This window comes from Malus sylvestris, chromosome 17, assembly GCF_916048215.2.
Source record: "Malus sylvestris chromosome 17, drMalSylv7.2, whole genome shotgun sequence".
In the NCBI taxonomy this organism is placed as follows: domain Eukaryota; kingdom Viridiplantae; phylum Streptophyta; class Magnoliopsida; order Rosales; family Rosaceae; genus Malus; species Malus sylvestris.
Genome location: NC_062276.1, coordinates 23,343,527 through 23,579,726, shown reverse-complemented (window position 1 = coordinate 23,579,726; position 236,200 = coordinate 23,343,527). Strand labels below are relative to the sequence as shown.

At 38.4% G+C, this 236,200-nt stretch overlaps 8 protein-coding genes, 2 long non-coding RNA genes, 1 other non-coding gene and 3 pseudogenes across 19 annotated transcripts; 5 read left to right on the top strand and 9 right to left on the bottom strand.

Moving 5' to 3' along the window:
• Positions 1-28,432: 28,432 nt before the first annotated feature.
• LOC126610185 (F-box/kelch-repeat protein At1g15670-like) lies at positions 28,433-29,815 on the top strand. The gene has a single exon (XM_050278176.1). It carries the CDS (start codon positions 28,634-28,636, stop codon positions 29,693-29,695), a length of 1,062 nt encoding a protein of 353 aa, XP_050134133.1. The 5' UTR covers positions 28,433-28,633; the 3' UTR covers positions 29,696-29,815.
• Positions 29,816-35,991: 6,176 nt separating this feature from the next.
• LOC126610182 (uncharacterized) lies at positions 35,992-41,185 on the bottom strand. Of its 2 annotated transcripts, none has more exons than XM_050278170.1 (5): positions 40,942-41,185; positions 39,155-40,203; positions 37,445-38,352; positions 36,772-36,828; positions 35,992-36,435 (listed from the first exon to the last, which is right to left on the bottom strand). In XM_050278170.1, the coding sequence occupies exons 2-5, from the start codon at positions 40,119-40,121 to the stop codon at positions 36,190-36,192; spliced, it is 2,178 nt and encodes a 725-aa protein (XP_050134127.1). In that variant the 5' UTR covers positions 40,122-40,203; positions 40,942-41,185; the 3' UTR covers positions 35,992-36,189. The 2 variants fall into 2 exon arrangements, with proteins under 2 accessions (XP_050134127.1, XP_050134128.1); XM_050278171.1 differs by having other exon boundaries at positions 39,155-40,134.
• Positions 41,186-41,845: 660 nt separating this feature from the next.
• LOC126610183 (protein MLN51 homolog) lies at positions 41,846-48,070 on the bottom strand. Of its 4 annotated transcripts, none has more exons than XM_050278173.1 (12): positions 47,141-48,070; positions 46,795-46,915; positions 46,496-46,716; positions 45,556-46,406; positions 44,768-44,888; positions 43,596-43,718; positions 43,249-43,304; positions 43,077-43,122; positions 42,859-42,930; positions 42,703-42,779; positions 42,260-42,334; positions 41,846-42,157 (listed from the first exon to the last, which is right to left on the bottom strand). In XM_050278173.1, the coding sequence occupies exons 1-9, from the start codon at positions 47,674-47,676 to the stop codon at positions 42,873-42,875; spliced, it is 2,133 nt and encodes a 710-aa protein (XP_050134130.1). In that variant the 5' UTR covers positions 47,677-48,070; the 3' UTR covers positions 41,846-42,157; positions 42,260-42,334; positions 42,703-42,779; positions 42,859-42,872. The 4 variants fall into 4 exon arrangements, with proteins under 4 accessions (XP_050134130.1, XP_050134129.1, XP_050134131.1 ...); XM_050278172.1 differs by having other exon boundaries at positions 46,795-46,918; positions 47,141-48,069; XM_050278174.1 differs by having other exon boundaries at positions 46,813-46,918; positions 47,141-48,068.
• LOC126610184 (uncharacterized) lies at positions 44,335-44,761 on the bottom strand. The gene is made up of 2 exons (XR_007618417.1): positions 44,668-44,761; positions 44,335-44,498 (listed from the first exon to the last, which is right to left on the bottom strand). It is a non-coding gene; the product is annotated as an uncharacterized LOC126610184 (long non-coding RNA).
• A 13,690-nt stretch (positions 48,071-61,760) lies between the features above and the next one.
• LOC126610179 (uncharacterized) lies at positions 61,761-114,513 on the top strand. The gene is made up of 5 exons (XM_050278169.1): positions 61,761-61,766; positions 113,295-113,513; positions 113,626-113,724; positions 113,811-113,891; positions 113,993-114,513. Exons 2-5 carry the CDS (start codon positions 113,307-113,309, stop codon positions 114,419-114,421), a joined length of 816 nt encoding a protein of 271 aa, XP_050134126.1. The 5' UTR covers positions 61,761-61,766; positions 113,295-113,306; the 3' UTR covers positions 114,422-114,513.
• On the bottom strand, positions 62,845-64,482 carry LOC126610180 (uncharacterized acetyltransferase At3g50280-like; annotated as a pseudogene).
• On the bottom strand, positions 89,807-90,993 carry LOC126610181 (uncharacterized). The gene is made up of 3 exons (XR_007618416.1): positions 90,912-90,993; positions 90,010-90,736; positions 89,807-89,869 (listed from the first exon to the last, which is right to left on the bottom strand). It is a non-coding gene; the product is annotated as an uncharacterized LOC126610181 (long non-coding RNA).
• On the top strand, positions 99,045-99,686 carry LOC126611896 (shikimate O-hydroxycinnamoyltransferase-like; annotated as a pseudogene).
• Positions 114,514-120,644: 6,131 nt separating the features above from the next.
• LOC126610178 (nuclear pore complex protein NUP50A-like) lies at positions 120,645-123,447 on the bottom strand. 2 transcript variants are annotated; one of them, XM_050278167.1, is made up of 2 exons: positions 123,280-123,447; positions 120,645-122,336 (listed from the first exon to the last, which is right to left on the bottom strand). In XM_050278167.1, exon 2 carries the CDS (start codon positions 122,270-122,272, stop codon positions 120,986-120,988), a length of 1,287 nt encoding a protein of 428 aa, XP_050134124.1. In that variant the 5' UTR covers positions 122,273-122,336; positions 123,280-123,447; the 3' UTR covers positions 120,645-120,985. The 2 variants fall into 2 exon arrangements, with proteins under 2 accessions (XP_050134124.1, XP_050134125.1); XM_050278168.1 differs by having other exon boundaries at positions 123,276-123,436.
• A 20,152-nt stretch (positions 123,448-143,599) lies between these two features.
• Positions 143,600-153,834, bottom strand: LOC126610175 (coatomer subunit beta'-2). 3 transcript variants are annotated; one of them, XR_007618415.1, is made up of 25 exons: positions 153,677-153,834; positions 153,251-153,271; positions 153,064-153,125; positions 152,438-152,492; positions 151,477-151,513; positions 151,042-151,367; positions 150,820-150,951; positions 150,578-150,726; positions 150,324-150,392; positions 149,956-150,106; positions 149,791-149,856; positions 149,142-149,330; positions 148,738-148,878; positions 148,581-148,655; positions 148,196-148,464; positions 147,969-148,085; positions 147,290-147,404; positions 147,109-147,180; positions 146,763-146,959; positions 146,584-146,677; positions 145,725-145,831; positions 145,374-145,506; positions 145,058-145,250; positions 144,434-144,499; positions 143,600-143,977 (listed from the first exon to the last, which is right to left on the bottom strand). XR_007618415.1 is itself a non-coding variant. In XM_050278163.1 (25 exons), exons 1-24 carry the CDS (start codon positions 153,677-153,679, stop codon positions 144,480-144,482), a joined length of 2,751 nt encoding a protein of 916 aa, XP_050134120.1. In that variant the 5' UTR covers positions 153,680-153,834; the 3' UTR covers positions 143,600-143,977; positions 144,434-144,479. The 3 variants fall into 3 exon arrangements, 2 of the variants coding, with proteins under 2 accessions (XP_050134120.1, XP_050134119.1); XM_050278163.1 differs by having other exon boundaries at positions 145,100-145,250; XM_050278162.1 differs by lacking the exon at positions 143,600-143,977 and having other exon boundaries at positions 144,428-144,499; positions 145,024-145,250.
• Positions 153,835-206,317: 52,483 nt separating this feature from the next.
• On the top strand, positions 206,318-211,608 carry LOC126610176 (probable sulfate transporter 3.4). The gene is made up of 13 exons (XM_050278164.1): positions 206,318-206,730; positions 207,297-207,345; positions 207,465-207,672; positions 208,058-208,229; positions 209,310-209,375; positions 209,476-209,589; positions 209,737-209,853; positions 210,010-210,136; positions 210,229-210,515; positions 210,609-210,799; positions 210,887-210,972; positions 211,082-211,158; positions 211,260-211,608. Exons 1-13 carry the CDS (start codon positions 206,398-206,400, stop codon positions 211,401-211,403), a joined length of 1,971 nt encoding a protein of 656 aa, XP_050134121.1. The 5' UTR covers positions 206,318-206,397; the 3' UTR covers positions 211,404-211,608.
• A 2,181-nt stretch (positions 211,609-213,789) lies between these two features.
• LOC126610177 (uncharacterized) lies at positions 213,790-216,371 on the bottom strand. 2 transcript variants are annotated; one of them, XM_050278166.1, is made up of 3 exons: positions 215,430-216,371; positions 215,024-215,254; positions 213,790-214,140 (listed from the first exon to the last, which is right to left on the bottom strand). In XM_050278166.1, the coding sequence occupies exons 1-3, from the start codon at positions 215,651-215,653 to the stop codon at positions 214,050-214,052; spliced, it is 546 nt and encodes a 181-aa protein (XP_050134123.1). In that variant the 5' UTR covers positions 215,654-216,371; the 3' UTR covers positions 213,790-214,049. The 2 variants fall into 2 exon arrangements, with proteins under 2 accessions (XP_050134123.1, XP_050134122.1); XM_050278165.1 differs by having other exon boundaries at positions 213,790-214,167; positions 215,028-215,254; positions 215,430-216,366.
• Positions 216,372-218,780: 2,409 nt separating this feature from the next.
• Positions 218,781-218,854, top strand: TRNAR-UCG (transfer RNA arginine (anticodon UCG)). The gene has a single exon. It is a non-coding gene; the product is annotated as a tRNA-Arg (tRNA).
• A 635-nt stretch (positions 218,855-219,489) lies between these two features.
• LOC126612059 (MAR-binding filament-like protein 1-1) lies at positions 219,490-223,989 on the bottom strand (annotated as a pseudogene).
• Between the last annotated feature and the right edge of the window lie 12,211 nt (positions 223,990-236,200).

Here is a 236,200-nt window from a genome sequence, read left to right as displayed (position 1 = left end):
TGTAAGTATTGTAGCTCAATCCATAAATTTTAAAAAACGCTTTTAACTACTTCTATCAAGCACTACCAAATGCGTTTTTGTGATGTAATAGCACTTTTAGCCATTCTAACTCGAAGACATTTTGTATTGTTCATCTAAAGGCCCAAAAATACGGTTCTCTAGAAGCACTATTTACCTAAATTTGTTCTAATGTTGCGAATTTTGTTCTAGAAAGGTCTGAATTCCGGAAAAAGAATGTCATATGGAAGATCAAGCTTCCATTTCAGAAGTCAAGAGTCAGTTTTCCGCTTTGTTGGGGTTGAATTTGGCTCTAGAGCTCTCAATTTCGGAAACAAAAGGTCATATTGGAAGATTAAGCTTCCATTTCAGAAGTCAAAAGTCAGCTTTTTGCAACTTTTCTCTGTTGGGGTTTAATGCTGCATTAGCTATGTGCTTACGCCACTCTTCATATTATATTAATCAAACTCCAACAAGCGATTACTGTTGTTGACATTAGTAATATGTTTTGAAGGGTAATGTTAGGGAGATTAAATTTTTAACTAGATGGCAAACCAAGTGTTCTATCACCAATAAGAAACAAGCAGATTACTGACATTTAATTAATAATCAAATCATTTACAATCACATCATTTGGTTTGCAAATTTAATTTACAAAATCTGATCTCCCTAGCATTACCTTGTTTTGAAATACACATTTTATACTTTTTATTGGACGGAAAGTTCATTAATTGACAAATTTCAAGGTTAAGTAAATATGATCGCAAATCTATATTATCTCTATTGTAGTAGAATTCACATTTCGTCTCTCGAAAATGTAAAACGAAATATAAATATGGTTTTTACATATCAAATTTGTATATCTCCAATAAAGATGCTCTTATTGATATGTTCTATGAACTAATATTTGTTCTTTTGATTGAAGGGCAAACTTACATACATGTTTGAAGTGGCTGTAATTCTTATCAATTTTTCATCTCAAAGTTGAGTAAAATTTGAAGATGTGGATGCAGCAACATTGTTTGGAGCAGATTTATTCCCTAGTTTATCTTAGTTCGTATCACCTTTTTTGTATTTTGAATTTATTTGAAGCATAACATCGCTTGTATTATGAAGAGGTCCTAATCAGTTGAAATTCCTCCCCCACCTTTGATCAAAAATATAAAAAGAAAAAGAAAAAAAAAAGGCCTTCCCTCGTGCATTTTGACCAAATGATCTTATCTCCTTTGACATTTGAAATTAAATTTGGGGTCTTGAATTGCTAAAATAAGATATAAATAAGAGGTGACTTGTCTTGCTTACACAAAAACCAATCTTATGTAGCAGATTCACACAATCTGGAAAACTTTGCTATTTTTTGGGCTTTTTAGTCAAAATGTTTTGTGATTATGTTATAATTCTTTATTTTGATTTCTGAGATTTAAAATTAATAGAAGTGATCATTGAGTTTGTTCAATGTCAATTATTTTTATCATTCCGTGAAAAATTTATGTTAAATTGAATGTATTTTTGTCAAATTAACCCCACAACTTACTTTTTCACCCTTCTCTCTCATTTCCCTCCAACAAAAACTGCTATGCTGTTGATTTTGGTGCTAGAATCAAATCTTCAGCCATTAAAACAATTTGGCACCAAATTCAAGTAAATCATCACTCTAAAAGAAATAAAATAAAAAAATGACGAAAAACAAGTGCATGGGTTAATTTCACAAAATACTCTAAATTTAATAGAGATATTTTCACGAAATAACCAAAATGATTGACCATAAACTCAATGACCACTTTTATCGTTTTTTAAAGCTTAGGAACTAATGGCTTTTTAAGACCTTTTGAAACCCTAGCCATCTCTAGCTCTCTCTCTCTCCTTCAGCCAAACCCTAGCCGTGTACCCCCATCGCTGCCGGCCTCTGGCTATGGCTGGGGGCCGGTGGCAGCCTATTTTTTCCTTTTCCTAGCTCTTCCTCCTTTTCCCTTCCCCCTTTTCCCCATCCCAGCCATCCTCCACCCCTTGCCATTTCGATCCTGTGCCTCAATATCCCTTCCCACCACCTCACGCTGCCCTTCCCTATATTGCCCCCTTCCCCTCGTGTTTTCACTCCTTCCCCCCTCTCCGTGCTGCCCTAGTTAGATGTTAAAAACCGTGGAGAATGAAAAGAAGAAGTCTACATGAGGGTTTTCTTTCCGCTTCACCTCCCCCTTCCCTATGCCAACCCCCCAGCCGCTATTAGCTTCCTCCATCCCATTTTTTTCTCCCCCACCTTTTTGTGCACGGCTGTCCCGTGATTTCGATTCTCCCTCCTAGATCCAGGTGATGCCCTTCTCAAGGATTTATCTTGATTTGGGTCAATTTCGGATCTTTGGAGTAGTTTGGTGGGTCGTTGCCACTTCCACTTCGTTTGGTGGGTCGTTTGCTGAGTTGTGCTATCCCCGGAATTGCACTGCAGCTCGGCTACCTATTTTTGTCTCATTGATGGGTCTATCCAATTTTGTGCAGTGACCCTATTAGGATTGGCTCATACCTTCATCGGAAAGTGCTTCCTTGTGGCTTCTTTCTCAGAGTAGTTTGTTTAGTAATGAGTTTGAACAACAAACCCTTTTCCAGGATGGTCTTGTTGCTCACTATCCTTTGTGCACCATGGTGGCGCTGTTTGTTTTGGTTAAATTGGTCTTCGTTATTGTGTGATGTGTTTTGTGAGTCTCGCCTGCCAACGATGACTTAACGTGGTCTCACTCTTCCGCGTAGACTTTTGTGTGGCCTTGTATGTCAACATTGTCCATTGTGGCTGTTTGTATTTTTCTGTTGTGGCTATTGTTTATTGTGACATATCTGTACTGGTAGCATTTGTGCTCTTGGTGATTGTATGTTTGCTCTTGTGGTTGTCTACTTGGGGTTTATTCTTATTTGTCTATTTGCTTAAATCACTCCAGATCTACTTATTGGTCACTGGAGTTATGTACCCAATGACACCCTTGGAATGGTTTGTGTTGATTAATGAAATACTACGCTATCGTTTCCTGAAAAAAAAAGGAAAAGCTTCGGAACCAAAGTGATGAGTTATGCCAATCTCAAGAACTATTTTAGCTAAAAAGCCATATATTTATTTTATTATGTGAGTCTAGACATACCGTTGGTATATTTATTATTATTATAATTAATGTCATCATCATTATTATAATTGTTCGAAAGTCGAAGAAGGAAACTTTTGCCTATGTCAAGGATAGGCTTTGGAAGAAACTTCAAAGTTGGCATGGGGGGCCTGTTGAGTTGTGCGGGTAGGGAGATGCTTGTAAAGATAGTGGCCCAGGCGCTCCTTATGTATTCCATGCAATGTTTTCTCCTTCCCAAATCGTTATGTGAAGAATTGAATGTTATGATTGCACGGTTTTGGTGGAGTGGTGATCCAAGAAAGAGGAAAATCCACTGGCTCAATTGGAGGCACTTGTGTAAGCCTAAGTTCGAAGGGGGGGTTGGCATTTAGGGATTTTTATGCATTCAACCAAGCATTGTTGGAAAAACAAGCTTGGAGATTTACTCATAAGCCTGAGTCCCTCGCATACCATGTGTTTAAGGCACGATATTTCCTTACTTCTGAGTTTCTTACTACTCCGATTAATGTCAATGGGTCATATGTATGGAGAAGTATTGTGGCTGCAAGGCAGGTGATACTCAATGGGCATCGTTGGCAAGTGGGGGATGGGGTGAATATCAAGATTTGGCATAACAACTGGTTGCCGAGAGAGTCTTATTTTAAAGTATTAAGTCCTCCGCCGGTGAATTGGGATACAGAGGCTACGGTGGACAAGCTTATAGTGTCACAATCATGGGTTTGGAATGTTGAGTTGCTACAACAGTTATTCTCTCAGGAGGAGGTGAACCGAATTTTAAATATTCCGTTAAGCTTCCGGACAGTTGAAGATCGACGAGTTTGGCACTATGAGCGTCATGGAAAGTTCTCGGTGCGGAGTGCTTATCTTGTTGTTAGGGAAATTGTCTTTGCGGGCGGGGATGGTGTGAGTGCTTCTGCCTTTTCATCGGATGACAAACGTGATAGGCTATGGAGGAAGATATGGAATGCTTGTGTACCAGGGAAAGTTAAAATTTGTGCCCGGAGGGCATGCTTAGATGCTCTCCCTACAAAGTCCAATTTGTTAAAAGAAAAGTGAATGTGGAGAATCACTGTGTGTTTTGTGGATCATCTGATGAGTCGACAGAACACGTGTTGAGGGATTGTAGCTTGGCAAAGGCTACGTCGTTTGGTGGTCTGGGGTTGTGAGCTGTCAATGGAGAGAGGCAAGAGTTTCTGTAGTGGTTGTTGACCACTGTTAGCCGTTCTTCCTCCTCAGTCTTCGAGCTATGTTTAATGATCATTTGGATGCTGTGGAAAAACAGGAATGATGTGGTGTGGATCAGAACTGGGTTGTTGCCGCAGGTAGTGGTAGTTTGGTCAGAATGTTGGTTGTAGGAGTTTCAAAAATGGCACAAGCTGGTTTCGAAGAAATCCACTTGCCTTGTTATACAGTGGAGTAAGCCTCGGTGTTGGCTGGGTCAAATGCAATTTTGACGGCGCTTGGGCTCAAAACGAAATGCAAGGTGGCTTTGGGGTTGTTCTGCGAGATCATGAGGGAGGTCTCACAACAGTTGCAGCCGGATTTAGTGGGCGAATAAATTCTGCGTTCGAGGCTGAGCTGTTTGTTGCTCGTCAAGCGGTGTTGTTGGTCCAAGAGTGTTGTCCAAGTGGGTCCAATATCATTTTCGAGGGTGATTCTAGTTTGGCTCTGGCTGCCATGATGATGATTGCTCGTTGATGGGACCTTTAATAAATGAACTTTGATTTCTTCTTCAGTTGTTTCCTTAGTGAATGGTCACCCATGTGCCGAGGGAGGGCAATTTTGCTGCACACCACCTTGCTCGTATGGGGGTGGGTAATAGCCAATCTTTCTTATGGTTTGAGGAACCTCCTGATTTGATTAGGGATATTTTGTTTGAAGAAAGTTTATGATTTAATGCATTGTCTTATGAGGATAGGTTTCTTCTGTAATGTTGGACACTCTTTTCCTTAGACCAGGTTGAAAGCCCCGACAAAGTTTTTATTGAGACCCATTATGCACACTATCCTCAGTTTGTACGTGTTCAATTTGATTTGCAATGAATATCGTACTTATTTCAAAAAAAAAAATTGTTATTATTATATTGAGTAAAAACAATGTGTTCTTTGAATTGCAGCAGCTTTGCCCACCAAAAGTTAATAAACAAGGGACAGTTAAACCTGGACATGAAATTGATCTCCTCTCCTCTCATTTACACTTTAAATATTTGTCAATCGGCACAAAAAATACAACAATTAATTAACAATTAACAATTATTCACGCTAAAAGTTTAGTTAAACAACATAAATTAACAACTAAATAGTGTGAATACATAAGTCCGGAGAGATTATAATGGTCTCACAAACGTACTCATCCATTTTTTGTGTGATCCTAATTCCATATATTTTTTTTCTCCTAATAAGTACATGTTTATGGAAGATTACTTTGTGTATTATCACTATTGACAAAATGTCTAGACAGTATTCATCTCAAGTGCCAGTCCAGTTTAATTTCTCCATGCCAATATTACTTGTATAATTTAGTGGATCAATCAAAACTAATGAACTCTTGCTATTGATTTTGTTGTCGTTATGTAATTATTGTTCGAAATATAGTGTTGAAATTGCATCAGTGATTAACATATTGTATAAATATATGTAATTGTCGGCATCAAGCCTTCAATTGTTTGATGTGATCGTAAAACCAACATGCATGATTGAATCGTGAGAGGTAACCATTAGACAACTAAGTGAATTAAATTTGAGTGTAGGTGGGGGTGTAGACTAAGCCTTATAATGGGCTAGCAATAATGTAGTTCGAATTAACCTTTGATGAGAATCGAACCTAAGACTTCTCATTTACAAATGCAAAGAATACCATTAGACTGTAGTACTAAGTGGCACATGAATTGTTGTAGTGCTCATTGCTGATCAAATAATAAGGTAATATGGCGCTAATAAGTTAATAAGTTAATACGACATTAAACTGGCCGATTTCACAATATTTAATGATCTAAATCAATGACATTTTAGGTCATCATTAAAATATTAATCTTATAAAAATTCCCGTCAAATAATCAGCCTGTAACCAAACAAATGGACAAATACAACGTTGTCCATAAACAAGGACATGTTGATGGCCATCATATTAAATGACTAAACAATTTCAGTTTGGGTGAGCTAGTAAGGATTTTATTTGGATGAAAATATAAAACATAAAATTATGAATTAAGTCCAAACCGATAGCTAGTGTAATATTAACTTAATTATTAATCAGTTAATACTTGGATACTAATATATACTATATGGATCATGATGAATGGACCATGCAATCAATGAGGTGAACGATGTAGAGACAAACATTACGTGTTACCTACTGAGATGAACACTACACATAAAGCAGATTATCTAATATTTATACAGACACACAAAGATGTGGAGACACACATTGTGTAATCTGAGGACTTTATCGAAACGAGTTTGTCGCACTACGGCGTTTAGGCCACAAATACATAGCCATGTGAAGGGAATTTATAGCCCTTATATTAATGATCCTGGATAGACGATAGTAAACTTGTAAACTTTTTTTTAAGGCAATAATATTTCATTAATCAAATAAAACGAAGAACATCATTCACGAGGAATATAATTTCATGATTACAATGTTAGCTAGTGTGAAAAATTGGTAATTTTTAACAAAATGCACGTGTTTGTATTTTTCTTAGACTAGTATTGATTTTTATATGTAATTGTTGAGTCTAAATATCTCCGGATTTTGATCTCAAAAGCGTCAAGCAAAACCAGAGACATTGCTTCAGGTAAGTTTGTCATGTGCATGCATATAGACTAGGTCGATTATTAGTTGAAGGTTAAATGTTGATTAACTAATGTTGCTAAATACAATGGGCTGTAGCTTTTAAATTGGTGAATTGTAATGTGTTTATTTGATAAAGCTTTATTGATTAGGTTAGTTCAACCCATTGGTATTGTAGCCGCATGCTAGGTTAAAATAAGAGGCAACATAAATATACGAGTGTTCGCGCGCGCATTAAGGCCGCCGCAAATTTGCGTGGAGACTGAGAGCATAACATTGCAAAGAGGTTTTTTTAGAGAAAAATTGAGAAATCATTCATGGTCTACGTTGTGCTTTAATTTTAATATCAATATGAGAATGCTTCTAGTGATTCTCGTAATTGATTTATTGGGTTAAATCATTTATATCATTCATGTTGCGTGATCGCGGATCTCTTATGCGTTGGAGAAGTATTGTGCAAAGTTTGTGTTGGAGTGATCAACAAGTGTGACCACTATCGTGCGACTTTCATACGCGGAAAGCAAGTTTTGTACTCAAGTAGCAAGGCTGCGGAGGATGAAACTGCCTTCTAGTACGTGTCTAGTAAGATCTAGTTTATGTCATGTCCATTTTGTATTTGTTTGACTTATAGTGGATTGTTTTCTGCCTAGCAAAGTGCTGGAAGATTTTCATAGTGGTGGGTTTTGCCTCGTATCCTACAAGGGTGTGTACTATGTGTTGCCAGTTGATTTTATATTCTGTTGCTGCTAATAGGATTGCAAGTCTGTTTCAATCCTATGCTCTGATATAAACGAACATGTAAACTGTTCTAGTACTTTCAAATGCAACAAAAAGACATCCTTTTTTTTTAAATGAATATTACTACAATTTTCTTAAACAAACAAAAAAATGCAACAGAAAGACAATACAAAATCTACCCACATAACCACATCCAACCAATCGGAAAGATAACGCTCACTAGGACAAAACCTTGCAGCATTTTCTGATAACTGCAAAAGACGTCACTCCTTCACTAAACTTGTAACATGATAGTCTCTCTTGTATGTATAAGCAAGACCGAAATGATAGTATTTTATTTTCAAGACAGTCTCACATCTAGTTATATTGACATATTGTTAGCCTTCACACTTTTTTTCTTTCGAACAAACGATATTATCTACACTAAGAGAAAACCTACCCGTATTTAATTTCAAAACAAAATGCTATATGAAAACCACATATCCAATTGCAAAACAAAATGCTTTATAAATCCATGGCACTACCATTTCTCCTATAAAAAAAACTTTATAAACCAAAAATGCACATTGTTTTGCGACCAAATAACGGCATCTGTATGGAACGGAAGCTCATTGTTTCCAAAACTTCCATATATATGATTCCTTGTACACACGGTCTTGTAATCAAATAATGGCATCCTACCTAAATGATGTAGGACAAGATGGGGGTCGATTAAAGTGGATAAAGTTAAAGAAAATGAAATGGTCGAGCATTTGCAAGAGATGACGCAAGAAAGGAAATTCACGTTCAAGCATAAAGTATTTTGTGATAAAATATGGAAAGGCTTATTGTTGGAAAATTCAAGTTGCTTGAATAGTTTTGCGAAGTTTGAGTTTTGGGTAATTTTATTTTTCCTTCTCCCATACAGATTAGGCTTCCATTTCTCCATTTTTTTTAAAATTTTTTAATTCCTTTATTCACTTGATTTCCAATTACTGCTAGATTAGGTTTTGATACCTATATAAGGCTTATCTTGGAGTTGTTATTCAGAATCTTCACATTATTATCAATTCAACTTTAAAGGTTTTCTCTATTTTTTTTAATTCCAAGATACTTGTCTATTCACTCAATCCTTCCATCTTATTTTGTTGACGCATCACTAAAATTTGATGTTATAAACACACAAAATCTCTTAACATTCTAGCGTAAAACAACACTTCGATGCTAACAGCACTAATTTGTAAACGCCGCCCTGACGTATGGGAATGGCTTGAAAAATTGTCCAGGTTTGAACCTGATCCAAAGGTGTCCTGAATATTCTGATGCTATTTTTACGCAGAAGCGAGACTGAATGATGAACTAACAAGTTGACTCTTAACAAACTTTCCTTTTTTTTTTTTTTTAAATTTTATTTTAAGCCGCAACATGTTGCAATGCTTTCGTTTGACTTCAATTTGGTGAAATTACAAGTATTAATATGTTGCATGCACAAGCATACCTTGCTGGCCGATCATGAACGATCTACCGTCTACTCTGCCACTAATGACCGTCTTTTATTTTAGTTTTTTATAGTACAACGATATATTTTACATTAAGGGGAGAGGGAGTTCGGCTAAGCTACACAATGGGCAACCTAATTTGGTATTGAATTCGCCATCCATAAGATTCGAACCTAAGACCTCTCACTTTCAAGTAAAGAAGAATACCACCAGACCATAGTACTGAGTGACATAATGACCGTCTTTTGAGTAAGTTACAGTGGTTCTAATTAAAATATAACCGATATTACTTTCCTAGTCATATCCTCACCATGTGTTTATATTCTTAAGTTAGTACACATATGGGAATCATGAGAACGACTATGAAATTCACATGTTCTTTAATCATCTAATTACATTTTCGTGGCTGATTATTATTATTATTATTTTAAAACATTTTTGCATCAATCTATACCTAGGGGAGGTAGGAGAGTTTGTATTCAGGATGTGAGTTGAGTAGAAAAGCTTTAACCACCAAGATAATCCACCACTTGCATAACTTATTGTTATAATGGTTGGAATGTACCTTGTGAAATACTAATGGTAAAAATGTGTTAAGCGGTTGTTAGTAATCATTTCGTTTTTTGTTTTTAATTTTACCCTTTGGTGCTTGAAATAGTGGAAATATAAACAAAAAAGGAGGGCTAAAGAAGGGTGGTAGAATAAGCGGAAATACACGAAAGAAGAATGAATGAAATAAAATAAGGCTTATTATATTAGCACCCCACAAATTGTTGAATAAACCTCACATACTTAATACACCTCATATTTACTTTTTCAATTAAAAATTATCTTAATACACCTCACTTCCTTCCCCATAATACCCTCACACCCCACATTCTTAATATACACCTTACATTTTCTATACACACCCCACATTTTTTATACACCCCGCATTTCTCAAATCTTAGAACAGTCATTTTTTATTTTGCCGAATGATTTCAAACCATCTAAACTTTAGTTTGCCGAATGATTTCAAATTGAATGATTTGAAAAAATGTTTAGGTTCATTTGAATGTTTTTCAATAACAATAATAATGATTTCAAAGCTTTCGAAACACCAATTTCATGTTCCATTCGTCAAAAATAATTTTTCTTAATCAACATGTTTGTAGTTTCATTGCTTAGAGTTTTATTCAACAATGGAGGATGTGAGGGGTTTTGATAGTTGAAGGAGATAAATAATACGTTAAAAGTTAATTTTATTATTATTTTTTAAACCTAATAATGTCAAAATTGTCATTGCATAATAGAGTAAATAAGTCATTAATATTAAATTTTAATGTGAGGTGCATTCAACATTTTGTGGGGTGCTAATATAAAAAGCCTACAACAACAACAACAAAGCCTTTTCCCACTAAGTGGGGTCGGCTATATGAATCCTAGAACGCCATTGCGCTCATTTGTGTCATGTCCTCCGTTAGATCCAAGTACTCAAGTCTTTTCTTAGGGTCTCTTCCAAAGTTTTCCTAGGTTTTCCTCTACTCCTTCGGCCCCGAACCTCTGTCCCGTAGTCACATTTTCGAACCGGAGCGTCAGTAGGCCTTCTTTGCACATGTCCAAACCACCGGAACCGATTTTCTCTCATATTTCCTTCAATTTTGGCTACTCCTACTTTACCTCGGATATCCTAATTCCCAATCTTATCATTTCTCGTGTGCCCATACATCACACGAAGCATCCTCATCTCCGCTACACCCATTTTGTGTACGTTGATGCTTCACCGCCCAACATTCTGTGCCATACAACATCGCTGGCCTTATTGCCGTCCTATAGAATTTTCCCTTGAGCTTCAGTGGCCTACGACGGTCACACAACACGCCGGATGCACTCTTACACTTCATCCATCCAGCTTGTATTCTATGGTTGAGATCTCCATCTAATTCTCCGTTCTCTTGCAAGATAGATCCTAGGTAGCGAAAACAGTCACTTTTTGTGATCTTCGCTAGATTGCTCCGGTCATTAGTGTGGATAAGTATGTAAATGGATAGAGATAGGAAAGCAAACACAAGATGTACGTGGTTCACCCAGATTGGCTACGTCCACGGAATAGAGGAGTTCTCATTAATTGTGAAGGGTTTACACAAGTACATAGGTTCAAGCTCTCCTTTAGTGAGTACAAGTGAATGATTTAGTACAAATGACATTAGGAAATATTATGGGAGAATGATCTCGTAGCCACGAAACTTCTAAGTACCGGAGTGTGGTATCGTCTTGACTTGCCTTATCTGTCTCATAGGTAGATGTGGCATCTTCTCTGGAAGCACTCTTCCTCCATCCAGGGGTGGTATCTGTAACTGGTGGAGATGCACAAGGTAATGTATCAATTTCACTTGAAGCTTACTTGTAGTTTCATGCTTGGTCAAGCGAGATACAAACCATGTAGTAGGAGTCCCCCAAGTCGCCGAGCTGGGGGATCTGCTGAAAGAGGTGACAGACAAGGTAAGCAATCAGAGCTCCGGCTGATTGTTCACATTCTCCCTATCTTGCAGGCAGCATGAAGGATAAAGAGAAGAAAAATGAGGAGAGATGATATGGGATACTTTTGCTTTTGAAGAAGTAACTTTCCACAGGCTTATTCTTGAACTGAGCTGGAGGGTTTTCTGGTTTCCTCCAGAGTATAAGGCCGACTGAAGAATTTGAGGGTCAAAACAAGTCCATCAAATCTAGAGTACGTTCGACCTTGCTGATATGGGATACTTTTGCTTTTGATAGAGTAGTGGATGTATCGGCACGTGTGCTGTTACGCTTGTCTCCACATGCTTCCTTGTATCCTTCTCACTTGCCCTATCTGTTCCTTAGGCAGATGCGGTATCTTTCTTGGAAGCATAAGATGTTGAAGATGAGTACTCGAGAGCAATGCCAGGTAAGTAATCAGGTAAGGGGTTCCAGGCAGTCAGTTCCTGGCTGGAAGCTTGATTCCAAGTGCTGACTGATTGCTCTCTTTCTCCTTGTCTTGCAGGTAAGAACAAGGCCAAAGGAAAAGACAGGGAAAAAGCATGATATGGGATACTCTTACTTTTAACCCTGATGATATGAGATATTCTTGCTCTAGTATAGCTTGTTTACAGAGGTATTATCGGGGGGAAAGAAAGCTGAATATTTCGAAAGGCTTTGTTGGGAGTGCCCTCTCAGATAAGAGAAAGGGTTGAGCATTTTTGCAGGTCTGCCTGTCCGTTAGGGATGGAAGTCGACATATATAGGAGTCTCCCCAACATCAAGTAATAATGTTATTCATTTACCCTGCTTGGTTATAGCACGGTAGTGGGAGCTGCCAGCTTCACATGTTTTAACTCTGTCAGAGCACTTTGAAAAAGTGGTTTGTGGTATCTGGAAAGCTGATGTTGCGTGTGAAGATTACAGACCTGTCGGGGGTCTGGCTCTCGAGATTCGGAGAGCGGTGTCTCTTCGATTTTTGAGAAAGTAATCATGTTGGGAGTCTGGCTCTCGAGATTCGGAGGGCCGTGCCTCTTCGATTTTGGAGCAAGCAATCTTGTTGGGAGTGTTTTCTCGAATGTGAGTAAGGTTGGGCATGTTTGCTAGTCTACCTTGCCACGAAGCACAGAGGTTGACACACAAGGACTTTCCAATTATCCAGCAGTGGTACTGTTCCTTTACCCTCTCTTCGATTTTGAGAAAGTAATCATGTTGGAAGTCTGGCTCTCGAGATTCGGAGGACGGTGCCTATTCGATTGTGGAGCAAGCAATCTTGTTGGGAGTGTTTTCTCGAATGTGAGTAAAGGTTGGGCATGTTTGCTAGTCTACCTTGCCACGAAGCACAAAGGTTGACACACAGGGACTTTCCAATTATCCAGCAGTGGTACTGTTCCTTTACCCTCTCTTCGATTTTTGAGAAAGTAATCATGTTGGGAGTCTGGCTCTCGAGATTCGGAGGGCGGTGCCTCTTCGATTTTGGAGCAAGCAATCTTGTTAGGAGTGTTTTCTCGAATGTGAGTAAAGGTTGGGCATGTTTGCTAGTCTACCTTGCCACGAAGCACAGAGGTTGACACACCGGGACTTTCCAATTATCCAGCAGTGGTACTGTTCCTTTACCCTTGTGGGTAATAATATGGTAGCTAGACCTTCAAAATTTATGTGTCTAAACTTTGTTAGTGTTGTTTCTTTGCAATTCTTTTACCCTTCTTGGTCAGAGCGATGTAGTGGGAGCTGCAAGCTTCACGTGTCTCAACTTTGTCAGAGAACTTTGGCAAAGTTATCTGTGGTACCCATGAGCTACTGTTGCGTGTGGGAAGTGGGTGATTGAACAGTACGATTCATGTGCTTTCTACTTCGCCAGAAATCTTCGACAGAATGCCCATAATTTCCGCAAAGCTGAGTGTGCGTGTGACAGGTGCTGACAAGGCTGGAAAAGTAGGTGCCTCTTCGATTTCTGAAATCGGCCCTCGTGGTCTCTGAGCAGCCCAGCTTTTGAGAAAGCAGCCTCTTCGATTTCTGAGATCGGCCTTTGTGGTCTTTGAGCAGCCCAGCTTTTGAGAAAGCAAACACCTCTTCGATTTCTGAGATCGACCCTCGTGGTCTCTGAGCAGCCCAGCTTTTGAGAAAGCAAACGCCTCTTCGATTTCTGAGCAGGCGCCTCTTCGATTTCTGAAGCTTCGTCGAGTGCAGATTTTTATAGGGGCTGACATTAAGTTCCAAAGCACACTTGATTATCCACCAGTAGAAGCTCCATTCTTGCACTTCTAAGATCTTGATTTGTCCGACCTCTTCTCTCTTCAACACCTTTGAAAATGTCTGGCCCCTCCGACCGTCGTTTTGACTTGAACCTTGTTGAAGAGGCAGCCCCGCCTTCTCCAGACAACATATGGCGCCCATCCTTCGTCTCCCCTACTGGTCCTCTTACCGTTGGGGATTCCGTGATGAAGAATGATATGACCGCTGCGGTAGTGGCCAGGAACCTTCTCACTCCCAAAGATAACAGACTACTTTCCAAACGGTCTGATGAGTTGTCTGTTAAGGATTCTCTGGCTCTCAGTGTTCAGTGTGCAGGTTCTGTGTCTAATATGGCCCAACGCCTATTTGCTCGAACCCGCCAAGTTGAATCATTGGCGGCTGAAGTGATGAGTCTCAAACAGGAGATTAGAGGGCTCAAGCATGAGAATAAACAGTTGCACCGGCTCGCACATGACTATGCTACAAACATGAAGAGGAAGCTTGACCAGATGAAGGAATCTGATGGTCAGGTTTTACTTGATCATCAGAGATTTGTGGGTTTGTTCCAAAGGCATTTATTGCCTTCGTCTTCTGGGGCTGTACCGCGTAATGAAGCTCCAAATGATCAATCTCTGATGCCTCCTCCTTCTAGGGTTTTGTCCAGTACTGAGGCTCCGAATGATCCCCCTCCGGTGCCTTCTCTTTCTGGGGCTCTACCGACTGCTGAGACTTCTCCTAAGCAACCTTTGTGAAGGCTCCCTCTTGTTTGTTTATTTTGACTCAAGTATATGTACATATTTGTAACTTATCGGGGATATCAATAAATAAGCTTTCCTTCATTTCAACGTATTGTGTTAAATACACCAAAGCCTTCTTCGCTAAGTTCTTTGAATTTTCTTTTGTTGAAGCTTGTATGTTGAAGCTTTGTGAGTGGAGCATATAGGTTGAGGTAGTGTTCCCTTAATTTCCCGAGTGAGGAAAACTTCTCGATTGGAGACTTGGAAAATCCAAGTCACTGAGTGAGATCGGCTATATGAATCTTAGAACGCCATTGTGTTCTGTCCTGTGTCATGTCCTCCGTTAGATCCAAGTACTCTAAGTCTTTTCTTAGGGTCTCTTCCAAAGTTTTCCTAGGTCTTCCTCTGCCCCTTCGGCCCTGAACCTCTGTCCCATAGTCGCATCTTCTAATCGGAGCGTCAGTAGGCCTTCTTTGCACATGTCCAAACCACCGTAACCGTTTTTCTCTCATCTTTCCTTCAATTTCGACTACTCCTACTTTACCCCGGATATCCTCATTCCTAATCTTATCCTTTCTCGTGTGCCCACACATCCAACGAAGCATCCTCATCTCCGCTACACCCATTTTGTGTACGTGTTGATGCTTCACCGCCCAACATTCTGTGCCATACAGCATCGCTGGCCTTATTGCCGTCCTATAAAATTTTCCCTTGAGCTTCAGTGGCATACGGCGGTCACACAACACGCCGGATGCACTCTTCCACTTCATCCATCCAGCTTGTATTCTATGGTTGAGATCTCCATCTAATTCTCCGTTCTTTTGCAAGATAGATCCTAGGTAACGAAAACGGTCGCTCTTTGGTATTTCTTGATCTCCGATCCTCACCCCTAACTCGTTTTGGCCTCCATTTGCACTGAACTTGCACTCCATATATTCTGTCTTTGATCGGCTTAGGCGAAGACCTTTAGATTCCAACACTTCTCTCCAAAGGTTAAGCTTTGCATTTACCCCTTCCTGAGTTTCATCTATCAACACTATATCGTCTGCGAAAAGCATACACCAAGGAATATCACCTTGAATATGTCCTGTTAACTCATCCATTACCAACGCAAAAAGGTAAGGACTTAAGGATGAGCCTTGATGTAATCCTACAGTTATGGGAAAGCTTTCGCTTTGTCCTTCATGAGTTCTTACGGCAGTCTTTGCTCCTTCATACATATCCTGTATAGCTTGGATATATGCTACTCGTACTCCTTTCTTCTCTAAAATCCTCCAAAGAATGTCTCTTGGGACCCTATCATACGCTTTTTCCAAATCTATAAAGACCATGTGTAAATCCTTTTTCCCATCTCTATATCTTTCCATCAATCTTCGTAAGAGATAGATTGCCTCCATGGTTGAGCGCCCTGGCATGAACCCGAATTGGTTGTCCGAAACCCGTGTCTCTTGCCTCAATCTATGCTCAATGACTCTCTCCCAGAGCTTCATTGTATGACTCATGAGCTTAATTCCCCTATAGTTCATGCAATTTTGTACATCGCCCTTATTCTTGTAGATAGGCACCAAAGTGCTCATTCGCCACTCATTCGGCATCTTCTTCGTTTTCAAAATCCTATTGAAAAGGTCAGTGAGCCATGTTATACCTGTCTCTCCCAAAACTTTCCACACTTCGATTGGTATATCGTCTGGGCCTACTGCTTTTCTATGCTTCATCTTCTTCAAAGCTACACCCACTTCTTCCTTCCGGATTCTACGATAAAAAGAGTAGTTTCTACACTCTTCTGAGTTACTCAACTCCCCTAAAGAAGCACTCCTTTCATGTCCTTCATTGAAAAGATTATGAAAATAACCTTTCCATCTGTCTTTAACCGCGTTCTCTGTAGCAAGAACCTTTCCATCCTCATCCTTGATGCACCTCACTTGGTTTAGGTCCTTTGTCTTCTTTTCCCTTGCTCTAGCTAGTTTATAGATATCCAACTCTCCTTCTTTGGTATCTAGTCGCTTATACATATCGTCATAAGCCGCTAACTTAGCTTCTCTCATAACTTTCTTCGCCTCTTGCTTCGCTTTTCTATACCTTTCACCATTTTCATTGGTCCTATCCTTGTATAAGGCTTTACAACATTCCTTCTTAGCCTTCACCTTTGCTTGTACCTCCTCATTCCACCACCAAGATTCCTTTTGGTGTGGGGCAAAGCCCTTGGACTCTCCTAATACCTCTTTTGCTACTTTTCGGATACAACTAGCCATGGAATCCCACATTTGGTTAGCTTCCCCCTCTCTATCCCACACACACTGGGTGATTACTTTCTCTTTGAAAATGGCTTGTTTTTCTTCTTTTAGATTCCACCATCTAGTCCTTGGGCACTTCCAAGTCTTGTTCTTTTTCTCACTCTTTTGATATGTACATCCATCACCAACAAGCGATGTTGATTAGTCACGCTCTCTCCTGGTATAACTTTGCAATCCTTACAAGTTATACGATCCCCTTTCCTCATTAGAAGAAAATCTATTTGTGTTTTTGACGACCCACTCTTGTAGGTGATCACATGTTCTTCTCTCTTCTTAAAGAAGGTGTTGGCTAAGAAGAGATCATATGCCATTGCAAAATCCAAGATAGCTTCCCCATCCTCGTTTCTCTCCCCAAAACCATGGCCACCATGAAAACCTCCATAGTTGCCTGTCTCCCTGCCCACGTGTCCATTTAAATCTCCTCCTATAAATAACTTCTCCGTCTGAGCAATTCCTTGCACCAAGTCTCCAAGGTCTTCCCAAAATTTCTCCTTCGAACTCGTATCCAACCCTACTTGAGGTGCGTACGCACTAATCACATTGATAAGTTCTTGTCCTATTACAATCTTGATTGCCATGATTCTATCTCCTACCCTCTTGACATCTACAACATCTTGTGTCAAGGTCTTGTCCACGATGATGCCAACACCGTTTCTCGTTCTATTTGTGCCCGAATACCATAGTTTAAACCCTGAGTTTTCTAGATCCTTTGCCTTACGACCAACCCACTTAGTTTCTTGTAGGCACATAATATTTATCCTTCTCCTCACCATAACTTCTACTACTTCCATAGATTTTCCCGTCACTAAGCTCATACCGATCAGACTTGCCTTGATTCTTCTTCTCACCAAACTCCTCTTTCATGACTTTGCTCTTGACAAACTCCCAGCAATGCCCCTAATCTAGTAGCTCATTGATTTGATCCTGAGCGTGCAACAACTTTAGGTGGTGTGACCAGTGCACTGGTGGAAGGAGTAGTATTCATATGGTTTTTTCTTGGCCAAATGGTTAGAAAGAGGGTTGGGCCTTTTGACGAGAGGAAGGTCATGTACTGCTTTTGCTTGGGTGGAGCTTGCTTATCCTTGCATCCTCTCCTGTCTTTCTGACGAGGAAAGGGCGGGGTATCTTGATCATTTCTTCTTCGATCGAACTTGCTATCGTGATCCGGGTCAAGCTCTTTTTCTGGGTTTATCTCCCAATCAATGAGGTCATCAACGATATCAAAGCACTTTGTCAGGGTGGTGTAGTCATATTTCTTATTTTTATTTTTTATTTTATATTTTATATTAGAGATGATAAAATCACTTGTAGATGAGTCTTAAACAAAAAACAATAAAATTTAGTTTTATGAAATTACATTACTATCCTTAACATTTTTGTTGTTACAGAAGACAGTAATGTCTTTTCTCCCTCTTTTGGTTGACAAAGAGAGTTTCATTCATATGTGATTTATTAGATGATTGAAGCACAAGAAAATATGTTAATTATGAATGAATAGACAATTTCAGATAGTAAGTTAATAATAAATGTGCTATAAATACTTAAACATGATAAGTTTTAATAATAGGGACTTAAATTAAATTTACAAAACCATATATCCAGAATAGGATTTTCTTTTATGTTTTCTTTATTCATTTGATTTCCAACTACTACTAGAATTAGGGTTTGATATCTATACAAGGCTTTATCTTGGAGTTGTTGTTGTTTTTTATTTTTATTTTTATTTATTTTTTTTAACAAACGACAAACGATATTTATCTACATTAAGGGGAAGGGGCTGGGCTTAGCCTGACAATAGGCTGACAATAATGTGGTTCAAATTCGCTTTTGGCGAGAATCAAAACTAAGACTTCTCACTTATAAGTGAAGAGGAATACCACTAGACCATACTACTAAGTGACGTCAGAGTTGCTTTGGAGTTGTTAATTATTCACATTATTATCAATTCAACTTTAAAGATTTTCTCTATTTGTTTAATTCCGGAATACTAATGCATTTCAGTGTATTCTATCCGATTTGGCGCTTGTCCATCGTCTCAATCCTTCCATCTCATTTTATTGACGCGTCACTAAAATTTGAGGTCATAAACACAGAGTCTCTTAACTTTCCAGCGTAAAACAACACTCCGATGCTATAACAACACTAATTTGTAAACGCCGGCCCCGACGTACGGAAATGGCTTGTAAAATTCCCCTGGTTTGAACCTAAACCAAAGGTGTCCTGAATATTCTGATGACATTTATGCACAGAAGCGAGACTGAATGATGAACTAACAAGTTGACTCTTAACAAACATTTCCTTTTTTTTTTTTTTTAAGCCGTAACATGTTGCAATGCTTTCGTTTGACTTCATTTTGGTGAAATTACAAGTATTAATATGATTGCATGCACAAGCATACTTTGCTGGCCGATCATAAACAATCTAGCATCTACTCTGCCAGTAATGACCGTCTTTTGAGTAAGTTATACTGGTTCTAATTAAAATATAACCGACATTGCTTTCCTGGTCATATCCTCACCATGTATTTATGTTCTTAAGTTAGTATGGGAATCATGAGAACGACTATGAAATTCACATGTTCTTTAATCATCTAATAACATTTTCGTGGCTGATTATTATTATTATTATTATTATTATTATTATTATTATTATTATAAATACGTTTTTGCATCAATCTACACCAAGAGGAGGGAGGAGAGTTTGAATCCGGGATGCAGTGGGTTGAGTAGAAAAGCTTTAATCACCAAGGCAATCCGCTACTTGCATACCTTATTGTTATTATGGTTGGAATGGACATTGTGAAATACTAATGGTAAAGATGTGTTAAGTGGTTGTTCAGTAATCATTTCGTTTTTTGTTTTTAATTTTACCTTTTGTGCCTGAAATATATATATAAGGAGGGCTAAAGAAGGGTGGTAGAATAAGCGGAAATAAATGAAAGAAGAATAAATGAAAATAATTAAAATAAATTTTGGTTTTTAGTTTTTATAATTTTCTTACATTTCATTCTACTTATCTTCGAACCGAAAAAAAACTTAAAATAAAAGCGAACAATCACCAACCGGCAGTAAGGTCATACCAATCGGACTTGTCTTGATTCTTCTTCTTAGCAAACTCCTTTTTCATGGCTTGACTTTTGACAAACTTCTAGCAATGACCCTAATCGAGTAGCTCATCGATTTGATCTTGAGCTTGCGACAACTTAGGTGGTGTGACCAGTGCACTGGTGGAAGGAGTAGTATTCATTTGGCTTTTTCTTGGCCAAATGGTCAAGAAGAGGTTTGGGCCTTTTGACGAGAGGAAGGTCATGTACTGCTTTTGCTTGGGTAGAGCTTGCTTATCCTTACATCCTCTCCTGTCATTCCGACGAGGAGAGGGAGGGGTAGCTTGATCATTTCTTCTTCAATTGGACCTCTTATCGTGATCCGGGTCGAACTCTCTTTCCGGGTTCATCTCTCAATCGATAAGGTCATCAGCGATATCAAAGCACTTCGCCATGATGGTGTAGTCATATTTATTCTTTTTCAGCCTTTGGGATAGAGGCGAGTGGATATAGTCCCTATTTGAAGACCATTGTAGCGAGCTTGTCGTCCGGCTTCTTGATCTTTACCAATTCTACATGGAAGTAGGCTTTGATACTCATTCTTAGCTTGGGCGGTCATGCTAAAATGGCCTCATGGCGCTTGCGTACATTACGATACACATAGTAGGTGTTAGTGAAGATGTTGGCTAGGCTTTCAAAACTTTGAATGGAGCGAGCATGCAATTCTGAAAACCATAGCATGGCAAGTCCCTCTAAGGTAGACGAGAACATCTTGCTGTTGTAACTTACTCTTCGATCAAACCAAAACAATCACCCAAACATGAACAATGGAAGCTCACTTTATTGATTTAATAAAGTATTACAAGAAAACTCACACTCACACAATAGTTTCCTTGCCACATAAATCTCTCACACTATACTCTCATCTACACACACCCTAACGTTAAGGTTCTTTTATACTAGTTACAAACCTAATCCTAAACTGAGTTGGAATCCTAAACCTATCTGAAACTTGCGTCCAAGTTTCCCATACCTATTACAATTAGAACTCCTATCTCAGCTAGGAACCCCTCTCGGATTCTATACCAACTTCAACAAACTCCACCTTGGTAAGAAATCCATCTAGAGACTTCATCTGCTTCCACTGCTCCACCACTTCCAAGTATTAAACTTTTCTCACATGCACCAAATCCAGACAATGGTTGAATTTTGATGCACCAACTACCTTTGTTAACATATCTGCAGGATTATCAGCCGAAGCAATCTTCTTTACAAGAATTTCACCTTTAGCTATAATCTCCTAAACGAAATGATATCTCACATCTATATGCTTGGTCCTTGCATGATGCACTTGATATTTCGCCAAGTAAATGGAACTTTGACTATCACAATGCACGTCCATCTTGCGTTGCTCTACTCCCAAATCTGCTATTAAACCAAGTGTCCAAATAGCCTCCTTAATAGCTTCAGCCATTGCCATATATTCAGCTTCTGTGGTTGATAGAGCAATGGTTGGTTGTAGTATTGCCCTCCAACATATAGGACCATTCACCATGGTAAACACATACCCTGTGGTAGATCTTCGTTTGTCTAAGTCACTAGCAAAATCAGAATCCACATATCCAGTAGAGAACTTCCCGATTCCTCTATCATTTCGCTCAAAACAGATTATGGTGTTCCTTGTTCCATGCAAATATCTTAGTATCCATTTAGCAGCTTCCCAATGCATTTTACCAGGATTATGCATAAACCTACTCACTAATCCAACTGCATGAGCAATATCAGGCCGAGTACACACCATGGCATACATCAACCCTCCAACCAAACTGGAATAAGGAACATCCTTCATCTTAGTTCTTTCTTTATCACACTTAGGGCATAGCTGCGTGCTCAACTTAAAATGAGGGGCTAGAGGTGTACTTACAGGTTTGGTTTCATCAAGAATGCCAAACTTGTGTAGCAACTTTTCCAAATATTGTTTCTGCACTAAACATACCAGCCATTTCTTTCTGTCCTGTGTGATTTCCATCCCCAAAATCTTCTTTGCTTCGCCGAGATCTTTCATCTCAAACTCATTTTGCATCTGAGTTTTGAGCTTTGAGATCTCTGTCCTATCACTGGAGGCAATAAGCATATCATCCACATAAATCAGTAAATAGACATATGTACCTCCCCTTGCTTTCTTGTGATACACGCAGTGATCGTATTGGCTCCTCGTGTAGCCAAAATCCTTCATAACCTTATCGAATCTCAAGTACCATTGCCTCGGTGATTGCTTTAAACCATATAGGGATTTGTTGAGCTTGTAGACTAGATTCTCCTTTCCTTTCTCTTCGTATCCTTCAGGTTGACTTATGTAAATTTCTTCAGACAGATTTCCATGCAGAAAAGCAGTTTTTACGTCCATTTGTACTAACTCGAGATCAAACTGCAAGTAGAATTTGAATGGATGAATGTTTTACCACAGGAGAGAAGATTTCATTATAATCTATTCCTTCCTTCTAAGCGTAGCCTTTAGCTACTAATCTGGCTTTAAATCTTACTGGACTTGCATTATTTATTCCTTCTTTCTTTGCATATACCCATTCGCATCCAATGGCCTTCCTTCCCTTAGGTAGCTCCACCAGATCCCAAGTTTTGTTCTTCTTCAGTGACAACATTTCATCGTCCATAGCTTCATGCCAATTCTTTGCTTCTTCACTACTTGCTGCTTCTGTAAAATTTGTAGGAATATCTGTTTCGATTACTGGTAATGCGTATGCCATACATGAAACACAATCTTTGAATTTAGCAGGAAGCACAACCTCTCTTTTTCCTTTTCTCTTGGCAATACATTCTTCTTGATCTTGGACATCATCAACCATACTGTCTTCTTCTTGCTCTTCTTCTTGATCGACACAGTTTTGTTCTTCATTATCGATTTTATCTTCGATACTTGATTGTTCAGTCTGTTCCTTTGATAGCTCCACCTCATGAACAACCTTTCTATCTTCTCTCAGTTTCATATGGGTTTCATTAAACGTCACATTTCTGCTTATTACAACCTTCTTGAGTTCTGTACTCCACAATCTGAATCCCTTGACGCCACTATTAAACCCTAGAAAGATAGCTTTCCTTGCTCTCGGGTCCAGTTTATTCTCTTTCACATGGTAATAAGCATCACATCCGAATACCCTTAGTCTTTCATAGTCTTGAGCTATTTTTCCTGACCATACTTCCATTGGAGTCTTTCCGTTTAAGGCTGAAGAAGGAAGACGATTTAAAATGTGACATGCATAACTCAATGCTTTTGCCCAAAAACGTTTTTGCAGTTTTGCTTGTGACAGCATACATCTGACCTTTTCTAATAATGTTCGATTTAACCGTTCTGCAACTCCGTTCTGTTGGGGAGTTTCCCTAACACTGAAATGTCGTGTTATACCTTCCTACTTGCAGATTTCAAAGAAGGGATCAGACGTATATTCTCCCCCATTATCACTTCTTATGACTTTCAACTTTTTGCCGGTCTTCCTTTCGACTGTGTTTTTCCATTCTAAGAAAATATCCAGCACCTCATGTTTGTGCTTCATCATATAAATCCATGCTCTACGTGAATAATCATCAATGAATGACACAAACCATCTCTTTCCTCCTAGAGATTCATTATTCGCAGGTCCCCAGACATCCGAGTGTACATAATCCAGGATACCCTCAGTTTGATGTATTGCAGTGCCAAATCTTACCTTTGTTTGTTTGCCAAGAATGTAGTGTTCACAAAAATCGATCTTTCCACTTTTGGCTCCATCTATGACCCCTTGTTTAATCAATCCTTGCAATGCCTTGTTTCCCACATGCCCTAGCCTCATATGCCATAGAGAAGATGTATCTGATTGATCACTCGCTGCCACCATAGCTATCTGAGATTCAATAGTGATGCCTTCTAACAAATAGAGCAAACCCTTTCTAGGTGCTTTCATTATCACTAATGCTCATCTGGCTACTTTCAATGTCTGTTTTTCCGAATAGAATTTGCAACCTTGAGATTCAAGAGTGCCTAACGAGATTAAATTCTTCCTAAGATCTGGGACATATCTTACCCCTTGTAGCTCTCGGACTACACCATCATGGTGTTTGATCTTAACACTTCCAATTCCTTTCGTTGCACATGGGTTATCATCCCCCATATACACCGTTCCAGTGAGGGTTTTGAAAGAAGAAAGCCAATGACGTTGAGAGGTCATATGATGCGTGCATCCAGTATCAAGCACCCATTGATTCATATAGTCGATACCTTATGATGCTGTTAGGGCACATACGAAATCTTCATCGTTAGCTTCAACAACATTTGCTTCTAAATCTTCATATTTTTTCTCCTTGTTTTTGGCTTTGATTTTTGGACAATCATTTTTCCAGTGCCCTTTCTCATGGCAGAAGGCGCACTCATCTTTATCCAAAAACCTCCTGTTGCTTGAGGTACCTCTCGAGTGTGACTTGCCTTTCTTCTTCGTTGCAGATTTTCTATCATTTGATCTTCCCCTTACCATTAGTGCTTCGGAATTGTTCATCTCTTGTCTATCTAGATTTCGAAGTTCATGATTTATCACTGCGCTTGAGATCTCATCAAACTTAATAGTTTCTCTACCATAAATCCATGTCGTAACAAACGACTCGTAGGATTCAGGTAAGGAATTCATCAGAATCAACGCTTTATCTTCATCCTTGATCTTCTCCTCCAGGTTCAGTAGTTCAGCAACCATCTTGTTAAACTCTTCAAGATGATCAATCATCTTGGTTCCTTCCTTGTACTGGAAGCGATACAGTTTACTCTTAAGATAAAGTCTATTTTCTGCACTCTTCTTCAAGTACTTCGACTCCAATGTATCCCATAGTTTTTTGGCTGATGAGATGTTCATCACACCATATTTTTGTGCTTTACCAAGACATAGCCTAATCGTGGAACATGCATGTGCATTCAGCCGCTGCCATTCCTCCTTCATCATCATCATAGGCATATCTCCAAGCACAGCCAGTAAACCTTGTTGAATTAGTACGTCCTTAACTTCGCACTGCCACATAGCGAAGTTATTGGTCCCAATAAATTTCTCGATCTCAAATCTAACACTTTGCATCGAAGTTTTGGTTACCTCAGTACCCCTATCATCTCCACTTTCAGTTTTTGACATTGTTTTGATCTGACCACGCAACCTATGACTCTTGATACCACTTGTTGTAACTTACTCTTCGATCAAACCAAAACAATCACCCAAACATGAACAATGGAAGCTCACTTTATTGATTTAATAAAGTATTACAAGAAAACTCACACTCACACAATAGTTTCCTTGCCACATAAATCTCTCACACAATACTCTCATCTACACACACCCTAACGTTAAGGTTCTTTTATACTAGTTACAAACCTAATCCTAAACCTATCTGAAACTTGCGTCCAAGTTTCCCATACCTATTACAATTAGAACTCCTATCTCATCTAGGAACCCCTCTCGGATTCTATACCAACTTCAACACTTGCACATCCACGTATTGCCATATAGAGCCATAACATTCATGTAGTGCATGGTGTGGTAGTCCTGGTCAGAATATGCACGAAAGTATTTGAACCTAGAGAGAACTTCTCTAGAGAAGATGTAGATTCAATTATTGAAGAAAGAGGGTGTTTGATCTTAGCGACAACCTTGTTGGGGAGTCAATTTCGAATGTTTCTCGAAGCGTCCACGGTTGTCGCTGCTTAGCAGTCTGCGCCGCTCTTGCTCTTTAAATGACTTTGGGAAATCAAAGGTGAGATGTCGAGCCTCCATGCAAGGGGCTCGTGCAGTACCTAAGGGATCAAAGTTATTTCGAACTCTGATCTCCCATGTAGAGGTCCATCGCATTGTTATGCACTCGTGTTCAGATCAACAATCTTTGCTAGGGTTACAACGGTGGTCAATACGATTAGTTGTCTTTTTGGGGTTATGTAGTTAAGTTCCCATAACTGAAGATGAAAACTTCGGTTTGAGGGGTAGTCTCGCTAGACATCCCCAAGGATTTCATACACCTTTCGATGACCACAAAGTTTGCGCTCTTGAACTTTAAAATTTTGTAGAATCTTTGTTGTAACTCCGAATTCCGTTTGGGTTGTATTCACATGTTCATATTATTACAAATTCAACTTTAGAGTTTTTTTTTCTTCTCTATTTTCCGTTGAAATCAGGAATACTGATGAATTTCAATTTATACTATTGGATTTGCCGCTTGTCAATCCTTTTATCTTATTTTCTCGCCACGTCACTAAATGTTGAGGTTATAAACGCACACAAAGTCTCTCAACTTTCTAATGTGAAACAACACTTCGATGCTAACAACACTAATTTATAAACATGGGCCTCAACGTACGAAAATTGCTTGAAAAATTACCTTGGTTAATCCTAATCTAATGGTGGCTTGAATATTCTGATGATTTTGTTGCACATAAGCGAGATTGATAGATGAACAAACAAGTTGACCTTAAATAAATTTTGAAGGCGCAACTTGTTGCAATGCTTTTGTTTGATTTCATTGACACTTTTGTGAACTTATTACAAGAATTAATATGATTGCATGCACAAGCATACTTTTGTTGGCCGATCAAAACAATCTAGCATCTATTTTGCCAATAATGGCCGTCGTTTTGAGTAAGTTATATTGGTTCTAAATAAACTATAACCGATAATATTTTCCTAGTCACATCCTCACCATGTGTATTTATTCTTAAGTTGGAATGTTGTCACATCCCAGTCTGCATAGTAAGATATTGTCTGCTTTGGGCCATGCCCTCACGGATTTGTTTTTGGGCTTCCACCCAAAACACGTCTCACTATAGGGAGGTGGGCATGTACATACCCCCTCTTCCCCGGGCGATGTGGGATCTTACCCCCCTTAGGGGCCCGACGTCCTTGTCGGCACACTTTTGGCTGGGGAATGACTCTGATACCAAACTATCACATCCCAGTCCACATAGTAAGATATTGTCCGCTTTGGGCCACGCCCTCATGGTTTTGTTCTTGGGCATCCACCCAAAATGCGTCTTACTATAAAGAGGTGGACATGTACATATAAGGTACATCACCCCATCTCCCCCGGGCGATGTGGGATCTTACAATCAATTGTCATATTCCAATCTGCATAGTAAGATATTGTTCGCTTTGGGCCAAGCCCTCACAGATTTGTTCTTGGGTTTCCACCCAAACGCGTCTCACTATAGGGAGGTGAGCATGTACATATAAGGCACATCACCCCATCTCACCCGAGCGATGTGGGATCTTACAATCCACCCCCTTTAGGGGCCCGATGTCCTCGTCGGCACACTTTCGGCCGGGGAATGACTCTGATACCAAATTGTCACATCTCAGTTCGCATAGTAAAATATTGTCCGCTTTGGGCCATGCCCTCACGTATTTGCTCTTGGGCTTCCACCCAAAATGCGTCTCACTATAGGGAGGTGGGCATGTACATATAAGACACATCACCCCATCTGCCCCGAGCGATGTGGGATCTTACAAATGTACCTTGTGAAATGTCAATGCTCAAAAATGTGTTAAGCTGTTGTTTAGTAATTTCGTTTTCATTTTTTATTTTTATTTTACTTTTAATGTTTGGAATACTAAAAACATATAAAAGAAATGAGGGTTAGAGAAGGGTGGTAGAAGGAGCGGAAATAAAGGAATGAAAATAAAATAACTAAAAATGGTATTTAATTTTTTAGAAAATAAAACTTAAAATACAAGGAAGTGTTATTGACACTCTAAAAATCTCATTCTACACTCCTCACAAGTGTATTTATCTTTCTAAATATAGAAAGTTTGGAGTGTAGAATGAGAATTTTGGAGTGCCAATAACAGTTCCCAAAATAAAAACGAAATAACTATCAAATGAAACCAAGTTGTTTGTCACCTTCACACACATTCATGTATTCCATATAATCATCATAGGGTGGCCCAATAGTCGGGGATGAACTTCAGACTCGTATTCCACATGACACGTCCTGGTGTTGGTAAATTGCACAATGATGGTCAAGGGGAGGCTGAAATACTTCTATAAGTCTTCCTGGTCCCTGAAAGAATGGACTGCCGTAACAAAGTCACTAGCCGATCCCCTTTGTAAAGAAAAAAAAATGTATTAATATATTTTTCAATAACATGCAAAATGGACTTGAATTTTCTCAATTTTGATATTGGTTGGAAATTTTCCCTTCCACAAGGTATCACATGCATGTACTTCCAAAATTTGTCAATGAATACAAGAAAACCCTGCAAGTTACGTTGAAGAAGATACCGACTGCGGCACCCCAATTTCCTAATCCAATGTTTTTCCATTTTTATAATCTAATTAAATGTTGCGTGGTGACAATAGTTAGATGATGATACATTAATTGAATTAAAATAAAGGAGAAAATTAATGCTGGCACATAGAGTCCGTTAATGGGAATGTGAAAATTGACAATATCAAAGGCCTTATTAAATTGTCCAAATCGACCAAACCCTTCTCTCTAGAACTTTATGTTTATATATATAAATACAATAAAACCAGTAGGAGGAAACATTGAACACTAAACCAGGACCATCCCTTCTTCACAACAATCACACACTATAAAAATTCCCTTCCAAGCAGTCCCAATATTTCAGGTTCAAAAAACCCGTCTCTCAGAATTTGTACGTCAAATTCTCTGTTGTTTTTGCATACCAAGTTTCTGCTTTTTGTTGGTACCAAATCTTGTACCATGGCGCTGATTTCTGGCCTGCCGGATGATATAGCATATGACTGTCTAAGTCGTGTTGAATACGACCAGTTTCCGACAGTGGCATCAGTGTGTAAAGGGTGGAAGGCGGAGGTTGAGCTGCCGGAGTTTCTTCAGCTTAGGAAGGTTGCTGGCCGCAGCCAAAGAATCATTGTGATGGTTCAAGCACATGTGTTCTCAAACCATGGTGTCTTCAAGTATCCGGATAGTCTGGTTTACCGGCTCACTATTTGTGAACCGGATTTGGGTAATTGGTCCGAGTTGCCTCTCCTTGCCTGTTTTGCCAATGGGCTACCCATGTTTTGCCAATTGGCAGCAGTTGGGTCCGATTTGGTGGTGATGGGTGGCTGGGACCCGCTTACGTGGACGATCTCCAAATCTGTGTTTATCTACAACTTTGTGTCCGGAGCGTGGCGGCGCGGGACTGATATGCCGGGTGGTGGCAGGATATTCTTTGGGTGCGCGGCGGATTCGGAGCGGATGGTGTATGTTGCCGGCGGACATGATGACGACAAGAATGCGTTGAGATCATCAATGGCGTATGACGTGGCAAAAGACGAGTGGATTATGTTGCCTGATATGGCAAGAGAGCGTGACGAATGTAAGGCGATTTTCCAGGGTGGCAAGCTCCACGTCATCGGCGGGTATTGCACCGAAATGCAAGGACGTTTCGAGAGGAGCACCGAGACATTCAACATTTCCACGTGGCTGTGGAATCCAGTACAAGAGGGCTTCTTACATGTCGCCACTTGTCCACGGACATGTGTGGACGGTGACGACGAGACAATGTACATGTGTCGTGGCGATGATGTGGTACAGCAAAAACACGACACGTGGAAAATCGTGGCCAAGTTGCCTGCTCAGGTACGTAATCCCGATTGCGTGACAGCCTGGCAGGGCAAAGCATTAGTGATAGGGAGTGCTGGGTTCGGTGAGCCCCACATGGCTCACGTACTGCATTTGGAAGATTACACGTGGACAAAACTTGAGACACCTCACAAGTACTCGGGCCATGTTCAATCAAGTTGTTATTTGGAGATATGAATCCGAGCTGGAAGTCTAGTTACTTGTCGACTTGTTCTCTGAATTTGTAAAAATGAGTATCCGTCAAGTTCTTTTTGTATTTGTATAACTTATAGAGGATGTTTTTTGCTTGATAAGCGATATCAAATTCGTTATTTATTAAAATCGTATATAATATTATCATGTACAAATGAAAAAGAATACTTTTAAATTGTAACGTTGAGTTGAAAAGTTTTAAGTATTTTAATGGCACCAAATACAAATGATGGCGATTATTAATCCAACAGGAACAAATTCCAGTGGGGTCCACTTTATTTTAATTTTGTTTTGTTTTAAAATTATTTTTATTTGTCACATCATAAAAAATATGTGCCTTATATTTGCCACGTCACTATTTTAATGGTTAATTTAACGGTTGTATGAAATTGAAATGAAATAGTAGTAAATGTATGAAATTGAAATGTTTTAAAGATATTATAATAGAGTCCAAAGCTAAAGGGGTAAAATGTAATTTACCCTAATTTTAAAGAAATTTTTTATAGGAAAACTAATGAAAATGTCTTGAAAACTTTGAATTTTAACGATAAAGACAAAATAAAGGGTAAAATGAATGGTATCATATTTGACTTTTTAATGTCAAAATGTGATTTTTCGTTAAAGTGAATAGTACCGCGAGCTTTTCGTTAAAACTCCATTTTTTTATTGGTTCATTTGCTATAGAAACTCATATGGCTGCTCTCCTAAGGTCTCATTTTGAGGATTTGTGAGAACCCCCTTTTTATGAGCCGTTGAATTGATCTAATTGTAGCAAAACTGATGAGATCATATAATCCCATTATACCTAAACAAAATGAGCCAACTGCAAATCCAAGCTATGAAGAAAAGGCATGGAAAGGATGAGATCCGAAGCTCAGTACGTAATTTGTGGTCAAAGGTGGAGGCGAAGATCAGAACTATTCCATATCTGATGGAAATCGAAAAAGGTACATAAATCAGGGGGAAGACAAATCAACAACTAAAATACAACTAGCGGCATAAAGTATCACAATTGGTCGTGAAATTAGGATCCCTCATCATTTTGGTTTTGGAAATTGAAGATCGATCAAATATCGTCTACGAAATTGACAATTGCAACTACCCAGTCATCGAATTCCTTCCGATTAATCCCTTGTCATTTGAAAATTAAAAAATGACGCCTAAACCTGTTTAGGCATCCGCCTAGACCGCTTAGACTGTCCAAACTCTCCCAAGCACTCACTTAGGTCGCGACTTTTACTTGGACATAAAATAGATAACTTTCATTTTGTCTTTTTTTTCCTTCAACAAATTGTAAAAGACTTATTGAATACTTAAATGAAAACATATCATATGCCCCATGTTTTCATTATGTTCTAATACTTTATAATCTATATGTCATTTTATTCTACAGTTTATGTATCCCAATGAAATTATGTATTTTTTAAGAATAAGCACACTTATTTATACGATATATATATATATTTACTTAAATCCGCCTAGTCCATCAAGGCCCCGACCCGCCGTCCGACTAGTACATAGCGTCTTCTAAAAACTTGGATGAATGTAAACCCTAATTTTTAAAGTTAGTTCACGTGTTTTCATTTTGTTTAAATATAACAAGATTATATAACATCATTAATTTTGCTATCATTAGATTAATCCATGAGTTATTTAATTTGCATTTTCCATTGCTTATTGCACCATAATACCACTATGATAATACAGTGGTCACAAGACAATCTTTCTCCTCGTTGGCAGAATCACAATTGAGAAGATTATGGGAGCTGTATTGAAAGGAAAATGCTATATTTGTTTAAAGAAATCATATCTTAGCTATTGTCTCTTTGATTTCACTAATCAATTTGTATTAAAAATAGTTAAGTCAAGTAAACCAAAATTGAATTTTGAAGTCAAATCATTTGCAGAAAGTTATTTTATTGTCATTTGGTGGCTGCTGAACAACGTTATTTTAGTTTATTAGAATGGAATGTCAATAGAAGTAAACCCTTGTGTTGTCTTATAATTTCTTCATCTCTCAACCGATTTCCGCCGCGATCTCCTCCATCTCCCTCGCACAACCATGACCAATCTGTGAGCACCACTCGCCGGAGAAGAAGCACCACTCTCCAATATCATCAAAGAAGCCGATACTGACCCACAAAAACTAAGAAACCTAGAGTAGCAAATATACCTCTACCGAGAAAGAGCCAGGCAAAAAAAAAAAAAAAAAAGAAGCAAAAAGTCGTGAAACCATAACTGATCAAGGTTCAGGGCCAGAAACCGGCCGTCCCCCCAAACCTTCTGTAGAGGTGGTGTATTTGGGGGAATTCATAGTGAGCTTCTTGATCCGAGATGCAAAGTTTGTCGATACAAGGTCACTCGAATTCGGGTTGCCCATACCAGTACAATGTCCCAAAGGATGCAAAAGTTGGAGAAATTTTTCTTTGTGACCGGAACACGGATGGTGTACACCACGTGTTTTTATATAAGCGATGAGAAATTTTATATTTTAAATTATTAACTTTTGCACACACAGATCTCACCATTTGTATAATAACACGTGGTGTACTATCCCGTATTCCGGTCACAGTGAAAAATCTTTCCAAAAGTTGGCCCTAGCGGTACTCTGATTTGTAAATGTTGTAAGAGAGAAGGTGACTATCCTAGTACGGACGAGAAATTTTTCATTATGCGTGAAGCATGGTGATACACCACATTTCATTATATAAGTGGAGAAAATTTTATATTTTTTAAGTCGTTAAATTTTTAACACAAGTATCTCATCACTAAACACGTAGTGTATCATCTTGTGTTCCATACACACTAAAAAATCTTTAGGTAAAGAGAATTGGATTAGAGGTGTTGTTAAGAATTTTTGTACGACTTGTCGTGTTGGTTATAGCCACAGGACTGAAGACTGCCTCAAGAAAATAGAACGGAGACGGAGAGTGACGATGATCAAGATGACACCCTCGTTTACAATATTTAGGCTACTAATACATGGTCATATGAAGAGAGTTTTAATTGACATAACCTTATATTAATGGCCCTGAATAAACGATAGTAAACTTGTAACTTTTTTTTTAAGATAAAAAGTATTTCATTAATAAAATAAAATGACATTCACCAGTGATACAATTCTACAATTACAGATGCTGTTAGTGCGAAAAATTGACAATCCTAACAAAACGCATGTGTCTGTATTTTGCTTAGACTCGTATCAATTTTCATTGTAATTGTTGAGTCTAAATGTCTCAGGATTTTGATCTCAAGAACGTCAAGAAAAATCAAAGACATCGCTTCAGGTAAGTTTGTCATATGCATTCATATAGACTGGGTCTATTATTGGTTCAAGGTTAAATGTTGATTAAATAATAGGCTTTTTAGCCAAAATGATCCTTAAGATTAGCATAACTCCTCATTTTGGTCCCTAAAATTTAAAATTGATAGAAGTGGTCCCTCTAGTTTGTCTACCATTAATCATTTTGGTCATTTTATGAAAAAAAAAGAAGAAAAAAAACTTCATTAAGTAAGAATAAAGTGACAAAAATACCCTCATTTTGTCAAATCTTTTTGGTCAATTGTTTATTAAATTGAGAGTATTTTTGGCATCTTGGTACTTATTTAATAGAGATCTTTACGGAAGGACCAAAATAATTGATAATGCACAAATTCAGGGACCACTTCTATCGATTTCAAAATCTCAGGGACCAAACAAAAGTGAGGAGTTATGTCAATCTCATGGACAATTTTGGCTAAAAAGCCTAAATAATATTGTTAAATACTAGGGAGACCAAATTTGTAAATCAAATTATATAATTATTGATAATTGAATTATTACTTAAATGTTGATTAACGTGTATATTTTTTTATTAATTATCTATCATTTAATTTGAGAATTTAATTTAAAATTTTGGTCTCTCTAATTTATCGTAAACTAAATAATCCAACCTCATGCCCAAAACAGTAAAAGAAAACAAAAAGACAAGAGTTATTTAATTTGCGTTTTCCATTATTTATTGCACCAATAATACCCACTATGATAATATAGTGGTTACAAAAACAATCTTTCTCATTGCAAAATCACTATTAAGAAGATTACAGGGATTTATTAAAAGAAAAATGTTATTTTTTTATTTAAAGAAATCATATCTTTGTTAAAAAAAATAATCACATCTTAGCTATTGTTTGAAGAAGATTACACTAATCAATTTGAATTAAAAATAGTTATGTCAAATAACAGAAAATTGTATTTTAAAGACATAAATCTATTTTATTGTCACATGTTGGTTGCGGAACAACGTAATTTTAGTTTATTGAAATAAGAAATTTGTTTAGACTTATTCTTTAAAGCACATGCTGAAACTATAGATATGTAGAGATCATGCCTAAAACTTCGTTTAGATAAAAGAGCAGCCTTTAAAGTGCTAATTTATACAACAAAATCCAAATGAAAAAAAAAAAAAATTCCACATGAAATAAGGTAAACTCAAAAAATAGAGAGTAAGGTTTCCAAATGAAAAGGGGAAAAGGGAAAAAAAATCCAAATGAAAAAGGGAAACTCAAAATAAAAAAAGGGAAAAGGGAAAAGAAATTCAAATGAAAAAGGGAAGCTAAAAAATAAAGAGTAGGTATGAATAAAAAAAGTTAAAAATAAAGAGTAGGTTTCCAAATGAAAAAGGGAAAAAGGAAAAGAAATCCAAATGGAAGAGAGAAACACAGTAACAAGCACCAAGCAAGACCTTTAATCCATGAATTGGAAACCTTGGAAAATTAGTTATTTATTTTATTGTTTGGATTAGAGTCTAGACCATCTGAATTGGGATAGCTTAAGTTTCTTTATTTATAAATATAGTTTGCAATTTAATATGAGATTTAAGTTAATCACAATGTAATCTTACGGGTTATGTAGTTGCCTAACGAATTTGTAATGTTATCCTCGTTTCAATCAATAACGTTTTTCGGAATCTGCTTGCCTGCCCTTCAGAATTTGCTATTTGATTTTGGTTGTCGTCATTTGCCACTTCACTACCCTTATCCATTTATTAACTGCTTGGAAATTGCTTTGCTTGGTTGTTAGAAATTGGGAGAGGGAACCTCTCCGGATTCTTTCATCTTAATTCACCAAATCAGGGAAGTCATACCATTTAAATTTGATCCAACAACTGAATTTATTATAACTTGTAAAGTGAGTCCCCGTTTGTAGCCGTTAGATCAAATTTTAACGGCACAGATTCCTTGATTTGGTGGATTAGGAGGAAGGGATCCGATCCCTTTCCTTGAAATTGGTTTATTGTTTGGTTGCTCGCTCACTTGAATTGCTTGCTTGTCTTGTCTACTTAACAGGACTCGCCTTGCCCACCTAACGAAGTTTGTGTTGCCTTGTCTGCCTAACAGAGCTTATCTTGTTGTGTTCGCCTAACGAAACTTGTCTTATCGTGTCTACCTAACAAAGCTTGTATCCATATCTGCTTGTTAGCAAACTCACATTGTGTACCGCCATGAGTTTGACGACATGTTTGTCGAGGGTGTTGGAAAACTAGTTATTTATTTTATTGTTTGGGCTTGGGCCGAACCCTTATGAATTAGGATTTGTTAGGTTTTGTTCTCTATAAAGACATGTAGCATGTGGTTTAACATAAAAACTAATTTAGTCACATTATAGTCTTACAGGTCATGTAGTCTCCTTGACAAATTTGTATTGTTCTCTTGCGTTTCAATTAATAAAGTTTTATTCATAGTTTTATATTCGGTTTGTTGGTCACGTATTCAACCGTTGCGTTGTCTATAATTTCTTTATCTCTCAACCGATTTCCACCGCGATCTTCTCGAACTCCCTCGCACAACAATGACCAAGCTGCTGCTAGCACCATTCGCCAGACCAGAGAAGCAGCAAAATGGCTGGCTTCTCAAGTGGGGCTCCTGTCTTAACATAATTGGCAAATCAAAGATGTACTCTCCAAGGGCCTTTCTTTCAGAACCGGCCATCCCAGCCAGCCAACCCTTCTAAAGAGGAGATGGTACCCAGGGTCTCTTATTTCTTGGACTACCTTTACGAAGCTAAAATGGCTGCCCCAAGAACAGACGGATTGATATGGCAAGAGAGCGCGACGAGTGTAAGGCGGTTTTCCGCCGCGGTAACCTCCTCGTCATAGGCGGTTGTGGAGGTGGCCTGGCTGGAGGATACAGAGGCCATGTCGATTGTCCAGGCATGCTTTTATCTCTTTGATTTCTTCTTTTCTCGCAAATATGCCAGAAACAATCACGAGTGACTCTAACGTATAACCAGTTGTATAAAATTTGTGGAAACAAATTCACGTTCTTTTGCTTTGCCCAACTTTACGTTTTAAAATCTCTCTCATCACATAACACGCCTTCATCAAAATATCAATCCTCGATATGTATCGATTAGCCAGAGTAACATACTTTCCATTAATTCCACTCACAGCATTCTCTAAAAATAAAAGAATGAAAATGTCATCATACCGTTACCTGTGTTATTTGGGTCTCATGCACTTAAGGAGAACGTCTACAAATTTCTTGTACATGTGCCGCTTTAGGTACATCCGCTCTACCTTCTCTCGTCCTTTGAGTGCCATTTGCTTCCTTGAAGCTGGGTTCTTAAGCAAAAACCGGAGATTCTCAGTGAGGCCACGAGTTCCATCATGCCCCACAGGATGAAGCAGACCTGTTACATTGTGTTCAACAATCTCTTTTGTGCCTCCGGCTTCGGTTCCAAGCACCTGATCAAAGCAAACACATAAGAATAATATTTGATCAAATGACCGATGTCAGTATTAGAATGCCATTTTGCTTCGAAAGAGATCTTTTATAACCGTTTCTGTTGTTTTCAAGGAGAAGCCGGAAAAAGGCATACAACGCTAAAAAAACACCCTTTTGTTTTCAAGATGCAAAAAAGAACGGCTATACTATCCCTAGCCGAAAAGAAAGATTACGCCATAAAGCAGTCATATAGTAGCATGCCTTTGCATATTTGAGGTTCGATTAGCGAGACTAAATGTTAGCAGCAGCATAAAAAAACCTATCATCCAAGTGGGATGAGGAATAAAATGTCATACCGGAAGACCGAATGCCATGGCTTCAATTGTCACTCTCCCAAAAGTTTCTCCCAGTCCCTGTGCACCATTTGACAAACTGTGTTAATTCTAAATGGAATTCATGATGAAATGCATACAAGCATAAATCAAGACTATAAATTCAACTGAAATGAGAAATGGGTTACAAACGCAATAAATTGGAACCGCTACATACATATTGAACCGAACAGTAACATTTGGTGGTATGCCTAGTTCATACATAACCAATGGAATTCATGAATACAACTTGTGCATACAGTGGACAGAGCTACTCCCATATTCAATAACTTTTTGTTGCAAAGACCTCATATGTAATAAAACAAAATGATATCCAGATAGATATCAAAATCAACCATTTCATAACATTTATCGACAGTAGTTTCACTTTCACATGATTTATAAAGACCTGAAATCTATCCGGTGTTCTCACTTAATACTGTCAAAGATACCATATCGTTACGTGTCTGTCTCAGTTGTGTTACAGATTAAAAACTAAAGACTCACAAAATATTTTTATTCAAACAACCAATACAAACACAAATGGTTGATTCTGTTATGACATGGGACTCCTACATCAAAATCCATAATAACAAGTATAATTTAGGAGCAGTTATCTGTTCACATAAACTACTAAAAGACTACGAAGATGGATCACCTGAGAGTTCATGACATAAACATCAGCTGCGGAGTATAATGCAGCTACATGTGTGGTTGCTGGAGTCCACAACACTGACTTTGACAAGTTTGAATGCTGAGATAGGAATCCCAAAAGTTCTTTGACATAAATGACCTTATTGCTCTTAGATCCAACAGAACCAATAAGAAATTTAACAGATTGTTTGAGTGTTCCTCCTTTATCTGACAACACTTTCCTCATATGAGTGACTTCGAAAGTCAAAGCACCTGTACTATCAATAGAGGTATAGAGATTATGTAATGGCAAAATTTTCTTCTGGGGTTCATTCAACTGGACATCAGATTCCTTGGACAGTGACAATTCATTTGATGATACTCCATCATCATTCAATTCTTGTAACAAAGCTCTCAAGTGATGTTTTCTACCCAAGGTAGAGCGGGCTTGGCGCTTATGTACTGGATTTTTTATTTTTGGATCATCTTTCGCAGGTTTTTCTTCGATCACCAAGCGTGCTGAGTCAAGAAGCAAGAGCTGCCCCTTCCCAGGGTTTATACTGCTCAGAGACATCACAAGCATATCATTATCTGTTAACCCCATTTCCTTTCTGACTGAATCTCGCAATAACTGTCTCTTCTCGAGCATCTTCTCAGTACTAGCGGATGGAGTATTAAGTGAACAAGCTATGCCAGCTACAAAGGCCAGTTCATCATTAATAGAGAGTGGTACAACAACAGGCGGAGACCTCAGCTTAATCTTTTCTTCTTCACACCAGTCTTGCCATTGTTTAGACTGTGATTCTGATAGAAAAACCAGCATTTTCACTTGGTTAAGCACAACCTTCGCGCGATCAAAGTATTCCCTCCGATTTTCCATGATCCACCAAGCAATTTGACTTGCACCAGCTGGAAAATGATCCAGGTATTGATCTGAAACAACCAAACGAAGCCAAATCAAATCAGCTACAAATTTAAGAATTCCAAAATATCACATACAAATGTCACTTAGTCTAAGAAAACCTTAATACAAAAACACATCAATGCAAAATAAACTAATAAGGTGTTAAAAAGATGGAATTTATGTATTTACAAATTACTGAGGGAATACTGATTTCCAAATGTATATATAACTGGTGCATGAACACATCCTTATAAGGTCAAGAAAAACCAGAGGATAATATGGCTATTTCATCAGGTTAATAACTTAGTCAGTGTCATTGTTCTCCTAGAACGGAAAAATAAAACCGTCTTAATTAAAGAAAACATGCATATTTCCTGCATCAATTAGCATGAAAGTGGATGAAGTATCGGAGGTCAGCAGTTGGTGAATAGAAAACCACATAATTCCAACACAGAATAAATTATTTAGGCAATATATGTTGTTCCATCCATACAGTGCTGTAACTATTTACATGGAAATCACTCTGGGAGATTGGAGGCATCGGACCAATTTATAATCCTATCAAAAAATTCTACAAGAAACTGACTAATCTCTATGGGAAAGCATACTGTTTTTACATGTATAACCTGTACTTCAAGGGGCTAAAAAGGCACTGAAATCCGTAACTAAACAAGCACAACATTTAACGTTAGAGATACAAAATCTATAGAGGTAAATACAACATCAGGTCACTGAAAACAATACGGAGGTATTGATAGTTAATGTTATACACTTCAAAATTTGTGAGATCAGCAAATATATTAACTTGGAATTTCTTAAAATGGTTCTCACCAATCCATGATGCACATACTGCTGACCCGGCGATGACGAGATCTGCCTTCATAGCAGTTTTGAAGCTTTGTTTTCCTTTATCATCAAGCACCTTGATTCTTCTCCTAGCTAGCTCTGGCATCAAGCCACCCTTCTTGCTAAGAACTACAGCAGAAACTGTGGCTCCACAGCTCAAAAGTTCTGTTGCTAATTCCATCATAGAAAGTGGAGCCCCAGTCATTGAAAGTTCATGGAATATTAATATAAATCTCCTAGACCAAACAAGACGTGCAAAGTCCCCCTTCCTGTCACAGGTTCCAGACCGCATTTTAGGACTCCATTCTAAAATTTGATCCTCTAGAACACCAAATGGACCAACAAGCATCCCATAAGTAGTATTTGTCTTGGGAAGGTCCATTTCCTGCTCCTCTGTCTCATGGTCATCAACCTGCACTGCCTTCTTCTGATTACCTTTCCCTTTACCACGAAGACTATGAACTCCTTTTTTGCTCTTCTTTTTTGGACTTGCGCTTTGATGAGATGAAACTTCATTATCCTTTTTTGTTAAAACCACATCTATCCTTTTACCATCTTCCACCTGATTTTCTGTGGTTCCATTCTTAACTTCCACAGAACTGTTGCTGCCAAGCAAATCTCTCCGCAGATTCTGTTCATTGTCTGACTTCCCATTCCTTGCTTTATTTCCAAACCCCAAGAAGTTATCCTTGTTATTGCTATGAGCCCAACTGGACTGAAAATAAACTCCAAGATAAGCCCAAAGAGTAATCAATAACAACCAAAACAGTACCCGATTGCTCCGAAACCACTGCACACCTCCACTACTTCTACCTTCTTTTTGCGAAGTACGGCTAGAATTCAATCTCCGAAATGAAGGAGAATTTCGAGGGCTGGATCTTCCTGACAATGTAGACTTAAAACTTCCACTTTCTCTCGACGACTTATAATCCACTCTAGTGCTTTCCTCCATCGTTCTCTTTTAACTATTTTACAACAGAAAAAAGCTCAAAACACATTCTTCGAAGAACATCAGTTCCTTTTTAATTCGGTCTCTGCAGCAATCAAGAGTAAAGAAAAATGATTTTCTCTATACACAAGAATGAGCAAATGAGCAGATTAAAACAAATTGGCCCAGAGCACAAAATTCTCTCGGCTCTTGTAATTTTCTTTAAAGTCTTATATAGCTCACAGATTGAAATTTTAATCCGTTTAGCGTTACTTGGCACTCTCAGCAATCAAACGGAGTAACTGCATTCAGCATTTCACCAGAAACCCAAAAATATAAACACGCAGATTCTATGTTAATTAAACATCCATATCCATGTCTAAAAATAGTATCCCTGTAATTTGTAATCACAGTCAACCAACAAGAACATACAGGAAAATAATTATAACTAATTCAAGTAATGCTTATTTTTCTGTACTAAAAATTAACAAAACAAAAAATCAAGATCCAAAAATTTTCATTAATTTCTCGGTCTTCGAAGTTATCGATGAAGATCAACTATAAGGTCAGAGCTGAATCTAAAATTTTCTCCGATCCTAATTCTCACTAACTCGAGAGACTTGATTCATTTTCTTTCGCTCCATTTTCTCGGCAGCCAAACAGACCATAAAAGATTCACTGATTACTACTTACCAAGAAATCATGCAATTAATTCGGAGCTCATTCCCTATCAAACCGCCCAACGAAAATATGAAAATTCATACATATATACACGCATACATATAAAGAAAGATTTCAAAGATTGGGTAAGCAAAAAGGAGCTTTCAGAGGAGAGAGAAATTACATGGATTTGCTGCATGCTCTGCGCCTCCAAGATCTCGACGGTTCTTCTTGAGAGAGAGAAGCACAAGTTGCAGAGTGAGTGAGTGTGAAGATGGCCGAGAGAGGTTTTAGAGCCGGAGAGAGATTGTTGTTATGTGTCTGATCGCGCGTGCGGTGTAAACGGATTCGGAAGCAGCACGGACTACTTTAAAACTTTTGCCCCTTTCTGGCTGTTGCTGCGTCTGGCCTGGGGGTCTTTTTGCAGCTGACCTACGCTGAATAAAATTGTAAGCTCGGGGTCCCACTGCAGCGTCGGTGGGGTCTCACAGCCAATCATGGTCCTCCATCTGTATTATGCTTCTGATTATCCTGGCCCCACAAATCCCCTTGCAAGAACTAGCGAGTATTCCGCAAGTGTCTTTTATTTTGGATAATTGCATATTCAAGCTTGATTCCGTTATTTGTAAGATGTTAGGAGCAGTCGTTCACGTTTATTTGTAAACGACTGCTTATTTGTATTTGAACAGTCAAATGGGCGACAGTTTTACCAGCTGCAGACGGCCTGTGTAGACGACTGTTCTTAACAAAATCTTCGTTTGCTTAGTAAAGGTGGCATTTTGTCGGATAACATTTTTTGTTTAACTCCTATTTACACCATGAATACTCATTTAGGGATACAACCGTGTCCGATTTAATCGTCAAAACTTCAGTACCCATAAGCATTTCAATTATGCCGCAAAGAATATCCTTTAAAATGTTCGACGGCCTTCGATCCGGAGGACGACGGAAAGCTGGCCTTGGTAGCTAACCTCAGACCCGGAGGCGGATTAAAGGCCGCCACCACGGTTGCCAAACTTAGACCGGGCCGGTTCAAAAAAAATACATATAAACAAACACAGATTACTCTTCCAATTAAACATAATTAATTCACATATCACATATGCATAGCAAACAAGTCATTACAGTATCATCGATGGTTCAAGCAGAGCTTCATACCTCCTCAACTAAACAAGGAAAATACTACCACAAAGGTTTTTAACAACATAGGTAACAAAAAAATCCAATGCATCTATATGTAAAGTGAAAGAACTTATAGAAACCATCGCCGAGCGAACTGCTGCTGCCGCACAACAATTCTTTGTACTTTTTTTCCATTTTCTTTTATATATCAGTTCACGTGGAAGCCCGTCTACATTTTCAAACAAGCTTTTCGATAAAAATCCAAACCACAAGAAAACCTGAAGACAGAAAAAGCAAATGTATTACACAGCAGTCGACCACGATTCACAAGAACAAAGATATTTAAGTTTTTTTTTTTTTTCACTTGAAACGTTTCCTACCGAAATTGTAAACAATCACGCCGCAATATTGATCTTAGATTGAGTGCAGCATGAGCAGGTGTTTGTCATAGGTAACTGCAGGAACAGACAGGAAGAAGAGGGAAACAGACAAGAAAGAGATATAAGCATACAACTAAATATTATTACAATGCCGTAAAATAAATTTGGCCATACGAGGATAAAACAAACAGTGTGTCAATCTTCCGATGGCCTAAGTACAGATGGTGGTTGTAGTGCCCAATTCTTCGACAATACAAATAAATGAAACACAGGCCTTTCCAAAATATTTAATTGAACATTTTGTTGGTTCATAAAAAAATAGAATGTCATTACTCATGGAAGAAACTTGGCGTGCTATCCTATCCAAATAGAATTATCACTTTGGGGTGTCAAGCATTAAATACATGTAAAACCAAATTGACGAAAGGCCAAGGATGACATACCTAAGATATCTTCGAAAACATTGGCCCAAAGTGCCCCAGAACATAGGCTGAAGATCACAAAGGGCTTAGACGAACGCCTGCAGCACCAAATGAACAAAACTTAGAACTTCACACTCCCAATATAGCAGAAAAGTTAAATTCGGGGAAAGACAGAACCTTCATCTGCTTATTCAAACAAGCTCCGTATTATTTTGAAGTACTTCACTGGCCACATTCATCTGTGAATATCTGCACTTGAAAAGAAAAAAGCATTCAGATTGCATGAAAAGTCTATGTATAAAATGCACCCTCTCCAATCTAACCCAACCCTGGGATCAGCGGAGCAAGTTTGGCAAACAAATAATTAGTTCTTGAAAACATGAGGTATGACTTGCCTACGAGGCTTGTTTTGTCGCTGCCCATACTCATCTCCAACAATCTCTGTAATGGAAAAACTATGTCAATGCCAAACCATAACAATTCATAAATTATTAAATGCCCAACTCAATGGCCAAGAGTTAAAAAAAAAAGGTGGGAAGCAGAGCTAAGTGTAATATAATGTCATACCAGGCTTTTGTGAAGGCTTCCATTCGTTATTGGTTTTATTTGCATTATTCTCTTTGCTGCAAATAAACGAAGATTATTCAGAATGGTAGGCATAGATGTTTATTAAAAACATAATTGAAAAATAGGATCTCCTAACCATGTGGCAGTAGAAAGACCCGTTAAACAGTTATTTCGACTTGAACAAGGGAAGTTTAATCAAGAAAGATAGATAAATAAATAAATAAAGCGAAAAAGGAACAACATAGTATAATAGCAAGAGACAAATCTAAAAAGCTAAGCAGGTTATGGTAAATGAGAGAACATTATCTCAGAATCATAAATAATCAAAGAGACGCCATACAACCAACCTCAGGGAACCCACAGAAGATGTTTGTCCAGATGGGCGACCATGGTAAGAACCATCAACAGTAATATATGGAGGACAATATGTTGCCCCCAATGCTCCTGCAGCACCCGCCAATACAGGTAACCTAAAACAATTCAAACAATTATCACCAGAGATCTTTCTCAAACTAAAGGAATCACACCATTAGATTGAACTCCATTCTCATAGCAATATTTGAAGATATTTTTCCAAGACAGATATGACACCAAAGCAGTTCCTACCTCCTCACAGAAATGATATATAGAGAAAATATATTTAGTATTAGTAATCAATTAGGAGTTTAAAAGAGTGTGAGGTTACAAATTCAGGGATATTCCATGGAGGTCCATGGGTATTCAACCAAGATTTTAAAGGAGTTCATAAAACTCCATAGAAATCTAGATGTATTGAATCAGGGTTTTTAGGTAGTATAAAAATCCATGTGTATTCAATTAGGATTTGATTTTAAAGTACTTTGAAAAGTTAAAAGGATTTTGATGGATTTAAACAGATTTTATAGTGTAAAAGGCTTTAAGAAATCTTGCCTCTCCCCCAAAGATTTTGAATGAATTCACATGGATATATGAAACTCCATTAGAACTCCATCAAACTTAACAAATTTACAACTCTCTTAAAATCTTTCAAAATCTCAATTAAATACACACCCCTTTGCATAATTCTCTGTATAGTAGACAATAATTCATAATGCAGAGTAGTCAACCACTAAAGGTCGTACCCAGTGCACAAGGCTCCCGCTTTACGCAGGGTCTGGGAGAGGTGAATGTCGGCTAGCCTTACCCCCATTTATGGAGAGGCTGCTCCCAAGTCTCGAACCCGAGACCTACCGCTCATGGGCGAAGGCACTTGCCATCGCACCAAGTGCGACCTCTAAAAAAAGGTCGTACCCAGTGCACAAGGCTCCCGCTTTACGCAGGGTCTGGGAGAGGTGAATGTCGGCTAGCCTTACCCCCATTTATGGAGAGGCTACTCCCAAGTCTCGAACCCGAGACCTACCGCTCATGGGCGAAGGCACTTGCCATCGCACCAAGTGCGACCTCTAAATGAACTAAATAAGATATCAACTTCCCGTAAAGAAGAAGAACAAGAAGAAGACAAGACCAACAGAAAGAACTATCATTAATGCAATTCACGTACCATGTCATTTCGCCAGAATTTCCTAAACCACCAAGTTGTGGCTGAGCAACATATCCAGGGAACGCCATGCCAACAGCAGGAACTCCCATACCCCCAGTATGCTGGCCCCCAAATTGCATGACTGCACAATCATCCAACCAGATAAGACCACAAATCATAATCTATTGAATGCTTAAATGTTAGAAAAAGACACAACTTAATATGCACTAATAATTTAATCTGCTCATTTTAGCTACTGTCAATCATTATCGATAAGCAGTTCAAAGAACACCATTGAGGTGAAATCCTAGACAGTTCAGAGAAGCAGTGAATATGTTTTGTTACGTTTACAGTTCGGGGCAAAAACAGATGATTAACCTAGATTATGTTTTACTTTGCATCCACATAAAGGGAAATTGGGGCTTACTAGCCCTTTGCAAATACACCAACAAAATTAGCCATGCTCTCAAAATGCAATATCTACTAGCCCTCTTTGACGAAAATACCCTCAAGTGAAAAGCCTCTTACTAAAAATTATGGTGTCAATAATGTATTAATATTGTGCCAATAATGTATTCATATTGTGTTGATAATCTATCAGTACTGTGTCGATAATGTATTAATAGTTCCGATAACATATTAACTTGAAGGTATTTTCGTCAAAGAGGGCTAGTAGAAATTGCACTTTGAGAGCAGGGTTATTTTTAGTTGGTGGGTTTGTAAAAGGGCTACTAAGCCCAATTTCCCTTCTATAATTAAGGGGAACTCTATAATTCTGGAGTACTAAAAAGGTAATCCAATATACTTACCAGGCAAAAAGGCTGGAGCACCAGGGAAGTTCTGATCATGATTAACACCCATACTCCCAGTGGGTCCCGTAACTGGAGCTCCGCCATAAGAAATAGTGCCCCTTGCACTACCCTGAACACTGCCTTTTCCCTTTGCAACCAGGGCACCTTTAGATTTGCTTGAATCTGAAGGTGATTCAACTTCTCCTGATTCGAAGGAATTTGATGACATGGTTGTGTTGGGTGGAGAGGAAGCCTGAGATCCACTCCCAGGATGTTGTCCCATCTGCTGAGCAGGACCTTGCAGAGCCAGTTGAGATCGATTTTGAGCAGGATTGCGCTGACCAGCATGAAGATGTGTGGATGGAGAAGCTCTTGTCATTTGGTTCTGAGACACCGGTTGATAACTCATTTGTCCTGAGATAACACCCCTTCCTTGAACCCTTGACTGAGGAGCTTGAGTAGTATTGAAAAATGATGACCCAGAAGGTGACATTTTTATGTTGGTCAAAGTCTTCCCAGCAGCTGGATTGGTAGAGTCATTTATATAAAGCTTGTTCATACCGACAGATTCAGCTATGTTCTTTCCTCTCTCCAATGCATTGGTTTGGGGCACATTGAAACTCTCCTGCACTACAGAAGACCGAAGGTTCCTCTTACCACTCCCAACCTGTGCATCCCGCTTAGGAGTAAGAGTGATATCTTTATTGGAACTGGAAGAGCCTGATGGGTAAAAAGGAGGAGAAGCTGAATTCAAGCTTGAGGCGAAGGAATTTTTCCTAGCAGAAACCTGGCCAGACTCTGCATTTGAGTTGGGAGTATATGTTCTCTCTAAATTACTTTGTACGTTTTTCTCGGCAGGCTTTCCAGACCTGAAAATAAAATCAATGTGACAGCTAATTATAAAAAAATCATGAATTAACGAAGAAATATTAGTACCATAAGAATACGTTGTACTCACTGTTTGTTTTGTGTTGGCGGTGCCTGTCTGTTATTCCTAAAAGCCGGTTCATACCTCCTGGGCCCTCTCCCTCTAACACCCTTGGGTACCTGTCTCTGATTATTATTGTCATATTCTTTAGACCTGTCATATTCTTTAGACCTGTTTCCTCTGGCACTCCCACGATCAATACCTCGGTTTCTTCCGCGACCTACATAAGGACCCTTTGAAGGTTTCTTTCCCTGAATTAGTAAGTAGTGCACATCAGAAAGATGAGAGATGAAAAAAGATCTATAGAACAAAATATTCTGCAGTATGACCATGTATACAACTATTACTTCTTCGTAGCGCCTTTCCTGCAAAGTAATCTCCTCAAACTTATCGTGCCCCCATTTTCTTTCATCTTTGGATTCCCACAGCTTCCTTCCACCACGTGTTCGCCTACTGAAAGCAGAATGCTTCAAATTATTACAGCGCTATACACCATAACCATGAAAAGAGAGGAGAAGGGAGGGGGGGGGGGTGATGCCGAAGGAAAACAATGATCCATAAAGGAGCTACTATCACAGCTGCACAAGTTTACTTCTATATTACAACAGCACAACTCGCCAAACCACACCCACATTCATATGACCGCAAATGCAATAAAAAATCATAAACAATTACCTGTGCCGACCACCAGAGTTTTCCCTGAAGCGGTCATCATGCATATAAAAAGCACCCGCTGTGGGGACTGCAAATGGTTCATTCTCCTTCTTCTCCTCCCCTTCTTCAGCCTCATTCCCCCCATTCTCATCCACGGACCCTTCCACAGACCTCCGACCATCACCACTCGATTCCTTAACAGCCAAAACCTCAACCCTGCCACCCAGCTCGCCTTCCCGGCCTCTCTCCTGATATCTTTCCAACTCCTCTTCTTCCACAACTTCCTCCTCAAACTCTTCTTCTTCACCAATCTCTTCCTCTTCTTCTCCTTCTTCTTCTTCTAGTTCTTCGTCATCATCATACTCAGCCGCCCCACCCTGATCATCCGATTCATCGGAGTTAACCGCGGCTCTCGGATCCTTCCTCGGCTTCTCCGTCGCCTCCTCTTCACCTTCCTCATCGTCGCTGGCCGCTGCCCTTCTCCGCATCGCCAGAGATCGCTTCGTTACCTCCGGATCACTCTCATACTCCACATCCTCCTTACCCATAGAAGCCATTAGTTCAACGCTAAACCAACAAAAACCCTAAATCCCCACCAATAAATATCCAACAAAAAAACCCTAAACCCAAAACTTCCCTACAATAATCAAACACCAACCGCACAGATCTTCACTCAGATAAACCCCAACCTTCCTGGAAATTCAAACGTGAATTCTAAAAAACCAAAGCCCTCAATTAAAAACCCGTAAAAAACCAAAATTGCACGTGAATGAAACCCCGAATATGTACATTTTCGCAAAATCGAAACACTAGGAGCTCGAATTGGGGAAAAACAAGGGGATTTTATTAGGGATTTGGGATCTTACCCGTGAAACCCTAGAGAGAGATTTTGGGGCTTTTGGACGACGATGCCGTCATAAATTGATGGTGGAAAGACTTGGGGTGGAGTCAAGATTTCGAGGAAATGGATAATTACGGAAATATCTTAGGCAATAGGTAGTTGTTCAGGGGTATTTTGGGGATTTAAGGAGTAGCAGTCACAAGTCAGGAGAGAAAGTGAGGCGTCAGAGACATGGACTGGAGGGCATTCGAATCCACCAAAACTAAAGCAGTGTTGTGTTGGATTTAGATTCTGACACGTGAGATGCTTTATTCTCACATGTGAATTAGCTTAAGTTTGTTACGTTTGTTGGGTACTCTCGACCAACCAGCTTCCGCCATTTGTGTATCTGGGAAGTGGGATGTAAGCCAAACTCAATACTTATTTCAGTAAACTGTCGATTTTCCTTTTGCACTTTCACTTAGTTTTCGATCTCTTTTTTATTGGAAAATTAAGAACATAAACTATTTTTTTTAGCCGATTTGCCTCATACCGTTAGTTTTTCATATATTTCATCCATATTTATGTTAAGTGAGATCATGTACACAACATGTGAGGGTAATAAAGTCATTTCATTCTTAAAAATGATTAAAAACTGAAAATAAATAAATTTAAAAAAAAAATTCCCTCTATTTTTTCCTGCTAATTCCTATCCTCAATTTTATTTTTCCCTCTCATTCCTATGCATGAGAAATAACATATGATGTTATTGTCTTCATAAGTAGCCAAGTTAGTCTTTTTCTTGAAGTATGTACTACCATTTTTATTTTCTCTAACAAATTAATAATTTGACAAATGCTTATGGTGTTATTGTCTCCAAAGCAGTGCATTAATATAAGAAACATGTTCATAATACTCATAAAAAAAATGCTCAAGATAATTACATATTTTTCATAATGTCATAATAATCCCAATACATTTTCACAAAATGATCCTTAAAAAGTTGGAAAACATAAGAGAATTTACCATACATAATGTATAAAACCCATAGAATCTCGATTACAAAATATGGGCATTCCACTTAACCAAACACAAGCAAAATAAGGTTTTAGTTATCAAAACAAAAGTACAAACATTCTGCTCAAAGCGCACATGACACATGGAGATCAACTACACTTTCCATGGCCTTCCTCATTTGGTTGGAATCTTGTACCTAAACCTATTTTCATTTTTGATGGCTGGTTGAGGGTGTGATGTAGAAGTAGCAACTTGAGGTTATGCTTGAGATACATACCTTTCTCTTGTAACCTAAAAAAAAAAAAAAATCAGTTAAAGCATTAACATAAATCCAGTTGAAATATAAAAACTTTACTTGAGATGCATGCCTTCCTCTTGTATTTTCATTTAAACCTATAGAATAGAAAATGATGTACTTACAGAAATTAGCATTAACATCATATGTCATTTCTCATGCATAAGAATGAGAGGGAAAAATAAAATTAAGGATAGGAATTAGCGGGAAAAAATAGAGGGAAAATTTTGTTTTTTATTTATTTTCAATTTTTTAATCATTTTAATAGTGAAATGACTTAACTACCCTCACATGTTGTGCACATGGTCTCACTTAACAGAAATATGGATGGATTTGTAAACACGAATTTTCCTGTGATGAATGAAACAAGAAAACGTGTACAAAATAATATTTTGTATTAATTTTGGGGTTACAATCTCTTTTACAATTTGATCATTTGATTCTATCTTCGTAAGGTGTAGATTTATGGATGAGTTGTTGATCCAAAAGGTTGTCGGGGCTTGGTTTAGGGATGAACAGTGGTGCAGATTTGTTGATGTTGTTGATTCAAAGGATCATCGGGGCTTGATCTTAGATGAATAGATTTTCAAGGGCCTTTGGAGCTTGATCTTGATGAATGAGGATGAACGGATCTTCAAGGGCCTTCGGAGCTTGATCTTGATGAACAATTGTGTGGATTTCTTCCAGGGCCGTTGGGCTTGATCTTAATGAATGAGGATGAACGGATCTTCAAGGGCTTTCGGGACTTGATCTTGATGAACAGTTGTGTGGATTTCTTCAAGGGTCGTTAGGCTTGATCTTGATGAATGAGGATGAACGGATCTTCAAGGGCCTTCAGGGCTTGATCTTGATGAACAGTTTAGGATTTCTTCAAGGATTTGACGAAGAACAAAGAGAGATTTCTTGATCCTTTGGGATTCTTGGGAATTTGGGAGGTTGGATGCTTGAAAGCTTTAAAGTTTCATAACTTTAATGATTTGGGGAATTCTCTTCAAATTTGGGAGTAGAGAAATGTATATGTGAATTGGCCATTTGATTGGATGAAATGACCTTGTATTTATAGAATTTTTCAAGGCCTAATTTTGAATATCATATTCAGATGAATAAATCATTTCTGGCAGGTGTTGACATGTGTCCTATTTGATGACTTTTCTGATTTTTTTTTTTTTTTTTTTGTTAAGTCACACGACACGTGTAAAATTTATGTGACACGTGAACGTTGAAATTTTAATGCATTGGTTAACATTTATTTCACCAAAATTTTGATGTCTACAAATACCCCCACTTCAAGGCGCGTCGTATACATGTGCTTGTCATGTGTAGAATATGCATTTTGAAGTCCTTTAATGTAGATGTTGATCCAAGGATCATCGATGCTTGATCTTGAATTGGGCTGAAAATTTCTTCAAGGGCTGTGGGGGCTTGATCTTGAATTTGGCTAGAAGATTTTATGATTTCCTCCAATTGTTGATTTTCCACAGGCTTAATATTGAACTGGGCTGGAGAGTTTTCTGGTTTCCTCCAAAGGTCTGAACTTACTCTTTTTATCTGGGGCTGAATTTGATTTAAGGATGGTGGATACTTGATCTTGAGTTGGACTTGTAATTTCTTCAAGGGCACGTGCAGTTGTTGCATTTGTTGATTATCCACAAGCTTGATGTTTCATTGTTACTCATCTTATCTATTCTCTAGGCAGATATGAATGAATACTCGAGAGCGATGCTAGGTAACCTATCAAGGAAGGGGTTCCAGGCAGTCGGTTCCTGATTGGAATCTTGATTCCAAGTGCTGACAAATTGCTCTCATTCTCATTGTCCTGTAGGTAAGAATACGGACAAAGAAAAACATAGGAGAAAACATGATCTGAGATACTTTTGTTTTTGAAGAAGCAAGGGTGATTTGACGGCGTTGCACGACGAGACTTTGCTCTTTGGCGACGGTACCAGCGAAAGGTTGTTGAAGCTTCTCGAGCTCTTTGATTAGAGCAACGACGTCGGGCTTGGATTTGACTTAGACTCCTCTGTCTGGATTATGCAGTTCTGCAGGGAATGGCGTTGTGCTACAGTGATTTGTTTCAGCTTATCATGTTGCATTCTTCTCTGCTTGTTCCAATCTTCTCAGGAAAACCTCGCATCTCGGCCTTCTTCAAAAGCCTTTGCAAGTTTATTTCAGTAGGTCTCCGAAGGTACTCTGTGGTGTAGAGAGATTCAATTGCAGAGCAAAACCTTATCAGAGACTCAATAATAGTTGATTTACCCATCCTCACTATCTCATCCACTTGGTCTGCAGATGCTCCATATGCAAGCATCCATAAGGCAGCAATAATTTTTTGCTCAAGAAGGAGCCCGTAACACCAAAAGCATCATTCTTTTGCACAAAGTAAGAATTATGGTTGCAAACAGCAATCATGATTTTATTGAACAAATGTCGTTCTATTCTAAAGCGACGTCCAAAGTACGTATCAGGGAATCCACCGTTACGGACAAAATAATCGTCCAAAAGATCCTTACCTTGTCATTGCCTGCTTTTATCAATTTTTGTGGAATGACTAGGCCTGCAGATCTAAGCCACAACGTGGATGACTCGATGAGAATGTGAGGCTCTTTGGCTTTTTGCTTCGCCATCTTTCCTTCTACGCTCCTCATCCTCATCCTCATCCATCTCATTTTGGGCCACTTGGAGATTGAACATTTCTTTCCCTTGCTTAAACAATTCTTTCTATTGCTCCTCGATTTCCCACAACATTCTTGAAGAAGAAGACATTGTAAGAAGGAAGCAGAAACTATGAATAATGATAGATATTTTGATTTTAGTGTGTGATTTCTTAGGATGGATGGTGGGTTATATGGAGGACAAAGAAATGATTAGGTTGTAGATAATGTCACGTGGCATGCCGTCATTTGTTAAAAATCTGATCGAAATCTATCATCGAAGATTGTAAACAGATTATAACACGTGGCGTGACATGATTGGTTAAAAATCTAATCAGAAATATATCCTGAACAATTCTAAAAAGGTAACGACACATGGCACGACGGCATTGGATAAATAATGACTTGCCCTAGGGGGCCTTTGCATCGTTGGAGTTGCTCTTATAACTGTTGGAAAATTTAATAATAATATTATTATATTAAATTTATTAATTGAATTGAAATTAGAAGTGAAGCCTTTTGGTAGAAAGATATGTTTGCTTAAATAAAGTGTTGCAACTTCTGACTCTTCATTAATAGTCACATGTTTTCCAAAAAGATATTTCACATTTTATGAAGTGTTGCAACTTTTGACTCTTCAGTGTATCAAATCCTGATTTACGGTTGGATACTATGTATATACTTGAAAGGCTTACTTACACTTGTTGACTTTTTTAAGTTTGCAGTTTTTTAAGTCTATAGATTTAAACAGACATCCATAGATTCTTGGTTGGTTTCGACTGACCAATTAGAAGTCTCGAAGTGCCTTTTGAAACTAATGCAACCCTTTTAAAGGTTACATCGCTGATCAAAGGACATGATTGGTGTCTTGGGTATTATACAGAACTGGTACATGAAAGACATGAGAGAGATTACCAAATTTGGTATGTAATATTCTCAGTGTGGTGTTCGGTTGCATCCTTTACCGTTGCATATTCGTGTTCAACAGACATGAATAAAACTTACAGAGATATATATCATGACTATGATCCTATTCCTGATAAGAATTTAACGAAAAGGCATGATCATTCAGTATGGGTCATTTGGTACTTTCCAAATGAATTACCGGGTTTCAGAAGTCGTGACTCTCTTTCATTAATATTGATATATGTGTAATCGTATGTCATTTGAATTAATTATAAACTGCTTGGAGATGTCACCCACCAAACTGGTACTTTTCTTTATTACTTGCGTGTTTTTCTTATTGCAAAACTGCTACATGGCAGTACCTTTTCTAGGCGGTGGTATCTAGCAGTGAAGTTAAATCAGTTAACAATGGATGCATATAGGAATTTTTCTGTGAAATGTACTTGCATAAGTTTGTTTACTGAGAAATACGTCTGTCAACATGAAGGGTATAAACCAAAACCACAATATTGACTGGTGAATTTTATTGGGGTTTTTAAATTGAACAGATGCATCACTTGTCATTGTTCCATTAAAAGGGATTAATATGGCTTAAATGGTCCGTGTGCAAGGAATTCATCATTTCAGAAATGAAAGTGGCCTAATGTCACATCCCCGCCTGGGGCGGACCACTTCCCAGGCCCGTTCCACCACCGTAGCATGATATTGTCCGCTTTGGGCCCCGACTACGCTCTTACGGTTTTGTTTTTGGGAACTCACGAGCAACTTCCCAGTGGGTCACTCATCCTAGGAGTGCTCTGGCCTCCTTCTCGCTTAACTTCGGAGTTCCTACGGAGCCCGAAGCTAGTGAGCTTCCAAAATGCCTCGTGCTAGGTAGGGATGAGAATATACATTTAAGGATCATTCCCTTGGACGATGTGGGATATTACAATCCACCCCCCTTAGGGGCCCGACATCCTCGTCGGCACACTTCCGGCCAGGGATTGGCTCTGATACCATTTGTCACATCCCGACCCGAGGCGGACCATTTCCCCGGCCCGTTCCATCACCGTAGCACGATATTGTCCGCTTAGGGCCCCGACTATGCCCTCACGGTTTTGTTTTTGGGAACTCACGAGTAACTTCCCAGTGGGTCACCCATCATGGGAGTGCTCTGGCCTCCTTCTCGCTTAACTTCGGAGTTCCTACGGAACTCGAAGCCAGTGAGCTCCCAAAAGGCCTCGTGCTAGGTAGGGATGAAAATATACATTTAAGGATCACTCCTTTGGGCGATGTGAGATGTTACACCTAATTAATGATATATATATGTATCATATACCGTGTAGATGCAAAATTAATTTCAAGAAACAGAAACAAAACTCAATAGTTGTGGAGCAAAAAATAATCACAAAGCGACATGTAGATTTTTGGGTGAAGATGACAAATTTACCCTCAAGGCATACCGGGTCTCCTACACGTGAGCAGTGAAGAATCATCCATCAACTAAATCAGGAGTACCCAAAATAGATAACAAGTTCAAATTTGCTCATCCATCCTCATTCCATAACCTCCAAAACCTCCCAAAACATTTCTTTTATTATGATAATTAGCCAATTAATATATTTATACCTAATTAATATATTAATTGCTAAATGAATCACCAAATAACACCAAAAAACACACTTAAAGGCCGGCCACACCCCATTCCCTATATATATATGATCCTGTTTATTCTAAAAAGCTAAGTTCCATACTTTTGCAAAACTCCCAAAAACTTTCCAATAATTTTTCTCTCTAAATTTTAACTTTGGCATCGGAGGTTCTTCGGCCAAAGCCCCCCATTCATCGTGGGCGCTTGAGACTCTTGGCCTTGACCTAAGGTGTTAATTGTTTTGTAGGTGCAATTTTGTTCAAGAAGAAGGAGGAAATTTGCATCCACAATAGTCTGTTCTTAATTAGTTTGCTTGATGAGTATATGAACGTTGCAAATATATGTGATGACAAAAGAAGTATTCCCTCAAAGGGCAGAAACTTTAGATCATGTTTGGTCTGATAATTAGAAGCCTAATTAAGGAGACAAGTTCATATGGCTAAGGGCAAATAAGTAGCCAACAAGTGCATCTCCTTAGAAGGGCTAGTGAGACGTAATGGCTTATGAAGATGGATGAGAGAAATTTATCTACATAAGTTTTCTATTTCTTTTAAGTATGATGAATGAATTATTGATGGCAAAGAAAAGCAACCACAATGTAACAGAATTATGGGGGGTGGCTTAGCTATTTTTGAGAAATGAAATAAACTTAAAAAGAATGTAAAAGTAATTTGCTTCTAGAAAGAGATAACGATTATCTCTTATAATTGAAGTTTTAAGGTATTGAAAGGTTAGAGATCTTCTAGCAAGTACCTTAAATATAGGGGAATTTACCCAAGTGATAGTAAATTACTTATCAAGTCCGAACACATGTTTGGAGGAATTACATTGGAACAACTAAACTCAAATGAAATATAATTTCATAAATGGAAGTGTACACCATAAGAGATAGTCATCAATCTAGTGGATCCAATTAATTAAAGGTTTGGCTAGAGAGTAAGTTGCATCATCAAGGGGAATGGGCTAAAAGCTTACGTCTTAAGAATCGCTATAATGGCAACCCAACTTAGCTGACTGGAGATCCCAAGATCTAGGTTCAAAGGGACAACCGAATTGTGGATGATTCAATGGGAGCACTGCTGAGATAATCTTCTACTCATGTCATATGATGAAACAATGCTATCTGCAGCGTATTTAGGATAAGTTTTGCTTTTAATTATTCATATACTTGAAAATAACAAGTCGGGTATTGCAGGATACTCTTAATGGGAAATCATCTATCTTGAGTGAGGAATGGGGCCATTCCTTTGAGAATTTTTTGAAGGGCTTAGTTCTCTAAAAGCACTCACGAGAAACCAAGAATTGTTCAAGGTAAAAATGAACACAACCGAGCAACCGCGAGATGTTTGGAAGGGCATTGTGTGCTTACTATTGTCTTGGTTTACACAAACGGCTGAGCAGTTCAAGACATCGTGTTCACTGATTAGCCAAGTAAATCAGATAATAATTCACTACGGAAGGTTCAAAGCCAAAAGCCACTTATCCTGATGCGGTACTTTTCCTACTGAATTCTCTCTCTAGCAGTTCGTCACGCAATGTTACACTTTCTCTGGATCTGTAATATAAATAAATCATTTTATTGTGCAAATATATACTGAATTATGAAAAACTAAACAATAAACTAGCCATGAAATGAATGTTTTTGGTACATGCAGTCATGATCAAATGTATTTGCAAATATAACTGTAAACTTAAGAGTACATAGAGAGGTGACAGTTTGTTTTATTCATACCAGAGCCCACATTTGTACACATAAACTTTGAGCAGCTATAAGTACAGTTGCAAAGATTATCCGGTATCGACATTTCGTGCTTGCATTTCCCTACACAAAGGGAGGCACACCAAAGAGGCCTAGTCATATTGCACTTTGAATAACATTTCCCGTAGCAATCTTTGAAAACCGATGGAGCTTCTTTCCCTTCGACTGCTGCAAGTATCAACAGCATCAGTCCAACGATAAGCACAAGTCTCTCAGTAACCATTTTCTTCTTAGGCTCTAATAAACTACTGCTCTTTCTCTCCAAACCTCTTTGTGAATCAAAGGCTGAGAAAAATTCTAGAATTTATGGCATCGATATCATTGACCTACCAATAAATGTACCCTAACTTTAAAGTTAACCAGTGATGCTTAGTTTCTTGCTCAGAAAATCTACTCATACTAGTTTTGCGTTTACTGTTGGATATCTTACTTTTTCAATTGCCTTATTTGTTTGACTTTCATTAATATTGTTCTTCTTGTCATTAATTGATGTGTAAAAAGATTGTTGATAAAAGCTAAGAGGATTCTCTCAAAAGTAGAACTCTTCATGGATAGTTGTCACTTCATAATTTAACGTTAGTTCAAATACCAACATTATAAAATGTTGTGTAAAAACATAAGGTGACCGAGAATCCATGAACAATATCACTTTTGAGAAATTCCCCTTTAACATTTCTCAATATTGTTTTGTAGGATATTAGTCAATGACAATCAACTCTCAATTAATGCATTTCTTCATCTTTTTAAAATACAATGATATCTTCATAGTAATAACTAATGAGGAGGAAATATATTGATTTCAAACCCGCCATCTACGAGATTCGGAATTAAAATCTCTCACTTATAAGTGAAGATAAATATTATTAGACCATAATATAAAGTGACAATGCCCTTCTTATCATTCTAGAAAAGTGTATGCATGTAAAGAACCATATACTAAAGTCCTTAAAAACAAATTAACCACTAATATCTTTTAGATATGTTGAGAATTTGCTAAGTGTACTGCTAAAGTCTAAAGGCCAAATATGTTTTCTGAAAATTGATGAGGACATATGAGAAATATCATGTGTTTTTTTTTAAATTTAAAAGCACTTTTAGTTTTTTTTTTTTAAATTTAAAAGCACTTTCAGCTATTTTAAAAGTACTTTTAAACAAGTCTTAAAACATACATGTGATAATTGTATACCATTATATGCTACTTACTATTGTGACTGGTGGTAATAATTGTGAATGAAAATGCAGTATAAAAAGAATCGGTACATTTATTTTTTGTGGTTAATTTTTTTATAAATCGATTGCCATGTGTTAGGTATGATAAATATAATTATAGAGGATTTATATATAAGTTTAATGACCATTTAAAATAGGATTTTATAAGATATATAAGTGTTACTAGAGTGCAATACTGTAGTAACAGTTGTCTATCGTCCAACAAATGTTTGTAGCGTTTTTTTATGACAAGCGATTACTACTCTGATAAAGACTATATAGGGAGAGGAAAAAGTTTGAACACTGGATGCATAGGTTGAAGAGGAAAGTCCTATATTTCGAAAGCTCTTTTCATTGAAATACAAGTTTTCATACCCTTATAATTATTAGAAAGTTTTATTTTGGTAATTAAGCTAGCATAAATTGTGCTAATAGTCTTTTCCAATTTCAGCAATAGATAAATAAGGGGTAATGCTAGGGAGATCAATTTAGTATATTAGTGATGTTGCAAATGATGCATACAACCAATGTACAATGTGATAAACTCATTAATTGATATGACATGCACATAACACGCCACATCAGATAGTACACCAATGTAGTGTAAAAATTTAGTCTCCCTAATATTTTTCTAAAAGGAAAACTTTTACAGATTATTTTCCATATATATAAAAGACCATAAATATGTACATCGAATGAGGCCAGATATACCTGACTAATATGTGTATATATACTCTCATGTGGTCGTTCTTTAAACAAATAAAGAAAACCAAATACAAGAAAAGGCAAAAAAAAATATAAAGGCAGAAAAATATGAAGGCAGTTGTGGTTATTATGTTTTTCCTATTGTTTGCTGGGGAATCATATGCAAGTTTTGATAAATGTTATGCTAATTGTTACTTTCTATGCATCTTAGACATGAAAAAGAGAATTCCTTACGTGCCTAAGAAATTTCTGCCTTGCGCCTGGAAATGCATGAAGACCTGTTTGGTTCGTGGACCCTCTGCCAACCTTTACTACTACAATCTTGGTTGTTCAATGGATGCTTGTGCTGATTCTTGTGACGGTATTAACTAAGGCGTACAAATTTAATTAATTTTTGTTCTCTATATGAACAATTTTGTTAGTTTTTTTATTGATCGATTAATCTAATTAAATGGCACCTACCTACAAATGAATTGTAATATGACAGATTCAACGAAGATGGAAGGGTGCGTGAACCAGTGCTCAAACACTAGTTGCATTGTCAAAAGCTTTTAGCCTCCATAGTTATCTATATTTTTTCTCCAAATAATAAATAAATGAGAAGAGAATAACAATTATGAAGTTCATGTTAATTGTAAAGTTTAACTTTCATTAGTTTTCTTGGGGCACTTCTATCTCCCTAGTTATTCTTATCCATCAAGTAACTACATCTAATAACAAAAAAATATGTTGTAGTTAATATCGTTTATTAAAAAAGAAAGAAAAAAAGTATAATAAGGGATCTATTAATGACACTCCAAGATTTTTTTATTTTATTTTTTGTGTGTGTACATACGATAAGAGATCACTCAGAAATTAGCTCAAAGAGTTATTACAAACAAGGCAAGTCCTAAAGGCCCCATTAATGTTCTTTGGGCACCTCTCTTGTTACAGCTCGTTTTTAGTTTTATCGTATATTACTCACTGCGTGTGTAAAATTACCAAATGCCCTTGAAAGGCATAAGGTTTTCCTATAGTTGACTTTTTGACTCAAGTTTGTTTTATTTTTTTTAGTATTTTATTTTTATAGTACTCGTCAATACGAACATGTAGACATAGACATAAAAAATACCAAATTGGAGAATCGAATAGAAGCGTATTAAAAAAATTGAAAAAAAAGCAGTGTTGACTAAAAAAAGTCAAAATCGAGTAAAAAATCAAACCAGACTAGCTCAGACCAATTCCAATCCCAGTTTTTGTAGTACCAACAATGGGTGTAAATCAAACCGAACCGAGGATATAATTAATTCCTTAATTAAGTTTATTATTTATATACTTGAGTCACCCAATGATTGGTTAAAACCAACTAGATTTATGTGGTTTCACCTGGTGCATATACACTGAATCCTTTCTTATTAGGTTTCCATTACTCTGTTATGAACAATGTTTGGTTACTCAAAGATGAGTAGAAACTCCTACTCAAAATTCATCTTGTTTGAATCACAGAACTTTGTGCTTATGATCAGAATCGTTCATATTATGACTCACAATGTAAAAATCATCTTTGCAAAAAATGAATTAGAACTAAGGTTGTAGACCGTACATAATGTTTTTACCAATTTCGTTCATTTTTTTGGTACACTTTGATAACCAGACAACCTCAGTTTTAATTAATTTTTGTAGAGGCAATCTTTCTAAAGTGATTTATAATGTGAACGGTTCTGATTATAAACACAGTTCTATAAATCAGTAATGAACAATTTGAGTAGGAACTCCTACTCCTCCTTTGAGTAGCCAAGTATTATTCCTCTCATAGACTCAGACTCTCTCTCGAAGTTAAGGAAATTGTAGTAATAGTCCTTTAACTTTAACCTAATTGGAGAAATGATCCATTAACTTTAACCTAATTGGAGCAATGTTCCTTTAACTTTAACCCAATTGTAGCCATGGTCATTCCAATATAACTCATTGTGACATAATTTTGATGGAGTTGATGAAAATGACCATAGTTGCACATTTTGATGAGTTAAGAGACCAATGGTCATGGATTTTTAGTTGATGGACCATTGCTACAATATTTTCCTTGAAGTCAAATCATTCATCCCTCACTCTCTTTCAATTTCACTCACTACAGTCTCCTCTTTTACTATTTTTCTCTTGAAGTCGAATCAAATCCTCTATCTCTCAAAGTTCAATCATTCCTCACTTTCTTTTTCAGTTTCACTCACTTCAGTCTCCTCCTTTCTCTCTCTAGAAATCAGATCGAATCCTTACCCTCAGACAATCAAACTCATTTAATAGTGATTTTGTCTCATTGAGACTCAAGAACACCTCTTCCTCTGCCACCCCCAAAAGGTATGATGTTATTTTAGGGCAGTTTTATATGATGGTTTACTCAAAGGCCTTTCAAATAAAATGTTCCCTAAGATTTTCATAAGTCCTCACTTTCGTCCTTAAGATTGAAAATCAATAGAAGTGATCCCTAAGTTTGTTCAGCGTACATCATTTTGGTCATTTTGAAAAAAGATCTTCGTTACATTGAGGGTGTTTTTGTCCAATCAACTTCCTCACTTACTTTTCCATTTAACATAGATTTTTCATGAAATGATCAAAATGATTGATCATGGACAAAGTTAAAGACCACTTTTATAGATTTTCAATGTTGGGGACCAAAGAAAGGACTTATGCAAATCCCAATGACGATTTTGGGTTAAAAAGCCTTATTCAGACTGATATGGGTATTCAAATTGAATTGTTGATTGTCTTATTGATTTGGGTTTATTCTAGTGTGTGCTGGGTTATCAAATTGATTAGGGTTTATTCGAATTGTTCTGGTATCATATTGATTAGGGTTTATTCTAGTAAGTGCTGGATTTTCAAATTCGGGTTATTCAAATTGATCTGGAATTGGTCTGGGTTTATGTAACGGCTCTCTGAGTTTTTTTATATCTGCATATGTGTGTTGCGGTGGGTGAGTTAACGACACGTGTGTTCTGGGTTTTCTTATTGATTTGCATATGTGTTTATGGGTTTATTTAACAGCTCTCTGAGTTTGCTTGTTGAATTTCTTATGGATAATGACATGGGCTTGCGGTGAGCGAGTTCTCTGGGGTGAAGGTTGATTGAATAGAGCAATATAACTGGTGTGTTGGCTTTACATTTCTATGTTCAAAATGTTTGATTGTGTACTTAAATTGAGATGTTAATAATTGGTGTCTTTCTTGTTTCTGAAATTTGATTGTTGTATGTTCATTTTTTGCTTCAGTAGTTAAATCACAAACGTATCAGTGCTCAGTGATTCTCATATGAAAACCTAACCTATGTATGATGTTGGTATGTTGGTATGTACTTTCTTGGAGGCACATCTAGCACTCGAGCTCCAAAAACTATTCAGTACTAGCAGCTGCCAAGGAAGGAAGGAACTGCCAATGCTTGCTTGCTACCAAGGAATTGCAGTGCTTGCTACCAAGGACTTGCTAGTATTGCTTTGCGTTTATTATGATCTTTCGGTTTTTAAGTTTTGAATTGGTTTGTAGAATTATGACTTTATCTTATGCATTTTGATTTGGTTTTTGAAAAGGATTTGCTTTCATTTGGTTTGTATATTGATTTAAAATTTGATTTTTTTGCTTCTTGGACTAATTGAATGCAAGCCTTCAGTTTGGACATTTGGGTTGTTGATTACATGCAACTCTATTTTCTTAAAACCCAATACAGTAGAAAGAAAAAAGAGTTATATGCTCTCAGGCCCAAAACCGTCTATGAAAGCGAACCGAACTAGATCAATCTAGTCTGGTCCGATTTGGTTCTCATAGTCAATATTAGGAAAAACTAAATCAAATTGAAATTGTAAAAAAAAATCGGTTCAGTTTCGATTTGGAGGGTGAGCTGGATTGAACCGGACCATGCCCACACTTACGAACAAGTGAGCACAAAGAAACTGAAAACGGCTCTTCGACTTAGACCTAGTTTGGGAGTGAGGTGCTTAAAAAAAAAGCACCCATGAAAAAAAGCTGTGAGGGTTTTAGGTGTTTGGTAAACTGAAAAAAAAGGGCTTATTTTGGAAGCTGCTGTGAGAATAAGCTGAAATCAAAGGAAAAAGCTGAAGCTGCTATTTGTAGCTTTGGAAAATTGGTTTTTTTTCAAAGCACTCGAAGCTACAGTGCTTCTTTAATGAAAAGACCCACTATTAGACTGCTTTTTTTCTTCCAAAAACACTTTTACAAAAAAGTTTACCAAACACTCTGCTGATTTATTTCACAGCCGCTTATTCTCACAGCACAGCCGCTTATTCTCACAGCAGTTTTTTTTCAAAGCACAGCAATACCAAACCAGCCCTTAGTTATAACATTTATTAGTTTAAGTTCACTTTAGTCCTAACGGTATAAATTAATTTAGGGTTTTTATTTTGAAAACCCTCACTCTCTCTCTTCCCTCTATTCGCTCTCTTCCTCTCGACAACTCTCTCCCTTTCTTAGAAACACAGTTGGCAGTCGGCGCAGTGAGTCCGCCGTCACAACCACTACCACTAGAATTCTTGTTGTTTATTTGATGAAGTTTTCTTTCAAATTGACTTATGAGCTTTTATTGATGATTTATGAGATTTGACAACCATCTTTATTGAGCATGAGTATGACTATGAAATTGATTGTTTATGACTACATGGTATGCATTTCTACATTAGTTACGTGTTTAATTTTAATACATACAACTAATAGTACACTAGTATGATCTTTAAGCTAATAGACGCTAGCTATGCAATCCTTAAATCAATTAATTGTAAATTATCGTTCCTATGGAAAAACACCCAGAAAATAAAAATATGTGCACAATAAATAAAAAAACCCCAAGAACTCCCCAATTTTCTCTAAAAAGAAAACGAAAAAAACAATAGAAAACTGAAGGTGCTCAAAAAAAAAAAAAAAAAAAAGTTCATTTGGACAAGCTGGCCAAGAACTCTGCGTCCTCGGCCAAATCTTGCTGTGTCTGAGGTGGCAAACAAGCTTCAAACTCTATACTTCCATCTTCTGCCCCAGGAGCCACTGTCAACTTTCCCTCAGCCTTGTTGGATGAGCCACTTTTAACTGCCAGAGGCCTTCCCCAACCAAATTCATTACCGTACATATTGAACCGCGGTGAGCTTCCCGTCCCGAATGAGTAATCGCTTGCCAAATTATTCAGTTGGAACAGTTTTGGACTCTCTATCCATTCCTCCAAATACTTTCTCACCTCGTCTTTCGTCTTGGAAGCAATCATCTTGTTTATTTCCCAAGCCGCCCAGCCTAGTCCGTGCTTGAGGAAATCGATCACGGTGGATGTCGCCGTGCCAAACTGAACCAGATTTCCGAGGTACTCTTCAGGTAAAGGCGATTGGAATCTTTGTCTTAAGCCTATTTGTAAGGTATACTTGGTCTCTTGGTCGGGGTTGAAATGTTTGTTGCGGATTATGGACAACCAAAGATGAGCCAAGAGTGCTTGAAGGGATGAGATCTTAGTGGTGCCCATCTCAGCATTGGCTTTGGCTTTGAGTTGAGCAATTTTTTCTTTCGAAATTTAAATATTCTTTGATGGAGGGCGGCGGGTGGTGTGGAAGACCTATTTTTCGGGATTTGATTGTGAAAGTTTGGAATTCGAACCGGAAAATCAATGATGCCGTCAAAAAATTCACGGCTGAAAATAGGAGGAGGTTGCGAAATTTTACCACAATTTGCAGTACTAGTTTCTGCATGCCGAGAGATTTCTGACCAAGTATTGAAGAAAAGCCAAAATGTTGATCCATCAACGACAGAGTGGTTCATAGTGAAACCTATGAAAATGCCATCAACCAGCTCAGTTACTTGTACTGCAAGCAAGGGTTTGGACACGCCTTCATAGTTCAAAACTCCATTCATAAAAAAGAATGAGTGAACAATGTCACTGGGAACCAAAACAGGGTCAAGAATATCAGCAACCGTGACACCATCAGCAACAGCATAGACAAATTGGGCTCCGGTGCCATTGCAATCGACGGAGAAGGAGGTGGTGTTGTCGTCTTCATTTTCGGTGATGGCAAGACGGCCGGCAAGGGGATAGAAGATGTCCAGTGTGAGGGAGAGGGAGGCTTGTAGGTGTTGGATCAAGCTTTTGTTTGGGTACTTGTCATAAGTAGTGGAGTTTGGTTTGTGGAAGAGAAGGCCCTTTTGGGCGTAGCCGAATAGGATGAACTGCAGATCCCATGGGGTTAACTCAATTCTCTGAGTGGACTCGTTCTGGCTTGTGGGTTGAACAGTGGTTGTGGAGATGCAGCGCACGTGTCCCATCGATCAATATTTCTGTTTGAAAAGAGCACACTTGACTTGGCGACTACTTGTAAACTTTTATAGGTAAGGAGGCAGCATGAGTCACACGCTGCCTCTTATTCAAAACTTATTTGAGCCCTTGCCAATTACAGAACCAAAAATGCCCGATGATTTAAAACGTGGATGGTAACTGGTGGTGACTCATCACATAATGAGAGGACCACTTTCAATTGTCTGGCAACTGGAGTCATCAATCAACCAAATCTTCAAATATTTGAGTGGAAAATTAGTTATCATTCGTTTGAAAATGTTTTTAAAATAATTGAAAGTGTTTTTTGTGAAATTGATTTTGACTTTCAAAAGCAGTTAAGTACTTTAAAAGGGCATTTCACTTATGTTGGGTAGCAAATCCTATTTGCCTAGTCCTTTCCTGATACTCTTAGGGTGCGTTTATTATACCTGACTATCTTGGACTGGACTAACTTCATGAACTAAGTTGGATTGGCTTGCCATGGACTAAGTAGTATAAGGATAATGAAACGTTTGGTGCAATGTCGGATCAAATGACGGATTAAATTATTTTAGAGTTAAAATACTTTTTTTGTCATTTTTAATTCATTTTATTAATCTTTTATTATTATTAATACACACTTTTTTTTTTATTTGACTCTCTCCCCCAAACCCACTATTTTTATTCTTTGGTTTGCATTATGTTCTTCGCAAGCCCATATTTTCTCCCACTAATAATCAAACCCATAAACTCTCTTCTTTTCATTTGCTTTCTCTTCAATTAAAACCCATATTTCTCTTCTATTAATTTACTTTCTTTCCAAATCAAACCTAGAAAAATCCCAATTTTTTTTTCAATTTGCAGAGGCTTGGATCGTCGGATTTGCAAATTGATTTCTACTGATCATCGGGTTTGCAAATTGATTTCTATTGATCTCTGGAAATCAATGACAAACTTGCGGACGCATCTTCCTGGTGGAGTGCTTAACGACCTCAAGAAGGACGCGACGATCGGAGAAGAAAAGCTTAATGGCAGTGGGTTGGAGATCTGTGGAAGACAACTGAGGACGTCGAAGCCTTAGTATGATGATGATGCGAAGCACTGGTCTTAGCAATCCCATCCTTTTTGCCTGGCCTCGCTAAGCTTAGCTAGTGAAGAGTTTAGTCGGAACGAGTCCGAGCTAGTCCCATTAAACTCAGTCCTGGCTTGCACCAAACACAGATTAATATTCTTAGCTAAGTCTATCTAGTCCAGTGAGGATTAGTGTGTGCAAACAAACACGCCCTTAAATGACATAACTTCATAATATTTCAACTATAAAAATTATACTCTAACTTTATATGTAAAACTTCAAAATATAATATTTTATATTTTTATTGTATTTTACTTTTGTGATAAATATATATTTTCCCTTCACACACCTCCATGAGAAGGGAGGATGCATCCATACCTATGATCAAAACGTAGATATTTTCACTATTTTACACCAATCGCTTCCGTTTTCTCGTCTCTAAGCTTTCTGTTCTTGCTCATCACATCAACTTACGGGGCTGTGATCGATAATATTATCTAATTCCTGATTTGTAGAGATCTTTCATGATCTCTGATTGATTCCCAAATCATTTAGATTAGCCTTCCTATTATGTAATCCTTGTACTGTATACCTAGCCCTTGTAACAATATATATTGAATTAGAATTTTTTTTTTTGTCAAATGATAGATTTGTTAGATTAGGAAGCCACTTTTCTCTACCACTGTGGTAGAAGGCAACCCTCAAAACCTATGAGGAATTTAGCCACATACCTCTACTTTCTCTACTTTCTTTGCTGTGCTTTCTGCAATTCCATTGCAGTACCATAATCTTATACTCACAACTCGATCTCGATAGGACACTCATTTAGTTTTATGGAGATATAAATGCTTAAAGGCACTAGCCAAGGAGGGTATAACTGTATGAAACAAAATAAAGTGTATGCTCAAATCAACTCGATCATTGGTCCATATTTCTTGACTATGAAGAAAGTTGAGGTTCTACCATAAAATCAATTGGTAATATGGAGAGTAACCAAACTTCTTATAAGCCCATGCAAGGTGATAACAGTTCATAGAGAACCGAAGAAAGCAGAAAGCTTAGAGAGAAAGAAAGAGAATTGCAGAGAGAGAAAGAGATGAATTTCTGTATATTGCTTGAATGAATGTTACAAGGTTCTTACACACTTATATAGCTCAATGGCTGCCTTATCTTTTAAGCTACTAGTACTAACAGTTCTAACTAATTTTCCCACCAATTCTAACTAACTTCCAAATATATCAACTGCCTTACTTAACAGTTTGCCATATCAGCACTATTTTACCTTTTTGACCATACTACCCTTCTTATCAATCGACACTGGTCAATATCCCCCCTTAATCGTAACTTAGGTTACCAAGTTTAAGATTGTAACAGTGCTTTACAAAGGAGGGACCATGTAACCCCTTCGTCAATATATCTATAGATTGGTCTTCAATGGGAATGTAGGAAACTTCCAAATCACCTTGATGCACTTTCTCCCAAACAAAGTGGTAATCCATATCCAAGTGTTTAATTCTAAAGTGAAACACTAGATTTGCACTCAATGCAATTGTAGACATGTTATCACAATTATAACTAGTGGTGTTGGTAGAAATACCTCTAAGTCTTTAACGACTGCCCTTATCCAAGTTAAATCAACTGCAGTGTGAGCCAAAGCTTTGTATTCAGCTTTGTTTGTACCATACTTGACTAATCCCGAAACTATTGAGCATCGGTCAACGTTATACCGTCAAAGACCTAGAAGAGTTTTCCTACAACTAGGAGGCCAATCATAGGGCGACACGTGTCGACATCAGAAGCCAATCATAGCGCAACACGTGTCAACATCAGAAGCCGATCACAATACGACACGTGTCAATATCAGAATGAAACTAGAAACTCTCTTCTATAAATAGAGATCATTCTCTCACAATATTTCCTAATGTCATTTGTACTAAATCATTCACTAGTACTCACTAAAGGAGAGCTTGAACCTATGTACTTGTGTAAACCCTTCACAATTAATGAGAACTCCTCTACTCCGTGGACGTAGCCAATCTGGGTGAACCACGTACATCTTGTGTTTGCTTCCCCGTCCCTATCCATTTACATACTTATCCACACTAGTGACTGGAGCAATCTAGCGAAGGTCACAAACTTAACACTTTCTGTTGTACCAAAGTCCTCACTGATTTTGTGCATCAACATTTGGCGCCGTCTGTGGGAACGACACTTATTCCCACTCTCTTCAGCTTTGTCAAACTGGTTTCCACCATTCATACACTCTCTTTTGACCAAGCATCCCTTTCCAACATGGGGAGCGAAGGAAGCCACAACACAAAGAATGACACGCCTCTTGCACCTAGTGCGAAGCAACGAAAGAAGGAAGGAAATAGGGTTACTCTTCAAGCTAAAGTCGATGAGCTAGAAGCTCAAAACAACAAGATAGCAATGAAGAATGAGGTCCTCCAAGAGCAGTATGAGAATCTCTTTGAGATGCTCCATGAAACTATGCATACTCAAACACACGAGCTTGTTGCCTCTGTGGACATCAACCATTATTTGGGTGCCCCCCAACACGGAAGGTCACCTTCTTTGACATGGGTATCCCTGATGAGGAGCAAGCTAATTATCAAAACATTGATCAACATGAGACTTCTCTCAACTCAGCTGCTTCGACCCGAAGCAGGAGAAGTAGAGGATGACACCTAATTGTAGAAGGGTTGGAAGGATCGAAAGTTGTTTATCGTGACTACCGAGACTTCCTAAAGCAACGTCGAGAAAATCCCCTCCATATATGCTTGAAGATCAATGACCCAAGGGTTTCTAAAAGACTCGGTCCCCTCCCACGACCCAGGCCAGTTGCCAATCTAGGGAAGGAACGACATGTCCTAGAGGAACATGAAGGTACATGGGACTCTGAGGTATTCCGACAAACTCGCCCTAGAAGTCAGTACGGCGAGTCCAAGGAAAAATCACACGCCCTTGCTCAAACTTTCCTACTTCCAAGAGGCGATGGAGACTTACGAAAGAAAATCCCAATGGTACATGACTTCACACAAGACCTTCTTGTCCTACAGCTCTTTGAGGAAGTAAACAAGTTGAAGGCCGAACATCAGGCCAAGATACCTGACTGGAACCAACTCAGGCCTGGCCCTCTCACAAGGAGGATTCTCGACACCACATTCAAGCGAAGACAAAACAAAAGCTTGGTTTACAACTCTATACTGGAAGGGATGACCCAATTGAACATCTTAACCTTTTTGAGTCCACCATGGTATATCAGATGCACACCGATGAAGAGCGATGTATTCTCTTCCCCTTCACCATTTCTGGCGGAGCTCTAAACTAGTATTGTCGTCTTCCACCTGAGACAGTAGACTCATTTGAGGAACTGAGGAAACTGTTTGTCTCTCAACACATCTTCCAGATCGATCGCTTGCATTCTGCAGATGACTTGTACACTATTCACCAAAAGCTAGACGAATCATTACGTATGTATGCTGGCCGCTTCAACCATGAGTATTCCCGTTGTGCCAAGGCAGACGACAAGACTACCCTCAAAGCCTTCACGGCAGGCCTACGTGACTGTTTCTTCAAGTACATGATTAATGCCAACATTTGGAAGACTTACTCTGAGGTGATGACACAGGCTTACAACCATGCCTCCGCCGAGGCAAGGACATATCAAGGGAAACCCCCCATAGCCACCCCTTATCAGCAAGTAGGGAGTGGAAGCCAGATCCAACCAAATGAGAAGACCTTGACCTTGCAAACGGCAGCGGTGCCTTCCCCTGCCTTACTTAATACTTTGCTAAGTTAACAGACATATCAATCTCAGGGAAAAAGGAAAGATTTCCATCCTCACCAGTCTCATTTTAGTAAAAGGAGTAGGGGACACTACCACGATAATCAAGGGTATCGCCATGATAATCCCCGACCCCAGACAGTTAACACAGTGGGTCAAGCACGTGTCAGGATAACCCCTACCCCGAGGTATGAGGCATACACACCCTTGAATGCCATATGCGTGACCATTTACCCCAGCATAGCACACTTGATACCGAAGCCAAAGCCGAGACACCCGGATTACAAGCCCACGAAGAACAAGGGCACGTTTTGCTGCTACCACGAGCATAACGGCCATGATGGTGAGAAGTGTATCACCCTTCGTGATCATATTGAAGCTTTGGCACGTGAAGGAAAAATCCTTCACCCTCCAAGGGGTAACCATAACCAATGCTAGGTGAATGTGATATATTCCATAAGTGGTGGCACACCCATATCTAAATCTTTCAACAGGGCCATGAAAAATAGTGAACAAGCTTTAAGGTCTGGCCACCAAGTGTTTCACGTGGAAGACACGGGGGCTTCGGTCAATATCATGTTTGCTGAAGCTTTCAGGGCACTTAATGTAGCTGAACACTTGCTTGATCGCTCGATTTCCCCTTTGATAAGCTTCTCCGGTGATATTGTGCAACCTTTGGGGAGCATATACTTACCTTTCACCATTGGTACATGCCCTTACACAGCAACCATTACTACTAATTTCCTGGTGGTTGATTGCCCAACGGTATACAATGTCATCTTCGGAAGTACATGCATCAATGATCTCAAGGCCATGGTATCTACACATATGTTGTTGATGAAATTTCCAACCCCTATGGCAATGGTTACATCAGAGGAGATCAACTTAGTGCACGATCATGTTACAACACTTCGGTCAAGCAACAGCACCTGCCTGTGCCCAAGGAAACCCTTTCTATACATGACCAAGTCATAAAGACCAACCCAGACGAAGCCAACTTGGATCTTCACGGTGGCAACAGCCAACCCGACGATCATCGAGATGACTATTTCACCCATCAAGCACAATCCGCTGAAGAGTTGGAGAAGGTCTTTATCTCAAAAGATTATCCGGATCGCATGGTGAAGATTGGTACCACCTTGTCACCACCCATTCGGTTGGCATTGATTTTTTTTTTTTTTGCAAGAGAACACTGAGGTCTTCGCCTGGTCATATGAGGACATGCCAGACATCTCTCCCGATATAATCTGTCATCGCTTAAGTATTAACCTCAAGACCAAGCCAGTGAGACAGAAGTGAAGATCTTATGACGTTGAACGATACGAGACAATGAAAGCAGAAGTTGAAAAACTTAAAGGCATAGGCTTCGTCCGCGAAGTCAATTATCAACGTGGGTAGTAAATGTTGTCTTTGTTAAGAAGAATCCGACCAAGGAAAGTCTCATACTCCAAAAGGTCTTGTGGAGAATGTGTGTCGATTACACCGACCTAAATAAAGGATGCCCGAAGGATAGCTTTCCTCTTCTTCTCATAGACAAACTTATAGACTATATGGCAGGGTGTGAACTTTTGAGCTTCATGGATGCTTACTCAGGATACAACCAAATCCTCATGAACCCTCCAGACCCAGAACACACAGCCTTCACTACTGACAGGGGACTATATTGCCATAAAGTCATGCCCTTCGGCCTAAAGAATGCAGGAACGACTTATCAGAGACTGGTTAATTCAATGTTTGCCGAACAGATTGGGAAGAGCATGGAAGTTTACGTTGATGATATGCTAGTCAAGAGCAAACATGCTGACTAACACATCACCAACCTATTTGAAACTTTCACTATTCTGAAGAGGTATCGAATGAGGTTGAACCCCAACAAATGTGCCTTCAGCGTAGGCTCTGGCAAATTCTTAGGCTTCATGATAAGCCAACGAGGCATTGACGCTAATCCTGAGAAGATCAAAGCAATCATTGACATGAAGGAACCGGTAACTTCAAAAGACATCCAGAGCCTTACTGGCAAAGTGGCAGCCTTAACTAGGTTCATCTCTAAGGCCATAGACAGATGTGTTCCTTTCTTCAAAGCACTTAAGGGAAGTAAGAAGTACATTACATGGACTGTTGAATGTGCTGAGGCATTCAAGAACCTCAAAAACTACATGAGTAAAGCCCATTTGCTCTCCAAACCTGAGATCGGTGACACTCTCATTATCTATTTGTCGGTATCGGCTTCAGCAGTAAGTTCCGTTCTCATTTGAAAGGATGGTAATGTCGAACGGTCTGTTTACTACGCTAGCAAAGCCTTACAAGATGGGGAGACACGATACTTCAACATTGAGAAATTGGCTCTAGCATTGGTCATGTCTGCTCGAAAACTTCACCCTTACTTCCAAGCACACTCCATTATCGTGATTAGCAATCATCCTCTTCTACAGATACTTCAAAGTCCTAACACTTCTGGGCGAATGATCAAATGGGTGATAGCATTGGGTGAGTTTGACATCTCCTACCAACCAAAGCCAGCTGAGAAGGTCCAAGCAGTGGCAGACTTCATCGTTGACTTTACATATCCTGTTGACATTGTTTCTACACCTAAAGAAGTGGTTTCAATACCCTCAGAAGCTTAGACAATAGAACCAATAGCCTCAGCATGGAATCTATATGTTGATGGCTCGTCCAACCAACAAGGTTGTGGAGCAGGACTAGTCCTTACGACCCCTGACAAAGTGGCAATGGAGTATACTCTTCGTTTCAAATTCAAGGCGTCGAACAATGAGACCGAATATGAAGCCCTTCTAGCAGGTTTACATTTGGCCAAACACCTTGGGGTTAAACGAATTGATATCTTCAGTGACTCCCAATTGATGGTTAACCAGGTCACCAACAACTTTGACGCTAAGGATAGCTCCATGGCTGCATATTTGGCATAAACACAATTGTTGCTTAAGCACTTCCACTACTAGATCACCCAAATTCCTCGAGCGGCAAACAGTCATGCATATGCTTTGGCTCGCCACGCCTCTGCGGTGGAAGACAAGATTGGGAGAAAAATTTAGGTCGAATTGTTGGCAGCACCAAGCACTATGGCTATGGAAGTGTGCAACTTACAACATGGGGATAGTTGGATTGCCCTGATTTATAGATTCCTTGCTCATGGCACCCTTCCAAATGACAAAGTTCAAGCTAAGTAGATTCGATACAAGGCTACCCGTTACTTGATCATTAATGACCAACTCTACAAGCGGGGTTGTAACCTACCATACCTAAGATGCCTTACGCCCGCAGAGGCGGAAACTGTTATTCGAGAAATACATGAAAGAGTCTACGGAGATCATGCTGGATCTCGATCCCTAGCACACAAGGCTTTTCGCCAAAGATATTACTGGCCAACACTCCACCAAGATGCCATCAGAATATCCCGCTCATGTGATAAGTGTCAACGCTACGCAACTATTCCTCACTCCCCTCCCGAGCCGCTCACTCCTATGATCAACCCTTGGCCCTTCACCCAATGGGGACTTGATTTGATCGGCCCAATGCCTGCAGGGAAGGGCAAGGTTCGCTATGCAATCGTTGCAGTTGACTACTTCACAAAGTGGGCTTAAGTAGAACCATTGGCAACCATTACTGAGGCAAAAATAGAAGACTTCGTATGGAAGAACATCATTTACAGATTCGGCATTCCCAATGATATAGTCACTGACAACGGGCGAAGTTCGACAACAATAAGTTCATGATGTTTTGCTCAACTTATGTTTTGCCTCCCCAGCTCATCCCCAGTCTAATGGACAAGTTGAAGCCATCAACAAAATAATCAAGCGAACTTTGAAAACCAGCTTGGACAAGGCTAAAGGTTGTTGGCCAGAATTTGTACCCCAAGTTCTTTGGTCATACCGCACTTCGTATCGAACATTAACAAGAGAAACCCCATTCTCACTTGCCTTTGGTACAGAGGCAGTTGTCCCAGTTGAACTTGAGCAAGCAATGTTCCGAGTCTAGAACTACGTGCAAAGTGAAAATGACGAACAACTTACCCTCAATTTAGATCTAGTCGAGGAACACAAAAACCAGGCTCATTTGAGGAATGTCGCCTACAAGCAGTGCATCTCCAACTACTATGACTCCAGGGTCAAACCTCGTTCTTTCAAAGTGGGGGACTGGATATTGAAGAAAAGATTACTCTACGACAGAGTCCCGAGTGAAATAACACTTAGTCCAAACTGGGATGGACCGTTTGAAGTTGTTGGCATCAGTCGTCCTGGCTCTTACAAGCTTAGAAGCTCCGATGGAAAGACCCTTGGCCATCCATGGAACGCTGATCACTTGAAGTACTATTACAAGTAAACTCACATTGTACAAGTGTTAAGCTTCAACCGTTCGGCATCCTATGCAACGAAGACTATTTGGCATGAATTCAATAAAGAGGTGATTTAGACAACTCGGTTCTAATCCTCTTACATTGCTAGCAATGAAACACTTGGGTTCAAAGCTTCAACATGAATGCTTCCAACATGAAACAAATTCTAAGTATATGTCAACAAGACTATACAAATAAACGAACAGCTTCACAGTATATTCGTTCAATCATACATTCCAACATATTCGTACATAAGCCAACTGTGCTTTGAAATGGTTCAACATACTTTGTGTCATTCGACACTTGCTACAATGTGCCTAGACACCTTGCCCTTATTCTCACCAACCAGGTGATGAAATGTGAGAAGGAACTCATCTTCATGCCACCAACTAGGTGATGAAATGTACAACCCGTACTTTCCTTCATGCCACCAACTAGGTGATGAAATGTACAACCCGTACTATAATATCATTTTGCAACTTGCCACTCATGCCACCAACCAGGTGAAGAAGGAACTTATCTTTATGCCACCAACCAGGTGATGAAATGTACAGCCTATACTCTAATATCATTTGGCAACTTGCCATTCATGCCACCAACCAGGTGATGAAATGTACAACCCGTACTCTCCCTCATGCCACCAACCAGGTGATGAAATGTATAACCCGTACTCTAATATTATTTGGCAACTTGCCATTCATGCCGCCAACCAGGGGAAGAAGGAACTCATCCTCGTGCCACCAACCAGGTGATGAAATATGATGAAAGGTGATGAAGGAACTCACCTTCATACCACTAACCAAGTGATGAAAGCAACTCACAATTCATTCCACCTACCAGAAGACGAGTGGTACAACTTGTACATGTGAACTCCTAGCATTCATAAATAATCAAAAACCCTCAAGCTTGACAACTCAACTATGGGGGCACTTATGCCCAACAAGAGTTATAGTCACTAACAAAGCTTTATTGCAAGCCAACAACAACTTCAGTGCATGGCATACGAAGATCAAGCTATTCAGCTCTCTTGTATCTACTTCAAACATTTCCCCACTGTAACAATGCAAACACTACAACTCGTAGAAAGCTTTACACACTTTTGATCAAGGCAGTGTGAAGCAAAATCAATTTGTGGTGCCAACAAGAGCTTCATCAATGAAAGGCAACCACAATTCTCAAAAGCTTCACACACTCTTGATCAACACAGTGTGAAGCAAAACCAATTTATGGTGCCAATAAGAGCTTCATCAAAGGAGGGCAACCACAATTCTCAAAAGCTTCACACACTATTGATCAAGACAGTGTGAAACAAAATCAATTTATGGTGCCAACAAGAGCTTCATCAATGGAGGGCAACCACAATTCTCAAAAGATTCACACATTCTTGATCAAGATAGTGTGAAGCAAAACCAATTTATAGTGCCAACATGAGCTTCATCAAAGAAGGGCAACCACAATTCTCAAAAGCTTCACACACTCTTGATCAAGACAGTGTGAAGCAAAACCAATTTATGGTGCCAACAAGAGCTTCATCAAAGGAGGGTAACCACAATTCTCAAAAGCTTCACACACTCTTGATCAAGACAATATGAAGCAAAACCAATTTATGGTGCCAACACAAGCTTCATCAATGGAGGACAACTACAAATTCTCCAAAGCTTCACACTATCTTGATCAAGATAGTGTGAAGCAAAATCAATTCATGGTACCCAACAAAAGCTTCAACTCCAAAGCTTCACCTACGAAGCTTCAACTCCAAAGCTTCACCTACAAAAGCTTCAACACAAAAGCTTCACCCACAAAAGCTTCACCTACAAAAGCTTGACGCACAAAAGCTTGACCCACAAAAGCTTGACTTACAAAGGCTTTACCCACAAAAGCTTGACCCACAAAAGGTTGACCTACAAAAGCTTCACCCACAAAAGCTTTACCCATAAAAGCTTGGCCCATAAAAGCTTAACCCACAAAAGCTTAACCCACAAAAGCTTCACCTACAAAAGCTTGACCCACAAAAGCTTGACCTACAAAAGCTTGACCCACGAAAGCTTGACCTACAAAGCTTCAACATAAAAGCTTCACCTATAAAAGCTTCACACTATCTTGTTTAAGATATTGTGAAGCAAAATCAATTCATGGTGCCCAACAAAGCTTCAACCTCAAAGCTTCACCTACAAAGCTTCAACACCAAAGCTTCAAAAAACAAAAAAAAAAAAATTATATATATACATTCATTTTTGCGGAAATTCGAAAATTCAAAAATTCGAAAATTCAAAAAATTTAAAAATTCGAAAATTTGAAAATTCGAAAAAAAAAATCGAAAAAAAATAAAATTGCCTAGGCCTCGTCTTCTTTGGGCCTAACAACTTTCATAATAAATATACATGAAGAAGGAGTTTTGGGCTACCACTTAGAAAGGAAATGCCTCATTCGTCAACTCCCTCGACCGGAGACTTGGAGGACTCCTACCATATGCTATTGCACTTTGATACTCGGAAGTCTCACGACCACTCATTGACTTGGATTTTTCAAGTCTCCAAACGAGGAGTTTTCCTCACTCGGGAAATTAAGGGAGCACTACCTCAACCTACACGCTTCACTCACAATGCTTCAACATACAAGCTTTAACAAAAGGAAAAATTCAAAGAACTTAGTGAAGAAAGCCTTGGTGTATTTAACACAATACGTTGAAATGAAACAAAGCTTGTTTATTGATATCTCCGATAAGTTACAAATATGTACATATACATGAATCAAAATAAACAAACAAGAGGGAGCCTTCACAAAGGTTGCTCATGAGAAGTCTCAGCAGTCGGCAGAGCCCCAGAAAGAGTAGGCACCAGAAGGTGATTATTCGGAGCCTCAGTACTAGGCAGAACCCCAGAAGGAGGAGGCACCGAAGGTTGATCATTTGGAGCTTCATTATGCGGTACAGCCCCAGAAGATGAAGGCAATAAATGCCTTTGGAACAAACCCACAAGCCTCTGATGATCAAGTAAAATCTGACCATCAGATTCCTACAGCTGGTCGAGCTTCCTTTTCATGTTTGTAGCATAGTCATGTGCGAGCCTGTGCAACTGTTTATTCTCATGCTTGAGCCATCTGATCTCCTGTTTGAGACTTATCACTTCAGCCGCCAATGATTCAACTTGGCGGGTTCGAGCAAATAGGCGTTAGGCCATATTAGACACAGAACCTGCACATTGAACATTGAGAGCCAGAGAATCCTTAACAGCCAACTCATCAGACCGTTTGGAAAGTAGTCTGTTATCTTTGGGAGTGAGAAGGTTCCTGGCCACCATCGCAGCGATCATATCATTCTTCATCACAGAGTCCCCATCGGTAAGAAGACCAGTAAGGGACAAGAAGGATGGGGGCCATATGTTGTCTTGAGAAGGCATGGCTGCCTCTTCACCAAAGTTCAAGTCAAAACGACGGTCAGATAGGCCAGACATTCTCAGAAATGATGAAGGAGAAATGAAGTGCAATAAATCTCTGAAGTAAGGGGAAAATTCTTACAAGCAATAACTCTCTGAATGTACTCCTTGCACATAATTGGTGCCCTTATAAAAAAAGGGCAACAGGGCTGTTGGTTCAAAAATCGAAGAGGCACCACTCTTCGGATTCTGAAGAGGCACCATTCTCCGGATTTTGAAGAGGCACCATTTTCCACACGCAACATCAGCTCCTCGGGTACCACAGATAACTTTGCTAAAGATCTCTGACAAAGTTTAGACACATAAATTTTGAAGGTCCAGCTACCCTACTATTACCCACAAGGGTAAAGGAACAGCACCAATGCTTGATAACTAGAAAGTTTCAATGCGTGTCAACCTCCGTGCTTCGTGGCAAGGTAGACTGGCAAAAATGCCCAACCTTTACTCACATTCGAGAAAACACTCCCAACAAGATTGCTTGCTTAAAAATCGAAGAGGAACCACTCTTCGAATCTCGAGAGCCAGACTCCCAACATGATTACTTTCTCAAAAATTGAAGAGACACTGCTATTCGAATCTCAAGAGTCAGACTCCCAACAAGATTGCTTTCTCAAAAAATCGAAGAGGCACTGTTCTCTGAATCTCGAGAGCCAGATCCCCAACAGGATTGTTTGTTCGAAAACTGAAGAGGCACCGCTCTCTGAACTTCGAGAGCCAGATTTCCTTGGATAAAGCTTGTCTGCAATCTTCACACGCAACATCAGCTTTCCAGATACCACAGACCACTTTTTCAAAGCGCTTTGACAAAGTTAAAACATGTGAAGCTTGCAGCTCCCACTACATTGCTATTACCAAGAAGGGTAAATGAATAGCAATATTACTTGATCAAAAATCGAAGAGGCACCGCCTTCTGAATCTCGAGAGCCAGACTCCCAATAGGATTACTTTCTTAAAAATCGAAGAGGCACCGCTCTCCGAATCTTAAGAGCCAGACTTCCAACAGGATTGTTTTTTTTTTAAATCAAAGAGGCACCGCTCTCCGAATCTTGAGAGCCAGATCCCCGACAGGATTGCTTGTTCGAAAACCAAAGAGGCATCGCTCTCTAAACTTTGAGAGCCAGATTTCCTTGGATAAAGCTTGTCTGCAATCTTCACACTCAACATCAGCTTTCAAGATACCACATACCACTTTTTCAAAGTGCTCTGACAAAGTTAAAACACGTAAAGCTTACAGCTTCCACTACATTGCTACAACCAAGAAGGGTAAAAGATAGCATTACTACTTGTTTTAGGGAGACTCCTATATATGTCGACCTCCATCCTCCACGAACAGGCAGACCTGCAAAAATGCTCAACCCTTCCTCATATCTGAGAGGGCACTCCCAACGAAGCCTCTCGAAATACTCAGCTTTCTTCCCTCCAATAATACTTATGCAAACCAACCACACCAGAGCAAGAGTATCTCATATCATCAGGGTCAAAAGCAAGAGTATCCCATATCATGTTTTTTCCCGGTCTTTTCCTTTGCCCTTGTTCTTACCTGCAAGACAATGAGAAAGAGAGCAATCAGTCAGCACTTGGAATCAAGCTTCTAGTCAGGAACTGACTGCCTGGAACCCCTTGCCTGATTACTTACCTGGCATTGCTCTCGAGTACTCATCTTCAACATCTTATGCTTTTAGAAAAGATACCACATCTGCCTGAGGAACATATAGGGCAAGTGAGAAGGATACAAGGAAACATGTGGAGACACGCACAATAGAACACATGCCGATTCATCTATTACTTCGTCAACAGTAAAAGTATCCCATATCATCAAGGTCGAACGCACTCTTGATTTGATGGACTTGTTTTGACCCTCAAATTCTTGAGTCGGTCTTATACTCTGGAGGAAACCAGAAAACCCTCCAGCCCAATTCAAGAATAAGCCTGTGGAAAGTTACTTCTTTAAAAGAAAAAGTATCTCATATCATTTCTTTTCCATTTGCTTCTCCTTATCCTTGTTGCTGTTTACGACACAAGAAGAAGGAGAACAATCAACCGGAAGCTGAAGTCGAACCTCCGATCCAGGTTGCTTGATTGGAAGTCTGATTGCTTACCTTGTCTGTTACCTCTTTCGGCAAATCTCCTAGCTCGGCGACTTGAGGGACTCCTACTATAGGGTTTTGTATCGCACTTGACCAAGCTTGAAACTACAAGTAAGCTTTAAGTGAAATTGATACATTACCTTGTGCATCTTTATCGGTTAAAGATACCATCCTTGGATGGAGGAAAAGTACTTCCAGAGAAGATGCCACATCTACGTATGAGACATATAAGGCAAGTGAAAATGATACCACACTTCGGTACTTAAAAGTTTTGTGATTACTCAATGGCTTGGATCTTGCAAGTCCCCAACCTAGGAGCTTCCCTCACTCGGGAACTTAAGGGAGCACTGTTTGTACCATACTTGACCAATCCCAAAACTACTGAGCACCGGTCAACGTTATACCGTCAAAGACCCAGAAGAGTTTCCCTACAACCAGGAGGCCAATCACAGCGCAACACGTGTCGACATCAGAAGCCAATCATAGCGCGACACGTGTTAACATCAGAAGGCAATCACAACACGACATGTGTCAATGTCATAATGAAACTAGAAACTCTCTTCTATAAATAGAGATCATTCTTTCACAATATTTCCTAATGTCATTTGTACTAAATCATTCACTACTACTCACTAAAGGAGAGCTTGAACCTATGTACTTGTGTAAACCCTTCACAATTAATAAGCACTCATCTACTCCATAGACGTAGCCAATTTGGGTGAACCACGTACATCTTGTGTTTGCTTCCCTGTCCCTATCCATTTACATACTTATCCACACTAGTGATTGGAGCAATCTAGCGAAGGTTACAAACTTAACACTTTCTGTTGTACCAAAATCCTCACTGATTTTTTGCATCAACAAGCTTCAGTAGAGCTCCTAGAAATAGAACTTTGCTTTTTCGATTGCCATGATATTGGATTATTACCAAGGAAGACTAGATAACCAGTCACTGATATTCTAGTATTCAAGTCTGCAACCCAATCCGAGTCTGAGAAAGCATTGAGATTTGGTTCTACATCTGCTGAATGAACAATACCAGATTGCATAGTGCCTTTAAGATATCTCAAAATTCGTTTCACGGCTCCAAGGTGAATATCAGTTGGTGACTTCATAAATTGACACACAGAATTGACTGAAAATGCAATATCTAGCCTAGTGAAGGTCAAATACTGTAAAGAACCTATTATACTTCTGTAAAGTGTAGGATCAGTGAATGGCCATCCTTCTGTTATGAGCAAGGAATTGTGTGGCTTACATGAATCCATACCAGCTTTATGGATTAAATCTATGATGTACTTTGATTGGTTTACAAAAATATCACCATTTGGTTTATATGAAATTTGCAGACCCAAGAAATAGCTAAGTCTTCCCAAATCTTTTAAATCGAATACTTCTGATAATTCATAAATAACCTACTGAACTTTCACAGAACTAGAACCTGTCAAAATTATATCATCCATATATAAGATGAGTATAATGATATCAGCACCATTCTTCTTTACAAACAGGTTTGTATCAGACAGGAAACATGAAATCCCATAGCGCACAGATGGCTGGTAAATTTAGAGTTCCATGCTCTTGGTGCTTGTTTAAGACCATACGATAATTTGACAAGCTTACAAACATGATGAGGATAAAAAGGATCTATAAAACCCTGAGGTTGTTTCATATACACCTCATCTTGCAACTTTCCATGCAAAAATGCATTTTTAATGTCCAATTGACCCATTGATTCATTGCTGCCACAACAAGAATGATCCTCACTGTTGTATGTCGAACCACAAAACTAAAAGTATCTGAATAATCGATCATATGTTCTTGTGAAAACCCTTGAGCAACTAATTAAGCCTTGTATCTCGATACACTTCCATCAAAGTTCTTTTTCACTTTGTACACCCATTTACTACCAACCATGGATTTGTTACTTGGAAGAGGAACTAATTGCCAGGTACCTTTCGCCCGAAGAGAGTTATATTCTTCTTGTATAGCTTGCTGTCAATGTGGTATGCTTGCAACTTTTTGAAAAGTAGACGATTCTGTAATATCAGTTAGCTCAGTCACAAATGAAAAACCACCAGAAAAACCCTAATCTTCTATAATCTGTAATGATTTCAACTCTGGAAATGTTGCTAGGTATGCAGCATAATTCTGTCTTTGTATAGTTCCACTTTTCAATCTTGTAACCATGGGATGATTAGATAATACATTTGTTGATACTATATGAGTTTTAAAAGTTTCACTTAGTTTTGGAGAAACTGGTAATATTACCTCAAGTTAAGAACTGTGGTGGACATACATCAAGGGTGATTCATTGATTGCTGAGTGGGAGTGATGATGATGGGAAGTTGATGTTGGAGAAGACTGTGACATATTTGAAGTATTAACAGATTGACCAGATGCTGAGATGCAACCTATATCAGAACTGGAGTGCACAGTTGAGGCTTGCTGCTGAGAAGTATTATATAATGATGAACTTGCTTGTACTTCTTGAATATCAACACCATTCGATACTGGTACTGGACCATGTATTGCAAGAATAGGCATTTGAACCATAACTATATCATCTCTTGTCTTCTTGGATTTCTTAGAGTTATTATACTCTCGAGACATTTCAGTTTTATATGGAAACACTTCTTCATTATGTATTACATGCATGGACAAAATCAATCTCCTACTCTTCAAGTCATAACATATTGCTCCTTTGTACCCCCAAGACATAACCAAGAAATACACAATGAGAAGATTTAGCTTAGAGCTTGTTGATAGTATATGGTCTCATCAAAGGATAAATTGTAGTCCTAGACACCTTTAGGTTATGAATCTCTGGTACTTTTCCATACAGAAGATGATAAGGTGATTTAAGCTCTAAATTCCTAGATGGCATTCTGTTAATTAGTAGAACTGCATGAGCACAGACATGATACCAAAACATATGTGGTAAATTTACTTCTGTCAGTAAAGTAATAGCAGTTTCCACTACAAGATGATGTCTCATTTCAACAATATCATTATGCTGAGGAGTGTAAGGACCTGAAATCATGTGTGAAATGTCTTTGTTTGCTAAACACTCTTTAAACTCTTTACTCATATACTCACCCCGCCCCCAATCAGATTGAAAACATTTAATTGAGGCATTAAACTGATTGGACACAAATGTGGTGAACTTCACAAAAATGGAATAAGCATATGATTTATTGATCATAGGAAATATCCACATGAATCTGAAAAATTCATCTACAAAGGTGTTGTAATACTTATACCCTTCTACAAATTATACTGAAGATGGGCCCCATACATCGGAATGAACTTTTCAAACCTACTTCTATCGCTATCTTGTCTAATAGGAAACACTTGTCTCCACATTTTTCCTTTTATACAAGAAGAACACATATTTGGACACAAATCTTTACTAACTGAAATATCAGCAGCCTTCAACATTGTTGTCAAAACCTCCTCAGATGGATGTCCTAGCCATTGATGCCAAATCGTAGTTCATACTTTTTGTCCTAAGAATGCAGCATATCTACTTAACTTTGCAACAAAGGAATTATCAAACACAGTAACTAGAATCTTGAATAGTTCCCTATCATCACTCCTTCCTTGGTACAAAATCACCCTTGTGGCCTTGTCCTGTATAAAGAAATCCACATCATCATAAATAAACTGTTTGTACCATACTTGACCAATCCCGAAACTACCGAGCACCGGCCAACGCTATACTGTCAAGGACCCAGAAGAGTTCCCCTCCGACCAGGAGGCCAATCACTACTCGACACGTGTCAAGATTAGAAGCCAATCAGAGCGCAGCACGTGTCAACATCAAGAACCAATCATAACATGACACATGTCAATGTGACAAAGCTACAAGTTTTTCTATAAATAGGGGTCATTCCCCCACAATATGGCCTAATGCCATTTTGTGTTAAATCATTCACAAGAACTCACTAAATTGAGAGCTTGATCCTTTGTACTTGTGTAAGCCCTTCACTACTAATAAGAACTCCTCTACTCCGTGGACGTAGCCAATCTGGGTGAACCACGTACATCCTGTGTTTGCTTCTCTGTCTCTATTCATTTACGTACTTATCCTCACTAGTGACTGAAGCAACCAAGCAACCAAGCGAAGGTCACAAAACCTGACACTTTCTGTTGTACCAAAGTCTTCGCTGATTTTGTGCATCAACATTTGGCGCCGTCTGTGGGAAACGACACTTATTCCTACTCTCTTCAGCTGTGTCAAGCTGGTTTCTATCATTCGTACACTTTCTTTTGATCAGGCATCCCTCTCCAACATGGGAAGCGAAGGAAGCCACAGCACACAGAATGACACCCCCCTTGCACATAGTGCGAAACAACGAAAGAAGGAAGGAAAACGAGTTCTTCTTCAAGCTAAAGTCGATGAGTTGGAAGCTCAGAACAACAAGATAGCAATGAGGAATGAGGTCCTCCAGGAGCAATATGAGAAGCTCTTCGAGACACTCCACAAAGCTAGGCAAGCTCAGACACGCGAGCTTGTTGCCCCCGTGGAAGTCAACCATCAACTGGGTGCCCTCCAACATGGAGGGTCACATGCATTCGACATAGATATCCCTGATAGGGAACAGATTACCCCTCGACTTGATAATCAACATGAGGCTTCTCTTAACCCAGTTGCTTCGACCCGAACCATGAGAAGTGGAGGGAGACACCTCTTTGCTGAAGGGGCAGAAGGATCGAAAGCCGTCTTTCGCGATTGTCGGGATTTCCTGAAGCAACGTCGAGAGAATTCCATCCATATAAGCTCAAAGATCAATGACCCAAGGATTTCTGAGAGACTCGGTCCCCTGCCACGGCCCAAGCCGGCCACCAATTTGGGGAAGGGGCAACAAGTCCTAGAGAGACATGAGGGTACAGGGGACTCAGAGGTGTTCCGACAGACATACCCTGGAAGCCAGTACAGCGAGTCCAGGGAAAAATCACATGCCCTTGATCAAACCTTCCTAATTCCAATAGGAGATGGAGATTTACGAAAGAAAGCTCCAGTGACACATAACTCCGCTCAGGACCCCCTTGTCCTACAACTTCTTGAGGAAGTAAACAAGTTGAAGGCTGAACGTCAGGCTGAAATACCTGACTGGAACCAACCCAGGCCTGGCCCTCTTACAAGGAGGATCCTCAACACCCCCCTTCAAGCAAAGACAAAGCAAAAGCTTGGCTTGCAACTTTATACTGGAAAAGAGGACCCGATTGAGCACCTTAACCTCTTTGAGTCCACCATGGCATACCGGATGCACACCGACGAAGAGCGATGTCTTCTCTTCCCCTCCACCCTCTCTAGTGGAGCTCTAAATTGGTATTGTCGTCTTACACCTGAGACGGTAGACTCATTTGAGGAATTGAGGAAACTATTTGTTTCCCAACACATTTTCCAAACCGATCGCTTGCACTCTGCAGATGACTTGTACACTATCCGCCAGAAGCCAGACGAGTCATTACGTATGTATGCTGGCCGCTTCAGCCATGAATACTCCCGGTATGCCGAGGCAGACGACAAGACTGCCCTCAAAGCCTTCACGGCAGGCCTACGTGATTGTTTATTTAAATACATGATCAATGCCAATACTTGGAAGACTTACTCTGAGGTGATGGCGCAGGCTTATAACCATGCCTCCGCCGAGGCAAAGACATATCAGGAGAAACCCCCTACAACCATCCTTTATCAACAAGTGGGAGGTGGAAGCCAGACTCACCTAAATGAGAAGACCTCGACTTTCCAAACAGCAGTGGCACCTCCCCATGCCTTGCATAATGCTTCACCGAATCAACAGACATATCAATTTCAAGGCAAGAGGAAGGATTTCCATCCTCACCACTCTCCTTTCAGTAAAAAGAGTAAGGGACACTATCCCGATAACCAAGGGTATCGCCACAATAACGCTCGCCCCCAGGCAGTCAATGCAGTGGGTCAAACCCGCGTCAAGATACCCCCTACCCCAAGGTATGAGACATACACGCCCTTGAATGCCACATGCGCGGCCATTTACCCCAGCATAGCTCACCTGATACCAAAGCCAAAGCCGAGGCACCCAGATTACACGCCCCCGAATAACGCGGGCATGTTTTGTTGCTACCATGAGCATAACGGCCATGATAGCGAGAAATGTATCATCATCCGTGATCGTATTGAAGCTTTGGCACGAGAAGGAAAAATTGATCAATTCCTCCTTCACCCTCAAAGGGATAACCGTAACCAACGCCAGGTGAATGTCATATATTCCATAAGCGGCGGCACACCCATATCTGAATCTTCCAATAGGGCCATGAAAAACAGTGAACGAATTCTGAGGCCTGGTCACCAAGTGTTTCACGTGGAAGACATCAGGGGAGGGAAGTATCAAAAGCCTAACTGGGATCCGATATGTTTCTACCCTGAGGAAGAAAGAGGCATCATCTACCCTCATAACGACCCATTGATCGTTGAGGCTCACATAGCCAACTTTGATGTTCGACGAATCCTCGTAGACACAGGGGCTTCGGTCAATATCATGTTTGCCGAAGCTTTCAGGGCACTCAGTGTAGCTGAACACTTGCTCGATCGCTCGATTTCTCCTCTGATAAGCTTCTCCGGTGATATCGTGCAACCCTTAGGGAGCATACATTTACCCTTTACTATTGGTACAGGCCCTTACACGGCTACCATTACCACTAACTTCCTAGTGGTTGACTGCCCAACGGCATACAATGTCATATTTGGGCGCACAGGCATCAATGATCTCAAGGCTATGGTATCCACGCATATGCTGTTGATGAAATTTCCAACCCCCCATGGCAACGGCTACATCAGAGGAGATCAGCTTAGTGCACGATCATGTTACAACACTTCAGTTAAGCAACAACACTTGCCCGGACCCAAGGAAACCCTGTCTGTACATGACCAAGTCACAAAGACCAGCCTAGATGAAGCGAACTTGGATCTTCCTGATAGCAACAATCAACCCGATGATCCTCGAGATGACTCTTTCACCCAGCAAGCCCAACCTGCTGAAGAGTTGGAGAAGGTACCTATCTCAAGAGATTATCCAGATCGCATGGTGAAGATTGGCACCACATTGTCACCACCCCTTCGGTTAGCATTGATATCTTTTTTGAAAGAGAACACTGAAGTCTTCGCCTGGTCATACGAGGACATGCCAGGCATCTCTCCCGATGTCATCTGTCATCGTTTGAGTATTGACCCCAAGATCAAGCCGGTGAGACAGAAGCGAAGATCTTATGACGCTGAACGATACGAGGCAATGAAAGCAGAAGTTGAAAAACTCAAAGGCATAGGCTTTGTCCGCGAAGTCAATTACCCGACATGGGTAGCAAATGTGGTCCTTGTTAAGAAAAATCCGACCAAAGAAAGTCTTTTGCTTCAAAAGGTCTTGTGGAGAATGTGTGTTGACTACACCGACCTAAACAAAGGGTGTCCGAAAGATAGCTTCCCTCTTCCTCTTATTGACAGACTTATAGACTCTACGGCCGGGTGTGAACTCCTGAGCTTCATGGATGCTTACTCAGGATACAACCAAATCCTCATGAACCCTTCGGATCAAGAACACACAGCCTTCACTACCGACAGAGGACTATACTGCTATAAAGTCATGCCTTTCGGCCTAAAGAATGCAGGAGCGACTTATCAGAGACTAGTCAACTCAATGTTCGCCGAGCAGATTGGGAAGAGCATGGAAGTTTACGTTGATGATATGTTAGTCAAGAGCAAACATGCTGACCAACACATCACCAACCTATCTGAAACTTTCACTATTTTGAAGAGGTATCGAATGAGGTTAAACCCCAACAAATGTGCCTTCGGCGTAGGCTCTGGCAAATTCTTAGGTTTCATGATTAGCCAACGAGGCATTGAAGCTAATCCCGAGAAGATCAAAGCAATCCTCGACATGAAGGAACCGGTAACTTCAAAGGACATCCAGAGCCTTACTGGCAAGGTGGCAGCCTTAACCAGGTTCATTTCTAAGGCCACAGACAAATGTGCTCCCTTTTTTAAAGCACTTAAGGGAAGTAGGAAGTACATTACATGGACTGATGAATGTGCCGAGGCATTCAAAAACCTCAAGGAGTACATGAGTAAAGCCCCTCTACTCTCCAAGCCCGAGGTAGGAGACATTCTCATTATCTACCTATCGGTATCAGCTTCAGCCGTAAGTTCCGTTCTCATTCGAAAGGATGGGAATATTGAGCGACCTGTCTACTACGCTAGCAAAGCCTTACAAGATGCGGAGACACGGTACTCTAACATTGAGAAATTGGCTCTGGCATTGGTCATGTCTGCTCGAAAACTCCGCCCTTACTTCCAAGCGCACTCCATCATCGTGCTTACCAATTATCCTCTTCGACAGATACTCCAAAGTCCTGACACTTCAGGGCGAATGATCAAATGGGCAATAGCGTTGGGTGAGTTTGACATCTCCTACCAACCAAAGCCAGCTGAGAAGGGCCAAGCAGTGGCAGACCTCATTGCCGACTTCACATATCCGGTTGACATTGCTTCTACACCTGAAGCAGTGGCTTCATTACCCCCGGAAGCTCAGAAGATAGAACCAACAACCCTAGCATGGAGTCTGTATGTTGATGGCTCATCCAACCAACAGGGCTGTGGAGCGGGACTAGTCTTGACTACACCCGACAAAGTAGCAATTGAGTATGCTCTTCGTTTCAAATTCAAGGCATCAAATAATGAGGCCGAGTATGAAGCCCTTCTAGCAGGATTACGTTTGGCCAAACACCTCGGGGTTAAACAAATTGATATTTTCAGTGACTCCCAATTGGTGGTCAACCAGGTTACCAACAACTTTGATGCTAAGGACAGCTCCATGGCAGCATATCTTGCGCAAACACAACTTTTGCTCAAGCACTTCCACTACCAGATCACCCAAGTTCCTCGAGCGGCAAACAGTCATGCAGACGCCCTGGCTCGCCTCGCCTCGGCTGTGGAAGACAAGATTGGAAGAAAAATTCATGTCGAACTGTTGGCAACACCAAGCATCATGGCCGCAGAAGTATGCAACTTACAACAGGGGGATAGTTGGATCACCCCGATCTATAATTTCCTTGCTCATGGCACCCTCCCAAATGATAAAGTCCAGGCTAAGCAAATTCGATACAAGTCTACCCGCTACCTGATCATCAATGATCAACTCTATAAGCGAGGTTTTAGCCTGCCATACTTAAGGTGTCTTACGCCTGCCGAGGCGGAAATCGTCCTTCGGGAAATACATGAGGGAGTCTGTGGAGATCATGCTGGATCTCGGTCCCTAGCACACAAGACTTTTCGCCAAGGATATTACTGGCCAACACTCCACCAGGATGCCATCAAAGTATCCCGCTCATGTGACAAATGTCAACGATATGCGGCTATTCCTCATTCCCCTCCAGAGCCTCTTACTCCTATGATCAGCCCTTGGCCCTTCGCCCAGTGGGGACTTGATTTGATCGGCCCAATGCCGGCAGGGAAGGGCAAAGTCTGTTACGCAGTCGTTGCAGTGGACTACTTCACAAAGTGGGCCGAAGTAGAACCCTTGGCAACCATTACTGAGGCAAAGATAGAAGACTTCGTGTGGAAGAACATCCTTTGTAGATTCGGCATTCCCAATGCGATAGTCACTGACAATGGGCGACAGTTCGACAACAAGAAGTTCAGGTTGTTCTGCTCTAAGTTCAACATCAACTTATGCTTTGCCTCTCCAGCTCATCCCCAGTCTAATGGACAAGTTGAGGCCATCAACAAAATAATCAAGCGCACTTTGAAAACCAGCTTGGACAAAGCTAAAGGCTGTTGGCCAGAATTTGTACCCCAAGTTCTTTGGTCATATCGCACTTCATATCGGACTTCAACAGGAGAAACTCCATTCTCACTTGCCTTTGGCACAGAGGCGGTTGTCCCTGTTGAGCTCGAGCAAGCAACATTCCGAGTCCAGAACTACATTCAAAGTGAAAATGACAAACAACTCACCCTCAACTTGGATTTAGTCGAGGAACACAGAAACCAAGCTCACTTGAGGAATGTCGCCTACAAGCAGCGCATCTCCAACTATTATGACTCTAGGGTCAAGCCTCGTTCTTTCAAAATAGGAGACTGGGTCTTAAAGAAAAGATTACTCTGCGACAGAGTCCCGAGTGAAGGCACACTTAGTCCAAACTGGGATGGACCGTATGAAGTCATTGGCATCAGTCGCCCTGGCTCTTACACACTTAGAAGCTCCGATGGCAAGACCCTTGGCCATCCATGGAACGCTGATCACTTGAAGTACTACTACAAATAGACTCACGATGTACAAGTGTTGAGCTATAGCCGTTTGGCATCCTATGTAATGAAGGCCATTTGGCAATGAATTCAATAAAGAGGTAATTTAGCCAACTCAGCCCTCACTCTTTTACATTCATAGCAAGCGATGCCGGAACCCTTCTCAATCAGAAAGCAATCCGTCTTCCACAGTCACTACAAAACAAGCAAATGAAGACCGTGTCAAGCGCCAAAAAAAAAAAAAAAAAAAAAAAAAAAAAAAAAAAACAGCTTCATCCAAAAAGCTTCACCCGAAAAGCTTCACCTCCAAAGCTTCACCTAAAAAGCTTCACCCGAAAAGCTTCACCTCCAAAGCTTCACCTAAAAAGCTTCACCCGAAAAGCTTCACCTCCAAAGCTTCACCTCCAAAGCTTCACCTAAAAAGCTTCACCCGAAAAGCTTCACCTCCAAAGCTTCACCATCAAAGCTTCACCTAAAAAGCTTCACCCAAAAAGCTTCACTTAAAAAGCTTCACCCAAAAAGCTTCACCATCAAAGCTTCACCTAAAAAGCTTCACCCAAAAAGCTTCACTTAAAAAGCTTCACCCAAAAAGCTTCACCATCAAAGCTTCACCTAAAAAGCTTCACCCAAAAAGCTTCACCCGAAAAGCTTCACCTAAAAAGCTTCACCCAAAAAGCTTCACCCGAAAAGCTTCACCTAAAAAGCTTCACCCACAAAGCTTCACCTAAAAAGCTTCACCCAACAAGCTTCACCCGAAAAGCTTCACCTCCAAAGCTTCACCCACAAAGCTTCAACACCAAAGCTTCACCTACAAAGCTTCAACACAAAACCTTGCTCCAAATAAACAAATTTTGTTCACAAAACCCAAGATGCCCTTGAACTTGTACAAAAACACTTGGGTAAACATAAACATTTTTTGTTTTACACCCACAAGGGCCCAAAATTTTCCTTCTTATTTATTCACTTATATATGTTCTCAAACATATTATAATAGATCCAACAACAAGCCAAAGTCCCAAATTTCATAATGGACAAAAGTACAAGCAATTCATCAATAATGAAGGTGCTACAAAAATTGGAATCTGCCCCAAAATAGAAATCCAACCCAGGAGACTTTTTCTCTCTCTCCCTCTTCCGCCTCCTTTCATCTATCAAATTTCTGCAACCTCTGCTCTTCTCCAATGGAGCTGAATTTTGGACACCCTATAGTTCTTGAGCATATGAACAACTTTCAAGAAGGAACCATTTCTGTTTGAGCGACGGAAATTAAAGTGTTGAAGCTCCAAACATGATAGTCGGCTTCTTGCAGATTTCGAAGCTGTTGTGATGTTTCAAAGATCTGGAAATATTTAACCGTTAGTTCATCCTGAATTGTTGATATGTTATGAAAGAGTCGATGAGGAACAACTTCAATGAAGAAAGCATACCGATCTGAACAAGAGAAAATGGAGTTTCGAAGCTCACAACAAATCTGACGGGTTGACAGACAAATAATAACCAGTCATTCATCATACCTGAATTTCTTGAGTTATACAGCTCCGAGGGATCTCAAATTTGGATATGTTGTAGTTCACAAGCTGAGGAACAACTTCAATGAAGAAAGCATACCGATCTGAACAAGAGAAAATGGAGTTTCGAAGCTCACAACAAATCTGACGGGTTGACAGAAAAATAATAACCAGTCATTCATCATACCTGAGTTTCTTGAGTTATACAGCTCCGAGGGATCTCAAATTTGGATATGTTGTAGTTCACAAGCTGAGGAACAACTTCAATGAAGAAAGCATACCGATCTGAACAAGAGAAAATGGAGTTTCGAAGCTCACAACAAATCTGACGGGTTGACAGAAAAATAATAACCAGTCATTCATCATACCTGAGTTTCTTGAGTTATACAGCTCCGAGGGATCTCAAATTTGGATATGTTGTAGTTCACAAGCTGAGGAACAACTTCAATGAAGAAAGCATGCTGATCTGAGCAAGAGAAAATAGAGTTTCAAAGCTCACAACAAATCTGACGGGTTGACAGACAAATGATAAACAGTCACTCATCATACCTGGATTTCTGGAGTTGTACTGCTCCGATGGCTCTCCAATTTGGATATGTTGTAGTTAAGGAATTAACGAACAACTTTCATGAAGACAACTTTGTGATTCGACCTACAGATGATGGTGTTATGTTGAAAAACAATTCCGGTTGTTAGGGGAAATGAAAAACAATTCCACCAAAGAAACATCATTATGATGTTTCATCATTATGGTGTTTTCATCATTATGATGCTTTCATCATTGTGATGCTTCCATCATTGTGATGCTTCCATTATGATGTTAATGCACCAACGGTTACACCTTCTGCAATTCCACTTATTCGGGCCTAGCAACCTTCATAAACAAAATCTATGAAGAAAAAGTCCGGGGCTACCACTTAGAAAACAAAAGAATGAAGTTTTGGTACTTACGACATGGACTATTAGCAAGACACCTCATTCGTCAACTCCCTCGACTAGAGACTTGGGGGACTCCCACCATATGCTACTACGCCTTGGTACTCAAAAGTTCGTGACTACTCAGTGACTTGGATTTTTCAAGTCTCCAACCGAGAAGTTTTCCTCACTCGGGAAATTAAGGGAACACTACCTCAAACTACATGCTTCACTCACAAAGCTTCAACAATACAGGTTTCAACAAAAGCAAAAATTCAAAGAACTTTATGAAGAAGGCTTTGGTGTATTTAACACAATATGTTGAAATGAAGCAAAGCTTATTTATTAATATTTTCGATAAGCCACAAATATGTACATATACATGAGTCAAAATAAACAAACAAAAGGGAGCCTTCACAAAGGTTGCTTAGGGGAAGTCTCAGCAGTCGGTAGAGCCCCAGAAAGAGAAAGCACCGGAGGGTGGTTATCCGGAGCCTCAGTACTTGACAAAACCCCAGAAGGAGGAGGCATTGGAGGTTCATCATTTGAAGCTTCATTACCAGGTACAGCCCCAGAGGACGAAGGCAATAAATGCCTTTGGAACAAACCCACAAACCGCTGATGATCAAGTAAAACCTTACCATCAGATTCCTTCATCTGGTCAAGCTTCCTCTTCATGTTTGTAGCATAGTCATGGGCGAGCCGGTGCAACTGCTTATTCTCATGCTTGAGCCCTCTAATCTCCTGTTTGAGACTCATCACTTAAGCAGCCAATGATTCAACTTGGCGGGTTCTAGCAAATAGGCGTTGGGCCATATTAGACACAGAACCTGCACACTGAACACTAAGAGCCAGAGAGTCCTTAACAGCCAACTCATCAGACCGTTTGGAAAGTAGTCTATTATCTTTGGGAGTGAGAAGGTTCCTGGCCACCACTGCAGCGGTCATATCATTCTTCATCACAGAATCCCTAACGGTAAGAGGACCAGTAGGGGATATGAAGGATGGGCGCCATATGTTGTCTGGAGAAGGCGTGGCTGTCTCTTCTCCAAGGTTCAAGTCAAAACGACGGTCGGAGGGTCCAGACATTTTCAAATGTGTTGAAGAAGGAAGAGGTCAGACAAATCAAGATCTTAGAAGTGCAAGAAATGAGCTTCTACTGGTAGAGATTCAAGTGTGCTGTGGAACTTAATGTCAGCCTCTATAAAAATCTGCACTCGACGGAGCTTCAGAAATCGAAGAGGCGTTTGCTTTCTCAAAAGCTGGGCTGCTCAGAGACCACGAGGGCCGATCTCAGAAATCGAAGAGGCGTTTGCTTTCTCAAAAGCTGGGCTGCTCAGAGACCACGAGGGCCGATCTCAGAAATCGAAGAGGCGTTTGCTTTCTCAAAAGCTGGGCTGCTCAGAGACCACGAGGGCCGATCTCAGAAATCGAAGAAGCACCTGCTTTTTCAGCCTCGTCAGCACCTGTCACATGCACACTCAGCTTTGCGGAAATTACGGGCAATCTGTCGAAGATTTCTGGTGATGTAGAAAGCACGTGAATCTTACTGTTCAATCACCGCTCTCCATATGCACCATCAACTCCTCGGGTACCACATATAACTTTGTCAAAGATCTCTGACAAAGTTTAGGCACGAGAATTTCGAAGTTCCAGCTACCCTACTATTACCCATAAGGGTAAAGGAACAGCACCACTGCTTGACAACTGGAAAGTCCCTATGTGTGTCGACCTCCGGGTTTTGCGGCAAGACAGGTTGGCAAGAACGTCCAACCTTTACTCACATTCGAGAAAAGACTCCCAACATAATTACTTTCTAAAAAACCGGAGTAGCACCGCTTTCCGAATCTCGAGAGTCAGATCCTCGACGGGATTGCTTGTTCGAAAACCGAAGAGGCACAACTCTCAGAACTTCGAGAGCCAGATTTCCTTAGATAAAGCTTGTCTGTAATCTTCACACGTAACATCAGCTTTCCAGATACCACATACCACTTTTTCAAAGTGCTCTGACAAAATTAAAACACGTGAAGCTGGCAGCTCCCACTACATTGCTGTGACCAAGAAGGGTAAAGGAATAGCATTACTACTTGTTATTGGGAAATCCCTATATACATTGACCTCCCTCCTCAACGGACAGGCAAACCTGCAAAAATGCTCAACCCTTTCTCGCATTCGAAAAGGCACCCTCAACATAACCTCTCGAAATACTCAGCTTTATTTCCCCCCGATAATACCTCAGCAAATAAGCCACACCAAGAACAAGAGTATCTCATATCATCAGGGTCGAAAGCAAGAGTATCCCATATCATGCTTTCTCCCTATCTTTGTCTTTGTCCTTGTCCACACCTGCAGGACAAGGAGAAAGAGAGCAGTCAGTCGGAACCTGAAATCAAACCTCCAATTTGGAACTGACTGCCTGGAGCCTTTGCCTGGTTGCTTACTTAGCATTGCTCTCGAGTACTCATCCTCAACTGCTGTCAAGGTCACGAATTCCACCGGCAAATACCTCATGACAGTTGATCAGATATTGGCTCTTTACACTGAAGCTGCCAAGCGTGGATGAGTCACTATGAAGGAATGTTCTGAAGGACCATTTAAATGCAAAGGTTGCACACCACTTCTGCCATGCAAAAGATTGAAGCAGAAGGTTCAACGGTGAGCTGAAACAGATCACTACAGCACGACACCTTTCCATACCACATTCATTATTCCGTCAACAGCAAAAGTATCCCATATCATCAAGGTCGAACGTACTCTAGATTTGATGGACTTGTTTTGACCCTCAAAATTTTGAGTCGGCCTTATACTCTGAAGGGCACCAGAAAACCCTCCAGCACAGTTCAAGAATAAGCCTGTGGAAAGTTACTTCTTCAAAAGCAAAAGTATCTCATATCATCTCTTATCCATTTGCTTCTCCTTATCCTGGCAGTTGAATGAGAGACAAGGAGAATGAGAACAATCAACCGGAAGCCGAAGTCAAACCTCTGATCCTGGGTTGCTTACTTGGAAGTTTGACTGCTTACCTTGTCTGTCACCTCTTTCGGCAGATCTCCTAGCTCGGCGACTTGGGGGACTCCTACTATAGGGTTTGTATCACACTTGACTAAGCCCGAAACTACAACTAAGCTTCAAGTGAAATTGATACATTACCTTGTGCGTCAACATCAGCTAAATACACCATTCCCGGATGGAGGAAAAGTACTTCCAGAGAAGGGCAGATGAAGATCAGACCACACTTCGGTACTTAGAAGTTTCGTGATTACTCAAGGGATTGGATCTTGCAAGTCCCCAACCGAGGAGTTTCCCTCACTCGGGAACTTAGGGGAGCACTGTTTGTACCATACTTGACCAATCCCGAAACTACCGAGCACCGGCCAACGCTATACTGTCAAGGACCCAGAAGAGTTCCCCTCCGACCAGGAGGCCAATCACTACTCGACACGTGTCAAGATTAGAAGCCAATCAGAGCGCAGCACGTGTCAACATCAAGAACCAATCATAACATGACACATGTCAATGTGACAAAGCTACAAGTTTTTCTATAAATAGGGGTCATTCCCCCACAATATGGCCTAATGCCATTTTGTGTTAAATCATTCACAAGAACTCACTAAATTGAGAGCTTGATCCTTTGTACTTGTGTAAGCCCTTCACTACTAATAAGAACTCCTCTACTCCGTGGACGTAGCCAATCTGGGTGAACCACGTACATCCTGTGTTTGCTTCTCTGTCTCTATTCATTTACGTACTTATCCTCACTAGTGACTGAAGCAACCAAGCAACCAAGCGAAGGTCACAAAACCTGACACTTTCTGTTGTACCAAAGTCTTCGCTGATTTTGTGCATCAACATAAACCAACATCCATTATCTTTGCATAATTTCTTGACAGAAAGAAGATTGACAGTTATTTGAGGCACATGCAAAACATTATGCAAAATTAAAGCATTGTCAAGAGTAATAATTGTTGAAGAACCAATATTCTTGATTGCCAAATCTTCACAATTGCCAATTGTAATTTTCTCATCTCCAGTGTATGGATTGACTTGAGATAGTATTAACATTGGCTATCATATGGTGTGTAGCACCAGTGTCTAGAATCCATGTCTCTCCATTAGAAAACCCATGTCCATTGTTCTGTGATGCATTATGTACAATGTTTGCTTGTGCAGTCATTGCAGTTGAAGAAGACGGTGGTGGATTACCTTGATAAGCAAAATTATTTCGATGATAACACTTCAGTGCAATGTGTCCTCTTTTTCCACAAATCTGGCAGATTATGAAACCTGGATTACTAGTGTCAGCCCTATGATAGCAATTAGTTGCAGTGCGTCCCCTCCTAGAACATATTTGGCACTCAGGTGAGATACCAGATTTGTAGTTTGTGTTGCCATTCCAGGTATTATTCTTCTGACCACCACATCCAAAGAAACTATTTCCATTATGTGACTGAAAGCTTTTACCATTCCCAAAAAAACTACCATTAGAACTCTCATTACCACTTTTGTTACCAAACTGATTTCCATTACCAGAATAATTTCTTGAACTGCCATTATATTTTCTATTGCCCTTAGAGAAGCTGTTATTCTAAACAAATTTGCTACCATTCCCCATAAATCTAGATCCTCCATGAAAACCAAATTGAGTATCAGTAGACTGTTCTCCTTCATATCCTCCTTGATACCTTTGAGAGTTTGACCTTTCATCAACCTCAAAACCATTATATGCACCAGAGATCCCATTAGAACCATCTCCTTGTCCTTAAACATACATTGTTGCCATGGATGCAGTCAATGATTTCACCCTTGACTCAATACTTGCTTCTGCACCAAGAAGTTGAGCACTTAGATCTTTATACAATATAGGAGAGTCCCGAGCCAATATCACAATCTTTATCATTTCAAATTCTGGTGGTAATCCAAACAAAATAGCTATAAGAAAGTCATTATATGTGATCCTTTCTCCAGCAAACACAAGTTGATCCTTAATAGCCTTAACTCGTAAAAGAAATCGATCTACTAATTCGCCACATTTTTGAATAGTATGAAATTCACTCTTCAGTTGATTGATTCGAACCATAGAGATAGATGTAAACCTTTCTTACAGACATGTCCAGGCCTCACATGAAGTCTTGTAACCAAGAATATGATCCATAACATCGTCAGACAAAGTAGCAATGAAAAGACTAAGCAATGCTAGATCCTTCTTCACCCAATCTTTGTAGGCCACAGTAACTTCTTTAGTGACTCTTGTCTCTGTATTAATAACAAATCTTGGAGAACATGGATCTTCACCCGTGAAATGATAGAAAGATCATACCCTCTAAGAACAGATTGAAACTGAAAACTCCATTTTACTAAATTATCATCTTGAGGCTTCACCATAAGCATACCAAGTAACCCTTCAATTTTAACAGTAGATTCTGCCATTTGATCCAGATTACAGAAAACTTTAACCTAGAAATTTATATCGTAGACAAACAAGACTTGTTCTTAAACCTCAACACACTATCACAGATACTATCCTTCTGGCTATTGGCCTTTTTTTCAATGAATATCAACAAATCTTGATCAAAAAATGGCTATTTGCCTCTTATGTGCTCAAGAATGGCTATCGGCCTTTCAATTTCCTAACAATGGCTATCGGCCTTCAATCCCACAAAAAAATAACAGACATTCTTCAATTAGAACATAACACAAATAGATGGTGTGCACTGTGAAAACATAAACAAAGAACCTGATATGAACGATACCCTTGACCTTTTCAGCAGAAATCGCAGAGAACTTGCAGCCATCATCAAGCTTTAATTGATCAAGAAGATTTGCACAGCGGAAATGAGAACCAAGGATAGGCCGACAATTGATACCATGATTAGGCCTGGCATTTTGGACCCAACCCGTTAACCCGACCCAACCCAACCCGTTAATATTTGTATTTGGGTGGATGCTTAACGGGTCGAGTCGCTAACGGGTGAACCCGTTAACAACCCGTTAAATAACGGGTCACTTTGGGTCAACCCGTTAACACCCGTTAGCACCCGTTAGTTGAGGATATTTTAGTAATTTTAGTAAAGTCTTAATAACAAAAAATAAACTTTATGCAAAAAAATAAAAATAATAATAATTGTTAACGGGTGTAACGGGTGAAACGGCTGATCCGTTAACTTAACGGGTTGGGTTCGGGTGACCCGTTAGTTTAACGGGTTGGGTTCGGGTGACCCGTTAGTTTAACGGGTTGGGTTCGGGTGACCCGTTAACTTAACGGGTCGGGTTGAACCCGACCCAAACCCAATAAACCCGACCCGTTTACAGGTCTAACCATGATAATAGTTCACAGAGAACCGAAGAAAAGCAAAAAACCTAGAGAGAAAGAGATGAATTTATGTATATTGCTTGAATGAATATTACAAGGTTCTTACACACTTATACAGTTCAATGGCTGCCTTATCTCTTAAGCTACTAGTACTAACAGTTCTAACTAATCTTCCCACCAATTCTAACTAACTTCCAAATCTACCAACTGCCTTACTTAACAGTTTGCCATATCAACACCATTTTACCTTTTTGACCATACTACCCTTCTTATCAATCGACACTGGTCAATACAAGGTTCATCCTCCCATCAATATGAGATTCATTCTCAACACGCTCCCTCAAGTGTAGCAAATTTTGAAGCCTAACACGTGGATAACACAACGGGGTGACATGGAGCGTGTGTGGTTGTTTAGCTTCTCATGTGGAACAACTTATTCTAGTACTATAAAAAAATGTGGACCAGTGAGGTTTTAGAATGTTGCGGCAAGAAAGGTTCTATGTTGGAATTGTTGACTGATCTATCAGTCATGATATTCATTTATATATAATTATAAGAGTGGACCAACACATTCCCATTTACAGAAAGTATATCAACACAATCAAACTAATTGAATGATTACACAGAAAGTAAAGTATATCAACACAATCAAACTAATTGAATGATTACACAGAAAGCAAATCAGCAATTAAATGGGAAGGAAATCAGCCAGATTCTTGTGAGGGTGGACTTTCTTGTGTTTGCCTAATTTTCGGAGATGACTGAGATGAGGGCTTCGTCAGAGGCATATGTTTCTCATCAGTCTTGCCTTTCTTGTAGAGTTCAGGATTACCACACAGACAGGACATTATTTCATGCCCGAGACTCACCTCAGCTTAAAATTTTGAATACCAACCTTTTGAACAATAGAATAATTCCTGTACAGCACAGAAGGCTGTGCTGTTGAGAGCACAGCAGTCTCCATGTTCAGATTGACGAGGAACCAGCCTTAAGGAAGATGATAACACGATCAACTATATCACGTATGAGATATTAGTTGGTCATGTTTGGAAATGTGCATCCAACTCAAGTGAACTTCTCGATGATCGAAAGAACAAACTACATGTTGTTGATGGACGGTCTCGACTGCAACCCCCACTCTTACTTTGTTTCTTTGGTAATGTTATTGTCACAGCTACCCTAATTTCGTAGGGGGATCTCCAATAAAAACAACACGATACGCTTCAAGTTGTATTCATTATGCTCTATCACAGATGAACGACAATTATTTTAGATCAGCATATTGACTTCCTTGAGCTTCAGCCTGATCTTTCAGCTCTTGTTCGTGGGGCTGGTTTCTATTAGGTCTCCTACTATTGGAATAACTAGTTAGGTTGGGGTTCCAACTTATGATGCTTATTTTGGATGGGGTCGACCTATTTTTGTGGGACCTTGTGGAATTCTATTTGAGGGGAAGGCTTTCGTATTCGGGAAGTGCAAATAATGATGGGAGTTTATTAGTGGCAATATGTCTGCAATCCGAGCATATGAAATCATTTTCAAAGTTGTTTTTATGACATATTAGTATTCGGTCCCGCTACTAACGTTCTTTAACTAAATAAATTTCAGGTGGAATAATATATGTAGCTTGTTTTGAGTGAAATGTTATATTACTGAAGTATTATTGACAAATTTTAGAATGTGAGAGAGTGGGCCGCTTTCTATTGGAATTGTTTGTTCTCAAATACATTCATGAAAACTGGATTAGCAAAAGGCCGTAACGTGCTATTAAACCTCAAATTACCACTTGCATTATTATTTGTGAGTAGTAATTTTTATTTCCTCTCACAGTTGTAGTTCAAGTGTCGTATTGTGATTTCCTCTAGAGTAAGAATTATTGTTTCACTAATGAAGGTTCAATGAAGAGTCACATCTCCATGATGCATAATGCATGATTGGTCTTCCATATTTTATAACTTTTGTAATTGGTCTTTCATCTTTGTAACTCTTGTAACCTTTTCTTGTTAATTGGTGTTTATTAACCTGTTTACTAGGGTGATAATAAACCTATAACTAATAACATTTTCTCCATCATCCTTTTATTCATTATCTGGCCAATAGCAATTTCCTTTAAAACAATTATTCTTTGTTGATGCACAAAATCAGTGAGGACTTTAGTACAACAGAAAGTGTCAAGTTTGTAACCTTCGCTAGATTGCTCCGGTCACTAGTGTGGATAAGTATGTAAATGGATAGAGACAGGGAAGTAAACACAAGATGTACATGGTTCATCCAGATTGGCTACGTCCACGGAGTAGAGGAGTTCTCATTAATTGTGAAGGGTTTACACAAGTACATAGGTTCAAGCTCTCATTTAGTGAGTACTAGTGAATGATTTAGTACAAATGACATTAGGAAATATTGTGGGAAAATGATCTCCTTTTATAGAAAAGAGTTTCTAGCTTTGTTCTGACATTGACAAGTGTCGTATTGTGATTGGCTTCTGATGTTGACACGTGTTGCGCTATGATTGGCTTCTGATGTCGACACGTGTCGCACTATGATTGGCCTTCTGGTTGGAGGGAAACTCTTCTGGATCCTTGACGGTATAACGTTGATCGGTGCTTAGTAGTTTCAGGATTTGTCAAGTATGGTACAAACATTCTTCATTCCTCTATCTTTTCCATTTTTTACTTATTGGCCAAGGAAGGGTGTTTGTGTGGTGGAGTTTTGAACATTTTTTTTTTGTATAGGTAGGTATGAGTCACACAACTAATTCAGTTGGGTTGTTGTATTTCAGAGGGGACAAGTCAAATGGTATACTGCTACACCGGTTTGTGAACTTATGTCAAGCCATAGTGAGCTTGAATCTCCTTAAAGAGAGCAAGACACTCAAAGCTCAGTTCAATTGTCCACATGCTTTTCAGAAAAATATCATAATTTCCTCATAATAATTGTCCCTCACAATTTTTACACTAAGACCTCACTGGGTGAAGATGGTGGCTTTTTTGGCCCATGGCTATGAATTTCGCTAAACCTCATAGAGGGAGAGAGCAAAGAAAAGATAACTACAATAGAGCAGCCCAAACAGAGAGAAAGATAATCATATCAGCCGCCGTCATTGAAATTGAGACACCAGTGAATTGTACGAAACAGGTTACAGGACCATCTCACTCCACAAACTTTCTCTTTCATTTTGCTCCAAGGATTTGAGGCATTTTAGGGCAAATTCTAGTGGACTGACCTTTCTCATAATCAGATTCTGCCGCAAATGCAATAATTTCCATGCATGCGATGCAATGAATGTTACTTTCATATCCTCCGTTGGCACCAACTCATTTGTTATTTTCTAATTTTCTTTTGGCTTTACAGTCAAAATGGTTCATGAGATTTGCATAACACATCACTTTGATCCCTGAGATTGAAAATAAATAGAAATGGTCACTGAGATTATCCACCATCCATTATTTTGGTCATTCCGTTAAAAACTCCATTAAGTGTCCCGAAGCTCTTGGTCGGAAGTTTGGGCAATTTTCAAAGCTTCGTAACTCAATTGTTTCTTAACCAAATTCGACCCATAATATATCAAAATGAAGATAGGAAAGTGTATAATAAGATTATATCAATTTGGAAGCCCAATGGTTGCCAAAGATGGCTAGAAAATAGCCTAAAAGGTGATTGGTCCGCAGGAAAACAGGAAAACTCGCCGGAAAATGGGTAAACTTTAAACATTCTTAACTTATTTAATACTCAACAAAATCGAGTGATTTAAAAATGAAAATAATACTTTTCAACGAGACAAAGAGAATGGTTCCTTTCTCGATGGCTAATTCGATGTGGTTTGGCCGAAAATGGTATAATCTTGTTCTACATTGTACTATTTTCCGGCCATCTCCGGTAACCATTAGGCTTCCAAATAGGTATAATCTTATTCTACATTTCCTATCTTCATTTTGATATATTATGGGTTGAATTTGGTTAAGAAACGATTGAGTTACGAAGCTTTGAAAATTGCCCAAACTTTTGGCCAAGAGCTCCGCGACACTTAACGAAGTTTTTAACGGAATGACCAAAATAATGGATGGTGGACAATCTCAGGACCATTTCTATTGATTTTCAATCTCAGGGACCAAAGTGATGTATTATACATGACACACCCCAACCCGGAATGTCCACTAGGACTCCGAATTGAGCTGTGTTGGCCGACACTAGGAAGGTGACGAAGCCATAAAGTATAGTGATGTGGAAAATGTGAATAAATTTAAACCTAAAAGTGTTTAAAGACAAGAGTGCGCTGTGAGCGGGAATGAACCCATTTCACACGCAACGTCAGAGAATAAGTAAAGTGTAGTAGTGTGGGTAAGGAACATACCCTCAAAGATAGCCACCTATGCTGAGATTTACTAAGAATCCTCGTCGAAACGAACTTTCAGCAGCTAAACATGGAGGGGCGAAAAACAGAAAATGTGAGTGGGCAAAAACAAAGCTTTTTGAAACCATTTCTCTTTCAAAAAATAATAACCCCTCATCGTAAAACTTGTATAATTTCCTAGAAAATAATAATACTATGTATATAGAAATCAGGCTGGAGAGCAATGAAAACCAAAGTATATGCCATGTCAAGTATCTCATTAATAAATATGTAAGCCAGGTATTGTGAATTAATATAAAATGATATATCAGCTGGAGGCACATAACATGACTTGTACGGCTGAACCTATAGCTCATAACCAATTCATGTACACAAGTCGGAACCACCTAATGTGGTCTGCACGACAGGCTGGGTGTAAATAGATACGTTTAAGTGCTACGATTACGTAAAGGCTATGCGAAGTATCACAAGTCACCTACGAGTCGGAACCACCTAATGTGGTCTGTACGACAGGCTGACACATGCCTTAGATCCAAATTAAGCGTGTGGTGCGGGAGGTGAACAATCACGTGAAAACTTGGCTCTGACCTCGGGCGGAGCACTAACACCGGGGTGCAGGATAATGAGCACTAAATGCATTTATATATAATCATACTCAATGCAACCAATATCATCATACAATACTCACTTAAAGTTTACCTGGGCTCCGCCGCTTCATGCGATATTATGCGTACACATACAAATGCACATACTAAAATGAAATGCAGGTATGACATGGCACTTAAAGATATATGCTTATTTAAAACAGTTTCTGGGAAAACGTAAAACATATATACATATATAGAAAACCAAAACCCCACTCACCCAGAGTCAGCGCTACAACTCCTAGCACAAATATTGAGGCATTACGAACAATCGGCGCCTAGAACAATTATCAACTACATATCAAAATCCTTATCAATAGAACACGTAACTCACATAAAACTCATCCTTAAGGAAATTCTAGAATGATTTGAGACCCATTGACCAAAAGTCAACCGTCAGTCAAAGGTCGACGGTAGGGTCCACAATCCTACGTAACTCGATCTGGAAGATCCGCATCTCAGATTTCCAATCCGTAACTTCCAAGGATCCATATTATGCTTCTAAAACATCATCCTAAAATTTTGTTACGATCCAACGGTTGGATCCCGCCAGTTGCAAATTCAAGTGGCGATCAGCATTTTATTTTACGAACTTACAAATCCAATACGGGAAGATCCATAAGTTCCTATGATACTCAAATATTACGTACTATAACGTATTGAATTTTGGTGACGATCCAACTGTCGGATCGTCGATTCATATAATTATCAAGTAATGCATCTTAATCAAACTAGATTCACAATAATCAAATCACATCATATGGATATCAAATTTGAGATCAATATATCAATTTAATGTAAAATGGCATCGGCGGCCCACTGGCCACTCGCCACCGGTGGCGGTTGGCCACCCTAACTCGTCGGAAAATTCAACTATTTCTAAAAATTCTCAAACTTCACAAAAATGAAGATCTCAGTGAGTGAAGCAATTTTCATACCTGTGACTAAGGCCAATTTGGTCGGAAAAAGCCTCAATTTCGCGAAAACTTGTCGGAACCCTAAGTTTAGGTGTATTTTGATTCGTCCTCAATTTGAACTCCGACGCCCCAAAACTTTTTTGGGCTTTGTTCTTGGTCTCTAGAGGAGTGTTTTGGTTGTGAAGATCAAATGTATTTCATTCGGAAATGAGTGGATTGTCACCAAGAGTTCCACGGCACCGTCACTACATACCCCATGAAACAACCTTATTTACTTCGAGTTTTTGGGTGGTCAACTAAGGAGGGAATGTGTGATGGTGTTTGTAGGTGGTGGGAGGTCATAAAATGCCGGAAAATGGACGGAAAACCAGTCAAAATTGTAGCAAAGTCGTGGGTCACAACTAGGTCAAGGGGAACCAGTCGGGTTCCTCTCTTTCTCTCCTCTTCTCCATTCTCTCATTTCTCTCCTCTCCCATTGGTCACTCTTTGTAACATCTCACATCACCCAAGGGAGTGGATCTTGTAAGCCTTATATGTATATTCCCATCTCTACCTAGCACGAGGCCTTTTGGGAGCTCACTGGCTTCGAGTTCCATCAGAACTCTGAAGTTAGGCGAGTTCGCACGAGAGCAATCCCAAGATGGGTGACCCATTGGAACGTTCTTGTGTGAGTTCCCAAAAACAAAATCGTGAGGGTGTGGTCGGGGCCTAAAACGGACAATATCGTGCTACGACAGAGTCGAGCCAGGGATGTGGTGGGGGCCCAGGCCGGGATGTGACAATTTGGTTTCAGAGCCAATCTCTGGCCAGATGTGCACCGATGAGAATGTCGGGCCTCTAAGGGGGTGGATTGTAACATCCCACATCACCTAGGGGAGTGGATCATGTAAGCTTTATATGTATATTCTCATCTCTACCTAGCATGAGGCTTTTTAGGAGCTCAATAGTTTCGGATTTCATTGGAACTCCGAAGTTAAGCGAGTTCGCGCGAGAGCAATCCCAAGATGGGTGACCCACTGGGAAGTTCTCGTGTGAGTTCCCAGAAACAAAACCGTGAGGGCATGGTCGGGGCCCAAAGCGTACAATATCATGCTACGGCAGAGTCGAGGCCGGGATGTGGTGAGGGCCTAAGCTGGGATGGTGACACACTCTGTCCTCCCTTCACTGATTGGTCCGCATCCCTCCTTATCCTTCTTTCCTTTCCATCACAGCCACATACGTGGCATGACCAGATTTTGCTCCAAAAATCTGGAGCATTCCAGAAAATAATTAATTTACTAAAATGCCCCCGACTTTAAACTTTAATAACTCATTCGTTATAACTCCAAATTGCGTTCCGTTTGAACCCACGCGTCCGTAGCGACGATTAATATGAGGATACACCAAGAAAACAAACCTTATGTGTCATGAAAAGACGGTCAACACAAGTCAATGCGTTCGCCTCGAAGGGCATTTTCGAAATTTCACGTTTTAAAATTATAAAAATCATAGTTTTTGGGGACGGGTAGTTACAATACAAATCTCAGGGACCATTTTGGGTAAAAAGCCTTGTCTTTTTGGGGGTTTTGAACTGTTATTCTTGAAAAAGATTAAAATTTAATAAAAACTTGGTGTTAGATTGAATATTGATTTTAGTCCTTTAGTACTTAATTTAAATTCATATTATATTTTTGTTTTAATATTTAATAGATATCATATTTAATGTCATTACATTAAGTTTTAAATTTATTATTATACACATTTTAATTCATTAATTTTATTTAACTTCTTCTAATTAGTATACCTAAATATCCATATCATAATATATTTTACTAAATTAGTGTATCGAAATGTATGTACCTAAATACATTGTAGTGAATTAGTTCACACATGGGATAACCTACTCTAATACCATGAAGAAAATTGAGATTCCTACATAAAACCAATTAGCAATATAGGGAGTAGCACATGCAAAGTCTCTCCTCCCATCAATGTGGGATTAATTAATTCTCAACACTAACTTGGGCTATTTTAATATTCGCCAAATTCTATATATGAACCCTAGCCACAAATTAAAGAAAAGAAAAATTGAAATCGATTGTGTATCATATAGACATCATGAAATCGATTGTGTATCATATAGACATCATGAAATCAAATGTGAATTTTTAACCTAATCCTTAATTAACCATATGTGGGAATAAGTATCAAGGAATATTCCAATTCCAACAAAATTGTGTTATACTTTCTATTTTTTAATTTCCTAATAATTATAACATCAAAATCCAATAAGATTTTTCAACGAAATCACATACCACATACATGAATCCATTCAAAATATTAACACGTACAATGTCAATCTAACTTAAGGTATGCCATCATCAAAATACTAATATGCAACGCCAATATCTGATTCTTTTAAAATCTTGTGGCGCGTATTTGATGTTTCAAAAATGGTATTGATAGCACATCGCGTTTCTATAAAAATCTCTTTAAGTTTAAGAAATTACACTGAGACTCTCTGGTTGTGTATAAATACATGTATATCATTCAGCATATATGCAGACAAAGAGCTAGACTTTGGGAAGAATATAAAAAGACAAAGTGCTAGCCTTCCAGGTGTTTGATAGAAAGACAAAAATGGAGGGGAAAAGTGTTAGGAATGCAGTGCTGGTTTGTTTAGTGGTGGGATTGTTGATGGGGCACTGCACAGCCGGCTTATTTTTCAAACTTTGCTATGGTGCTTGCTTTACTATTTGCATGGTAAAAAAACCGCACAATCCTCTCACATGTGGGTTTAATTGCTTGAAAAAGTGCGCCGCACCTGCTCAGACTTTGGACTTCCAAACAAACCCTCACCACTTTTGCAAGCTTGGCTGTGCTACCTCTTTGTGCACCCATATCAGCACCAAAGATAACCCTAGTAATTACATCTCTCTCTCTCTGGTTAGAGTTTCTTTCTTATGATATATTGGGCTCACTTTTCTGTTTTTTTTTTTTTTTTTCAGATGCAGAACTGGTGGGAAAATGTGTGGATTCTTGCTCGGGGACTTGCAGTACCAATTATAGTCACGCTTCAACGAAAAACCAAGAGTTCATCTGAGTTAAAGTATGCAGGACATTGTTGCAGTTGTAAACAAATATTATTAGTAATAAAACTGAGTAGTGGTCTAGCTACTTTAGTCGACTAAATGAGATTAGAATATGTATTTTGATGCTCGCAATCTTGCATAAAATTGAATAAATGTGCTAATTACTGTAGCACACGTATTCCTGATTGTGTACAGGAATGAAAAGAAAAATGCCAAGGAGATTCTCTCAAAATCACCCTCCTCCCAAATTTTTTCCCATAAAATCAAATGTCCCTCTAGATATTAGATTTGCCAGACGAATATTGACCATTTTCATCGGCCAAGTTAGTTTCCCACGTTTCTCTGCCAAAGTGTTTCAGTTCGCGGTGTTTATTGCATTTATTTAATCGACAGACCCTCCGTCTGGTAATCACCATAACCTGACACATGTTAAAATTTTAAATGTTTAACCGACGGGATTTCTGTAGGCCCTTCTCCCCCTATATCAAACTGAGGGCCCTCCATTTCTTTTCGTTTTTTTTTTTTTGGTGAATAGAGGGGTTGAAGACACTCCACATGAACTAATACATAGCATTAATAACAGTATAGCAGCCCATAGGGGCGCTTATAAGATTATCCATTAGATGTTGCATAAGTCATTGGGGAAGAGATTGAAAATAATACAACCCAAGGTCCAAATTGTAGCTCCATTTGGCTAGCTAATTTGCAACATTGTTCACTTCCTTGAAAATATGCTTTAGCTTACAATGCTCAATTCTGCTCATCAAATCCCTACAACTCTTCAAAAGGGTAGCAAGGGGGTGAAAAGTATCTTGCACAGATTGGTTCAACAATAATACAACAGAGGAAGAGTCCATCTCGATGATTAACTTAGATATGCCTTTTTCAATAGCAAGTTGAAGTTTGAAATACAAACCCCAAACTTCAGCTTATATAATCTGCCATTACCCTAGGTTAATAGAGAAACCTCCCAAGCAATCTCCATTGTGGTGACGGAGAATTCCTCCAGCACCAATGTTGCTTGAAACCATTTTTCTAGAGGCATCCACATTCAACTTGTGACAACCAAGAACAGGAGGCTCCCACTTCAACATAACATGCATCTGATAAGGTCGTTTATCAAATTTTAGAAGGAAATCCATCCATTTAGATAGGGCTTCAACAATAGCCTTTTTAGGATCATTAGGGAGAGAGAAATCCACATAAAAAAATTTGGTGGTTCCTCAATTTCCAGATATACCAGCAAGCAAAGACAAACAAACAATTTCATTCTATCTTGTCAGACCACATTACCTTGGACGTCACATTAGCCATTAACCAAGCTTTCAAGTCCAAATTAAAAGTATTGCGCAATTGAGAAGGAATCCGCAGAATATCCTAAATGCATTCAGCTCTGCTACATTCCCTTAGAATATGTGTGATGGTCTCCAAAGGCCAAGAATAAAGGTTGCAAGAGGAATCCACAATTAAGTTTCTTTTGGTTCTTTGCTCATTAGTAACTTACCTTGACCAATGAGCTAGAGGAAGAATTTAAGTTTGAGGGGGATTTTGAGAGTCCAAATCCCAAACCAATAAAAAACAAGCATTCTTTCACAATCATGTAACACCTTATAGACCGTCTTTATGATGAAAGTTCCATTTGAAATGCATCCCCATATAAGTTTGTCCTTTCTAGCACCAATAGTCCCAGTAGGCCAACTGATTATTTTTTTGACCAAGTTTTATGGAAAAGCAGATCTTAGCTTACTAACATTCCACCAACCATCCCGAAGGAAATAAGAGATTGGAAAGTCCTCCTCGGGAAAGTTATTAGCAACAACAAAATTAATTAAACGATCATTCAACATCCAAGGGTCTTTGCAAAACTTGACACCATCACCTTTCCCAATTTTCCATTTCATTCCTTTGCGTAACAAGTCAATCCATAAAGAATTCATTTCCAAGTGTAGGAGCAGTCAAACTTCTTATGTAATTTAGTATCCAAGATAAAGTTCCCTTGCAAGTATTTCGCTTCATAGATTTTTGCCCAGAGACCTGTATCCTTAGCCTGAATTCTCCATCCAAGTTTAGCCAACAAAGCTTGATTCATCTCTGCTGTTTTCTTTAATCCCACACATCCAACGCACTTAGGCCTGCAGACAAGGTTCAATTGACATAATTGAATTTTCTTTTTCTACTGAGAGTCCCCCCATAAGAAGTTTATGTTCAACTTGTCCAATTGCTCGTAAACACTAACTGGGAGCTTAGTGGTTTGCATAGCATACACCGGTATTGTAGAGGTGAGTGCTTGGATTAAGGTGGCTCTTCCAGCCATTGAAAGGACATTACTCTTCCAAGAAGAATGTCTACTTTGAACTTTATCAATCACACACTTGTAAGTTGACTTAGAGACTCTACATTGGATCAATGGCATCCCTAAATAATTTCCAAGATTATCAGATAAAGGAGATCCACAAATAGCCCTGATTTCTCTAATCTCATTTGCACAAGTATTAGAAGAACAATACAACATAGATTTCTCAAAGTTGACTGCTTGGCCAGATACTAAGTAGAATTTGTCAATACATCTCCTCATCACCCTAGCTTGTTTTGGTGCTGCATCTGCAAATAGCATAAGATCATCTGCGTAAAAAAAGGTGAGAGATGCTGGGACCAAATTGAGAAGCTTTAACATGTTTCCACCAATTAGAATTAACTTCATTAGTAATAATGTGAGATAGTTTCTCAATACAAAGTATAGAAATATAAAGGGACAAAGGATCCCCTTGCCTGATATCAGTTAATTCACCATTAACACAGACCTAGTATTTAACAGAGGATATGCAGCCCATAATAAAATGAGTCAAACTTTCAGGCAGGCTAATCTCATAAAGCACACCATTGATAAAGCTCTAGTTTAAGCGATCATAAGCCTTTGGACAAATCAATATTCCAAGCCAAAAAACCTTTCTTACCCTTCGACTTTCTAAACTTATAAAAAATATCTTGTGCAATGAGAATATTATTATTCGTTATATGTCTACCAGGCATAAAACTAGCTTGATTTGGGCTTATCAATTCAAGGAGAAGAGGCCTGAGCCTAGCTACAATAATCTTAGTTATGACCTTATAAAAAGTGCAACATAGACTGATTGATCTAAAATTCAGCATTCTTTAAAGGTTCTTAATTTTTAGGCACAAGAGCAATTAACGTATTGTTCAGACCATGAGGCAATCTCTGAGTTTGAAATGTTATTTTGACCATATCAACAATATCACTTGTACATCTACCCCATTGAGCTTGATAAAAGCAAGCAAGAAACCCATATACACCCGGTGCTTCAATACCTCCAATACTGAAAAGGCTATCCTTAACTTCAGCATGGTCAATCTCTTTATTAAGTGATATAATATCATCCAAATGAATGGAAGGAAAAGTTTAGGTAGAGAAGTAACATGTTTAGGCCATTGCCCATGAGAGACAAGTGTTTGAAAGTACTCCACGACAAGACCTTCAGGTCATCAGGGTCAACAATCCATTCACCTTGGTCATTCTTTATTCCCTCAATTATATTTCTTCCTCTTCTCACAATCGTGGTAAGATGAAAAAATTTGGTATTACGATCATCGTCTTGTAACCATTTCAATCTAGACTTTTGATGCCAAAAGACAACTTCCTGATTTAAACTTACGTTGAACTCTTAAATTAATTCCCTCTCCAAATTGAGAAGAAAATTGTTTGGGCCTCTGCATAGTGCTTTTTGGATACCAGCAATGCGTCTAAGGAGCTTCTTCTTCTTATTCTGCTTTAAGTGCCCAAAGACATGAATATTCCATCTTTTCAAGGGCTCAACTAGAGCACAAGTTTTGTCATGGCAGAACCATAAGAATTATCCCAATTTTCTACAATAAGCTCATCAAATGTGTCATGCCTAAGCCACATAGCCTCAAATCTAAAAGGTCTTTGAAGTGGATTGGGGACATGAGAAGATTGAAGACTAATTTTGATAGGACAATGATCAGATTTAGTACGTGGTAAGTGGAAAACACATACTTCTGGGAATAACTTTCTCCAAGCCATATTACATAAGCCTCTATCAATTCTTTCCAGAGTCTTCTTGTTAGCCCAAGTGAATTTAGAACAAACATATCCCAACTTCAACGGACTATTTGTATCCACCCAAGATTTAAAGTCCTTGATCATACAAAGAGAAACACCACCTAGTTTATCACCCACCTCTAACATTTCATTAAAATCCGTTGTTAAAATCTATGGCATTTGGTGGCAGTCAGCTACACCATTAAGGTAATCCCACAATTTTCTTTTCTTCGCAATAAAAGGGCTAGCATAAATGAACGTAAATAACCAGGTGTTAAAACCAACTCCCCTCACGTAAGTCGAGATGGATTGATCAGTGGTTCTAATGATATCAATATGAACCTTGATGTTATCCAAAAGAAGCCATAGCCCTCTAGAGAACCAATTAGCATCCACTATTTCAAATGAAGGAAAGCCCAACGATTTGACCACATAAAAGGCTCTCGTACCACTAATTCTAGGCTTACAAATCGCAAGAATCTCCATTTTGTGGCTCTGCTTTAAATTAGTAACATTATTCTGAAATTTGGTGCAGCCAGATCCTCTAGAATTCTATACAACTATATTCATGCTTAAAATTAATACGGATTGAGAAGGTAGAGAGCCAACATCATCTAATACCAAGCACCTCACCTCTAAAAATGTTGACAAAACACATACCTATCATATAAAAATCCGACATTATCACCCGACAAATCAAAGACCAGGATACCCAGAAATCAAGAACACAGAAAACCCTAGAATTTTGCTGGTACAGATTAACAAAATTGCAGACAAATACATAAATTTGGGACGAATTTCCAAATTAACTCAAATGGGTTACTAGTCCACAACCATCTGCATCAACAACTGAGGCATTAGCAACAAGGATTGAAAGAAGAATTTTTCTTCGATTAGCAGGAGGGCTAGTTTGCTTTCACTGAGGAGAGAGAATTTATTGCAAGGGAGAGAGAATCATTCACTGATGAAGGAGAAAACTCATATGCGTGAGAAACTCTAACAGAGTAGGTGGATACTCTCACAGAGGAAAGGGAGACTCTCACAAGGGAGATGGAGACACTGACGGATGGAAAAGATTGTATATTTGATCTTTTTACCCCTGAAAAGATGGAGGGAACGGAGTAAATTGAAAAGAGAGTGAGGTAGTATGGGGATGGGCTTCGGAGAGAGATCTCCACACACAAAAAGAAATATTTTAATAAGATGAAGTGCTTGAAAAGATGGAATGGTGGATGTTTTGACTGGGATCTGGGGAGGAAATTTGTGTGGGGGGGGGGGGGAGGGAGGGGTGGACAAGAACACTATAAGGAAAGCAGGAACTTAGAAGAATAAGGGGATATAAATGTTAGGTACTCAAGCCCAAGGGAAGAGCCCAACCCAAAAGACTAGTCCAATAGGTGGGAGGACCCCAAGGACTTAAGAACCCCTACACCCCCATAAGTGTAGTCGATGTGGGATCATAACATTACACCACCCTTCGGAAGCCGACGCCCACGGCGGCCCTTACTCTGGTGGCTTTCACTCTTAACGGCGGTGCACCCTTTGGTCATCCCGTTAAGGTAGCCCTTTCCAGGTCGCCCCCTCCGCAGCGTCGGAAACCTAGGCTCTGATACCAATGTTAGGTACTCAAGCCCAAGGGAAGAGCCCAACCCAAAAGACTAGTCCAATAGGTGGGAGGACCCCAAGGACTTAAGAACCCCTACACCCCCATAAGTGTAGTCGATGTGGGATCATAACAATAAGGGTTAACGGGGGAAAACAAGAAACCTGGTTTGATAGAGAGATCAGATCTAGGGGAAAGGAGGAGAAGAAAAGATGGCTTACCAAAAAAAATAAGCAGCAGAGAGAAGCTCACAGGAAAGGAATTTGATAAATAATTTGAGTGTTAACCTTTTGGTTTGAACATTAAAGGTTTGACACTTGTGTGAAGCTGAGGTTTGACACTGCTTTCCGAATATAAACATTATATTGTTTGCTTCCTAACAAATTAAGATTCTAGTTATTATTGTAAACCGACAAACTTTATCAATATCTTATAAACTAGTTGTCAATTATTCTTATACGTGGTCATTTTGTTTGTCATTTTGTTTTTCATATTTGTAGGTCGTTTTTGAAATGGAGGACATATCCCCTGAGGTCAATGCCTACTTAGAGGAGACCTTAGCAAGCCGATACAAAGATTGGAAGAGCGCTCTTCACAAGCATTTTCAGCTATGGGAATCTCCGGAGATTGCTCGCCTACAGTGTTGCCCACTCGAGTATAAAGAGTGGCGAGAGGATTGGGAGTGGCTCTGCACACATTTTACGGATCCAAAATTTTTGGTATGTACATAATACTTTAATAATAATTTATTGTTTTTGTTATTTTATTTAAGCTTTTTTTAATAATTTCTTTCAAATAGTCGCACTAACATATATATTGTATGTTTAACAGAAGAAATCTGCTGCTGGCAAGAAAGCTCGGGACTCAAATACACTTCTCCACCATTCTGGTTCGAAACCCTTTTCGTATAGGGTTGAGGCACGACGTGAGGTAAAATTATATTAATTTTGAAATTTTATACAATTAATTTTATATTATTGATTAATAAAATTTTCTTAATGTTTTTTTTTCTTTAGGAGGGTTCTAAGTTCCCACAGATTGACCTGTTCAAGCATGTTTACGTTCATCCCAACAATGAGAACAGTGACCAACTTTATGTAAGTATATGTAATTGTTATTTTTCTTATTTTTATGAATCGTTCAAATATTATTTATATTTTGTTATTAAACATTATATGTTTCTTCTTTATTATTACAGGGTGATATGGTGGAAAAGAGCACTGCTATTCTCCAAGAAGCAACATCGCAGCTTCCCCCAGAGACCCCGATCGAGGACGTCATTGTACCCAAGGATGCAGATGTTCAGATTGTGACTGAGGTCCTAGATCAGAAGTTTGGTCGTCGTCATGGTAAGGTTGTTCGGTGTACGGGGAAGGCGGGGGTTCGTGAAACGGGTGCCTCTTCTTCCAGATTGTCCATAAGAGAGGTCAATTCCTTGAAGGAGGAAGTGACAACCCTAAGAGGTCAGGTTGCGGCCCAGGGCGACCACATTAGGGCCCAGGACGAGAGGATGAATATGATTGTTCAGGCCTTAGCGATGTCCGGCCTCCAAATCCCGACGATGCCAGCACCTAATGTTGCTCCACCTTCAACTTCCCAGCCATTTTGCCCAGACGATACCGAGTAACATGATGTATTAAACTTAGAAGACTTGTAGTTTTTTATTTTTTTTGTTCGGACAAACCTACATTTTCATATATTCTATAATTAATTACTTTTTCTTGGTTTATTAATTATTTTTTAGAATTTAATTATAATATTTATTAAAAATTAAATAAAAAAATATAAATGACAAAAAAAACAAAAACAAAAACTTTGCGCGACGCAGGATCTACGTCGCGCCAAGTATCTTTGCGCGACGTAAGTAGACACTACGTCGCGCAAAGTATATTTGCGCGACGTAGATCCTGCGTCACGCAAAGCTACTTTGAGCGATGTAGGTTGGCACCGCGTCGCGCAAAGTATCTTTGCGCGACATAGGACCTGCGTCGCGCAAAGTAGCTTTGCGCGACGCAGTGCCTACCTACGTCGCGCAAACCCTTCCTTCACGACGAAGGTTCGTTTGGCTAATTGTTGGGCGACGTATTTTTGACTTTGCGCGACGACGGTCCTACGTCGCGCAAAGTATTTTTTTGTACTAGTGAACCTTGGTTGTGCTACATCTTTGTGCCCCAATATCAGCACAATAGAAAACCCTAGTAATTATTTCTCTCTCTATCTCTCAACATGGATCGATATCGATGATTACTCATTACTTATACTCATCTTTGTTTTTTTTTTTTTTTTTTTTTTTTGGTTTTTTTCAGATGGAGAAAAAGTAGACGCTGCGTTAATTCTTGTGATGGAGCTTGCCTCAGTTCGCAAGCGCCAACAAAGAACTATGAACAGTTTGGTTTGATTAGTATTTTCTTTGGTATTAGTGAAAAATAAATGTCGTTGTACTTCAAAATGAGATCAGGTTCCGGACTGGAAGTCACAATCTAAATACTCTTGTATTTGAAGAAGCAATTAAATATTGAATATAGGTTGTAGTAAAGTAGCTTTTTTTTTTTTTTTTTGTTGGAACAGATAATTTCATTAATTTGATAGAATGTTACAGGCCAACACAAAGGAAGACAAAATAACCCAAATATATTGGGAGACACAGATACATACATGTCCAGCCCAATTAAATAAAACTAAAACGGAAACCCAAATCCCTAATTTTCTTCCGCAGAAAGCAGCGTCCACCGCCCTCACCGCCACGAAAGTCTTGCCAATAGCTACCAAAGCAGCAACACTAGAAAAAACGACCGAGTGCTAAAAATGAACCAGACATCGCAGAACAAAAGCACCAAACCCGCAAGAAGAAGCACACCACATCCAGATTTCTTCACCAAAGTTGCAGAATCAAAAGATAGCCACCACATCAAAATCTCATTCACTAATCCCTGCAAATATATACAAACACAGTAGCATATGGATAGAAGGTGAGGCTAAGGGGGTATGTAAAATATCCTTACTTTGGCTGAAGCAGCAGTACACTTGGCCTTAAGGGAAATCCGGCAAGCCCTTTTGGGGGGGGGGTAGTGAGGGAGGGAAATAAATCTGGCAACCATATTCGGCCTAGAATCTGAAGATCAGAGCAAAGGATGGGGTGGGGATGGTTTATGGGGAAGGGAGGAAGAGGGGAAAAGTGAGGGCAGATGGAGTTTTGGGTTTAGAAAAGAACGGCCAGAAGAGAAGGATGGGTGGAGAGAAGGGACATGAAGCCCAAAAGTGAGGTAAACTCACGGGAAATTTTGAGACAAAGCTCAAGGAAGCTGAGAAAAATCTCAGGTGAAAATTTAAAAAAAAAAAGAAGAAGAAGAAGATGATTAGGAGAAAGAGGGAAAGAGGAGAACAAGGAACTTGGACAAGGATAGTCACTACTACAAAAGGGCCTTATTGTGTCGGTGGGTGGTGTCACTTTTATACAACATAGTGGCAGATAATACATTCCGACACCCACTTAACATGGTGTCGGAGTTATTGTCGGTTATAACCGACATAAACTGTTAATGTCATCTATAACCGACATTGATTTTAATATTTTTAATACTGGTGTCGCATTAAAAAAATACTGTGTCACTTTTAACCGACATAACGTTAGCGTCAGTTAAAAGACAAATGGTGTCACTTTTGGCCGACACTAATGATAGTTTTTAAATATTTTCAAAGACAGTGTCGGTTGTAGGCGACATAGGTTTTAATTTTTATTAAAAATTTTGAAATCGGTTGTAACCGACATAATGTTAGCGTCGGTGAAAAGAAATATTTTCAAAACTGGTGTCGGTTGTAGCCGACATAGGTTTTAACATTTTAAAAATATTTTGAATTAAAAACCTACAAATTCTGCAAGCAGCAAACTAAATCAGCCGTGTTTGCCTTATCTTTCAAATGCATCTCTACATCTTCCTGTCAAAGTAATCCACGGTCAAAGAATGCAGGATTGAAGAGACCAAAAATTATCCAAAGCAAGCAACTAAAAGCAGCTAAAAGTTTCACCCAAATATATAAATTTCTGATCTAGATATTTCATATTAGATGAATCCTAGATAAACGTCACTCAGCAACCGTTATTAGAAGAAACCAACAAAGCCAAAATAACCCTGAATTCATGCTAAAGCAAACCCAAAATAACCCTGATTCTGAATTTTCGACTTACGATGCGAACTCGTAGGGGTGGACGAAGATTCTGGTGAGTGCAGCTTTTGCGAACTCGTAGAGTCGGTTGTGAGTCGACCGCATTGGTCGGATAATCTGAAATATTAGGAGGAAATTTCTTGCTTGTTTTCCACGAGGAAATGGATCGAGAAGACGTAAGTGTTAGAGTTATCATCTTTTAATTCGACGTGAGTTTCATTAAACCGACGCTACGTGAATTTCAAAATGTGTGTCAAAAGTTGGTGTCAGTTTAGACCGACACCAACATTAATTTAAACTGAAGGTGGTTCATTTTTAAATTATTATGATTATTAATTTTAGTTTCTGTTTTGTATTCTAACTAGTTTTATGCTGAAATTGAAAATTTATTTTTGTTTCTTGGTTTTTAATTGTTTTTTCTGTATTTTTAAGGATCAACTCAACGGAGATGCGAACCCTAAATTCCGAATTGGAAAGAACAACCTTATTCATTTGATTTGTCTGGAAAATGCATTAGTGATACTTTTAGTGCGTTTTCGAAACATGTAGCGGTAGAGGTTAGAGGTTACAAAAATATTCTGATGGTGGCATACTGGAATAAAGAAAAAACAAAGGTAAATGTTTCATGATTTATTTTATTATACCTTGAAATTTGTCTAATAAATTATTTTATTTTTCAGGAGATTGTGGAAAAAAATAACCATAATTGGTACTTGAAAACTATGAACCACACAGCCGGTTTAAAATCTTTTTCAAGAGTTCGGGAAGAATTTATATGGGTTGTACATTTTTAAGAATTGTAGTTAATCTTAAATTTAATATATGGTTGGTAGAAATTTTATTTTTAATATGAAGTTTGCTTAAAATTGTTTGTTTTTTCATTGACATATGGTGGGAATTATTTTTATATAATTTTTTAAATTATTATTAACTAAAAACTGACGTAGATTTTTTTTATTATTAATATATTTGGTGTCACTTATGGACGACAGCATAATAATTATTTTATGTATCTAGATGTTATGTAATGTCGGTTAGGACCGACAGTATGTTTGATATTTTAATTCTTTAATTGTTGCTTGATGTCGGTTAGGACCGCCATCATGTCAAAATTCAACGTCGCTTCTAACCGACGTAAGTTTAGATATCACTTTTAACCGACATTGTTGTTTTATTTTATTTTATATTACTTTGCTTCTTGGTGGCAGATTAAGGGGATTAACCGACATCAATACCCTTTTCGTGATGCTAGCAACGGCGTCGGTTCTCCATCCGACGTTGCATGATTTGATGTCAAATTTTTACCAAAAATCCAATGGTAATTGGTGTTTCTTGTCGGTTTTTCATCGCCAATGATAGCCTATTTTGTAGTAGTGAGTCACCGGCACCCAAGCCAAAGGCTAGGGCTGGTGACAAAGGAGATTGCAAGATGGGAAAGCAAAGAGAGAGAGTCTCACGGGCAACGTGTTTTATTAGGCCTTGTGAATCCGATGAACGGGCAGTGACATATTTTATTTTATTTTATACTAGCAACTTTCTCTCTCACCTTCTTCTTTGGACCATTTTCCTTTTATTAGATATTTAGTAAATGAACTCTACATGTGCAAGTTTCTTACATTGCCGACTCTAGACTTGGATAAAGGAAGAGGGGAAGGGCGTCAGGTAGTCGATAGTCAACACTCTGTTCTTACATCGAATCCTTGTGATAATAAAGCCTAAACAAATTGCGATAAAACTAGGTTGTCACTCGTAAGTGACGCATTGTGTGGCCAGGCACGGTGATAAATGAGTAAGGGTTGCTGCATCTCCATCGGAGCCCAGATGCAATGTTAAATGAGCAAGGGGCCGTGCAAACTTCTTTTTGAACAACTTCACTCTTAAGTTGTTTGGAACCATCTGCTCACATCAACTTTACCCTTGACACACAGAAAAAGTACTTTAACCTTACTAGATAGGGGATGTCAAATAAGCAAGACATGAGGGTAAGGTTCAAGAGAGTAGAATGCGTTTAGGAACGACGAAGTAGGAATCTTAACGAGAAAACCTATGGAAGTAGTGGAAGTTATGGTGAGGAGAAGGATAAGTATTATGTGCCTCCAATAAACTAAGTGGGTTGGTCTTAAAACAAAGTATCTCGAAAACTCAGGTTTAAAGCTTTGGTATTCGAGCACAAACAGAACGAGAAATGGTGTTAGCATCATTGTGGACAAGGCCCCAACACAAGATATTGTAGATCTTAAAAGGCTCGGATATAGAATTATAGCAATCAAGATTGTGATAAGACAAGAACTCATCAATGTGATTAGTGTGTATGCACCTCAAGTTGGGTTGGATATGAGTCTGAAGGATAAATTTGGGAAGACGTTGTAGAATTGGTTCAAGGAATCTCTTAGACGGAGAAGTTATTCACAGGAAGAGATTTAAATGGACATGTGCCAGGAGACAGGCAACTATGGAGGTTTTCATGGTGGCCATGGTTTTGGGGAGATAAACGAGGATGGGGAAGCCATTTTGGATTTTGAAATGGCATACGTCTCTTTTTAGCCAACACATTCTTTAAGAATAGAGAAGAGCATGTGATCACCTATAAGAGTAGGTCGCATCAAAAACACAAATAAATTTCTTTTTAATTAGGCAGAGGGAACGTATAACTTGGTAAGGATTGCAAATTTATACCGGCAGAGAACCTAGCTAACTAAAACCACTCTTTAAATTAGCTTTCTCCCACAACAGATTTCTCCCACTACACCTAAACCATAAAACCTCAAAACTTACAGAAAAAATACGAAAGCAACTCCAAAAAATAAGCCCAAAACGGGCAATAAATGTTAATAGAGGTAAAACCGATTCTAAAATGGGAAATAGGGTATCAGCTGTCATCTTCTCCGCCGTGAAGCCGTCGTCTGTGCAATTGATTTCGACCAGCCAGAGATTGCTTACACACATTAATCATATTTCTTCTCCGTCCCTCCCCGGTGTAATATGTCTACCCTATGAACGTTCTTGATCGTTGGTAATAGTCTAATTAATCTTCGAAAATATATTAGAAGGGCACCATTTCATGATTCTCGCAAAACAAAATAAACTAGAGTCCCGTTCTCTTGATTACCTGATTATTAAGGATTTATGGCAACCTACCTTTGAATTAGATATCGAGTGTTGAGATTAAAACAATAAAAGCATATTCATTTAATTCTTTATTTAATTCTTTGTTGTTATATCAAATTAAATAGTGAATGATCATGTATTCCCTGGCCACCAAGTGACGACGACAGCCATGGATCTTCAACAGCACAAGAAAGGGGAAACGGCAAGGGAAATCACTAAAGAAGCTAAAGAAAATAGTTCATAAGATGTGTGGCACCACCGTCCTGAACGGTATTCAAAGTATTTTGCAAGAAAAAGTTTGTCCATAACATATTTTCATTCTAAAGTGGAATCAGACAGGTTGAAATGACTGATTTCTCTTGAATACCTACAGCCACTCAGTGCCAAAACATATTTGATCCGACAGTTTAAACGAGCACCGAGGATCCTTGCAAATCCAAACGGTCAAGTATGTGTCGGCACTGAACACTTTTGGAGTATAACAACACTAAATTCGTTTAAGGTGTAAAGAAATATTAGTGGTCCAAATAAAATTTCTGGATAATTTCCCAAAGAGGCTATTAATCTAACCGAGAAAGTTTTTAACATCTGACAGACAGCAGTTTAACATATATTGCATATGAAGGGACCAACCGACTATAAAACTGTGTCAAGCAGTCAACATCCCAAAGAGCAAACGCAGTCTGACTTAACCGCCTACGATTTATCCAGAATGAGTTACCACTGGTCTTTCGAACATTAGAATGAAATTAAAACTACAACAAAACGGGCAGGACTCTATAACTCTGCTACAAAAGGGCTTCGGAACAGCCGGACTCTAAAACAACTTTGTTTTCTTCCCAAAAAGGGGCAAGGACGACAACAGGGAAAAGTTGCGATAGGAAATGAAACTCAGCAAGCATTGACATAAGCTACCTTTTTAATCATCAGATGCCTTGGGAGAATTTTCAGGAGTCTTCATAGCTGTAAATGCCTTACCTTTATCTTTATGTGCTGTAACAGCAGCACGAAATTCCTCGACTATGGAACCATCCTTGAACTTCAAAGCAAAGGTGGAAAGCCCATCCTTCTTTTCATCAATACTGTTCATGCAGGCAAATGTTACACCTTTCTTCTCCATGTTCGTGAGCTTCATGTCTGGGTAAAGGCTTGCATTCAGAATTACCTTCCTAATTCCCTTGAGTCTCATAACAAGTCTGGCTTTCTCAGATTCAGATACATTAACTTTCAGATCTCCCTTTCCACGTTCCTTCCAGCCTCCATCAATAAATTCAAACAACGCAGCATCAGCAGTGAAAACCACTTTCTCATTTTCTTCCCCAGTCTCAACTGAAATCTCTTGCAATGGAGGGAAGGCACCACCATCACTCTTAGGTACAACTGAGGGCCCTGATGTGCCAAAGAGTGAAGAACTTCCATTACGCGAGAGACCAAGACCAGAAGGCTGATCATTGTTTGATCCAAAAAGTGAACCAGAGCCAGTACCCAATGCAGACCCATCCTTTGAAATAAGCCCAAATGAAAAACTGGACGTGGAGAACCCAGTTCCAGAGATATTTGTGAAGGCATTTTGGCTACTCGAAAGCTGTTGGAATGAGCTCAATGAGTTACCTTCCGGACTTGGATCAACATTTTCGTTTTTGTTATCTTTCTTATCTTCTCCATCTTTCTTATCTTCGTTATCTTTCTTATCTTCAATTTCGGCATTTTCCTCTTCCTCATTTACTGCATCACCCTCATTTGTCTTATTTTCACCCACAGCTGGTTCAGGTTGTTCCGTTGCCTCACTGGAAACTTCATTGTTCTCCTTCGCAACATTCTCCTTATCTGCAGCAGAGTCATCCCCAGCTTGATCAGCCTGTTCAACCTTGCTTTCTGGCTGCTTATTATCCTCATCTGAAACTCGTGTCTCACTGGCAGGTGGTGCGCTAGCTGCAGCAGGGGCTGCAGTTGCTCCTGTTGGAGGAACCAAGCGTATACCAGCAAAAGGATTGGAAGTATTAGATGCGGGGGCAGATGTACACTGCTGGCGACGAACCTTCACAATTCTTCTGGTGGCCAGTACCTCCTCACTGGCCCTCTTGAAAGTTCCAATCTCTGCATCAGAAGCATCGTCCTCGTCATCAAGGCCTGGGTTATCCCGAGACAGTTCCCTCCCAGCAGCTCGCTTCTTATTAAGTGGAAGGGCATTTTCCGAATCCGCCATTGACAAATGAATTAAAAAAATTGGATTAACCAGCCTGTGTATCAAGTATTTGGGAAGCCAATATCTGCATATAATCATAAATTGTAATTCTTCAGAGTCCAGATGAACATAAAACCACAGATACTAAACTCACAAATCATTTACTACCAAATGTAGATAAAACTAAACAGGTAAATTAATTCGAACGTACTAACAGCATTGAATAAGACTGCCAAGAATTGCAATACATCATGTCTAATCAAAGAAAGCTTCGATTATAAAGAATCTTAAAGTAAAACTAACAAACAAAGGAAAGAAAAGTTCCATGTCATCTAAAGAGTCAACCAAATTTGTCAACAGAACAACAGAGCTCAATACAACTCGGGATTTAACATTTTATAAATATTCCAATAACTTAATAACAGAGAAATGAGTATTCTCCTCTTTGCATATAACTTGAAGCAAAAGATATTAAATATAAGTGATTACAAAACAACACATTTTTCTTATCCAAAATTGTATCCACAAATTATTACAGTAACAAGGGCGCAAGAATGCTAAAGAAAGAGTCTCCAAAACTCCATTAATCAATTATTTGGGTCGTCCCAAATAACAAAAAATTCCAAAACCTAGGTTGAAAATAACAGTTCAGTATGCTTCAAAATACCATAAACCCTATCTAATAACAGCGTCGAATTAAAAATTCTCTATTATTTTTTGCAAACTCTTTTTAGCTACCAACAATTTCCTCAGCAACCAAACAAGAGTTAACAGCTAAAACCCCACTTTCCAAGAAAATTCCAAAAACAGATACCCTAATGGCAAATCGCAATCCGCATAGAAAATAAAAAAATAGCAAATCGAAATCGAAACAACCACAAAGAAGCCACATAATCCACCGAGAAAAAAGACCCAAATATCACCAAAAAAATGAAATGATAAATGAAACCCCCAAAATATTAAGTATATCAAACTGAAATTGCACAAACCCTAATTCAAAAATTGGGAATACAAGGACTTGGACTCACCAGGAGGCAAAGAGACGCAGAAGCAGAACCTAGAGAGAGAGACCCAAAGACAAATGGGTGATTTTATTTTTGTGGTTTTCGGATTGCTTATATAGATAAATGTTGAATTGCAGAGATTTATTTGGGAAAGCTTTGGATACGAAGGGTTTATTTTCTTTCCCCTTTTGATTTAATTGTGCGTGTAATCGAGGTCACTTTTTGACACGTGCGGTGTTTAGGGTCTGCGTGCCAACTTCCTTGATCCTGAGATTTGAAATTGGGCCTCCAGCATGTCCATGAAGGTCTTGGTTTTGTTGTTTTTTATTTAGTAAATTACACAGAACTACCTTAATTATTAAGTCGTTAACAGTTTTATATCTCATCTTTAAAAAGTTTCAATGTCATACCTTATCTTCGAATTTGTTGCAATGTGATACCTCTGTTACATTGGCTGTCAATTGGTCCGTTATATGATGACGTGGCGTATGCCACATCCCACCATCTCCACATATGAACTTCCACGTGGTCTGTCACGTAGATTTCCCGCCAAATTAATTTCCACGTCATTTACAAAAAACTAGAATTTTTTTTCAACATAATTATTTCCAACGCAAAAATCGTCCATGTCAGAAAAAAAAAATATTAATTTTTTTTTTAAGGGGTCCAATTTTGGAAGATAATACAACCTAAAAAAACCAAACCAAATGGAAATTGTACATAAACATATGATCCCACATCAACACAAATCCTACATAAACACATGATATAACAAAAAATGAACACAAAGTCCACTTGAAACAAAACATTTGCAAAGACCAAAAGATGAACTGTAATTCATATAGCATCATTGATCCACCTAACATTTACAAAGATATGCATTAGACATCCTTAAATGTCCCAAAATGCACAGTGCACTGATCCAAAAAACATACTGAAATCCATCCATCAAAACAGTGCATTTTCAGGGATACAAATAAATTAAAAAAACCAAAAGAAATTCAATGTTTGTGATGTCTAATTCCAGAACCTATGTACCTTAATTTTAGTTCCTACTGCACATAAAACATGAAGTGAAAAACAATAATTTGTTACAATTTCTAGCATCTTTAGGTCTTGGTTTGCTCTTTCTCTGCTTGGTGGCTCTCGGTGAATGAGCTTCAAGATTTGCAGATGAACCATCCCCTGATTGTGATGCCTAATTTCAATATTCATTACAAAAAGTTTAGATGCAAAGCAAGGTTCTAAACTAAACTTCTTGTTGTAAACTACAAAGAAGAGGATTAGGTTTTGTACCTTAGATTTCCTTGTTCTCTTTTTAGGTGCAGCTTCGGCTAATGACGATGCTCTCCCTTGGGCTGATGTGGATGCCTATAACAAAGTATAAAATCATTCATTAAAGAATTAAAGAAAGTACAAAATATTACATGTTTGTCCCTTGGAGGAAGATGTCGATGATGGGTCCGTGAATTATGTCCTTCTTGCTTGCATATGGTACACTTCAAAGCACATTGTCCCTTCAAAGCACCTTCAGAATTATTTGGTGGGTTGGTGGGTTGGTGGGAGTTTGTTCACCATCTTTTTCCAAATCAGCAGCTTTTTTGTTTCTTTTCTTCCTTGTTCTTCCAGGTTGCCTTGTATATAATGGAGGCAAGATTGGTGCGTTTTCAGTATCCTCCTACAATGGCATACCATTCATTGGCATTATTAAGTGAGAATAAACTTCCAAGTATCGTGCCTTTGAATAGTATGCATCCACATAATCCTCATGTTTTTCTCTCTTGAAATGGATTGCAGATATTGCATGGTTGCAAGTATTCCCATCAAGTCATACTTCCTACAAGAGCATGTCTTCTCAACCAAGTCCACCACATATTGTCCCCCACCTCCAGCATCCACTTGAAATTTGGTCCCTCCTGACCATTGTGCAATGTACCTGCCACTAAAGAGTTTGGCTTCCTCCAACTTCTTCCTAATCTTAGGGCAAATATCTCCTAATTGTTTCATCATTATACCTCGCCTCATTTAAATTCTCTTCATCAACATAGTCTGAATCATTTGCAGCATAGTTATAATAGGTTTTTGCCTTAACACTAGTATGACTGCATTGAATGATTCACATAAATTATTAAGCAACATGTCACACTTTGGATAGGTTTCACAGTGGGACTTGCTCCATTAAGTTGCAGGCTTATTCATTAGCCAATTGTAGGCATTCCCATCTAGCTTCTTAACCTCCTCCATTGCCTTTTTGAAGTGTGGAACTGTTTTTGTTTTGGTAACTGCCCATAGAGCATCTTTCAAAGTTTTCCCCTTGAACAAATTCCTATAGTTTGTGTACAAATTCCTCACACAGAGTTTGTGTACAAATTCCTATAGTTTATTCCAACATTTGAATAAAGAAAACAAAAGAAAGCACCCAAATTTCAACTTTTGTTAAACAATTATACAAAGGAGCCCCAGGACCACCACCACCCAAACTACCTTTTCCTCGAGGCCCCAACAACAATACACAAAGCACCCACTTGACCCCTAGACGACCAGCACCCAAACAACCTTTTTCTTGACAACAATTAACAAAGGACCCACATAACCCCCATTCTACAACATACCCGTAAAAATTTCGATTAAACAATCAATGAAACTCACAAATCGCCAACAAAGATTTTCGAATCAACAAACCCAGAAAAACGAGAATAAAAAAAAGGATGTAACAAAGCACAAAATGAATTGAAATTTGAACTTACAGTAAGTAGGCGTCGTTTGCTCATGATCCTCGCCCACATTCCACCCCATTTCGAATCCTTCGAAATACTGTAAAATCTTTCAAAAACCAGAAAAGCTTAGGGTTTTCAACAAAAACGAACAAAATGAAGGTAGGCGACGACAACACGAACTTAGGGTTTTCGCTCAATGATCTATTGATCGTGATTTGGATAGCGATTTGGGGCGGGTGATATGAAATTAGGGTTAGGGTTCTTTGATTTGGGAACTGGAACAAAAGAAATAGAAGGGAATCGCACGGGTTGAGGCTTTACGCTTCAATTCGAATTGCACGATTCACAAGGGAAGTTTTTTTTTTAATTTTTATTTTAAAATAAAATTATTTTTTTTTAATTTTAAATTTTTTGTTATATACTCATGTCATCCTTTTAGATGATCCACGTGTATCAGATGCCAACGTGGAAGTTCATATGTGGAAAGCGTGGGACCCAACATAAGCCATGTCAGCATATAACGGAGGAATTGACAGACAACGTAACAGAGGTAGAACATTGCAACAAATTCGTAAGCAAAGGTATGACATTGAAACTTTTTAAAGATGAGGTATGAAACTGTTAACGACCCAATAATTGAGGTAGTTTTTTGTAATTTACCCTTTTTAATTTATTTTGCGTGAACTTTTTTTTTTAAATAAAAAAAACTTACAAAGTTAAAATATATCATCATACATATATTTTTTTTATTTTAATCCATATAACATTTTTCTACATCTAGTTATGGTGGAGCCACTGGCAATGATCTTCTCAATTGATCTTGTGATTACACAAAGTTCTTGATGTGTGCTCAAGAATCATGTTTATACCATACTTGACCAATCCCAAAACTACTGAGCACCGGTCAACGTTATACCGTTAAGGACCCAAAAGAGTTTCTCTCCAACCAGGAGGCCAATCACAGCGTGACACGTGTCGACTTCAGAAGCTAATCATAGTGCAACACGTGTCAACATCAGAAGCCAATCACAACACGACACGTGTCAATGTCAGAATGAAACTAGAAACTCTCTTATATAAATAGAGATCATTATCTCACAATATTTCCAAATGTCATTTGTACTAAATCATTCATTAGTACTCACTAAAAGAGAGCTTGAACCTATGTACTTGTGTAAACCCTTCACAATTAATGAGAACTTCTTTACTCCGTAGCCAATCTGGGTGAACCACGTACATCTTATGTTTGCTTCCCTATCCCTATCCATTTACATACTTCTTCACACTACTGACCATAGCAATCTAGCGAAGGTCACAAACTTAACATTTTCTGTTGTACCAAAGTCCTCACTGATTTTGTGCATCAACATTCGGCGCTGTCTTTGGGAACGACACTTATTCTCACTCTCTTTAGCTTTGCTAAGCTGGTTTCCACCATTCATACACTCTCTTTTAACCAAGCATCCCTCTCCAACATGGGGAGCGAAGGAAGCCACAGTACACAGAATGACACCCATCTTGCACCTAGTGCGAAGCAATGAAAGAAGGAAGGAAAAAGGGTTGCTCTTCAAGCTAAAGTCGATGAGCTAGAATCTCAAAACAACAAGATAATAATGAAGAATGAGGTCCTCCAAGAGCAGTATGAGAAGCTATTTGAGATGCTCCACCAAACTAGGTGTACTCAAACGTGCGAACTCGTTACCCCTGTGGACATCAACCATCATCTGGATGCCTCCCAACAAGAAGGGTCACCTTCCTTTGACATGGGTATCCCTGATGAGGATCGAGCTAATCATTAAAACATTGATCAACATGAGACTTCTCTCAACCCAGCTGCTTCGACCCGAAGCAGGAGAAGTGGAAGAAGACACCTCCTTGCAGAAAGGTTGGAAAGATCGAAAGCTTATCGTGACTGCCGAGACTTCCTAAAGCAACGTCGAGAGAATCCCTTCCACATAAGCTCGAAGATCAATGACCCAAGGGTTTCTGAAAGACTCGGTCCCCTCCCATGTCCCAGGTCGGCTACCAATTTCTAGAAGGGGCAACAAGTCCTAGAGAAACACGAAGGTATAGGGGACTCAGAGATGTTTCGACAGACATACCTTGAAAGTCAGTACGGCAAGTTCAGGGAAAAATCACAAGCTCTTGATCAAACCTTCCTACTTCCAAGAGGAGATGGAGATTTACGAAAGAAAGCTCCAGTGGTACATGACTCCACTCAGGACCCTCTTGTCCTACAGCTTCTTAAGGAAGTAAACAAGTTGAAGGTCGAACGACAAGCTGAGATACCTGATTGGAACCAACCTAGGCTTGACCCTCTTACAAGAAGGATTCTCGACACCCCCTCCAAGCAAAGACAAAGCAGAAGCTTGGCTTGCAACTCTATATTGGAAAGGAGGACCCGATTGAACACATTAACCTTTTTGAGTCCACCATGGCATACCGGATACACACCGACGAAGAGCGATGTCTTCTCTTTCCCTCCACCCTCTCTGGCGGAGCTCTAAACTGATATTACCGTCTTCCACTTGAAACGGTAGACTCATTTGAGGAATTGAGGAAACTGTTTGTTTCTCAACACATTTCCAAGATCGATCGCTTGCATTCTGCAGATAACTTGTACACTATTCGCTAGAAGCCGGACGAGTCACTACGAGAGTATGCCGATCGCTTCAGCCATGAGTATTCTCGCTGCACTGAGGAAGATGACAAGACCGCCCTCAAGGCCTTCACAGCAGGCCTACGTGATTGTTTCTTCAAGTACATGATCAATGCCAACACTTGGAAGACTTACTCTGAGGTGATGGCACAAGCTTACAACCATGCCTCCGCCGAGGTAAGAACATATCAAGGGAAACCCCCCACAGGCACCCCTTATCAGTAAGTAGGGAGTGGAAGCCAGATCCAACCAAATGAGAAGACCTCAACCTTCCAAATGGCAGCGGTGCCTCCCCCTGCCTTACTTAATACTTTGCCAAGTCAACAGACATATCAATCTCAAGGCAAAACGAAAGATTTCCATCCTCACCAGTCTCATTTTAGTAAAAGGAGTAAGGGACATCACCGCAATAACCAAGGGTATCGCAACGATAATCCCCGACCCTAAGCAGTCAACACAGTGGGTCAAGCACGTGTCAGGACAGCCCCTACCCCGAGATATAAGGCATACACACCTTTGAACGCCACATGCATGGCCATTTACCCCAGCATAGCACATCTGATATCGAAGCCAAAGTCGAGGCACCTGGATTACAAGTCCACGAAGAACACGGACATGTTTTGCTGCTACCACGAGTATAACGGCCATGACAGCGAGAAGTGTATCACCCTTCGTGATCATAGTGAAGCTTTGGCACGTGAAGGAAAAATTGATCAATTCCTCATTCACCCTCCAAGGGGTAACCGTAACCAACTCCAGATGAATGTGATATATTCCATAAATGGTGACATACCCATATCTAAATCTTCCAGCAGGGCCATGAAAAATAGTGAACGAGCTTTAAGGTCTGGCCACCAAGTGTTTCACGTGGAAGACATCAGGGGAGGCAAGTATCAAAAGCCTAACTGGGATCCAATATGTTTCTACCATGAGGAAGAAAGAGGTATCATCTACCCTCACAATGACCCACTGATCGTGGAAGCTCACATAGTCAACTTTGAAGTACGATGAATCTTGTAGACACGGGGCTTCGGTCAATATCATGTTTGCTGAAGCTTTCAGGGCACTTAATGTAGCTAAACATTTGCTCGATCGCTCGATTTCCCTTCTGATAAGCTTCTCTAGTGATATCGTGCAACTTTTGGGGAACATACACTTACCTTTCACCATTGGTACATGCCCTTACACATCTACTATTACCACTAACTTCCAGGTGGTTGATTGCCCAACGACATACAATGTCATCTTAGGACGCACATGCATCAATGATCTCAAGGCCATGGTATCCACACATATGTTGTTGATGAAATTTCCAACCCCCTATGGCAATGGTTACATCAGAAGAGATCAACTTAGTGCACGATCATGTTACAACACTTCGGTCAAGCAACAACACTTGTATGTGCCCAAGGAAACCCTTTCTATACATGACCAAGTCATAAAGACCAACCCAGACGAAGCCAACTTGGATCTTCATTATGGCAACAGTCAACCCGACGATCCTTGAGATGACTCTTTCACCTAGCAAGCACAACCCGCTGAAGAGTTGGAGAAGGTCTCTATCTCAAAAGATTATCCGGATCGCATGGTGAAGATTGGCATCACCTTGTCACCACCCATTCGATTGGTATTGATCTCTTTTTTGCAATAGAACACTAAGGTCTTCGCCTGGTCATACGAGGACATGTCAGGCATCTCTCCCGATATCATCTGCCATCGCTTAAGTATTGACCCCAAGACCAAGCCAGTGAGACAGAAGCGAAGATCCTATGACACTAAACGGTACGAGGCAATGAAGGCAGAAGTTGAAAAACTCAAAGGCATAGGCTTTGTCCGCGAAGTCAATTATCCAACGTGGGTAGCAAATGTTGTCCTTGTTAAGAAGAATTCGACCAAGGAAAGTCTCCTGCTCCAAAAAGTCTTGTGGAGAATGTGTGTCGATTACACCGACCTAAACAAATGATGCCCGAAGGATAGCTTTCTTCTTCCTCTCATAGACAGACTTATAGACTCTACAACATAGTGTGAACTCCTGAGCTTCATGGATGCTTACTCAGGATACAAACAAATCATCATGAACCCTCCGGACCAAAAACACACAGCCTTCACTACTGACAGGGGACTATATTGCTATAAAGTCATGCCCTTCGGCCTAAAGAATGCAGTAGCGACTTATCAGAGACTAGTCAATTCAATGTTTGCCAAACAGATTGGGAAGAACATGGAAGTTTACGTTGATGATATGCTAGTCAAGAGCAAACATGCTGACCAACACATCACCAACCTATCTGAAACTTTCACCATTCTGAAGAGGTATCGAATGAGGTTGAACCTCAACAAATATGCCTTCGGCGTAGGCTCTGGTAAATTCTTAAGCTTCATGATAAGCCAACGAGGCATTGAGGCTAATCCCGAGAAAATCAAAGCAATCCTCGACATGAAAGAATCGGTAACTTCAAAAGACATCTAAAGCCTTACTGGCAAGGTGGCAGCCTTAACTAGGTTCATCTCTAAGGCCACAGACAGATGTGCTCATTTCTTCAAAGCATTTAAGGGAAGTAAGAAGTACATTACATGGACTGATAAATGTGCTGAGGCATTCAAGAACCTCAAAGACTACATGAGTAAAACCTCTCTGCTCTCCAAACTTGAGGTTGGTAACACTCTCATTATCTATCTGTCGGTATCGGCTTCAGCAGTAAATTCCATTCTCATTCGAAAGGACGGTAATGTCGAACGGCCTGTCTACTATGCTAGCAAAGCCTTACAAGATGCGGAGACACGATCCTCCAACATTGAGAAATTGGCTCTAGCATTGGTCATGTTTGCTCGAAAACTTCGCCCTTACTTCCAAGCACACTCCATCATCGTGCTTACTAATCATCCTTTTCGACAGATACTCCAAAGTCCTGACACTTCCGGGTGAATGATCAAATGGGCGATAGCATTGGGTGAGTTTGACATCTCCTACCAACCAAAGCCAACTAAGAAAGGCCAAGCAATGGCAGACTTCATCGCCAACTTCACATATCTTGTTAACATTGTTTCTACTCCTAAAGAAGTGGTTTCATTACCCTCGGAAACTCAGAAAACAGAACCAACAGCCCCAGCATGGAGCCTATATGTTGATGGCTCGTCCAACCAACAGGGTTGTGGAACAGGACTAGTCCTTAGACCCCTGACAAAGTGGCAATAGAGTATGCTTTTCGTTTAAAATTCAAGGCGTCGAACAATGAGGCCGAATATGAAGCTCTCCTAGTAGGCTTACATTTGGCCAAACACCTTGGGGTTAAACAAATTGATATCTTCAGTGACTCCCAATTGGTGGTTAACCAGGTCACCAACAACTTTGACGCTAAGGATAGCTCCATGGCAGCATATCTGGCACAAACACAATTGTTGCTCAAACACTTCCACTACCAGATCACCCAAATTCCTCGAGCAGCAAACAGTCATGCAGATGTTTTGGCTCGCCTCACCTCAGCAGTGGAAGATAAGATTGGGAGAAAAATTCCGGTCGAATTGTTGGCAACACCAAGCATCACGGCTGCGGAAGTGTGCAACTTACAACAGGGGGATAGTTGGATTACCTCAATTTATAAATTCCTTACTTATGGCACCCTTTCAAATGACAAAGTCCAAGCTAAGCAAATTCGATACAAGGCTGCCCGTTACTTGATCATTAATGACCAACTCTACAAGCGGGGTTTTAACCTACCATACCTAAGATGCCTTATGCCTGCAGAGGAGAAACTGTCCTTCGGGAAATACATGAAGGAGTCTGCGGAGATCATGCTGGATCTTGATCCCTAGCACACAAGGCCTTTCGCCAAGGATATTACTGGCCAACACTCCACCAAGATGCCATCAGAATATCCCGCTCATGTGATAAGTGTCAACGCTACGCAACTATTCCTCACTCCCTTCCCGAGCCGCTCACTCCTATGATTAGCCATTGGCCCTTCGCCCAATGGGGACTTGATTTGATCAGCCCAATGCCTGCAAGAAAGGGCAAGGTTCGCTATGCAATCGTTGCAGTTGACTACTTCACAAAGTGGGCCGAAGTAGAACCCTTGGCAACCATTACTGAGGTAAAAATAGAAGACTTCGTATAGAAGAACATCCTTTGCAGATTCGGCATTCCCAATGCGATAGTCACTAACAACAGGCGACAGTTTGACAATAATAAGTTCAAGATGTTCTGCTCTAAGTTCAACATCAACTTATGTTTTGCCTTCCCAGCTCATCCCCAATTTAATGGACAAGTTGAAGCCATCAACAAAATAATCAAGCGAACTTTGAAAACCAGCTTGGACAAGGCTAAAGGTTGTTAGCCAGAATTTGTACCCCAAGTTCTTTGGTCATACCGCACTTCGTATCGGACATCAACAGGAGAAACCCTATTATCACTTGCCTTTGGTACAGAGGCAGTTGTCTCAATTGAGCTTGAGCAAGCAACGTTCCGAGTCTAAAACTACTTGCAAAGCGAAAATGGCAAACAACTTACCATCAACTTAGATCTAGTCAAGGAACACAGAAACCAGGCTCAATGAAGGAATGTCGCCTACAAGCAGCGTATCTCCAACTATTATAACTCAAGGGTCAAACCTCGTTCTTTCAAAGTAGGGGACTGGGTATTTTAGAAAAGATTACTCTGCGATAGAGTCCCGAGTGAAGGAACACTTAGTCCAAATTGGGATGGACCGTTTGAAGTTGTTGGCATCAGTCGCCCTGGCTCCTACAAGCTTAGAAGCTCCAATGGCAAGACCCTTGGCCATCCATGGAACGCTGATCACTTAAAGTAATATTACAAGTAAACTCACATTGTACAAGTGTTAAGCTTCAGCCGTTCGACATCCTATGTAACGAAGACTATTTGGCATGAATTTAATAAAGAGGTGATTTAGACAACTCGGTCATTATCCTCTTACATTTCTGGAAATGAAACACTTGGGTTCAAAGCTTCAACATGAATGCTTCCAACATGAAACAAAGTCTAAGTATATGTCAACAAGACTATACAAATAAACGAACAACTTCACAGTATATTCGTTCAATCATACATTCCAACACACTCATACATAAGCCAACTGTGCTTTGAAAGGGTTCAACATACTTTGTGTCATTTGACACTTGCTACAATGTACCTATACACCTTGCCCTTATTCTCACCAACCAGGTGATGAAATGTGAAGAAGGAACTCATCTTCATGCCACCAACCAGGTGATTAAATGTGCAACTCATACTCTCCTTGATGCCACCAACCAGGTGATGAAATGTACAACCTGTACTCTAATATCATTTGGCAACTTGCCACTCATGTCACCAACCAAGTGAAGAAGGAACTCATCTTCATGCCACCAACCAGGTGATGAAATATACAACCCGTGCTCTCCTTTATACCACCAACCAGGTGATGAAACATACAACCCGTACTCTAATATCATTTGGCAACTAGCCATTCATGCCACCAACCAGGTGATGAAATGTACAACCCGTACTCTCCTTCATGCCACCAACCAGATGATGAAATGTACAACCCGTACTCTAATATCATTTAGCAACTTGCCACTCATGCCACCAATCCGATGAAGAAGGAACTCATCCTCGTGCCACCAACCAGGTGATGAAATGTGATGAAAGGTGATGAAGGAACTCACCTTCGTACCACCAACCAAGTGATGAAAGCAACTCACCATTCATTCCACATACCAGAAGACGAGTGGTACAGGTTGTACATGTGAACTCCTAGCATTCATAAATAATCAAAAACCCCCAAGCTTGACAACTAAACTAAGGGAGCACTTATGCCCAACAAGAGTTATAGTCACCAACAAAGTCTTATTGCAAGCCAATAACAACTTCAGTGCATGGCATACAAATATCAAGCTATTCAGCCCTTTTGCATCTGCTTCAGACATTTCTCCTCTGTAACAATGCAAACACTATAACTCGTAGAAAGTTTCACACACTCTTGATCAAAACAGTGTGAAGCAAAACCAATTTATGGTTCCAGCAAGAGCTTCATCAAAGGAGTTCAACCACAATTCTCAAAAGCTTCACACATTCTTGATCAAGACAGTGTGAAGCAAAACCAATTTATGGTGCCAACAAGAGCTTCATCAATGGAGGGCAACCACAATTCTCAAAAGTTTCACACACTCTTGATCAAGACAGTGTGAAGCAAAACCAATTCATGGTGCCAAACAAGAGCTTCATCAATGAAGGGCAACCACAATTCTCAAAAGCTTCACACGCTCTTGATCAAGACAATGTGAAGCAAAACCAATTCATGGTGCCAACAAGAGCTTCATCAATGGAGGGCAATCACAATTCTCAAAAGCTTCACACGCTCTTGATCAAGATAGTGTGAAGCAAAACCAATTCATGGTGCCAACAAGAGCTTCATCAATGGAGGGCAACCACAATTCTCCTTACTCTCTTGATCAAGACAGTGTGAAGCAAAACCAATTCATGGTGCCAACAAGAGCTTCATCAATGGAGGGCAACCATAATTCTCAAAAGCTTCACACACTCTTAATCAAGACAGTGTGGAGCAAAACCAATTTATGATGCCAACAAGAGCTTCATCAATGGAGGGCAACCACAATTCTTAAAATCTTCACACACTCTTGATCAAGACAGTTTGAAGCAAAACCAATTTATGGTGCCAACAAGAACTTCATCAAAGGAATTTAACCACAATTCTCAAAAGCTTCACATACTCTTGATCAAGACAGTGTGAAGCAAAACCAATTCATGGTGCCAACAAGAGCTTCATCAATGGAGGGCAACCACAATTCTCAAAAGCTTCACATACTCTTGATCAAGCAGTGTGAAGCAAAACCAATTTATGGTACCAACAAAAGCTTCACCAACAAAAGTTTCATCAATCGAGGATAACTACAAATTTTCAAAAGCTTCACACTATCTTGATCAAGATAATGTGAAGCAAAATCAATTCATGATACCCAACAAAAGCTTCAACTCCAAAACTTCACCTACAAAAGCTTCACCTACAAAGCTTCAACTCCAAAGCTTCACCTACAAAGCTTCAACTCCAAAGCTTCACCTACAAAAGCTTCAACACAAAAGCTTCACCCCCAAAAGCTTCAACACAAAAGCTTCACCTACAAAAGCTTCACCCACAAAAGCTTCAATACAAAAGCTTGACCCATAAAAGCTTCATCTACAAAAGCTTCACCCACAAAAACTTGACCCACAAAAGCTTGACCCACAAAAGCTTCACTCACAAAAATTTCACCTACAAAGCTTCAACACAAAAGCTTCACCTACAAAAGCTTCACACTATCTTGATCAGGATAATGTGAAGCAAAATCAATTTATGGTGCCCAACAAAGCTTCAACCTCAAAGCTTCACCTACAAAGCTTCAACACCAAAGCTTAAATATATATATATATATATATATATATATATATATTCGAAAATTCGACAATTCAAAAATTCAAAAATTCAAAAATTCAAAAATTCGAAAATTCGAAAATTTGAAAATTCGAAAAAAAAAATTGCCTAGGCCTCCTCTTCTTTGGGCTTAACAACTTTCATAACAAATATATATGAAGGAGGAGTTTTGGGCTACCACTTAGAAAGGAAATGCCTCATTCGTCAACTCCCTCAATCGGAGACTAGGGGGACTACTACCATATGCTACTGCACCTTGATACTCAGAAGTCTCACGACCACTCAGTAACTTGGATTTTTCAAGTCTCCAACCAAGAAGTTTTCCTCACTCGGGAAATTAAGGGAACACTACGTCAATATATATACTTCACTCTCAAAGCTTCAACATACAAGCTTCAACAAAAGAAAAAATTCAAAGAACTTAGAAAAAGGCCTAGGTGTATTTAACACAATACGTTAAAATGAAGCAAAGCTTGTTTATTGATATCTCCGATAAGTTACAAATATGTACATATACATGAATCAAAATAAACAAACAAAAAGGAGCCTTCACAAAAGGTTGCTCTTGAGAAGTCTCAGCAATTGGCAGAGCCCCAAAAAGAGTAGGCACCGGAGGGTGATTATTCGGAGCCTCAGTACTGAGCAAAACCCCAGAAAGAGGAGGCACCGAAGGTTGATCATTTGGAGCTTTATTATGCGGTACAGCCCCAGCAGACGAAGGCAATAAATGCCTTTGGAACAAACCCACAAACCTCTGATGATCAAGTAAAATCTGACCATTAGATTCCTGCAGCTGGTCAAGCTTCCTCTTCATGTTTGTAGCATAGTCATGTGCGAGCCTGTACAACTGTTTATTCTCATGCTTGAGCCATCTGATCTCCTGTTTGAGACTTATCACTTCAGCCGCCAATGATTCAACTCATCAGACCGTTTGGAAATTAGTCTGTTATCTTTAGAAGTGAGAAGGTTCCTAGCCACCACCACAGCGGTCATATCATTCTTCATCACAGAGTCTCCAATGGTAAGAGGACCAGTAGGGGATAAAAAAGATAGGCATCATATGTTGTCCTGGGAAGGCATGGCTGCCTCTTCACCAAAGTTCAAGTCAAAACGACGATCGGATGGGCCAAACATTCTCAGAAATGATGAAGGAGAAATGAGGTGCAATAAATCTCTTAAGCTCAAAAATAAGGGGAAAATTCCTAAGCAATAACTCTCTGAATGTACTTCTTGCACACAATTGGTGCCCTTATAAAAGAAAGGGTAATAGGGTCGTTGGTTCAAAAATCGAAGAGGCATCACTCTTCGGATTTCGAAGAGGCACCACTCTCCACACGCAACATCAGTTACTCGGGTACCACAGATAACTTTGCCAAAGATCTCTGACAAAGTTTAGACACATAAATTTTGAAGGTCCAGCTACCCTACTATTACCCACAAGGGTAAAAGAACAGCACCACTGCTTTATAACTATAAAGTCCCAATGTGTGTCAACCTCTGTGCTCCGTGGCAAGACAGACTGGCAAAAATGCCCAACCTTTACTCACATTCGAGAAAACACTCCCAACAAGATTGCTTGCTCAAAAATCGAAGAGGCACAGCTCTCCGAATCTCGAGAGCCAGACTCCCAACAGGATTACGTGCTCAAAAATCGAAGAAGCACCGCCCTCCGAATCTCGAGAGCCAGACTCCCAACAGGATTACTTTCTCAAAAATCGAAGAGACACTACTCTCTGAATCTCAAGAGTCAGACTCTCAACAGGATTGCTTTCTAAAAAATTGAAGAGGCACCGCTCTCCAAATCTCGAGAGCCAGACTCCCAACAGGATTACGTGCTCAAAAATCGAAGAGGCACCGCCCTCCGAATCTCGAGAGCCAGACTCCCAACAGGATTACTTTCTCAAAAATCGAAGAGACACTGCTCTCCGAATCTCAAGAGTCAGACTCCCAACAGGATTGCTTTCTCAAAAATCAAAGAGGCCCCATTCTCTGAATCTCGAGAGCCAGATCCCCGACAGGATTGCTTGTTCAAAAACCGAAGAGGCATCTCTCTCCGAACTTCGAAAGCTAGATTTCCTTGGATAAAGCTTGTCTGCAATCTTCACACTCAACATCATCTTTCCAAATACCACAGACCACTTTTTCAAAGTGCTCTGACAAAGTTAAAACACGTGAAGCTTGCAACTCCCACTACATTGCTATGACCAAAAGGGTAAAGGAATAGCACTACTACTTGTTGTTAGGGAGACTCATATATATGTCGACCTTCATCCTCCACGGCCAGGCAGACCTGCAAATAAAAAAATGCTTAACTTTTCTTCACATCTGAGAGGGCACTCTCAACAGAGTCTCTCGAAATACTCAACTTCTTTTCCTCCCGATAATACCTCTGCAAACAAGCCACACCAGAGCAAGAGTATCTCATATCATCAGGGTTAAAAGCAAGAGTATCTCATATCATGCTTTTTCCCTGTCTTTTCCTTTGGCCTTGTTCTTACCTGCAAGACAAAGAGAAAGAGAGCAATCAGTCAGCACTTGGAATCAAACTTCCAGTCAAGAACTGATTACCTAGAACCCCTTGCCTGATTACTTACCTAGCATTGCTCTCGAGTACTCATCTTCAACATCTTATGCTTCCAGAGAAGATACCACATCTGCTTGAGGAACAGATAGGGCAAGTGAGAAGGATACAAGGAAGCATGTAGAAACAAGCATAACAAAACACGTGCCGATACATCCACTACTTTGTCAATAGCAAAAGTATCCCATATCATCAGGGTTAAACGTACTCTAGATTTGATGGACCTGTTTTGACCCTCAAATTCTTGAGTCGGCCTTATACTCTGGAGGAAACCAAAAAACCCTCCAGCCCAGTTCAAGAATAAGCATGTGGAAAGTTACTTCTTCAAAAGCAAAAGTATCTCATATCATCTTTTCTCCATTTGCTTCTCCTTATCCTTGTTGCTGTTTACGACACAAGGAGAATGAGAACAATCAACCGGAAGCCGAAGTCAAACCTCCGATCTAGGTTGCTTGCTTGGAAGTCTAATTGCTTACCTTGTCTGTTACCTCATTCGGCAAATCGCCTAGCTCGGCGACTTGGGGGACTCCTACTATCGGGTTTGTATCGCACTTGACCAAGCCTGAAACTACAAGTAAGCTTCAAGTGAAATTGATACATTACCTTGTGCATCTTCATCGGTTAAAGATACCACCCCTATATGGAGGAAAAGTACTTCCAAAGAAGATGTCACATCTACATATGAGACAGATAAGGCAAGTGAAAATGATACCACACTTTGGTACTTAGAAGTTTCGTGATTGCTCAATGGCTTGGATCTTGCAAGTCCCCAACCGATGAGTTTCCTTCACTAAGGAACTTAGGGGAGCACTGTTTGTACCATACTTGACCAATCCTAAAACTACTGAGCACCGGTCAATGTTATATCGTCAAGGACCCAGAAGAGTTTCCCTGCAACCAGGAGGACAATCACAGCGCGACACGTGTCGACATCAGAAGCCAATCTTAGCGCGACATGTGTCAACATTAGAAGCCAATCACAACACGACACGTGTCAATGTCAGAATGAAACTAGAAACTCTCTTATATAAATAAAGATCATTCTCTCACAATATTTCCAAATGTCATTTGTACTAAATCATTCACTAGTACTCACTAAAGGAGAGCTTGAACCTATGTACTTGTGTAAACCCTTCACAATTAATGAGAACTCCTCTACTCCGTGGACGTAGCCAATCTGGGTGAACCACGTACATCTTGTGTTTGCTTCCCTGTCCCTATCCATTTACATACTTATTCACACTAGTGACCGGAACAATCTAGCGAAGGTCACAAACTTAACAGTTTCTGTTGTACCAAAGTCCTCACTAATTTTGTGCATCAACAAATCATATTGACGAGTCCAGAGTGATGGACAAAGCATTGTTCAAGGTTTGTGGATCCGCTAACATAATCAAAATCATTTTTTCATTTGAAAAAGGTTTTGTTTTTATTTTTATGAAATTGTTCACTTTTGACATGAAACTTCACGTACTTTTTGGTTTTGTTCTTTTAATTTATTGGGTAGATGAATCTTTGTCGGCAATTACATATTGTGAGCCTAGTAACTTTAAAAGTTTAATAAATTTTATGTGGCTTTTTATTTTTAGTTATTTATTGGAATATAAATTATTTTAGGTTAAAATGTTCATAAAAATAAATTAGGATAATCTACATAAATTTTATTTTCAAAATAGTTACTAACAAACAAAATTATGCTAAAATCATTATTTAATAATCTAGGCTAAAATTTTAGGAAAATACCCCAAAATGGGACAATTTCTTAATCTTGGGACAGAAATATGACATTTCAAATATGCACAAGGCATGCACACGCCATGCACAACAATCGAACAGAAATAGGATTTTTCCTACACCTTGAAATGACCAAATTGTCCTCTCATATAAATGGATTATCCAGAAATTTCAGCCTTCATTTCTCATTTTGTATAGAGAGAAACAAAGAGGAGAGAGAAAATCTCTCTCGCCCAATTCCAATTCAAAGAATCCTAACCCACCCATCTTCGCTCTCTCTCTAACCCACCCACCCATCTTCTTCATCCAAGCTTCCATTATGTACAAGAGCTCTCTCTCTAACCCTTATCTTCTTTGATTTTTACCTTTTCATTTGTAGATTTTATGAACTGAGTTTGCTTAATTTTGCTTTTTTATTGATGGATTTTTGGAGTTGAAGTAATTGGTTTGGTGTTTCTTGGAGGAGACCCAAATCCTTTATTTTTTTATCATTTCTCTAATTTATATGTGGGTTTTCTTTTGTTCTGTCTTCTCCCTCCCTCTGCACCATCTCTCGATCCAAATTTACAAGCACTAAAATAGGGTTTAGCTTTTGCTGCAATCAAATGAAAAAACATATTAAAGGTCAATTGCCTTTTGGAGAAGAGATAAATTTGAGGGAAAAGAGAGAAATCAAAGTGGAAAGAAGGAAGAGAGAAGGATATGGACGAAATTGTTTCGCATACTCGTTCGCTCTCTTCGTATTAAGCTCGCTCATACATTGTATGTACACGACTTGCACATCTTATGCTCACAGATCTAAGCTCAACCCCAAAACCTATAGCTCACAGCTCTCTTCAAAATCAGAAAAATGACGCAATCAAATAAATAACCCTAAACTTTATATGAAGAATCGAAGATTCATTAATTTGAATTTGATATCAAATTTGATTGGGTTCAAATATTTCAAGGATTTGAAAGTTGCAGTTTGAATGGGCACGAAATAACCCAACTAAATCAAAGGAAATTGTTTCACGAACTCATTCGCTTTTTTCATATTTGAGGGCTTGCCTCTGAATCAAAGGAAAAAGTAGTAAACTACGTGAATGCAAAGAGTATCAGAGATGTAAATATGCAACATATGCCCTATATGCACACCAAATGCACATAATATGTACAGTACATGCACATGATATGCACTGAGGGGGAGAAATTTTAACGGCAACATATTAGTATAGTGGATACAATTAAAACATAATTGTTACGTATATAAGGTGACAGTGACAGTTTGAAAAGTCTTGTTACGTATATCAACCACCACTTAACCGTGCACGTAGAAAACATGATACTTGTTGTCGTTATTTCATGGACACGCATGATCCTTAACGTCATCTAAGCTTTTTTTTCTTTTCTTAATTTTGTTTTTCCCCGAGGCCAACTTGGTTGTGGTTATACTCGCTAAATTATGGGGCACAACATACGTGCATCATAACTAGTGAACATTCCCGCTTCTTATATTAAGATGTAGCCATGCACACCACGGAAAAAAATTTCACAAATTTCTGCAATTGAACACTTGAACTAGAAATTGTTCCATCTCAGTCTTCTAGCACATCAAAACTTGAAATTTATTCCACAACCCATATGCCCCAAGATGAAACACATACCATAATTTGACTTCTAAGTATTGATTTATCTTACAAACAACCCATTTATTACATAAATCATTGATGAAGAAACTTGGAACTAAACACCCTACCTTACTATGCCTACCGTAGCTTTAGTCGCTGGAAAAAATGAAACTTTCCAGCCAAAATAGAAAAATTGTACAAAACCCAACTCACTCTTCTCACCTTTCTCTCGTATTCCTTTGTTCGAAATCAGAGGTATAAGGTCAACCCAAAACCTCGCTCACTCTTCTTGCCTCTCTTTGGACTTCTCTCGCTTCGAAATCAAAGCTCAGAGATCTGAGCTCAACCCAGAAACCCAGAGCTCACAGAGCTCTCTCGACATCCATCTCTTCCAAATGGGAACAATAATGCAATGGGCTGATGATTTTTAGTATTTATATGTGGGTATTTTAGTAATTTCGGTTTTGTGCATGGTGTGCATGGCCGGTTTGTCCTCTTTTTGTCCCAAAATTAAGAAATTGTCCCATTTTTGGGTATTTTCCAAAATTTTAAGCCATAACCATTGGAGAAGAAAAGCAATTTCTAGGTTATGGTTTAAAAATTTTAAGCTTTATCCCCAAGGGTTGGAGATGGTCTAAGGGAGAGTGGCAAGGGCTGAGGGGCGGATCCATAGAGGGACCAAGGTGGTCCCATGTGTCACTTCCCAGTCTCAACTCCGTCGTAGCACGATATTGTCCGCTTTGGACCCCGGCCACGCCCTCACGGTTTTGTTTCTGGGAACTTAGACGAGAACTTTCCCCATGGGTCACCCATCCTACGAATGATCTCGCCCGAATTCACTTAACTTCGGAGTTCCGATGGAATCCAAAGCCAGTGAGTTCCCAAAAGGTCTTGTGCTATATGGAGGAGAGTCTGTACGTATAAGGCACATCATCCTCTCTCCATTGGTCGATGCGGGATTTCACAATCCCCCCCTTAGGGGCCCGACATCCTCGTCGGCACATTCGCACCGAACCGCAAAGTGGTTCTAATACCATTATGTCACAAGATATGATAATATTTTGATCATATTTTGTTTATACGTGTGGTGAAATTGTACGTCATAAATTTGCCTCGATAGATGCCATCTTGCATAAAAGAATGGACACAATATCGAATTTGTGATTGTAAACAACTGGCTCACGTTGGGATTGAAATGTAAAGTTTATTCTTATACATAACTGGCCGAAGTCAGGACCGAAATTTTATTGACTATATTGAGGTTATTGTCTTATAGAGTACAGCAGTACAGTATTAATCGACCACGAGGGAGTTCGACCTTGAGACCTCTTCAAAATTGCGAAGACTGAACTTTTGGGGAACTAGATGCTACAATCAGTGGCATTTTTCAAATAAAGCAATGCACCTAGAGATGGCCGTGCATAATCAGAAAAGTGGAGTTCAAAAATCGTTTCCCATCAAATCAATGAACACGCCTACATTGTTACGGTCTTGTTAGATGTCCCCAAAGGAACCGCAACAATGGTCCGCATTTTCATTGTTACAACCACAAGAATCAATTGAGCATTATGGTCTAATACGAACGGGGATAGAACGCTAACAGAAGCGAAGAGCCCAAGTTGGTTGTATCATGCTAAAAATGTATATACTCTTATGAATACAGGTTTACAATATAACTCACATTTCAAGAATTCCCAAAACACGCAAAAAAATAAAGAGTCAAGGGGAACCAAATATCTAAAATTTGAATGGACGACCTTGTATCCCTAGCTCAATTCTTTCTACATTCACAATGGCACAAGAAAAACTTTATGACCGGAAGATGCCCTCAAAGAATATGTTAAAAACTGCAATCGGAAGAGCAAACTAACTACGGCTATGAAACTAATTTATGTTGTGCCCCATGACAAACTATAACTCGGGTACAAGCCACACCACCGGGTATCAGAGACTACCGATCCGCTACATCACCTCTTTGTCAGCCCCTTGCAGGAGACCTATCAGGAAAAAACAATGGAAATAGAAAAAAGAGATCATCGTAATGACCAGGCACATCGGTACAATTATAACTAGATGCAACAGCTTTTTCATATGAACTAAGTGCTATGAAAATATTTCAAATTAAAATAGCTGTTTTACGCAAGCATCAGAAATAAGAATGTGTACAGAACACAGCAAAAGTGTACGAATGATTTGGAATAATCTTCACACTTGATCGGTGAAACTAATAAATTAGATTTTCCTACAACACATCAGTTTCATAGCTCACTTTGCATGGAAAAAGGGCAGCGTGAATGGCTCCTGGATACTATAAAAATGTGAAGAAATTTAGTCTGTAACATGGCCAACCTAACCTAACCTATCCATAACGCCAGCCATCCCGTATAGAATGGAAACTATGAGTATCATAAAATCTGATGGCATATCCCAAGTATATATGAACCTTTTCTCACCTCCGTAAAGGATCCATACAGCTGGACCAGCAGTCTTCATAGGGACCTAGTGACGTGGTGTAAGCACTGCAAACAGTAAAAGATGAGAGAATTAGGATGCAAGAAAACAACCTGAACATATAGAACACAAGCAAACAAGGGGAAAGCCAAAACAGCAGAAGTATCAAATTACGTGAGAACTTGGGACAAAAAAGAAAAGGCTCCTCAAAATCCAATTTGTCTCTTCAGCGTTGGATTCTATTGAGTATTTGGTTTGAAAAGATGTTAGATTCCCAAGACTCTCTCCTTGTATAAACCCCCTCCCAACCAACAAGTAGAGTGGAAACTTCTTTTTATTTAAGTTTCTAAGAAAAAAAAAAATGTTGTAATGGCACCGTAAGCAGTCAAATGTTCAAAATTTGGGTTGCAGTTATTCCAACATGACCGTAACTACTTAGAATAAGCTGCGACCCCCAGGTACATAATTATAATGTTGATTATAGGTACGTATAATATCCAATAATAGTTAGTAGAGAAAGTGGTAGAAGTAGTGAAATCAGAAAGTTGTCAGAATGGGAGTCAGAGATGGCACTTCAGAATCAATTAATCACCAGAGACAAAATTGGATTTTCACACTGGCCCAACCAATAGCTTTTTAGGCTGACGAGGTTCCTTCATTATTCGTACCCCACTCTTCGTCAGCCTCGTTCCCATTAATGAGTTCAGCACCATCCGTAGAATCAGCATCCACCACAACAGCCTCCTCCTGGCTCCCTTCTTCTCCATCCTGTTCTTCAGCAGCCTGTACCCCATTTTCTTCACCATTCTGTTCAGGAACCTGTAGCAAAACAGATCGAAAAAGGAAATGAAGCACTAGAGTTAAAAAGCCAATTCATATAACAAATTGTTCATGCGAAAGGAAATTTCAAACTGGCCTAAAATTTTCATCCACTGTATATACCTCATGACTTGCTTCCCCATTTTCAAGAGGCTCCTCCTCTTCCTCCAATTGCATATTCCTGAAAGCCTCCACAAGGGTGATGTGTGCTTTATCAACATGGTTTACGTACTCCTCTGCGGGAGGATAGACACCCCTAAAACAATCAAACGAAAATAATTAATACAGCTCAATAGAAGATGATATATCATATAATAAACCATGACTAAGAGCAACTGACATCTCAAGGGAGATATCGTGAAGCCAAAAGAGAACATTTTCACAAGAAGATATCGAGAAACTTGTGAACCAAATGATAGTAGGTACGTAAATCCACACTCAGTGCATACACAAACATATGCACAGCAGAGGTACCTTGTCTCTGCAGCTTTTGATTCAACAGAAAGAGCAACTTGCCAATCATCGAACAAATTCGGATACTCTTCAGGATCAGCTAAAGACTCAGCAGCTTTCGGATTAACCTACAGGTTAACAATGAATCAAAGTTAAGTTATTAGACAAGGACACGCAAGTGGATGCATATGAATGCATCCAATCCAATTACATATGTAAGTAATTACTATGCATCTGCACATGCATATGTGGTTCTGTGTGTATGCATGTACGTTATCTTGTACTGTTTCAGCAGAGTAGCCAAGTTGAGAAGCCATCTAATGAATTATACTTGAGCATAACAGCATAAAATATGTAAACAGACAGATGCAAACATGCAAAGCTGCATCAAACCAAGTTAACCAACTATGGAGGAAGTTGATCCACAGGAGTATTTTTTGAAAAATGAGATGGAAAACGTGAAAACAAAAACTATTTTAGTAAAAGTATCTGCAGATATGTGTATAAAAAATGAGGCAAGTTAGCTTTTCCTTAACTTTGAAAAGTAGAATTGCAACCCGAAATTTCCTAGAGAAAGAATATACATGTAAAAGGGAATGTTGCCAATATGTTTTTGGTAGCAATGTTCTGGATTCTAAAAAAACAAAATAACATAGAAAGAAAAATAAGTAGTGTTGTATGTCACAACCATGTTATATCCCTAAAAGGTGATATAAGACTGCCATGCCCACACATCATAACTTTTGTATCTAACAACAAATTGGTGTGAGTTTTCTATACGAGTTGCCATATCTACTTTTCTTAACACCAATTGAAGTCAAATAAGAACTGCAGACTTGAGCGTCAAAATAAGACAAGCAAAGCAATTTCATAATGTCACCTTGCTCAGGTCTTTTCTCCAAATAGCTACTATCTCGGAAACCTTGCCTGGAAGATAAGATCGAGCCATCAAAGCAGCCTCAGGTATCCGATTGCTGCAAAGAGAATGCTTTATTAATCATTAATTTTTACTGCATTATTCTGTGTAGTCATACTTCGAGGGAATAAATAAGCAATTACCTTTCCACCAGTAACTCAAGGCACTCTTCCAATCGACCCAACATGAATAAACAAAGGAATGCAACATTGTTCTTCCCTTGTTCTTTAGCAAGGACTGCAAGCCTTGATATTCCTTCAGCATCTCCAAGAGAAGAATAGAGCAATAATAAACCACTCAGGTCCATGGCATGCTTTAAACATTCCTCGGCCATGTCTAACTGCAAAAATATAATATAGACAGAGATGTAATCAAAAGGTGCAAGTTACAATTGGTGGGGTGGGGTGGGGATACGAGACAAATGCGGCTGTGGTTAAGGAATTAATATGCATATTATCAAGAAAGAGTTAGAATAAATAACCAACATACCTTTCCAGCAGACATAGCCAATTCACCTAACTGCTTCCATTTAGACTCACTTTGCACCTCAGTGGCAATTTCCTGCAAGAAACAACATGAATATTCACTTGGAAATAAACAATATCATTCATTCTAACGACTACAACACGTATAAAAACCTAACATCAAAGTTATGTCTCCTTGGACTTACCTTTGCAATTTCTAATCTACCAAGCTGTATGGCTAGTTCAAATCTGTAATCAGGATCGGTAGCCACTTCAAGTGCTTCCTCTATCATACCTCGTGATTCCAAGAAACGAGCCACACTACAAGAATAGGAAATTATCCATTATGATTTAAGCAGTCATCAATTTATCAAACTTCAATTTCAATCCATGATCATTAAAACACAGAGAAAGTTAACTTTCAAAGGGAAACACCACAAAACATGTTAAGATCGTAACAACGAAGCATCGTATTTGAGTTTTAAATTTGCCATTGAAATCTGGAAAGTGAAAAAAAATTGCAATGGAAGTTTCTACTCAAGTCCTATATAATCAGCGTACGGAAAGAAATATTACTGAAATTGTAAACTAGTACCAAGGATCAAAGTTTTCCATAGGTCTGCAAAGAATATTACTACTAAATTCATTTCAGTGGGTGGAGGCAAAATTTGTGTATCAGAAGTACCAAGTGCCAATTAAGAGGCTTAAATTAAAAATTAAAAAAAAAAATACAAAGAGTTGTGATCCATTTGGAACACTTTCATGGCCAGTTGTTTTCCTAATCCTGTTGACTGAAATGCAGTTATTTTCCCAAGCCACATATACAACATTTCACAGAAATAAGGGGGCATCTGATGCCATAATGCCAAAGTCACTCATAGGTACCTGTTATGGTGCTCTTTAGGAATTGACGGCAGAACTTCATTGGCCCTTTCAATGTCTCCACGCATCACAAGAGTCTTATATTCGATCAAACTCAGAAGTAGTGTGTACCCCATTACACTGCAAAGTTTAAACATAAAAAGAACCAAAAAAAAAAAGACAATATAAGATGCTTAATGTTGTAGATGACCATCATGATTTCCAATAACACAAACCAAAAGTGCACTCACTTGAACTCTTTGTCTATCAGATACACCCGACTTTGATTGGCAAGATAACCCAACAAGTACATTGGTCGGTCTAAATGAAACATTGTGGTTACCTCACCACCAACACAGTAATTAAGTCTCCAGGAGGAGTTGTTGTAAATGAAACAATCCCCAACCCATAAACCAGTCCTGACACGTTCATTCATTTCATGGAGAAGCTCAAAAGCATCTTCAACACCTTGTTCATCTACAGGTCTTCCGCTATCTAAGTATGAAGAGACTATGTCCCGCTGCACCATTATCATATTCAATGTCACAAACCATTACTCCAAACCATTTATGAAAGATGAATGATGAAAAGCTAAATAATGGGGGGAGGAAGAACCCAACTAGCAAAGATGCTTACATTGTATTTCAAAATGTAGAATGATGTGTCACTGGCTATAGCCACTAAATCACCACTATCAGCCCAATAGAGATTCTGACAAGTTCAAAAGAAATATAATTAAAGAAAAATGAAAACAGCAATTACAGGCTATTTGAGATAGGGAGGGGATACTCACTTTAACAGTTACATCAATTCGCCGAATCAATCTGCATTCGGCCCAATCATAAAAGCAAATAAAATCATTTGAGCACATTGCCAATAAAGTTCCCCCATAAATATGTTCAGCCGAAAATGTAGGTCGAATACTCCTCTTCTCCTGAAATATGCCACTTACATCAATAATAGAAGTTTTAAGGTGATATCTAAGATCCCACAACAACTATAACCAAAACGCTGAAATTAATGACAAGTTGCAGAATAAAGGGATTACAATAGCAGCAAAGAATTGACAGCTATTAACATATTCAAGATAAACATTTTGAAACACAAAAAGTAAGAAAAAGATAAAAGAAATAAAGTTTTCTGAGTTGAACTTTTAACAAGATATAATGCATGTTGATAAACTAAAAAATAACAAACCTGGAAGTTTTTAGTGAAAATCTTAATCTTCGAAGTACTCTCTCTAACAGCATATTCTCCATCCGTTGACCAAGCAAATTCCAAAGCAGAACCAAATGAACGATTTCTCCAGGCTAAAGCAGTATAAATAATGTACTCTCCATCTCCACAAACAACAACAAACCTCCCATTGGGATTATGCCTTAAGCTCTGTAAACAAAAAATTGAGCAGCGAGAAATCAGCATGTATTGCACGCACACCCACAGAACTGAAAAACAGCAAACAATATCCAATACACAGGAAAATTTGCATCCTGCAATTTAAAGCGGGAAACAAGAAGCCAGTATGAGGAAACTACAGTAGCAGACTTGAGAGTCTATCACCATCCATTCAAAACAGGATTGTCTGGAGACACATCCCCTCATCTTCCCTTCCCAAGTAAAAATGATAGGTTGCAGCAGACATTATTGAAACTGAAAGATGTAGCTCTCAAGAAAGGAGCAGAAACTATTAGCATAAAAATATTGAGATCACAAAGAAATTTATACAGAAGCTTCAACCAAGAATGTATTACATGATAAACTTGACGACATCAGAGAAAGATACAGAAAAATTAACAGATATGAAATCAGAAGACGATTGAAAAATAAGAATCAAAGAAAACCTCACCTGAGGGTAAAGATCGCATGTACCCAACTCCTTAACAGCCAAAGGCAATCTCTCTCCATCGGTAACCTATAGAGTATAGCAAATATAAAACGACTGATGTCAACTACCAAAGAGGAAAGGGGAGCGGGCAGCAAAGAAAAAAGGTTGATCTGAATGAGCTCAAACCTCAAAATCAGCTCCCACACTCTTAATGTTCACAGTTTGAATTTCATTATGCTTAGCCCAAATGATCTTTCCACTATTGTCCATACTTGCAACAGGTACTTCACGGCCAAGTTTTACCATAATGGTTCCTTCATCATAACCGATTACAACCCTGACCAAGTTTATGAGTAGAACAAAATCATTTTGAGTACAGTTCATATAGGATAATACACGTGCAGCATTGAAATTTGAAAATCAAACCACCGAACTTAACTGGGTCCATTTTCTCACAAACTTCAAGCAAATAATAAAAATGTCAACAAAAAGTAAGGGGCATCTATTTATATAAGTCCAATAAAAGGGTAAGTATCTATGATTTCCAAACTCACCGCCTTGAACTCTTCATGTATCCAATAGCCCAAACTCTTTCAAGCCCATAATTCAATGTGTTCTCAAGCCTGTAGATGAAGCACACAATTATCATTGGCCTTGCCATTCAATGATTTGAAAATAGAGGAATTAGTTCGAAAATGTTAACATTCAAGAAGTTGAAACAACTTAAAGTTTTTTTCAAAAAAATCAACCAAAGTATATAGCATCCTAGGACGTGAGATGTAGAAATGTTGCATGGCACAGGAATTACCTGTAAGTGGTTGAATGCCATATTCGAACTGTTCCATCCTCCGACCCTGTTATTATAATAGGAAGCTCAGGATGGAAACATACAGCAGAAACATTGTGTGTATGGCCTTCAAGTGTCTGGACACAACTTTTGGTTTGATAGTCCCACACCTGTTTCCATATTACTATGCATTAATTTTTCCAAATCATAACAAAGAAATACATTAAAGAATTACTGAAGAAAAAGGTTAAGTTGTGGTAGACCTTAGCAGTGTGATCATCAGATCCAGTAATCAGATAAGGCTTATCACCACCCGTAAAGTAATCGACACAATTTACTCCTTTCTGATGGGCATCCAACGTAAAATTTGGGTCTGGGGAGCCTAGATTCCATATCTGGGAAAAAAAAATTCCAGTAGCATAATTAGCACAATTATACAAAACAGTAGTAGAATATGCAAGGAAGGCCAGACCATGCCTGCATACCTTTATGGTGCGATCAAGAGATGCACTTGCAAATGTGTTGGTATCTTTCGGATTGAATGTCACTTGCATAACATAATGGGAGTGTCCTTCAAATATCTGAGTACAAACCCAACCCTTGTCCCAATCCCAGAGCTTGATAAGCATATCATCGGATGATGATAGCACATAAGGGAGTGTAGGATGGACAGCCACACATCTAATGTAGTCTGTATGTGCCTCAAATACTTTAACCTTATCCATTGTATTGTAATTGTATACACGAATAAACATGTCATCGGCTCCAGCAACAACCCATTGCTTGCGTGAGATAAATTTGGCTGATCTAACTGCAAACCAGTGACTTAGACATTACAACATGATCATGATATTACAGAGCAAAATTCCAGAAGGAATATCTATTGAGCTCAAATATTCACAAACAGGAAAAGTATATACCTGGTAACTCTGTGACCTCAAAAGACTTAGCCATGGTCTGAAACAGTATAAAAAAAATCAAGTTAGCATATTCTTACTGCAACCAAATAAAGAAACCTAAATATCAAAAGCTCACTATAAGTTTAAGATAACTCTCCAAGGAAGGGATGCTAAACATTTTTTATTTTTATTTTTATTTTGGATAGTGCTATTCACACACCCATTTTTACCTTGCATACACCCTTGTTAATTTTTAGATGTTGATCTTGTTCAATTCATTCGATCTAATGCCCGAAAATTGAGAGGGGTGTGTGAGAAGTAAAATTGGGTGTGTGGATAGCAATACCCTTTTTTCATAGCAGAATAGAACAATACCACAAAAGATACTGTATCAATCACAACAAACGAATTTCTATAAAGTAGATCAAATACATTTAGGAAAAAGATTTGTGAAATGATCACTGTAACCATAAAGTTTCTGCCGGTAGCTATATGTGCTCAGTGTATAAGGGTACATCTGACATAATAACCAAAATGAATTCTAAACAGCAGACAAACCATGTCATCGTACAGTCCAAGATCAGTAAATCACTAATTGCTTCCTTGCCCTTAATTTGGCTTTTGGTACATGTACACAGTTAAGGATGTGCATATGTGATCTCATAAGTGTACAAGTTCAATTACTTCATTTCTATCTCTTTCGGTTCAAACCAAAAGACTTGTTTAGCAAGTGATGAACCTAATCTTACCAACCAACGAGTTCAACTGTTATGGTGCAACAATCACTCTAAGATAGTTGCATATTCCGCTTAAGATCAAGCTTTACATGTACTTCAGAAATGGCTTAAAATTATAATAAGATAAAGGATCAATCATGATCATCATTAACATGACTTGATATACAAAGAGCAAAGATGACTATTACAAAGTATAAATTGATTTTTCGGAAATGCTAACTTGTGGGAATAGATCTATATCATACCTGCGTCTGGTAGTTCCAAATACAAACAGTCCCTGAATATAAACTTGCCAAAATCCTGCAGTGAAATTATCATTCAACACATTAATGGTAAATCACAAAACTACAGTTTCACCAAATTAACATGGATCCTATCCTAACTAAATGGCAGGAGAACCAAAGTGCTCATCACAACCCATTTCTAATGGAAATTCAAATTATAACTAGTCCTCATATAAAATTAATTACACAGACAATCATGAAATGTGAAAACAAAAATAAAAGAAACTAGCACTGCCATGGCACCCCAGCCAACGGGTGCTGCCTCATGCAAAATGCAGACCACATCCTTCCACTTTAATATGAAAAAGACTATGCTAAAAGAGTATTAGGTTGGTACCGCTACTCCCACCAAGGAATCATCAATAGCCTATTGTTTCACGAAAATGTCAAGGATCCTATCCTAATTTGAGTGGCAAGCGCATCCTCATAGTGTAAGATGTACAACAAAAAAATAAATATGAGATACATCAGGAAGAAGAGCTCAGGTGCATGGCATTGCTCTTGTGACTTGCTAATCTGTTACTAATTACATTTTTAATATCAAATTTAAGACAATACTAAATTAATACAGAAGACAATGCAGTTACCATGGTTCTGTTGGATGCAGATCCACAGATTTTACTCTCTCTGATCTTTGAGCGAGTTTTCTCTGAACCAAAAGATTTATATTAGACCATTTCCCACACAATTCAAAATATAACTCTATTAGGATCGAGAACCCAAGATCGGATATACCTATCAGAACGAGATTAAAGGAATTAGATATAAAATTACCTTGATTTCCAGTCTGAGAGGCTGTTAACACATCGCAAAAACAAAGAAAACCAATCAGTGCAAAATCAAAACACCAAATCTCAAACAAACTTACAAACTCCGATATCTACCGGGTTACGGATACAGTAAATAACAATGCAGAATTGATATTTAACCACGTTGAACACCAGATCTCGATAAATTTCAAGTTATAAAATGCCCCGTTTGATCGCCGAGAAACGAAAAAACGAAAATGGAGAATTGAGAAAACGTCGAATTCCATGCAACCAAACAGAGCCTAAGAAATTGTAACAGTCTCAGTAAAATTGATGTAGTTCGTCAAACAATGAGAAATTGGCACCAAATCGAAACGGATTTGAATCAGATCTAAGATGCAGTCTAATGTGGGCAACGTTCAGGGAAGCCGGAAGAGATCAAAGGACTCACCATTTTCGCAGAGCTCCGGCTGAGATCACAGTTGGAGAAACCCTAGCGATCCGGGTGATCCGAGCTCAGAGAGGGAGGGAGGGAGGGAGAGAGAGAGAGATTTCGGTGTTTTTGCATATGGAGAGAGAAGAGAGCTCTGTCTGTAAATACGAGGGCGATCAAAAGCATTGCGGTTTACTGAGTTATTTTACGATAGTGCCACTGGTGGGGCAAGCCGGCTCGCTGTTTAGGCCCGCAAAGGTTGTTGATGATCGCGGGAAGTGGATTGATCAACGGTGGAAATTTGCCGAGTGGTAGCTCTTTTGGTGTGAGGAGGAGGAAGAGGATCTTCTTAGGCCATCTCTAATCGAGGGATGGCCAGAGGGCTCGTTTTAGCCCTTTGGCCCTCCAAGATTCTCCAAGATATTAATATTTTAATGAACAGTACAGGGCTATATTGGCCTCCGTCTCCAACCGAGGGTCAAAGGGCCAGAGGGCTCGTTTTAGCTCTGTCACAAAAAACCGTCTCTAACCGAGGGCCAAAGGGTCATAGGGCCAAACATAATTTATTATTTAAAAACTACAATTTAAATTCAAATCTAACGGCTAAGTGACGTCAACATGATGTCAGCTAGCCGTTGGTAGCTGACATCATGCTGACGTCAGCTAGCCGTTGGATTTGAATTTTTTTTTGCTATAAATAGGGTGGATATTGGGCTATAATTCACACAACTTTAAATTCAATCTATTTCAATTCAATCTCTTGCAATTCAATCTCTTTCAATTCAAGTTTGCAATGAATTCCAACTTTGGATCTTCATCCAATTCCAATTGGGGGTCCTCATCCAATTCCAAATTGGAAGCAAAATGGGGGCAAATGAGACGAGAAGATGAGGAGTCTGATGAAGAAGTTCAAGTAAGGCGCAACAAACAAAACATGGCAGCAGCCATGGCTGCGGCCATGGTGTGTCAACCAACTGAGGAACAACCTCAATGGGGTGGCTCTGTTGCTGGTCGCTCTTACAAACCACGAAACAGAGCGATGGCGCATGCCAATCTGATGAACAACTATTTCAACCCCAACTCGGTGCACACAGAAGAGGATTTCAGACGTCGCTTCCGGATGAGGCGTCATGTCTTCGAGCGTTTACTTCGTGATGTCCAGCAGGTCAATCCATACTTTCGACAGAAGCGGGACAGAGCAGGCCGCCCTGGTTTCTCACCTCATCAGAAGGTTACTGTTGCACTCCGAATGATGGCATATGGCTCCTCAGCTGATTCGATGGATGAAACCCATGGTATGTCTGAGTCTACATGCCTTAATACTCTTGAAGAATTTTGTAACACAATTGTTCAGGTTTACAAAGACGAGTACCTCCAAGAGCCAAATCAAGAAGATCTGAATCGGCTCCTTCACAAAGCTGAAGACCGTGGGTTTCCGGGCATGATAGGGTCATTAGACTGCATGTTGGGATTGGAAAAACTGTCTCACTGGATGGCAATGAGGCTTTAGCGGAAGGTCGAGAAAGCCAACTATTGTGTTAGAGGCAGTTGCCTCATATGACACATGGATCTGGTATGCTTTCTTTGGAGTCCCTGGATCCCAAAATGACATTACAGTTCTTGGGCGTTCACCCCTCTTCAATAACTTGACGGAAGGTAAAGCACCTCAACTTGACTACTACATCAACGGTCGTGAATACAATATGGGGTATTACTTGGCAGATGACATCTACCCAAAGTGGGCGACACTTGTCCAAGCAATTCCAAACCCTAGGAATGATGCAGAAAAGTTGTTTACCTTATACCAAGAGGCATACCGGAAAGATGTTGAGAAAGCTTTCGGTATTCTACAAGCACGGTGAAAGATTATCAGCGAACCGGCAAGAGGGTGGAGTTGAGAAAATTTGAACTCCATCATGATGTCTTGCATCATATTACACAATATGATAGTGGAGGATGAGCGAGATGGGTATATTGATGGAAAGTCCGATGATGACCAAGAAGATCCAAATAGGTCAAGAAGGGCTCTAGCAAAAATATATGATGGGCCTAATTTGCCTTTCAATCTAAGAACTGGTAGTATCTCTATAAATGAGTATATGAGGCGCTATAGAATGATACGTTCTCGTGCCACAAATAAGTACCTACAACAGGATCTTGTTGCACATCTTTGGGCCAAAAGAAGCATGGAGTAGGCTTTTAAGTTTTATGTTGTTAAATGTTTTTTAAAATGTTGTTTAAGTTTCATGTTGTTAAATGTTTTTTTATGTTGTATAATTTGTATGTTGGTTAATGTTATTTAATGTTGTTTCATATTGTTTAATGTTGTTTCATGTTACTTAATTTAATTTAATGTTGTATAAATGGCCTAGGAAGTTATAGGAAAAAAATAGAATTGAAAAAAAATATGAAACAAATTTTGTGAAATATAAGTTATAGGAAAAAAAATGGAATTTAAAAAAATATGAAACAAATTTTGTAAAATAGAAGTTATATGAAAAAAAATATGAATCAAATTTTGTAAAATAGAAGTTATAGGAAAAAATAGAATTTAAAAAAAAATTGAAACAAATTTTGTAAAATAAAATTGAAAAAAAATATGAAACAAAATTTGATTCATATGAAAAGGAAAAAAAAAGGAAAAAAAGAAGTTTAAATTCATAAAAAAAAAAAAAAAGTTAATACAACGGCTACTAGCCGTTATATTCAAAAAAATTCAAACTATTAGTGTCGGTTATAACCGACACTAATAGTAATTAAAAAGAAAAATTTTGCTTTTGAATAACTATTACTGTCGGTTATAACCGACAGTATTAAAAAATTCTTCTTTAATGCTGTCGGTTATAACCGACAGCAATAGGAAAACATTAAAAAAAAAAATAGCCAGCCTGGGGCTGGCTAGCTGGCCGATAGCAGCCAGCCTTCCAGCCCTCCAACCCTCTCTGATCCCGTGGGGCCCTCCCAAATTCCAGAGCCCTCTGGCCTAACCCTCGGTTGGAGACGGTTTTAGGGCTATTTTCAGCCATCTGGCCCTCTGGACCCTTCGGTTAGAGATAGCCTTAGGATCTACTAGGATTCTCATATCTTAACCGTTCATCGTATATCGTGCGGTTAGTTTTCGTAAGATACTATTTATATTTAATTTTACATAAAAAATCAAATAATTTCTAACCTTATGCACGATGAATGGCTAAGATGTGAGGATCCCTAGAATCTTCATAATTTGGATCCAGATGGGATCCAAAATCCTTAGGGGGAGTGTGCTCGTGGCAATGACATGGATGATGTGCTGGCACATTAGGACCCACTTCAATTTTTTTTTTAAGTTAAGATTTTTTTTTCTTTGAAAATTAGAGTATCCCACACTCGGAAAAGTAAAACTAATCTCATTGTTATTCCACACTCATGAAGTTAAAATCTTCTTAATTTGGTTTTTTTCCTAAACCATCATTGGGGGTGGATTCAATTTCATTCAGTTCGATTTTTTGCCAAAACTGAAACCGAACCAAAAATTTGGTTCAGTTCGATTCAATTTTGCTTTCGATTTTTTACGGTTCAGTTTTTTTTCGGTTTGGTTTTGTTCGGTTAGGTTTTGGTACGGTTTTGGTTTTTTTTTATTTTATAAAATTTGATCCTTTTTTAATATAGAATTTAAAAAAGATGCATGCATTGGTAAACTAATAATAAGAAAATGGGGAAAGTAGAAGGTAGTTGTACATATCATATTCTATCTACAACCTCAATTGTAAAGAAAAATGATCAGCATATTTATTCAAAAAGCAAACAAATAGAGAAGTTCTTCCAAGTTCTAAAGTCTTCCAAAATTTTCCTCTACAACCAATGAAATATCCTCCCTAATTGAACCAAGTATGCTCCTTGAAAAACCCCTAGGCTTAAGGCTGGTTTGGTATTGCTGTCCTTTGAAAAAAACATGCTTCTACTGTGCTTTGAAAAAAAACTGCTTCTGCTGTGCTGTGAGAATAAGCAGCTGTGAAATAAAGCAGCAGAGTGTTTGGTAAAATTTTTTGTAAAAGTGTTTTTGAAAAAAAAAAAGTAATATAGTGTTTGGTAAACTTTTATGTAAAACAGATGTGAAAAAAAACCGGTTTTTCAAAGCTGTGTTTCGCAGCTTTGTGTTTTTGGCTTTTTTTTCACCCAAAACTGTGAAAAAAAAACTGAAGCTGAATGTTTACCAAACACAGAAAAACTCCCAGCTTTTTTTGATATCCACTTTTTTCATAGTCACCTCAGTACCAAACCAGACCTTAGTTTCAAACTTGGTAACAAAGTTTCACAAAAGAAACATCATGGGCATACATTCATAAAGTGTAAAGAGATTTGGTTCGGTTCGGTTTCCAAACTTTCAAAATCGAAACCGAACCAATAAGCTTTGGTTCAATTTTTTTCGATTTTCGATACAGTGTTTGGTCCCTTTTTTAAAGGTTTTTTTAACCCACCCCTAATCATCTACTTAGTCATTTTAGCCTTCGTATTTTTAACTAAAAATTAATATATGTTAAACCAAAAATTAACTAACCTTTTTATTAAAAGTGGGTACAGTCCGGTTGAAGGTAGATTTTCCCCTAAATTCATAACCAAGGCAACGACAATTCAACCACTTGATTCGTTCCTTTTCGAGAAATATTCCTTAGGAAACTGACCCAAACCAAAACTAATGTCAAACAATTTGATTTGGGTCGTTTAGGCAGTTTGCCTTGAAACCAATTTTATTTTTTCACCTTTTTTGTCCAAGTACAATAACAAAATTTAACCACTTAGTACTACAATCTAGTGATATTTCTTTTTACTTGTAAGTGAAAGGTCTTAGGTTGAATTACATTATTGCTAGTACATTGTGAGGCTTAACCTACTATCCCACCCCTTAATATATATCATATCATTTATTCAAAAAAAGAAAAAATGTAATACTCTCGTACCCATTTTTCTTCTATACATCAACCATCCTAAGCTTAAACACACCATCAAGTATTAAAATTTAGTAATTAAAATTGTTACAACTCAATTATTTTCAATGATCCATCAACCTTTAAATTCAACAGTATTACCTAGTTATTAGCTAATAAAAAGACTCATACATAAAATTAAATCATTTGAATGTAAGTGGTCAATCAACTTGGATTTTGGCAGGTTTACAAAAAGATCAAAACTGTAACCAAACCAATTCATAACAGTTTGGTTCATTTATAAAATTGTTGATGCACAAAACCGGAGGTCTTGAAACAACGTAAATCCGACTGTGAATCTGCAAGAAATGTAAATAACACAAGATGTATCGTGGTTCACCCCAAGGTTTGAGCTACATCCACACTGATATGTATTTATCTGTTTGTGAGGGAGAGAGATGGAGAGAGATAGAGAGAGCTTCTAAGAGTGAGAGAGCCCTTCCATTGCCTAAGAAATTGGCCTCCCTTAATTGTGAGGGTGATGGGTCCTTTTATAGAATAAGGACTCCTCACTTATTACATATTTGCCCCTTCCTTTATCACATAATTACATTTAAGTCCCCCGGGTATTTGTACGAGATATAAATACGAGACCCTAAATATGGTATAAACAGTAGTCCCCCAAGTCTTCAGTCAAGAGAGTCTTTTGGCTGGAGACTTGAAATTCAATCCATGTGTGGGCCGAAGTAACTAGATGTTGTCTTGAACTGATGCTCGATATGAAGCGGTGCTCAATCTGAAATGATGATCAACTAGAAGTAGCATACGTTACGAGGCTGCTCGGCTCGTGGCTTATGTTGCCTTGGTTGGCTCGGCTTGTGGCGTTTGAAAGTGAGGGGTTCCCTTTTATAGAATAAGGGCTCGCTCCTTAATACATAAATGATGGGCTAGAGTTGATGCTCGCAGTGAGACGGTTGCTCAGTAGGCGGCGATGCTATCTAATGGTGGTGAGGGAGTCCCTTTTATAGAATAAAGGCTCGCTCCTCAATACATAAGTGATGGGTTATGAGTGATGCTCACGGTGAGGTGGTTGCTCAGCTGGCGGCATTGCTCTCTAATGAAGGCGAGGAAGTCCCTTTTATAGAATAAGGGATCGCTCCTCAATACATAAGTGATGGGCTAGGAGTGATGCTTATGGCAAGGCGGTTGCTCAGCTGGCGGCGTTGCTTTCTAATGAAGGTGAGGGAGTCCCTTTTATAAAATAAGGGTTCGCTCCTCAGTACATGAATAATGGATACTCTCTAATGAAAGTGAGGGAGTCCCTTTTATAAAATAAGGGCTTGCTCCTTAATACATAAATAATGGGCTAAGTCCCTCAAGTATTTTTCATGAGGCCCAGTAGAGGCCCAATATATGGTACATAATGTAGTCCCCCAAGTCTTCGGTCAATAGAGTCTGTTGGCTGGAGACTTCAAATTGAATCCACGTATGGGCCGAAGTGGCGGTTGTTCGGATGAGGTATTTGTATGCCTTGTACTGAAGCTTTGTAGGTGAAGCTTTGCAAGTGAAGCTTTGAAGCTGGAGCTCTGTAAATGAAGCTTTTGAAGCTAGAGCTTTTGTAAATAAAGCTTTTGAAGCTGGAGCTCTGTAAATGAAGCTTTTGAAGCTAGAGCTTTTGTAAATGAAGCTTTTGAAGCTAATTGACATGAGTAATGAATGTTTATGTTGATTGACATGAGTGATGCTCATGGATGTTGACATGAGTGATGCTCATGAATGTTAACATGAGTGATGCTTATGAATGTTTATGTATGATTGATATGAGTAATACTCATGAATGTATCTATGATTGACACGAGTAATGCTCATGAATGTTTATGTGTGATTGACATGAGTAATGCTCATGTATAATTTGAAGTACTGGGCGTACTTTTGATCACCTGGTTGGTGGTAATAGTGGCAGATTGCCGAATAATTTTGGAGTACTGGGCGTACTTTTGATCACCGGGTTGGTGGTAATAATGGCAGATTGCCGAATAATTTTGGAGTACTAAGCGTACTTTTGATCACCTGGTTGGTGGTAATAGTGGCAGGTTGCCGAATAATTTTTTGTAGTCCTGGGCGTATTTTTTGTCACCTGATTGGTGCTATTTTGGGTTTATGGGCCTTCGCTCTCCACACAACATTTCAGCCCATTTATTTTGGGCTTTGCCTTTTTTTTTTTTACCCTCTGATGGGGTATACAGATGTCTGCGAAAGGTAAGAAAAATAAATTAAATCATTCAAAATAAAAGTTTCGACAGTTGCAGATCATTGGTGCGTTGCTTTTGCTTTTGCTTTCGTTTTCTGCTTTGCTTTTGCTTTCGTTTTCTGCTTTGCTTTTGCTTTCTTCTTTTACTTTTGTTTTCTGCTTTTCTGTCTCGGCTTTTCTCCATGAGCGACTGCTTTGGTTATGTGGCTGGATGCCATGATTAAGGGCAATATTCCTTAAAGTGACAGCTGCTTTGACAGCTGCTTGGAAAGCCTTTTCGACACCACTTCATTGCTTTTGATTCTGAGCAGAAATGGGCTCCAATGGCATGTGCAGGCAATATGGGTCGAATTGCTTCACCTTCGTGATCTCGTACACGTGCCTCACCGACAGCGTTGACGCCACCGCGTGTCATGGATGACTGCTGACAAAGCACCAACACCTTCCTCTTTAATCATGGTCCTGGTGACCTGGGCAGCTGATCCCTGACCCAATTGAATTCTCACCTTGATCATATTGATTGGCTGGATGACACAGGTAGTAAGCATACCAGAGGCTCCTGTGCTGCAATGGCCTGCAACGCACAAGGACCTGCACATTGACACCATTTTCCTTCTCATGCCTGTTTGTCGAATTCGAATCCCCGGATCGCAGATCTCGCACCGACTTATCGCTCGACCTTAGCGTCTGTGACGGTGATAGTGATACCAATCCTCCTCTTTTCTGTTGGGACTGCGAGGAATCCATAGCTTTGTTGCTCTTTTAGTAGTGAAACCGAACTGCCGGCCGGCAGAGTAGTTGACGGGGATGGTGGAAGCAGCAGCTAGCTGACTCCGGCATATCATCTGTCGTGACATCAGGCCGGCGCAGGAGCAGGTATGGCGAGAGCTCACAGCCTACAATGGGAATATCCGAAGGGAGGTGCACGCGTAGCATGCGGCATGCTTCATTTTTGCTTCTCACTCTAGGCAGCAGCAAAAATCTTAACGGCAACGTAACCTTATCCTACCCGATCGAGAGAAAACACACAAGTGATAGAGGCGGGTACCTAGTGGATCGATTGTCATTCATAGTTGTAAACACATGTCGTAGTGGACTTGCAGACACATGTCGAGAGTTTCAACAGCACGGTGAGTCCTTGATCTCTGAAATTCTACTAGCAAACACATGTCGCAGAGCATTAGTAGAATTATGGCAAATGATCTTCTCCAAGGTGTGCCGCAGCTTGAGCAACCTTTTTGCGAAGGAGGTGGACAAATCGCATCCTCGAAGCTCCAAAACCTAAGCCTCCCAAACGGCCGAAACGACAACGGCGTAGGGTCCTTGGTAGCATCAAAAAGACCTTGAGGGATGTCAAAAGCCTGAAAATCCTCCTCAGCTGCTCAAGCGTGCGGAGGTCTCCGAGGTCGGAGACATAGGCGCGCCAGATAGGGGTAGTTGACGGGAGCGCCAGCAAGGAAACTCTCGAGCTCGTGCAAGGCCTCGACCCGCGAGTTGATGTAGCGGAACCCGACCGGGTTCAGCTTCAGCTCTAGGCTGCTGTCAATCAATGAACCGGCCTGCTGCTCCCCGAAGCGAGCTAGCTTCTCCAGGTAGTGATCTCCGGTGACAACCACCACAAAAAGAAGCGTAGGAGCCTCGACGGTGGCTGGAAGACGATAGAGAGAGAGCGTAAAATATGGTGAGAAATTTGGACTAGCTGAGAAATTTGGATCAGCTGAAAAGCTCAGATCTTTGAGTTTTGCTTTTGGATTCAGGGAAGATATTTTGGCGATAGAGATTTGGTAGGACTGTTGGAGGTGAAGGCGATATGAGACGTTGTTGTTTTAGTCTCTAATTATTGAATTTGAGATTTGAGACGTAACCGAATCTCATGTGCTTTTTCCTTCTTTTCTCTTTGTAAATTGAATGGGTGTGTCTCTGAGTGTGGGTGTTGGGTTGTTTGGTTCCTGGGTTTTCTTTACAGATTCACGGTGGTGAGATGAAGAATTGAGAGAGAACCAACACAACTTTTCGTATCGTTTCCCACAGACGGCGCCAAATGTTGATGCACAAAACCAGAGGTCTTGGAACAACGTAAATTCGACCGTGAATCTGCAAGAAATGTAAATAACACAAGATGTATTGTGGTTCACCCCAAGGTTTAGTCTACGTCCACACTAATATGTATTTATCTGTTTGTGAGGGAGAGAGATGGAGAGAGCTTCTGAGAGTGAGAGAGCCCTTCCATGGCCTAAGAAATTGGCCTCCCCTAATTGTGAGGGTGAGAGGTCATTTTATAGAATAAAGACTCCTCACTTATTACATATTTGCCCATTCCTTTATCACATAATTACATTTAAGTCCCCTGGGTATTTGTACGAAATCTAAATACGAGGCCCTAAATATGATATAAACAAAAACCATTTGACATTTTCCTTGATCAAAACTAAATCAAACCGGCCACTATAATTGACCGATTTGATCAGTTCAGTCATATTGATGTCCACCTTTACAGTTCTTCACATCGTTATGTTTTCTATTTGAAAAGATTATATTTTTCTACTAAAAAAGTTTATAAATTAAGGATATCTAGCAGACTACTTGTCTTACTGCTTCATTAATAGAGATGCATTCGTATGGATACTAGACTACTAGTAAATGGGTAACACTTCGGAGCCTTTCATTGTTGAATTAATTAACACATGGAATCTAAATGTTGGTACGCTAAACTGATTGATCGTGGCATAAACTGCTTTATAGTTTTGGGAACATTTCATGTTAACTCATCTATTACCAATGCTTTATGGCATAGAATGTTGGATGGTAAAGCATCAAGACGTACACAAAATGAGTGTAGTGGAGATGAGAATACTTCGTTGGATGTGTGGGCACACGAGAAATGGTAAGATTAAGAACGAGGATATCCGAGGTAAATTAAAAGTAGCCAAAATTGAAGAAAAGATGAAAGAAAATCTGTTAAGGTGTTGGACATGTGAAATGAAGACCTACAGACGCTTTGGTTAGAAGAACAAATTACGAGATAAAGGCTTAGGGCCAAAGGGGTAGAGGAAGACCTAGGAAGACTTGGACTATTTGGATCTAACGGAAGACATGATACAAAACCGAGCGCAGCGGCGTTCTAGAATTCATATAGTGGGATTAGGTTTTGTTGTTGTTGTTTTAATTTCATTTACATTTTGTACTTCCAAATCTACCTTCATGTACACCATTCCAAAAAATAAAAAATAAATAAAACCGTATAGCCTAACCAAATATCCATTTTCTTCTTTCTTTCGGTTGGTTTGAAATCACATCTTCAAGACTTCAATTTGATGGACTGTGGCAACCATTAACGACGTACATGGATAAGTCATACCGGACCTAAAGTCCCTACAATCTTCAATCTTTCATTGCTCAATCCTTCATGGTCCCAGAATTTCGATAAAAAAAAACTCGTGCACACCCAATTGGTCCAGTCATAAAACAAGCTCAACCCATTCGTTTTTAATTGATTAGCTTGTACAACAATAATCTTGGGATTGAACAATGAAAATTCAATCTTTGAAAGAAAAAGTTAAAAGTAATTTTGGAGTGATATTATGTTTTGTTTTGCCAACGACTTTATGGTATCTAAAGCTATTAAGCTTTTTCTTGATATCGTGTTGTTTGGGCTGCTTCAAATTTCGTCCAAGTCCAACACTGCCGAAACTTACACGATCGGGTTTTACCAACACGGATTTGCAACATGGCTCTTTTTGGTCCAACTCTTTTGGAGCCAACATGGCTCTTTTTTGGTCCAATGCTTAGTCGTAAGTTTATTTTCGGTGCTTTAGTTCAAATACATTTTAATTAAGTTGTTATTTCAGTTATGTTTTAATCAAAGTTATTTTACTTTAATCGTTTTTCATACATTTAACTTCGTTCTTGTTTTGCTTATCTTTAAGCTAAGTACTCGTCATTTACATTCTTGCACTTTATTATCTTACATATTTTACTTAATCTCAATTACAGTATTACACTTTCATTTATCACATCACATAAACCCTAGAAAAACCCTAGTAGGGTCGGTCCCTCCTTTTCTTTCTCGCAAAGAACAAAAATGCCATCTCGCCGCCAACCCTTTCCTTAGGTTGGGGTCCGTTGGCAACCCTTTCTTTTGTGCAATTTCCTTTTTACCCTTTCTCCTCTAGAATCTTAGGCCATGCCATTTGTGGATGGCTTTTTTTACCGACGCGTTTGCCATTTTTCGGCGTTTTAAGTCAATCTCCTGATGTTTATCACTGTATTTTGTCTTCGACAAACCTAATATGTATCTTGTAATTGCCCTTCTTCAACTTCTGACACTCATCATCTTCCATCTTCTGCATAAGCGCCTTCTTCCCACACACCACTCATCTCATAACCTTTGCTCAAGACTACGAATGACAAAACTAGTTTAGCCACCAAATCTCGATCATCCCCTCATTACCCCTCGCTTGACTGCCACGCAGGAGTATCAGGGCCAAACATGCTGCGACTTAGCCCAAAGAGAGGGTTTTTATATGACATTACCCCCATCTCCTTCTCAATTGTTTGTGTTTTTGGTTTTTTTTAGGGGTATATGAATGTGGTCTGGATATGGTGGTTCTCTACCTACATCGATTTTGGTGGTGAAATCTAGTTAGGGCTATTTTCTCGTTGCCTACGTGTTTGGACCCAAATTTACACTATCGGCCCGTGAAATCAAGGCCGTTGAGTGACCATAGCTCCACACCGTCAGATAGAAAAGAGAAAATAATTTTATTATTGTTAAAGGGTAATATTATGATTTTTTTATCATAATAGTTATCTTTTAATGATGAATTATCTTGATATTTTCTTGTACAAGATTAGATGAGATGCAAATTATATCTCCTACTTAAAAGCAAGCAATGCAATTCAATTTGATTTGGGATTCTTGGAATTTAGACATGTGGTGGATTGGAGCATCAGAGCATTTTATAAAGAGTCCTAATACATTACGGCGTTGGTTGGCAAATGGATATTAATTGGCAGATAGATTAATGCATGCATAAAGATGAAGATGCTAAATATTCTGGTTTAAATGGGATACCAAGATAGAATCAACAGGGACGTGTGCTTGGAGTCAGTCAGCCATGCATACATGTTATTGGCATATTTCAATTTGGGATGCTTATCAGCACAAAGATATATGCTAATAATTGGTATATGCTATTAATTAGCATGTGGTGGTGTTGTGCTGGTGAGTGATAAGGCATAACAATCTTTTGTTTTGCATGAGATTGTTATGCAGGAGGAAGCCTTGATATTGACGACAGTTTTACAACATGACGGCCATCAAGATGATAGTCTTTAAAATACGAGATGTGTAGAAAACAGAAGGCCTCTTCAAATCAACACACAAATTGTCATGCGCAAAGCTTCTCAACAACCCTGAGATTTTTTCCTCTCCCATTTTCTTCTCGCCAACACATCTTCAGTTTGGATAAACAGCACTGTGAAGGCAACCAATGACATCTTCAGTTAAGATTGACAACATTGGAGCCATAGAATCAGCCAACCGATTAGCACCTTCAGTTTGGATAGACAACATTACTTTGAGACCGACTAGTTATTTATCCAAGTCTCGGTCAACAAGGATTTTCGAGTCCTTGTTGGTGGAGGTCATTTCATCAGGCTTCTTGGCGAAGTGAGGTGTTACCAGGTTACTACATTCGGCACATTGAAAGTTGAATTTGAAATTGAATTTCGCAGAACTAACAGCCTTGTCTTCAGGATCTAGAACCCGAAGGCCAAGTTGTGTTCCTTCTTCGGTCGCAGTCGTAAGATCAAGAAGTCAACAGCGCGCCTAATGCCACATCAACATATTTTACTCCCCGGTCGAACTCGGCAGACAAGTTGGCACGCCCCGCACATAACTGAAGGGCGTAGTTAGCTTATTAATTACTCGGTATGCGCGCCACGTAGGCTTGGTAGTTTTTAGGGTCAACAATGTGATAAATTTTTGTGTTGCAATGCCTTGTCGAATTCAACGCATAGTTGATTTTCTTAGGACAACTACCCTTGTCCCTTGTGGATGTTAGCGAGGTGGTAATGGTGGCAAAAATGGCTGCATCGGTTGCGTTCTGTCTTTGCTGGATAAGGTTAGGATTTCCTTTTTTGTTTTTTGTTTTTTGTTTTTCTGTTGATTGAGTTTTTAGTCATCCCCAATTTTTATTAGGCGGTCTAATGTAATGTGTACGACTTTTTCTGGTTTTCTTTGACAAAGTTTATGCATTTTATCTACGAGACTCATTCAATTTTTTTGTTGGTCTTGCTTTTAGTATATTGGACAATGCTAATCTGGCTTTTAAAACTTCTTATAAAGGCCTTTTAGATTTGAGGTTGCACTTCAAAGATTGACTAGGTGACAAATGATTTTTCATATTTTGAAGAAGCAAGGTTTCTATCCTTGCGTACCGGTTCGAAACTCCCTTTTTTTCCTAATTATTGTAATAGCTTCGAACTTTCCTCCCTCCCTCTAATAATAGTAATTTAAAAGAAAAGAAAAAAAAGAAAGTTAATAGATTTCCCATAATCTTTTGGCACATGTAGAAAAATGAACTATTGAGATCGTTGATATCACGTTCCGATATTTACAGTTAACTAAAATATGAGATGATGTTATACAGTTTCTAGAGACTTTAAACTTCGATTTGATCAATAATTTCACTAACAGTAAAACTAGGGCTGGAAAAAATTCCTAAAAATCCCAAATCAAACCGAAAAAATCCCAAACCCAAACCCAAAAATCCCAAACCAAAACCATCCTGAAGTTCGGTAATCCCGTCCCGAAAAATATTGAAATTTTCGGTATGGGATTGGTTTCCAAATCTCATTTATTCAGTAATCTCGAAATCCTGAAAAATACTGAAGTATTTGGTTTCCTATTGATTTTGGCTTCTCGGTTCCCACTTCCCAACTCAAAAGCAGAGCCTTTTGGCTCCCACTAACAGAAGGCACAAAAATAATATTAAAAAAGAAAAAGAAAAAGGAAAGGCACAAAATTCAATTGGCTTTCAATTCCCACTTCCCAACTCAAAAGAATGAGCTTTTTGGCTCCTACTAACAGAAGGAGGAAGGAGCAGAGAGAGGAAGGAGCAGCACTCTTCATGTTGACAAGCAGAGAGAGGAAAGAGCTACTACTGCCGAAAGCTCTCTTAAATCTTCGAAACTCTCTCATCTATACTTTCCAGTATCGACCCATCTCCTTCTCTATCCTCTCTAAAGCTTTCTTTGAATTAGGGTTCAAATGAGGATTTACAAATTAGGGATTTACGATTTAGAGCTTTTGATTGTTTCGATTTGGATTTCTTGATTAATTTTCTAGGGATTTCTAGATTAATTTTATGTGGATTTGGTTGATTTGGATTTCTGGATTTCCATGGTCGATTTCTGCCTTGCATGTTCGATTTCTTTTCTGCTTTGCATGCTCGATTTGCAGGTTTGAATTCAATTTATCAGCTTCTTCCATTAACAAGAAGCCAAATTTGTGTCCTACTGAAATCCTGAAATCTCGAAATTCGGTATTACCAAAATTTCGGTTTGGGATCGGGATTCGAATTTCCATCCCAAAAAGGATCGGTTTGGGATTCAGAATCCCATACCAAACCAACCCTAGGTAAAACTCGGAACATAATATGAATGATCTGAACTGTTTATCTTCCTGCATCCTTTAAAAGATCATGTTTTCAAAAAAGAAAATATGAAAAAGTAAAATTTGGCAAGAAGAATTGAGCATAAATGTAAATGATAATTAACAGTTAAATTTCAATCTTTAGTTTATGTAATTATGGTGGCAAATTTTGAAGTTGAGCCCTTCACAAAATTTGTAAATCTTGTTATTACGAGTGTTTATACATATATATTTTTTTTCACACTTCTACATTAATTAATATTTATTACTTGAAAGATAACTGTGTTTATGTTTTGAAGTAATATTCATGTGACAATGAGATATGTATATGCTAATTTAGTATTATATTTTTCATTTGATTATTTATTGGTTTAAAACATATTTTCTTTAACATGTCAGATCATATTACCCATTAACATTAACGAGTTGAGTTTGGGTCGGGTCATATTACACGTTCATTTTAAAGGGTGTTGCACGTGCACGACATGACCCATAAAGATATCCGGTATGATATGAAAACAACACGAACGCGGGAAACACGACACGAATGCCAAATCCAATTTTAGGGGAAAATAATTAAAATTTGTTATTAAAATTTTAATTAATTTTAAAATTTAATATTTTGTCCTTCAATCAAAGTATTCATATTGATAAGATTTGAATTAATGAAATAAGAAAATGAGAGATGAAAAATGATGCGTTGTAAGTTTAGAAAAGCAGAAAATAAATAGGAAAAGGAAAAATAGAAAAATCGAAAAGGATAAAACAAAAAGGAAAAAAAAACAGGTGTTTTGAGGTCTGAGGCCCACACGGGCAAGGAAGAAAAAGAAATGGGCTGTTTGTTGTTTGTTTTTTTGTTTGAAAGTCCTTGAGGCCCACAGAGTTTTCGGTGACTATCACTTTGAATGCTTGAATTTGTGTCGACTCGGGTGATAATGTTTGTTTTTTTACTCATTCGTTGTTGCAATTGGGATATGAAAATCTATTTCGTACAGTGATGGGATATGAAATCAGTTTGCCAGTCAGCCAAAATTAGTCCAGTCAAGTTCAATTCAGAATCAATAAAAATCAGTCAAGTCCAGTTCTTCAATCAAGTTAAGTCAAGTCAAGTCTATTTCACTTCGCTAGCATGTACGCTTAAAGTCCAGTTCGCCATCCGAATTAGGTTTTCTTAAATTTTGTTCTATATAGCGTAAAGTTTAGTGTGAATAACAATTTAGTCACAATGTAGTCATTAATTTATAGCCGTCCTGGTTCTCGTTTATTTGATTTCAATTAATTGAAAAATATTGTAGTTTTGTATTTGTTTGTTCATCATGCACTATGATATTCAATTATATGCTCACCCGCACAATGTTTTTCACATGTGAGTGATTGAGATTTAACTAAATCTCAATTAGTTAAATCTCAACTGTTCACTCATAAAAAAAATGAATGAAAAAGAATTTCCATTCATCTTCTTTTTTAAGAAAACAAAAAACAAAAGCCCTTAAGTAACTCTAACCCTCATTATTATTTTACAAGCTTTCTAATGACTGCTGGTCAGCATGCTCAAGTAGTCTTCAATGAGTTATATCAAAGTTAAGTTGGTTAGTCGCGTGCTATAACTTTCAAGCATGTCATTTGTTGTTATTGGGGGTGGTTACATATGAACAACAAAATCCAAGCTTCAAAATTGTTTTGTTTGCTGGGTTCAAATGAATAAAGAAAAAGGGCATGCTGAGCAAAATAGGGTGTACAGAGAGCCACACACATGCTATGTTAACTTGCAAACATGACACATAAAAAGCAAAGGGGGACTTGGAGATTCCCTTGTATGTATTTCTTGAGGATCCTTCAACGCGAAGAGACAGAATATCCATGTATATGTATTTATAATTTATAAGCACTAATGAATATGATATCTAGTTGTGACTATCCGTATTGCAGTGCGTCGCTTTGTTTAAAAGGAGAACCATGTAGGGATCAGAATGGTTCCGAGCCTCCCTTAGCATTTTCTTTGGGTTCAATTTAAGGCTTGTAGCTATTATGCAATTAAATGACATCATTGTGGGTTTTAAGAAACTCAAGGTGATCAGAAGAGGGAGAGAGAGGAAGTAAAAGAGAGTAGGGGTGGGCACAGGCCGGGCCGGGCCTAATTTTACAAGAACTGGACTTTGTCCGTTTTAAACAATAATGGGAAGGGATGGACCGGGTAGAGAGATTTTGAGTTTTGAAACCGGATCTAACCTTGTCCGTTTCAAACGGACCGATTCGGAACGGATCCACGGGTCCAACTCTTTTTTTTTATTTTTGGGGTAATTTATAAACTGGATTGCACAGCAGCACTGCAGGAACTCACCGATTTGGGTTTCTGTCTCTCTCTGGAATGATTTAGCTTTCTCTCTCTAGAAATTTCAGAACCCAGAAAATGAAATTTGAGATCTTGGAATCTAGAAGGTGGGTTTTGATGGGTTTTTGATATAATGCAGGGGAATTCAATTCAGGTCGTTTTTGGAGATGGAAACGCTTTGACGTGACGGGAATTGTTAGCTTAAAAGGAAAGCAAATTACGAAGGGGGGTTTTTTGGGATTTTGCTCTTTTTAATAAGGGTGTGATATCCACACACCCCATTTCACTTATCACACACTTTTTTAATTTTCGGCCATCGGATCTGATGAATTGAAGAAAATCAATGGACATTAATTATTAAAGGGTGTGTGAAAAGTAAAATGGAGTGTGTGGATAGCATATTGGCTCAAGCCAAATATCGACTCAAGCCAAACATCACCTACTCCATTTGTTGTCAATCTTCTCTGAAGCTCCACCACATACTGGAATACATAATTATCAAGGGAATTCAAAAGCAGAACCATAGTTATCAAGGGAATTCAAAAGCAGAACCTCATCGGCTGTAATAATATATCGAATCTGCTCTAGATTAACCACAATAGCTTTTTCTCTTCCAAGGATGGTTGAAGATACATCTTATATAAAGCTTTGAATGTAAACTCATCTTTGAATAACATCATATACAAATTCAATCTACAAACTCATCAATTACAATAATCTAAAAATAAAATAATATTAAAAAATCCATTGCAATTACAAACGGGTCTATCCGGGGCCCCTTTTTCTATACATCTGGAACCGGCCCGTCCCTAAAATTCCATCGCTCCGCCCTATTTCTCTTATTAAAAATTTGAAATCGGTGCATACCCGCCCCAACCCACGGTTCCTATACCGGTTTGCCCACCCCTACAAGAGAGAGAGCTAATTTTTATTTATTTTTGCTTTACAATTTTTTTTTATTCCTTGAAGTCTTTTACTTATTTTTTTATTCCCCTCCTCTTCCTTCCTTCTTCCGCTTAAAAGGACTTTTATTTTGTGAGTCGTGATACTAGGCATGGGGTTGAGTTGAGGAAGAGGATGACAAGAACGACGTCATACCAAACTCGAATGATGGTTAGCTTAGGACACGGCAAATCATTAATTTTCTTAGGTCAAGAAAGTGTTTTAGGATGAGACTTTTGGATCATTTATGAGCTATAATTTTGACTCCGCCACTAGCTTTGATTGGCACTATTACAAAATTGCAAAATCATTGTATCTATCCTATTGGTTTGGCAGAATAAAAAAGAGCAATTTTTTTAACTTAGGCCGGTGGAAAAATATCCACATAATCTTCTTGAGCACTAACAATTTAAACTCATGATTATGTCGGTGTTTTTTCTTCAATTACAATGCAACTAACAAATTCTCAAAAAAACTAGATGAATCATTATTGAAGAAACTTAGCACAATATATAAGTAAAAAGAAAGCCGTTTTTTTTTTCATCAACAACCCAAAAAAAGAAGACAGAACTGCTTTGTCCCTGTAATAATTGTAATATTAGATCTCACATTATAAACATTACTCAAATAACTTTGTCCTTGAAACCCTAGGGTTTTTCCTGTCATTGATAATTAACTCATTCCTCGGTAATGTTCGGGAACACATGGGTTTACATGCATGACTAAACTTATCAAAAACGAAAGTTAACCGATTAAGTTCACAAATCACAAATTTATACAAGTATTAAAATCAGAGTTCGATAAACACAATAACAAACTAGCATGTTGAAGCAGTAAAAGAAGCCAAAGTAGACCTCTAATAGTGCACCTTCTCATCTATTGCAAATACTCAATGCTCAACTAGACAATAGGACTTTGGTTCAATAGAGAGCGTATAATTTGTAGAAGCAGTGACCACTATTTATATTGAACTAATCTTTGTGAGTTCCCTATTAAAATCAGCGTAGGAAACTGACACACAATTCCAATCCAACTATGAGTGCTAAGTATCAGGATCCATTTAACGTTTTAATTCCAAACTAATTAGGACAACTTTAAACTCTTTAACAAAACTTTTCCATACCAATTTGATACACTATGACCGGTTGTGACTCTCAGTATCACCCTCACATTCTAACATTTCATTCTAATCATCACTTTCCAAATTCCACCAGTACAACAAGAATATCCACCAATCGAAGAATCCAGAAAATCGAAATGTTCTTTTTTCTCGAGACTTCCATCGTCCACCAGTCCGTACAGTAATACCCATCAGTTGATTTCACGCAAGAAACTGATCTATATATAGCAGTTATAGCATAGATCTTGAATCCGATTCTGTATATATAGGATTATAGTGTTTTCACCACTTTGGTGTTTATGGTAGGAAATGAACGCTTCAAGATCCACCATGTTGACCTACTTGGGTGGAGGGCCGAGGCCAGGGCCATTTTTGTGTACTTAAACACCATACAATTTAAAACCAGTCGACCAAAGCATGATTACAGCCATGAAAAGTACATGAAAGTGTGCCATGGAATATCAGAATACGGAAGGGGATATTCCAAGAATAAACCTCTGCACTCATCGCCACTTCTCATTGTACTCAATTATCCCACAAATTCAACTAGTTTAATTGGCTAGGGGGTTGGAGTTAGAGAGAGTCTAAGTCAAACACTTGTAATCACTTAGTATTACGGTTTAGTGATATTCTTCTTCACTAGTAAGTGAGGTCTTAGGTTTGATTCTCGCCAAAGGCAAATTAAAATTACATTATTGCTAGCTCATTGTAAGATTTAGTCCACTCCTCCATATCGTTTGTTTAGAGGAAAAAAAAAGTCAAGCACTTGTACGAGTTAATTTATTTAGACCCTAAACCCTATATTTAGACCCAATAAACCAGCTCTAAACCCATCCATGATCTAACAACTTTTTCTTTTCCCAATTGATATCAAATTTACTGCTGTCAATAAACTTTAAAATTCATAAGACTAGAAAATAAACACCTACAACTCAACCCCCCATCTCCCCTCCACTCTCACCATGAACCTCTCTCTACCACCAGTATAACTACAGTGACTCGGAGACTTCGCATTTCTCTCAATGTAGATTGTTATGATAGTTAAGGTCTTCCTAATGTAGTACAACTATTATGGCGTTCCTAGTATTACCTTTGGGACAAAAAGTTAACGATCAATCAAATAAGGTGTGCTTCTTGCATCTCGACCCTATCAAATGAATCTTAACTTCCACCATTGAGTAACTAAAAGGATAATCAGTGCATTAAAGAAAGGGAAAATTTTCTATGGATGGACAATAGAATTCCTTTTTTGCACGTACCACTAGGTTTAATTATGCATTGTCTTTTTCTACCCAATACATATTTATCTTTCAAGACAATACACAGTTAAATTTTAAAAATACAAAATTTTCAATGAACCAACAGACATCCCTCCATTAAGAAAGATCTTAGGGTTAATGAACTATTCCACTTCAGAAACTTTAATGGCCTACCCTGTCGATATAAATATTAACTTTATCACAATAAAGAGTGGGTGTACAGAGATGTTGGACCTAAAGAACACTTTGACATCATTCAAATAATCAAATAATTTTTTTTTATGAGTTCGAATATAATTACCCTAAAATGAAAGTTGATTGGAAGTGGACTAGAGGTGTGTTTTGAAAGGATCGGATCAGAAATAACGTTTCTAATTTTAATTACAAAATTTCAGAATCGGATCAAATCACAATTTTTAAATTCGGAGTTTTTGGCATATGCGAAAAATTCAGAATTGGAGAAATCTCGAGAATTTCAGAACATAAATATAAAAATGATATATTTTATAAATTTTTGAATATTCTCTAACTTTTTCGTTCATGTAATTTATTGTTCTTTCTCAATATATAAATTGAATTAATTATGTGGTATACTAGTACGTTTATCCTTTTTAATATATAAATGTGTGTTTAATATTAAAACAAGGAACAAAATATATCCAAAACTGATAATAAAATACAAGAGTTAATTACAAAATATATAATTTGAGTAAATAACTACAAAAATAAAAATATTTCAAAAGTTATTTTATCTAAATAAGTTCGGAAAATTTCAAAAAATTCGCATGGAAAATTCGGAATTCTTAGAATCACTAAATTCATTCCAATTTCCATTCCAATTTTCGGGAAATATTCAGATTCATAATTTTTGAGTTCGAATTCAGAAACCTTATTGTCGGAATCGGGAACAATATTCCAACTTACAAACTACATTTTTTTTTTTGCTTGAAAATCTCTACCCTACATATTGCATGTACAAGAACTGACCGCTACCTAGCTATATGGGAATTGGATCCTCTCCGAGGCAAACCCTCGGGATCCTCCTGGCCAGGGTTAGTGGGCCGTTGGATCCAACGGCCAACTAACACCGGTCAGGAGGATCCCGAGGGGTTGCCTCAAAGAGGATCCAATTCCAGCTATATGTTCCAGACCAGTGGAATAAATGCAGTGTGTTAAGGCGGAAGATTAGGACTTGCATGGTGTACATAGGTATACAACTATGGTAGCGTTCCATGTTAATAGTATAAGGAGATGTGTCAGTTTCTCTCTATATACTCTTGTATTATTGACACGAGACACCACCATGAGAGAATGACTTGTATGGCATATAGGTATATAACTATGGTAGCGTCTCGTGTTAACAGTACAAGGAGATGCGTAAGTTTCTTTCTATATACTCTTGTATTATTGACATGAAACGCCACCATGACAGTGTAGTCGTGTCATACAAATTGCTCTCGTTAGGACGGGCATAGCTGCATTATTGGATAATGAGATAACCAATGACATTGACAATCAACTAATCAAATAATCAACTATCTATCATTCTAGTTAACTTGAAAGTGAGTGGCAATGGAATGATGGAGCAAAATCATATAGACGTGTGGGGCTTCTCCATTAGCAGCTTGTCTATCATCATCATGTTCTTCCATATTTATCCCGTAGAATAGCTATAGAGATCACCTAGTCATCAGTTACTATCTTTGCAATAATATTGATCGTATTGAGAAGAATATTAGACCCACATGTAGTGGTTGTGGTATATTGGATAATTTGGTGGAGCTTTTCTTTTCGTTTGGCTCGGCCGTTGTTTGTTGCATGAGAACTCAACTAGTACATATACTTTGTTTCCTTAATTAGTTCAAGCTTATGCAAGTCTCTCTTGGCAACGTGAAATCGGCACTCAGACTCAGGTTCCGTCTTGTAATATTGTGCATGCATGTTAAGCAAGTAAACTGACGAATTTGTTAGATGGCCGTTTTTGAGATTTTTGAAGTATTGTGTAAGAAATAGAAATGGGTCCCTCGCTTATACCGCGTGTGGGAGTTGGTAGTATCAAGGATCAACCCTTATGGAATTAGTGTTGGGGACAACTGCTTTCTCAAAGCTTAATTACGCAAATTCATGGGTGTCGACTCCCATTGCACTTGCGGATGTTTAACATACGGTCAGTGACAGATTCAAAATTTTAATATTGGATGATTCCAGTATAAAAGCTTTAAAAAAAATTAAATAAAAATAACACATTAAACGATAAACTATAACTTTTTATTCATATTTTTTGTACAAAAAACAATTCAATTTAATCATTTTTCATTATTTTTTAGCAAGATCACTAATCTCTTGCAATTATTAAAAGTCACTTCTCAAACACATAGAATGAATATAAATACCAAATTGACGTGCCGATTGCTATGTGAAGACTGGAAAAGAGATTCGTGTTGTGCTGATGAAGATGGCCTTATGTTGGATGAGGTGGACTTTCTTTGAAAGTCGAACCCTTTTTGTTTTTCTTTTAATAAAAAATGGTGAGGCTCTCAACCTTCCACGTGATCTAGGATGGTGTTCTCAAACAATACATCAATGCTCACGGTTTTAGTTACGGGTAATACTAGAAAAATTAAATTTATAGATAAAAATTTGTAAATTAATTGATATAAAAATTTATGATTGAATTATTATTTAAACGTTGATAAACGTGCTCATTTTCTATTGGTGACATATCATTTAGTTTGCATATTTTGTTTACAAGTTTAGTCTCACTAGCATTGGAATTGAATCCCATCCGGATTCATTTTGTGGGGATCTTAGAGATTCTCACATCTTAGTCATTCATCGTGTATCGTGTAGTTATAAATCATTTGACTTTTTTTATATTTAAAATTAAACACAAATAGTATTTGATGAAAACTGATCGTACAAAGCACGATGAACGGCTAGGATGTGAGGATACTCGATCAGAATTCTCTTCCACTAGCATTACCCTTTACTTTGATGCTCTGCATGCGATCTAGGATACCATGTAAAAAAGGATTAGTCTTCTTCTTCTCTCCTAGTTTGCAGAAAGGTGGAACATTATGCAGCCGCTGCTCTTTCCCTTCACTGCCCAGACTTGGGTAGTCTCTGGAAGTTCTCACACCTAATTATTCGAGCTTCTGGGTGGTCCTGGGACCACGGAATTCCTAAATAGATCCATCCTTATACGGTGTTGAATTTATTTATGTCTTAATTATTAATTTTTTATTATAAGTGATGTTGCTACTTTATATTATTTAAAGAAAGAGGAAAATTCCGAACCCCAAATTCTTTGAGTTGAAGAAGAAAAGAACCATTCCAAAGGCAATTCGTTACTTACTCTTAATTACTAGTACAGAAAACATGCACCATGTATATAGCTTCCAAGACTTGTAATTGCTTGGAAAATATTAAACTGCTTTAGACAAGCCCAGAAAGTGCTTCTGTGAATATGTTGTGGGCCCCTTAATTTTCTGCTCGTTTGAATATGTCCAAAGCAACATGTCCTTCCTTGCTCTAGCAAATTAGTCAAAAACATGTTCTCTACTAAATAAAAAAACGCAAAATAAAAGCATCAGTTCTTTGTATCAAAGGGGATGGACGTGTGTTTCAGCCAGGACCCTAGAAACTGACCCACAAGGAGTACCACATTTAGCTGCATGCAATTGATGAATTCCTAGTGCTGTCTGTAACCCATCATATATTTTCAACGAAGATAGCAGAATATTCTCTCTTATCAAAAAGGAAAAATGGGTCCAATATATAGAGCTAGGGAAATTCTGGTATAAATTGGTCCATCAATTGTGAATGTTAATACTTTGCTCAACAACTACATGATGAATTTTATTTTATTTTATTTGTATCGAGAATACAAGTTATGTGATATATAATTTTATGTATTATACAAAATGTGGATGACATTGACATATCACATACTCACTTTAAGATGTATTACTAAAAAGACGAATTCACATATTATAATTTCAATAAAATAATAACATTGTATAATGTTATTCTGAATACACCGAAAAGTTGCTCCACATATCATATTCTTACAAAAGTAATAATTGGAAAAGAAAAAAATCGACATGCCATTTTGATGGGTTAGCTATGCTTAACTTTTGGAGTCCATTTATGAGAAGGCAAGCAACGAAATGCATCTGCACATCGCCGCGTATAGAAATTTGATTCTGTTCTCGGTCCTCTCTGCATGGTGCTAGCTGACTCCTATTATTATTGGGCATACGTCTCCATTCTTCTGCACGTCAAAAATATTCTCGTTGCCGAAAAATAATAATAATATCAGTGGTGGAAGATATTATGTTGTGGGAGGGCAAATCACAGCACGTTCAACAGCAGAAACTTTTGACTCAAAGCTATGGATTCTGCTCAACGAGGATCTGAGCTACAATATGGATTAGGCACCTCCCATTCATCACATCTTCCCAATTGTTTTTTCTTCTGTGGCACGGTTCATAATGTGAGGAGTCATCTTTCACTAATTTTTTTCTTTACCTCTTACGATACGGAGGAGTTCATGGTGACTTTCTTCAAGCGTAAATAGTAGTTTGCTTCTTAAAAAAAAAAAAAAATCATATTACTTACAACAACCCGATACAGAAATTTTTTATGCGAAAGCTGATATGGTGTCAAGAGTATCACACTCAAATTATAATATATAATCGTTGATATTAATTATAAACTATATAACCTAAAACCAACATGATAAAACCCCCCTTAGGGGCCCGACATCCTCATCAACACACTCACACCACACGGCAGAGCGGCTCTGATATCAAATTATCACATTCCAGTCTCGGCTCCCCCGTAGCACAATATTGTCCGCTTTGGGCATACCATTCCCTCACGGTTTTGTTTCTGGGAACTCACGAGCAACTTCCCAGTGGGTCACCCATCTTGGGATTGCTCTCGCCCAAACCCGCTTAACTTCGGAGTTCCGATGGAATCCGAAGCCAGTGAGTTCCGAAAATGCTTCGCGCTATAGGGAGGGGAGCATATACATATAAGGCACATTACCCCCTCTTCGTTGGTCGATATGAGATGTTACAATTTTCATCACAAAACATAGCCTCATAATTAATGTCTTTAAAGTTATCATTTCCACAAAAAAAATTAATCTTGAAAGCATTATATTTTTTTCCTATTTATTTGATGGAGGGTTAGTTCCAATTTGACTACGTTAATCCTCAAAAATTACGTGCACATACATACTGTAGATTATTTCTTGAAAATATTTTACTCAAAGTTTGAGAGACCCGGTCGAACCATTTCATTTTTCTTTTGAGTTTTTAATTTTTTGTTGGAAAATATTAGCATTTAGGTTTATTTTAGTATTTGGATTTTGCTTGTTAGTTAAGGATTTGGGCTTAGCCCATCCAAAGTCTTCCCACAGACGGCGCCAAATGTTGATGCACAAAACCGGAGGTCTTGGAACAACAGAAAGTGTCAGGTTTTGTAACCTTCGCTTGGTTGCTTCGGTCACTAGTGAGGATAAGTACGTAAATGAATAGAGACAGAGAAGCAAACACAGGATGTACGTGGTTCACCCAGATTGGCTACGTCCACGGAGTAGAGGAGTTCTTATTAGTAGTGAAGGGCTTACACAAGTACAAGGGATCAAGCTCTCAATTTAGTGAGTTCTTGTGAATGATTTAACACAAATGGCATTAGGCAATATTGTGGGGGAATGACCCCTATTTATAGAAAAACTTGTAGCTTTGTCACATTGACATGTGTCATGTTATGATTGGTTCTTGATGTTGACACGTGCTGCGCTCTGATTGGCTTCTAATCTTGACACGTGTCGAGTAGTGATTGGCCTCCTGGTCGGAGGGGAACTCTTCTGGGTCCTTGACAGTATAGCGTTGGCCAGTGCTCGGTAGTTTCGGGATTGGTCAAGTATGGTACAAACAATATTAATTGTAATTTAGTTTGAGAATTAAGTCATTCACAATGTAGTCTCTTATGGTTTTGTAGCCGTTTCGGCATTCTCGTTTGTTTAATAATATTCTTATTTTGTTAGTTTTATTCGTTTCGCACTCTGATATTCAACTTGATATTAGAGCAGGTTCGATCCTTAGGGTTCAATCCGTTCTCGTTGGTATCAATTTGTTTGCCTTTGTCATCGTTCATTTTAGATTTGTTAGTTGGTATTGATTGTTTGCAAGGAAAAGAAAAATGAAAGAAAAAAAAAAAGTTTTGCTTGCAGAGGAGAAGATCCCCCAGCAAATAAAAAAAGGGGACGAAGGAGAAAAGAAGGAAAAAAAAAAAAAAGGAACTACGGAAAGGAAGAAGAAGGAAGAAAAAAACAGGGAAAAAAAAGAAAGGAAAAAAATATGGTTGTTTTGTGGCCTGTGTATTCTTGCATTGGGCATGGTAGCTTGAACTTGGAATGGAAATCTAGCATCGGCATCGGTATTGGCATGAGCATGGGCATGGGCATTGACATTGGAATTTGGAGTTTTGCATCCACATCTACTTTGGCAAACCCATGTTGTGTACCGCCATGAGTTTGAGGGGGGGGTGTTGGAAAATATTAGTATTTAGGTTTATTTTAGTATTTAGGTTTTGCTTGTTAGTTTAGGATTTGGGCCTAGCCCATCCGAGTTAGGGTTTCTTAGATTTAGTTCTCTATAAATATTGATTGTAATTTAGTTTGAGAATTAAGTCATTCGCAATGTAGCTTTCAGGGTTTTGTAGCCGTTTCGGCATTCTCGTTTGTTTAATAAGATTCTTATTTTGTTAGTCTTATTCGTTGTGCACTCTGATATTCAACTTTTTTATGCTAGAGGTTGAATAAATGTATATAGATTTGAGGAATGGAGAATTATGAAGGGAGATCGGTGGAGATGAAAACAAATTTAAAAAGTTTTCAGTTTTAGTTCTCATTTGGTGTGCCATTTAATATGTACTTTTTTAAACTATCCTTCTTTAGTCTTTCTTTCTCACACATACTTTCACTTTATTTGTAGCAGAAAAATGAGAAATAAAAACTAAAACAAGTAGTTATAAAAAGTCTTTAGGGTTTCGCGTAACAAATTTGAAAAATGCTCTGGATATCACATTTGGTTGACCACATATTTGTAACACTTCTGTAATAGAGGTGGAACCTACTTTTATTGGTAGGCCATACTTTTAATAGAAATATTGTATAAATGTCGTTTACAAAAATGTAATCTCTCCAACATTACCTAACTAATTTATATTGGATTACATAATTTAAGGCCTGAAATGAGGCCCTTTTTTTTTTTATTGTCAAAAAGCACAATATAGATTAGAACAAAAATATGAGTAGGGGATCATGATTAAGATTCTATCTTCCTTCCATCACAATATGAAGAATCATGAAATTATACCAGGATCTATTAGAATATATATACCAATAAAAAGAAAGATTTTGATTTGTCAAAAATTATTTTCTTGGCATAAAGTAGATCCCCTAGATTAAGTATATATTTGTGGAATGAAGGATGAATTCTAGAACGACAATGATATTTTGCAATTAAGCACTTCCATAACCACTTTTTTCTATTACCTTTACGTATAGAAATACAAATTGGCAATATATTCAAACGACAAAGATCCTGTTCATGATTGAAATTAGCGAAGGAATTATTGTTGAGATCATGGCCTCATTTGTTTAAACGACCTTTCTTAGTATGCACCATAGTGCTTAACTAGTTAGGCACATTAATATCTTAAATGTTATAAGCTCCTAATCGATGCCATTAGCTGCCAGGATTACTTTTAAAAATACAGATTTATTGGGTTAATTTCGTAAAGAAGTAATGAAGATAGCTTGATTGATGGTAGGTCTAACGATGGACTCGTTTGGTCGGTCAAAGAAGAGGTACTGCTTAATTTGTATTGTGAGTTCAATCCTACACAGCAAAGCACTTTCGTTTTTGATGAATATATAAGCAAGGCACTTTCAGTACGAAGAAAGTCCAAGTTCCAACACGTTCCAGTTGAACTAGTGAAGAAAGTGTACTGATCGTACAACTAAGTTTTGTAAATTAACTATTTTACAAAAAGCTAGAATTAAATCGTTTTAGAGGAAAAGAGCTCATTATACGGTGACGAGTCAGTTCACCCGTCACGAATTGTTTTCCTTTCCGACTTTTTGTAGGAAAATACAGTCTCACATCAGAAAAATAATAAAATAATATTTAACACCAATTAATATCGAAGTCTTTTATGAGAAACTCAACACATAGTAATAGGTGTGATTAAAATTAAATAATAACGTTAATGTTAGTGGTGAACCATGTTGAGCCTAAAAAGTTATCAACTTCCTTTATTGGAACATATTTGAAAAGATGCATGTATTGGTAATACCGAGTTACATGTCATTACAAGTCCACACAAATCATATATTGTGCAATGTTTCACTATTCCGGATTTAGGGTTTACATATTAATAAGGGCTGGTTTGGTATTGCTGTGCTTTGAAAAAAAATTGCTTCTGCTGTGCTGTGAGAATAAGCAGCTGTGAAATAAAGCAGCAGAGTGTTTGGTAAACTTTTTTGTAAAAGTTCTTTTGGAAAAAAAAAACAGTATTATAGTGTTTGGTAAACTTTTTATGTAAAACAGCTGTGACTGTGTAAAATGACCAAAAAGGGTACAATACTAGATGTGTTATTAATTTAATTTTCTTAACAAATAAAGGTGAATTACTAAATATACTTTATTTTTAAAAGAAAAATATTTATAAACTTTATCTTAAATATTAATTAGTATGATAAACTACTTCAATTAAAATATTTTAGACTGAATAGTTAGGATTCATTAGTACAATATTGTTAGTGTACTTGAAAGTATTCTAATTAGATGCATTCATCAATTATATTTTTAAACTAAAACAATAACGTGTTTGATAACTTATATTTGTAAAAGTGCTTTTATAAAAAAATGCAGTGTTATAGTATTTGATAAATTTTTATATAAAAATTGTGTAAAATGACATTTATAATAGTTACTCTTTACTTTTTTTTTTATCATTATATTATGATATTTATATTTTTTATTCTATTATTTTCTCACAGGGATCATTTCTTCTACCTTCTCCCTATTTTTTTTTTTGGCGGAACCTCTGTACTTCTCTCTTCCGCCGCTCACTCCCTCTCTCCCCCTTCTCTCTCCGACTCTCTCTGCCAGATCCTAGGGAAGGCTGGGTTGCGGGGAAGGAAGGCTGGGTCGCATCAATCGATTCATGGAGGAAGGATGGACTCTGATTTCGGGACGGACCATTAGTGTTAGCGGCAAAGGCGTCAAGGCTGTCCAGTTAAGATTTTGGGTGTCAAGCAGAAGGGTGCAAATCTAGCATTCTTTGTGCAACCTAGATTTTGACGAAGCTAGAAATCCGACGAAGAGGCCCCAAAATTCGACAAAGCCCATAAATCCTACGAACCTCCCGCCGCTGATGTACCAGAAATCTGAACAAGCTTAGAAATTCAACGATGGAGAGCAAGGCCGGAGGAAAGAGGAAGAGAGGGCAAGATTGCCAATTTGAAAAAATCATTTAATGTTACTGTGAAAAAAGCGATTTTTCAAAGATGGTATTTGTAGCTTCCTATTTTTGACTTTTTTTTTCATCTAAAACTATGAAAAAAGTTAAATTTGAATGTTTACCAAACACAAAAAAGCTTCCAACTTTTTTTATAAATTAAGCAGTACCAAACTGGTACTAAGTGTACATGTGTTTTAGTTTCTGTTGAATTTAATTTATAAGAAAATGGTACAAATGCAAGGATTGAAAACGACGTTAATCACATCGATACAGTTCATCAATAAGCCTTTCTTATTATGGATAAGAGTCCTTTTATGAGATTAGTTTTTCCCTATTCATCTAGTGCATTAATCAAATTGATGTTGATACTGGATACAAGCACAAAATCATTTTCTGCCTCCACTCTATGCGAAATGGCGTTTAAGTCATGTAGGTTTATACTCCGATTTAGTTTACCTTCGTATTTATGATAAAAGTTCGACTATAGTCCTTTTCCCTCCAAGAAATAATGAGGGTGTAGTTAGAAAGGATCCTCTCCGGATCTCTTTCTCTTAATCCACTAAGTCCAAGGATCCGGGCTATTGAAATTTGATCCATTTTCTTTGGTTATTTAGCTAAGAAATGTCATATATGCAATCTGGTTTTAGTTTCTTGTTTTTGAACTTTAAAAAGAGCATCTAAATATTTGCAAAGTTTGCTGGCTTACTGAAAATAATTGTTTTGTATCTCTTGGTTAAGTGATGACTACCCCAAATGACGACCTTGTGTTGTGTCTAGTAGTATTTTACAATTTAATCAACGTGGAAGTTATATATTAGCACGTAGCGAATTGCTCTGGTATTAGAATCTTTCTCTTCAATCCACTGCATTTCGGATTCAAGCCCTCCTTATAATTTGTAATTTTGTGTAGTAATATCATCTCTAATAAAAAAGAGAGTAAATTATTACATGTTGATGCTGTGAAATTTATATCGCTGGACGTTGATGTTACATTAGAATGTAAGTAAAGATTGAAGGAAATAGGCAAAAGTGTGGAGCAAAGTAGAGAGAAGGTGAAATAAGATGCAAGTGTGTTGATTGTTAAAATGTTGATGTTACTTTATAATTAAGTGAAAAGAAAGCGAGAAAGCATATAGCAAAGTAGAGAGAGAAAAAAAGTGCAGTAGAGAAAAGGTCGGCAGAGGAAATTGGAATCCTTCAACTCGTGTAACTTTAGCATCAAATGGGTGGTCTCTTTCGATCTGAGAGCAATTGAAATGGAAATGAGAATTATAATGGGATTTTTTATATAAATAAATTTACATTGTGAAATATTCACTTATTAAGAATTGGAGAAGGAAAAACTACCTAAACCCTAGCCGCTCTCTCCTCTATCTCCTTCCTATTACCAAATTATAAATTTACAGACTCCATAGCCGCTGGCCTCTTGCTATTTCACGAAGTGCTCCTTTTCATCTGGAATGAAGTTCTTTTGCCTATGGAGTGCCATCTCAGTCTTCTAAGTTTGAGTGCAGATGATTTCAAGACTTAAATGCATTCCTTAATTTGCTTATTTTCGGGTTTGTTTGGACCTGAAATCTACTAGTACGGTGACAACTAGTTTGGTCAAGTTAGTCTTTTATGTTTTGTTAGTTTCTTTCAATTGAGGACCTCGTGGATGTTATCTCGGATATCCTTTTTTATATTTTGTATCAGTTCTTAATATTATGATAAAACTACTATTGTTTCATCTCAACGAATTGCATAAGGAAATTAAGGAATGAGAATGGTATTAACTAGTCCCCTAGTTGATTTGATTTCTAATTTTTTAGGTATTTAAAAACAAACCATATTTTCTTTTTAATAAAAATGATAAGAAGACCACATTGATCAATGTACTATCTGATGTATGCATGTCATGTATCAATTAATGAGTTTATCTTACTGAATATAGTCCCTATTGAGTTTTGTGTTTCATTTTCCACATCACCAATATCATACCAATATGTGGAATATCTAGCATTACTTTTTATTTTATTTATTATGTGTTAGTAAATGCAGGGGAAATCATAATTAGAATGACTCCAATAGTTATATTTAATGTAGGATTTTTATCACAAATGGTCACTGAAATTGACCCTTACCATCAAGATGGTCTCTGAAATTAAAAATCAATCAATGTAGTCCCTGAAAATGAAAATCAATCAATGTGGTCACTGAAATTGACCCCTACCTTCTGTCACATTTATGTTAAAACTTCTGTTAAGTGTTGATGTGGCACATAAATGGGTCATATAAGTCTTTTTTTTTTCTCACAAATGATCCTTGAAATTGATGCGCGACATCAAAATAGTCCCTAAAATTGACCTGCGACATCAAATGGTCATTGAAATTGAAAATCGATTAATGTATTTTCGCAAGTGTCCCAAATCAATGTCATATTTAAGTCTCAATTCTGTCAAAAATTCTGTTATGTACTAATGTGACACATAAATTGATCACACAAGTCAAATTCAATTAAAAAAAAATTACAAATAGGTTTAATAATTTAATAGTTAATAAAAAGTTGTGAACCAAAAAACTCAATCCTACAATCACATCCGATCCTAGTCCACATTCATCTACCTCCACTTATCTTTACACACTTTGACACCCTTCACCGCATTGAACCTAGATCGAGATCACCTTTGGTGATGGCTTGGCTGATTGGCAATGACTTCTGGGACATTATTGTTAACATTTAGAAGATCAACATCCTCACAACCTTAATCTTGGAGAGCTTATTCTGCGCTTTCCTGGTGGTTTGGTGACTCAAAGAACAACGAGGTCTGCCTTGAGATAATGAGGTTATAACTAAGGTGCGTCTATTGTTGGTTGAAAACTATTTCCAAACCCCCTTTTATGCCTTGGTTAAGCCTTTTGCCTTTGATAATTTATGAAAGGGATCTCTCTTCGGAGTAGGGCCTACCATAAAAAAAAAAATTCTATTGTGCAAATATGTATTTAGACAACTTTTTTAACTAATTATTAAACTCACAACAACACATAACAAAAGAATTGTGGCGGAATAATCATATTGATTTGCGACACCTATTTTCAAGGACCATATTCATCGATTTTCAATTTTAGGGACCATCTTGATGGTGTGGGTCAATTTTAGAGACCATCTTGATGGTGTGAGTCAATTTCAGGAACCATTTGTGATAAAAACGCATAAATCTTGTGGGGCCCATTTATGTGCCATATCAGTTAGGGGTGGGTTCAAAAAACCGAAAACCGAAAAAAACCGAACCGAAAACCGGACCGAGGCCGAAAAAAATCGAACCGAAAAAAAACCGAACCGAAACTGTCAAAACCAAACCGAACCGAATATGGCTGGTTCGGTTTCGGTTTTTGAGGTTCGAAAACCGAACCGAACCGAAATATATATTTAATTATTTTTTATAATATTTTAATTATAAAAAATCATTAAAAAAAAACTTCGAAATTCTGGAGCCATGGGGGTTCGAACCCATGCGCTGCAACTTGAGAAAGTTTCCCTGAAACCAAGTGGGCAGTGGGTTTTGTTTTGCTATTGATGTATGACTAAGTTATTTATAAAATTGAAATCTATAGTCTTTTGTGCTATTAATCATCAACAAAACCCTACGCAGCCACACCTTTTCTATTTTAGATTCCCCTCTTCTCTCTCTGGTTCCCTGCCGCAGCCACCAACACCTTTAACCCTAGCCGCTTCATACCCAATTCCCATCTTTCATCATTCTCTTCTCTGTTTCCCTCTCTCTCTACCTCCCTCCAACCAACTCTCTCTCTCTCTACCTCCCTCCCTCCAACCAAAAACACAACCAAAACCCAGAAATCCCACCTCAGAACCTGCGGCAGCTTGTAAGATTTTGAGCGAGCAGTCCTCCCAGGAATGGAAGACCATGGCCCGAGCTTGGCTGGGCTCTACTTGTTTCCCGATGTCAAAGTTGTCTCCATGGACGAGGTCGAAGCCTGGATCGACTCCACCTTCGATTTCATACCCCAAGGCATCAAATCCATCTTTATGACTTCCAACCCAATTGGTTGATGGGCATGCTGTTTTGTTTATAAAAGATTCAAGTAGGTATTTACATTATTTTTGTTGTTAGTTAGTTAGTTAGTGTTTACAATTTTGACAAGCTTGTTGCAATGGGATCAAGGATTTTCCTATCTAGCAACCTACTCAGTTAAGCACGGAATGTATATATTTTCTCTTTTAAAATGTGGATTTATCTGTTGTTCAACTTGCAGGATGATTTCTCACTGATGATGCTCAAGGCTTCAAGCTCCAGATTTAAAAGGAAAAAAAAAAACTCATGAAAAAAACCGAACCGGCCCGAAACCGAAGAAAAACCGAACCGAACAGTAATTTCGGTTTGGTTTCCGATTTCGGCCAAAAACCGAACCGAACGGAACCGAACCCACCCCTAATATTAGTACTTAACGAAAATTTTAACATAATTGACGGAAGGACCACATTGATTTGCAACATTTATTTTCAAGGACTACATTGATTGATTTTCAATTTCAGGGACTATCTTGATTGTTAGGATAAATTTCAAGGACCATTTGTGATAAAAACCCTTTAATGTACGCATGAAATTCAATTCCTATTTTTAACATACCACTAATAAGGGAAGAATGATTCGAACTCAAATACATATCTGCTCTTGTGGCCTGGGGGCTGAAATGTTTCTGTGAGTCTTCCTCACCTCTGAAAAAGGTGAATAACTGTGGCTTGCCACCAGTTATCCCCCCTTTTAAAAGAAAAAAAAATTACATATATGCTTTAACTAATATGACTAACTATAATTTTATATATGTTGTGGTCTATTTTATCTGACAAGTTTAGGGTGGCAAGCGGCAAGGAGAAAAGAGAGAGAGATGTGTTTGTAGAATTGTAGGGGAATATGTGTGTGTTATCCCTCCTACATTGTGCCTTTATTTATAGTAGTAAAGGGAGAGAAGATATTCCTTCATCCCCAAGGAATACAAGATACAATAGGAAATGATAACTAGAATCAAATCTAATCTAGAATTTACACAATCACACTTAAACTAGGAATGTTTACAACACTTCCCCTTGAGTGTGTAAATACTCAAGGTAGATTTAGCATCATGCAGAAATTGAGGAAGTCGACTCATTGGCACTGATTTTAAGGAACAATACTTATTCTCAATAAGGTAGAAACTTGCATAAGTAGTAAGTCTCACTAAAAAACCCTAAAAATATGGCAAAAACCCAAGGAGGGATAAAATCCATAGTCTAAGGAAAAACGCGTGAGAAATGCAAAAGTCAAAGAAATGTCTACAGGACGTCATCAGGGATATGATTAGCCCAAGGTGGGTGCTTTGTTAAAACCTAGTAAGGTAGCAAAAATCCAGTGGGAAAAATGCTCATAATCGTAGGGAAAAAGAGTACATTAAGATCAAGCAAGTATCTACAGGATACTCCCCCTGAGTTTGACATAATTCCAAAGAGAAATAGGAAAGTTACAACTCAGAAAGTTTACGCATACCAATTCCATGAATAAGCTTCTGGCGTCGTCTTCGGCAGTGATTTGGTGAAGAGGTCAGCCAGATTGTCTTGTGAACAGATTTGTGTGACTTCAATCTTTTGATGCTTTTGTTGTTGATGTGAAAAGAAAAACTTCGGCGCATTGTGCTTGGTGTTGTCTACTTTGATGTAACCCTTCTTGAGTTGTTCGATGCAAGCTGCGTTGTCTTCAAAGATCATAGTCGGGACATCAACAACTGGATAAAGATCGCAGAAGCTTCGAATATGGCCCACTACTGCTCTCAACCAAAAGCATTCTCGAGTTACTTCATGTAAGGCAAGAATTTCAGCATGGTTAGACAAAGTGGCAACAAAGGTCTGTTTAGTTGACCTCCAAGAGATTGCGGTGCCTCCAACGGTAAAGACATAACCTGTTTGAAAGCGCGCCTTATGCGGATCAGATAAGTATCCTGCATCAGCATAACCAACAAGGCGAGAATTAACTCGAGAAGCATAGGTTGTGGCACCATTCGAGGATTCGTAAGGATAGAACAAGCCCAAATCTGTAGTACCTTTAAGGTAACGGAAGATGTCTTTCACGCCAGTCCAATGTCTGCGTGTTGATGCATTACTGTATCTTTCAAAAAAATTAACAGCGAAGGAGATGTCGGGTCTAGTCCATTGAGCTAAGTACAATAAAGCGCCTATCACACTTAGATAAGGAACTTCAGGCTCCATAATCTCTTCATCATCCTCCTTTGGATGGAAGAGATCCCGTTTTGCATCTAGCGAACGAACGACCATAGGAGTACTCGAAGACTTCGCTTTATCCTCATTAAAGCGGTGCAACACCTTCTGGGTGTAGTTCGATTGATATACTAGAATTCCATCCGAACAATGCTCTATCTCGAAACCAAGACAGTATCGAGTCTTACCTAGATATTTCATCTCAAATTCTGACTTAAGGTGCACGGCAGTTCTCGCGAGCTCTTCAGGAATTCCAATAAGGTTCATGTCATTGACATATACTGCAACAATCGCAAATCCGGAATGTGACTTCTTAATGAACACACAATGGCATAGTTCGTTGTTCACATATCCTTGACTAGTCAAATACTCACTCAAACGGTTATACCATATTCTTCCGGATTGTTTCAAACCATAGAGTGAACGCCTCAGCTGAATTGAGAACGTGTTCCGGGGTTTGGAAATATTTGAACCAGTCAATGTAAGCCATTCGGGAACTTTCATATAGATTTCTGCATCAAGATCCCCATAAAGATACGCGGTTACTACGTCCATTGGTTGCATATCCAATTTTTCGGAACCTACGAAACTGATAAGGTAGCGAAAAGTAATCACATCCATAACGGATGAATAAGTTTTGTCATAGTCAATCCCGGGGAGTTGTGAGAGGCCTTGTGCAACAAGACGAGCTTTGTAACACACAACTTCGTTCTTCTCATTACGCTTTTGAACGAAAACCCAGTTGTAGCCAACAGGCTTCACATGTGGAGAAGTATGAGCTATATGTCCAAACACCTTACGTTTCTGAAACGAATCAAGTTCGACTTGGATTGCTTGTTTCTAGTTTGACCAATCAGTTCTACGTCGACATTCATCAACGGAACGCGTTTCAATGTCATCGCTCAACATGATCTCAGTAGCTACTGCAAATGTTAATGCATCGTCGACAATCATCTCATTTCTATGCCACACATCATCTAAGCTAGCATAATAGACTGAAATATTATGATTCTCGGGATGAGGATTCGTCTCTTCAAGGACGCTTCCATAATCTAGAATTTCCTCATGACTTGGGTAGAATGAGTAAGCGATAGTCGAATTCACGTAGACTCTTTAGGACTTTGTGCCGTGGTTTTCCTCTTCTGGGGTTGTGAATCCTTTGAACCAAAGAGTCTGCCATGCTTTTGTGTAGGGGTAGATGATTGGCTAATGTATGTGGATCACCAAGATTGGCGTCTCGGGATTTTAGAAGGGCAGTCCATCGTACATTTGGTACATCCATCTTTGCAGGCATATTCGCAGTTGGAATATGTGATCTTGTCATACGCGCTAGATTGGTGAAAGCATTTGGCATGCTCTGGAGATCTAATATGTGTTGCACTTCAGTTTCAGACTGAGCTGTGCGGGGATCTAAGTGAGACAAAGTGGGAGTCGTCCACGATAATTCGCGTCGTTCTTCAAGAATGTTAACGTTCTTATCTCCCCATAACGACGGGAAAATTGCTCGTAGAAGTGACAATCCGCGAAACCAACGGTAAACAGATCACCTATCAAAGGTTATAAGTAACGAATAATCGAAAGAGAATCATATCTGACATAGATTCTCATCATTCGCTGAGGCCTCATTTTTGTACGTAAGGGCAGCGAGATCGGCACATATATCGCACAACCAAAAACGCGCAGATGCAATATGTCAGGTTCGTATCCGGTAACCAACTGAAAGGCACTAAATGGTTGTGTCGCAACAGGCCTCAGGCGGACCAACTTTGTTGTGTGCAATATTGCATAGCCCTAAGCAACAATTGGGAGCTTGGTAAGTATGACCAACGATAGAGCACTCATTTGTAAACGCTTAATGAAAGCTTCTGCCAGGCCGTTATGGGTGTGAACATGGGGTACAAGATGTTCAACTTTAATCCCAACCGACATGCAATAGTCATTAAAAGTTTTAAATGTGAAATTTTCAGCATTATCCAATCGAATAAATTTGATCGGATAATCAGAGTGGTGAGCCCTGAGCTTGATAACCTGAGCCAACAGTTTGGAGAATGCAGCGTTCCTTGTGGACAACAAACACTCGTGTGACCAACGTGTGGAAGCGTCAACCAAAATCATAAAGTATCTAAATGGTCCGTATGGAGGGTGAATCAGTCTACAAATATCCTTCTGAATCCATTGTAGAAAAATGGGAGGATTCGAACGAATCTTGTCATAAGAAGACTTAGTAATAAGCTTTCCCATCAAACATGTTTGACATGTGATTCCTTGGATCGAACCCAAACTTTGGGTAAATGGATACCCGTGTGAGGATTTGAGGATACAGCGCATCACTATTCGTCCAGGATGTCCCAAACGATCGTGCCAAAGTGTAATTTCGTGCGCGGTCCCAGTAGTAGGGCTGGCCACATAGTGGCATGCAATGGGGTGTATGGTCATAGTATACAAACCACTCGGGATACGTTCCATATTCGTAGGAAGTTATACACAAAAATTCAACTCCGTTTTCTACCTGGATTTTAGCGTGGTAATTGTTATCTCTAATGTTCTTGAAACTTAACAACGTTCTTCCAGAACGTAGAGAATAGAGTGCCTCAGAAATGGTCAAGATTGTACCATTAGACAACATTATACTTGCCTTATTGTATCCTTCTATTAGGTTGGATAGGCCTGAGAGGGTTGTCAGAGGTGCATTCTTAGGTATGAAGTTAGTGAAATAGATGCGTTCACGTAAAACTGTGTGCGTGGTTGCATTATCTGCCAAACAACTAACTTTCCCACTAGTCATATCTAGAATGAAAAATTAATTTGAATCGGTCACATGCATAAAAGTTTATAAAAAAAAAAATTATCAATTCAAAATAATTTTTATTAATCAAGGATTAAAAACTTAATATCCAAAACAAATTACCAACTAATAATCCAAACATAAAGGAAAATTGTTCAAAAATCAACCAAAAACAAATGAGGGGTTCGGCCACTAGGTGGAATTTGGCCCCAATTGTCTTATTTCAACTTAAAAATAAGTCTATGTCTAAGATTCTAATCTTCCATAAGGGTGGTGTCCGCCTGAAAATCAAAAACCTCCATCTTTGTAGTCTCCAGTTCGTCCACTTGTATGAAGTTTGATTGAAACTTCTTATGACGAGAATGATATTCATCTACAATCTTTTAGGGAGCTCAGCAAACATGGGACCTATAGTCCTTTGAACCACAGCGATAGCATATGTCTGCATCCATGGTTTCAGGTGCTTTGCCGTTATTCTTGAAGTTTGGGGGCATTGGGAGTGAAGTTTGGGCGCTTCTAGGCTTTGTTTCCTCCCTTGGATGGGCATTGACTCTATTGACCTTGGTGGGATGGCTTCTGGCAGCCCCTCGATGGGACTCTGTTGACTTTGTTGACCTTGGGTGTTGGTTATTGCTATAATGTGCTTCAGGCACAACAGTCACCCTAGTAGGTCGAGCTTGATGATTCTTCAACAACAGTTGGTTCTACTTTTCAGCGAGAAGTAAAACAGAGATCAAATATAAGAACTTAGTGAACTTCTGAGCTCTATATTGTTGCTGCAGGACAATATTAGAAGCAGAGAATGTCGAATAGGTCTTCTCTAGAAGATCATCTTCAGTCAAAGTTTCATTGCAAGACTTGAGAAGTGATCAGATTCGACAAACTTCAGAATTATATTCATTCACAGACTTAAAGTCTTGGAAGAGCAAATGCTTCCAGTCGTGTCTTACTTCAGGCAAGAATATGTCATTTTGGTGATCAAAACAATTAGCCAAAGCAACCCAGAGTGCACATGGATCCTCCTCAGCAAGATATTCAGTTTGCAGAGCGTTATGAATATGTCTTTGGATGAAGATCATAGCAGTGGCTTTTTCATCTTCGCCAACAGGCTTGTCTGTTGCTTCTTCACTGGCAGGACGTAAGTTCTTTACAGTGAGTTGGAGCTTCACATCTTGGACCCACTTGAGGTAATTCCTTCCAAAGACCTCTAAAGCGGTGAAATCGAGTTTGTTCAAATTCGACATGTTCCTATCACAAAATAGATGGACAAGATGTGGTTAGTGTAATGGAGAAAAATCAATCCATTCACATAGGAGTAGAACATACAGGTTTTAATAGACATGATTTGGTTTAATTTTGCATGAAAAACTTCGGGTTTTCATGGGTGATGTGTTTAAATAAAAACTTCAGGTTTTCAAAGAAGGCATGTTTATAAGAAACTTCAGGTTTCAAAATAATTATGAACTTCATGTTCATATATTCCTGCAGGCAAACACAAATATATATATGCAAACAAATATGCATCAAGAATATACTAAAATATAATTTTAGGCTTACAATTATAATTGAATTTTAATTATTTGGACTTCGGGTCAAATTAAAGTGTGGGTGAAAAAATATAAAACCCATTGGGCCTAAAATAATTAGGTAAATAAAATTTGGGGCCCAAAAAAATGAAGCCACGGGTGGCTAAAAAAAAATGTGTCGTGTATCCCAGGCCCAAAAATTGGGCTGGGGGTCTCAGGTGAAGCTGCAGTGTCACATCCCGACCTGGGTCCCCACCACATCCCGGGCTCGACTCCGTCGTAGCACGATATTGTCCGCTTTGGGCCTCGATCATGCCCTCACGGTTTTGTTTCTGGGAACTCACACAAGAACTTCCCAGTGGGTCACCCATCTGGTATTGCTCTCTCACGAACTCGCTTAACTTTGGAGTTCCGATGGAACCCGAAGCCAGTGAGCTCCAAAAAGGCTTCGTGCTAGGTATAGATGAGAATATACATATAAGGCTTACAAGATCACCCTTGGGCGATGTGGGATGTTACAATTTGGTATCAGAGCCAATCCTTGGCAGGAAGTGTGCCGACGAGGATATCGGGCCCCTAAGGGGGTGGATTGTAACATCCCACATCACCCAGGGGAGTGGATCTTGTAAGTCTTATATGTATATTCTCATCTCTACCTAGCATAAGGCCTTTTGAGAGCTCACTGGCTTCGGATTCAATCGGAACTCCGAAGTTAAACGAGTTCGCGCGAGAGCAATCCCATGATGGGTGACCCACTAGGAAGTTCTCGTGTGAGTTCCTAGAAACAAAACCATAAGGGCATGGTCGGGGCCCAAAGCGGACAATATCGTGCTACGGTGGAGTCGAGTCGGGGATGTGGTGGGGGCCCGGGTCAAGATGTGATATGCAGGCCCACGATGAGTACTAGGCAGGGATTGGGCTGCTGCAGGCAGAAAAAAAAAACTAAAAAAAAGTTTTTTATTTTATTTTATTATGAGGGCTGTGAGAAACTGTTTGGACCGAGGGAGCTCCAAAGCCCAACAGGCTGGAGCAATATGCCAAAAAAAAAGAGGGGCCAAGCCCAATGGCTTGGGGCAAGCAAAGAGTCGATGGCTCCTGGTTTCGGTTCGGTGCAAGCTGCAAGCTTGGCAGCATGTGGGAGACAATAGGAGCCCAAAGGGCTCAACTATGTGTGCATGGTGTGGCCCATCACCATGGATGGGGTAGGGCAAGACACGGGTTCAAAAAACCCTAACTTTCCTAATCGCAAATATTTTTTTTCAATTATATGCATATTCAAAACAATAATATGTTAATTTAATTCATTTTGATGCATATGCAAATATATTTGATTCAATTCATAGTAAATATCAAATTCCCATAATTTCAACAATTATGGTTATGAGACATACACAATTTATGTAGAATCTAAAGTACGTAAAACGTAAAGTTGGGTCATGTATCATGGTGAATGTTCATGCTATCAGGGCTGCAAAAATATCAAGTTAAAAACCGTTGTTTTGAAAGAACCTGATTGCGTGATGATATGGATGAACTGGTTTGATGCAGAAAAATTCTTCAACATCAGATTCCTAAGCGCAGCGGTAGGAGCGTGCTGATAACGTGTTGTGATCTATTTTATCTGACAAGTTTAGGGTGGCCGGCGGTAAGGAGAAAAGAGAGAGATGTGTTTGTAGATTTGTAGGGGAATGTGTGTGTGTGTTATCCCTCCTACATTTAGAGTAATAAAGGGAGAGAAGATATTCCTTCATCCCCAAGGAATACAAGATACAATAGGAAATGATAACTAGAATAAAATCTAATCTATGATTTATACAATCACACTTAAACAGGGTGCTTTTAAATATTTTAAATTAATCATTTTGGAATTTAAATTAAAGTATTTAAATTTCTATGTGAAAATTGTACAAACACCAGGCGTGCGGAAACTGGAATACCAAATAAACAGAAAGTTTTGTCAACTTACCACACATACTCGTGGAAGAAAGATAATTTAGTCTTGTCAACTATTTACTCTCTTCAGTTCTTCTCATCTAAGGACTTAAAAATAGAACAGGACCGAATTCATATTTGTCATATGCTTATATTAAGTTAGAACTCACAACTTAAAATATTTAGCAACATAAAAAGGTAAACCCCATTGGAAATTCACGATCAAAAAGACCCCGTTTTGTTCTATCTTTTTACATTAACAGTGATCGAGAGGAATATTGAAATGAGGTTGTTAGGTCATTACGTGAGCATCACTCTCATTTTTATATTTAGGTTCTTAGGTGAGCATGACTCTCCTATAAAAATGTTAAAGTGATTTTTGTGCAAAGTTTTCAATTGTATTAGAAAGATAATTTTGTAACTTTTTCTTTTACACTACCAAATCGAATCAAGATTATAAAAAGGAAATAACAAAACACAAATTAAAGATATATAAAACAAAAATGCGACTATAAATATCCGTCCATCCTACTATATAATCGTGATCTCATAGTATCTTACGTAAATTAAAAGCAAACAGATTGAGCAAGTCCTACAAGAAAAGAAAAGAAGAAGAGAGGAGAGACTAAGCAAAGCATGAAAATACATCTACATTATAAACCAAACTTCACTTTCATGCATGAGGTGTGTACAGGCTAAACAAATTAGACAGCTGCCAAATTTAGTTAGGGGAGGGAACCATAAACGTCACCGTCGATTACAAAGTAAGGATTTGTTGCCCAAGAGTTCATATATATTAGTCGAACAAGCTATGTTTTTCATTGTGATGTTACGATTTATTGTTAATTAATTGGGGTAACGACAATGCTTCATACCAGCGTCCTCGTTATCTCACTCTATCGACACTAGAAGGATTGCTCTCCATGCTTACTGTTAGATTCCTAGGAGGTAACTTTTCACTCGTATGTTACCACCTACTAATACTCAATGAAATGATGTCTGGCTTATTCGATATGCATTGTAATACCAATTTGCATCAGCCTAAATCCCTCATGCAAGGTATTTTTTTGTTGTTCAAGTACATAACGAATATTTTATATATTATGTCACTATTCTAACCACATAAAAGTGAAAATAAATAAATACACTGAACTGTCTACGTAGGAATTCCATTTAGCCTTTCTAAAGGTAATTTTGTAATTTCACAATTTCATAAAATAAATTAGAATAGAATAAAATTAGGAATGGATTGTAATAACCACGATAGCCATGGCTGGAGACAAGAGATGGGAGATGTTGGGGGTATGGGATGAAGATGTTTCAGTTTCTTTTGGTTGATGTTTGGATGCTTGGTTAACTCTGTTTGGTTACATCTAAACTACATTAATAAAACAATCTTTATCAACCAAAAGAGGAAAAAAAAAAAAAAATTCTACCACAAAACAAAATCATGGACAGTAAAGTAAATTCACACAAACTAAATTTTACATTTTTTTTAAGTCTCACCTAGGGTGATCCTAACATCCTTTAATTTTGAAAAATAAAATATAAAAAAAAAAACTTCTCTCTCTAATCCACATTCCTTTTTTCTCCTTTTCTTCTTATCATTTTAAAATAAAAAATAAAAAATATTTTCACACACAATATGTAGGGCGTATGCTAGTGTTTTATAAAAGTTAAACTGCAATAAGACCTTAATAATGAGTACTGGCTGGTGAGTACCAACTATTATCCATTTTAGAATAACTCAAGACTTATGTATATATACACACACACTTTGTAAAAGCCCTCGTTGAATACTCTTAAATTTTTATGAAGTTTTGCAGTATCTAAAAATCTATTACTCACTACGCCCAAATTTTAAATCCACAAATATTTTTTAGAAGGTTCAAACTAATTCTATATATTGAGGACAATGCGAGGGACCTTTTGTTTCTAGTTTTTATACTATTAAAAAGTTTTAACTGCTAGTTAATATTCTCTTGTGGTATTCTTCTCAACTTGAAAATTGAGGGGTCTTAAGTTAACTCTTGGATATGAAGACTTCAAACCAAATTATTGTAGCTGACTCGCTGTGTTGCTTAACTCAAATTCCTCACCCTATTTCAATCATATGATTATGAATGACTTATTATGTGGTTTAGCTCAATTCTCTACCCTTTTAGCTACGTTTTGTGCAGTGAAAATGAGCCATGGGAATGGAAAATCACTTTCTTTCCCATGTTTGGTAAATCAAGCTTGTGAAAAAAAAATGTAATTAATTAGACTTGACATTCGTGTTGTGTTTTTCGTGTTTGTGTCGTTTTCATCTCATATCCGATATTTTAACGGGTTGTATCATGTAACACCCATTAAAATAAACTGGTAATATGACCCGACTCGAACTCGACTTGTTAATATTAACTGGGTAATATGGCCTGGCCCATTATCCCTTAAAGAAAATATATTTTAAACAAATAAATAATCAAATGAAAACCATAATACTAAATCAATATATACATATTGCATGTTGTCACATAAATATTACTTCAAAACATAAAAACACATTTGTCTTTCAAGGATGACATAAGTTTTAATTAATGTAGAAGTTTGAAAAATATAAAAAATATACATAAACGCATGTAATGGGAAGCTTTACAACTTTCATAAAGGCTCAGCTTCAAAATTCGCCACTATAATCACATAACCTATAGATTGAAATTTAATCATTGATTGTCATTTACATTTACGCTCCATTCTTCTCATCAAATTTTTTTTTTCTTCTGATTTTTTTTTTAAACATGATCTTTTAGAGGATGCATAAAGATGAACAGTTCAGACCGTTGATATTACATTTAGAATTTTATCGTCAGTGAAAATATTGCTCGGAGTTTATAAAGTCTCCAAAAACTATATAACATCGACTCTTATTTCAGTTAACCGTAAATATCAGAACGTGATATCAACCATCTGAATTGTTCATTTTTCTACATTCGCTAAGAGATCATGTTTTCAAAAAAGAAAATCTGAAAAATGAAATTTTGTGGGAGAATAAAGCGTAAACAACAAGCGCCGGTTAAATATAAAATCAAAGATTTATGGATTATGGTGTCGAATTTCGGAGTTGACCCCTTCTCAAAAGTTGTAAAGTTTGTCATTACAAGTGATTGTATATATTTTTTTTACATTTTTCACACTTCTACAATAATTATTATGAATTTTATTAATGGATGACCTGATTAGTTATCGTGTTGATTCAAAATCTGTTATTTTCGTGTCTTTTCATGTCATGTTAACGAGTCATGTAAAAAATTGTCAGGTTTATAATTAATGGTGGAAAATGAGGTTGAAAACCAAAACCTATGAGGGATGGAGGGTTTACATTCCCCTGCTTTTTTCCCATCATTTATTGTGCACCTTTAACATTGGTTACATTCTTTTAGGACAATATTATCCTCATTAAAGATTGAAAAACCAATTATGGCCATAGTAACCCTTCATGCTCAACTTTCTTTTCCAGTTTTATTTCTAGTAAGAAATAAAAATACAAAATTGTCTCTATATTTCATAGGATGATGTTAGGGAGACCAAAATTTTAAACTAAATTTTGTAAATCAAATAATCTGGTTGTTGATAAATGGATTATCACATAATTGTTGATTAACGTGCTTATTTTCTATTGATGATACATCATTTGGTTTACAAATTTAGTTTAAGATTTTAACCTCCCTAGCATTATCTATATATTTACTTTCATTGTTCATATCTTTTCGAAATATGGTAATAGTAAATTGTATTGCTCATCCCCTAAGAAAAAACTTGAAAAATTATTTTTCATGAATTCCTTTCGCATACCAAGCGCACACTTAATTAATGCAATGTGTGTGCACTAAAAAAGTATTATATGAGATTAATATTAGACTTATTTTTAGTACATCTGTTGGAACTCAATTTTAATCTTATTTTGCTCTCTATAACTTACAAGTCGCCACTTTATTCCCTGAAACTCAAAATTCACTCCACTTTGCCACCTGAAACTCAATTTTGATTCCATTTTGCCCCCTAAATCTTGAAAGTCATCTCTATAAAACTCAAAATTCACTCCACAATACCTTATATTTGTTAATTTCTTATGTGCGTTTGATTTGGGTACGCCAGCTTAATCAATTTTTTTATTTTTTATTTTTTCATCTCTTCAATTTATTTTAAACTTTATATTCTCTTATTGTTGAATGTTAACGCATAATGGAAATTTATAATCAAATTTATTGCACATGTGGCGTAGTCTTATTGGGTGTTAAGTTTCACATATGTTTCTGAATGCGACCTATAAGTTTCAAGGAGAAGAGAGAGTCAACGAGTCAAAGTGGAATGAATTTTGAGTTTCAATGAGTAAAATTGTGACTTTTGAGTTACAAAGGGTAAAGTGAGATCAAAATGGAATTTCAGGTAGCGTAACTAAAAATAAGCCTTAATATTAAGGGATTGTAGTCAATTTGAATTAATAAGATTTTAATAGACTTTTCTGAATGATGGATTTCATAAGATTATGTAGACTTATACAAAGTCCATATGAATTTTGGAAGATTTGAAAAGATTCATATAACAGTTTTCTATGAATTTTGATAGACTTAAGTAGTGTTGAATCTTGACTGTCAAATAAATCAAATTGTAATAAGGGAGTTTTAATGAAACATTCTCGGTACTATTCACTTTTAACGAAAATGACATTTTTACTCTAAAAAGTCACTCATGGTACTATTCACTTACAACACATTTTTGTCTTTTTTATTAAAACTTAAAGTTTTAAAGCCATTTTCATTAGTTTTCCTTTGTAATAAATGTGGCTTGGTCATAAATCTAATCAAATTGTCACATTATGGCTTTTCATTCACAGCTTGTCCCCTTTCTCTTATGGTATTTTTTGTCAAATGATTTCTGGGCAATTATACAGAGCATACACATAAAGTAAGAAAGGCCTCTCAGTTGCATAGGTTTCCCATTCATATGCAAATCTTGATTTCAAAAACGCGTTAGAACGAATCAATATAACTAGAGAAAGGGAGAGAGATGGGAAACTACCAGTATAAGCACATTCAATTCCAGAATCACAACACCAGAGCAAGCATAGCAAAAAACAACAACAAACCTCATACTACTTATAAACAGTTTTTGAAATCAACAAACCATAATCTTCAGAAAACCCCACCCGAAAAAATAAAAATAAAATGAAAAAAAATAGAAATTGACCTTTTTAACATATGCAGACTAAGAAAGAGTGAGATCCAGGAGTACAATGAAGAAGAATGATCCCCAGAGTCCAATTTGGTGCTTAAGAAATGTTAATTTGGTTTCCTAGCTTGAGAAAGAAGCTTGAAAAGAAATCTTAGCGGTGGAGGTGAGATTCTTTATAGCCTTCGTTATGCATAAAGTTCACTCTCAAATCCTACAAGGTCTCTTACTTAATGAAATCCTTCAAAATCTATGACATTTTGTATACCTACGGATTTGTATGAATTCTTTTAGAATCATAATTGACTACATTTGGATTTGGATGCACTTTTTAGGGGGGTGTAGTCAATTTAGATTAGATTATTTTAATAGACTTTTTAAATGACAGATTTTAAAGACTATTAATAGACTTACAATTCTATATAAATTTTGACATATTCATATGGATTTCTATTATAGATTTCAATGAATTTGTAGACTTCTTTCATGGATTTCTTAGGATTTACAAACACTCATGGATTTCTTAGGATTTACAAACACAATGGAACTGATGATTATCGACGTGAAACCATCAAATTATTCTAATAAAATTTCAAATCCTGTTAAAAAGGTTCAAATTCATCAATCTGCTCAAACCCCAAATTTCCAAATACAATTATCATACCCCAAATTGTTCCAATAAATTACCTTGCCAAGAGATAATAACACTAATTAACACCCGAATTGCAATCAACAACGAAGTCAGAAACCCATACAAAAGTAGATCTGGCATTCGTGTCGTTTTCGTGTCATACCCAATATTTTAACAGGTCGTGTCGTGTAACACCCGTTAAAATAAACGGGTAAAATGACCCGACCAGAAATCGACCCGATAATATTAACAGGTAATATAACCCGACCCCTTACCCGTTAAGGAAAATATATTTTAAACCAATAAATAATCAAATGAAAAACATAATACTTGTTTGTACCATACTTGACCAATCCCGAAACTACCAAGCACCGGTCAACGTTATACCGTTAAGGACCCAGAAGAGTTTCCCTCCAACCAGGAGGCCAATCACAGCGCAACATGTGTCAACACCAAGAGACCAATCATAGGGCGACACGTGTCAACATCAAAGGCCAATCACAGCATGACACGTGTCAAGGCTAGAAAAAAACTAGAAACTCTCTTCTATAAAAGGAGATCATTCTCCCACAATAATCCCTAATGTCATTTGTACTAAATCATTCACTAGTACTCATTACAGGAGAGCTTGAACCTATGTACTTATGTAAACCCTTCACAATTAATGAGAACTCCTTTACTCCGTGGACGTAGCCAATTTGGGTAACCCACGTACATCTTGTGTTTGCTTCCCTATCTCTATCCATTTACATACTTATCCACACTAGTGACCGGAGCAATCTAGCGAATGTCACAAACTTAACACTTTTTGTTGTACCAAAGTCCTCACCGATTTTGTGCATCAACAATACTAAATAAGTATATACATACCATATTGTCACATCCAAAACATAAAAACGCAATTTTCTTTTAAGTATATTTTTACTTACCTAAAGTCTTTAATAGTTTTTTAATTAATGTAGAAGTGTAAAAAAATATATAAAAACTCGTAATGACAAGCTTTACTACTTTCATAAAGAGCTTAACTTCGAAATTTGCCACTATAATCATATAAATCATAAATCAAAATTTAACTGTTGATTGTTGTTTACATTTACGCTTCATTGTTCTCATCAAATTTTGTTTTTTTTTCTTTCCAAATTTTCTTTTTTGAAAACTTGATCTATTAGAGGATGCAGGAAGATGAACGGTTTGGATCGTTGATATTATATTAAGAGTTTTACGGTTAGTGAAAATATTGCTTGATATTTATAAAGTTTCTACAAACTATATGACATCGACTCATATTTCAGTTAATTGTAAATATCGAAACGTGATATCAAAGATCTGAACCGTTCATCTTCTTACATCCGCCAGATGATTATGTTTTCAAAAAAGAAAATTTTAAAAATGAAATTCAGTAAGAAGAATAAAGCGTAAATGGCAATCGACGGTTAAATATAAATTTAAGGTTTATAAATTATAGTGTTGGATTTCGAAGTTGACCCCTTCATGAAAGTTGTCAAGTTTGTCACTATGAGTGATTGTATAATTTTTTTTACGTTTTTTACACTTCTACAATAATTATTATTAATTTTATTAATTTTTCCCTCAAATAAAAAACATCATTCATGAAGGTTTGGAGGATTTTAAAAATCTAAACGATAATATAAGTGTAACCATTATTTACTCATGAAGGAATAATGATGAATCACGAGTGTTTATATATTCTTTCACAATTGTCATACTTGTATGTATATCTTATTAATTATTGCCTATACAAATACTATATTAGTTTATTTTAATTTTGGACAACAACATATTAAGTAAAATTTATCCTAGTAAGGATAATAAGGAACTCTCATAATAAAAATAAATAATGACTAAATTTTTTTTTAAACTTATATAGAATAATAATACAAAACTATATATTTAATATAGAACATATTGTATATATTAATATGGCTATTGTATTTTATAATAAATCTTTTAGTAATTAAACTTTAAAATTATCAAAATAATTTTTTTCTTAACGGGTGGTTACTCACGTGTTACCCGCATGTATATCCGTTATTAACGGGTTCTTAACGAGTCACCCGATAATGACCTAATAAGTTATCGTGTTGTTCCGAAACCCGTTATTTTCGTGTCATGTCAGAAATTGCCCGGTAACAAAAGCGGCAGAAAGAAAAAGGATGGAATTTGAGAAAACCCTAATTGGTAAAAAAAAAAAAAAAGCATTAGGGTTTAAGGAAAAAAGACCTTGTTTTTATTTTTATTTTTATTTTTCTTTAGGGTAAATTACATAGTAGTCCCTCAAGTTTGAGGTCTATTACAACCCCATACAACATCTTTAAAACATTTCACTCTCATACCTCACGTACTATTTTATTTCAAAATAATACATGCGTTACATTTTCCATCCATTGATCTATTAAGCGCTGATGTGGCTGCCACATTTATGTCACATGGCAAAAAAAAATTTAATTTTTAAAAAAAAAACCTAAATCTTCTAAATTAAAAAAAAAACAAAAAACAAAAGCTGAACCCGCAATCCCCACCCCCCCCCACCCACCCAACCTGCAATCCAAAAGAAGAAGAAGAAGAGGAGAGGAAAAAAAAAAACCCATCTTCATCTTCCCCGACCTCTCCTTCCTTGCAACCCACCCCTTTCTTCCCCCTCCTGTCTTCCCCAAACCCACCGTGCACCCATCCTCCACCTCCTCCTCCTCACCCACCTGCAACCCAGAAAAGAAAAGAAAAAAAAAACTCATCTCCCTTTCCCTGCAACCCAGATCTCGTTTTCCCCAAGGAGTGTGATGTGTAGAGGATGGAAGAGGATGCGTGCGAGGGTGGGTGTGGAGGGTAGGTGCGCTGGTTTTTTTTTTCTTTTCTTTTCTTTCTGGGTTGCAAGTTGGGCTGAGGGAGGGGGAATAGGGGAAGATGGGTGCGTGGAGGAGGTGGAGATGGGTGCAGAGGATGAGGGGTTGGTGAGATCTAGACTTCGGCGGCACGGGGGGGTGGTTTAGGGGGATTTGGGTTTTCTGGTTGTTTTTTTTTTTTTTTTTTTTGTTCAAGGTTCAGGTATGGGGGAGGGGGAGGGGTGATGGGATCTGGATTTTCTCTTTTTTTTTTTTTTTTAATTTAGAAGATTCAGGTTTTTTTTTTTTTAAATTAAATTTTTTTTGCCATGTGGCACACATTTGGAAGCCACGTGGCATAAATGTGGTAACCACGTTAGCACTTAACAAATCAATGGATGAAAAATGTAACGGATGTATTATTTTGAAATAAAATAGTATGCGAGGTATGAAAGTGAAATATTTTAAAGATGTTGTAATAGACCTCAAACCTAAAGGGCTACTATGTAATTTACCATTTTCTTTATTGGCTTGAAGTTGGAGCTGAAGTTTGCGTCCTCGACGTTAGCATCTGTGGTGTGCCACTGAAGGTGGTGAAAAAGAAGTCAACTTGAGAGTTGAGAGAGAAGCTTGAAAACAAATCCTAGGGGTGGAGCTAGGATTCTCTATGACCTTTGTTAAGTATAAAATTCACTTTAAAATCCTACAAAATTTCTTACTTTATGAAATCTTTCAAAATCTTCATATTTTGAATACCTACATATTTGTATGTAATCTTTTAAAAGTTTATTGACTACACCTAAATTTGAATGTATTCTTTAAATCCTGTTAAATTCTACTTTGACTACAGCATGATTTCAAAGTCTTTTAAAATCTTAATTGACTACATCCTAATTTTAAATTCATTTAAAATCCTTCCAAATCTTAATTTGACTACACCCCCATTAAAATTTGTTAAATCCTATTTTGATTACATCATGATTTCAAAGTCCTTTAAAATCCTAATTAACACCCGAATTTTAGAGTCTTTTTTTTTTTTTTTTTTTTTGAGAATAAACGATATTATCCACACTAAGGGATGGGAGAGTAGGTTACGCCTCACAATGAGCTAGCAATTGTAAAAGTGGCTCGGAAGAAGAATCACGCCTCCAGTCGATTTTGCTTCATGTCCGGAATGTGGTTTAAACCGTCTTTGGCAATAATCGAACCTAAGATCTCTCACTTATAAATGAAGAAAAATATCACTAAACTATAGTATTAAGTAGCAAATTTTAAGGTCTAATTTGACGACACCCCTCTAATTTTTTAGTGGTGACCTTTATAATGTAAATATATCCATGCATGAAAACACAAATGATATGACCAAACTGCCCTGCCCTTGGCATGAAAAGCACACACTGTATTATAACTACCTTCTTGACACTTGCCTCCCTCTCTTTCCCCATTTCCAAAGCTCTATAAATACAAACCCACCGCTGTCATTTTATTTCAACTTTCAGGGTAGTGCTCTTTCGTATTAAACTTTGGGGAGGGCGCTGCTGGGCAATTTTGCAGAAGATATGGGTGTAAACTCCAACAGAGTGGAAGATCATCCCTACCATGAAACCACCATCAGAATTCCGACAGAGGCAGCAATGCCACCGCTAGAAATCCACAGGGTTTGTTTGCCACCGAAACAGACCACCCTGCAGAAACTCCGGCAGAGGTTGGCTGACATCTTTTTCCCAGACAACCCACTTCACAGATTCAAGAACCAAACTTGGTTCACTAAACTGCTTCTGGGTCTCCAGTTCTTCTTCCCAATTTTCCAGTGGGCCCCTGAGTACAATATTAAGCTTCTCAAGTCTGATATCATCTCTGGCCTCACTATTGCCAGCCTTGCAATTCCTCAGGTAATCTCTCTCTCTCTCTCTCTCTCTCTCTCTCTCTCTCTCTCTCTCTCTCTCTCCCTCTACGTGCGGGGATTGGGATTTGAACTTCAGTGCAAAGGGTCGGGCATGTCCTAATCACTAGCCTAACTCATGTCTGCTTCTTTCTCCTTCATTTTTGAGAAAAACATATGAACTTTGGTGTATAGAACCTAGCACGCTGCCATGACCAGCTGACTCTATCAATAACTGTCATTTACTTGGACAAAAAAGGCCAGGTTGTGGTGATGTGCATTTATTCCAATTGTCATTTAGGACATTAATTTAAAGGTGGTTTGGATTACTTCTAATGCTCATCCAATTGAGTTGGATTTTAAATGATTTTCAACTTAATATTATGCTAAACTGCATTTTATTTTATTTTTATTTTTTAACCTTCATGTGAATTGTATTTTTTTTTTCTTTTCAAATATGGTAATGTTGGTTTTTGGGATTAATTCTGTTATTTGACTGTATAGATTTTTTTTTCTTTTCTGTTGTGGATAATATTTTTGGTGATTTAATTTAGAACCTATTTGCTAATATTGCAGGGCATCAGTTATGCGAAGCTTGCGAGTTTGCCTCCAATTGTTGGGCTATGTTAGTACCAATTTCACCCTTAATTAACTCCTATTTTACATGAATTAAAACATAATTAATTAATTAATTAATTATGAACTAGCCTAATATTTTTTTTTTTTTTGGGAATTCCCATGCAGACTCAAGCTTTGTCCCCCCACTGATATATTCTGTGCTGGGGAGTTCTAGACATCTTGCAGTTGGTCCAGTTTCGATAGCATCTTTGGTCATGGGATCGATGTTAAGTGAGGCTGTTTCGAGCACTGAAGACCCCATTCTTTATCTCAAATTGGCTTTCACTGCTACATGTTTTGCTGGTCTGTTTCAGGCTTCTCTGGGTATTCTAAGGTACGTAATAACTTCACTTATTCTCTAAAAAAAAAAAAAAAAAAGCCCCCACTTTTACTACTTGGTCTTTATTTTTTATTTTAGTTTTATTATAAGTGACGCTAAGCTACACTGAGTGACAATAATTACTTTTTATTGTACAAGAAAAAGCTTACAAAACTTTAAGCAGCTTTAGATATCTTATTATCGTTCATATAAAAGTCATAATATTTTTTCAGTTTGCGGAATCCACTACATAACAGTGAATACCACTTGGGTTTTATTACAGCAGGACGCATTGAACTGGGACAATTTTTTTGTGTAGTTTATAATAATTTAATTAGCTGAATTACAAGAGACTCTATGACCCTAACTGAATTGATCAATTGGGTGATTGATCTTACAGGTTAGGTTTTATAATTGATTTTCTGTCAAAGGCAACTCTGGTTGGATTTATGGCGGGTGCTTCAGTGATTGTGATATTGCAACAGCTCAAGGGGTTGCTTGGAATTGTTCACTTCACTACAAAAATGCAATTTTATTCTGTCGTGTCCTCTGTTATCACTCACAGAGGAGAGGTAATTTTCTCTTACAAGACCAACCAACTCCAGTTTTGTTTAGAAAATTAAAATATTGATTTATTAAAAAAAACAATAACTGCGTATTTTTTTTAAACATTTTTTTTTTATAAATTTCGACCATGAAATTAAATAATTTTATTGTTATTAGTATAGTTAACAGTTGGAGATTTATTGGCAAGCAGCATCATGGAATAAATGAATAAAAAATCAAGTAAAGGTTCTATTTTTTATTTTTTATAACCAAGGGATATATACTTTGCCAGTTGCCATCAAATACTTTTATTTTAAGCAAGCAGGTGTCTACCTTTTTCAATGATTTAATTGAAGAATCTTTCACTTGTTTGCTTGATGTTTTCATTGCATTAGTTGAAGGTGAATTTCAGGTCAATTTGTACATCCTAAAAAGCACCTTCATAATGTTCTTTTCAATTTTCATTTATTTATTTATATTTTTTATTTAACTAAATGGTTTTTTATTATTTAAATTAAGCAATTGGATCAATTTCAAGAGTCAAATATGTATTGACGCCACTTGTCTATAAATACTAAAAAATATTGTTTTTTTGGTTAAAACAGACAAAATTGTAGATAAAAAAATATATATATACATATAGGTGTTTCTTTACAAAGCATTTGCAAGTAAGGGGGTTTCGAAAAACCAAAAATCAAAAAAAAATTGAACCCAACACCGAACCAAAGTCGGAAAAAAATCAAACTAAAGAAAAACCAAACCGAACTTGAACACCGAACCAAACTAAAACCTATTGGTTCGGTTTCAATTTCAGTGGTTTGAAAACCGAACCGAAATTTCTTAAAACAATGTCGTTTTAAATGTTTTAAACTTAACCCTAATACACCCCTGGCCATGAATCACGAGTTCCAACTTCAAATGAATCGAAGCCCAAAACCCTTGGTCCCTCAAGTGAATGCTCAAAAGTATTTAAATGTTAATAAAACTTTATACTCCGCAAGTATTACCAGGTAAAGTGCTTTACACAAAAGCATTTTAAGAGGAAATTTTGATTGTATTTATTACAAATTTAGTGTCACTAACATTAAAATTTTAATCGTGTGCAGTGGTCTTGGCATACTATTGTAATGGGCTTTTGCTTCCTGGTGTTTCTATTCACAACAAGACATATTGTAAGCTTCTCTAGCCTACTCTCTATCATCAACTCTGTGTGTGTGTGTGTGTGTGTGTCATCTCCAAATTAGAATTTTATATATGATTTTTTGGGTACAGGGGAAAACAAAGCCAAAGCTCTTTTGGGTTGCAGCAGCAGCTCCATTGACATCGGTTATCATTTCTACGGTTCTAGTCTTCCTCCTCCATTCAAAAGCTCCTCGAATCTCAGTTGTACGTACTCGCTTCTAGATCTGGCGATTTTAGTTATGAACGTTGCTCAACTCCTATGAAATGAACCATTGTTCCTTCATGCGTCAAACTGTGATTATAAAAATTCTTATTATATTTCGTCACTAGATTGAACGTTTTATGTAACAGATTGGCCATTTGCCAAAGGGTCTCAATCCACCTTCATCAAACATGCTATACTTTAGTGGCCCTCACCTTGCTCTTGCTGTTAAAACTGGCATTATAACAGGGATTTTGTCTCTCACAGTAAGTCACCCAAATCTTGGATCCATCTCTCTTTTAACTGGACTATTCTACCACTCAGTACTGTCACGTAATAGGATCACTCTTCGAAGTTTTTCTTCTTACAAGGCAGTCCTTCACATATAGCTATTAAACATGCGTATCTTTCTTGCATTGCAGGAAGGAGTTGCAGTAGGAAGAACATTTGCATCTCTGAAAAACTACCAAGTTGATGGAAACAAAGAAATGATGGCTATTGGGATCATGAACATTTGTGGTTCTTGCTCTTCATGCTATGTTACCACTGGTAAAGATCCTCCCCTTCTTGCTTGACCTAAAAGCAATCCAACTCCACCGATTAAGGCAGTAACTAAAACCGTAATTTTCGTTTACTTTCAGGTTCGTTCTCTAGATCTGCAGTAAACTACAATGCTGGAGCACAAACAGTAGTTTCGAACATAATTATGGCATCAGCTGTGCTTGTCACTCTGCTGTTTCTAATGCCATTGTTCTATTACACCCCCAATGTCATCTTAGCAGCCATTATCATAACCGCTGTGAGCGGACTCGTTGATTACCAAGCTGCATACCGGTTGTGGAAAGTTGACAAACTCGACTTCATGGCCTGCATGTGCTCCTTCTTCGGCGTTCTCTTCATTTCCGTCCCTCTTGGTCTTGCAATTGCAGTAAGATTTCCTAATTTCTAAGATTATTGTCTTTATCGGGTTGAATGACGTTTGTCAATTTTCAATCTCTAACATCTTGGCTGTACATTTCAGGTTGGAGTATCGATTTTCAAGATTCTTCTGCATGTCACCAGGCCAAACACAATGGCTCTAGGGAACATTCCGGGGACACAGACATACCACAATCTCAACAGATACAGAGAAGCTTCAAGGATTCCTTCATTTCTCATACTAGCAGTTGAGGCACCCATCTACTTTGCAAATTCGACATACCTACAAGAAAGGTAAGTTTCCAGCAGACTGTTAAAAGATAAAACAGATACGATCACCTTCTTGCTTTCGTTATCTGATTTAGGTTCTCCTACATGCAGGATACTAGGATGGGTTCGCGAGGAAGAAGAGAGGATCAAAGCAAGCAACGAGAGCACACTGAAATGTGTAATTCTGGACATGACAGGTAAGCCATTTATGAAATCTTTGCTGAGTCTTCGAACATTAACAGCATGTAACAATGTGGTCGCGAATGTTTTCCCACATCTTGCTCATAGTTTTCATCTTCTTCTCAGCTGTGACAGCCATAGACACTAGTGGTACCGACATGATGTCAGAACTTAGAAAAATGCTGGAGAAAAGATCGCTTCAGGTGAGAATTATATCGAAACGCTTCATTCAGTGCTCCAAAACTTCAGTAGTTGTGGACATTGTTTCTTATTTTGTTGTTCTGGTGTTTGTTTACTCTGGCAGCTTGTGTTGGCAAACCCTGTTGGAAGTGTAATGGAAAAGCTAAAACAATCCGAAACATTGGAGTCGTTTGGATTGAACGGGCTCTATCTTACAGTCGGAGAAGCTGTAGCTGACATTTCATCAGACTGGAAGGCTCAACCATGACTTGCTACTCTAAAGGGCTTCAGTTGGAGAATGGAAGGAGAAGCATAGAGACTTATATATAACTAGCTCTGCATTCCTCCGTAGTCTAGGTAGGAAGAGCTCGGTCGAGGCCAGTGGTTTTTTTATTTACTTTTTCTTGCGTAGGGAATCCAAGGCAAAGAATCATTTTGTTTTGAATTAAGAAATTTTGAAGTTTATTGTCCAAGTTCTGCGTTATTTTAAGCTTCAATGTTGTGTTGCATGATGAAGTAAAGCTCAACAATAAGTCAAATCACACCACAAATTAATTAGATGCTTGGGTAAGTGGCACTAATCCAATCTCTATGAGAGGGTTCGAGATCTAGTTCTCGAAAGATTGGATTGCTGCTACTAATTCACGTATTATAACATGATTTGATGACAGATGTATCGTTTAGAGATATTAGTAAATACACACACGTTATAACAATAGAGAACCAGTAATACCACATGGCAGTGTTACTTAGATGCTGAATTTTTTTCATCTTTAACGACGTGAAAAATCGAGGCTAAGGAATAGGTTTCAGCATTCCTTGAGAAAACATTTTGCAAGCCTTCATGAACCACGACTCAATAAAAACAACATGCAGTAAAGGCTGTCTATTCAAATTCTAAGGTGGTGATTCCTGACTTGGACTTGTAAAAGCAGTCCATAAGTTGAATGAAATGTGCATCATCGAACGCATCAGGAAGCAAAAGCTTTGTGTCTGCAAATCAAGGTTTTAGAAGACGCTAGGTGCTAGTTAGGCGGCAGGTTAGGACCTAGTGTCTACGTAGCTAGGTAGGGGCTTAGGCGGACTAGCTAAATTTAATTAAATTTATTATATAACATATAAATAAATGTCTAGTTACACTCTGTTGATGCACAAAATCAATGAGGACTTTGGTACAACAGAAAGTGTTAAGTTTGTGACCTTCGCTAGATTGCTCCGGTCACTAGTGTGGATAAGTATGTAAATGGATAGAGATAGGGAAGCAAACACAAGATGTACGTGGTTCACCCAGATTGGCTACGTCTACGGAGTAGATGAGTTCTCATTAATTGTGAAGGGTTTACACAAGTACATAGGTTCAAACTCTCCTTTAGTGAGTACTAGTGAATGATTTAGTACAAATGACATTAGGAAATATTGTGAGAGAATGATCTCATTTTATAGAAGAGTGTTTCTAGCTTTGTTCTGACTCGTGATTGGCTTCTGATGTTGACACGTGTCGCACTATGATTGACTTCTGATGTCGACACATGTCGTGCTATGATTGGCCTCCTAGTTGGAGGGAAACTCTTCTGGGTTCTTGACGGTATAACGTTGACAGATGCTCGGTAGTTTCAGGATTGATCAAGTATGGTACAAACACACTCTAAAAAATAAAAATCATCAGAGTAATGCACTAAAAATAAGAAAAACCAAAAACTAAATTTGAAAATTAACTAATTTATAATCCAGGTTCCTTTTTAGTAGGTTACGAGGAAAACTCTTAAAGTTAATTATAAAAAAAAAAAAATTAAAAACAATAGAACTGCCTAGACATTGCTTAGCCAGCGTACCCACCACCTAGCCCGCCTAGCCGCCACCTAGCCCTTCCTCAATTTTTCTACACGTTTAGGCCTAAATCGCACGGCCCTCCACCGCCTAGCGCCTAGGCGGCCTCCTAGGACGATTTTTAGAATAGTGCTGCAAATGCAATAGGTTTGTGCAACCACATGTAGAATTCGTCTACATATAACGTTTCTAGCCAGTCGTAAGTCGACGATTCGTTAAGAGAAATCAATTTTCCATTAGTTACTTTGATTTCTTGATACAAAGAACAGCTCACGCTTCCAAACTTGAGAAAGGTTCCTAATGCAAACGTTACCAATAATATACATAATTCTCTTGTACAGCTTGCTTTGAACATTTCGAGTCCGTTTGATAACCATTTGGCTTCTGGTTTTTAGTCTTCACATACTTTCCTCATATCTCAAGTACAAAACTAAAAACCAAATCGTTATCCAACGGGCCCTAAAACTTTCTGATGCAGACTAGAGAAACTATGACAATTCTGGAGATGTGGAGTATGATAACAAAGAGTTAGATATACAAGCAACAACGGGGAAAGACACTAGACAGCGAAACACATCTTTTAACACTACGCTTTCTTATAAACTAGCAGAATTTTTGTTCGATTAATCTCATTAAGAAAATTCTTAGGCTTGCAACTCGTGATATAGCTAAATTAGAAAGCATGCCTAAGATCAACATAAAGAAAATAGGGAAAGAACAAAGTGCTCCCAGGTTCAAGCATTCTGTCTCGGAATTTCAATTTACTAATCCTACGTAATAAAGTCTGACGACACAAAAGAATTACCAGAAATGGTAACAAACAAGAATTATGCAACCAGAATTGATAAGGCGTATCATGTTTATAGAAAATAAAATAGAACAAGGATATCAGAAACGTAGTAGGCGTTGCTCTACTCAAAACCACCTAAAATTGTACATTATGATTTCCTAGCACAATGCATACCTAGTCTCATTTGCTCAAACCTCCCCATCATTTAAAGCACTGTGTCAAACTTTACACTTGTCCTCCGTAACAGCCACCGTCATAGATAAAAGAATCCACACATTATGGTAGATTCTCTCCTCATCATAGATTGAATTTGGTATTAATAATCTTTATCTGGAAGTTCCTCGGCAACGAAAGAATAGCCACTATAATCCCACATGTTTGTTCTTGCCTGTTGAGTTTCTCGTCAGTCAAACATCTGCATGGAGATAGTTCCATATTAATTATGAAGATATAATGATTTGAGAAGAGAGGATAAAAGTCAGTCATGCGATTACTTGACCAGTTCTTGATTCTATATATAAAGCTTTGACCAGTCAAAACATTACCTAAATTACTAATTTATGCAAGCAATGGAACTTTCTTAGGATGTAAGGTATGATCAACCTACCAGCAAGCCCAACATTTGACAATCGATCGACCAAAAAGACATACATGAATGGGAAGTCTAAATCATGATTGGTAAACAACTAATTTTAAAACACATGGCAGACAAGGTATAATCTCATTTAATAAGCAGGAAGGCAGAGCATAAGTATTATCATATCTTTTCATCTGGGCAAAAACAAAACTATCTTTTATGAAAATACTAACAAATAAGAACAAAGAACTGCAAGTTCTTGATGCATATAATAAAAAATAGCACAAAGAGCACATAGACACAACATATTTGACATAAAATTGACCCCAAAAAGAAATGTTATAGGTTTCTTCGTAAATTAGCTGACTTGCATAGGTCCATTAATACACCAACCCTTTTTCTAAAAACTTTGGAAAATAAAACTGTTTTGGACTTGAAGGAACCAAGACATTGTCGATGTGTGAGTCAAGATGTGGGACAAAATCTTGTTACCCATCCCACATCTCGACTATAGAATGGCCTTAAAATTGCTTATCCAAAATAGGTTGGTTTTCTAAATTTTGAAAAAAATAAAGGTGAGTTTCTATTGGGTCTATGTGAAGGGGTTACTAAAAAAGCCCAAATTTTCCCAGATGAATGAACATGACAACTTTATGTTGGGTACATCTAGCTAGTTAGTTTAGGATGGAAAAACTTACTTGCACGATATCGTGTTATAGGAATCTCGCGCAGTTCACGTCTAATGCAGAGATATTCACCTAGCAAAGCCATCACTGCAACTCCAGTAACATTCACAACCCACCATGTCATTGACGAAGGCCAACCCCCATAAGCGATGCATATAAAGAGATGTACAATGTATAGGGTGGCTGAAAAATCTAAGCACTTCTTTGCCCTCTCAATCAGAAGAAGCAGATATCCAGCGCTGCAAACAAACATATGCACAATTCATAATTCACACAAGACTAAGTTCCATTTACAAACATAAAATAAAATCAATTGTGTTCCAGACAATAAATGTAATGTCAATGCAGACATGGAAAACACGACAAAATAAAATTAAAAAGCAAATGGAAATAGTAGTAGTATGAGATTCTCACCCTGCAAGTGCACTGAGCAGATAGGAACCAATGACACACCACCCGGTGACCGTGGAGATAGTGAGAGTGGCATAGTCAAAGAAATACACTAGGCTCATTCGAGACACGCGAGTGCCAACAAGAATAGACAAGAAGAACCCCAGAGTGAGATAGTATAAACATTGAAGGCACACAATTTGGACAACAATGAGCCAAGGGTCCCATACCAATGTACCATAGAACATTGTCTACTACAATAATCAAATTCCCACACAGCCAGAAGCCCTTCAAACTCTCAAACCACTAATGATTTCTCCAAAAGCATGAATAACCACTTCCCATTTGCTCTCAAAAATTAAACCCAAACCCAAGTCTGCGACTTTAAGGACAATTAGAGTTCCCAATGATCCCAATGCTTAATCAACAAGCTTGAACCCTAAACAATCAATCTGATTTTACAAAATTCTGGATTTCTACTCTAACATTCATGTCACTGAACCCCGAGTTGAAACCCATGAATAATACAAAATTTGGATCTGACTTCAACAAAGCCAGAATCTAAGGGATCTTCCCCAGTTAAGAAATAACAAAAAAACTGAGAATTTCTCGAGAAAATTGGGAATTTAAGGCCGAATTGGAACTTGTATGAAATTAAACGTGTACTGGAAAGATCCAATCTGAAATCGAACAAAAGGGAATCGTACAGAAAGAAGAGGAATTGGAAAACCTAGATCGAGAAGGACGAAGAGCTTGAAGCTGACCGTTGGGAGATCGGCGACGGGAATTGCAGAGTCTCTCAGAGGAAAGCCTTCTGCTTCTCTTCTGGACTCTCGTGTTTTTTTCTAATGAACCAAGATATTCGTCGTTCGTTTGTGCTGATTGCAATTTGCAATAACATGAGAAAGCACAGGCCAGAGAGTGCTGGCCTTTTTTCTTTCCTTAGTTCCTAATTTTCTAACTTATGTTTTTTTAATGAAAACATTCTTATACATTCATATTTAATTATGACGGTTGATTTCGTTTACTGTATTGAGAAATGCTAAAGCGATTCTCCCAACCTAAGGGCTAGTTTGGTATTGCTGTGCTTTGAAAAAAAGCTGCTGTGAGAATAAGCGGTTGTGCTGTGAGAATAAGCGGCTGTGAAATAAAGCCAGTAGAGTGTTTGGTAAACTTTTTTTGTGAAAGTGCTTTTGAAAAAAAAAGCAGAATGATAGTGTGTCTTTTCATTAAAGGAGCACTGTAGCTCCGTGTGCTTTGAAAAAACTGGCTTTTTTTCAAAGCAGCAAATAGCAACTTCAGCTTTTCCTTTGATTTTCAGCTTATTCTCACAGCAGCTTCCAAAATAAGCCATTTTTTTTCAGTTTACCAAACACAAAAATGACCCTCAGCTTTTTTTCACAGTGGCTTTTTTTAAAATCACCTCAATCCCAAACGGGGCCTAAGACTCTCCATAGACCTTCGTCATCTCATGTTTTTTACACAATTCTTGTGCCAACGTTATAATAACGAGAATTTATCATTAATAGCCGAAATTTCACACCCAATTTCATAAATGTCACTTTTTGTAAAAACTTTCAAAATTAGCAGAAAACTCATGTGAATAGACCTAAATGCCCTCAAAATTAAAACTTTTTCTCATCTACCAAAATTAAAACTTTTGGAGAACAGATCGAAAATCCCATTGCTCTGACTTTCTCATCTACCAACAATCAGTAGTTGTATGAAGAAGGGGCAAAAAATTGTAACAGGAAAGCTGCTCTCCGACGGCAAGAGGTGTGCCTTAGAAACGTTAATGCTTGCTTTCCCTGGAAACTGGCGATTTATGCCCAAAGGCCCAATTCTAAGATGACTTACATTGTTTTCTGAGAGGAGCGATCTACTGAACCAATGTTGATATCTTTCATGTATATGTTTGTGAAAGCAAAGAGCAAAAGCACAAACACAACTTGAGGACTCATGATTCCAAAGTGGCTGATGCTGTTACCAATTTCCATCCGGCTTCCTGTATTCCGGACCTGATAACAATCAAAATTGTTTGTGGGGTTTGCCAGAACGATTGTTCTGGTGCTATATAATAAGAAGCATTCGTCCATGCACGTGTAATATGTATAGTGTGGTTATTTTATTAGGTACTTTTGTATTGTTACAAGAGATAGGTAGGCATGGAACCCAGATTCTCGTGTTGGGCAGTGGACAGTACCTCAACTTTTGCTTTGAATTCCCTTTCACCAGACCCAAGTCTCCTAATAGTTTCTTAACAGCTAGCCTAGTTCCATTCGCCAAAGTTGCTCTGTAAACTAGACCAAAACCTTCAACAGTGATGTTTGCTTGACTGAAATTGTCAGCCGCCTTAAAGATTTCAGGTATACTAAGATCCTTGATTTCATTGGTATTGATTGGGAACACTATGACATCACAAAATGTAGAGGCCTCTTTTTTTTACTAAATTATGATCTAATAGGGTTTTGTTATTTGGTTTTAATTTTGAGGGTATTTAGGTATATTTAAGTGGTTTTTTTGCTGTATTTGAAAGATTTTATAAAAAATGATAATTATGAAATTAGATGTTAAATTTTGGTTATTATTGATAAATACCCACTATGCAAAAAAACATGAGGCAATAAAGAGTCTTACTTTTAAGAGTCTCCTTATCATTTCCCAAATTCATTTCATTTATTGTCAGAAATAAAAAAAAACGTGTGAGGAAAGCTAAAAATAGTGTAAAATTACTACCCATTCCTTTGTTGTTGTTTTCTTTTTCAACTATTATATACGATTGGTGCTATGTAACATCTCATGTCATTCAGGGGTGTGGATCTTGTAAGCTTTATATGTATATTCTCATCTCTACCTAGCACGAGACTTTTTGGGAGCTCATTGGTTTCGGGTTCCATCGGAACTTCGAAGTTAAGCAAGTTCGTGCGAGAGCAATCCCATGATGGGTGATCCACTGGGAAGTTGCTCGTGAGTTCCCAGAAATAAAATCGTGAGGGCGTGGTCGAGGTCCAAAGCGGACGATATCGTACTATGGTGGAATCGAGCCCGGGATGTGGTGGGGGCTCAAGCCGGGATGTGACATGCTATTTACATTTTACACAACCATTTTTATCTCTTACACTTATTAATTTTTTGTTATTGATTTTTTTCAATTCATTCGACGTGACGGTCGGGAATTAAGAGATGTGTGTAAGAAAAAAAAATAAGTGTGTGGATAGCATTACCATTATATTATTCTAGTTTAGAAAATTAGGAAAATCAGGGTAGACGATGGATTGTTCTATTAGTTCTTCTCTAATTTACCGTGTCTCGAACTCAAAATCCCTTTCTAAACTTAAGATACACTAAGTTATAAAACTTACTGAATGACAAGAAGACCGCATAGCGCAGTGGATTAGCGCGTTTGACTTCGGATCAAAAGGTCGTGGGTTCGACTCCCACTGTGGTCGCTTCAAACTCTCAATTTTTTTTTCCTTTTTTAATTTTTTGTTTTCTGGAAAATGCTGCTGCACTTACAGCATTTTGTGCTCTCTGTGTCTGTGTGCTTTTTGGATCAGCTAGTTTCTTACTTATCACTCCAAAAGCACTTGAATAAAAGCACTTATTCCAGCTTTTATCCTCCCATGATTCAATTTGAGGATTTTAATTGAGTATCTCCACATCACAATCACAATGCAGCAGCAAAAGTTTGTAAACTTTCTAGGGTTTGAGGCATTGAGCTGCCTAGTCTATAGCTGAAATGTAGCACCTTATAGGACGGACAATCGCTAGCATATATATATATATATATATATATATATATATATATATATATATGTATATATATATTTTTTTTTTCGAGCCATGAACGAATTAGACTACTATTTTTTCGAGTGTGCAGTCACCGCATGAATTCAAACTGGTGCCGGATTATTGATACAGTTATTTATAACGATGTCACATTAGGAAAAATGAAAAACAGAAAATCGTGCTTCCGATGAGTAGGGTTGTGTATGGATCTTCCTGTTAAACGAGGATAATCCGAAAACCTTGTGCTGAAGAACAATCTATTTAGCATACAGATACTCAGTAGAGATGCAGAAACTTGCAAGAAAATATTGGATATTGAATCTTCTGTAAATCCGCTAAACTCCAGAATCGATACTATACACTGAACATGTGCAAAAGGGATCACATCTTTGTTACGTACAAATCATTTTTCACTACTCCCTCAGCATCCTACTTGTATAACGCATTCATATAGGGGAAAATTTTGAAAGTCCAAGAACAAGAGAGCCAAAGAACCAACTGGCTTCATAGGATGATGGTACAGGAAGACTCAAAATAATCGGGAAAAGAAGATTACCACAATTAAAGTACTTCACTACCTTTACTCGGCAGCCTTTTTCCTCCTACCACCTTTTCTTGGAGCGACAGTGACAGGCTCTTCAGCCTTTTCCCGCGGTTGCTGATTATTTACAAGTTTTTTGGACGAGTTTATTTGATTTCTTAGCCGCAATATTTCACCCTTGGCAGATGCTAATTCCTCTTCCAATTTTTTGCTTCTCTTCTCCAGACCATCCCTTTCCTCGCTCAGTCTCATGGCAAGATTACGGACATCTTCCATGTTTTCTCGGGCCTCTTTGGACGCAATCTTTTGCTCTGTTAGGGACTTGTAAACGACCTCTTTCTCATCTTCAAGGCTAGAAATTAGAGAATTAGCCCTCTCAAAATCTTGGGAAAGTACCAACGCATTTCGGCTCATCTCATCCAGTGCTTTGGTAGCCCCTTCCAGGTCTGTTTCAAGAGACTTACGAGACTGCTTGTCTTTTGAAATCTGCTTCTCCAGAGCTTGAACTTCTTTTTTTAAAGAAGAAACTAGCTCTTTTTCTTCTTTTAGATCATTAGAAGCTCTTTCAGCATCTTTATAGACGTCAACCAATTCCTCCTGCAGGCTATCACGTTTTGTCGCAACAGTTGCTAATTCCTGGGACAGAACTTGCAGCTCCTCATTTGTCTTCTTCAAAAGTTCTTTTGCTGCAGCAAGCTCACCGGCAACGGCATCACCACTTAAGGTAGCCTCATCAAGGCTCCTCTGCAGCAATTCCCTGACGCCAGCAAACTCGGCCTGAACCCTAGAGATCTCAGCTTCAAGCTCCATGCACAAAGTTTTTGACTGTTTTAATTGATTTTCCAAATTGGAAGCTTCACTTCTTGATTTTACAAGAGCTTCCTGAGTACTCCTGAGTTCATGTTTCAGATTCTTTTCATTTTCCAGTTCTTTATCCAGAATTTCCTTCAAGTTTTCCTTCTCTCGGGTCAAATCAGCAATTACTTCTTTGTTTCTACTCATGTCATTCAGAGCAAGTTCAAGCTTTTCCTTTAGCTGCTGAAGTTGCTCTTCCTTTTCTCCCAAATGCTTAGCATCCAAATCTGCCTTTCTAGCGGAGGATGTTTTCAGCTTATTGTATTCCTCCTGAATAGCAACAAACTTCCTCTTCAAATCATCTATCTCAGAAATTAAAGAACTAACTGTTGCGTTCAGTTCATCAACATATAAATTCTTCAAATCCAATTCCTTTTGATTTTTCAGGACTTCGCCCTTCAATTTTTGAATATCTGAAAGTGTATTGGCTAGTTCATCCCTCATTTGATTGTAGATAGATTTCAAGTCCTTCAACTCCATATCTTTTGCAACAAGAGAAGAGCCAAGACTTTGAACATTATTTTCTTTATCCTTGATGTCTGAATTGAGCAAATCAATCCTTCCCTGTAGGACTTCAATTGAGTTTTGCTTTTCCTTCAAATTTTCTTCAAGTACCACCTTTTCTTCTCCGGCCCTTGAAAGGTTGGTTTGAAGACTGTCAATTTGAATTTTAAAATCCTCAATCAATTTCTTCTCACCATTTAGTTCCTTTCCTAAGCTTGCAATTGTACTTTTTGCCGAACTCAGTTGGCTTGTTAGAGAATTCTGCTCTTCCTTTGCCTTTGCGAGTTGCTTGCTCCGTTCTTCCTGTTCACCTAGTAGCTTAGATTCATAGCTCTTCCCCAGTGAAACAATAGCAGCTTCCTTTTCTTTCAGCTTGGTCTTCATCTGTGCATTTCAACCATAGTATATGTGGGTAAAATCAGACAAAGCATCTAAAAGTATTTTCTTGAACAGAACCAAAACTAAAGGAGAGTGATTTAACCGAGCTCAGACTCATACATTAACTGGTTAAGCTTAGTTCGCATTTCTATATGAGAAACAAGGAAAGAAAAAGGGAGCGCCAGATGGGGGATCTGTTTCCAAGGAAGCATTTACAAAAACAAGATTGGGAACCAAATTAAAAGACACACATTATGCTTTTAGTACTTTTTGAGGTTCCTTTTCAAAGGGACTAGACTCCCTTCAGCATCTGTGGTATGTCTATGTTGTTTCAGCATGTAAAGAAAAGCTTTTTTTGTGGTATTCAATAGGGACTTACAGATTCGACCATGGCATCAGTGGCTTTCTTTTCCGACTGAGTCAACGCATAGAGTGCACCGACGACACCAGAACTGAATATACCAACGCCATTCAGGAGAGACAAAACGGGATTTGGTGCTCCATTTGTTTGAGGTGCTTCCTGTTTAATGAATAACTCACTTTAGAACATTAAGCCTTATGGCAACCATTTAACAAAATAAAAAGGAAAGATATTAAATAGAGATTTTATAGTGAATCTAGTAGACATTCAAATTTCATACCTCTGCGTTTTTACTCTCCTCCAGTGTCTTTAGCTCACTTTCTTCTGAAATAAAAAAAATAAAGGAACTGATGCATAAACCACATGAAATGAGACGGAAATTTGTTATAAAAGAGAATAATTGATAATAACACCAGTCCTTGCTAAGAAAAGAACTAAAAATGCAGCACAGTAAGAATCTTCGTATAAAAAATATATAAAGAAAAAGTTAAGTAAATACCCTAAACTACGTTAGAAATATTATTGCCTAATTGATAAGATCCACAACTACATCCTATCTTTGCGCATTTAAAGGATATGAACTGTGTTTTGTGGAACTCTACTAAAATCCTGCTTGTCTGCATCCCTTTCCCTTCGTTTGGATGGCAACATGATGAACAAAGAAACTGAAAATCCAACATGACTACCCAAATTCTGCTGCTATTTTGAGTTGCTAAAGAAGAAACTGACTCGCGGAACAGCTGATCGGACAATAAATTTATGTAGCTGGCCTGGCATTAAGTTTAACTAATAAACTTATAACAACCTAAAACATTAGGGTCAGATTTTCTCTTTACTCCTGATTAAGCATTCAAAGTCATGAATGATGGGTGGAACTTACCCTTACAAAACCATCTTGTAAGGGAAGGGTGTCCAAGAGCTTATAAACTATCCAAAGATAGTCATGAATGATGGGTAGAAATTACCCCTACAAAACCATCTTTTAAGGGAAGGGTGTCCAAGAGCTTATAAACTATCCAAAGATACTCTATTTGTTTCAATATGGGGAATTTGGGACGAGACAATCAACAACACTTGTATGCCTTACATCCTCGTCTACCTGTCTTTCTACACTCATTTACCACCCACCAACTTTCAGTGACTTAATATTATACCCCGTGCATAATACCAATGTGCACTCTAAACCAGACTTGGTATAGGTCGTCCCTGCCATGGAATCTAGCCCAATTGCATGGTGAGACCTACCCTCATACCAAATGGCATGACTCATGGTTAGAAATTTCTACACAAAATTGTCTAGTAAGGCTTGGGGGCCCAAGGGCTTGTAAACTCTCTTGTACTACCATATGACACGTATTAGGTGATTTGTTCTGATCAATGCCTATGCAATGCACAATTACCTTAAACAACCGGAAAATCTTACAATCACTTATGTTTACAAGTAGAAACTTCCCACTTGATGCAGTACAAAATGAAATATACCATAACCAATTAACCACTCTAGAATTACCTAATCACCATCAGATTTTCAATCTTTACTAGCATCCCTTAAACTTAAACTGCATTATCAAAACCCCTAATGCATTTACAGAATCTTGAGTCACCAGTCACTTGAAAGTTGAAACAGAAAAATAAAGAGAAAAAAAACTCATTCAAATTCTAATAAGTTTCTCAAGACTATTTGCAACAAACCCAAATCTTTACAATGCCAAACAATTGTAATAAGTTTCTCACGAGTATTTGCAACAAACCCAAATCTTTACAATGGCAAACAATTGAAGTGCAATGATCAACTTGCCACAAACCCAAATCTCTAAGAATTAAAATGGCAAACAATCAGCAAACCCAATAATCTCTTTGCCTTAAAAACAACATTATAATGAAAATTTTCCAATTTCCAGTTTCCATTTCCCCAAATTTCATGAACTCCAATCCCACCCACCAAGAAGAAAGAAACCAAATGTGAAAAGCACAATGAAAGTTCAACTTACTAGTGGCCAAGCCTTCAAGAGCAGTGCCCCTGAGCTGCAAAAATGGAAGAACTGAAATACCCACAAACAGAATAGCCCTCCTCCTGCTGCAAACGCCGTCGTTTGAGTCCTCCTGGCGCAGGGACGCCATTGGCAACGTCGTCCTCCTCCTCCTGGTATCTGCATTCCTGGAGGAGGAACACAGGAAAATGGGGTGAGAGGAAGAAGAAGAAGAAGAAGAGGGGAAAGGAGAGAGGGAGAGGGGTAAGTGCAAAAAGCAAGAGCGCCCCATGAGAAAGCCCGTTGCTTTTGTTTCTTGGTTGATTGATTTGTTTGCCTCCGGACCGGTTGGGATAAAGGGATAGGGTGTTGAGCACTCAGAGGCAGAGCTTTTCTGTTATTTCTTCTTTTTTCATTTTTTCAGTTTCGGTTGGTGTCCTATGGCTGATGGTTAAAGAAAACAACTTTCATGGTTGTTTCCTCTCTTTTTTTTTTATTATTTTTATTATTATTGTTTTTTTTTTCAAAAAAAAAAGGAGGACAACCAGTGGAAAGCTACGATTATCTATCCATTTCAAGCTCGGAAAGGCTATGGGGAATCAGTCAAGCATACTCACTAGCTTGGAGCATAGTACCCGAACCTCCCATTTTTTTGTTTATTATTATTGTGAATATTCTATTTTATTATTTATGTTTTTATAAGACCTTAACTTCAAAATTACGTGTGGCAATGGGCCCTTTTTTATTTTTTTTATTTTACTTATTTTATGTTGTTGTCTATTTTATCTGACAGGGACGGTCGGCGGTAGATGGAGAGAGATTGTAGAGAGAATGTGTTTGTAGGAATGTAGGGGAATGTGTGTTATCCCTCATACGTAGTGCCTTTATTATAGTAATAAGGGAGAGAAGAAATCCTTCATCCCTAAGGAATACAAGTCATAATAGGAAAGGATAACCAGAATCAAATTTAATCTAGAATTTACACAATCACACTTTAATAGGAAGTTTACAATATTTCCCCTTAAGTGTGTAAATACTCAAGGTAGATTCAGCATGAGGTAGAAGTTAAGGAAGTCGACTCGTTGGCACTGATTATGGGAACACGTTATTTTCAATAAGGTAGAAACTTGCATAATGAAGTAAGTCTCACAAAAAACCCTACGGCTATGGCAAAAATCCAAGTAGGGACAAAACCCATAGTCTAAGGAAAAATGCATGAGCATTGCAAATCAAATGTAATGTCTATGGGGCATCATCAGGGATATGATCAACCCAAGGTGGATGCCTCGTTAAAACCTAGTTAGGTAGCACAAACCCAGCAGGAAAAATGTTCCTAATCGTAGGAGAAAAGAGTACATTAAGATCAAGCAAGTATACTTCAAAATACTCCCCTTGAGTTTGACATAATTCCAAAGAGAACTAGCAATATTACAACTTAGAAAGTTTACGCATACCAATTCCTTGAACAAGCTTCTGAAACGTCATCTTTGGCACTGATTTGGTGAAGAGGTTAGCCATATTGTCTTGTAAATGGATTTGCGTGACTTCAATCTTCTAATGCTCTTGTTGTTGATGTGAGAAGAAGAACTTCGGCGCAATGTGCTTGGTGTCGTCTCCTTTGTTGTAACCCTTATTGAGCTGTTAGATGCATGCTGCGTTGCCTTCATAGATCGTCATAGGGACATCAACAACGGGAGAAAGATCGCAGGAGCTTCAAATATGGCCTATAACTGCTCTCAACCAAAAGCATTCCTGAGTTGCTTCATGTAAGGCGAGAATTTCATCATGGTTAAACAAAGTGGCAACTAATGTCTGTTTAGTTAACCTCCAAGAAATTGTGGTCCCTCCAACGGTGAAGACATAACCTATTTGAGAACGTGCCTTGTGCGGATTAGATAAGTATCCTGCGTCGGCATAACCAACAAGGCGAGAATCAACTCAGGAAGCGGGGGGTGCGACATCACTAGAGGATTCGTAAGGATAGAACAAGCTCAAATTCGTAGTACCCTTAAGGTAACAAAGGATGTCTTTAACACCAGTCCAATGTTTTCGTATTAGTGCATTACTGTATCTTTTCAAAAGATTAACAGTGAAGGAGATGTCGAGTGTAGTACATTGAGCTAAGAACAATAAAGTGTCTATCGCACTTAGATAAGGAACTTCAGGCTCCAAAATCTCTTCATCATCATTCTTTGGGCGGAAGGGATCTCGTTTTGCATCTAGCGATCGAAAGACCATAGAAGTACTCGAAAGCTTCGCTTTATCCTCGTTAAAGGGGCTCAACACCTTATGGATGTAGCTCGATTAATGTACTAAGATTCCATCCGAACAGTGCTCTATCTCAAGGCCGAAACAATATCGAGTCTTTTCTAGATCTTTCATCTCAAATTTCGACTTCAGGTGCGCGGCAGTTCTCGCAAGCTCTTTAGGAGTTCTGATGAGTTTCATGTCATCGACATATACTTTAACAATCGCAAAACCAGAATGTGACTTCTTAATAGACACACAAGGGCATAGTTCGTTGTTCACATATCCTTGACAAGTCAAATACTCACTCAAACGGTTATACCACATTCTTCCGGATTACTTCAAACCGTAGAATGAACATCTCAGTCGAATTGAGAGCATATTCCGGGGTTTGGAAATATTTGATCCAGTCAATGTAAGTCGTTCAGAACTTTCATATAAATTTCTTTATTAAAATCCCCATAGAGGTACGTAGTTACTACATCCATCAGCTGCATACTCAATTTTTTAGAAACTACCAAACTGATAAGGTAGCAAAAAGTAATCACATTCATAACAGGTGAATAAGTTTCGTCATAGTCAATCCCGAGGCATTGTGAGAAGCCTTGTGTAACAAGACGAGCTTTGCAACGCACAAGATGAGCTACAGGTCCAAACACCTTACGTTTCGCAAGCGAATCATGTTCGACTTGGATTGCTTGTTTCCAGTTTGACCAATCGATTCTACGTCCATTAACAGAACATGCTTCAATGTCATCGCTCAACATGATCTCAGTAGCTACTGCATATGCTAATGCATCATCAACGATCATCTCATTTCTACACCACAGATCATCTAAGTTAACATAATAGACCGAAATTTCACGATTCTATAGATGAGGATTCGTCTTTTCAAGGACGCTTCCGTAATCTAGAATTTTTTTCATGAGTTGGATAGAATGAGTAAGCAATAGTCGAATTCAAGGTAGGTTCTTCAAGTGCCTGTGTCGTGGGTTTCCTCTTTTGGGGTGTGAATCTTTTGAACCAAGAGGTCTGCTACACTTATGTGCAGGGGCAGATGATTGGCTAGCTGCTAATGTACATGGATCGACCAAAGTGACTTCCCGGGCCTCTAGGAGGGAAATCCGTCGTACATTTGGTACTTCCATCTTTACAAGCACATTCGCAGCTGAAATATGTGATATTGTCACTCACGCTAGATCGGTAAAAGCATCTGGCATGCTCTGAGCTATGCTCTGGAGATCTAATATGCGTTGCACTTCAATTTCAAACTGAGGTGTGCAGGGATCTAAATGAGACAAAGTGAGAGTCGTTTAACAAATTCGCGTCGTTCTTATCTCTCCCTAACGACGGGAAGATTGTCTCATATAAGTGATAATTCGCGAAATGAGTAGTAAACAGATCGCCTGTCAAAGGTTCTAAGTAACGAAAGATCAAAGGATAATCATATCCGACATAGATTCTCATCCTTCGCTAGGCCCCATTTTTGTACGTAAGGGCGGCGAAATGGACACATAAACCGCACAACAAAAAATGCGCAGATGCGATATGTCGAGTTCGTATTTGGTAGCCAACTGAAGGGCATTATATGGTTGGGTCACAACAGGCCTCATGAGGACCAACATGGCTGTGTGCAATATTGCATGGCCCCAAACAGTGATCAGAAGCTTGGTATATATGACCAACGATCGAGCAATCATTTATAAGCGCTTAATGAATGCATCTGCCAAGCCGTTATAGGTGTGAACATGAGGTACATGATGTTTAACTTCAACCTCAACCGACATGCAATAGTCATCAAAAGTTTTAGATGTGAATTCTCCAGCATTGTCCAATCGAATAGATTTGATCAGATAATCAGGGTGGTGAGCCCTGAGCTTGATAACATGAGCCAACAGTTTGGAGAATGTAGTGTTCCTAATGGACAACAAACACACGTGTGACCAACGTGTGGAAAGTCAACCAAAACCATAAAGTATCTAAATGGTCCGCATAGAGGGTGAATCGGTCAACAAATGTCCCCATGAATCCCTTGTAGAAAAATGGAAGGATTCGAACGAATCTTGTCATAAGAAGGCTTAATGATAAGTTTTCCCATGGAGCAGGTTTGACATGCGATTCCTTGAATCAAACCTAAACTTCGGGTTAGTGGATGCCCGTGTGATGATTTGAGGATATGACGCATCGCTATTCATCCAAGATGTCCTAAACGATCATGCCAAAGTGTAATTTTGTGCGCGGTCCCAGAGGTAGGGCCGGCCACATAATGGCATTCTATAGGGCATATGATCATAGTATACAGACCACTCGAGATATGCTTCTAGCCATATTCATAGGAAGTTATGCACATAAATTCAACTCTGCTTTCTACATAGGTTTCAACGTGGTAATTGTTATCTCTAATATCCTTGAAACTCAACAACGTTCTTCCATAATGTGGAGAATAGAGTGCCTCATCAATGGTCAAGATTGTACCATTGGACAACATTATACATGTCTTAACGTATCCTTCGATCAAGTTAGATGAGCTTGAAAGGGTTGTCAGATGTGCATCCTTAGGTATGAAGTTAGTGAAATAGATGCGTTCACGTAAAACGGTGTGTGTGGTTGCACTATCTACTAGACAACTAACTTCCCCATTAGTCATACCTAGAATGAAAAAATTAATTTGAATCAGTCACATGCATAAAAGTTCTAAAAACAAATATCCATTCAAAATAATTTTAAGTATTCAAGGATGGTAATTAATTAAAAACTTAATATCAAAAAAAAAATCCAAACATAAAGGAAAACTGTTTAAAATTTAACCAAAACACAAGAGGGTTCGGCCACTACTATAGAATTAGGCCGCAATGTCCAATTTCAACCAAAAAAATAGTTTATGTCTAAGATTCTAATCTTCCATAGGGGTAACGACCTCCTGAAAGTCAGAAACCTCCATCTTTGTACTTTTCGGTTCGTCCACTTGCAGAAAGTTTGATTCAAACTTCTTATGACGAGAATGATATTCAGCTACAACCTTCTAGGGAGCTCTGCAAACACTGGACCAATAGTCCTTTGAACCACAGCGATAGCACATATCCGCGTCCATGGTTTCGGGTGCTTTGCCTTCATTCTTGAAGTTTGGGGCATTAGGAGTGAGGTTAGGGCCCTTTTGGGCTTTGTTTCCTCCCTTAGATGAGCTTTGGCTCTGTTGACCTTAACGGGGTGGCATCTGGCCGCCCCTACCATGCCTCGTTTGGCGTTTTGGGCGTTGGTTCGTGCTATAGCGTGCTTCAGGCACATCAGTTGCCCTAGTAGGTCGAGCTTGATGACTTTTCATTAACAACTGATTCTGCTTTTCAGCGAAAAGTAAAACAAAGATCAAATTTAAAAACTAAAACAAAGATCAAATTTAAAAACTTAGTGAACTTCTGAGCTCTATATTGTTGCTGCAAGACAATATTAGTAGCAGAGAATGTTGAATAAGTATTCTCCAAGAAATCATCTTCAGTCAAAGTCTCATTATAAAACTTAAGAAGTGATCGAATTCAACAAACTTCAAAATTATATTCATTCACAGACTTAAAAGTCTTGCAAGCGTAAATACTAGGGGTGGGTTCAAAAAATCGAAAACCGAAAAAAACCAAAAACCGAACCGAACCGAAACCGAAAAAATTGAACCGAATGAAAAATCCGAATCGAATTGAAAAAACCGAACCGAACCAAATTCTTTTGGTTCGGTTCGGTTTTAGTGATCTAGAAACCGAACCAAACCGAATTAATTAAATTAATTTTTTTATTTAATTATTTGTTTTGGGTATTATTTTCTAAACCCAATTTGTAAGTTAAAATGTGCTAAACCCAATGTGTTGCCAAACTTTAAGCTCAAAATATTAAAAAAGGCCTATAAAAACTCTAAACCCTAACCTATTATTTCTCCCCCATATAAGGTTCCGGAACCAAACCTCCTCCTGAAGTACCTACATCCATCTTCATAGCACTGTCTACTTCTGTTCCAGCTTTCTTTTCCAAATCTACTCTCATATAACATGTAACAGAATCCATAAACATTTATTTTGGGTAGATTACTTGCGTAATTTGTGATGGAAAAGAATCCAACACACACTAAATAAATCCACCCACTCATTACTTTTACTAATCAAGTTGTCGACATGCAGTTACAAGCATACAACCCTGATCCTTGAACAACATCATACAATTTAACTTTTCTAAGTCATTTGTACGATTTTTATGTTGTGAGGTTGTTAGTTTGGACTTTGGAAGACTTGATTGATGATTTTAGTTCAACTTTAAATGTTTATTTTCATTGTCTTTGATTCTAGTTAGAATGCTTATGTTATGATTGTGTTGGAGATGTTAAAATTTAAAATTTCAATGTTTTTCATTTTTTGAAGAAAAAAAAACAAAAAACCGAAATCAAACCGAATAGAACCGAAAAAAAAACCGAACCGAAAAAAACCGAAAAAAAATGAACCGAACCGAAATTTCGGTTTGGTTTCAGTTTTGGCAAAAAATCGAACCGATTTGAACCGAACCCACCCCTAGTAAATACTGCCAGTCATGTCTTGCTTCTGGCAAGAAGATGTCATTTTGGTGATCAAAACGATCGGCCAAAGCAACCCATAATGTCGTGGATCTTCCTCAGCAACGTACTCAGTTTGCAGGGCGTCATGAATATGTCTTCGGTTGAAGATCATAGCAGTGGCTTTCTCAGCTTTGCCAACCGGGTTATCCGTTGTCTCATCTTGAATGCCAGGGCGCAAGTTCTTTGCAATGAGGTGAAGCTTCACATCTTAGACCTGCTTAAGGTAGTTCTTTCCAGAGACCTCCAAAGAAGTGAAGTCGAATTTGTTCAAATTCGACATGTTCTTATCACAAAATAGATGGACAAGATGTGGTTAGTGTAATGGAGAAAAATCAATTCATTCACATAAGAGTAAAATATTCAGGTTCTAATAGACATGTATTGGTTTAAATTTGCATGAAAAAAACTTCAGGTTTTTATGGGTGATGTTTTTAAGGAAAACTTCAGGTTTTTCAAACAAGGCATATTTTTAGAAACTTCATGTTTCGAAATAATTATGAACTTTAGGTTCATATGTTCCTGCAAACAAACGTAAATATATATACAGAAATATGCAACAAGCAAATATGCAAATAGAACTTCAGGTCTAGAATTATAATTGAATTAATTATTTGGATTTCGGGCCAAATTTAAAGTGGTGAAAAAAATATAAAACCCATTGGGCCTAAAATAATTAGGCAATTAAACTCGAGGCTCAAAATAAGGCCAAAGCCCACGGATGAGCTAATCAAATAGGTGTCGTGCGTTGCATCCTAGGCCCAAATATTGGGCTGGTTTGGTCTCAGGTCAAGCATGCATGCTAGACCAACATCACAAAGTAAGTGGGCTGCATGCGCAAGCCTAAAATAGGGGCCCGTGAAGGGCACTGATCATCTGTGATGCAGACACGAGAGCATGGATACTCCGGCGAAGCTAAAATCCATGCGACACACACACATATACCAGCAGAAGCTGAGATCCTGTGTGACGCGGTGCATGGGATAAATGGCAGGAGTCGAGATGGGCTTAACTAGTTCTTGGGCGGAGTTATCACCAAAGCCCAAAGGGTTAGTGATGTGAGTCAAAACTCTCGGCACAAGCATACCTAAATAACAAGGGTGTTGTGCGAATGGACTAAATGGAAACAGAGACCCATTAGGGCTCGGGTGTGATCTTTAGGCCACCCCAGCAATGTTGGGTGTGGGGATCCGCCGAAACTAGTCGACGACGCCGCTTCAGACGGTGTTTCCATGGTCGGTGGAAGCCATGGTTCATCAGATAACCATTTTGTCAATGGAGGTGTAATCTCAACGTCGGGGGGGTGAAAAAACCGAAGGAATTATATCGAATTCGAATAAAAACTCACGAAATTCTTCTAGAATTTCAAAAAAATCGTTGGTAAAAACAATGAGTTTCGTCCAAATTACATGACTGCTAGTTGTGTTTCGTCAGAAAAATCAATGGGGAGGACCTGGGCTTCGGGCCGAGGGTCTGGACAGTGGTGCTTTGAACGCATCGTTTTGGTTTTAGGCTTGCAGTTTGGGTTAAGTTGCTAAGATGGGCTCGCCAGGCTGACGCAAGCTGCTGGCCTGGTGCTGGTGGCTTGCACTGTTCAAGTCATGGACAATTATGAATATAATGCATACATAATTTATGTAGAATCTAAAATTCGAAAAACATAAAGTTCGGTCATGCATTATGGTGAATATTCATGCTATCAAGGTTGCAAAAATATCGAGATAAAAACTATTGTTTTGGAAGAACCTGATTGCCTGATGATATAAATGAACTAGTTTGATGTAGAAAGCTTCCTCGTTAATTCCTAAGTACAGCAGTAGGAGCGTGTTGATAACGTGTTATGATTTATTTTATTTGACAAGGAAAGAGAGGGTCGACGACAAAGGGAGAGTGATTGTAGAGAGAATGTGTTTGTAGGAGTGTAGGGGAATGTGTGTGTTATCTCTCCTACGTAGTGCCTTTATTTATAGTAGTACTGGAAAAAAGAAATCCTTCATCCCCAAGGAATACAAGTCATAATAGGAAATGATAACTATAATCAAATCTAATCTAGGATTTACACAATCACACTTTAATAGGAAGTTTACAACATTTTAGATATTATTGTTCTTTATTAAAATATAGTGTGAAAATTAATTTACTTATTAACTACCTTATATGGTTTTTTGATAATCCTAATAGGGAAGAACAATTTTGATATTATGAAAACTTCACATTTTTAGCCTTCTTCCTTTATATTTCTAAATTATTTTATCTACAAGGACAAGACACATAATGCTACTGTCTAGTGGTATTTTTATCAACAAAATGTGTTTGTGTGACTTTGATTCTTTGGATGACTGGTGATAGTAGATCCAATTAAAGTACATGCTCCTATTAATTTTGGTTCACTCATTTCCCGATTGTCTTCAAGAGGCATGCAAAGATTTTTCAAAGGATATTCCTTGTTTATTTTTTTTCTGTTATAATGGAAGTGTAATAACTCGTCCCTACTTTTACGATTTTATTAATTTTAGAAGAGTGAAAGGACAAAAATGCCCTAGAAGAGAGATAGTTGACTTTAGTTGACCATCATTTTGTAACATGTACAAGCTTCTATTTTACTATATTCTCGAAGTACTCGACGATACGAACGCGTAAGTGTAATTTGAATCGAAACCGGAGTTACGATGGAGGTTTTACGGAACTACAAATCCGAAAAGTACTTTTATAAAGATTACTATTTATTATTTTATATATTTTTCCTAACTATTATATTATTATTTTAAGATTATTTGGTTAGAAATGAGGGGGAAAAGGAAGAACAAATCAGAGAAGATGAGAAACAGAGGAGGAATGAGGGGGTAGAGCTGCCTAATCAAAAGAGGAGGACTGACCAATGAGAAATAGGAGGAAAGAGGGGAAAGGAGAGAGAGGAGGGGCACCCAATAAAAAACCTATCCCCTTGACCTGTTTCTTTGACTTGACCTGGTTCGGTAGGCACCCATTTCCGACGCTCTCACTGCGTTTTTCGAGCAAATCATAGCTCCCCACCACTGCCAAATCATCCCCCCCCCCCCATTTTCCCTTCAATTTCCAACCAAACTCGACGAGATTTGGAGCTCGATTGTGCGATGAAACATAGACGGTTTCGAGGGTGTCTAGGTGTTGATCCTCCAATTGTGAAATGTTTTCCTTCAATTACCACCACCAAAACACTCTTCAAAAGGTTAAGAACAAAGCCCAATCAGGTTTGGGGGTGGCGGAGCACCGGAGGTGACAGATCGAAGCCACCCAATTTCTAAGGTTTCCGGCAGGTTCGAGACAAATTGGAGCTTTTCCCGGCCAAATTGGACTTGGCCACAGGTATAAAACTTGCTTTACTCATTGAGATCTTCATTTATGTGAAATTTGGTAATTTTTGGAAATAATTGATTTTTCCGGCGAGTCGGGGCAGCCGGCCACCGCATGGGGCGGCGCGTGGACAGAGACACCACTTGACCTCCCTAGGCTAAAAATTTTTCCCCGATTCCATATTAGACATCCGATTGACAAAATTTCGTTGTTTGGTTATATTTCTGTTAAGGGCCGTTACTTGGCTATTGTATGATTCGATGATCAGACCATTGGATTATCACCAAACTTTAATACGTAATAGTACATAATATTTAAGGATATTAGGAATTGGCGGATCAAGAATCTGACGTACGGATCTTCCCGGATGGGTTTTCTAAGTTTGTAAATCTAAACGTAGGCCGCCACTTAATCTTGGCAATTGACGGGGATCCGACCGTTGGATCATTCCGAAACTTTATGATGTTGTTCTAGAAGCATAATGTGGATGTTTGGAAGTTACGGATCAGAAATTTGAGTTTTGGATCGTCTGGATTGAGTTAAATAGGGTTATGGACCCTACGACACCTTTGACCAACGATTAACTTTTGGTCAAAGGGTTTCAAATCATTATAGAATGCCCTTGGGGATATGTTTTATGTAAGTTACTTGTTCTATTGATAAGAATTCTGAGACGTAATTTGATAACTGTTCTAGGCGCCGATCATTCATGACGTCTCGATATTCGTGCTAGGGAGTTGTTAGCGCGAACTTCAGGTGAGTGGGTCTTTTCCTTTTTATAGTGTGTATATATATATATATATGATTGATAGTTTCCATTTATGCATTTAGAAAAGAATTTCTTATGTACACCTGGATTAGACTAAAGTTTATAAGAATTAGTGAAATAACGGAAAATTATGAAGTTATCATAAAGCCCACGAGATGCACAGGTATGCTTATAATCTTTGATGCCATGATTAAATAATGTTATAAGAAATGTTGCACTGTTGTGAAATGCCAAAATTATCATACGGGATGTGCAAGTAAGTTTATTATGTTGATTAGAATTATTGAATTGTTATGGCATGCTTATATTTATGTAGTCTGCTCATCATTGTTGCACCTCGGTGTTAGTGCTTGCCCCGGGCCAGGGCCAGTCCTTCATGTGTATGTTCACCTTCGCACCGCACGCTCGCCTTGTATCTAAGTAGGTGCCAGTCCTACCGTATAGGTCGCATTAGGCGACTCCGACTCGTAGGTGACCGCAATTATCACTAGTCTTCAAATGATCGTAGCACTAGAGCGTATATTATGATTACACCTAGTCCTGTCATACAAATCGCATTAGGCGACTCCAACTCGTGTGCTAGTATAGATTGATGAGCACTAGGTCAGTCGTACAGGTCGCATTAAGCGACTCCAACTAGTGTGCTAACATAGGTTGTTAAGCACCTGATTTTACTTATATTACTGTAGGCTACGGTAGGTATTTTCATACTATACGTAGTATGTATATTTTGAAAACTATACATGTTTTACGGCGAGGGGTTACAACGTTTTCAAAGTATTAAAACTTTATTTTCAAGCCTACTCACCCTTGTTTTTCAACCCTATAGATTTTAGCTGCTGAACTTTTGTATCGATGAGGATTCTAGGCAAATCTCAGTATAGGTGGCTACCTTTGAGGGTATAATCCTTATCCTATCTTATTGTACTTTACTTATGCTCTGACATCATATGTGAAATTGGTTCATTCCCGCTCACAGCGCACTTTTAGGTTTAAATTTACTCACAATTCCACATCACTACACTTTATGGCTTCGTCACCTTCCAGGTGTTGGCCATCACAGCTACATTTGAAGTCCTAGAGGACATTCCGGGTTGGGGTGTGTCAGGAAGGGACTCAAACACTTAACGTAATTTTATCATAACTCATTTTTCGACCGATCAAGAGGATATTTTTTTTTTTTTTCATAAGGTATATCATTATAGAATATTTTGCAATTTGAATGATTTTGGGAGTTTTCCATCAGTAACTTCATAACTTCATAATCTGCCACGTGAAAGATTTTGTGCACAAAACTATCAACACAACTAGTAAGGGAATACTCTTTGAATACAAGCAATGCAAGCTTCGGAGAGGAACTACATAGTTAGTAACTGTTATAACAAAGAATATACGAAAAATGGCAACAAAAGTGAATCTGTCAGTTACATTAAAATAGACTGCACCAGCTTCATCACGAGACT

Excerpts from the sequence above, each read along its gene's own strand:
- LOC126610185 (XM_050278176.1), top strand. The coding sequence starts at position 28,634 with ATGGCGCTGATTTCTGGCCTGCCGGATGATATAGCATATGACTGTCTA.
- LOC126610182 (XM_050278170.1), bottom strand. The coding sequence starts at position 40,121 with ATGGAGGAAAGCACTAGAGTGGATTATAAGTCGTCGAGAGAAAGTGGA. Across the intron at positions 38,353-39,154 it reads AGTATGTGCATCATGGATTG|ATCAATACCTGGATCATTTT; the intron begins GTGAGAACCATT and ends TGGTTGTTTCAG. Across the intron at positions 36,436-36,771 it reads CCATGGCATTCGGTCTTCCG|GTGCTTGGAACCGAAGCCGG; the intron begins GTATGACATTTT and ends TGCTTTGATCAG.
- LOC126610183 (XM_050278172.1), bottom strand. The coding sequence starts at position 47,676 with ATGGCTTCTATGGGTAAGGAGGATGTGGAGTATGAGAGTGATCCGGAG. Across the intron at positions 46,919-47,140 it reads AACTCTGGTGGTCGGCACAG|TAGGCGAACACGTGGTGGAA; the intron begins GTAATTGTTTAT and ends TTCTGCTTTCAG. Across the intron at positions 42,931-43,076 it reads CGACAAAACAAGCCTCGTAG|ATATTCACAGATGAATGTGG; the intron begins GCAAGTCATACC and ends TTTCAAGTGCAG.
- LOC126610179 (XM_050278169.1), top strand. The coding sequence starts at position 113,307 with ATGGAGGACATATCCCCTGAGGTCAATGCCTACTTAGAGGAGACCTTA. Across the intron at positions 113,725-113,810 it reads GGGTTGAGGCACGACGTGAG|GAGGGTTCTAAGTTCCCACA; the intron begins GTAAAATTATAT and ends TTTTTTCTTTAG. Across the intron at positions 113,892-113,992 it reads AGAACAGTGACCAACTTTAT|GGTGATATGGTGGAAAAGAG; the intron begins GTAAGTATATGT and ends TTATTATTACAG.
- LOC126610178 (XM_050278167.1), bottom strand. The coding sequence starts at position 122,272 with ATGGCGGATTCGGAAAATGCCCTTCCACTTAATAAGAAGCGAGCTGCT.
- LOC126610175 (XM_050278162.1), bottom strand. Across the intron at positions 153,126-153,250 it reads CTCTCAGACTGGAAATCAAG|AGAAAACTCGCTCAAAGATC; the intron begins GTAATTTTATAT and ends CTTTTGGTTCAG. Across the intron at positions 146,960-147,108 it reads TGGCTATGTCTGCTGGAAAG|TTAGACATGGCCGAGGAATG; the intron begins GTATGTTGGTTA and ends ATATTTTTGCAG.
- LOC126610176 (XM_050278164.1), top strand. The coding sequence starts at position 206,398 with ATGGGTGTAAACTCCAACAGAGTGGAAGATCATCCCTACCATGAAACC. Across the intron at positions 209,376-209,475 it reads TATTCACAACAAGACATATT|GGGAAAACAAAGCCAAAGCT; the intron begins GTAAGCTTCTCT and ends TTTTGGGTACAG. Across the intron at positions 210,137-210,228 it reads TTCATGCTATGTTACCACTG|GTTCGTTCTCTAGATCTGCA; the intron begins GTAAAGATCCTC and ends GTTTACTTTCAG.
- LOC126610177 (XM_050278166.1), bottom strand. The coding sequence starts at position 215,653 with ATGTTCTATGGTACATTGGTATGGGACCCTTGGCTCATTGTTGTCCAA. Across the intron at positions 215,255-215,429 it reads CTGCTCAGTGCACTTGCAGG|CGCTGGATATCTGCTTCTTC; the intron begins GTGAGAATCTCA and ends GTTTGTTTGCAG. Across the intron at positions 214,141-215,023 it reads ACACGATATCGTGCAAGTAA|GCAAGAACAAACATGTGGGA; the intron begins GTTTTTCCATCC and ends GAAACTCAACAG.